Below are 226,870 nucleotides of genomic sequence, written 5' to 3' on the forward strand. Positions count from 1 at the left end.
ACCGGTGTTTTCGTAATGTAGGTGATGGGAATAAGCCGCTGATAAGGGTTTCTACAGCTATTTTCGGGTTTAAAGAAAATCGATTTTTCGCATTTTCAAAGTGCTATAATTCCCTTAGTTTTTCTCGAAACTCATTATAACCCGGTGTTTTCGTGTTGTAGGTGATGGGAACAAGCCGTTGGTATCGTTAGTTCAAATTCGAAAAAAATCAATTTTTGGTGAAAAATTCGATACGGGGGGGTATACCCTTAAAATGAAAAATCCTAAACTTTGGAGGTCCATATCTCGGCTTCTATGGGCCCTATCGGAAAAATTCCAACGGTTTTGACTTAGTTTCGTCCTCCTGAATCCAACGAGACCATCCGCAAGGTCGTAGCTCCCATACTAGCTGAGATCTCGCATTTTTGTAGCCCATTTTTGGGCTCAAAAACGGGGTCGAAAATTGACTTTTTTCCGACTTTTCAAAGTTCTATAATTCCACTTGTTCTGGTCGAATTCCGTTATAACCCGGTGTTTTCGTAATGTAGGTGATGGGAATAAGCCGCTCATAAGGGTTTCTACAGCTATTTTCGGGTTTAAAGAAAATCGATTTTTCGCATTTTCAAAGTGCTATAATTCCCTTAGTTTTTCTCGAAACTCATTATAACCCGGTGTTTTCGTGTTGTAGGTGATGGGAACAAGCCGCTGGTATCGTTAGTTCAAATTCGAAAAAAATCAATTTTTGGTGAAAAATTCGATACGGGGGGGGTATACCCTTAAAATGAAAAATCCCAAACTTTGGAGGTCCATATCTCGGCTCCTATGGGCCCTATCGGGAAAATTCCAACGGTTTTGACTTAGTTTCGTCCTCCTGAATCCAACGAGGCCATCCGCAAGGCCGTAGCTCCCATATTAGCTGAGATCTCGCATTTTTGTAGCCCATTTTTGGGCTCAAAAACGGGGTCGAAAATTGACTTTTTTCCGACTTTTCAAAGTGCTATAATTCCACTTGTTCTGGTCGAATTCCGTTATAACCCGGTGTTTTCGTAATGTAGGTGATGGGAATAAGCCGCTGATAAGGGTTTCTACAGCTATTTTCGGGTTTAAAGAAAATCGATTTTTCGCATTTTCAAAGTGCTATAATTCCCTTAGTTTTTTTCGAAACTCATTATAACCCGGTGTTTTCGTGTTGTAGGTGATGGGAACAAGCCGTTGGTATCGTTAGTTCAAATTCGAAAAAAATCAATTTTTGGTGAAAAATTCGATACGGGGGGGTATACCCTTAAAATGAAAAATCCTAAACTTTGGAGGTCCATATCTCGGCTTCTATGGGCCCTATCGGAAAAATTCCAACGGTTTTGACTTAGTTTCGTCCTCCTGAATCCAACGAGACCATCCGCAAGGTCGTAGCTCCCATACTAGCTGAGATCTCGCATTTTTGTAGCCCATTTTTGGGCTCAAAAACGGGGTCGAAAATTGACTTTTTTCCGACTTTTCAAAGTTCTATAATTCCACTTGTTCTGGTCGAATTCCGTTATAACCCGGTGTTTTCGTAATGTAGGTGATGGGAATAAGCCGCTCATAAGGGTTTCTACAGCTATTTTCGGGTTTAAAGAAAATCGATTTTTCGCATTTTCAAAGTGCTATAATTCCCTTAGTTTTTCTCGAAACTCATTATAACCCGGTGTTTTCGTGTTGTAGGTGATGGGAACAAGCCGCTGGTATCGTTAGTTCAAATTCGAAAAAAATCAATTTTTGGTGAAAAATTCGATACGGGGGGGTATACCCTTAAAATGAAAAATCCCAAACTTTGGAGGTCCATATCTCGACTTCTATGGGCCCTATCGGAAAAATTCCAACGGTTTTGACTTAGTTTCGTCCTCCTGAATCCAACGAGACCATCCGCAAGGTCGTAGCTCCCATACTAGCTGAGATCTCGCATTTTTGTAGCCCATTTTTGGGCTCAAAAACGGGGTCGAAAATTGACTTTTTTCCGACTTTTCAAAGTGCTATAATTCCACTTGTTCTGGTCGAATTCCGTTATAACCCGGTGTTTTCGTAATGTAGGTGATGGGAATAAGCCGCTGATAAGGGTTTCTACAGCTATTTTCGGGTTTAAAGAAAATCGATTTTTCGCATTTTCAAAGTGCTATAATTCCCTTAGTTTTTCTTGAAACTCATTATAACCCGGTGTTTTCGTGTTGCAGGTGATGGGAACAAGCCGCTGGTATCGTTAGTTCAAATTCGAAAAAAATCAATTTTTGGTGAAAAATTCGATACGGGGGGGTATACCCTTAAAATGAAAAATCCCAAACTTTGGAGGTCCATATCTCGACTTCTATGGGCCCTATCGGAAAAATTCCAACGGTTTTGACTTAGTTTCGTCCTCCTGAATCCAACGAGACCATCCGCAAGGTCGTAGCTCCCATACTAGCTGAGATCTCGCATTTTTGTAGCCCATTTTTGGGCTCAAAAACGGGGTCGAAAATTGACTTTTTTCCGACTTTTCAAAGTGCTATAATTCCACTTGTTCTGGTCGAATTCCGTTATAACCCGGTGTTTTCGTAATGTAGGTGATGGGAATAAGCCGCTGATAAAGGTTTCTACAGCTATTTTCGGGTTTAAAGAAAATCGATTTTTCGCATTTTCAAAGTGCTATAATTCCCTTAGTTTTTCTCGAAACTCATTATAACCCGGTGTTTTCGTGTAGTAGGTGATGGGAACAAGCCGCTGGTATCGTTAGTTCAAATTCGAAAAAAATCAATTTTTGGTGAAAAATTCGATACGGGGGGGTATACCCTTAAAATGAAAAATCCCAAACTTTGGAGGTCCATATCTCGACTTCTATGGGCCCTATCGGAAAAATTCCAACGGTTTTGACTTAGTTTCTTCCTCCTGAATCTAACGAGACCATCCGCAAGGTCGTAGCTCCCATACTAGCTGAGATCTCGCATTTTTGTAGCCCATTTTTGGGCTCAAAAACGGGGTCGAAAATTGACTTTTTTCCGACTTTTCAAAGTGCTATAATTCCACTTGTTCTGGTCGAATTCCGTTATAACCCGGTGTTTTCGTAATGTAGGTGATGGGAATAAGCCGCTGATAAGGGTTTCTACAGCTATTTTCGGGTTTAAAGAAAATCGATTTTTCGCATTTTTAAAGTGCTATAATTCCCTTAGTTTTTCTCGAAACTCATTATAACCCGGTGTTTTCGTGTTGTAGGTGATGGGAACAAGCCGTTGGTATCGTTAGTTCTAATTCGAAAAAAATCAATTTTTGGTGAAAAATTCGATACGGGGGGGTATACCCTTAAAATGAAAAATCCCAAACTTTGGAGGTCCATATCTCGACTTCTATGGGCCCTATCGGAAAAATTCCAACGGTTTTGACTTAGTTTCTTCCTCCTGAATCTAACGAGACCATCCGCAAGGTCGTAGCTCCCATACTAGCTGAGATCTCGCATTTTTGTAGCCCATTTTTGGGCTCAAAAACGGGGTCGAAAATTGACTTTTTTCCGACTTTTCAAAGTGCTATAATTCCACTTGTTCTGGTCGAATTCCGTTATAACCCGGTGTTTTCGTAATGTAGGTGATGGGAATAAGCCGCTGATAAGGGTTTCTACAGCTATTTTCGGGTTTAAAGAAAATCGATTTTTCGCATTTTCAAAGTGCTATAATTCCCTTAGTTTTTCTCGAAACTCATTATAACCCGGTGTTTTCGTGTTGTAGGTGATGGGAACAAGCCGCTGGTATCGTTAGTTCAAATTCGAAAAAAATCAATTTTTGGTGAAAAATTCGATACGGGGGGGTATACCCTTAAAATGAAAAATCCCAAATTTTGGAGGTCCATATCTCGACTTCTATGGGCCCTATCGGAAAAATTCCAACGGTTTTGACTTAGTTTCGTCCTCCTGAATCCAACGAGACCATCCGCAAGGTCGTAGCTCCCATACTAGCTGAGATCTCGCATTTTTGTAGCCCATTTTTGGGCTCAAAAACGGGGTCGAAAATTGACATTTTTCCGACTTTTCAAAGTGCTATAATTCCACTTGTTCTGGTCGAATTCCGTTATAACCCGGTGTTTTCGTAATGTAGGTGATGGGAATAAGCCGCTGATAAGCGTTTCTACAGCTATTTTCGGGTTTAAAGAAAATCGATTTTTCGCATTTTCAAAGTGCTATAATTCCCTTAGTTTTTCTCGAAACTCATTATAACCCGGTGTTTTCGTGTTGTAGGTGATGGGAACAAGCCGTTGGTATCGTTAGTTCAAATTCGAAAAAAATCAATTTTTGGTGAAAAATTCGATACGGGGGGGTATAACCTTAAAATGAAAAATCCCAAACTTTGGAGGTCCATATCTCGGTTTCTATGGGCCCTATCGGGAAAATTCCAACGGTTTTGATTTAGTTTCGTCCTCCTGAATCCAACGAGACCATTCGCAAGGCCGTAGCTCCCATACTAGCTGAGATCTCGCATTTTTGTAGCCCATTTTTGGGCTCAAAAACGGGGTCGAAAATTGACTTTTTTCCGACTTTTCAAAGTGCTATAATTCCACTTGTTCTGGTCGAATTCCGTTATAACCCGGTGTTTTCGTAATGTAGGTGATGGGAATAAGCCGCTGATAAGGGTTTCTACAGCTATTTTCGGGTTTAAAGAAAATCGATTTTTCGCATTTTCAAAGTGCTATAATTCCCTTAGTTTTTCTTGAAACTCATTATAACCCGGTGTTTTCGTGTTGTAGGTGATGGGAACAAGCCGCTGGTATCGTTAGTTCAAATTCGAAAAAAATCAATTTTTGGTGAAAAATTCGATACGGGGGGGTATACCCTTAAAATGAAAAATCCCAAACTTTGGAGGTCCATATCTCGGCTTCTATGGGCCCTATCGGAAAAATTCCAACGGTTTTGACTTAGTTTTGTCCTCCTGAATCCAACGAGACCATTCGCAAGGTCGTAGCTCCCATACTAGCTGAGATCTCGCATTTTTGTAGCCCATTTTTGGGCTCAAAAACGGGGTCGAAAATTGACTTTTTTCCGACTTTTCAAAGTTCTATAATTCCACTTGTTCTGGTCGAATTCCGTTATAACCCGGTGTTTTCGTAATGTAGGTGATGGGAATAAGCCGCTCATAAGGGTTTCTACAGCTATTTTCGGGTTTAAAGAAAATCGATTTTTCGCATTTTCAAAGTGCTATAATTCCCTTAGTTTTTCTCGAAACTCATTATAACCCGGTGTTTTCGTGTTGTAGGTGATGGGAACAAGCCGTTGGTATCGTTAGTTCAAATTCGAAAAAATCAATTTTTGGTGAAAAATTCGATACGGGGGGGTATACCCTTAAAATGAAAAATCCTAAACTTTGGAGGTCCATATCTCGGCTTCTATGGGCCCTATCGGAAAAATTCCAACGGTTTTGACTTAGTTTCGTCCTCCTGAATCCAACGAGACCATCCGCAAGGTCGTAGCTCCCATACTAGCTGAGATCTCGCATTTTTGTAGCCCATTTTTGGGCTCAAAAACGGGGTCGAAAATTGACTTTTTTCCGACTTTTCAAAGTTCTATAATTCCACTTGTTCTGGTCGAATTCCGTTATAACCCGGTGTTTTCGTAATGTAGATGATGGGAATAAGCCGCTCATAAGGGTTTCTACAGCTATTTTCGGGTTTAAAGAAAATCGATTTTTCGCATTTTCAAAGTGCTATAATTCCCTTAGTTTTTCTTGAAACTCATTATAACCCGGTGTTTTCGTGTTGTAGGTGATGGGAACAAGCCGCTGGTATCGTTAGTTCAAATTCGAAAAAAATCAATTTTTGGTGAAAAATTCGATACGGGGGGGTATACCCTTAAAATGAAAAATCCCAAATTTTGGAGGTCCATATCTCGGCTTCTATGGGCCCTATCGGAAAAATTCCAACGGTTTTGACTTAGTTTTGTCCTCCTGAATCCAACGAGACCATCCGCAAGATCGTAGCTCCTATACTAGCTGAGATCTCGCATTTTTGTAGCCCATTTTTGGGCTCAAAAACGGGGTCGAAAATTGACTTTTTTCCGACTTTTCAAAGTGCTATAATTCCACTTGTTCTGGTCGAATTCCGTTATAACCCGGTGTTTTCGTAATGTAGGTGATGGGAATAAGCCGCTGATAAGGGTTTCTACAGCTATTTTCGGGTTTAAAGAAAATCGATTTTTCGCATTTTCAAAGTGCTATAATTCCCTTAGTTTTTCTTGAAACTCATTATAACCCGGTGTTTTCGTGTTGTAGGTGATGGGAACAAGCCGCTGGTATCGTTAGTTCAAATTCGAAAAAAATCAATTTTTGGTGAAAAATTCGATACGGGGGGGTATACCCTTAAAATGAAAAATCCCAAACTTTGGAGGTCCATATCTCGGCTTCTATGGGCCCTATCGGAAAAATTCCAACGGTTTTGACTTAGTTTCGTCCTCCTGAATCCAACGAGACCATTCGCAAGGTCGTAGCTCCCATACTAGCTGAGATCTCGCATTTTTGTAGCCCATTTTTGGGCTCAAAAACGGGGTCGAAAATTGACTTTTTTCCGACTTTTCAAAGTTCTATAATTCCACTTGTTCTGGTCGAATTCCGTTATAACCCGGTGTTTTCGTAATGTAGGTGATGGGAATAAGCCGCTCATAAGGGTTTCTACAGCTATTTTCGGGTTTAAAGAAAATCGATTTTTCGCATTTTCAAAGTGCTATAATTCCCTTAGTTTTTCTCGAAACTCATTATAACCCGGTGTTTTCGTGTTGTAGGTGATGGGAACAAGCCGTTGGTATCGTTAGTTCAAATTCGAAAAAAATCAATTTTTGGTGAAAAATTCGATACGGGGGGGTATACCCTTAAAATGAAAAATCCTAAACTTTGGAGGTCCATATCTCGGCTTCTATGGGCCCTATCGGAAAAATTCCAACGGTTTTGACTTAGTTTCGTCCTCCTGAATCCAACGAGACCATCCGCAAGGTCGTAGCTCCCATACTAGCTGAGATCTCGCATTTTTGTAGCCCATTTTTGGGCTCAAAAACGGGGTCGAAAATTGACTTTTTTCCGACTTTTCAAAGTTCTATAATTCCACTTGTTCTGGTCGAATTCCGTTATAACCCGGTGTTTTCGTAATGTAGGTGATGGGAATAAGCCGCTGATAAGGGTTTCTACAGCTATTTTCGGGTTTAAAGAAAATCGATTTTTCGCATTTTCAAAGTGCTATAATTCCCTTAGTTTTTCTTGAAACTCATTATAACCCGGTGTTTTCGTGTTGTAGGTGATGGGAACAAGCCGCTGGTATCGTTAGTTCAAATTCGAAAAAAATCAATTTTTGGTGAAAAATTCGATACGGGGGGGTATACCCTTAAAATGAAAAATCCCAAATTTTGGAGGTCCATATCTCGGCTTCTATGGGCCCTATCGGAAAAATTCCAACGGTTTTGACTTAGTTTTGTCCTCCTGAATCCAACGAGACCATCCGCAAGATCGTAGCTCCTATACTAGCTGAGATCTCGCATTTTTGTAGCCCATTTTTGGGCTCAAAAACGGGGTCGAAAATTGACTTTTTTCCGACTTTTCAAAGTGCTATAATTCCACTTGTTCTGGTCGAATTCCGTTATAACCCGGTGTTTTCGTAATGTAGGTGATGGGAATAAGCCGCTGATAAGGGTTTCTACAGCTATTTTCGGGTTTAAAGAAAATCGATTTTTCGCATTTTCAAAGTGCTATAATTCCCTTAGTTTTTCTTGAAACTCATTATAACCCGGTGTTTTCGTGTTGTAGGTGATGGGAACAAGCCGCTGGTATCGTTAGTTCAAATTCGAAAAAAATCAATTTTTGGTGAAAAATTCGATACGGGGGGGTATACCCTTAAAATGAAAAATCCCAAACTTTGGAGGTCCATATCTCGGCTTCTATGGGCCCTATCGGAAAAATTCCAACGGTTTTGACTTAGTTTCGTCCTCCTGAATCCAACGAGACCATTCGCAAGGTCGTAGCTCCCATACTAGCTGAGATCTCGCATTTTTGTTGCCCATTTTTGGGCTCAAAAACGGGGTCGAAAATTGACTTTTTTCCGACTTTTCAAAGTTCTATAATTCCACTTGTTCTGGTCGAATTCCGTTATAACCCGGTGTTTTCGTAATGTAGGTGATGGGAATAAGCCGCTCATAAGGGTTTCTACAGCTATTTTCGGGTTTAAAGAAAATCGATTTTTCGCATTTTCAAAGTGCTATAATTCCCTTAGTTTTTCTCGAAACTCATTATAACCCGGTGTTTTCGTGTTGTAGGTGATGGGAACAAGCCGTTGGTATCGTTAGTTCAAATTCGAAAAAATCAATTTTTGGTGAAAAATTCGATACGGGGGGGTATACCCTTAAAATGAAAAATCCTAAACTTTGGAGGTCCATATCTCGGCTTCTATGGGCCCTATCGGAAAAATTCCAACGGTTTTGACTTAGTTTCGTCCTCCTGAATCCAACGAGATCATCCGCAAGGTCGTAGCTCCCATACTAGCTGAGATCTCGCATTTTTGTAGCCCATTTTTGGGCTCAAAAACGGGGTCGAAAATTGACTTTTTTCCGACTTTTCAAAGTTCTATAATTCCACTTGTTCTGGTCGAATTCCGTTATAACCCGGTGTTTTCGTAATGTAGGTGATGGGAATAAGCCGCTCATAAGGGTTTCTACAGCTATTTTCGGGTTTAAAGAAAATCGATTTTTCGCATTTTCAAAGTGCTATAATTCCCTTAGTTTTTCTCGAAACTCATTATAACCCGGTGTTTTCGTGTTGTAGGTGATGGGAACAAGCCGCTGGTATCGTTAGTTCAAATTCGAAAAAAATCAATTTTTGGTGAAAAATTCGATACGGGGGGGTATACCCTTAAAATGAAAAATCCCAAATTTTGGAGGTCCATATCTCGGCTTCTATGGGCCCTATCGGAAAAATTCCAACGGTTTTGACTTAGTTTCGTCCTCCTGAATCCAACGAGACCATCCGCAAGGTCGTAGCTCCCATACTAGCTGAGATCTCGCATTTTTGTAGCCCATTTTTGGGCTCAAAAACGGGGTCGAAAATTGACTTTTTTCCGACTTTTCAAAGTTCTATAATTCCACTTGTTCTGGTCGAATTCCGTTATAACCCGGTGTTTTCGTAATGTAGATGATGGGAATAAGCCGCTCATAAGGGTTTCTACAGCTATTTTCGGGTTTAAAGAAAATCGATTTTTCGCATTTTCAAAGTGCTATAATTCCCTTAGTTTTTCTTGAAACTCATTATAACCCGGTGTTTTCGTGTTGTAGGTGATGGGAACAAGCCGCTGGTATCGTTAGTTCAAATTCGAAAAAAATCAATTTTTGGTGAAAAATTCGATACGGGGGGGTATACCCTTAAAATGAAAAATCCCAAATTTTGGAGGTCCATATCTCGGCTTCTATGGGCCCTATCGGAAAAATTCCAACGGTTTTGACTTAGTTTTGTCCTCCTGAATCCAACGAGACCATCCGCAAGATCGTAGCTCCTATACTAGCTGAGATCTCGCATTTTTGTAGCCCATTTTTGGGCTCAAAAACGGGGTCGAAAATTGACTTTTTTCCGACTTTTCAAAGTGCTATAATTCCACTTGTTCTGGTCGAATTCCGTTATAACCCGGTGTTTTCGTAATGTAGGTGATGGGAATAAGCCGCTGATAAGGGTTTCTACAGCTATTTTCGGGTTTAAAGAAAATCGATTTTTCGCATTTTCAAAGTGCTATAATTCCCTTAGTTTTTCTTGAAACTCATTATAACCCGGTGTTTTCGTGTTGTAGGTGATGGGAACAAGCCGCTGGTATCGTTAGTTCAAATTCGAAAAAAATCAATTTTTGGTGAAAAATTCGATACGGGGGGGTATACCCTTAAAATGAAAAATCCCAAACTTTGGAGGTCCATATCTCGGCTTCTATGGGCCCTATCGGAAAAATTCCAACGGTTTTGACTTAGTTTCGTCCTCCTGAATCCAACGAGACCATTCGCAAGGTCGTAGCTCCCATACTAGCTGAGATCTCGCATTTTTGTAGCCCATTTTTGGGCTCAAAAACGGGGTCGAAAATTGACTTTTTTCCGACTTTTCAAAGTTCTATAATTCCACTTGTTCTGGTCGAATTCCGTTATAACCCGGTGTTTTCGTAATGTAGGTGATGGGAATAAGCCGCTCATAAGGGTTTCTACAGCTATTTTCGGGTTTAAAGAAAATCGATTTTTCGCATTTTCAAAGTGCTATAATTCCCTTAGTTTTTCTCGAAACTCATTATAACCCGGTGTTTTCGTGTTGTAGGTGATGGGAACAAGCCGTTGGTATCGTTAGTTCAAATTCGAAAAAAATCAATTTTTGGTGAAAAATTCGATACGGGGGGGTATACCCTTAAAATGAAAAATCCTAAACTTTGGAGGTCCATATCTCGGCTTCTATGGGCCCTATCGGAAAAATTCCAACGGTTTTGACTTAGTTTCGTCCTCCTGAATCCAACGAGACCATCCGCAAGGTCGTAGCTCCCATACTAGCTGAGATCTCGCATTTTTGTAGCCCATTTTTGGGCTCAAAAACGGGGTCGAAAATTGACTTTTTTCCGACTTTTCAAAGTTCTATAATTCCACTTGTTCTGGTCGAATTCCGTTATAACCCGGTGTTTTCGTAATGTAGGTGATGGGAATAAGCCGCTGATAAGGGTTTCTACAGCTATTTTCGGGTTTAAAGAAAATCGATTTTTCGCATTTTCAAAGTGCTATAATTCCCTTAGTTTTTCTTGAAACTCATTATAACCCGGTGTTTTCGTGTTGTAGGTGATGGGAACAAGCCGCTGGTATCGTTAGTTCAAATTCGAAAAAAATCAATTTTTGGTGAAAAATTCGATACGGGGGGGTATACCCTTAAAATGAAAAATCCCAAATTTTGGAGGTCCATATCTCGGCTTCTATGGGCCCTATCGGAAAAATTCCAACGGTTTTGACTTAGTTTTGTCCTCCTGAATCCAACGAGACCATCCGCAAGATCGTAGCTCCTATACTAGCTGAGATCTCGCATTTTTGTAGCCCATTTTTGGGCTCAAAAACGGGGTCGAAAATTGACTTTTTTCCGACTTTTCAAAGTGCTATAATTCCACTTGTTCTGGTCGAATTCCGTTATAACCCGGTGTTTTCGTAATGTAGGTGATGGGAATAAGCCGCTGATAAGGGTTTCTACAGCTATTTTCGGGTTTAAAGAAAATCGATTTTTCGCATTTTCAAAGTGCTATAATTCCCTTAGTTTTTCTTGAAACTCATTATAACCCGGTGTTTTCGTGTTGTAGGTGATGGGAACAAGCCGCTGGTATCGTTAGTTCAAATTCGAAAAAAATCAATTTTTGGTGAAAAATTCGATACGGGGGGGTATACCCTTAAAATGAAAAATCCCAAACTTTGGAGGTCCATATCTCGGCTTCTATGGGCCCTATCGGAAAAATTCCAACGGTTTTGACTTAGTTTCGTCCTCCTGAATCCAACGAGACCATTCGCAAGGTCGTAGCTCCCATACTAGCTGAGATCTCGCATTTTTGTTGCCCATTTTTGGGCTCAAAAACGGGGTCGAAAATTGACTTTTTTCCGACTTTTCAAAGTTCTATAATTCCACTTGTTCTGGTCGAATTCCGTTATAACCCGGTGTTTTCGTAATGTAGGTGATGGGAATAAGCCGCTCATAAGGGTTTCTACAGCTATTTTCGGGTTTAAAGAAAATCGATTTTTCGCATTTTCAAAGTGCTATAATTCCCTTAGTTTTTCTCGAAACTCATTATAACCCGGTGTTTTCGTGTTGTAGGTGATGGGAACAAGCCGTTGGTATCGTTAGTTCAAATTCGAAAAAATCAATTTTTGGTGAAAAATTCGATACGGGGGGGTATACCCTTAAAATGAAAAATCCTAAACTTTGGAGGTCCATATCTCGGCTTCTATGGGCCCTATCGGAAAAATTCCAACGGTTTTGACTTAGTTTCGTCCTCCTGAATCCAACGAGATCATCCGCAAGGTCGTAGCTCCCATACTAGCTGAGATCTCGCATTTTTGTAGCCCATTTTTGGGCTCAAAAACGGGGTCGAAAATTGACTTTTTTCCGACTTTTCAAAGTTCTATAATTCCACTTGTTCTGGTCGAATTCCGTTATAACCCGGTGTTTTCGTAATGTAGGTGATGGGAATAAGCCGCTCATAAGGGTTTCTACAGCTATTTTCGGGTTTAAAGAAAATCGATTTTTCGCATTTTCAAAGTGCTATAATTCCCTTAGTTTTTCTCGAAACTCATTATAACCCGGTGTTTTCGTGTTGTAGGTGATGGGAACAAGCCGCTGGTATCGTTAGTTCAAATTCGAAAAAAATCAATTTTTGGTGAAAAATTCGATACGGGGGGGTATACCCTTAAAATGAAAAATCCTAAACTTTGGAGGTCCATATCTCGGCTTCTATGGGCCCTATCGGAAAAATTCCAACGGTTTTGACTTAGTTTCGTCCTCCTGAATCCAACGAGATCATCCGCAAGGTCGTAGCTCCCATACTAGCTGAGATCTCGCATTTTTGTAGCCCATTTTTGGGCTCAAAAACGGGGTCGAAAATTGACTTTTTTCCGACTTTTCAAAGTTCTATAATTCCACTTGTTCTGGTCGAATTCCGTTATAACCCGGTGTTTTCGTAATGTAGGTGATGGGAATAAGCCGCTCATAAGGGTTTCTACAGCTATTTTCGGGTTTAAAGAAAATCGATTTTTCGCATTTTCAAAGTGCTATAATTCCCTTAGTTTTTCTCGAAACTCATTATAACCCGGTGTTTTCGTGTTGTAGGTGATGGGAACAAGCCGCTGGTATCGTTAGTTCAAATTCGAAAAAAATCAATTTTTGGTGAAAAATTCGATACGGGGGGGTATACCCTTAAAATGAAAAATCCCAAACTTTGGAGGTCCATATCTCGGCTTCTATGGGCCCTATCGGAAAAATTCCAACGGTTTTGACTTAGTTTCGTCCTCCTGAATCCAACGAGACCATTCGCAAGGTCGTAGCTCCCATACTAGCTGAGATCTCGCATTTTTGTTGCCCATTTTTGGGCTCAAAAACGGGGTCGAAAATTGACTTTTTTCCGACTTTTCAAAGTTCTATAATTCCACTTGTTCTGGTCGAATTCCGTTATAACCCGGTGTTTTCGTAATGTAGGTGATGGGAATAAGCCGCTCATAAGGGTTTCTACAGCTATTTTCGGGTTTAAAGAAAATCGATTTTTCGCATTTTCAAAGTGCTATAATTCCCTTAGTTTTTCTCGAAACTCATTATAACCCGGTGTTTTCGTGTTGTAGGTGATGGGAACAAGCCGCTGGTATCGTTAGTTCAAATTCGAAAAAAATCAATTTTTGGTGAAAAATTCGATACGGGGGGGTATACCCTTAAAATGAAAAATCCTAAACTTTGGAGGTCCATATCTCGGCTTCTATGGGCCCTATCGGAAAAATTCCAACGGTTTTGACTTAGTTTCGTCCTCCTGAATCCAACGAGGCCATCCGCAAGGCCGTAGCTCCCATATTAGCTGAGATCTCGCATTTTTGTAGCCCATTTTTGGGCTCAAAAACGGGGTCGAAAATTGACTTTTTTCCGACTTTTCAAAGTGCTATAATTCCACTTGTTCTGGTCGAATTCCGTTATAACCCGGTGTTTTCGTAATGTAGGTGATGGGAATAAGCCGCTGATAAGGGTTTCTACAGCTATTTTCGGGTTTAAAGAAAATCGATTTTTCGCATTTTCAAAGTGCTATAATTCCCTTAGTTTTTCTCGAAACTCATTATAACCCGGTGTTTTCGTGTTGTAGGTGATGGGAACAAGCCGTTGGTATCGTTAGTTCAAATTCGAAAAAAAATCAATTTTTGGTGAAAAATTCGATACGGGGGGGTATACCCTTAAAATGAAAAATCCCAAACTTTGGAGGTCCATATCTCGACTTCTATGGGCCCTATCGGAAAAATTCCAACGGTTTTGACTTAGTTTCTTCCTCCTGAATCTAACGAGACCATCCGCAAGGTCGTAGCTCCCATACTAGCTGAGATCTCGCATTTTTGTAGCCCATTTTTGGGCTCAAAAACGGGGTCGAAAATTGACTTTTTTCCGACTTTTCAAAGTGCTATAATTCCACTTGTTCTGGTCGAATTCCGTTATAACCCGGTGTTTTCGTAATGTAGGTGATGGGAATAAGCCGCTGATAAGGGTTTCTACAGCTATTTTCGGGTTTAAAGAAAATCGATTTTTCGCATTTTCAAAGTGCTATAATTCCCTTAGTTTTTCTCGAAACTCATTATAACCCGGTGTTTTCGTGTTGTAGGTGATGGGAACAAGCCGCTGGTATCGTTAGTTCAAATTCGAAAAAAATCAATTTTTAGTGAAAAATTCGATACGGGGGGGTATACCCTTAAAATGAAAAATCCCAAACTTTGGAGGTGTATATCTCGGCTTCTATGGGCCCTATCGGAAAAATTCCAACGGTTTTGACTTAGTTTCGTCCTCCTGAATCCAACGAGACCATCCGCAAGATCGTAGCTCCCATACTAGCTGAGATCTCGCATTTTTGTAGCCCATTTTTGGGCTCAAAAACGGGGTCGAAAATTGACTTTTTTCCGACTTTTCAAAGTGCTATAATTCCACTTGTTCTGGTCGAATTCCGTTATAACCCGGTGTTTTCGTAATGTAGGTGATGGGAATAAGCCGCTGATAAAGGTTTCTACAGTTATTTTCGGGTTTAAAGAAAATCGATTTTTCGCATTTTCAAAGTGCTATAATTCCCTTAGTTTTTCTTGAAACTCATTATAACCCGGTGTTTTCGTGTTGTAGGTGATGGGAACAAGCCGCTGGTATCGTTAGTTCAAATTCGAAAAAAATCAATTTTTGGTGAAAAATTCGATACGGGGGGGTATACCCTTAAAATGAAAAATCCCAAACTTTGGAGGTCCATATCTCGACTTCTATGGGCCCTATCGGAAAAATTCCAACGGTTTTGACTTAGTTTCTTCTTCCTGAATCTAACGAGACCATCCGCAAGGCCGTAGCTCCCATACTAGCTGAGATCTCGCATTTTTGTAGCCCATTTTTGGGCTCAAAAACGGGGTCGAAAATTGACTTTTTTCCGACTTTTCAAAGTGCTATAATTCCACTTGTTCTGGTCGAATTCCGTTATAACCCGGTGTTTTCGTAATGTAGGTGATGGGAATAAGCCGCTGATAAAGGTTTCTACAGCTATTTTCGGGTTTAAAGAAAATCGATTTTTCGCATTTTCAAAGTGCTATAATTCCCTTAGTTTTTCTTGAAACTCATTATAACCCGGTGTTTTCGTGTTGTAGGTGATGGGAACAAGCCGCTGGTATCGTTAGTTCAAATTCGAAAAAAATCAATTTTTAGTGAAAAATTCGATACGGGGGGGTATACCCTTAAAATGAAAAATCCCAAACTTTGGAGGTCCATATCTCGGCTTCTATGGGCCCTATCGGAAAAATTCCAACGGTTTTGACTTAGTTTCGTCCTCCTGAATCCAACGAGACCATTCGCAAGGTCGTAGCTCCCATACTAGCTGAGATCTCGCATTTTTGTTGCCCATTTTTGGGCTCAAAAACGGGGTCGAAAATTGACTTTTTTCCGACTTTTCAAAGTTCTATAATTCCACTTGTTCTGGTCGAATTCCGTTATAACCCGGTGTTTTCGTAATGTAGGTGATGGGAATAAGCCGCTCATAAGGGTTTCTACAGCTATTTTCGGGTTTAAAGAAAATCGATTTTTCGCATTTTCAAAGTGCTATAATTCCCTTAGTTTTTCTTGAAACTCATTATAACCCGGTGTTTTCGTGTTGTAGGTGATGGGAACAAGCCGCTGGTATCGTTAGTTCAAATTCGAAAAAAATCAATTTTTGGTGAAAAATTCGATACGGGGGGTATACCCTTAAAATGAAAAATCCCAAACTTTGGAGGTCCATATCTCGGCTTCTATGGGCCCTATCGGGAAAATTCCAACGGTTTTGACTTAGTTTCGTCCTCCTGAATCCAACAAGACCATCCGCAAGGTCGTAGCTCCCATATTACCTGAGATTTAGCATTTTTGTGGCCCATTTTTGGGCTCAAAAACGGGGTCGAAAATTGACTTTTTTCCGACTTTTCAAAGTGCTATAATTCCACTTGTTCTGGTCGAATTCCGTTATAACCCGGTGTTTTCGTAATGTAGGTGATGGGAATAAGCCGCTGATAAGGGTTTCTACAGCTATTTTCGGGCTTAAAGAAAATCGATTTTTCGCATTTTCAAAGTGCTATAATTCCCTTAGTTTTTCTCGAAACTCATTATAACCCGGTGTTTTCGTGTTGTAGGTGATGGGAACAAGCCGCTGGTATCGTTAGTTCAAATTCGAAAAAAATCAATTTTTAGTGAAAAATTCGATACGGGGGGGTATACCCTTAAAATGAAAAATCCCAAACTTTGGAGGTGTATATCTCGGCTTCTATGGGCCCTATCGGAAAAATTCCAACGGTTTTGACTTAGTTTCGTCCTCCTGAATCCAACGAGACCATCCGCAAGGTCGTAGCTCCCATACTAGCTGAGATCTCGCATTTTTGTAGCCCATTTTTGGGCTCAAAAACGGGGTCGAAAATTGACTTTTTTCCGACTTTTCAAAGTGCTATAATTCCACTTGTTCTGGTCGAATTCCGTTATAACCCGGTGTTTTCGTAATGTAGGTGATGGGAATAAGCCGCTGATAAAGGTTTCTACAGCTATTTTCGGGTTTAAAGAAAATCGATTTTTCGCATTTTCAAAGTGCTATAATTCCCTTAGTTTTTCTTGAAACTCATTATAACTCGGTGTTTTCGTGTTGTAGGTGATGGGAACAAGCCGCTGGTATCGTTAGTTCAAATTCGAAAAAAATCAATTTTTGGTAAAAAAATCGATACGGGGGGGTATACCCTTAAAATGAAAAATCCCAAACTTTGGAGGTCCATATCTCGAGTTCTATGGGCCCTATCGGAAAAATTCCAACGGTTTTGACTTAGTTTCTTCCTCCTGAATCTAACGAGACCATCCGCAAGGTCGTAGCTCCCATACTAGCTGAGATCTCGCATTTTTGTAGCCCATTTTTGGGCTCAAAAACGGGGTCGAAAATTGACTTTTTTCCGACTTTTCAAAGTGCTATAATTCCACTTGTTCTGGTCGAATTCCGTTATAACCCGGTGTTTTCGTAATGTAGGTGATGGGAATAAGCCGCTGATAAAGGTTTCTACAGCTATTTTCGGGTTTAAAGAAAATCGATTTTTCGCATTTTCAAAGTGCTATAATTCCCTTAGTTTTTCTCGAAACTCATTATAACCCGGTGTTTTCGTGTTGTAGGTGATGGGAACAAGCCGTTGGTATCGTTAGTTCAAGCCGCTGATAAGGGTTTCTACAGCTATTTTCGGGTTTAAAGAAAATCGATTTTTCGCATTTTCAAAGTGCTATAATTCCCTTAGTTTTTATCGAAATTCATTATAACCCAGTGTTTTCGTGTTGCAGGTGATGGGAACAAGCCGCTGGTATAGTTAATTCAAATTCGAAAAAAATCAATTTTTGGTGAAAAATTCGATACGGGGGGGTATACCCGAAAAATGAAAAAACCCAAATTTTGAAGGCCTATATCTCGGCTTCTATGGGAGCTATCGGGAAAATTCCAACGGTTTTCTCTTAGTTTCGTCCTTCTGAATCCAACGAGGCCATCTGCAAGGTCGTAGCTCCCATATTAGCTGAGATCTTGCATTTTTGTAGCCCATTTTTGGGTCAAAAACGGGGTCGAAAATTGACTTTTTTCCGACTTTTCAAAGTGCTATAATTCCACTTGTTCTGGTCGAATTCCGTTATAACCCGGTGTTTTCGTAATGTAGGTGATGGGAATAAGCCGCTGATAAAGGTTTCTACAGCTATTTTCGGGTTTAAAGAAAATCGATTTTTCGCATTTTCAAAGTGCTATAATTCCCTTAGTTTTTCTTGAAACTCATTATAACCCGGTGTTTTCGTGTTGTAGGTGATGGGAACAAGCCGCTGGTATCGTTAGTTCAAATTCGAAAAAAATCAATTTTTGGTGAAAAATTCGATACGGGGGGGTATACCCTTAAAATGAAAAATCCCAAACTTTGGAGGTGTATATCTCGGCTTCTATGGGCCCTATCGGAAAAATTCCAACGGTTTTGACTTAGTTTCTTCTCCTGAATCCAACGAGACCATCCGCAAGGTCGTAGCTCCCATACTAGCTGAGATCTCGCATTTTTGTAGCCCATTTTTGGGCTCAAAAACGGGGTCGAAAATTGACTTTTTTCCGACTTTTCAAAGTGCTATAATTCCACTTGTTCTGGTCGAATTCCGTTATAACCCGGTGTTTTCGTAATGTAGGTGATGGGAATAAGCCGCTGATAAAGGTTTCTACAGCTATTTTCGGGTTTAAAGAAAATCGATTTTTCGCATTTTCAAAGTGCTATAATTCCCTTAGTTTTTCTTGAAACTCATTATAACCCGGTGTTTTCGTGTTGTAGGTGATGGGAACAAGCCGCTGGTATCGTTAGTTCAAATTCGAAAAAAATCAATTTTTGGTGAAAAATTCGATACGGGGGGGTATACCCTTAAAATGAAAAATCCCAAACTTTGGAGGTGTATATCTCGGCTTCTATGGGCCCTATCGGAAAAATTCCAACGGTTTTGACTTAGTTTCGTCCTCCTGAATCCAACGAGACCATCCGCAAGGTCGTAGCTCCCATACTAGCTGAGATCTCGCATTTTTGTAGCCCATTTTTGGGCTCAAAAACGGGGTCGAAAATTGACTTTTTTCCGACTTTTCAAAGTGCTATAATTCCACTTGTTCTGGTCGAATTCCGTTATAACCCGGTGTTTTCGTAATGTAGGTGATGGGAATAAGCCGCTGATAAAGGTTTCTACAGCTATTTTCGGGTTTAAAGAAAATCGATTTTTCGCATTTTCAAAGTGCTATAATTCCCTTAGTTTTTCTTGAAACTCATTATAACTCGGTGTTTTCGTGTTGTAGGTGATGGGAACAAGCCGCTGGTATCGTTAGTTCAAATTCGAAAAAAATCAATTTTTGGTAAAAAAATCGATACGTGGGGGTATACCCTTAAAATGAAAAATCCCAAACTTTGGAGGTCCATATCTCGAGTTCTATGGGCCCTATCGGAAAAATTCCAACGGTTTTGACTTAGTTTCTTCCTCCTGAATCTAACGAGACCATCCGCAAGGTCGTAGCTCCCATACTAGCTGAGATCTCGCATTTTTGTAGCCCATTTTTGGGCTCAAAAACGGGGTCGAAAATTGACTTTTTTCCGACTTTTCAAAGTGCTATAATTCCACTTGTTCTGGTCGAATTCCGTTATAACCCGGTGTTTTCGTAATGTAGGTGATGGGAATAAGCCGCTGATAAAGGTTTCTACAGCTATTTTCGGGTTTAAAGAAAATCGATTTTTCGCATTTTCAAAGTGCTATAATTCCCTTAGTTTTTCTCGAAACTCATTATAACCCGGTGTTTTCGTGTTGTAGGTGATGGGAACAAGCCGTTGGTATCGTTAGTTCAAGCCGCTGATAAGGGTTTCTACAGCTATTTTCGGGTTTAAAGAAAATCGATTTTTCGCATTTTCAAAGTGCTATAATTCCCTTAGTTTTTATCGAAATTCATTATAACCCAGTGTTTTCGTGTTGCAGGTGATGGGAACAAGCCGCTGGTATAGTTAATTCAAATTCGAAAAAAATCAATTTTTGGTGAAAAATTCGATACGGGGGGGTATACCCTTAAAATGAAAAATCCCAAACTTTGGAGGTCCATATCTCGACTTCTATGGGCCCTATCGGAAAAATTCCAACGGTTTTGACTTAGTTTCTTCTTCCTGAATCTAACGAGACCATCCGCAAGGTCGTAGCTCCCATACTAGCTGAGATCTCGCATTTTTGTAGCCCATTTTTGGGCTCAAAAACGGGGTCGAAAATTGACTTTTTTCCGACTTTTCAAAGTGCTATAATTCCACTTGTTCTGGTCGAATTCCGTTATAACCCGGTGTTTTCGTAATGAAGGTGATGGGAATAAGCCGCTGATAAGGGTTTCTACAGCTATTTTCGGGTTTAAAGAAAATCGATTTTTTGCATTTTCAAAGTGCTATAATTCCCTTAGTTTTTCTCGAAACTCATTATAAGCCGGTGTTTTCGTGTTGTAGGTGATGGGAACAAGCCGTTGGTATCGTTAGTTCAAATTCGAAAAAAATCAATTTTTGGTGAAAAATTCGATACGGGGGGGGTATACCCTTAAAATGAAAAATCCTAAACTTTGGAGGTCCATATCTCGGCTTCTATGGGCCCTATCGGAAAAATTCCAACGGTTTTGACTTAGTTTCGTCCTCCTGAATCCAACGAGACCATCCGCAAGGTCGTAGCTCCCATACTAGCTGAGATCTCGCATTTTTGTAGCCCATTTTTGGGCTCAAAAACGGGGTCGAAAATTGACTTTTTTCCGACTTTTCAAAGTGCTATAATTCCACTTGTTCTGGTCGAATTCCGTTATAACCCGGTGTTTTCGTAATGTAGGTGATGGGAATAGGCCGCTGATAAGGGTTTCTACAGCTATTTTCGGGTTTAAAGAAAATCGATTTTTCGCATTTTCAAAGTGCTATAATTCCCTTAGTTTTTTCTCGAAACTCATTATAACCCGGTGTTTTCGTGTTGTAGGTGATGGGAACAAGCCGTTGGTATCGTTAGTTCAAATTCGAAAAAAATCAATTTTTGGTGAAAAATTCGATACGGGGGGGTATACCCTTAAAATGAAAAATCCCAAACTTTGGAGGTCCATATCTCGGCTTCTATGGGCCCTATCGGGAAAATTCCAACGGTTTTGACTTAGTTTCGTCCTCCTGAATCCAACGAGACCATCCGCAAGGTCGTAGCTCCCATATTACCTGAGATTTAGCATTTTTGTGGCCCATTTTTGGGCTCAAAAACGGGGTCGAAAATTGACTTTTTTCCGACTTTTCAAAGTGCTATAATTCCACTTGTTCTGGTCGAATTCCGTTATAACCCGGTGTTTTCGTAATGTAGGTGATGGGAATAAGCCGCTGATAAGGGTTTCTACAGCTATTTTCGGGTTTAAAGAAAATCGATTTTTCGCATTTTTAAAGTGCTATAATTCCCTTAGTTTTTCTCGAAACTCATTATAACCCGGTGTTTTCGTGTTGTAGGTGATGGGAACAAGCCGTTGGTATCGTTAGTTCTAATTCGAAAAAAATCAATTTTTGGTGAAAAATTCGATACGGGGGGGTATACCCTTAAAATGAAAAATCCCAAACTTTGGAGGTCCATATCTCGACTTCTATGGGCCCTATCGGAAAAATTCCAACGGTTTTGACTTAGTTTCTTCCTCCTGAATCTAACGAGACCATCCACAAGGTCGTAGCTCCCATACTAGCTGAGATCTCGCATTTTTGTAGCCCATTTTTGGGCTCAAAAACGGGGTCGAAAATTGACTTTTTTCCGACTTTTCAAAGTGCTATAATTCCACTTGTTCTGGTCGAATTCCGTTATAACCCGGTGTTTTCGTAATGTAGGTGATGGGAATAAGCCGCTGATAAGGGTTTCTACAGCTATTTTCGGGTTTAAAGAAAATCGATTTTTCGCATTTTCAAAGTGCTATAATTCCCTTAGTTTTTCTCGAAACTCATTATAACCCGGTGTTTTCGTGTTGTAGGTGATGGGAACAAGCCGCTGGTATCGTTAGTTCAAATTCGAAAAAAATCAATTTTTAGTGAAAAATTCGATACGGGGGGGTATACCCTTAAAATGAAAAATCCCAAACTTTGGAGGTGTATATCTCGGCTTCTATGGGCCCTATCGGAAAAATTCCAACGGTTTTGACTTAGTTTCGTCCTCCTGAATCCAACGAGACCATCCGCAAGGTCGTAGCTCCCATACTAGCTGAGATCTCGCATTTTTGTAGCCCATTTTTGGGCTCAAAAACGGGGTCGAAAATTGACTTTTTTCCGACTTTTCAAAGTGCTATAATTCCACTTGTTCTGGTCGAATTCCGTTATAACCCGGTGTTTTCGTAATGTAGGTGATGGGAATAAGCCGCTGATAAAGGTTTCTACAGCTATTTTCGGGTTTAAAGAAAATCGATTTTTCGCATTTTCAAAGTGCTATAATTCCCTTAGTTTTTCTTGAAACTCATTATAACCCGGTGTTTTCGTGTTGTAGGTGATGGGAACAAGCCGTTGGTATCGTTAGTTCTAATTCGAAAAAAATCAATTTTTGGTGAAAAATTCGATACGGGGGGGTATACCCTTAAAATGAAAAATCCCAAACTTTGGAGGCCCATATCTCGACTTCTATGGGCCCTATCGGAAAAATTCCTACGGTTTTGACTTAGTTTCTTCCTCCTGAATCTAACGAGACCATCCGCAAGGTCGTAGCTCCCATACTAGCTGAGATCTCGCATTTTTGTAGCCCTTTTTTGGGCTCAAAAACGGGGTCGAAAATTGACTTTTTTCCGACTTTTCAAAGTGCTATAATTCCACTTGTTCTGGTCGAATTCCGTTATAACCCGGTGTTTTCGTAATGTAGGTGATGGGAATAAGCCGCTGATAAGGGTTTCTACAGCTATTTTCGGGTTTAAAGAAAATCGATTTTTCGCATTTTTAAAGTGCTATAATTCCCTTAGTTTTTCTCGAAACTCATTATAACCCGGTGTTTTCGTGTTGTAGGTGATGGGAACAAGCCGCTGGTATCGTTAGTTCAAATTCGAAAAAAATCAATTTTTAGTGAAAAATTCGATACGGGGGGGTATACCCTTAAAATGAAAAATCCCAAACTTTGGAGGTGTATATCTCGGCTTCTATGGGCCCTATCGGAAAAATTCCAACGGTTTTGACTTAGTTTCGTCCTCCTGAATCCAACGAGACCATCCGCAAGGTCGTAGCTCCCATACTAGCTGAGATCTCGCATTTTTGTAGCCCATTTTTGGGCTCAAAAACGGGGTCGAAAATTGACTTTTTTCCGACTTTTCAAAGTGCTATAATTCCACTTGTTCTGGTCGAATTCCGTTATAACCCGGTGTTTTCGTAATGTAGGTGATGGGAATAAGCCGCTGATAAAGGTTTCTACAGCTATTTTCGGGTTTAAAGAAAATCGATTTTTCGCATTTTCAAAGTGCTATAATTCCCTTAGTTTTTCTTGAAACTCATTATAACCCGGTGTTTTCGTGTTGTAGGTGATGGGAACAAGCCGCTGGTATCGTTAGTTCAAATTCGAAAAAAATCAATTTTTGGTGAAAAATTCGATACGGGGGGGTATACCCTTAAAATGAAAAATCCCAAACTTTGGAGGTCCATATCTCGACTTCTATGGGCCCTATCGGAAAAATTCCAACGGTTTTGACTTAGTTTCTTCCTCCTGAATCTAACGAGACCATCCGCAAGGTCGTAGCTCCCATACTAGCTGAGATCTCGCATTTTTGTAGCCCATTTTTGGGCTCAAAAACGGGGTCGAAAATTGACTTTTTTCCGACTTTTCAAAGTGCTATAATTCCACTTGTTCTGGTCGAATTCCGTTATAACCCGGTGTTTTCGTAATGTAGGTGATGGGAATAAGCCGCTGATAAGGGTTTCTACAGCTATTTTCGGGTTTAAAGAAAATCGATTTTTCGCATTTTCAAAGTGCTATAATTTCCTTAGTTTTTCTCGAAACTCATTATAAGCCGGTGTTTTCGTGTTGTAGGTGATGGGAACAAGCCGTTGGTATCGTTAGTTCAAATTCGAAAAAAATCAATTTTTGGTGAAAAATTCGATACGGGGGGGTATACCCTTAAAATGAAAAATCCTAAACTTTGGAGGTCCATATCTCGGCTTCTATGGGCCCTATCGGAAAAATTCCAACGGTTTTGACTTAGTTTCGTCCTCCTGAATCCAACGAGACCATCCGCAAGGTCGTAGCTCCCATACTAGCTGAGATCTCGCATTTTTGTAGCCCATTTTTGGGCTCAAAAACGGGGTCGAAAATTGACTTATTTCCGACTTTTCAAAGTGCTATAATTCCACTTGTTCTGGTCGAATTCCGTTATAACCCGGTGTTTTCGTAATGTAGGTGATGGGAATAGGCCGCTGATAAGGGTTTCTACAGCTATTTTCGGGTTTAAAGAAAATCGATTTTTCGCATTTTCAAAGTGCTATAATTCCCTTAGTTTTTCTCGAAACTCATTATAACCCGGTGTTTTCGTGTTGTAGGTGATGGGAACAAGCCGCTGGTATCGTTAGTTCAAATTCGAAAAAAATCAATTTTTAGTGAAAAATTCGATACGGGGGGGTATACCCTTAAAATGAAAAATCCCAAACTTTGGAGGTGTATATCTCGGCTTCTATGGGCCCTATCGGAAAAATTTTAACGGTTTTGACTTAGTTTCGTCCTCCTGAATCCAACGAGACCATCCGCAAGGTCGTAGCTCCCATACTAGCTGAGATCTCGCATTTTTGTAGCCCATTTTTGGGCTCAAAAACGGGGTCGAAAATTGACTTTTTTCCGACTTTTCAAAGTGCTATAATTCCACTTGTTCTGGTCGAATTCCGTTATAACCCGGTGTTTTTGTAATGTAGGTGATGGGAATAAGCCGCTGATAAAGGTTTCTACAGCTATTTTCGGGTTTAAAGAAAATCGATTTTTCGCATTTTCAAAGTGCTATAATTCCCTTAGTTTTTCTTGAAACTCATTATAACCCGGTGTTTTCGTGTTGTAGGTGATGGGAACAAGCCGCTGGTATCGTTAGTTCAAATTCGAAAAAAATCAATTTTTGGTGAAAAATTCGATACGGGGGGGTATACCCTTAAAATGAAAAATCCCAAACTTTGGAGGTCCATATCTCGACTTCTATGGGCCCTATCGGAAAAATTCCAACGGTTTTGACTTAGTTTCTTCCTCCTGAATCTAACGAGACCATCCGCAAGGTCGTAGCTCCCATACTAGCTGAGATCTCGCATTTTTGTAGCCCATTTTTGGGCTCAAAAACGGGGTCGAAAATTGACTTTTTTCCGACTTTTCAAAGTGCTATAATTCCACTTGTTCTGGTCGAATTCCGTTATAACCCGGTGTTTTCGTAATGTAGGTGATGGGAATAAGCCGCTGATAAGGGTTTCTACAGCTATTTTCGGGTTTAAAGAAAATCGATTTTTCGCATTTTCAAAGTGCTATAATTTCCTTAGTTTTTCTCGAAACTCATTATAAGCCGGTGTTTTCGTGTTGTAGGTGATGGGAACAAGCCGTTGGTATCGTTAGTTCAAATTCGAAAAAAATCAATTTTTGGTGAAAAATTCGATACGGGGGGGTATACCCTTAAAATGAAAAATCCTAAACTTTGGAGGTCCATATCTCGGCTTCTATGGGCCCTATCGGAAAAATTCCAACGGTTTTGACTTAGTTTCGTCCTCCTGAATCCAACGAGACCATCCGCAAGGTCGTAGCTCCCATACTAGCTGAGATCTCGCATTTTTGTAGCCCATTTTTGGGCTCAAAAACGGGGTCGAAAATTGACTTATTTCCGACTTTTCAAAGTGCTATAATTCCACTTGTTCTGGTCGAATTCCGTTATAACCCGGTGTTTTCGTAATGTAGGTGATGGGAATAGGCCGCTGATAAGGGTTTCTACAGCTATTTTCGGGTTTAAAGAAAATCGATTTTTCGCATTTTCAAAGTGCTATAATTCCCTTAGTTTTTCTCGAAACTCATTATAACCCGGTGTTTTCGTGTTGTAGGTGATGGGAACAAGCCGCTGGTATCGTTAGTTCAAATTCGAAAAAAATCAATTTTTAGTGAAAAATTCGATACGGGGGGGTATACCCTTAAAATGAAAAATCCCAAACTTTGGAGGTGTATATCTCGGCTTCTATGGGCCCTATCGGAAAAATTCCAACGGTTTTGACTTAGTTTCGTCCTCCTGAATCCAACGAGACCATCCGCAAGGTCGTAGCTCCCATACTAGCTGAGATCTCGCATTTTTGTAGCCCATTTTTGGGCTCAAAAACGGGGTCGAAAATTGACTTTTTTCCGACTTTTCAAAGTGCTATAATTCCACTTGTTCTGGTCGAATTCCGTTATAACCCGGTGTTTTCGTAATGTAGGTGATGGGAATAAGCCGCTGATAAGGGTTTCTACAGCTATTTTCGGGTTTAAAGAAAATCGATTTTTCGCATTTTCAAAGTGCTATAATTTCCTTAGTTTTTCTCGAAACTCATTATAAGCCGGTGTTTTCGTGTTGTAGGTGATGGGAACAAGCCGTTGGTATCGTTAGTTCAAATTCGAAAAAAATCAATTTTTGGTGAAAAATTCGATACGGGGGGGTATACCCTTAAAATGAAAAATCCTAAACTTTGGAGGTCCATATCTCGGCTTCTATGGGCCCTATCGGAAAAATTCCAACGGTTTTGACTTAGTTTCGTCCTCCTGAATCCAACGAGACCATCCGCAAGGTCGTAGCTCCCATACTAGCTGAGATCTCGCATTTTTGTAGCCCATTTTTGGGCTCAAAAACGGGGTCGAAAATTGACTTATTTCCGACTTTTCAAAGTGCTATAATTCCACTTGTTCTGGTCGAATTCCGTTATAACCCGGTGTTTTCGTAATGTAGGTGATGGGAATAGGCCGCTGATAAGGGTTTCTACAGCTATTTTCGGGTTTAAAGAAAATCGATTTTTCGCATTTTCAAAGTGCTATAATTCCCTTAGTTTTTCTCGAAACTCATTATAACCCGGTGTTTTCGTGTTGTAGGTGATGGGAACAAGCCGCTGGTATCGTTAGTTCAAATTCGAAAAAAATCAATTTTTAGTGAAAAATTCGATACGGGGGGGTATACCCTTAAAATGAAAAATCCCAAACTTTGGAGGTGTATATCTCGGCTTCTATGGGCCCTATCGGAAAAATTCCAACGGTTTTGACTTAGTTTCGTCCTCCTGAATCCAACGAGACCATCCGCAAGGTCGTAGCTCCCATACTAGCTGAGATCTCGCATTTTTGTAGCCCATTTTTGGGCTCAAAAACGGGGTCGAAAATTGACTTTTTTCCGACTTTTCAAAGTGCTATAATTCCACTTGTTCTGGTCGAATTCCGTTATAACCCGGTGTTTTCGTAATGTAGGTGATGGGAATAAGCCGCTGATAAGGGTTTCTACAGCTAGTTTCGGGTTTAAAGAAAATCGATTTTTCGCATTTTCAAAGTGCTATAATTCCCTTAGTTTTTATCGAAATTCATTATAACCCAGTGTTTTCGTGTTGCAGGTGATGGGAACAAGCCGCTGGTATAGTTAATTCAAATTCGAAAAAAATCAATTTTTGGTGAAAAATTCGATACGGGGGGGTATACCCGAAAAATGAAAAAACCCAAATTTTGAAGGCCTATATCTCGGCTTCTATGGGAGCTATCGGGAAAATTCCAACGGTTTTCTCTTAGTTTCGTCCTTCTGAATCCAACGAGGCCATCTGCAAGGTCGTAGCTCCCATATTAGCTGAGATCTTGCATTTTTGTAGCCCATTTTTGGGCTCAAAAACGGGGTCGAAAATTGACTTTTTTCCGAATTTTCAAAGAGCTATAATTCCACTTGTTCTGGTCGAATTCCGTTATAATCCGGTGTTTTCGTAATGTAGGTGATGGGAATAAGCCGCTGATAAGGGTTTCTACAGCTATTTTCGGGTTTAAAGAAAATCGATTTTTCGCATTTTCAAAGTGCTATAATTCCCTTAGTTTTTCTCGAAACTCATTATAACCCGGTGTTTTCGTGTTGTAGGTGATGGGAACAAGCCGTTGGTATCGTTAGTTCAAATTCTAAAAAAATCAATTTTTGGTGAAAAATTCGATACGGGGGGGTATACCCTTAAAATGAAAAATCCTAAACTTTGGAGGTCCGTATCTCGGCTTCTATGGGCCCTATCGGAAAAATTCCAACGGTTTTGACTTAGTTTCGTCCTCCTGAATCCAACGAGACCATCCGCAAGGTCGTAGCTCCCATACTAGCTGAGATCTCGCATTTTTGTAGCCCATTTTTGGGCTCAAAAACGGGGTCGAAAATTGACTTTTTTCCGACTTTTCAAAGTGCTATAATTCCACTTGTTCTGGTCGAATTCCGTTATAACCCGGTGTTTTCGTAATGTAGGTGATGGGAATAAGCCGCTGATAAGGGTTTCTACAGCTAGTTTCGGGTTTAAAGAAAATCGATTTTTCGCATTTTCAAAGTGCTATAATTCCCTTAGTTTTTCTCGAAACTCATTATAACCCGGTGTTTTCGTGTTGTAGGTGATGGGAACAAGCCGTTGGTATCGTTAGTTCAAATTCGAAAAAAATCAATTTTTGGTGAAAAATTCGATACGGGGGGGTATACCCTTAAAATGAAAAATCCCAAATTTTGGAGGTCCATATCTCGGCTTCTATGGGCCCTATCGGAAAAATTCCAACGGTTTTGACTTAGTTTCGTCCTCCTGAATCCAACGAGACCATCCGCAAGGTCGTAGCTCCCATACTAGCTGAGATCTCGCATTTTTGTAGCCCATTTTTGGGCTCAAAAACGGGGTCGAAAATTGACTTTTTTCCGACTTTTCAAAGTGCTATAATTCCACTTGTTCTGGTCGAATTCCGTTATAACCCGGTGTTTTCGTAATGTAGGTGATGGGAATAAGCCGCTGATAAGGGTTTCTACAGCTAGTTTCGGGTTTAAAGAAAATCGATTTTTCGCATTTTCAAAGTGCTATAATTCCCTTAGTTTTTATCGAAATTCATTATAACCCAGTGTTTTCGTGTTGCAGGTGATGGGAACAAGCCGCTGGTATAGTTAATTCAAATTCGAAAAAAATCAATTTTTGGTGAAAAATTCGATACGGGGGGGTATACCCGAAAAATGAAAAAACCCAAATTTTGAAGGCCTATATCTCGGCTTCTATGGGAGCTATCGGGAAAATTCCAACGGTTTTCTCTTAGTTTCGTCCTTCTGAATCCAACGAGGCCATCTGCAAGGTCGTAGCTCCCATATTAGCTGAGATCTTGCATTTTTGTAGCCCATTTTTGGGCTCAAAAACGGGGTCGAAAATTGACTTTTTTCCGAATTTTCAAAGAGCTATAATTCCACTTGTTCTGGTCGAATTCCGTTATAATCCGGTGTTTTCGTAATGTAGGTGATGGGAATAAGCCGCTGATAGGGGTTTCTATAGCTATTTTCGGGTTTAAAGAAAATCGATTTTTCGCATTTTCAAAGTGCTATACTTCCCTTAGTTTTTCTCGAAATTCATTATAACCCGGTGTTTTCGTGTTGTAGGTGATGGAAACAAGCCGCTGGTATAGTTAGTTCAACTTCGAAAAAAATCAATTTTTGGTGAAAAATTCGATACGGGGGGGTATACCCGAAAAATAAAAAATCCCAAACTTTGACGGCCGATATCTTGGCTTCTATGGGAGCTATCGAAAAAATTTCTACGGTTTTGTCTTAGTTTCGTCGTTCTGAATCCAACAAGACCATCCGCAAGATCGTAGCTCCCATATTAGCTGAGATCTCGCATTTTTGTGGCCCATTTTTGGGCTCAGAAAAAGGGTCGAAAATTGACTTTTTTCCAAATTTTCAAAGTGCTATAATTCCACTTGTTCTGGTCGAATTCCATTATAACCCGATGTTTTCGTAATGTAGGTGATGGGAATAAGCCGCTGATAGGGGTTTCTATAGCTATTTTCGGGTTTAAAGAAAATCGATTTTTCGCATTTTCAAAGTGCTATAATTCCCTTAGTTTTTCTCGAAACTCATTATATAGTGTGGAAATACCTGCAGCACACTGGTGTAGCAGGTTTTTGAAATATCTATGCTTCACAATTGATAAAATATATACCTTCCATCAAGAGGGTACGATCATATTAAGCTACTTCTACAAAGATTCAATTTTTTAACTCTTAGGCATTGTGCTCTTCTAAACAGCCATTCGTTTTTATTTAATTAGTAAATACCTTGGGTTTTATTTAGAAAATAGACCTACTAACTTAGCAAAAACCTCACCTTGATATCGTGCTTTCTCACGGTTAAATATTTTACACCTCAGTAATGATATGCCTGTTTAGGGCCATTATAGCTACATTTAAAAATAAAATTACTCCAATGTACATGACCTTATAACTATGAAATATCTTTCCGTAAAAATACCTTGGGGAATTTTCTCTTGTCTGCTGTATATTCTGGAGTTATGAGCTTGGGATTTCGGTTGCTTCTGGATCATCTCAATTTTTATAAATTGTAAAGTTTTTATATCCTGTTAACTTAAGCATCCTAAAACAGTTTTGCTCTTTAATTTATCTATTTAGTATAATTACTTGCTAATCTATTAAGTATAAATTATCTTATCATTGGAATTTTTCTCTTAGAAAATAAATAAATTACAAGCGAAATTCAAATTTTGCGACACTAAGGTGGCGCCATCTCTAGATGTGTTGTGTACTTAAGCATTTTCGTCACTCTCTTAAACGAATTACGAATTGAAAAAAAAAGCCTTTACATACTGTTTATCAGATGTAGTGCAAACTTTTTAGAAAATATCACTGAATATAAAATGAAACAATATATAAGGATGAGATCATATTATATTTCTTCATATTATGACCTTTAGATTTTATAAACGCCAGCAACTTTACTCAGGTTGTGGCGCCATCTCTACATATTAAACAGAACTAATGACCGTTTGAAATATATTTCGATCTTTAGAATAAAATACTACGTTGTATATAAGTCTTTTGATATTTATTTAATAACAATTATAAAACCTTAAGGAAAATATGAATATAATGAAGCACATCTCAATAAAAAGGCCATTAAACGAAGTTAAAATTCAAATGTAACTTTCTATCGTCGCGCCCTCTACAGCATGCCGCGGAGGTCGAATTGACAGCGAGCAAATGTCGAATATGTCGAATGTGAACGTCGTTTTTGCGCTTTTTATCTGAGGCACTGTAAAATTTGTGTTCTTTCGGTGTTTTAACAGGAAAAACAAAGATTTAACAGTAAGTAAACAATCCCCAAGCATTTTCCGCAATTTCTCCCATAAATTTTCCACTTTTATCCCCGCGACCACCATGCCGAAAAGTTGTTTATGAAACTTCTTTTAGAAACTTTCAACTAATGGTAACACCATGGTGGGGGTATGTTGTTTCATGCTTAAAACTTCCTCTTGCTGCTCCTAAACCTGCCTTACATGTGCTTCTGTACATTAATCGTCGTTTAATTAATTTTTTGGTTAGTTTGGCGGTTTGTTTTTGTAACCCCCAATTTGGTTGTGCCTCATCTAAACATGTTTGTTTGTTTCAGCTGTGGAACTCGGGGTATGTTTGATTATTTGGTGTGTAAGGTGAGAGAATAAGTAAGAATGACGACACTACCATTAGGGCAGCAAGCTGCAGCTGCATTGCTGGACTTTAACCAAAAATTGGACATCAATCTCCTGGACAATGTGGTTGTTTCCATGTACACTGGTAATGGTGAAACCCAAAGGATAGCACAAGAGGTTTTAACAACACTAAAGGAACACCCCGATGCATGGACCAGAGTGGATACCATTTTAGAGTTCTCAAGTAATCAACAAACAAAATATTTTGCCCTGCAGATATTGGAGCAAGTGATTAAAACCCGCTGGAAAATTTTGCCTAAAAACCAGTGTGAGGGCATTAAGAAATATATTGTTTCCCTTATTATTAAAACTAGTTCAGATCCCGAATCACTGGAGGCTAATAAGACTTACCTGAACAAATTAAATATGATTTTAGTGCAGGTCTTGAAAAGAGAATGGCCTAAGAACTGGGAAAGCTTTATACCAGACATAGTGGGTGCCAGTAAGACTAATGAAAGTCTTTGCCAGAATAATATGATTATTCTAAAGTTGCTCAGTGAAGAACTCTTTGATTTCTCTGCAGGTCAAATCACACAAACCAAGGCCAAGCACCTTAAAGACACTATGTGTGCAGAATTCTCAGCAATATTTCACTTGTGCCAGTTCGTACTGGAAAACTCACAAAACCCACCATTAGTTAATGCCACATTAGAGACTTTGTTAAGGTTTCTCAACTGGATTCCCCTGGGTTACATCTTTGAGACTAAGTTAATAAGCACATTGACATTTAAGTTTTTACCTGTGCCAATGTTCCGGAATGTCACCCTAAAATGCTTAACAGAAATTGCTGGAGTCACTGTCAGCAATTACGATGAACAATTCTTAAATCTATTCAATCAAACTATGACCCAACTGGAACTTATGTTGCCTTTAACAACAGATATTAAAACTGCTTATGCTTGTGGCCAGGATCAAGAACAAAATTTCATACAAAACTTAGCTCTGTTCTTGTGCACTTTCTTGAAAGAACATGGAAATATTGCTGAAAGTAATGACGGCCATGGAATGCTGAGGAATGCCTTGAGGTATCTCGTCTTGATATCTGAAGTTGAGGAGGTGGAAATCTTTAAAATCTGCTTGGAATATTGGAATTCTTTGTCCTCGGAGCTTTACAGGGATGCTGAACTACAGTTGCGAAATGTTTATCCTGCACCTTCCGTGTTCTTTCCTGTGGTGTCTGGATCCCAAAGTACTAGGAGAACATTATATCATGAGGTAAGACTTACAAGTATTTGATATTTATGTATTTCTGATATTTAAGTTTGTCTGGCCCAACAATGTACAGGGTTTTTCACTTAAAAGTCCACACACCAATAACTCTAAAACAAAAATAAATATTTAATTTTTCTTAAAAGTGGTCAATGTATGGTGTCAAGTAGATGTTTTTCAAAGTGTAACAAATTTGATGTGGAGAGTTTTAAGTGAACAACCCTGTATTTTGGTTTTTTCGCTTAGTTCATCTGTTGACTTTTCAAAGTTTCTAAAATCATCCTCAGGACATTACATATGTTAAGCAGTATAGAAGAATAGTATAAGTCAACATGTTGATCTGATCTGAGGATGATCTTACAGAGGTAGAAATGACGCTGAAGTATATTTTTTGTGGAGTATACTTGGATCAAACAGTAAAAAATTTAACAGAAGGTTAAAAGTTCCATAGTTCTGGTGAGAGTTATATAATAAATACACTAATAATAATAAATAAACTGCATTAAATATTCTAAAAGTCCTTCTCAATGATGATTTCAAACTATTTAGTTATATTTCAAGCCCTGAAGACTCATGTTCTTCAGCTAGATTCAAATGCTGTTGCCGTATGGTCTGAGATGAATAGAATGATCCTAAATAAAATTAAGTGTCTAACAATTACTTGCACACATAAAATTAATTGTTTATATTAAAATCAAAAATGTTGTATATAACTATTCTATGATTGTTAGAAAGATGAATGTAGAGATCTTGGGGTAGAACTGCAGTCAAAATTAAAGTATATTTAATTATCAATTAATGTTAGATACATTTTACAAGGTTCAGCTTAGATCTATGTTTCAATAATAACAAATTTAAATCTAGGGAAAGTACAATTTTTTTATGTAAATGTATTTGGTCACATAAAATTTTTTAAATCAAGCCGATGCATGAATTTTAAAAGTGGCCAGGCAGTCAGGACTCTTAATACATATAATGATACAAAGTCTCGTATGCAACACACACATCATATTTACCTTCTGTTGATTAAAGAATTTAAGCCAAGATAAGACATTGTCAATTCACCAGTAAAATTTATTCCTGATTTTCGAATTATTCAAATTCAAATTTAAATATGCTTTATTGTTTGAACAAAATATTGTTATAAACAAAGCTTCACCTAATTCTAAAGAGACAGAGTTACAAGGTTAAAATTTTATTTAAAAATACAAGTTACAATGACGAATCAAAGTTAAACAGTTAAAATTTACATTTCTTTTTTCTTTTTTTTTCCTTTTTCTCCCCTTTTGCCTTCCTTTTTTTGTTCTTCCTTTTTTTTCCTTTCTTGAATCAATAAAATCAACTATATCTAACTTTTCTTAACTAAGTACAGTTCAACATTTAGGGATTAAAAAAAAAAAAAAAAAAAAAAAAAAAAAAAAACATTTAAAACAAACAGGTTAGGAAAAGAGCTAGGTCTCCCTTAATTAATTGAAATCTGATTGTCGTTGAAATATTCAGCCACAGAGTAATAAGCTCGACCACTCAGAAATCTCCACAAGAGAAACTTAAATTTGATGAGAGACTTTGCCCCTCTAATGTCCTCTGGTAGGTGGTTAAAGATTTTTATACCTTCATAAAAAATTGATCTCTTTACCAAGGCAGATGTTGGAATGGGAAGCCGCAAATTATTCCGCTGGCGGGTGACATATCGTGGATTCTGTAGGACAAACCTGTATTGATGGGAGAAAATAAAGCATTAACAAAGAAAAATTGTTCTAAACAAAGCTACCTTAAGTTACTACCACTAAACTTAACCACTACACCCCATACACACTCGAGTTCTAAAACAAACATCAGAAAACAATACATAAGAACAGCAGAAAAAAAATACATAAAAAGTAAATTAAATTCCATAATAATTATCCCCTCAAGTGTAAGACAGCAAATAATTCTAACCACACAAACAATTCAAATAAAATTCAAATACTGTAAACTTACACTTAGGGAAAATTAGAATGTGTCGACGTAGTATTCATCCAGTGAATAGTAACATTTTTCGGTCAAAAGTATTTTCAATTTATGTTTAAAAGTGTCAATACATGTTGCCTCCCTGATTCCACCTGGTAAACGATTGAAAATTTTGATTCCCTTGTAGAAAATAGATTTTTTAGTTAATGTGGAGGAGGGGATTGGAAGATTTAGATCGTGCACTTGACACGTTAAGTATCTTGGATTTGGGGTTATAAATTTAAAGCGATTTGCAAAAAGTAAGCAGGCCACTTCCTGAATGTTGAGGGAGAAGACAGTGTGTATGCCCAGCCTAACAAATAATGGATGACAGGAATCTCTTGGTTTAGCACCACAGATGTAACGTACAGCACGCTTCTGTAAAACAAGCAGCAGTAGAAGGTAGGCAGCTGCATTACCCCAGAAGCAAATGGCATACCTAAGGTGGGATTCAATTAATGAAAAATATACAGATCTTCCAAACTCCATGCCAAGCTCCAGGGTAGCCACTCTGACTGCAAAACAACCTGCAGACACCTTTTTGCAAGTACCGAGGATATGCTCTTCAAATCTGAGTTCTCTGTCAATGAATATACCCAAAATTTTGTATTATCAAACTGCTGAACTACTGAATTAGAAAAAGGCACGTGGTCTAGAGCACACTTAAAACACAATAATTTGGTTTTATGAGGATTTAGTGACAGCAAGTTTGATTCAAACCAGAGATTTACTGCCTGAAGATCAGTTGCTAATGTAGTTCGCAGAGTATCTGTGTCTGTGCTGTGCCAGAGAAGTGTGGTATCATCGGCAAATAGAGTAAATTTCCCTCGTACATTAAGATTGGTAAGATCATTTATGTATAGGAGAAAAAGTATAGGTCCCAAAACTGAACCCTGAGGAACTCCCAAGGTGATAGGATGGTAATCAGAGTACTTAGATCCTACAAGCAAGCATCCTACCTGTTGCCGATCTTGCAGATAGGAAGCAAACCAAGAAGATGAAACTCCCCGAAATCCATAATGATGAAGCTTCCGCAGCAGAATCCTATGGCAACACAATCGAAAGCCTTCGATAAATCACAAAAAACTGCCGCCGAAGCTCCACCATCATTTATCTGGGAGTAAAGCTCATGAAAAAAATTAAACATGGCATCATTGGTACTGGTATTTTCACGGAAGCCAAATTGAAGTCTGGTGAGGATGTTTTTGGACTTTTTTGATTACCTTTGATAGAGTAGACAAGAGAGAGATGGGACGAAAGTTGGAAGGATTATCAAGAGCTCCACCCTTGTGAATTGGGATAACTTTAGCTGATTTTAGGCAAGATGGAAATATCCTCTTGCTCCAAGAAAGGTTAATTGCGTCAACCAGTGCCTTTAGCGCCGTTTCTGGAAGGTTGAGAAAAATCTTAGCTGAAAGGTTGTCTTCTCTAGTTGAATTTTGAATTTTTTTCAGTATACAGAATATTCTTGAGTTCGTTTAGGTTTGTAGGTATAAAGAAGAAGGAATTTGGAACATGAATGGCTGGCATAAAGGAAAGAGGATCCACTGAAGGGTTCAAATTTTGCTGAAGTTGTAAAGCAATATTAGATTAAAATCATTGGGAGAGACTTCAGGGCATTGTCTTGACTGCTTACCACAACTGTGACATATATCATTAATAATTTTCCAACTCTCCTTATATTTGTTAGATGAACCACTTAAACGGTTGGAGTAATAAGTTTGCTTAGAGATTCTTATCAGACGACGATACCAGGCTCGGTAAGAATTGCAATAGTTATGAAAAACTGGAGAGTCAGTGAACTTTCTTATTGTGTGAAGAGATCTCAGATTTCTTGAAGATACTTTCAAACCCCTCGTGAACCAAGATTTTATAGGTTTGGATTTCGGTTTGATTTTAATCATTGCAAAGGAAGCATCAAAGAGCTTAACAATTTTTGTGTGAAAGGAAGATAAATCGAAAATAGAATTCCAGGACTGAAGAGCTGAAAGTTGACCAAACTTATTAAAGTTATTAATACCAAAAATTCGACCATATCGCTGTGCAGATACACTACATTCCTTTTGTATATTTGCTGTTTTACATAGTATAAACTCATGGTCTGATAAAGCAGAATTTGCGACTGTACACTCCATGGAACCATATGAAAAATTAGAACAAATATAGACAATAGTGGAGCTTGTTGGCTGTGTTATACTAGTAGAATCTTTTACATGCATATGTATATTAAATGCCCCCATTAGATGATCGAGGCGCAGAATAAAGACAGAATTTTTATCATTAAAGTTGATATTAAAGTCTCCTGTAAGAACTACATAAGCCGCCGATAGAATTTCAAACAAAAGTGCCTCTAATTTTAAAAAGAATTGTTGTGCAAGATTTTGAAAGTCTCTATAAGAGCCACTCTAAATCTGTTTTCCTTCAAAGTTAATAGCTGCAACCTCTGCAATCTCTCTGGGTATGAGAAGTCTTTTTTAATTCAGGAGAGATTTTTGATACTCTTTGAATATTTCCTCTCTAATATTTCTATAGTTGGCTTTTTTGCAATATGATTTTCCCATTTCAAATATGTTGTAATGGTCACTCTGCTCAAAAACAGGTATTCACACTCTTTATATTTTATTGCTTGTTTGGGTTGTTTGGTGAGATTCTAGTAAGAAGTACACTGTGCATTTGGACTCATTAAATTTCTTTCCCCATATCTCTGACTATACTTTTACCATCTGAAATTCTATTATTAGCTGCTCTGCATGAGTAAGAGGATTTGCCTATAGTTTATTATCATCAGCAAAAAACATTAATAAGATACAGGACAAACAGTAATAGTCCCAACACTAACTACTGGATAACCTTACTTTTTATAAGATGTTCCTCTGATATGATTTCATTCACTTTTACTTGGTAGTGTCTGCTTGTTAGCATATCAGCAAATATGTTCAGTAGGTTTCGTCTACAAAGTGTTTGAATTTTAATAATAAGTTGTGGGACCTTGTCAAATGCCTTCTCCTAGTCCCAGTATATTGGTTGACCACTATCTTAAGTTTTAGTCCAATCATTTAGACATTCTATTAAGTTTGTTGCAGTGGGACGTTTACATATAAATCTATGCTGCGATGGTATTCAATTATTCTCTAGAAAGAAGGTCGTTAATTCTTGGATATCTTTTCCATGCCTTTTACAACATGAGACTGATTGGATGCTAATCTTCTTTTGTCTGTTTCCCTTTTTCAATAGCAGTGTTATTGTACAAAGCTTCCATTCATCTGTAATCTTTTCTAGCTCTATTGATGTTTTTTTTCTGGTCCTATTCAATTAAAGTGAACCAAAAAGACAATTTTTAAAAAGATTTTGAAATCAAAGCTATTAGGTGATTATGTACCATTTAAAACACCATTAATTGCACTATCTAAAAATACAAGTCATACAAAAATTATCTTATTTTTATCTAGGAATTATCTTCGACTTACATCTTCAAGTTATTATTTCCATTCATAGGTCCTAAACAAAGTTCGATACATAATGATCTCGAGAATGGCCAAGCCGGAGGAAGTTTTAGTGGTGGAAAACGATAACGGAGAAGTCGTGCGTGAATTCATGAAAGACACCGATTCGATCAATTTGTATAAAAATATGCGGGAAACTTTGGTCTATCTAACTCACTTGGACTATGCCAATACAGAAAGGATCATGACCACGAAGCTACAAAATCAAGTCGACGGCACCGAGTGGTCTTGGAAGAACTTGAATACTCTTTGCTGGGCTATTGGAAGCATTTCAGGTAAGTTGTATGAAGAATACAATTTTTAAAATTTGTCAGCATCATAGTTATTGTTGTTATTTTATTTTCTTAGCATAAAGTACATATACAAAAATACAGTTTATTAACTGATGAAAACTGAAGAAAGTTAAAATCCTTAAGGAGACTATACTCTATTTATAAATGATAGTCATAAATCAATTCAATTAAAATTCATAAAACATAATTAGACCAAAATTAATAAAATCATAAATACTAATATTACAGTACATACATTCTAACAAACATTTTTGACAGTTAGATAAAGTTAAAATGGATAAAAACAAGGATAGGCCTTACAACTAAGAGAAAGAGAGCAGTCATATAAAAAATCAAAATTATTATATTTAAGCAAAATATTTCTTATGATTATAAAATGACTTTTTGTTAAGAAACATTTCAAGTCTGCTTTTAAAATGGTTAAACAATGCATAGTGGCAAGACTTTTCACAGTGTCAATTTTTTCACAAGTGTTTTCACACTTTTTATGCCTTGGTAATACAAGGGCATTGGAATTTTTTGTAATTTCTGTGCAGCTCATTGCACTTAATAAATATAGCTGTATTATTGCATCCATATAGCAAGCACTTATATTTACAATATATTTATATATGAATATGTTATTGTCAGTATTTTATGCTCCTTAAAGACTTCATGAGAGCACTCAGAAAATTTTTTGTAGAAATGTTATTAGCAGTATTTTCTTCATAGGATAAGTTGGTTAGTTGAGTACCAATCTTTGATGCAGTAGCATAACACATTAATTTTCTGAATTGACAAACTTTAGGATGATACCTGGTACTCCTAAAACATGATTGAATAGTAGATAAGTGATGGTGCAGGAATGGATCCTTGTAGAGCACCTATGTTTTAAAGGTCAGATTTATCCATTCGATTTACCAGCATCTTACTTTTGGTTAAAAAATATATTAGTTTTCATAGACAATATCCTGTAATTCCCAAATGATATAGTTTGGATTCATTAAATGTCTGATTCAGAGTGTTAATAATAGTTAAATATAGTGATGATTTTTATTGATGTTAAGTCAATTCCAATAGGTGACTTACTTTTTAAGATTCTTTATTACTCCTAGTACTTTTCCTCTATTAATTGCCTCTAGGAATATGGATTGAGGTTAGAGTAGAGAGCAAATTATTAGAAAAATGACCTCTGATTTGGTTTTGACCTACTGTTGAAAACTAGCATCAAAATGTATCTGCCAGTGTCTGTTGGTCAGATACTTCCTTTCCATCAATGGAGAGACCAATTGGTTTTAAAAAAAATTTTGCCGATTTCATCATTAACTGTACTCCAAACCTGTTTCGCTGGGTTTTTGGATTTGACATGAGTTTTTGGCATTATAATTTATCTTTGCTAACTTTACTTTGTTGTATTTTTTTTGCATAATTTTATTTATCACCTGAGAAGTTCAGCACCTTTTGTTTGCGTTGCTAGTTGATATGCACCAATAAGCATCTTTGCAATCCAATCCAACTAATAAGCAAGCTTGCTGACATGGTATGACCTAGTATGTATTAATCTAGAACATACATTTAATAGAATAATAGATGGAAATTTAAAGAAGTAGAAAGCCATAGCTTTTTTCTTTCATAGCTTTAAAGACTCATTTTTCCATCTCTCATGTAAATTTTTAATTACACTGTCCAATAATATGGGGCTTGCACTAAACTGAGATTTTAAAGATTCAGCAGCATTAACTATTTTGTCTGCTTTATTGTTTCCTGCTATGTCCCTTTACCCAAATAAACTTAATATTACAGGAAGGCTAATTTGATAGTAATCACATAGTGGTATTTATATAATGGGAATTGCTTCTTTTCGGTAACTAAATCTCTTTATCTTTCGCAATACCAAAAGAGAATCTGTCAATACAAGTAGGCATTTGTATCTACTGGATGTTGCTCATTCTAGTTAATATTACCTTTTTGTGACATTGTATTTCCCTTCTCCGTTACATTTTCAATATGTTCCATCCACAATAATTTTCTATCAAGAATAACTCTTAAGTATGTCTAGCTATTTAATACTGAAACTGCGTTGATAATGATTTTGATAAATTTCCCTATCCCAAATATGTAAATCCATAGCATAAAAGAGTAAAAACCAGTGGACTTAAAACTGAGCCTTGCGGAATGCCAATACTTGTTATCCTTGAGCCAATTTTCTCATGATTTGTTTGAGTTTTGACATAAATATATCAATGAGAAAATAGATTATGATGATTGTAGTAATAGTTGGCAATTTCAATAAATCTAGTTTTAGCTACAAAACACTGAATACTACATGATCATATGCGCTATGAAAATTTATAAAAAGTGCGGATTTAGTTCCATTTTTTGTCAAGCCCAACTGTATGTAAGGAAAGTCTAAATCTAAATTTTATTAAACGGTCAAATATTGTTAGAATACAAGAGGATAAGCTTATCGGGCTTTATGAGTTGCTTAGGTTAGGGTCTTTTCTGGGTTTGTGAATTAACACTACTAAAACGTTAAATAAAAATTTCTTGGCTCAAAACCAAAAATCATAGGATCCACATTATCTAGACCTGGTGCTGCATGATCATGATTTTTAATAGCTCTATGAAACTCATTTAGGATGAATTAATTTTATTTAGAAATAATTTATTAACAGACCGAATTGGAATAGCCATAGAAAAAGTTAAATTTTATAAGCAATTTCTATCCAAGTCCTCATTTGGAAATTTATTTTTTATTATTATTTTTGAATCTCTTAATCTTTGTCCATATCTTGAAATAGGTGTATCTTTATTAAGTTTTAAGCAATAATTCCTCCAATGATTTTGCTCTTTATTTAAAAAAAATCTCTTTGTTTTTGCCATAATGGCCTTACATGCTAAACAATTAGACAAATTTTCCAAGTTTTTGAAATTTGTAAATATTTGCTTATACAAACATTGTTTAATCATTTCATTGCACTTATTATCCCACCAGGGAGGTTTATCGCTTCTAGTGGAAACAAAAAGTTTATTTTCTTTTATTGACAAGGATGCCGCAGTATCCAAAAATAAAAAAAAGATATATTCTATTTATATTGCTAAACGTAGGTGCCTCCAAGCACATATTTATATTTGCTGTTATTAAGGTCAAATCAATGCAAGATTTGAGTTTACCTGGGGCTACCAACCTTATACTACCAGAATTTAATATAATTAAGTTACTCATATGAATTGCCTCCCAATATTATTGATTTAGTATCACTAATATGCGAACAAGTCGTTCCAACAATCTGTATCGCCTCTCATGGGTATATTTTCTAAGTGAAATTTGAAAGTCAGCCCACTATAAAAAGAAGGGATGATTATTATTTCTGGAAAGTTAGTTTGGAAATAAAAAGTATAGTTTTCTTAGACCCCATTGACATATAAAATGTATTTCTAGGAGCAATGCATGAAGAAGACGAAAAACGCTTCCTGGTAACAGTAATCAAAGATCTCCTCCTCCTCTGTGAGCACAAAAGAGGCAAAGACAACAAAGCGATCATCGCCTCGAATATAATGTACGTCGTGGGACAATACCCGCGATTCCTACGGGCACATTGGAAATTCCTAAAAACCGTCGTGAACAAACTGTTCGAATTTATGCACGAAACGCACGACGGTGTACAGGACATGGCCTGCGACACTTTTATAAAGATCGCTATGAAATGCAGACGGCATTTCGTCACCACCCAGATTGGGGAGGCGTGTCCTTTTATCGAGGATATTCTCGGTTCGATTTCTACGATTATTTGTGATCTACAGCAGCAGCAGGTGCATACATTTTACGAGGCGGTTGGTTATATGATTTCTGTGCAAGTTGACCATCCTACCCAGGAGGCGTTGATCGAGAAATATATGCTACTACCCAATCAGGTATGTATTAAAATATAATTATTGTAAATTTGTGACTGAAAAATTGTGAGTTTGACGTGGTGTTTTGTGGGTAAATTTGTCAAGTACTAAGGAAAACTATGGATGGTTTGAATCATATTCAATTTGTCTTCAAGGCTCTACAATAGGGAGAAAGCGTAAATCTTTTTTGTCACTTATAAAGTGTTTAAGAAATTAAAAGGGGCTAATAAATTTGTAACATATGATTAAAAAATACATAAATTTTTATAACATATTACAAAATTAAAATCTGGTTTAAGACCCTTGAACATGTTTTAAACTGTATATAAGATCGTATATTCAAAATATTGCAAGATTTTTGTCTATGCTGATGCTTTTCATTTGACCCTAATAACTTCATTGAAGTTGCTTGCTAATAATGAACTTTCATAAATTTGACATTTATCATTAGAACATCATTTGAATTTAAACTCCACTAAATCTAACGTGATGTTGTCTGCAAGATTAAGGTTCTATCTGTAAGAGTAAGGTTGCTTTTTTGATAAATAATATAAATATTTATATTAGTCATATTCCGCTTCAGTATGTGGACGTGGCTCGCAATTTGGGTCTTATATTGGATTCACAATTAAAATTTATCAAAACGTCACATTGCTGAGGTAGAAAACATGTTATAGTTTAAAGATGTTATAGCTAAAAAAGGTATTGTTTGAGTTTTAGTTCTATCAAGATTCATTTATTGTGGATATATATTTTGCTTACCTTAGTTTCCTTGAAAGAAATAAACTTGAAGTCATGCAACACAAAGTTTCGGTCTCGAAAGAGCATCATCAGATCTTAAAAAGGTTAAAACACAACCGACTGGATCAATTGGCACTGTGTGTGTATAATTTTTGTAAATTTTATTCCAGGCTTTTCAAGTCATTTTTTGATTTCCAAAGATTTAAACAAATTTTTTATGAGTTTTTGGTAATTGAACTGGTTTTTCCAGTTTATTCCAGGCATTTGACGTAGTTTATGACTTTCAAAGATTTGAAACAATTTTTCACGTTTTTCAGGTATCGGGAGTCATTTTTAAACATTCCGGACATTTTGTTGTGCCTTCCTGAAATATAAAATAATTTTTCTTGTTTTCCAGGCTTCTGGAGGCATTTTCTGCGACTCCCAGGCATTTCAAATAGTCCTTTATGATTTTTAAAGGTTTGAAACAATTTTTCACGTTTTTTAGGTCTCTGAAGTAATGTTTAGACATTCCGGACATTGACACAATTTTTTTCTGGACTCATTTTTTACGACTCCCAGGCATTTCGCATAATAAATAAAAATACTCCCAAAACCTTTTTATAGTACAGTAAATCTGTCGAAGAAATGTGCCGTTTTGACGAAAAAAATAACCCAAAGCTTTTTTTTGCGACAAACATTAAGGACTTCAAGAAAACTAACTTTAAAAATGTGGGGTCGAAGTGTACTGACTTTTTGAAAAAACTCGAAGTTTTTTGGATTTCATTTATCTCGAGAATGGTAGATTTTCGGAAAAATTGGTCAAAAAACATCGACCAGTTTAAAGGGGTTTTTTTATAGATCCATTTACTCACCCAGCATATATTATATCATATCTAAAACATATCTAAAAAAATCACTAGGGATGTTTTTTATCTTCCATTTTAGCATTCCAACTAATTTTTCTAATACTTTTAATAATTCCAAGTAACTTTCGAAATATTCATCTAAAATTCACTTTAACAAGCAGATACAGTTAAGATTGATATAATAATAACTTTAAAAAATGTGACCAGACTGAGGAAAAAATAAATTTCCAGGTTTGGGACGACATAATCAGCCAGGCCAGTAAAAACGTGGACATCCTAAAAGAAATCGAAATCGTCAAGCAGCTCGCTAGTATACTTAAGACGAACGTAAGGGCCTGTAAAGCTCTTAATCACGCTTACGTACTGCAACTAGGCAGGATCTACTTGGACATGTTAAATGTTTACAAGGTATTTGCTCATTTATGCAACGAAAAAAAAAACACTTAAAATATTCTTTTCTAAGGTTATGTCGGAAAACATCACGGCAGCCATAACACTGAACGGGGAAGGCGTAACGAAACAGCCCCTGATCAAAGCGATGCGGGTGGTAAAGAAGGAGACTTTAAAACTCATTTCCGATTGGATCTCGCGGTCGCACGACAAAAAAATGGTCCTGGAGAATTTCATTCCGCCATTTTTGGACGCCATTTTGTTGGATTATCAGCGGTGTATCGTGCCTTCCGGCAGGGAACCCGAGGTTCTCAGCGCTATTGCCACTATTGTTAATAAGTTGGAGGGTCATATCACACTGGAGGTAAGGGAATACTGCAATTTTGATCAGATATCTTATCTTTAAACAATGTTTTTATTTGTCTTAAAATAATATATAGTGAAAGTCGCCAATAACGACGTAGCTTATAACGAAATGTCGCATATAACGACCAAACGCCCGTATCTTGGTTGGATTTCTATATTTTCAATAGTAAAACAGTCCGGCTATAGCGTCGTCGGTTATAGTGACGAAGTCGATTTTAGCGACTTTATTTCACTGAATTTGGATTTTTTAGACCGGTTACTGCGACAACCGACGAGCAACGACTCGCCGCTGTGAAATACAGGAGTTGTTTTCGGGGAATACTCTATTTCTGAACATCTGCATGATAGACGTAAACGTATTGTGCGTAGTTTATTCCAGTCCAGCGTGGATTAACAAGTCCTACAAAGGGTTGATGTTGCTTTTTATTGTTGTTTTACCTTCGTATGTGCTTTGATTGTGTTTTTGTGATTAAAAACATTGTACAATGGCTTCGGTGTCAAAGAAAAAAAAAGTTCTTTCAATTGAAGAAAAAGGTCTTATTATCACAAGACTTGAATCTGGTGAAAGTAATGCTACTGTAGCTACTGAATTTGATTTATCTCACTCAAGTGTATCCACAATTTTGAAGAACAAGGATAAAATTAAAGAAGCGTTCAACGAAAATTTATTAGGCAAGAAAAACTCAAGTTATCTCAACACCCAGATATCGATCAAGCCTTACTCAAGTGGTTCAAAATTCAGCGAAATCGTGGAGCTCCCATAAGCGGTCCAATATTACAGGCAAAAGCAAATGATTTTGGAAGAATTATGGGTAAAGTGGACTTTAAATGTTCTGAAAGTTGGATTAAGCGTTTTCGTCAAAGACATAAAATAGTGTTTGGGAAAATAAGTGGCGAAGCTGCCAGTGTGCCTTAAGGAGTACGTGAAAACTGGTTAACAACTGTCTGGCCTGAAATACGAAAAGGATATAAGGATGACGAAATATATAATGCCGACGAGACAGGACTTTTTTTATAAACTGAACCCAGATAAGACATTAAAATTCAAGGGTGAAACTTGTACCGGCGGAAAATTATCAAAGGAACGAATTACGGTCTTAGTTGCTACCAATATGACAGGATCGGATAAACCTAAACTTATTGTGATCGACAAGTCGAGAAATCCACGATGTTCCAAACATATCAAGACATTACCTGTCGTGTACAAGTCCAAGAAAAAGGTCTGGATGACTTTTGATTTATTTATCAGTATTCTTCGTGAATGGGATGCAAAGTTGGTGAAGACCAAGAAGAAAATTTTACTTTTAGTAGAGAGCTGTCCCGCTCATCCGAAAGTTGATAATTTAAAAAACATAAAACTCGAGTTTTTGCCAGCAAACACTACCTCTGTTCTGCAGCCAATCGACCAAGGGATTATTCGATCATTAAAAGTGCATTTTAAAAAGTTTCACTTAATGAAAATCATAGAAAATGCTGAACACGGCAAAGAGTGTTGTATTAACCTTTTAGATGCAGTATCAATGATCGCTAAAGCATGGGATAGAGTTTCATCAAAAACAATTGCCAACTGTTTTAGACATGGAGGCTTCATAGAAAGTGAGGATGTTAGAAATTATAGTTTTGATGAAGAAGATGACATTCCACTGGCTAAATTAATTAATGTTAATTTTGAAGAGGAAGATGAGGTTCCGCTGGCTGTAATAAAAAAGTCTGCTGCATTGTCAGATGATCAATGGACCGAGTTCTTACATGCAGAAAATAGTTTGGAAGTATGCGACAATCTAAGTGAAGAACAAATTGTAGACGACATCTTATCCTTCTCTCAGGACAAAGAGGAAAGCGAAGATGAGGGTTTAGAAGGAGAAGAATTTCAACCTCCATCTGCAGCTGAAGCTCTTCAAGCCACTAATACTATTAAAAAGTTTGTTTTGTATAACTATTCATCGGACGAAATATTGGTAAACCATGTTAATTAGTTAGAGAAAAAAAATGAATTCATCTATTATGATACTCGAACAAAGAAACAGAGTAAAATCACAGATTATTTCAAGTCTTAAAACTGGAGAAAGTGTAGGTACTACATACATACATATGTATCTGTTAAATGTTGTGAATTTGTAAATTAGTGGTTAATAAATTGTTTTAAACAAATTGGATAGCGAATTTTATTTCTTCTGGCTATCGTAAAGTCTATCTTTTATTAATTTGCTAGAAAAAAAAACAGGTCGTATATAACGAAGGTCGGATATAGCGACGTAATTTTCGTGGTCCCTTCACCGTCGCTATAAGCGACTTTCACTGTAGTTTTAATTTAAGTTTTGTTTTGTTTTGCATCTTTTTGCTTGATTTAGTTTGGAAACTTGAAAATTGTCGTGTGCTAATGTTCGCTGATGATGTGAACCTATTTAGGCTTATCACATCCCTTTATGATGGATGCTGGGCTCCCGCAAAAAGACCTTAATTTGTTTTTTGATTGGTGCCACTTGAATAGAATGTCCCTTAATATCAATGAATGTCATAAGATTACTTTTTCTAAGCAAAAAAACCCTATTGCTTTTCTTTATAAAATAAACAATGTAGCATAAAACCAACAAACAAACAACAAACTATACCAATATTTACATATAACAATGATTTTTATTTATTATCTTCTGGTGCTATAGATATTAAAACGATTATTCCTGTCAAAATCCGATAGTTTCGTTTAACATAGAATATTTTCCTAAATATATAGACAGAGACAATAGTCTCAGTTTTTTAAGTGTACGTATTTTCAAGAATACATAGTCAAAAAAAAAGTAAATATTCATCATTCATAACTCAATATTTTTACCAAGCTATTTGAAAAATTACTATATAAATATTTTTATTCTAGTTAGAGGTCAGACCATTCTGGAACAACTTTATCAACTCGATCTATTAAAAGTGATTTTACTAAGGCGTTTGATAAAGTAGGTTATTCCATAATGATAAATAAACTATCTAGAATCGGTAGTCTAGATTAAAACGGTTTAACTTAGAACAATTCTCAATGTGTTTATCATTGTAAAATTTGTCTTTATGTTCATGAATGATTCCTTACTAATAAAAGATTAGACAGTGCAGGCATTAATTTTTAAGATATTTCACTCCTAGCCCCAGGGATATACTGCCACTAAGACTCAACTAATTCAAAAATCACTTAAGATATAAATTAAGTTGCCTTACATTGAGAAAAAGATACTCTACAAATATTGCCGAGGGTGCAGGCAGTAATTTTCAATATATTTGACTTTTAGTCCGGTTGACTTATACAGGAACACACTTCCACTAAAACTCGAATATCTCACAAACCACTAGAGATTAAAGAACGAAATAAATTGACTCCAAGTTGTCTTTTAAAAGTCACATCAATCAGGTGACCGGTAGGGCAATGAAAATGCTGGGTTTTATCCAACGGTCTACAACTGATTTGTCTTTGTTTACTTTTAGATTACTTTATTGCTCTCTTGTTAGGCCCATCTTGAGCAGATTGAAAAGACTCAAAATAAATTTTTAAGGGTGGCTGCTTTTAAATGTTGTTACAGGAGACAGGAGTATTACTATCAGTGGGTCAGGGATAACCTGAACTTATTGACACTAGAGTGACGAAGAACATTACTCGACTTATGTTTTATGCATAAGGTTTTAAACTTCTGGTGCCTTCCAGAGTAAATAGACAATCAGAAATATTTTTTTCAGTCCCATTCCACCATACCAATTATGGTATTAATGAGCCAGTTACACGAATTTTAAGGGGCAGTTAAAAAATAATATTTCATAGGGTCTTTAATTAATTAATTCGTCTACACCTTTCATTGATTTATAGATAGTTTTGTATCTGTATATATATGTTTGTATGGGCATGCTATGTAACACTTTTGTAAATGGATTCCGTAAATAAATAAATAAATAAAAATATATATTTCTTTGCAAATGGTAGGATTCGTCGGAACTTATTATCGGTAGAAAATACTATTAGTTTAGTGCGACGTTTCGCCGGTTTAATTTCAGCTTCCTCAGGCACTGAAAACAAAATTTTTGTTAAAGTAAGTAAAAAAAACAAAATAATTAATTAATTAATTAGTTTGTTTTTTTAAGTATTTTTTTTGCTTTCAAACCTTCTCATCTATTAAAGAAGGAACTAATGATTGAACTAGCTTGGTTTTTTTTTGTGATTTCGATGTTTTCTTTTTTTTTAATTCTTTTAACTGCGTTGTCTTTTTTGCATTTATGTTTGAACAAAGATTGTTGATAAGGAAATGGATTTCTCCCTATTTTGTTATGTAAATCCATGTCTTTATTTCAGTGCCTGAGAAAGCTGGAATTAAACCGGCGAAACGTCGCACTAAACTAATAGTGTTAGTTCCGACGAAGCCTGGCATTTGCAAAGAAGATAATTTAAGGAGACGAAACTTACAATAATAATATATATTTTAGACAAATCTTGTTACTACAAAGAAACATTTTTTTTATTGAAAAATATGCAGTTTTTTCCTTTGAAATTTTGAAAGTTTCTTCCAGACATTTGAAGAAATCTTGATTTGCTTCCAGGTTTTTAAAGTTGTTTTTACTCCAGATTTTAAGATGAGTTTTTTCATTCCGTTTGAAGCATTTAAAGTTTTTTCTTATTTCTTCCAGGCATTTAAAAAAATCATTTTTTTCCTGCATTTTTTTTAAATCACAAAATACTCCAGTTCTAATTCACAGTATTGTACTATTTAAGGCTTACTATATGTGTTTAATTCTAATTTAAGGATCTATTCTCTCCCCTCAAAGTAACTTCTCAAATAAACAATAAATTTAACAAAAAAAAAACATTAATCTTAAAATAAAATTATATTAAATGATCAACTTGTTGTCCCTGTGCACCAACACACAGTTGTATTTTCTTACAAATATTAGGCACAACGCGATTTATCTCTCTACTTAATCTGTTAAGCTTCCTAATAATATTTAACGTCATCTCCTCAATATTTCGAAATATATTAATTTTCCGAAGGAATTATGTTATTCAAATACCATAGTCCATTTAAAAAAACTATAGTTTATTTCTTAATCCGTTGGAGCACACGAAAGGGTCGATAGCCATAAAACGGTCGTAAACCATTGGCGTCCCACTTTTCAAGTACATTAAGACCTGAATGTTTTCATTTGTTGGGTTTATTTAATAGTGCAAGAAATAGGCCAATTTTAGCCATAAATTCTTTGAATTACTTAAGTACCTAATGAACAAGTTCTTTTTAACCCTTATAAGTAGATATTGTCTAAGTAGGTAAATATGGAGGTATAAGTATTATAGGTAATAGGTGCAAACAGGTAGTTATATAAGTTTAGCCCTGTAGTGGGTAAAGGTGTTTTAGATTTTAAAGCAAGGACTATAGTACTAAATGTACATGATGCATTTGTGCATCAAATGCCTCTAAGTACTGTTAGAAATCTAGTTTCTACATATGCCAATATGACAGGCATAAGTAAAGCAACAATTTACAGACTTCTTGGTGACATAAAAAGTGAAAACCGTGTAAAGAAAACTGCCGGTAGTAAGCCGATACCAGTTGATGAGACAGCAAAGCATATCATCAGGAGGACAGTACATTCATTTTATTTTAAGAATGAAATCCCAACTATCGACAAAATTTTGACACTTATAAAGGAAGACGAAAATGTACCAGAAATGGGAAGAAAAAAATTATGGAAAATTTTACACGAATTAAATTTTTCTTGGCAAAAGCGAAATAGAAAATCTATTTTAATAGATAAAGAAGAAATAGGCTGTTGGAGAAGAAAGTATTTAAGGCAAATTAAGGAGTATCGAAAGGAAGGAAGAAACATTTATTATTTGGATGAAACCTGGCTTAACGAAGGACACACTGTGAGCAAGTGCTGGCAGGATAAAAATGTTGGAAGCTCTCGTCAGGCTTTTTTAGAAGGTTTATTGACTGGCTTCCTTCTGGTTAGGGCCACAGATTAATAATTACATATATTGGGAGCTATAAAGGATTTTTAAATGGCGGTCTGTTTGAATTCGAATCGAAGTCAACTAAGGATTACCACGAAGAAATGAACGCTGATGTTTTTGAAGATTATTTTTCCGAAATGATCAAGTCAATTCCCGAAAATGCAATTATTGTTATGGACAATGCCAGCTACCATTCAAGATTAATAGAAAAATTACCATCATCCTGCTGGCGAAAAGGGGAAATAAAAAACTGGCTTACCGAAAAAGAAATACCTTTTGGAGATGACGCGGTAAAAGCAGAGCTTCTGACAATAGTTACAGAAAATAAATCAAAATATAAAAGACTGTTGACGAAATGGCAAAACAACACAATATAACTGTACTTCGTTTGCCACCTTACCATTGTGAATTAAATCCTATAGAGTTAATTTGGGCTCAAGTAAAAGGATTTGTGGCTAGAAATAATAAAACCTTTAAATTGAAAGATGTGAGAGAACTTCTGAAAGCAAGTGGATAACGTTACCCAAGAAAACTGGAGCAATGCTGTGAATCATGCTATAAAAGAAGAAGAAAAGATGTGGACCCTGGATAATCTTCTAGAAGAAACTGTCGAACCCTTAGTTATAACAGTGAGAATGTCTGATTCGGATGAAAGCGATGAGAGTAATGAAATGTGTGATTTATAAATTGATTTTTTTTTGTATATTTCGTAAATATTTTTATTGTAATATATGTAAATATGGTTAATAAATTAAAAGATCCTTATATTTATGTACCTTTCTTATAAATGACAAGATATGTTTGGAGAGTTGCATTTTTTATTGGTTGGTATTAAAAAAATGAAATTTTACAACAATTTTTTAAACATTTAAAAAACAATCAAATTGCGGTAGTAATCAAATGTTTATATTTCATTTTATTTGCCATAGTTTTATAATGAGGCTTTTTCGCTTTTAAGAAATGTTTCTTGTTAATTTAATAAATATAGGTTATACCTACCAACCATACATTTTCTAAAAATCTTTATCTAATAGGTAATAGATAAAATCCAACATTATTTATAAATTTTTCATAACAGATAATTATTTAACTTAAAAATTAAAATCAATATCCATAGTCGGGACGACACTGGCAACCCGTTTCTCATAAAAATGAACTCGAAACCATTGTTCCGAATTTTACGACGATTGTATTTGAGACCATACAGGACTTGTCCACTTAAAATTGGTAAAAACAGCCTGGTTCATCATTTTGTTACATGTAGAAAAATGGAAGACTCACCCTATATTTATGCTACTTCTGCATAAATAATGAGGCACTGTGCTCTCACAAAAAAGGAAATAGAGTATAGTAATCTTCCTTACGAGTTTCTTATAAAATAAGGACCCAAAATTCGATTTTTATAAATACCTGTTTTGGCTCCAAATGTGTTTATTATTTCTGTTAAAAATTCCCCAGTTTGTAATTTTTTGCCACTTAAAAAAAACGCACGTCTTTTAGCATCACCAGATTGCAGTTTTTTAGCTAAATGAATTTTAAATGGCTTAAATCCACTTTTTTAAGTGGTCTGGAAACACTTGCATTAGAGGCTATAATAATATTTTGGAAACTTGTCCTGTAGATTTCTCTTACCTCATATTTATCTACAAAGTATTTTTTTTAAATTTTCTTGACCCATGGATTAAACAGCTTATTAAAAGAACCAAACCTACCAAGATTTTCATCCAAAGTTTTAAATAGCAAGTATGGTGCAGTTGCTCCGGACAAATCAACAAATACATTTCTAATGCCATTTCTATTGTATTTATAATCAATTTTTTATCATATCTCGCTTTTCTTCATTAGTAAAAACCTTAATTGATTAAATTATTAGTACAATACCTGTCACTTTGTACTACAGTACTAAAAAAACTTACAAATATTTAATATTAATGATATTTATGACAGTTTAAATATTATCTTGTCAGTTCATCTAGGCTGTAACAAACTGACAAGACAAATTTAGTTTTTTCCGAAAATTCGGGTTTTTAAAAATAATAAATGTTAGTTGTAGAACTCTGTCGACGTTCTAATTTCAACTTACTGTTTGTTGTTTTAATGTGTTTCTCTGAAACGAAAAAAAAAAGAGTCTGATGATGATAATGAGTAAACTCATCGAAATGCATAACTCTTGAAAAAAACATTGGCATTTCCATTTGTGAGATAAGTCTTCCCGCCCTTCCCAACCCGCTATAATAAATCCCAACTAGCAATTTTAGTTACGGCTACAACATTGTTTGACTATATTACTTTATTCAAGTAATACATCGGTAACTGGTACCAAAAAAATATCTTATAAGTTTAAATAACTGCCAAGTAAAAAATAGTAGTAAGAAATACGTAATATTAACTTAATACTTGACTATATAGTAATTATTACTTTGCGGTAAGTCTGATGGTAGCTGATACCGCTTAGCGACCTGACCTAATTACCTTTACAACGTCGTTACTATAAAGTAGAAAATATTGGTAGGTAGGACGATTAAATGGGAACTTTTAAGTAAGCGCGATTACAAAGTTAAATTTCAAGTTCTTGCGACTACATAGGAACATCAAAATATTACCACGCAGTAATACACTTTGAAGTAATATTATCAGTAACAAGACCGAAATAGTTACCCTTATTTCTTCTTTAAAGTAATATTTACCACCTTGGCTATTAAAGCAAATTACCTTTAAGTAATTATTTCTACTATGCAGTAAAATATACTTTATAGTACCATTTTTTTGAAATAATTTACTTATTCTTAAGTCATTTTTACTTTGAAGTAACAAAAGAAACTTCTTGGTAATTCTAACAACAATTCGCCATATTTTTTTTAATTATTTGTCTCCATTTTGTTCGTTTGAAAAGGTATTGCACGATTTTATGAATTTGCTAAAATCGGAATACTTTTACATTTTATGCAATTTTTATTAAATTATAGACTTCTTATATTCATAGGAGTAAAGAGGAGTGAAAAAACTGATCTACCTTCTTTAAATAATTAAATTTAAATGTTTAGACTTGGTATATTTTTTTGTTAAAAGTCATTATTTTAATGAAGCGTTCTTTATTTTCGTCCTATATTGCCCATGTTTAACAGTAAAATTTGCTTCGTTTACATTTTTCCACTCTGGTAAGCGATCATATCAGCTATATTAAATACAATATGAAGTAGATTAACCCCGATACAACGCCATCACTTAGAATAAAGACGGACATATAAAATTATTTGTGTTGACAAAGAAAGAGAATCAAAATGTTTGCATAATATTGTCTCAGTAACTTCTTAGTAACTAGCACTACACAATTACTACTCTATGACATCCCGAAAACCACTATGGGACGTTAAAAAGAAGTTCCCGGGACGTTAGAATTACGTATTTGCTACAGCAAAATCGTGCAAAACGGTGCCTAAACGGTTCCCGCGACTAGTAACCACAACTTTAAAGTGTTCTTTATACTCGCGCTTACGTAGCTGTTGCCAAAAATGCTAGTTGGGATATTCCTTACCATACAAAAGGTAATTTGGCAAACATTTTCAAAATGCAAAAATTTAATGTGGTTCCTATAAGAAAAAACACCATCATGTGTGAGTGTAATTATAAATCACAGAAGTGTAATGCATAAGTGCTAATTATTTTAAAATCGTATAAACCTGACCAATTTGCCCATTAGGTCCCGAAAATATTCGACGCGGTCTTCGAGTGCACCTTGGAAATGATCAACAAAGATTTCGAGCAGTTCCCCGAGCACCGAACCTATTTCTTCTTGCTGCTACAAGCCGTCAACACTCATTGTTTCGCCGCATTTTTGAGTATACCTCCCACACAATTTAAGGTAAGAACTTATTTCTTTCTCGTTCATTTACTTTTGATAGTAATTATATAATATAATATTGCAGCTCGTCCTGGACAGTATAATCTGGGCTTTCAAGCACACAATGCGAAACGTCGCGGAGACCGGTCTACAAATTTTACTAAAATTACTGCAAAACGTCGAGGAACACGAGGCGGCCGCACCCAGTTTTTATCAGACTTATTTGACCGACATTTTACAGCACGTTTTCTCGGTTGTTACCGATACGTCTCACACCGCTAGTTTGAGCATGCACGCCACTATTTTGGCTTATATCTTTTCACTGGTAAGTTATATTTTTAATTAACACCTAATATACAAAGTAAAGAAAATGGACATTGCAACAATGTTTGATACCATACTTAAACGTGAATCTTCTATTATCTTAAGAAAAGAAATAAAACTACAGCAATTTTTGCAGCTTTGCCTACGTTTCGGTTTTTCTTGGAAACGGAAAATGGCTAATTCTTTAATGTCTAGAAAGATCTGTTTAATTTTCGGTGTTTAATTTGCAAAATGCTTAGTATATTGAATATATTTAGTACGATAGTCACAAAAAATACCCTTTTCTTTTCATTATGAAAATGATTTTTAAAATTACTTGTTGCTCCATCGGATATAATTGTCATTTTCTCAGGATTTTTTTTTTGTAAATCTCATTAATTTTTTACAGTTATATTCTATGTTTGCCAAGTATTTGTAATAATTTTTTTTCATATTTGCCAGGTTTTTGAAGCCATATGTTACATCTCCCTTTTCTATGTCTTCCAACTATTATAGGAAAGAAGAGTCATGTTCCATACAACTAAAAAAGTATCCAAATGATTTAGTATTAGCCTATTCCCATTTCAAAACGACCAGGACATGATTTTAATTTTCATTGAATTTTTCCGGCTTCTCGCTATTTTTTTTAAAGGCAAAAATCGATATTTTACACCTGAAATAATCACATTTTCTTAAGTGTGCTTTGCTTTATCAAAAGTAAATAACATGGATTTTGACAGTTGAACATTCGAAATGACCAGAATGAATGACACTATTGTATCGGCAGTTCTGCAATTCTCATCAAAAAAAATCTTTTCCACAAAAGTGCAATTTTCTTTAAATCGACTATCTCAAAGTGTTTTTTTTTCTAGTGTACTTGTTAGTGTAGCAAATTGTAAAGTTTTCCTCGACCATAACGCTTCGTGTAGAAGTTTCAGTTTGTTTATTCATAATATTACACAATAATGTGCTTTTATATGTCAAAGAGAGTAATATATTTTTTCTAAAATTACAATGAAATTAAAATAAAATAAAAAAAGGCAGTTTACAAATTTCAATATAACAAAACTGATTCCATGTAAACTACCGTAAATAAAATACAAAAAGAAACAGCTTACACAATATACTACAACTATATAATATTAAAATCATTGTCGAGGTATTGAATGGAGTAAAAGATTTTTATTAATAGGTATTTTTTCAAAGTAGCTTTTAATTTTAAAGCAGTAATAACTGGTGTAAATGATGGTAATAAGATCTAACAAGACTGGTACAACACATACATATACAGTAGTGGCCAAAAGTAGATAGACAAAGTATTATTATCATATAATTGTTTAAAGATTTACGCACAGGTCCCCTAGATTTTAAATTATTGTTATTTGTAAGGCGGTCTTTAAAAAGATGCCAATAAATTTCAGTTAAATATTTTGCTTGCTATCAGATAAAGCAATAATATAAATATAGCTGGTCAAAAGTAGATAGACAAAAATAATTTTGGAATTATTTTTTTGTCTAGATATTTATAAAATAAAATTAGTATAGTATTGCTTCTCTTTAACTCAAGGTGCAAGCAACATGCCACGCGGAATTAGATTCTCTCTTGATTTAAGACAACGCATTATTAATTCATATCGCGCGGGTGATCGTCAAATTGATATTGCTCGTAGATTTGATGTTAAAAGAAAAGCTGTTTGAGCAATTATTAAAAGATATGAAAGGACAGGATCATTAGAGCCAAGAAATAAATCTGGTCGACCAAAAAAAATGGACATTAGAGCTGTACGCAAATTAAAACAAATTAGCCAGAATAACCCTTTCATGTCTTCTCGTCAAATTCAGATAGAATTACAGCCTCTAGGGATTTGTAATGTGTCCTCAAGGACTGTAAGACGAAGGTTGGTAAAAGAGAATCTATTTGCACGTAGGCCAGCAAAAAAATCATTGCTTTCAAAAAATAATCGCTTAGCCCGATTGGAATTTGCCCGTCAGCATATACACTGGACAAAGCATGAATGGGAACGTGTTTGCGGGAGCGACGAATCTAAGTCTGTCAATATGTTAGACGTCCTTCTGGCCAGCGTTTGAATACCAAGTACACAAAACCCACAGTTAAGCATGGAGGTGGATCGGTGATGGTTTGGGGTTGCTTCTCAGGTTATGGAATGGGCCCGTTACATCGCATAGAGGGCATAGTGGACAGGTTTATGTACAGGGATATTTCAAAATTATGAAGCAATTTTTCGAAGAAGAAAAATACCAGTTTTTAAATGACCATCCCAGTCACCCGATCTTAATCCCATCGAAAATTTATGGGAAATTGTAGATCGTGATATTAGGGATACAAACTATTTAAATAAATGTGAATTATTCGAACGGTTGCAACAGAAATGGAAAAATATTGGTTTTAAACTCATAGACAATCTTATTGAATCAATGCCAGATGTCAGGCTGTAATAGACAATAATGGGTATTTTACAAAATACTAAAATTGTAGATGGTTTAGTTTGTAATTAAAAAGTAATACTTCAAAAAAAAAAACGAGTATTGGTTATTTTTTAAATTTGTCTATCTAATTTCTATATTTCTTATTATTTACCAAATTAGGTGATTGTTTCTAAAGAATGTTTTATTATTTTTATACATGTTTAAGTTGCCCATAATATACTTAAATATCTTTATTATAGAATTTGTATCTCCTTTGATTTTTTTTAAAAAACCATTTGTCTATCTACTTTTGGCCATTACTGTATTTTGCAGATAATTGGTCACATTAAAAAATTAAATACAGTCAGATCAGTGGAAAACCCAAATAAGGTTCCATTTTTACTGATGTTTATTATTTGGGTGAAAAAAGTGGAAAGTTATGTCGTAGTGTCTGATGATTTACCTAACGACTCAATTGAACAAAATTTAAAGACTTGAAAAAAAGATCTCTAAAAAAAACTTTCGGAGAAAATTAAAACTAACTATTCCTTAACATTTTGGGCTATTAGTCAAAAACTGCTTTAGATAAATTAATAATTTTTTTATCCTAATGTACTGAAAACTCTAAAGATTTATTTGAGGTACGAAAGGTCTCTGTGAGCCAAAAATTGGCCGATATATAGCGATTTTGGGTAAGGTTTTATAGTGGCTTTTTCTTTAAAAAAAAAGTACTTCTTTTAGCATAATTTGGAAACTCTTACAGGCATTTCAATGGGGCTGTCACACAAAATGTTAATATTCTATATCAGTATATTATACCAATGTTATGTCTGAAAATATCAATCCTGAATACATTATTTTAAACTCAAGTATTTCAAATCTATGCAATCTATATCTTTTTCATTGCAGTAATATTTGGTATTAAATTTTTATGAAAACATATATATTGTTTTAATATATAATATATTTAAAATTATGAAAGGTATTAAACATGAGTTCTTTATACAATTTGATAGTTTCTTGATGGAAGATGATGCCATCGACAAATCAGCTGCACCTCTATGTATCTCCGAATATGTCACTGAATATAATAATAACGGGAAAAATTGGCAATACTTTGATGGCTATGAGATCTATTAATATGGAAAAACGCTTTTTTCTTAGAAAAATGATTTAAAACGCTTTTAAACGAAGCGTTTGGGGTCGAGAGAAATCTTACAATTTGTTTGTTTAACTGGTGCAGTTTACTACAAAAAAACACTTTTTGAGATATTCGATTTTGAACAAAGTTTGCACTTTTTGTTTTTTGTGGAAAAGAGTTTGCCAATACAATAATAGTGCCATTCATTCTAGATATTTCGAATGTTCAACTTTTAAAATCCATTTACTAATTTTATTTTTAGCAATACAGCCGAACACTGGAAACGAAACGTGACAATAATGTTTTAATTATTTTTAAGATATAATAAAAACATACCTAAACCAAAATATTCTCCACGACATCATAGTATAAACTATATTTTAATAATTTATAGCAAAAATCCTAAGCTTCCTTTATAAAAATTAGCAACCACAAATTTATAGCCAAAAAAAAAATATGTACCTGTGTACCTAAATCTCAAAGAGAAAAAAAACATACAATACAAACAGCAAAGTTAATTGGATAATCCTAAAAACGCTGTTACAACTTCAGCACCAGAGCATACAAATAAATCACAAGATTCTTAGATTCTATTAGCGTTATTACACATTACATACAGGGGTGAATATAAGAGGATATTCGTATTTGCCTTGGTACAGTAAAAAGTTTTAGTATTCCTAGAATTTAATCGTGTTACACAAATATTTAATTTATCTAGCAATTCAGAACAGTCAATACCCCCATGCAGAATTCTATGCAACAACACAACTGAATTTTTGTTTCTTCTGAATTTAAGAGATTCCGCGGAGAATCTAATTAAAAGCAGATTATGTGAAATGCCCTGTGGAGGGTAAAAACCATCAATTTGAAAGGATAAATACTTAAGAAACTAAAGTTATAAGGGATCTGTCCCTATAACGCATATTTCCTGGGACAAAAAACCCAAGAAATTCCAGAATCGGCTGGAATCTGTTAAAATATTCGATTCTACATTTTGAATATATTATGAATTATAAGCTTCTTTCAATTACCTTTTTACTACAGACCTAATATTGCCGAATTCAACTCGATATTGGTGATTATTCGTATTTTTCATTTTTTTATGCAACCTAGCTTTGTGTTTTACATTTTTAATGATATCTTTGGTATATCGGCATCAATATTGGTGTTTATGTATTACGCGAAGTGGAACATAGTTAGCAAATATTTTTTGCAATTTATCGTTAAAGCTTTCTACAGCTAAGTTTATGTCACCGATATCACAGAGAAATTGCCAATCAGTTCTTAGTATCTCATCGTTAGATACGATGAATATCCGCCTTTTTAAAATTATATGATTTTTAATGAGCATGTTCCCTAAAAGACATATTGTTCTTTAACAAATTTATATCAGTTGATAAAGAGAATGATAGGCATCTTGAGCGACAATGGGTAATTCATCTTAGCTGACTCTACATTCAGCCCTACAACACACCAAATCCAACAGCCTATTAGACTGATTTAATACATTATTATGAAAATGTAAATACGTTAATTATTCTCCTAGTTTTTAGATTATTTTTATTAGTATTCTGTAGTTGAAGTTGATTCGTAGGGTTTCTTTAGGGTTCTACTGATTTAGTTTTTAAGTAGTTCATCTTGTTCGATAGCCCCATTTTGGATCCTATTTAGGTTATATTATTGTAAGTCCCTGTAGTTTGAATTTTCTAGAATATGTATACACTTGCTTGCTTTGACTGTCAGTATTCTCCTAAAATTATTGGTCTTTTTCGGCAAAAACAATGAAGATAATTCTAAATATTTTGAAACTGTTCCATCGGGTTTTAAAAAGGACGCGCTTCGTGACAATTCATTCAGTTTTAATTGTTTAGTCAGTTTTTACCTTGGAAACAATTAAACGACAGTCAAGGCGAGTTAGGTTAGTGTTTTTGACGTTGACAATAAAAGTGTGTTCCCGAATTTCGTTACAATATTATGTATCATTTTCATGTAAGTCAATTTTTCTATGGATGTTCCTTGCTACATCCACTTCTTTTGCTCTCATTTAGTAATAAAAAAACTTTATTTTATTACAAACTAATAATTTTAGGTCGAATCTGGAAAGGTTAATTGCCAACTGGGTCGCACGGCGGACAACGTTATGTTCATACAGGAGTTCACTGCGAGCCTTTTAAGGACGGCCTTCCCGCATTTAACCGACAACCAGATCAAGATCATGGTCCAGGGTATGTTTAATTTGGACCAGGATATATCTGCATTTAAGGAGCATCTCAGAGACTTCTTGGTACAAATAAGGGTAAGAAAATAGTTTTTTTTTTAAGTTAAAAACGCGTTTTGTTACGTCACTCCTCATTTCCTCGATACAATTTATGAAATATATGTGTTAAACTTTGAGGTTATGATATTACAGGAATACACCGGGGAGGACGACTCCGATTTATTCTTGGACGAACGCGAGAAGGCGCTGCAGGCGGCACAGGCCGAGAAACGGCGAGTGCAACTCTCCGTTCCCGGTATCCTGAATCCCCACGAGGTCCCCGAGGAGATGCAGGATTAACCCTTAGGGCCCCACCCTAACTATAATAGAACCTTGTAAAGAGTGATTTAACCAGTGTGTTGACCAAAACAAAACAAAAAAACTCATTTGTGTGCTCGGTGGGTATCGACGTTGTTGTGATAAGAGACGAGTGAGGGTGGCGCGTGCGTACGGATGGGTGAATAAGAGTTTTACTAATGGAAGTTTATGGTTAAATTATTTTTTTAATTCGCGCGGTTTAGGGATCAATAGATGAAAGTCCGAACGTGTTGGAACATTAGACGATGTTTTGTCAGATTTATTGGCATCCTCGGGGCTCTAAAATAATTGGAAGCACAAGATACCGAGTTTTCATTTTAAATTATGATGAGATACTACGACTTGAGATGACACAATCTTTTTAAATAAAGATTTTTTCTTATTCGCTTGATAGGTTCGTTCCTTGAATAAAGGTCGAAAAATCGTTTTCGAAATACGAAATTTCTACTTAGCCTAAACCTGTTTTCTATGTGTTAGCAGTACTTAGAGATTTGGCTCTTCTTGATCACTTTTATTTACATATTATCGTGACATTGTTGTTTCTCTCAATTTTCTTTTGATTTTAGATATTTTACCGAAATGCAAATGTTATTGGGTGGTACTAGGTTTTAAATAGTGGCTTGACCTAAATATTAGTTTGATATATCTGATAGTAGCTAGTTTTCAGCCAGATCTTAAAAATTATGTTTGGATCACAAGAAAAACTTGACTATTCCCTACGTTTTAATAGTTACAATAAAGAAAACTCCTAGTCAAGGTCTCACAAGTATGTTAAGGTTATACGTCAGAGATCACTCGTATTTTGCCCATGTGGGCATTATCAGATCAATAAATATATCTTAAAATACGGCATTTTTCGTACCCCATTAAAACTTAAACCAAGAAATTGTATAAAGGATTAAAATATACACTATCGGACAAAAGTAGAGCAACAACTTGTACTCGACAAAGTTTAATTTTAGATAGGTCAACAAAGAGCATTTAACACATAATAATTACTAGAAGTATTATCTTAAAGCCTTTAGACTATTCATTCATTTTGCCTACTTTGCCACTTTGTAGTATCTCAGATATTAAATAAAAACAATTTCTCTTTCGGTATTTTTTGTTACGATTTTACTCACTGTATCCCGGACGAGGTTTGTTAATATATTAGACGAAACGTCTCTTAATTTAAACACCTTTATGCTTTTACTTATTGATCGTTAAAAAAAAAAGGAAAACACAATTTTTTGTTTTGTAACTAGTTAAGTGATCTGCTAAGAGTTAAACAGTTTTGTTTTCGATGTGAATGTAAGGCGACTTTAATTAATAAACAATTAGTTTAGCGATTTATTATTCTTTGTTTACAATGCATTTGGATATTTGTAATATATTAATATTAAATAAAAGTAGGTTATCGTTCTAAGCAGATATTACTTTAATGGGGGCAGTGAGACGAACGTTTTATAAAATTATTTTTTTTTTACATAATGACAGAGAAAAATTTAATTTAATAGCTATTTTAAAAGAACTGTTGCTGTAAACACAGGTAAGTTGACCCATAACGTTTTAATTTATTCAAATTTAACTCAAAACAATATTTAAGTCACAAAACGTCGTAGTGTCTCTAAAAGACATTTTATATTGCAAAAATAATAAATAATAAAAAACTAAATTTCTTAAAAATAAGGTCGTAAAATTTCTTATGACGGATTGGTAGGTAGGCTCCCATTTCCTGACGAATATTTTGTTTGAAGTGCTTTAGGGAAGTTAATGGTTTATTGATGTAAACTTTAGATTTGAGGAAACGCCAACAGGAGAAAGTCCATAGGAGTCAAATTAGGTCTGTGTGGAGGCCAATATGGCAATGTCATTCTTGAAATTAATTTACCTGGAAAAAAATTACGAACTCGTGGCAGAGATTGCACGTGTGGCCTTTGCAAATGTGAATTTGGCAATTGTGGACTTTGCTCCATCCTATTGGTTCTTTGGTTATAGTCAAGAACATTCTGAAGTTTTGGAAAAAAAAGCACATAACGTCTAGGATTCATCTTCAAAAAATTATAGACCCTTAGTAGGCGAATCAACAGGTTTCTGATGTTTACATTTGAATTGTTCATTTCAAAAACCACGTAAGTCAAAAAAATATAATTTTCAGGAAACATAAAAAACTGATTATTTAAAAAAGTATGTTTTTTTAGTAGAAATAAATATTTTTTATTTGAAGTGATTAGTTACCAAAAGCAAGGGCATCGAGAAAAAATCCAGAAAACTAGAATTTGTTGTTAAAAAAAATTAAATAAAAATTTTGACTTATGTTATTTTTGCACGGAGAAAATTTGTTAAATTCTTTTTTGCATTTTTCGGGAGATATAAACTAAAAATTACATGTTCAAAATATTTGTTCAAAAATAATTATAAATTCAAAAAAAAAACAGGTTAAATAATATTTAGGGTACATAGTCAAAATCTTCGTCATTCTCGACATTCTCTTGGAAATCTTGCTCTTCTCCTGTTGGCCATCGAAAAATTTCCTCATAAAATGGCATATGCTGTTGAAGTATGCTATTTCTGACTTGTTTGATGTTTTCAATTTTTTTGGGATTTATGGGAACGTGGCCCAATGGATAAGCCTGCTTCTCTGGTAAAGATATTTCCATAGCTTTGTTTCTAACCAACTGGAACGTATGTCTACTTAAGCCATCAATGAACTGTCTGGTAACAATGGCTCCTTTTTTATTCCTATCATATTCAAAGGACATATACGTAGATGGAGAAAATGACTGCTTATTTTCTTTTGGAACGTGCCGTCCAAAACTCTCATCTGATAGGCATGGTCTCTTATAGTAGGTAGGCCACCATTTTGAAAAATTCATGACTTCACGCGTTGACAACAAAAATACGAAAAAGCTTGGGTTTGCCTCTGAGTAATGAGTTCTCTTTCGAGGGAAATCCATAATATGATCGTGTATTTCTTTTAAAATTTTAGGCCGTGTAGTATTGGCCTTGGGATGTTGGCCTCGTTTGTCATGAGGAGTTTCCGATCTAACAAGTAGGTCGCATAGGCGTCTTACTCGGTTTTCTGTTATGCCAAAAATGGAGATAAAAGCTTTCTTGCATACGACTTTATTTTTCAATTTTGTAACGATGAAATATTTGAAAGCATAACGGGGTCCGGTAGCACGTGGCGGCAAAACTTTTCCTTTACAGTTGATATGTTCAAGCCCCTTAACTTTTGATTTCTTGATAATATTCCTTTTGTATGATTCTGGTCGCTGTTGCCTCTTTTTCAGAGGTTCTGGTCGATCTTCTATTTCACTACTTGAACTATCGGACATTTTTCGACGATATTTACGTATCAAAATAAAAAATTACGTTACGACTACTAACAGTCAACGACAAACTGAGAATGTAAACAACTAAGAATAGCCACACAGAAGAAACGTTATGATGACGCCCCCACTCTTGATAAGATAATCGTTGCAAAAACAACATAAGTAATTGACTAATTTGGTTTTTGCAGTGAATTCTGAAATTGGAGTCGGTTCATTTTTATATCGGTATATTTGACTTGCGTGGTTTTTGCCTATAACGTGTAGGAACACATGACAAGCCGTTTCATGGCAAAAACGACATATTGGAAAAATTGACTTATGTGGTTTTTGAAATGAGCGATTCATTTGGGATTGGTTGTTCATTAAGGTGGATGTGAGCTTCATCCGAAAATAAGTTCTTGGTAACCTGTCAATCATTGGTTTACGAATTGTACCATCGTGCCGAAAAAAAATTGGTACATTCAAATTTAGGCAGGGAATGGTCTCCTAGTCTATTATAGTAAATCGTATTTCTTGAATATGGTATGCATATTTACGCAATATGAATTTTTGGAATCTTAATAATTACATATTTAAATAATAATATTGATACAAAACTTTTTTATTTTTCGATATTTATTTTTATTTGGAACACATTTTATGCATAAACCAAAACTAACTAATATCTTTTTTGATAATATGAAATAAAAAATTATTAATACTTAGTAAGAGCACCGTCGTTATCAATTACAGCTTGCAAACGTCGTGGCATACTTAACACGTTAACTGCCATGTGTACCACCAGTGGACACAGAACTTCTTACCTTCCAAGCCATGTGTACATGGGGCGGCCACATTAAGCGTTGATTGAAATGTATGTATGGATTGGTCTGGCGTAGGAAATAGTTTGTTTGAGAATGGCTCGGGAATATTTTTGTTTTTCGAAATAATATGACACAAAATATTGACGTTTTTAAATGATACGTTTATTTTTTCAATGGGCAGTAATTTAACATGTAAAATTGTTATTTATAATTATAAAATAAACAAACTAATTTTAAAAATAAAATACTTCAAAATAAAAAGATAATTTTATATTTTTAAAAACGTGTTTTTGGAAAAAACGGTCCTTACAAATAAAAATATTTTCGTCACAACCTAATACGTAGGAAAATCTTTTGGTATTTTTTACAGCATAATTACGCCCCTGTTCTTGTGAGTTTTTTTCGTAGCAATATCTGCACCTGCCTCTTTTTAGCTTTTTCTCATTATCTGTCTTTTCGGAAACTTTGTGCTCTTTTGAGGGATCTTATTGATAACATCGTCGGATCCAAGTAATTCAAAAAAATGAAGTTAATCCTTACCGCGCATTTGGGTCTGCAAGGCTAGTGAAATTTCAATATTCATTGGTAGAGTGAATGTCGACAAATTTCCTGAAGCTGGTCTCCACTCCGGTCTTTTATCATTGCCTGAAGAATCTATGTCTATATCTAACTGAGCAGATGTTTAAGGCTCGGAAGTATCTAAAAAAATGGAGGGTAGTGTATAAGATGATAATCATTACTAGGAAGAGAAAATATGAATTTTAGACGTTAAATTTGATATACATAAGTATTCCACTTAGTTTCGTACGCGAGTTAGTATATTGAAACTTTTTACAACACTGTTTTTTTCATTTTAGAAAATAAGCTATGTATAAAAAATGGAATTGCCAAACCTGCTACGTACCTAACTGACGTACATACTTTATCTTTTTCTTTTTAGGGCGGTCTTTTTCAAAACTGCCTGAAGATATCTCGCCGGCCAAATATGTCGTATCCAAATCAGAATCTGAGATATTTGAAAACTCGTCACTCATGTCGAGGTCTCTATAAATCTATTTCTTCTGCTGCAGCCTCCACTGCTTGTTGCATCTCAGTATCAGAAATAATTCTTTTCTTTGCCGCCATTGCTCCTCCAAATTATAGCCCACAAAACAACATGTTTTTACACCGATTTTTATAGAAAGAATGACTGAAGAAGGCAACAAACATAAAATGCACGTGGTATTTGCGCTTCTAGTGAAAACCGTACAACTGCTGCCATCTCTCCAGGAGAATCAACATTGACCTTGTACGTGTCCAGATAAGGTACACATGGCACACGACATCAAAAAATAAAACCTGTACAATCAGGTGCCATGTGTACCACATTTGGACACAGCGTTTTTAAACCAAAAAAAGCAAAAATTACATAAATTTTTACACATGCGTTCGTTTTGATGCACACAGACACTGTTTTTAATAAAAAAGTTACGTGGCCCCTAGGACCCGGTAATTTTTTTTTTTATTGGGACTGGCAGTTAACGTGTTAAAATTAAGTTTCTGATATATTCTTCGATTATTTGGTCCCATGCGTCATCTATCGTTAGGCGTAATTCATTCTGATTTCTAGGTCTACAGTTATCTTGATATACATATATTTTGCCATTTTAACCCAAGTTTTCAATTGGATTGATATCGAGGGCCACGGTAAAACTTGAATTCGTCTTTCGTCTAGTTAGTTTTAAACTATATGGGCAGTATCTATAGGAGCATTATCATGTTGGAAGATAAAATCTTGCCCATAGACTACACCAACTGATGGTACCATATCATTGTTGGATATTGCAATATCCTAAGGCATTAAGCCTTCCCTGCACTATTTGACAAACGCGTGGTCCTCTAAAACTAATCCAGGCCCAAACGTTTATACTAAAACGTCAACTTTGAGTAGTCTTATGAGTATGTCCTTCATCATATCTGGTACTCGAAGGCCTGTAAAGGCGGATTTTGCCATTATTGCACGACTGAAAGGTTTTTTCATCCGAAAATATTACCGTTTCCCATATGTTGTTTTGGTGTGCATATTGATGGGCAAATTGTAATATTCTCTGTTTGTTTGCTTCAGTTAAAAATATTTTATTTGTTGCACAGCAACTTTTAATTTCCGAATTTCTTATCCTACCAGATTTTCTATACTACGAGCTGTATTGGCAGAACCAGGAAAATGCGTATCTACTTTTGCCTTTATTGCTGTTTCAAACGGACTGTTTCTTAGAAAGCCAGAAAACTCTATCTTGAATGTCGTTTGAAATTTTTGGTCGACTAGAACCTGGATTTCTTACAATAGCTCCATATTCTGCAATTTTTGCCTTAGCTAAGGAAACGGTATTTTTACTAATGCCCAATTCTTTTGCGACTCTTCTTATAGGAACTGCATCCATGAGACGAGTGTTTATTATTGCTTTTTCTTGAGGAGATAATGCGGGCATTTCGAAAAAACGATTTTGTTGACGCCGCTGTCAGAAAGTTAAATTAACTTTGACAACATCAAAATAGATTATTCTAATAGACCAAGAGTACCTCTGAATAACATCCTTGGGTTTTAATTCTAGCACCAATTATTGAATGTTATCTGGGTGTAACTTTAGGTGCATCTAGTATGGCGGCTTTTATATGAGCTAAGATATATGCTCAATAGCATATATCTTAACTGAATGACATCTCTGAAATTAATTGATTTTTTGTTTGAGATTTGAGTTTGAGACTAATTCTAGTTTATCAGTGTAATTGAAAGAATTTATATCAAGGAACACGCGGGAGAGAAAAAGTTGAAATTTGGGAACTGTGATTTTTTTGCGAGAAGGAAAGTCTAGTAAGAAAATGATTTCTTCAATAGATGGAATATTTAGTCTTGAATGCACTTATGATAGAGAGCTAATGTTTGGTATATTTTGATTGTCATCGTTTTTATATTAAGTGAGCTACTAAAGAATCTGGTGACAACGAGAGATAAAATGTGGAAATTAAAGAGAACAAGAAGTAAGAAAAGTTTAATTTTAATATTCTTGGTACTAGATAATCGAAAATGTAGACATTTCATGGTCCTCTGAAATACAGATCAGATGGTATTGATTAAATTTTTCTTATTTTATTTACGATAAATTCTGGTTAATTAATAAATTGCTAAAGGAGCTCAGTAGTTAATAATATGAAGACTACAGGCGAAAAAGGATGAGGGTCACAAATCCAAAGTTTTGTGCAAAACAGATTTTAAATTTAAAAACCTTCTATTTTCTTGTAGCTTAACTCTTTTTGGAAGATTTATTTTTAAAAGGTTGGCTTGTGTATATGTTTTTACTAAAATAGTTTAAAACTACTAATTTTTTAACATAAGCATCTAGAAAAAAATTTCATTATGGTTATGTACACAAAATCAGGAAAAAAAAGATGACAAAAATTTTTTATTCAGTTACATTTATATTTTCAAAGTAAAGTTGAGCTTCGACACTACAAAAACGTTTTAAATCCTGCAGGTTTTGGTATTTCTTAGCATTGATGGGAATCCTGTTTTCATATTTGAAATTTGGAAGTTCAAATTGTCCTGAAGGTAGATCTAATATACCAACTATATTGTCTGCATTTTTTAATTTGCCTTTGGCTGCTTTTCCTCTCGCTTTTCCTTTTTTGGTAGTTCTCAGTTTTTTTTTGTAGGCACTACGACGCTTGAAATAAAGCCTCCATTGTACGAATCACGATGATCGATCATTCTGGGCTCTTCTTTTTTTTATGAGCAGTTCTCTGATTGGGTGGGTTTCAGAGGGACATTTTGTTACATAATAGTTTGTTAAATGATCAGTCCAGCTTCGAAAAATCTCTTGATCTTCACAGCTAACTACTTTAAAGGGACTTGGTTTAACGCGGGCATTTCGAATGTGATCATTCCAACTGAAAGGAAGTTCGACAAAAACTTTAGAATTGATTAAGCCCATATTACGATCACATTCCATGTAGCTATGTCCTCTAATTGTAAAAACCATTTTTATACACTGAAGTCGGCCTTGTACAACATAATGAAGCATTCGAAACAAAGTATAATTTTGATTCTGTCCACAACACGAATAACAAAAAATCACAAGTTCTTGAACTTCGGGATTCAATTCATTGAGTATGTAATTAAACAGCATAGAAGCAACTTCGTCTGCGCCTTTTTTTGCGGCGGTTTCTGTGTACGTATAAAAAAATGCCTCACCACTGGCTAAAACGTGAATATGAAATAAGTAGAACAATAACTGTCGTTTGTAGTATACATCATTAGTGCTAATGTTTGGCAGTGGCTAGTTTTTTTGATAATCCATAGCAATGGCTTCATGATGGGGGTGTTGTTGAGCTCTTTTGCGTTCGGATCGTTTTCTTTGATAAAAAGCCTCTGCCTTATGGTGAAGTTGATTTGTCACATGTAATGTAGCAAGGTTTGAAGCCTGTGAAGGATCTGCAATTTTTGCTTTATATTCATCGCAACTGCTGCATGTGTCACTGCGCGGGTAACCGAAACTAATATTAAATTTGTTTACAAAGATAGAACGATATGACTCATATGAAATTGGTCTAGTCGGATGTAATTCCTTAAACATTTGGAACATTTTCTTAACGTTTAACTCCTCTGGTAGGTAGGTTTTTTTCGACTTGTGAAGGCTATAGTGTGACTGTCTACCTTTAAATGATCGAATATGAGCAAAGACAGCATTAGTGGTTTCTTGGTGTAACTTGTTTGGTCGATTGGAATGTCGACCACGACCATCTTCACCAACATGTCCGTCTTTAACAAGCTTTTGCTGGATGTTTTGAATGCGCTTCGCTGATATTCCATGTAACGACAGCATTGCCTTGTAGAAAACAGGAATCTCTTTGGCTCCATTATCTCGCATTACTCGAACCTTGAAAGAAATTAACTACTGTAAAAGAGCTAGAACAATAATACAACTTACCTTATATTTGTAGGAGAATGAGTGATAAACTACACCTTCATCGTTAGCTTTTCTTTGGCGCCGTCTTTTAACTGGCTCATGCGAAATGAGACCTGCCAAGTATAAGGTCTGCTCATTATAGGATTTTATTTCATTAAAGTTTTTTGAATTTTTTTTTTCCAAACGGTCTTGAACACCAATTACTTCAAAACATTTTAACCTTGAACATAACTGCTACCAGTTTCATGTGTTTGCAATCTTAGTTTTTTTGACGAGTCAAAAACGCGACCTAATTTTGGCCTTTTTTTAGTAACGCTTGAAGACTCACACTCAGTAATCTTAAACATTCCGTGAAAAACGAGTTAGATATACCACTTTTGCTGATAAAATAAGTATCTCAGATGTTATAGAAGTGAAGTTTGAGCTTCTAAATAACTCTCTTTAAAAATATCTAAGTTATTATATAATAAAAACATGAATCAATTTTTTTGTAATAAATTGACCTGCTAATATAGAGATGATGGCTCATTTTATTCATGAGTTTTTTTTAACTCGATTCAGTTTAAGTGTTTTAGTGAATCAGGCAGAAGTTCCAATTTCTTAAAAGTTATTTAATCCATTTCATAATTTGATAAAAAATTAAAGAATAGGATAAAATATTTTAGTTTGTGTCTAAACTACAAAGCTGAATTTTGATCTAAGATAGAAATGTAGTAAAAGTGAGGCTCTTAATAACTATTTCTAAAAATAATTAAATAAAGAGATAATCAGGAGATCTCCGTTTATGTTCATAGGAAAAAAAATATTTTTGGAATATTAATTTTTATTTCTTTTATAAATATATAGGTAAGAAAAAAAGTACATATCTTGGATTACCAGCAAAAACCCTGACGGGATCATCACGAATGAACTCGTTAATTAGGAAATACCAGTAATCTAAGTTTCTTAGTTTAATGACAGTAAGCTAAACAAATATAAAATGTCTTTTCAGACACCTTGTATATTTTACAGTGAAAAAATCACAGATTTTTAAAAACTTTATGCTACCTTATACTTTAGGGCTTTTTTAAGTTTTAATAAAATATGCCTGGAAATGATAAAAAAAATTTTTGGTACATTTAAAAGTCCATTAAAGATCGAATTGATAATATGGAAAAATGAGTAGCTTAGTTTTATATGGAAGTAAAATAGTGTAAGGTACATTAAAATGACAACATTGCGTTCGTTCCTTTTGAATTGAGAGAAAAAACGACTTAAATTATCCGAACTATCTTAAGCAACCTTTAAAGTTAAATCTGGAGATTTTCCTTTGATTTTGGTACCTGAGCTTTAGTTCACAAATTAGTTGGTCTTTTTACTACTAAACCCAATTTCGGTGTAGGCAATTATTTTTTCCACCTTAATTATTGATTTGATGGGATCAATATTGGTAACTAGCACTGGCAACTACGTTAGTCCAATCTTGAGACTGATAAATGCCTGATGTCTTGACATGAAAAATTTATAGTTTAAACAAGTTTTAGCAGTGATGGACCGAATTTAGTTTAATATTTTTACATTAATCTGTACCAAAATAAACGAAGACCATTCTTTGCGTTAATTTTTAGATGTTTTTAATTATTTTGACTATTAAGGTCATGTCTGGGTCCACCATCAGAGTAAGGATCTCTCTAATGACTATTGGATTTGGACATAGAAAAAGAATAATTATTATTTTAAGTTGTTTAATAAAGCTGCAACCACGTTTTGCCTTCCGAATTTTCAAGAGGGAAAGTTTGAGCTTTAAGGGAAAAAAAAATTGTAATACTCGATTTTCACAGGAAATTGACTTACACTTATTGGCTTCTGAACCTTCCGTATAATAGACAATATGTTCAAAAATTCGTCGTTGTGTGGTATAATTCTAAAATAGTAACTGGAAAATCAACTTTTTATATTATTTCATGGTTTCGTTAAAATTTATTTCTTAAGGCAGTATTTAAAAAAAAAAACTGTCAAGACCTTTCGACTTAGAATGATATTTTTTTTTAATATATCCGCCATTAACAGTATCACTTACTATTAAATATTATTATCATAAAATAATTTTTTCATTGAAATGTTTCGTAACACTTTCGGGTACGGCTTTCCTTGTCTCATACATTGTTTTTGAAGATGGTAGACAATGGTACAGTGAAAACATCTTGTCGGACTTGCATTGTCTTATTTATTTATTGTAACACGACGTTTCGGTTGGTAAGTATCTCCAACCGTTATCAAGTGTAAACTGTTTACACTTGATAACGGTTGGAGATACTTACCAACCGAAACGTCGTGTTACAATAAATAAATAAGACAATGCAAGTCCGACAAGATGTTTTCTCATACATTGTTATTGTCATAAAGTATGTCTTTCTCTACTAAAACGGTTTTTGTATTCCACATTACAAGTGTTCTTTTGCTCTAAAACTGCATAAAATATTATTTATGATCATTTATGTATTTTCTTATTCACCTTTTACCCAATTTTTAGTTTAGTTGCCTTTATAAAAAGGCTAAACTGTCTGTTGTAAGTTGCTTTTCTGTCTGTTGAGCGTTCCGCCATTGAATTCAGCACCCAGGCAAGTCTAGTATGGCCTCATTTTAATTCATAGTTGGTTTATCTAATTTTTTCATTGCTTTTTTCCACCTTTAGTTTAACATTTTAACATTTATAACATTTTTATTTTTTTTCTCTATTTTAAAATATTGTTTATTCATATAAATATAACTGAGATTATCTGACGTTTCGAATTTAATTAGTCATTGTCAATTTTAATTTTTAAATACATTGCAGTACTTTCGACCCGGCGGCAAAGCAATGATATACCATAAACAATTAACAAAAATCTTTAAGCAAAAAAGGAACAATTCTGGAAATGGCTTTCCTTGGCTTGCACATTGTTATTGTCATAAGTCTGTCTTTCTTGTTTTTTTTTTGCCCTACATTGCAGGCGTTTTAATAGGCGACCAATGTGTTTAAGACCGTTGTGTATTTTACACCTTTTACGTTATCGGTATTAGCCTAGTTGTCTATAGAGAAAAATTAATAAATATTACTAGGATTATCGGAGGACGTTTCGAGTTTGAATGGTCGTCATCACTTTTTTTTTAAAATACATCACTGTACTGTTTACCCTCAAAGCAATGTTGTACCATAATAACAAAAATCTCGGCTTTCCTCGTCTTACACATTGCTATTGCCATAATGTCTGCTTTTTTTCTACTAAAACATTTATTAGCAAGGCATGGCCCTATATTTCAGATATTCTTCTAAAATAAACTATTAGAAATGAATGAATAAACAACTACTATTGTTACAATTTATTTATTTTTAAAAAATATTTTAAAAAATCACACTATTTTTATTAATGCATGTTACATGGTTTTTTAATATATACAATCACGAAACTGCTATTCTCTGGATATTTCTACTCACCCTGAATGCATAGAACCGAGTAAATTAAGAATGTTCTTATTCTTCCAGAAACCGCTAATATTTTATGAATATTTAGCTTGGAAGGTTCCAATGTCCCCTGATATCTTGGGAATATATGCATCTTATGGTTATTCTATTAATTAAAATAAAATGTTCTTTTAAGGGCTATTCCGGCCGATATAATTGACTTAGGAACATTGACTTATTTTAGTGCATTATTAATCGAATAAATATTCTTATGTTTATTGGGAAATTTTTGTATGAACTGAGCTCGAAAGATTCAAACGATCCTCTTAATGACGTAAGCATGTGCAACAAAATATTCAATGGATATACTGAAAAATAATAAGAATATTTCAAGGTAACTCCTAGTCATTTACAATAAATAAAATATAATGGCGTTATGTGTTGTATGTGAATATAATATTTGAATAAAATATTTTTTGAATATCGAAATATAGGAATTAGAAAAAATGCTTTGATTTCTATTTTTTTATTTGTGCTTTCATTTTTGCGTCAAAGCTGCCAAACTACCGAGGTAAAAAAATGATCTGCACATATATTTATAGGAAATTAAATTTCCTATAAAACATCTCTCTGAAAATATCTTTAACTACCTCTTTTAGTTTACTTACCTTTATTATATTTTTTTTAAAAGGAATTTAATGCTCTACAAAAAAGATCTCTTTACGTTTTTCTATAAAAATTCTTTAAGTTATTTATAATTTAAGGAAAAATTAAATTATTGTTTTCTTCGTTTTTGAACCAAGTTTTTTTTTCATTTAGTGGAACACGTTAATATTTTGTATCATCTTAATACCTATATTAGTAATAATCTGGTATATCAAGAATTTTATATCCTTGCCTAAGAAAATTGACAGAAGCATAATATTATATAAAAAAAAACTAATTAAAGTAGTGCTTATACTAGTTGCGTATGTATATAAGTTCCAGATATTTATTAGAAATTACTAATAAGAAATGAGTCTTTATATTAGCAAAGTATATTTTAAAAATAGGAGTTTCCTGATTTTAATTAATAACCGCATTATTCACCCATCCGTTCTCAAAATAACGCAAAGAAAACACGGATTTTAATGGCCTGCTCACCAGCCCAAAATAGAGCTTTATGGTGGTCAATTTGTTAAGAACGATATTTTTCTATTCGATGTATCATCCCCTTAACGTGTAGTTTTAGTTTCACCGCAGTAAAAATGTTCCGTGTGAGAATATTATATATGTAACTACATACATCTTGCTGAGATGCTTTTAATTTTTTTCTTTTGTATTTTCTTTCTTTTTTTTTATCATCGATTTTGTTTGTTTAGGATCCTGTATAGAAAAAAGCTGTTGAGTTAGTAATAAAAAGAAATTGTTTCTTCAATAGTTTTTTTTTTGCTTTTTTATTTCGTCCCTTTCCCCACTTAATTGTCCTCCAGAAAAAAGGGTTTTCTTGCTTTTCTGTGTCTTTTATTATCAGTTCTGTTTGTTTAGTGTCCTTTATAGGCAAAAACGTTGAGTTAGTACTAAAAAATGGGCTTTTCAATGCTTCATACACTTTTTATTTAGTTTCTTAGCAACTGATGAGAATTATATTCAATTATTGACAATAAATTATATTCCTTATCAAAAAACCACCCCAAATATCTGTTTCCCATTCACCTACATTTAGTATAGGAAACTACTTTGCCGCTCTTTTATGCCGTTGTCACTTTTGCCTATGAGGTGTCGCCCGAAACGAATGACGAGTATATTTTTCGAATATGTAGACCCCATTTGACGACGTTGTCAGGCTGTGCAAAAAATAAGATGTTTGGTTTGTTTTTGTTAAATAGGAATAATTTAACTTTTAGGGCTGGATGATATTTAAAAAAATAGTGACAGTGTTGTCAAGATTATCGTTGTTACCAAGATATAGATCTTAGGAGAGGCAAAATCTTTTTTGGCCGGTTTTTCGGACATATCCCTGTCTTAGTTTTTTAATATCCTTAGTATCATTCTAAAATTGTGTTTTTCTATTGCAATTTATCCAATTACGTATGAAAACACTCATGTTATAAAAATTCTTCGCCTATATTTAAACTGCGTCCAAGATTAGGTCTTAGGAGAGGCAAAATCTCGTCTTTTTGGCCGTTTTTTCGGCCATATCCGTCTCAGCTTTTTAATATTCTCGGGATCATTCTAAAATTGTGTTTTTTTTTTTGCAGTTTATCCAATTATATAAGAAAACACTCATTTTATAAAAATTGTTCGTTTATCTTTAAACTGCATCCAAGATTTAGGCCTTAAGAGGGGCAAAATCTCGTCTTTTTGGCCGTTTTTTCCTTCATATCCCTGTCTCAGCTCTTTAATATCCTCGGGATCATTCTAGAATTGTGTTTTTTCATTGCGGTTTATTCAATTACGTAGGAAAACACTAATTTTATAAAAATTCATTGCTTATTTTTAAACTGCGTCCAAGATATTATAGGTCTTAGGAGAGGCAAAATCTCGACTTTTTGGCCGGTTTTTCGGACATATCCCTATCTCAGTTCCTTAATATCCTCGGTGTCATTTTAAAATTGTGTTTTCCTATTGCACTTTATCCAGTTACGTAGGAAAACACGCATTTTATAAAAATTCTTCGTTTATTTTTAAACTGCGTCCAAGATATACATAGGCCCTATGAAAATATCTTGAGTGGCTACGATGTTATTCCCAAAATGAATAATGCAATTTAATAAAAATCTTGATGCGTTTTAACAGATCAATTTTAATGGTTCTTGGACCTTGTTTGCTATAATCGCCTTTAACTCAAGTAATTGTTGAGATACAAGAGTCGTTCTTATACGAAATGAATGTGGAGTAAATGCGCTTTCTTTTGCTGGGGCCCTTTTAAGACTATTTTATTTAGGTCGCGAATAAAGAGTGACAAAAAAGTAGACTGAAAAAGATCTCCATTTAAAAGTGCTCTAACTGCCAACATTTTTAATTTAGAACGACGTTTTGACCCTCAAATCCATCATCAGGAATCCCTTTATCCTGCTTTAAAAAAAATCATGAAAATATCTTAAGTGGCTACGAAGTTATACCCAAAATTAATAATGCAATTAATAAAAATCTTGATGCGTTTCAACAGATCAATTTTAATGGTTCTTGGACCCTTTTTGACAAAATCGCCTCTAACTTAAAAAATTATGAAGATATAAGAGTCGTTCTTATATAAAATTATTGGGTAATAAATTACCTTTCTTCTGCTAAGGCCCTCTTAAGAACATTTTATTCAGGTAGTAAATAAACAGTGGAAAAAAAGTAGGCTGAAAAAGAGCTGCAACTAAAAGTGCTCTAACTGTCAAAATTTTTAATTTAGAACGATGTTTTGACCCTCAAATCCATCCTCAGAAACCCCTCTATCTGCTTTAAAAAAATGATGAAAATATCTTAAGTGGCTACAAAGTTATAACCAAAATTAATAATGCAATTAATAAAAATCTTGATGCGTTTTAAAATTTCAATTTTAATGGCTCTTGAACCCTATTTGACAAAATCGCCTCTAACTTAAAAAATGATCAAGATATAAGAGTCGTTCCTATATAAAATTAATGGGTAATAAATAACCTTTCTTCTGCTAAGGCCGTTTTAAGAACATTTTATTTAGGTCGTGAATAAACAGTGACAAAAAAGTGGGCTGAAAAAGAGCTCCAACTAAAAGTGCTCTTACTGTCCAAATTTTTAATTTAGAACGACATTTTGACCCTCAAATCCATCCTCAGGAATCCCTCTATCCTGCTTAAAAAAATCATGAGAATATGTTGAGTGGCTACGAAGTTATGCCCAAAATTAATAGTGCAATTAACAAAAATCTTAATGCGTTTTAACAGATCAATTTTAATGGTTCTTGGACCTTGTTTGGCAAAATCGCCTCTAATTTAACAAATTATGAAGATATAAGAGTCGTTCTTATACGAAATGAATGGGGAGTAAATGCGCTTTCTTTTGCTGGGGCCCTTTTAAGACTATTTTATTTAGGTCGTGAATGAACAGTGACAAAAAAGTAAGCTGAAAAAGAGTTGCAAGTAAAAGTGCTCTAACTGTCAATATTTTTAATTTACAACGACGTTTCGATCCTCAAATCCATCCTCAGAAATCCCTTTATCCTGCTTTAAAAAAAATCATGAAAATATCTTGAGTGGCTACGAAGTTATGCCCAAAATTAATAAAAATCTTGATGCGTTTCAACAGATCAATTTTAATGGTTCTTGGACCCTTTTTGACAAAATCGCCTCTAACTTAAAAAATTATGAAGATATAAGAGTCGTTCTTATATGAAATTAATGGGCAATAAATGACCTTTCTTCTGCTAAGGCCCTCTTAAGAACATTTTATTTAGGTAGTAAATAAACAGTGACAAAAAAGTGGGCTGAAAAAGAGCTCCAACTAAAAGTGCTCTTACTGTCCAAATTTTTAATTTAGAACGACGTTTTGATGCTCAAATCTATCCTTTAAATGTCTTGCAATTAATAAAAATCTTGATGCGTTTTAAAATTTCAATTTTAATGGCTCTTGGACCCTGTTTGGCAAAATCGCCTTTAACTTAAGAAATTATGAAGATATAAGAGTCATTCATATATGAAATTAATGGGCAATAAATGCCCTTTCTTTTGCTGGGGTCGTTTTTGATCGACATTTTAACGCTCAAATACATCCTCAGGAACCTCTATCTTTAATTTCTTGATCATACTCTTTCATTGGAGTATACAGATTGATTCAAGGAACTCCTTTAATACTCAATGTACATGTACTACTTAGGACGGATGGATATCCAATGTTAATCCTTGGACATAATTCTGGATCAAATGTGTTCTCTAGGTATGGTACTGAAAAACCTACTGATTTAACCTGGCAACGTTGCTATCACACTCATATAGAACCAAACAAAAGCAAAACCGATGCGAGTCCAGTAACTTCAGCCAGCGAGCAGCTGTCTGTGTGCGGTGTCCGTGCGTTTTGTCTTTTGTTTCCTTACGACCGGAGCACGTCGTCGAGTCTCGGAATAATTTTATTTCTCCGATTTTTTCCCATTCATCCCCCTACCAGTTCCGGAACCCTCTCGGTTTTCGTGTTCATTCATAGGCCATAATGCATCGGACGAATTTTTCCTGAATGAAAAATTATTATTATTATTGTTATTATGGCACTCGTTTCGATTTTCTACGTTCGTCGGGTGGTGTTTTTATTCGTTATTGTTGTGCTTCAAGGTGCTTACACTGAGGATAACATTTTAGTGCAGAAACAAAGAGGTACGTGCTCTTTAGTTGACTAAAAATGGACTTTATATAACAAAAAGTCCTTTGTTGTTTATTGCTTTTTATATTTTAAGGGTAAAAACAAACCCATTAATATGCTATCTCTGGTTAACATATTTTTTACGTCTACTTCATTGTACATTATAAATTATTGCCCCAACTGCTTGAAAAGTCATTTTTCTTATGTATGTTTGCTTACTATAGACCATGCATATCATTTTGTTGGGCACCAGAAAGATGCCCAAAAACGGCTTAAGGATTTCTACTGCATTTTATTATTCATTTATGGTCTGAATGTCATATATGGTCACACACGTCATAATACCAGCAAGACGGTAATTACAAGCAATGGAATGGTTAAAAAACAAAAATGATAAACTATACATTCCAAATATAAAAGAAATCCTGATAACTAAACAGAAGAAGAAGAAAAGAAACAGGTACAAAGAATTTAATTAACTACAGCTAAATTATGTAGAATTCCACCTATTAATCATTAACTTACATACTTCATAATTGATTTAGAGTAGCATAGAATATATCAAAGTAGGATCTTTTAAATATTTGGGCACATATCAGTAAAATTCTACTTATTCGTAGTTTAAAATTTTTAAATTGATCTTAGGAACATTCATATGTATGTACTGCACTAAATCACAATATTTGTATTTTTACATTTTTAGAACATTTTTAGAATACAATATATGAAATTCACAGCCTATTGGTTCCTTCTGTTTAATGTGCTTGTGAACTGGAAGATGATGTTTGCTATTTAATAAAGTATTTATTAAATATTCTTATATTTCATTCCTTATATTTGTATATATTTTAAAAGTATAATATAGATACTTAAATTTTAAAGCCTAATAATAGTCTTTAACTTAAATGTCTTGCTATTTCTCACTTTAAACTCTAAAAGATTTGAGAATTTCTAAAAGGTGACCCCCAGTGTATATGATTGGTGGGAGGGTGATAGATATTCATGCCTTAAAATGGGTTAAACAAGGATGAAAATACTGCCTAAAATTTTTGCAGGAAAATACGTTTTAAGGAAAATTATTCTCAACTTAAAAAAAAAATTAATTTGACTGAAAATTCCCCCTTAAGTAAGAAATGCCTGGAAAATACTCAATTTTTCCATCCCATGCCTAAGAATCAATAAAAATTTAGACTTAAATACTTACATAGAAAAAATTGAAAATATCTCAATAACTTGAAAATGCACATATCTCTGGAACTAAGTAAGTTAGAGACTTGAAAATTTGCACATGGGTTCTCAAAGTAAAATCATTGGACACCTATTTCGGCGTTTTTCCATTACTCTTTTAAAAAAAAAGATATTAGCCTTGGAAGTTGAAAAAAAAATACTGAAATTCCTTTAGCAGAAAATGCCCATATCTCTGAAACTAAGTAAGTTAGAGACTTGAAAATTTGCACATAAGTTCTACAAATAAAATTATTGGACACCTATTTCAGCGTTTTTTTCATAATTCTTTTAAAAATAAAGATATTAGCCTTGGAAGTTGAAAAAAATATTGAAATTCCCTCAGCAGAAAATGCCCATATCTCTGAAACTAAGTAAGTTAGATTTTCTGGACTCGTTTTTTTTTTTCTAAATTTTATTAACTCATAACTGTCCTCCCTGTATACGGATCTGCTTCAAAAACTATATAGCTCTTAAGCCTTCATTGAAACTTTAGTCCTTAAAATATAATGTTGTTTAAAGCTTTTAAATTTGAGTAATTGCATTCCAAAGAATTTGACATTAATCAAAATAATACCATATTACCGAATGATGGGGTAAATAAAAAACACAAAGTCTCACTTTCTGGGATCCTAGACATATATTCTATTCTTCTATAGACTTATCATATTTCTCTCTTTAATATGGAATCTGTAAAAACAGTAATTACGACAAGGCGTTTATTTCAAGCTAGAGATATATCTGGTAAAGTTTTACAACTCGTAATCATAATAAAGACGTATTTTGTACGTGTATTCCATGACATACACAGTACGTATCTCAAATGACGTATTACGTACATTCTATGGATTGTACCCCAAAAAATAAAACATTTATAAAAACTTATAATATATATTTATTCGTAAAGATGTAAAAGAACAACAAAAAAATAAAAACAAATTGCGAAAGTTACGTACAAACAAAAAACCTTTCAAATCAGATCTACAGACGTTGTGTCTTAATCGTGTCATTTAGTCTTCGCCACTATTGTGAAATAGAGTTTTCAATCTTTTTCGCACTAAAATTATATTTTAAAATAAGCAATTTATTAATTAAAAAATAGTTTCCTCTTTAGTTAAAAAGTTAAATATTTTAATTTGTTAATATTTTTATTCTAATCACTGGGTTGCTCTTGCCACCGATCTTGATCAATTATCATGACAGATGCTCTACTATTCATAGTTTTTAGATATTGTGTAAATCATATAATGACTTTTCTATACGATATCAACAAGTAAATTATAGGGTATGATAGTCCTTTGGTAGAACACGAGGTATTTAAAAATATTTAAAAAAACTTTTTGGCATTTAGTTTTATGCATTAACAATAAATTATATATGTACATTTATGGTTTTCCACTACACGTATAATTTATGTATACTAACTACGTATTCAATGGGTCATTTTATAACAAAGGACATATGGATATAAAAATTACATACCTAAGACGTATGATTAGATATTACTATTTTTAGTGATACTAACGTACGACTGGGAATAAAACCTAAACTAGTCAATATTGCCAAAAATTTCTTATATGGTCAAAAATTAGACTCAATACATGTAGATATTTTTCAATATTTCTTTTATATACCCAAAAAACCCTAAAAAATTGAAAAATCCCTAAAGGCTATAAAATTAAAAGATTCATAGAACCAAAGGCCCATTAAGTGAAAAAATACAGAAAAAAGGCTTTTTCTTTAAATTTAATATTTCCAAAATTGCTTATAAATACCCCAAAAAAAATATCCTAAATTATAAAAAGAAATCCATTTTATCTTTAAAAACCAGTTGTACATTTTACCCAAAATCAGGTTATGATAAAAAAATCCTTTTTTTTAGGTTTTATTTATATTTTGTATCTGGTTTATTTTTTTTTCATTTAAAGGGTAAATTTACTTACTATAAACTTTATTACTCTTTTTTTTCTGTCTTAATTATTTACATTATTTATTTTTATCATTATTAATTAATTTCAAGGTTTTTTTTATAATATGTCTTGCATTTAAGTGGATCTATTGCTATCAGTTATAAATTCGCGAATGAATTCTATTTTGTCTATATATCAACTTTATTAATAAGTGTATTGGTATTCAATTATGGCAAAATAAACGGATTTGAATTTGAATTTTTTTGCTTTTATTTCGTTGTAATTTATCAATTATTGCCCCAACTACTTGAAAATGTCGTCTCCTTACTATAGGCCATGAATATCATTTTGTTGGGCACCAGAAAGATGTTTACAATACGTCATTTTGTAGTATTGTTGGGACTGAGATGGTTGGTCATGCCTAAAATTTGTAGTGTAAAATACCCTTTTAGGAAGATAATGCTAAACTTAAAACAGTATCAAAAGAATACTTAATCCGATCAAAAATTTTCCTTTTTTATACAGAAATACATTGAAAAATACTCAATTTTTCTACCTAAAAAATGCGCACGAATTCTTGAAATAAAATACCCACATGTTTTAAAAGGAATCCAAAATCAGTCAATATTTCCAAAACGAATTCTTATGGCTCAAAATTAATTTAAACGAAAATACTCAATAGATGTATTACTAAAAATGCCTTTTAAATACTAAAAAAAAAAACACTAAAAATATTAATTATTGCCTTGATGATTTTTTGTTCCATGCAGTTTAATTTCAGACATTTTTTGCACTGGATTTTTGTTCACTGGTAGTTACACCATTTTTTAAAAATTGTAAGTAGTTGAATGTTTTTTTATTTTATGATTACAGGTAGATTATTTCAATTTGTGAATATGTGATTTTTTCCTTCAAACTTTAAAACAGTTAAGCCATGAATATTTTAGCTGTTAATAGCTGAGTACATTTTTTTAGACTATTTTTTCTGTTTAAGCAATTTAATAGACTGGTTTTATTATTCCAGATAGTTGAAAACACTGGTCTTAAAATTAAGCAGTTTATAAATATTATGATTTTAGGAAAAACATTTTTGGTATGATTTATGATTACTTTTCCAAAAGTTTCAGTTGTTCAAGCGTTAATTTTTTATAAATGAGTGAATTTTATTAGGCATTTAAGGATATTGGTTTTTAATTTTAGTCAGTTGATGGAAAATTAATATATAATAAATATCACCTTTTTATAATCTTATACTGTTAACCTCGAACTTCAGGGAATTAACCAGTGTTTTTACTAGATTATTCTAGGCACTAGATAATAGGTATTATTTGCTCAATTTTTGTTCCAAGAAGCTGGTAGTTATGCCATTTTTTTTAAATCATAAGTAGGTGAATGTTTTATTATGTTAAATTTTTTATCTTATCTTTTTAGGCTGATTTAATTGATTTTGTGCAATTTATGACTTTTTTTCAAAATTTTGAACAGTTTAACTATGAATATTTTACTTAATAGCTGCAGAGTTTTTTTTTTGGTTTAATTTTTTTCCAAGATTATTGAATTGCCTGGTTTGACAACAAAGGACTTTAAATAAAGAAAATACTGAAAAAGGTATTTTGTTTTAAATCCAATATTGCCAGAATTCTTTATAAATAGTCGAAAAATAGCATATATATAAAAAATTAAAAGAAATCGCTTCTTATCTTTAAAACAAACATATATTTAACTAAAAGCTTGCTAAAAATGCTTCTAAAAAAATACATAAAGCATGTTCTATCATATAATGCTTTTTAAGAAGCACAAATACCCAATATTTTTTCAAAAAAATAAATCCCAAAATTACTCAACTAGTTGAAATTTACCCAATAACAACAAATACAAATTACCCTTTATTTAAGAAAATTTTTAAAAAAATCTCCAAAATTTCACCGAAAATTCTGATTTTTCAAATTTATTTCCGAAATTTTCAAAATACAAAAAAAAATACATTTTAACTCAAACGTGTTTCTTTTTTATACCTATGAAAAATATTTAAAATATTCGCTCAAAAATTGCGTTTGAATATCAAAATAAACAAACTCATATTTAAATATAACGTTACAATAAAATACGTATTTTTTCTCAGTAAACAAATGTACAATGCCAATTTTTGTCAAAATGTGGAGAATGGTCAAGAAAATGCACTCAGGCTATAAAATAATAATTTTATTTATTTGCCAATAAAATTACATGCAAAGTGCAAAGCTACGTCAAAAAGGAGAAAAATAAATATTAGAGCTACCAAGAAGTAGTCAAATTCAATTCAGACCAATATAAATGAAAATATTATAAAAGTATGTAGTAGAATAATAAAAATTAGTCATTATTTTACATATATGGCGCCTAATTATGCATATAAAAAATATAATTTATAAAATGAAATAACTTACAAATATACCAATAAAAAATTCAATAACTTGCCTAAAATAAAATTATATAAATAATATAACACAGTAAAATAATGAAAGTAATAGTCACCTACAGCAAAACTGCACTATTAAAAGCGCAAACACATTTTTCTCTTAACTTCCCTGAGTCAATACACAGGAAATTCATCCAGACCTACTGAATACTCCTCAGGAAGATCAAAGATAATCCTGCAGAGCCCAATTTCATATACTAGCTTTAGAAAAACGAAGGAACTATTCCTAATAAAAATTTACAAAACACTATTACAATTTTTACTGCATTTCACTGTAGTTCCAAGGCTTTATTATAAGTATTTCTGGACCCAATTTCACGTTAATTTACATCATAAATTGACAGGAATTTAAATTATTTTCAAATATAAAGCAAACTAAAACCATTAAAATGTGAAAATTGATTTTCTTTTAATAGAATTGGTAAAGAAATCTGAAAAATATGAAGAAAACTTCAAATCTTTTAGGCTGTACAGTCCCGCTATTTTGGGCATACTTCACCTTTTTTATATGTTTTGTATTGCTTTCTACATTGTTTAGATAATGTGCATTAAAAGTTTCATTTTTTAAATGAGCTGATCCCTATGTAACAGTGAACAGTAAATAACCTATATTTACTTGATGTGTTATTGACTAATTAAATTATGCATCATAAAAAACTTTCTGACTCACTCGGGACACGCCAAGAAATCGATATACTTGGAAAATAACTAAACGAATGCAAACGTTACATGTATAGACCGTCTGTTTTTTTTTTAAATTTAAATGTCTCTGAACAAACCGGATTATATTTATGTTAATTTAATAAAAAAGGCAGCAAGTATAACACTAGAAACTCAAATGAAATATTAGAAGTACCTACCAACTAGCCAAGAATTTACTTTTCTGTCGAAAAAAATTACAAAAAATTCCCGAGTACGATGTCCAATAAGTTGGTTTAAATTAAGGATTCGCTTCCTTAGAGTCGAACGTTACATCCTAATATTTCGTGGGATAACTCAAAAACTATTTAAGATATTTTAGTCACTTTTTATCACAATAGTGGGCGAATTCCTGAGGATATACATATCTAATAGTACAGTTCTTGATTCAATTATAAGACACCATACCATATAAAACTTGTCTGGTCCAATAAACGACTCTTTAAATCTGATCGGCCCCGCAGTTTATTGGATCGATACCCTGGTATGCGACTAAAAAGATTGAGTGTAATGGAGCGGAGCGAGAAATTTAATTAAATTTACTTAAGATTTTCCTCGAAACAAATTTAAGCCTATATAGCCTTGAATCCCGCTTATTTTCTAATCCGGATCCAGACAACAATATTAATTTCTCCATCCACTTAACACACATACTCATCGCGTTCGTATTTTTAGAACAGCGGGAGCACGTATGTCCTGATAAAACAACACATGAAACAATTTTGAAAAAGTTTTATGAACCGCATGCATCGGTGGTGAAAAAAAATGTTATAAACGACGATAAAAGGAAACAAATGCAACGCATCCGGCCAAAATACGTCATTGAGGCGCGTTTTTTTTTTGTCACATTATGGTGTTGGTTTTCACACCATCGTCATTATTGTGAATGTGACCATTTTGATTTGGCCCTAAGCCCTGTTGGGAAGTGACAAAGGAGGGTTTTTGTGGGCTTTTGAAGTACTTGAGGCCATCGAAGGTAAACGAGGGGATCGCTTGAGATCTGTAGGGATTTTTATGTTTTTAATAAGAGTTTTTGGTTAAAAAAAGTGCTTTTTTCCCTTATGAGAGTGATTATATCTACGGGAATTTTAGGACTTCATATCTTCAAAAACTCTTGAAACTTTAGTCTGCATAACTGATTCTAACAAAAGTCAATTTTTAATCTAAACCAACGTATTGCTTATCAAATTCATCCTTGTCAGTTGGGCGCCAAAATATTACCAATTAATCAATCAATTAATCAATTTATTAATGCCAATATACAAAATAGTATTCACACAAGTCAAGAATTACAAAGGTAAAAAATAGGGTGACTGTTTATAAAAATTGATAAGAAAATTTTTCCTAAAACACTACATAAAACTCATTAAAACCAAAACACAATGATTGATACACATACTATGAATAATACACAATCACAATATGTCTTAAATAAAATGCAATATATAGATAGGTACTCAATATCACAGATAGAACAGGAAATTTAAAAACTCTTCAGTTTAATAGAAGGCATTAGAGACTAGAATTTGTTTTATTTTATTCTTAAAACCTTCCAAATCTAAATCCTCATAGTCGGTAGGAACTTTATTATATAACTTAATAGCTAGAAATCTGGGAGCACTCTGACACCTTGTTAAGCCTTGGTAAATTGGAACTAGCTTATTTATGTTTCTAGTATCATAGTTGTGTATTTCACCATGTACTTTATACCGATCCCTATTCCTGTGTACACATTTTTTCAATATATATACGGAAGGTAGGGTAAGTATTGCCTTTATAGAGAAAACAGATCTACAGTCCTCCCTGCAACCCAGCCTACCCAAAATTCTGATTGCCCTTCTTTGTAGTAAAAAACAACCTTTTTGTTTGTGGGGCATGACCCCACGCTAGAATAGTATAATGTGGCTATGGGATGGAAGGTGCCAAAATAGGCTGTTCTTAAGCCAGATTCAGATAAACATCCAGCTAGGCGACGAAGGGCATATTTAGATGTTTTTAGCCTTCCGGCAATAATATTAATGTGGGAATGCCAGTGAAGTAGAGGATCCAATAAAACTCCCAGAAACTTAATAGAAAAATCCTTTGATATGTCAGCTGGTCTCAGAGTAAAAATAACTTTGTTGGTCTTGTCTGCGTTGAGGTGCAATCGGTTCATGTTAAACCATTCCTGAATTCCCCCTGCAATACTCTCAATTTCCTCTCTACGGTCTCAAGAGTATCTTCGGCACATGCCACTATTGTGTCATCAGAAAAAATGGTGAATTTACCAGATGGTTCAGTTAATGGTAGGCCATTTATATAGATCAACAAGAGGATAGGCCCCAAAACAGATCCTTGGGGAACACCTATGGTTATCCCACTTTTTGCTGATGACACCCCACCAACACTTCCCATCTGATCTCTATTGGCCAGATAGGAAGCGAGAAGTTTAACAATATTGGGAATGAGTCCAAATTTAGAAAGTTTTTGCAACAATATGTTGTAATAATGCCTTGCTCAAATCGCAGAATAAGACACTGCCATATTGCAAGTTATTAAATGCATTTAACAAAGTCTAAAATGGTCATAGTGGTACTTTTACCCTTCCTGAAACCAAACTGGCTGGATGTGAAAAGATTGTTACCCTCAAAAATTTTCACAAGTTGAGCAGCAATACATTTTTCAAAGATTTTTGAGATTATGGGCAGCAAGGAGATAGGACGGTAGTTCACGGGCCTATCAGGATCACCCTTTTTAAAAATAGGTATTACCCTGGCTGATCCGAGCACACCTGGAAAAGTGTTCTCCCTGAAGCATCTGTTTATTATAGTTTTGTTACTGGAGCTATGATAATGTTTTTAACAGACTTAATTAATTTGATATTTAGCCCATAGATGTCTTGACTAGTCTTATTTTTTAAGCCATCAATAATCTCTCTTAATTCTATGAATGATAGAGGAGAGAAAGAGAACACATTCTCCGGCATACCCAGAACAGAAAGACTTTGGATTGGGTCACCTTGCGACAGTGCAATGTCTCTAACAGTATCATGGGCAATACGTGAAAAGAAATTATTGAAATCGTCAGCCGTTAAAGTACTTTCATGAGATTTTTTCGTTTTTGACGTACCTACACTACTAGTAACAACTTGCCATAGAGCCTTAGTTGGATTAGAAGCTGATAAGATGGATTATTTATCATTGTCTTTTATTTTTGCCTCCTGTATAGCAGCTCTATAAACTTTTTGAAAGTCCTTAGACTCCTCCTCAAAATTTCTGTTTTTGTATTGTCGAGACACGCCACTCAGCAGCTGTAGATGATCCCGCATGGCTTTTAGGTTATTGTCAAACCAAGTTATTGTATTTCTCTGATCGGTCCTCACCCTATATGTTTTCAGGGGAAACGATTGAGTATATGCTTTTTCTAGAGAAGATATTTTGAAACAGTCATTGACAGCTATACTCTCCTCTGTCACAAAATTCCAATTATATGAGGAAACCAGTTTAAAGAAAGACAATATACCTCGTTGGGTCACAGGCCTACATACTTTATGGTGGTGCAGAGTCCCACCAATAATACTCTCAACGAAAACTTCGAGCTCCTGTCCAAGATGATCTGATATCCCAATATCGAACACACTGGATTTAAAGGAATCAGTACTGAAATTTGTAAAAATGTTGTCCAGACAAGCTCCAACTCTTGTATGGTCTGTTATAGTTTGTTTAAAACCATAGCTCCCCATAATGTCAGAAAGGTCAAGGAAATTCTGCTGATCAGTATTGAAGTGGACATTAAAATCTCCTACAAAAAAAATTTTTTTATGTGTACCAATTTTATTTATAATTGATTCAATTGAATTTAGGAATTGTTGGAAATTTTCTGATGGAGACCTATATATTGCTAAAGCATATACATTTAAGTCATTTAAAAATGCTGCACAACATTCAAAACATTTTTACATCATAATCTGTTACTTTAAAACAATTCTTAGTATATATACCTACTACCCCACCATTAAAGGATGCTCTCCAGCATATGCTAGCTTATTTGTAACTACCAAGCTGTAGAACTTCTGCTTCTTCCTTTTTAAGTCAATGTTCCGAGAGACAAACAATATCAAATGACTTGTCTTCTAAGAACGCCTCAAGCATTTGGGCTTTATTTCTTACACATCGGGTGTTTATATGCATGATTTTTATTGTTTTTGGTTTTAGGGTGTACTCTTGCCTTTGGGTTTTGGCGCTGAAGATTCCGAAAAAGGTTTACAATAATTCCCTGTGGCCACACAGACGCAGACTTGTAATCCTTTTTCTTTTCTAGTGTGACTATCAATTTAAAAGAACTGTATCTTTTTTCTTTGGTAGTTTTCATCTTTTCACAGAAACATTGGTCTCTCAAATTTTGACTTTCCAAAAAGTTCAAAATATTTTATAATGTGAATACTAATAAATGAAAATTCACAGGTCTGGAATATATTGGAATATAAGAGCACAGAGTTATACATGTTTAGGCCCTATACTAAAAAAACAGCAAAAAAAAACGCTAACACTACATAATACAAATCAAGGGTAGAGATTAAAAGGTAAAATAATAAAATAGGACGAAGACTAGTTACCACGTTATATATGTGCTTTTTTCTTTTTTATCAGTAAATACAGGAGTAGATCTAATGATGCCTATTACAAGCGAAACACGAGTAATCCTTTGACTTGATGTTCCAATATATTTGAGACCTGTGACTTGTAGTTTGATTTTGATTTTAAAAAAGGACTATTTTTTAGGGTTTATTTTTGTTTTTGCAAATTTTATGTTTCAGTATTTATTTTAGAGCCTGTTGGCATTTTGAAAATTTTTTATCAATTTAATTGAGACATTTTTTAAGAAGAAGAACCCACTAGCTTGTTGTGAAAGAATTAATAAAATATTTTAAGAAGTTTTTCAGTAATGTCCCGAAATATCAACAATTAATTAAATAAGACGTTTTTGTGCTATTTAAATTGCCTATTTATTAATTGTCATGTACTCATTCCTATATTGCTGTTTTCCCAGATATTTTTTCAGAAAACTCACCATAACTCCGTGAGTATCTTTAACTTTAAGAGACGTTAATGTATGAAATTATTCCCTAAGAAGGGCTTAAGTTTCGTGCAAAAACCATTATCAAATGCGTGGAATAATTTATGAAGTATTTGTTTGAAAACTTTTTTATTGAAATCTGATGTTAAAGTCTTAGTTTTCTAAAGTGATGGAAAGTTAGGTAAACCAACTATAATTTTCTTAAAAAGCATTTTTTCTCAGGCAATTATTTTCTGCAAAAAAAAACATTTTTCATTAACCCTACCCTTACCCCCCCACCCACCCCACATACCTTACCAGTAAGAAATTGTTTTTAAAAATCATTGTTTCCTAAAATTATACGCATGAATAACAGCTGGTTTCGTCATTATTATTTAAACTAATAACACAGTTTATTTATTTATATCTGATATAATTATATATATATTTATTAATACATATTTAAGACAAAACCGTGCAATACTATTATTATATAACTATAACTATTATATTACATCGGATATTATGGATGCAAAATGGTAATTTTTTACCAAAATTTCTTACTGGGAAAATATTTGGGGTGGGTGGGGGGTTAAGGGTTGGGTTGATGAAAAATAATGTTTTTGCAGAAAATATATATCCAAAATTTAAGTCAATAACACTGTTTATTTAAATTTAATATAATTTTATATATAAATATTTAGTATAAAAACAGCGTTATTAGATTGGATAATATGGACGAAAAAAAGAGATTTTTCAAAAGAATTTCATCAAATATTTGAGGTGCAGTAATTAGAGTGTAAAAACTAGATATATAAAAATAAAATATAAAAACCGAATTTTTAGCTAATAAAATACAGAATTTTCATGAAAAAAACCCACTTAAGTATCTGAAATATCACCTTAAAAAACACGTTACTCATAATTAATTATTTTATCTTAACATTTTTTTTTGTCAAAATTTACCGTACTTTTACCAATACTAAAATTATTCGAAAATTTGATTTCCCTAAATTTTTTAGAAACAATTAAAAAAGCAAAATTCATAATAATGTTAATGTAGAAAATGCATCTTATACCTCAAGTAGGTCGTTTATATTATCAAAGTATATAGATTTCAACTATAGATTTCAAAAAAGTATATAGATTGTTAGACTGTGATATTATATTCTTAGGCATTTTGTTTACCCAAAAAACTTACTATCTGGCAAGATGATAAGAATTTAAGATAATTTTCAGTTACTATTTGCATTGAAAATCATTCGAGCTTAAAAGTTTCTCCAGTCAATAGACTCTCGACTTACAGGCACCGAATATTTTCCATGTATTCACAGGCTCTCTTTTAACCTCGCTTGTAAATAAATAAGGATGTAACATGCATTACTTTCTCTCATACATATATAACTTACAAGCCATATCCATATCAGATGGCTTAACCACAATATAATATACCACCAATATCACCCACTGAAGTACCTAAAATGGCTTATAAAGTTTTAAAAAATCCATTAAACAGCCTTCTTTTGAATCGCTTAATTCGAGGTTATATGCAATCACTTTTACATAATAAACCACTTAACGACGCCGCCAGTACCTTGTAAAATCGTTCGTTTCCTTTAAGTTTTGCACAAAAAAGTGGTCGAATATTGACGTGTTGACCACAACAAAAAACTAAATTGTGGCTTATATTTAAAGTGTTTTTTTTAGGAGTTTTAATGTTCAAGGCACTTTAAAATTGAATTTTTAAATCTTTTTAATTTTGTTATAAATTGCATTAAAAACACCACTGTAATTTATTATTTATATAATAGGTTCGAACGACTCTGAGGCTTCCTTCGGGGTTTTATTGAAAATCACCTATTCTACGATAATAAAAGACAAAAAGCAATTATTATCAATGGCATGTTTTACATCGTATTCGACCCCTTATACATTAAACGCTACTACTAATTAAATAGACAATTTACAAAATAGATTTAATTCTGAGAAAATTATGAATAAACTTTAACGGGCTTCGCCTATCTATGAACCATCTGATGACACAGATTTTTCTCAGAAAGATGCTCAGTAAGTTGAGAAAACGCTTATTACTTAATTTGATGCAAATTAAAGTCAGGATACTTTAAAACTTGTATATTTAAGTTTAGCAGGTATTTAGTGCGTCAGAGTAATGATTCACAACAGATGCAATGGTATTCGTATAAGTATCATATGAGACAGTCAAGTACGTTTTACAGGAAATGCTTAATTGCTATACGTGCACAAACTCTTTAAATAAAATATATAAATGTATTTTTATTTATTTTTATTATTATTTTTCTAATGTACATTTTTTAAATATAACAGATGTTGTTACTTTTTAAATTGATGCCTTAATTAATGATAAATTTAGAGTTTTTTTTTTAACGGAGTTTTAAAGAAAAATCCTCCTATTTGTTTCAATCAGTTTAAAATAATTAATACTTTTTACTCTTCCACTTTTCGTTTTTAGGCCTACATCATCAATTTTTGCTTAATTATTTAAGGTAATAACTTGGTAATACATATGGTCTAATTTTTATTTTATTAAAAAATAAAAATTGAACGAAACTCCTAAAATTGCAAAAAAAAATTACTGTTTCCAAATAAGGCAAAAAGCATTTGTTTGCCAAATTTGTCGCTATTAGAGTTCATTGGAAACTTGAATGCTGATCTGGATCACGTCATTACTATCTGACATTTGCATGCTGATAATGACTATCTTAAGAATCGTATAAACAACATCGCTAATTTCAACCGGATTTTCTAATCTCAAAGGTTTAAGCTTCCATAACAAGCTGTAATTTAATGAGTTTCCTGGAATTATTGCTATAGTAGCCGAGACACTACGGAAGGCTTGAGAATAATAAATCAGTTATGTTAGGGAGCATGAAGTACTGGCTTATACCAAGATGACTGGAGATCAGTCTATTTTCCACTTCATAAATATTGTGATAAAAGATATCCTCTGGACGACCTGAATTCACCAGGAGAAGATGCACTAGGGAGCAAATTCTTAATATTAAACAAATCATTTAGAAGTCGAGAGTTTTATACTTTCATTTATTTTTGTTTTGTCAGTTATATTACAACTTTTAATAACCTAAAATGAGAAAAGGTCTGGTCTATTCTGTTGTCAATGGGTGTCCCCGATTATATAGTGCATATCGTACAATAATTATATAATAACGATATTGCAACGTTGGTAAATGCTTGTCTGATGGAGGTGCCACATGCAAAGGTGTGAGACAGGGCTGTTTTCTCTGGCCACTTCTTTTTAAGATCTGTAGTGAATTTATCATTGATTATCATAAGTTTTGGTGATGATACGACCCTGATAGCTGCCACTTAGAAAGACATTCTGGCACTTCTGAGCAGAATTAAAGAGTCAATTACCCTGAAACTCATTGGACATTTTGAGGGTGTCAATATTTGGTCCATCTTGGAGCTCTAATAGAAAATACCGGGGAATGTGATAGCGAAATAAGATAGCGTACTTATGTTGGTAAAGCAACAATAACATAGTTAAATAGAACATGAAGAGATTGAAATATCACAAAATAAGTGAATATCTTGGTTTTTTCGATCTTCTATACTGTCAAAGAAGTAGATCTGGCTGAAATCTTGAGAGTATCCTAGAGCGTATATAGAACAAATACTTCGGTTCTACAAGAAATACGTCCATCAAAACATTTGTCCAGTAATGTGTACTCACAGTTTTCGAACCCATCAGACATGTGATTTGGAGAGTATTATTGTACAGAGACAAGCTAATGACCAAAAGACGTGGCCGATTATTAATTCGACGGATGGATATTACCAAAAAATTAGAAAAAGCGGTTTATCTGTCAGCTGATCAAAATACATGACGCGATGCATCCAAAACATTGAACCTCGTTGATATGGATCACAATACATCTCTGAACATATTATGATTAGAAAGAATATATATGATTATGATTAGAAAGCATAATATAATATAATATAATGTACTTTATTTAGTAACTGGCTAGCACATATAACAAACATTTCATTATACATGTGTATAATATAATAAATTCCTTAAATTTAAATTATAATTGATTCTTTAAGAAATTCCATCAAAACAGTGATTTTTGTAAAGCAGTGGTTTTAACATGTTGAATATTGTAGTTTTAGTTTGACCGAATATTGTATTGATAGAAATTTTATTTTTTTTCCAAAAACGTCGCTAAATAGTTAGGTAAAAGACTATGTTCGATTTCAAAAATTAATGTAAAATTTGCCTTTTTAATATTTTTTTCTACCGATAACCAATTTAATGTAGTGTACATAGTTTCAATTAGTGTATATTTACCACAGTTCAAAATAATCCTCATAGCTTTATTTTGCTGTAATTAAAGCCTATTTATGTTTTCTTATGCACAAGATATGAGTAAAGCTGAACAATAATTAAAATGAGGCAATATAATAGTGTTAAAACTCAGTTTTTAGACCATAGTGACAAACGAGTTGAAATACGAGACAAAAATTAATTTTTTTACCTAATTTTTTACAAACATAATCTATGTGCAATAAAAAGTTTAACTGTGGATTAATAATTATCCCCAAGTATTTAATTTCAGAAACAAAATCAACTTGATCTTCATTTATATTTACAGTACAACCTGATTCATAAAATTTATTACAGTTTGTCTTTGACCCCAACACAGTACATTTTGTTTTCTTTATATTAATTATTAATTTATTTTTGCACAACCAATCATACAAAATATGCATCTCAGAGCAAACCACAGTGTCGTCCGCAAACAAGTTAATAAATGTATTACGCAAAACTGCGTTTATATCATTTATGTAAATTATAAATGATAAGGGCCCAAGAATACTACCCTGTAGCATACCTAGTTTGCTTAGAACCTTATTTGCTAAATTAAATAATCATTAATTCATTTTAATACAGTACTTTTAACTCCATATAACTTTAAAAAAGAAAAGAGTTTATTAAAAATTAGAAAAATCTTGGAACAAAATATGGAAATTTTAAAAATAAATTAACTTTGAGAGGCCTTACTAAAATGAAAATAAAAATGTTCGGGAATGGGAATATTTCTAACTGATACAACAGTATCTAGTCCAAAGTTTGCAGACGACTAGGCAGTACTGCCGGCGATAAAGAAGACTTGGAGTATATGGCACGGAAACTAAAATAAACCTGAATATTGAAGAAACTTAGTTATTATGTAGTTAGTTACATTGGATAAAAAGGGTTCAAACGACAAAAAAATAAAAACGAGAGTGATACAGGCACCTAAAACTGTCTGAAAGGAATTCTCTAAAGTAAAAATATAATAAAACGTAGGAAATACATTATATATAGCACAATATATATGGTAATTCAAAATTGAGTGCAGAAATACTAGGGCGTATTTACCAGCCAAAAATAAGAAGTTTTTTTCATAAAAACGTATGTCCTACTAGTAACTTGTTTTGTTTTTTAGATACAGAGTATAAAAGTTTTTTAATAAAAAAAAAGTTTTTTTTGTTATGAAAATCTGCTTTTGTATGTATCTGTTACTTAGGCTAATTTAAATTTTGAAAAAAAAAATAAATGAATCTCAATAATCGAGGCGAATTTATTATTTGTTTTAATAGAGCCATGCACAGATTTTGATTTTTTTGCCTGGAAACAAAGCTAGATACGAGTAAGGCTCAAGAGGCAAGAAAGTTACACTATTGACCGATTAATCTAAAAAAAAAAATAATTGTCAAAAAAGCGGTGGCGTACCATAATTTTACCTTTAAGTATCAAGTAGGTAGTCCCTTATTTTATTCCCACCAAAGAAGGACCTTTATAATAAGCCTACCAAATTTTATTTAAATCAGCTAAAAGAATTTTAAATAATTGATAAAAAACCGATTTTATTAAAAAAGTTTTACACTCTGGATCTAGAAAACAAAAAGTTAGGACATACGTTTATATCAAAAAAGTTTTTATTTTTGGGTGGTAAATACGCCCTTGTGATCTTTGCACTCAATTTTAAATCACCCTATATTTAATATACGGTTCAAAAACTTGTAAAAATTATAAAAAAAACATAAAAGTATAGTAGACGCAACTGAAATAGATGCATTGAAAAGATTAATCCGAGTATCAAGATTGAAAACATCTAGGAACCAACGGGAATTCAGGACAATTAAAACTGACATCAAAGGAAAGCAACTTATATGGTATGGACATGTACAACTACAACAGACTTAGTAAACAAACAATGAATTAGGTACTATACAAAAAGAACTTGGAAACTTAAGTGTAAGAAACTTAGATGATGGACATTAGGATAAAAAACCTAAGTCTCGTAGATTAGGGATTTTATAGACAGATGCACAATCTTGTAGTAAAAATAATTAGGCTAGAAAAAAAGAAATTATATGCAATGTCACCAGAATACCACAGATGATAAACACTTATAGGAATGATCTAAATCTAAAAAATCTCTAATCTCTAAATTAATGACTACTTTGCTTCTGTTAATTAGAAACAGTTGCTAATTTGCTTAACAAGCATGATCTAAGTTTTTCATTTTGTTTAGCTGCAGTTAAGAAAAAACAGTTTTAAGCCTAAAATTATTAATGCACACGGTTGTAATTCAATTTTGGGTCAATGTTGCAACACGATATTCCAAAGCTCTCTCCACATATTATAAACTGTTGCCTAAAAACTGGGTATTTCCCTGATACATGGAAAACTTCTCTCTTAACACCTTTGGTTAAAATTAATATTCCAATTAATTGCTGCTATCTTAACCTATTATGAGTTATTGTAGTATTGTTTATTTTCTATGTCTAGACAAAGTCACTGCGTATTCAAGTTGCAAAATCAATGTTGCAGAGTACAAATTAAAATTGGAAAGTACAAATAAAGCAATTATTTATTTATTTATTTATATCCCAAAATTGCCAAAAAAAATCGAATATGGAAGAAAAATCTTGCGTTTGTTTGTCGAGTTTGACATCAATAATAGTTTATTAGGGCTTAATTATTTTTTTTTTAAATCGATGCATGTTTTTAGGTAAGAAAATTTATCAAAATTTTATGTCTTTTTTTAGGGTTTAAACCTCATTTTACTTTGCAATTACTGTATAAATAATGTATGTTTCTTACTTAATTAAGCTCTATATAGTCTCTAAAAATTTTATTACAAACCTAAAAATCCTTATAATTTTTAAGGATTTTTTTCTACAAATTATTTTTCTTTCATAATTATGTTCCTTAAAGATATGATAAGCATCGTTTTATTACTATAACCACATCATTCTATTGACTGATCTTTCTTCTTAGAAACATCAGTCATCGATAGGCGAGGCCCCTCATTAATTCCCCATTTTCTAAGAATTCATTCTCTCATAAATCAAATTCAAAAAAGGCTTTTAATACTGATTTTTTTGCAACTAATTCCTTTACTAAGCCCATCGTGAACTTGGAAGTTAGCCACAAAATGGCGCGACTAACGTGCTTTGCTTAACCAAATATTCTCACGTACCGAATAAATACGTGTGACACATAAAAAAACGGCTTTTTATTGGTTTTAGGAAGTTTCTCTTTGGCACCTGTAGGTTGCCTTAGAAGAGTTTAAAGTCGAAATTTCACACAAACTGCGTCAAATCTGTTAGTGTCCTTTGTGGCACGGATTATTGAAAAAAAATTCAGGTAGAAGTATGTTTTCAAAGGCTTTTGTTATGGCTGTTAATTTTTTGACAGGACCAAAACCTTTAGTCTACAAGCAAGCGTACAAAAGTAGTTATTTTAATATATTTCGGGTAATTAAAGATGTCCTTAATATAGCTCTTGATGAGTTAAGTTGGCTTCGACTACCTCTAAACAGCATTCTAGATTAAACTCACTAAGTACAGGTAGTCAAGGAGTAAAATGGTTATTTTCGTAATTTTTCCACAATTTTTTTTTCAATAATTTGAGGATCCCTAATGCACTTAGTCAGTTAATCAGACCTAGAAAAAGGTAATTCTTTTAATACTTCCAAGCAGTTGAAAACTGGACTGCCTTGAAAAAGTTTTTTTTTTAAATAAATTTACTACATGCATTTTAGTCCAGGAACCAAATGTCTAAAGAGTTTATCTATAATTAATCCTTAATTGTCTAAAAGGAATTTTTCTCATAAATTTTCCAGGGAGTTGGAAATTATTTTTTAATCCTTTGAAGTAACTGAAAACTGTAAAAACACAAATGTCCTCATATATTATAGAACAAATACATTTTAGTCCAAGAGCCAGACCTGTAAGAGGTTATATTTGTAATTGTTCTTGTAGAAATTTTTCTCATAAATTTACTACATACTACCCTAAGGTCTGGAAACTACATTTCTAAAAAACTATTTCAATATAACTGAAGCTTGGATTGCCTGGAAGAATTTGTTTCATTAATTCCAGGCAGTCCATTGATGACTGGAATCTGTAACAAAGTTAAAAAAAATTCTGCTGAAATTTATCCAGGAATTGTGGTCTCCTTAAGATCCTTAAAGCAGATATTTTAATTAATTTCTGGTAATTGAAGATTTTGCACATTTTCTAGGATTTCCAAGATTTTTAGGTCTTTAATGTATGGGTCTATGTAAATAAATATTTGAGTATTGAGTAATGTACCTTTTTATGTATTAAGTTGGCTAAATAGCATTTAAGATTAAATTCAGCAAGTACGGGCCATGCCAAATATATTTTAGTTCAGGAGTAAAACTTATGAATGGTTTTTTTTTTCCAGTAATTGGGGTTCCCAAATGTCAGTTAATCCGAGTTAGAAATAAGGAATTTTTCTAGTACTTCCAGGCGGCTGAATACTGAACTGCCTGGAAATGTTGTTTTTCATAAACCTACTACATACATTCTAGTCCGGTAATAAATTTTATGAAAATTTATTTTTTATCCTGAAATAAACGTTAATTACCCTTTCTCATTAATTTTCCAGGGAGCTGAAGTTTATTTTTTTAATCCTTTCAAGTAGTTAAAAACTGGACTAACTAAAAAAATATACTAAATAGAGTATACTAGTCCCAATCACATTTTAGTTTAGGACTAGATCCTATTTAAAGTTTTATTTAAGAAATTTTTCTTATACCTTATGGGTCCTAAATGCAAATTTCTAAAACGTAATTTTTGTCTTCATATATTTGAGATCAAATGCATTTTAGTCCAAGAGTCATACCTATAAAAAGGTATTTTTGTAATTGTTCCAGTAGACATTTTTCTCATAAAACTACATACAGGAGGTTTCACTTACATTATTTATAGTCTCGATGCTAAATTGTTATCATAATATTTCCTTAGATTTTTTCATTAATTAAAAAATTAATAATTGTTGATCAAAAAAAAGTGAAAATTAAAGGGTGCAAGAGACCCAAAAAGATTAAAACTTGATTACTTTTAATTTTTTATTAATGTAAATTTATTCAGGATGGAAATAAGTAAATGTGTTATGTATTGACTTAATATAAGTTTGTTTATCTACTTTTCTAGGTCAAACCAAACAAATTAGTGCCACACCCCTTTTACTAATAAAAAACATTTATCGAATATAGGATTGTCAAATGGTTAACCTTGGATTAAGCTTTTTATATGCTTTTTCGGTACAACTAATCTTTTTATAAAGAGAAATAGATTTAAACGGAATGTTTTTACCACATTTTCGAAATATTACGTCCTGGATCATCTGGAAACTAAGTTAAATAAATATTATCATTATTATACAAAAGAGTACATAGACGAAGTCTAGCATAGGTCTAGCAAACTTAATATACAATTACAAGAACCAAAAATATATGGATTATGCAATTATGAAAACAAATAGATAGAATGAAGACCATGAGATACATGATATTTGTTTTGAGTTTGAAAAAAAGACACATTCCCCTTTAAATTATAAAGAGACTTTCTGTAAAGTGACTTTTAGAAAGATAGGACCTAAGAAAGCTTCACGATTTATTATCGAATCCATAACAACCTAATTTTGCTAAAAGTAAATAACACGAGTGCTGTAATGTCACCCCTATTTAAAACCTCAATGATTTCTTCAGAAACTTTTACTAAGACAGATGTTGCTATCCGTAGCCAGAGTCACCCTCCCGAATTATGTTATTTGTGATGAAAAAATTATAAATTTGTAATTAAGTAAATTAACAGTAATAAAAAATCATTAATTTAAGAACCTTGTAAAGATGCCTTTAATTTTTTTAAATTATCCTGGATAGAAAATGTGTTTTCTTTAAAAAAATGTCTGAAAATTGGCTCAGCAAAAAGTACTTAAACTCATTGAATTTTAGAATTAAAAGAATTTTTTTGGATACAAAATCGATCCTCTGGAATCCCTGTACAAGCTGCTGAAAGAAATATAAAAATATCTCAAACGCTTTCCAAGCAGGATGGATTAGGCAATTATGGAAACAAATAGATAGAATGAAGTCCATGAGATCCATGATATTTGTTTTGACTTTGAAAAAAAGACACATTTCCCTTTAAATTATAAAGAGACTTTTTGTAAAGTGACTTTTAGAAATATAAGAACTAAGGAAGCCTAACGATTTATTATCAGATCCATAACAACCTAATTTTGCTAAAAGTAAATAACACGAGTGCTGTAATGTCACCCCTATTTAAAACCTCAATAATTTCTTTAGAAACTTTTACTAAGACAGATGTTGCTATCCATAGCCAGAGTCACCCTCCCGAATTATGGTATTTGTGATGGACAAATTATAAATTTGTGATTGAGTAAACTCCAAAATTTTGAAATTTTACTGAAATAATTGCTTTAGGTACCAGCAGGAAAATAACCCCTTTTTAAACAGCAGCTGATCAATATTGTAGCATATCCACTGAGATACTGTCATTACAGAAGGCATTATTTGAGATCCAAAACCATTTTTCGAATTTACAGTGATAAAAAATAATTAATTCAAGAATCTTGTGAATATGCCTCTACTATTTTTTGAATTATCTTGGATAGAAATTGTGTTTTCTTTGGAGAAAATATCTGAAAACTGGCTCAGCAAAAAGAACTGTAACTCATTGAATTTTAGAGTTAAAAATATTTTTTTGGGTATGAAATCGATTCCCTGGAATCCCTGTACAAGCTGCTGAAAGTTTCCAAGCAGTACTCATTTTAAATCTAAGATAATTTTTTAGCCCTCTTTTGGTCCTTGACTCATAAAACTGGTTCTAGATCAGAAGCTTCTTAAGCCACGAGGCACGTTCACATATGGAAATACTTCATAAGAAGTAGCTTAACTTTCAGTGAAAACCTCATAAAAATTCCTGAAATAGTTTTCAAATCAATCCAATTAGAAATAGCACCTAAAAGTCTCTTTAAAAGGCGAATTGAAGTTCAGATTTTTGGCCTTGTCTCATTGCAGTGCATAGGGATTATTCTATTAAGTGTATGATAAGTCTTAGTCTAATACTGTAGATCTAAACAGTTTGTTGTCATCTGCAAACATCAAGATCTTGAAAGCTTATTAATACCACTGCTATCTGAATGACTATAAACTGATAAAAAATAATCATTAATTCCCTCAGGATTTAGAAGGTTTACAGGTATAGAATGGTTAGGAGGATTTTTAGGGCTAAGGTTATTTATTGGTTTCTATAATTTTTTACTATTGTTGCTGTGTCAAAGATTCAAATATGCATCATTCGTTTTCTGCTCAATCACCCCCATATGACCGTTTGTTTTTTCTATATCTTTAACAATTAAGAATCTTGATTTTTTTTTGAAGTGTTAGATTTATGTGGTATTATAGTGGCTATAAAAGCATTCATATAAGTTACAGAAAATCAGGCAAAATGTATCATAATTCTTCAGGTTTAAATACAAAATTGTTCAACAAGAAAGCCCTAACTTTTAATGAAAACCTCGTGAAAATCCCTGGAATAGTTTCCAAATTATGCTGGATAGAAGTTGGGTTTTCAGGAAATCTCTATACTGGTCCTTCGAACTCAATTAAATCAATTTTTTGTGATTAGCCTAAAATTTATGCCATAAGACAATATAACCGTTTATTTCACAATGTACAAATTTTTAGGTTTTGAATTCGATTTTCTATAGAATTCTGGGAAAATTGTCTACGTTTAATAAAAGGTTTTCCACTGCATCAAAAGAAAAATTTAAAAATTTTAATAAACATATGCAATAGAATAATTAGAAAGAACGTCGCAACAGAATATTGCATTAAATATATTGGAACAAACGTAATTGATGTCAGAACGTAACAGAATCAGGAAAAGTTTCTTTTAACTTATCTCTTTTATTAATTCAAACGCATTTGTAGAAATATTTTTGGGTATTTTGAAAAAAATAGTTTACGAAAAAGACATATAATTACAGTAATGAATAAATCCTGTATCGAAATGCCTTGATGAATATCCGATCTAATTACTATCCGATTGCCAGAGATTCAAGTATGCTTTTTTTGCTGCCTAATCATTTTAAAGAGGATCATGATTTCTTTTTTAACATATTAGATTCATATACTCTTATAATGGCTATAAGAGCTTGCTGTTGGGCAAATTATATATTATATACTTACTCGAAAGTTATAAATCTTCATTTTCACTCTTACAAGTTGAAAACGTGCCATAATTCCCTTTTATAAGCGTATAACGCTGAGGTACATGTACTACCTACGACCGAAGGGCATCCGCTCATCTTTTTTTACCTGAAACGTTAATACAGGGTACAGGACACACCGCAGGCAACTTATTTCTTTTATTCGAGGCACATGCACTTTTTGAATACAAACGGCAGCTGCATATGGAAGATGTTCTTGAAATATACACCTACGACTGGTTTTACAATGTTGCCGGGCGGAGTATATCTACTTCACTTCCGCCTCTTTCAAGGGATTTAGTTTCCTGAGCTTTTTTTTTTAATACTTTTAGATGATTAGGACATCTGAATTGAACTGTCAATGGATATATATACATATCATATGGTGAGAAAGTACATAGATAGTTAAAGAAGCTATAATAAATTATTCAAGAGTTTCTTGAGCACAGTTTAATTTATTATGAAGAAGGTCGATGGGGTCGTTGCCTTTAGGGCTGCGGTCGCCAAAATTAATGACCTTCGTTTTATTATGGCGACTATAATGTGATAAAGGCGTGTTAGCAAATGTTATAGCATAGCATGTTAAATGGCATTAATTATCCTTTATTAGGCTATACTGAAAAAGCATATATTTGCACATTTTGTTTTGATAAAATGAACTGTATCCATATTGGATGATAATGGTTATGTTGCTTAAGAAACAGCTGTCTGTAAAGAAAGGAATAAGAATGTTAAATACTGTAGGCTGAAAATTCTCATTTGCAAAGAAATATATTTTTGCTTCCGAAAATTCTTAGGATTTTACCGCAAAATTTAAAAACAACAAGTGAAGGTGTAGTGATAACCAAAAAAAATTAAATATTGAAATAACACAGTTTATTACACGAAATTATAATAGTTTTAAAAAGTTATTGATAAAGTAAATTAAAGTGCATTTGTTAATTATTTTTGATTATCAGTTTACGTAGTTGCCATTTGTCATAAAATTATAATTCTCTGAAAGTCGATTCACTTGTTTTGCAATTTTGTTTGAATTTTCAATTTCCTCCATGTTACTGCTTGTGCCTCCTCCGCTCCTCTGCTCCTTATAGTAGAATAACATATTTATTTATTTACTTACAAAGAAAACAAAAACCTTTTTTTTGTGTCTTTGTAGCAATGTAGGAAATGAAAAATTTTGAACACAGGCCTAATTTGTGGTCTAGTAAAATTTTTCGTTTCATTCTAATGGATTCATTGCTTAATTGAGATAATATGAAAAATAAGAATCACATTAATTTTTGTTAAAATATCTAAGTTCTGTCTATAAATTCGATTGTGTATTTGTGAAAATTCCGTAATATATTGTATTGTAGATTGTTTTTTAATTTTTTAGTTTTATGCTACTCTCTAGATCCTTTCGAAATTTTACTTTTCTTACCAAGTTTTTTTAAATGCATAGAAAAAACATTATTTTATTTCCATTTATTGCGGTAGGTCAGAATGACATGGCGATATAATAATGAATATTTAATTTTTTAATTTTCTTTCAATATTACCTTTTCATTTCTATACCATCCTGCCTGGGTTTTGAAAAATGTGTTTGTTTTCTAGTTTATCCATTTACATAGAAAGAACATGATTTATTTTCAGTCATTGTGATTGGCCAGACTGAGATGGCGATATAAAAATGAATATTAAATGTTTTTATTTTTTTCCATTATCTCTGATAGAAACCTCTTCTTTATAGAAATTTCATTTCTATATTACTAACTGAATCTTTTTAAAATCATGTTTTTCTCACGTAGTTTATCTAACTGCATAGAAAAAATATAATTATTTCAGCACTTTTTATAATACGTCAGACTGAGATGGCGATATAAGTATGAATTTTTGATTGTGAATTAGATGTAGGGTTTTGTGGGTAAATTAGTCTAACACTACATTGAAATTTAAAAAAAAGCAATAGTACGAAACTTAGTTACTAAAAATTTCCTGAATTACACAAAAATGTTTTTTTCCTAAAGATTTTGTGAAAATGTCTGAATGGCCTTCGTTAGAAGACACGTATTTTATTATAATTTCTTTTATATGGCAGAGACCTTTAATGAAATGGTATTTAATGTCCACTTATTTTAATGTCCTCTTAGAGTTCTCCAAAGTTTTTAATCGCTGAAATTGCACGCAAATTATTAATGTTTATAATTACTGGATTACGCACTCGCAACTCAGATAAAATACCTCTCAGATTCACTATTTCTTGGCTTTGTATTTGGTCTCACATTTTCTGTATGAAAACCCACAAATCCACTAATACTTTTTCTGCCCTGCATTTCATTCTGCATCACACACCATAGTTTCTTGCTCTCACTCAGGTATCTCCAAAAGCTTTCCTGCTTTCCAAAAGTGTACTATTGGTTTGTCCAAATTTCTATTCAAAATTGATACGCTGTATGTGATATGTGGCCTTGTTCCAATTGAGAAATATATTAGTCTTCTCTAGTTAGTTGACTTTCATCCACTCAAAAATATTGTTCCATAGATGTTGCACTATAGAGACACTCCAGCATGATGAGTTCAGTAAAGGGTCTTGAAATTATCCTTGTTTGAGTAAATTTTAATGCATCTTCTAGCTTGGTGACTTCTATTCCAAAAAACGATGTTACATTTGGCATATTTTTTACGTTAAAGTTGTCATTAAAATTCTTGACTTAGGGTTCTAAAATTACATAATCCATCATCAACAAATAATACTAATAGTACAAACAGTCATATTCTGAACTTTTTAAATGTAATTGTGACATCACTTCAGTAAACTTGATGTTCCAACTCCTCTGTCTAATTTAAACGTTTTTCACTTTGTAAGTCTTATGGTTTCTTGATAAACACTTTATTGTCTAATATCGAGTAATTGAACTCCTTAGATTTATTAGGACCTTGAAATACTTTTGTCAATAGTCTTGCTATCTTTGACTTTAAACATCCAGCGTGTGTCAATGGCTACTATTTCATCAGGTAGCTATAATACAAGGTGTCAATTTGAAAACTTCCCATCCCTTTCATCTCGAAACGGGTTAGATTTTTACAAAGTCGCTAGGAGAGGTCAAAATTTTTCTGTAAAAATCACTTTACCTCTTTTAACCCCCTACCCCCAGAATCTCTCTCTTGAAAATCTTTGAAGGCAATAGGGGTTGATTGATACTTCATTTAAAAGAACTTTTCATTTTCTACATTTTAGCACCCTATTTTTTAAATTTGAGTGCTGCGTTGCCAAGTTAGGGTTATTTAAACATTAAAAATTACTTATTATTAGACGTTACTTAGGTTAATATTATTTTTATTAAACTTTTGCATAGTCGTTGCAATTATGAATGAATAAGTTGTTTTAGTAATGGTCTTTACAAAAACACTCTTATAATTTATTTTAAGAACACGTTTAACTTATGAGGCGTTCAAAGTGGTCACCATTGTTCTCCAAACAAAAATTAACTCTATACTCAAATTCTTTCCGAACATTTTGCAATACCACTTCTGGAAGAGCCCTATGTTCCACTGTAATTCTTCTTTTTAAATCGTCGATATTATCAGGGTTTGTTGCAAGTTTTGTAAACAACCGTTTTTATATGACTCTAACGGCGTTAAATCTGGTGACCTAGTAGGCCATTCTATCGGTCCCCTTCTACCAATTCATTGGTTAGGGAATTTGTTATTCAGCCACTGTCGGAAATAATACGTCAAAGCTCTATCTTGCTGAATGTGTAATTTTCTTGCAAAATGTTACCACTAATTTGATTTTCCAGTTCAGTTGTTATTAAAGAATCACTTACATTTTCAAGTAGGCGTAAGTAGAGTTCTCCAGTTAAGTTTTTTTAATGAATATCGGCCCAAATAATAACTTTTTGTGGCCACTGTGTAGCACCCTCTCTAAAAATGTGGAGATTATCGTCATTCCAATGTCGACAATTCTTATCTCGGCTTCTGTAGGAGCTATCGGGAAAATTCCAACGGTTTTGTCTTAGTTTTATAATTTTGAATTCAACGAAACCATCCGCAAGGTCGTGGCTTTTATAATAGCCGAGATATTGCATTTTTGATGCCCATTTTTGGCCTCAAAAACGAGGTCGAAAAAATACTCGATTTCTTAGTTCTGCTCGGATTCCCTTATAAACCCGGTATTTTCTTGATCTACTTGATGAGAACAATCCGCTGGTATAGTTAGTTCGAATTCGAAAAAAATATATTTTTTTGAAAAAAATCAATACGTGGGGGTATACTGTTACCTTTACTGACAAGGCCGTTTAATAAAAAGGTCCATTCAATACTAAAGCAAATTATGGTTATCAAAATTTCACGAGTGTTTATTAAGTTGGACATAGTTTCGCAAAACTCTATTCTTGAATTAGTACTACTGTACAAAGAGAATTGGTGGGTTCTGCAACGAATATTCCCAAAATATCTACTTAAGCATTTTCGTTTAAGACACGCCGATTCGTCCTTTTCTTTGTTTTCAACTGAGCCTCTATATGAACTACTTGTCCTTGACACATCCCTGATAATGTACCACATCCATATGAAACGTGAGTTACACTTATTTTTGCATAACTTCCCGTGAAACAGTATATTCTATAACAAGTGCGAAATAAGTACGAGTAGAGAGGTTTGTTAGGCGAGGGGAACGGCTCTACGAGTGTAGAATTTTCTATTTCGCACACGTTATAGACTATACTTTTTTTACGACTATCAAATAAAACAACAGGGTGTCCCAAATTTAAGTGTAAAAAATTCAAAGATAAAAAGTCAGTATAATTAGGGTAAAATAGCGTAATTTAATACTTTTTCAAATGTTTTGTAAAAATTTAAAATTTACGAGTATTTTCAGAGATATCCGAATAAATCAAAACATCTTTTAAATTATTTTCTGTGATGTAAAGTCGTAGAACAAAGTAAAAATCAATTTTTTCATAGCCACTTTTTTCGCCCTTCATGATGGTAATTTAATATTGATGATACGACGTTTTGTCTTTTAGAGTTCATCATCAACTTTTTTTCTTAGGGTCACTATAGTCAGTTACATCAGATCCAAATAATTCTATTTTTACCTTTTCAAGAAAAGTACCACTATTGTATAATATTATATATTATTATTAAAAAGAGTTTGTAATAGCAAATAGAAACTTAAAATCCAAAAAAAAAAAATTAAAAATGTAAATTAAATTTATATTACACGATAAAAAAAAACATTTTTTTTTTATATCAAATGTTTATTTCTTATTCTTGAATAAACAAAAATTATCAAAAAACAACAAAGATTATAATATGTTTGCTTTTAGTTTTTATGGTTTTTGTTATATATATTTATTGTAATTCCAGTACAATTTTGAATTGTAATATTTTTAGGAGAATCCGATATGTTTTTAGTCGTTAATGAGGTAAATATGTTTTGCTGTTGGGAGTTGGGAGCACTTGCATAAGGAAGCTCTATTTATAGTTCCTGCAGTTTTTTTTGCTGAAATTTGAGTTTTTTGGGTGCTGGTTCCTCATTTTCATTAATTTAGGAGATTATTTGACTTCAAACATTTAGGCGGTTGTGTAATGAGTTATCTATATATCCTTCAGCAATTTCTGTAGATTTCCACCCTCCGTGTCTTTTTAATGTTTCTAATTCGCTCTAGAATCGACAAGTATTCATTTCGTAACAAGTGCGGGAATCAACTTTCCCGCACTTCTTGGGAAATAAAGCCATTTCTTTACCAAAAACTATATCGAAATGTACCTACTTCGTAATAGTCCTAGAAAAAATGGTTACTTGCTCTAAAATCTATTACAAAATTCACCATAATGGAATGTTTCTCATCACATGAATTGGTTATATACAGTACAACATCATGATCTTCATGATCAATACTCTCTCATGTTGAGATTGTTGTTTTTGGTCGTTTTCCTTTGCATGTCTAAAATTTGGATTTTGGCGTCGGTAGTTCGGTCTAAAACCCCTTCTTGGTGTTCGCATATGATCTTCAGTTTTTCATCTAACAGCCGTGATTTGACAAAGTCTATCCTAACATCTGTTATTATTCCTATACCTGTACCACGGTTATTAATTTTTTAAATATTATATAAAAGTAAATTACAAACTTGATCACTTTTATCTGAGTGTATATATTTAATTATAACGGCAGCGATACTGCAGCAAATATTGCAATTCATTTATTACCTAATTAAATTCCTAATGACTAAAGATAATTTAAATGCTAACAATAAAACAGAATGACACCCTGTGTAGGAAGACCAACAAACCCCAAATCTAAGCAGCTTGATCCCACATGAAACCCTAAACTGGAATCTAAACAAAGAACCTACATAAATAATGAACCGAACACACTTTAAAACGGCTTCTCGACATCTTGAATTTCTCCCTTTAAAAGGTTCTTAATTAAAATTCTGTTGTATGGTGTGCGACTAATTGGAAAATAATATTATTTAATTTTTAAGCATACGTAATTAAAATCTATATTTATCCGTTAAAGATTAAGTTATGAAAAGCAAAAGTGCTTATTTATAAACTTTCTCGATCTTCGATATAACTGAACCATCATCTGGCAGTAGTGCTAAGAATAATAATAATTATATGTAGGTAGCAACCCCGATTGCAATCAAACTATAAATTTATTACCATTAGATATAGCAATTTGAATTTGAATTAACCGCTGGCGGAAAATATGCGCCCATGCATTATTATAGTAGCGCAAAAGTCATTTGCACCTGCACTTTATCAGATTTTACATTACAATTGTCAGACAATAAATAAATGGTCTGCCGGTTTTGACCTTATCATATCATCTAAATTACCCTTGAATTAACATTAGTTTTCTTTTTTTGACGTTTTTTATTTTCTTCTTATATCATATTAATGTCCCAGTATAGTCTGGAAGAAAACGAAGTATAGTCTCAACCTTTAGGACCCATCATATTTCAAAGAGGTCTGTAGATCCATTCTATACATTTTTTTACTTTATGTGACCAGGATGGCAGTATCAACATGTTGACTAACTTCAACGTCATTCTTAATCAACGAAAATCTTAAAAACATTTATTTATTACCTCATAATTGTTACTAAATAGAATGAATAGTTTCTTTTGCAACGCTTTAAATTGGTTTCTCGTAGGCTTGCTTATGTAATCTAAATACTTTTTATCGTTCACTTAATAAACATTATTTACTATCTGCTATAGAAATAAAACTAGGTATATCACACCGTTATTTATCGACAAAGAGACCACTCTTTCCTTGTTTCAAAGACAAATAAAGGTGCCATATACCGGATATTTTAACATTTTCGTTACGTCTGGTTTGCGTTTACATTATTTATATATCTACAACGTTTTTTTGTTGAAGGTTTAAATGTTGCTGCTATCGATAATATTCGTGACAACGGAACGGAGAATACCGTTTTAATGGTCACACTTCCAACCGACAAAATAATGACTCATTTTATGTTTTTCCATTACGATGCTACCGTTTCAGGTTACAAAGAAGAATTTTCCTGGTTTATGGTGGTCTATTATAAGATCTTATATATGGGGACGTCACGATAATAAAAAAGATTTAATCCTGCTCGATTTAGTAAAATAGATAGATGCTTTCGGCCGTCGGATTTATAGGGATTTATTGTCCGGACATAAATATACTCGAGATTGATGCGAAGCTTTACGACAAATCGATATCCGTGATTAATTTATTTGGAAAGTTTATTTTTCGGGCAATTTATTTAATTTAAATGTGGAGTATATTTTTTCGGAATTAAATAATAATATTTATAATAAATGATACGTCATGTCCATTTAAGTTATGCATTTTTATTACAATCTATATAAATAATAATTAATTAAACAAATAATAGGCAAAAGACAATAATGACAAACAATTAACAAGATATGTAATTTTTGAAATTTAACCAATTTCCTAAGAAAGTAATTAAAATAAATCAAGTTTCATGTCCTTTTGAGTTATGCGTTTTTTCCAATTTACAATTATCAATTAATCTTACACACTTTATTGTTTTTTTTAAAGTCTAAAAGAAAGTACTTACCCTAAAAAACAATGTTCTTACATTAAAAAAATAAAAAAGCAGAAATTATATAAAGCACAATGGTGACAAAATTAACCAAAACATGCCCTTTAAATATTTAAAAAAATTAAAATTGTACTTACTAATAATAATTAATATTAAATATAAATTTAGATAAAATTTTAAAAACCAAATTATTTAAGTCCAAAAGTTCCATATACCTCTAATTAGTCATTTAATTTTTAATATTACTTCTTTTCAAGCATCTTTTCTAATGAACATTTCTTATGCTGAAGCCTTGCTAGGACATATAATTGGCAGAACACTTTGAATTTATGTTAACAAGAATATGAAATTTCCCAAATAAACAAATAAAATAATGCGTGTCAGCTCCATTTAAGTTATGCATTTTTGGAATTATTTAATTAATATTTAACGAATGTTAAGGTCATTCGATGACTAACTTTATTTATTGCTTTATTTTATGGACTGTTCTTAGACAAATGCTTTAATTTTGTTTTAATTCTAGACAGTTGTAAAAAAAATTCTTTAAGTCGAGAAGAACACAATAAATGAAACAATTTCTTCTAGAGTGTTGAATACCAAGGAACAAATCAGACTTTTCAGGTTTAACTGCCTAACCTAAAGCCAAAAAAAGTACTTTTCTATTTTTATTCAGTTGTATTCAATTATTTTTTTATTTATATTTCTTAGTTCTTTTTTCCAGGCAGTTAAAGGAATTTGGAAAAATTATCATTTACTACCCATATCGAATCAGTCACTTCAAAGTCCAAAATGTTCGAAATTAATAAAGCTACTTTTATAATGTTAAAAGCAGAATATTTATAAAAGCATGCTTTTCAAGTTTTCGTAAAAGTCAAGGCCTGTTTAACTTCTGATCCAGTAAAGTCCAAGAAGCAAATTCGATCTTAAAAGCGATCACTCTCTTTAAGTCCAAAGTCTTATATTTTTATATATATTAATTGCCTGAAATAAAACAAAAATTAAGATATTTCTTCCAAGCAATTGATTTCTTTCAACATTAATTTAAGCAAAATAACGTAAATTTTCTGTTTTCATTCTTCAATTGCCTGGAAGAAAAATAAAAATTCAGATGTTTCCTTTAGGCACCTGAACGTATATTAAATACAATGTAAATTTTTGCGACTTTTTTAACACTAATTGTGTTAACTGAAGCAAAAAAGTGTTTTTTTTCTTTAATTTTTACTCGATTGCCTGGAAAAAATATCAAAAATCAACATAGAAAAACGTTATTTATCAATAGTAAATTCTGATTAATTTTTGTATACAAAAAATAAGACAAAATATATCTTTTTAAATTTTAAGGAAAATAAAAATTGCCCAAAATTTCCAATAATAAGTCAAGATATATACCCAATTTGAAATTCAGATATAAGTATCAGCTCTTAGATTATTAGAGAGTATTGAGTCTTATTTAGTATTTAAGGTAGTTTTCCGTGTTAAGCAATTTACAAAACTCTTGTGAACCTCTAAAAAAAACTACAAATCCTTCATGTGAAATCGACCAGTTAATAATACTCGTTTCTCTCTTCCAGACAGTATAAATGAATAATATTTCAAAATAAGATTAAAATAAAGATATTTCTTCTAAATAGTTTTAATTAAAACAAAATGAAGTAATTTTTTATTTAATGCCATTTTTAGGCAGCTGAATACCTAATAAAAAATAAGGTTTTGTGACTTTAATTGCGTAAATTTAGGAAAGTGTAAAAATGCCTCAATAGTGTTTTTCTTTCTGATAGTTAATTAAGTTTAAAGAAAAAAATGCTTCAACTGCCTGGAAAAACATAAAAATAAATATATTTTTTCCAGGCAGTTAATTCTCTCAAAAACTCCACAAAATTGGAGCAAAATTACTTAATTTTTGTAATTTTACTTAACTGACTGGAAAAATGCTTCAATTGCCTGGAATACCACCAAAACAAAGATATTTTTTGTAGGCTAACAGTAACTGATTTTTTAGCAGTTGATATTTTCAACATAAATTTTTTCAGCAAAATTTTTCCGTTTTAAATTAATTCTGCGGAAAGAAAACTTCAACTGCTTGAGATAAAAACTAAAAATCAAAATATCCTTTTCAGGCGGCTGATTATTGAATAACAAATAACGTTTTGTTATTTTGATTGCCTTGCTTTCGTTATTTTATTTTAATTGCATTTCTAATTTAAAGCAAAATACTTTGTTTTAACTTAACTATCTGGAAAAATGCCTTGATATTGTTTTCCTTCCAGGATTTTAAAAAGTTTTTCATCAAAAAAATGTTTTAATCGCCTGAAAAAAGATAAAAATCAATATACCTTTTCCAGGCAGTTGACGATATTTTAATTTATATTAAACTGCCTGGAAAAAATTCCTGAATTTGTTTTAACTTCTAGGTAAAAAAATTTTAAAAAATGCTTTAACTGCGTAGAAGAAGACAAAAATGAAGATATTTCTTCAAAGGTACAACTGCCTGAAATATGACAAATATTTTCATATATTTTGCAGGCAATTGAGGCTTTCTTTCTTCCATTGCCTAAACTGAAACAAAAATAAGGCAATTTTTCAATTATTATTTAACTATCTCGAGAATTAATTTAACTGCCTGAAATAAGATAAATATTTCGATATAGTTTGTAGATAATTGACCTTTTTTACTTAAGTTGCCTAAACTGAACCAAAATGAAGTATATTTTCTATTTTTAATAAACTGTCTGGGAAAATGCCTGAAATAAGACAAAAATTTTAATCTGTATTCTAGGCAGTTAATTTTTCTTATTTTAGATTCCTAAACTGAAACAAAATTAAGTGGTTTTTCTATTTTAATTCAATTGAATAGAAAAAAATATACAAATGTAGATATTTCTTGTAAGTCGTTGATATTTTTAACACTAATGAGGCACAATGAAGTATGTTCTCTATTTTTACTTAGCTTTCTGGAGAAATGCTTCAACTACCTGGATTAAGACAAAAATACAAATATTTTTCGTTTTTTTTTAATTGTCTAGAAAAAAAATAAAAATTAAGATATTTCTTACAGACAGTTGGTTTTTTTATATCAATTGAAGCAAAATGAAGTGGTTTTTCTATTTTTTACTCAACTACCTGGGAAAAGACGAAAATGAAGATATTACTTTCAGGCAGTTCATCTTTCCTATATACTGCTATAGAGCTGCGATAAATGTATTTATTTAGGATTTATAAGAATAATAAATAATTTTAAAAAAATTAACGAAACGAAAAGAAATGGACAAGAAGGACTTTGCATAAAAAGAATTAAATTAGAATTATATTTACAAAATAAAATTTCTATAATTTGTTATGCTCATTGGCCACAATTTAAAGAATTAACGTGCTAAGTACGTCAAAAATTTCATATTTAATTTTTTTGGCAAAAAGGGAAATCTACAATCTTATTAGTTCTAGTTGAAGTGAAGGTTCCAGGCCAAGATTATAGTTCCAGGCCCTGAAGAATTCTCAAGTCCGAGACGAAACGTTATGCTGTAACCAATAAAATAAGTAAAGAGAAATTGAAGTTGTATTTTTGAAAACCTTTTATTTACAAAAAAAGTGGTTCCAGTTGGATTAAAAAATCACTGCCTAGAAGTAATTTATTAATTAATTTGTTCTTACTTAAACTTAAATAGTAGCTAACCTATAATAGCTACACACAACAGCGCAAAAAAAAATCAACAATTCGTTGAAAATAAAAAACTGAAATATAAATATAATAACAATCTAGGTACTGAAATACATTATTATAAATGACCTAATTTTATTTCCGAAATGATTGACTAATATGAATAATTAGTGCTTATTCGGGTTTATTTTTTATTACATGATCTTCAACTCGTCAACCTAAATTTTATGAAGTATCCTTAAAATTAATTATCTCTGAAATTAAATTAAAATTTTATTATAAAATTATTTTAGAAAGTTCAATTATTTCGACGATTTATTCTTTTCTGCTTTAAACCGGTACACGTACAAGGAAGAAACGACGACGAGTTGCGCCCATCAAGCCACTGTAAACTTGAGCCATTAAGCTATAATTAGAACAAGTTCCACTATATACGTTTCTAGCAGCCGATGCAATGAACCACAATCAGTCCTCATCTTATTTTTATCAGACAACTGCAAAGTAAATAAAACAATAGGAGGAACTCTCTTAATAGGCTCGAATCCTTTGTATTTTGAACTAATGTTTCCTCTTTAAAGTCTAGACCAATTTAGTCAACTATATTTATCCCGCAGTCATCACCCAACCTGAAACAAGACTAGTAAAATAAGAAAAATTCAACGAAGAAGAAGGCGATTTCGTGAATGTCCCCAGCAGAGATGCTAAAATTAACCAGAGATGTGATGTCTGCAAGAGGTGTGTTTTTTGTCTCTATTTATCTCGGAAATAATTTCGTCAGGCATGTGCGGGGCTAATTTTATACTGACGATGTGATTCGCTCAGATTTCAAGTGGCAAAATGGGAAACATGTCAAGAGTCATATCATATCAAACACATGTTTTAGAAATCGTTAGTTCAGCAGTAACTAGCTTAGTAGGTAATTTTGGTTTACTTCCAGGCAGTTGAAGATGTTTGGAAATTGTTTTGGAAATTTTTCAGGATTGTACCGTACTTAGTTCCCCAATTACTGCCTATAGACTGGTTTAATAAGAAGTGACGATCATTGCTCTATATGATTGCTGAGTCTCACGTATTATTGTATTGCACTTAGGTGCAACAAGATCTATACTTACCTAGAATATAATGACTTACTTACCTTTAAACAAAAAGATTGCAAACGTAAGGCCTTGGGATGTAAAGAGTAATCGTAAATAGACTTGACAGCGCTAGAACAAGCAAGAACCAAACACAGGATATTCACATAGACTACCAAAAAGCCTTTGACTATGTTACCCACAGAGAGAACCTTACAGAAAATCATATAGGCAATATTGATTTAATTAGGGGCACTTTCCAGAGAGACAGTAAATCCCCTATCGAATACACTTAAACAAAATGTGGTTTTTAACAAAAACAAATAAAAATCTAAAAATTATCAGTCAGCTCCTTTGCGTGGATGACATAAAAATATATTCTGCTTCAAGCAAACAATTACAAGCACTAATTAAAGTTTCCCTTAGCATTAGCAAAGAAATTGGTATGACACTAAGAGCAGTAAGTCTTAAACCGTTCATGTAGACAAGAAAAATACTGAATATCTGGAAGAAAGCATTGCATCGCTTTTTATTTCATTGTTTATGAATATTGGATCTGAAATGCCTAATATAAGTTAGAACACGATTTTTAGAAATTTTTTAGGATTGTACCATACTTAGTTCTCCAATTACTGCCTAGACTGGTTTAATAAGAAGTGACGATCACTGCTCTATATGATTGCTGGGTCTCACGTATTATTGTATTGTACTTAGATGCAACAAGATCTATACTTACCTAGAATATAATGACTTATTTACCTTTGAACAAAAAGGTTGTAAACTTAAGGCCTTGGGATGTAAAGAGTAATTGTAAATAGACTTGGCAGCGTTAGAATAAGCAAGAACCAAACACAGGAATATTCACATAAACTACCAAAAAGCCTTTGACTATGTTACCCACAGAGAGAACCTTATAGAGAATCATATAGGCAATATTGATTTAATTAGGGGCACTTTCCAGAGAGACAGTTTCAGTGCATTATGATTGTGTCGTGCAATAAATCCCCCAGTAAATACACATGTGGGATGTGGTTTCTAACATAAAAACAAATAAAAACTCAAGAATTGTGAGTCATTTCATTTACATGGATGACATAAAAATATATTCTGCTTCAAGCAAACAATTACAAGCACTAATTAGAGTGACCTTAGCATTAGCAAAGAAATTGGTATGACACTAGAACCAGTAAGTCTTAAACCGTTCATGTAGACGAGAGAAGACTGGTTGAAGGCGAGGAACTGCTGCGTAGTGTTAAAATAATCGTAGGAGCAATTGCCAGAATTTTCCAGAGACAAATAGAGTCAAGCACAAAGTAATCAAGCAGAAACTGATCAAAAAATTCAATTTAGGATTGACTAACGAAAGCAATTAACAGCTATGCAATCCCCTCTCTTACCTACTTCTTTAGAACAGTAGAAAATAACAGCTTGTAAGAAAGACCAACCTCAATCCTCCAAGCATAGAGTAACGTTTCCATAAGAAGTAGAGGAATTGTACAATTTCTACTCTCACACAAATATCAATATTAACCTGTTTCAAGTTGTCATCAATGCCGATATCAAGCTTACACCTTAGTGACCATGAATACTTACTTTTGGATGATATGCCTCCAAAATAATGTTGTAGATACTGGAAACCATCTAAAATATATACTGTAAGAACACAGTCAATACAATAATGAGACAATAGAACATATTATCTCTGCTTGTCAATGTAGCTAATAATAAATAGCTGGTAAGAACAATTAAGTGGCAGTCATGGTATGCAAGCAACTGCCTAAAACATACGATATTGCACAAGAAAACGAGACTTTGGGGTTTTAAGAACAATTATTTTTTGTGAAAATATTTAATATTCCATAACGTGAATTTTACAGTGATAACCTGCTAGATCAGTCAACTTCAGTCTTTCTTGTTTATCTTTTTCTGCATCTCAAATGTAATCTTAATGTAGTTTTCAGTTATGAGTTGCAGCTATGAAGTGTTAAAAAGACGATCCTGAATTGATTCTATTGATTATGTATTCTGATTTGGGACCACAACTGAAAGTCTAATTATCTAATTATCATAATAGTTCCTGAATCTGTACTGATCTTTTTAGTTATAAGCTATAAGATTGGTAGAATGTTCAGCTTCCATTATTTTATGCTAACTTTCAGAGTTTTAGGAGCTGTAACTTTGACTTCATTTTTCAATTTATAAAATGGAAGACTGCTTTTTTTAGGAAATTTTTGGTCTAAAAACACAATTGGAAGATAATTAATCTTAAGATCCAGTGATTTACCAATTGGTTCTATAGGTTCAATTGTTTCGAAAAAAGATTCTAATACTTCCTGAATCTTGGTTCTTCTTTTCAGTGGACCCCTGTGATATATTTTTTTATTCAATGAAGAAAGCGTAGTTGAGGAATAATTAACAGTGTTTTCTTAGAAGCAGATGCACTTTCTTCTTAATTTTAGATTACACCAAAAGAAAATATCAGATTTTTCTCAATTTCAAGCAAAACATAGACTGTAGTAAATAAAAAGCTATTTTTTAGTACGTTTACTATAAAAAGTGTAGAAACTATGAAATTTTGATTTCATATTAATGGCTTAAATTAAGTACTCAAAAATCATTAAATAGAAGTATAAAATCCAGCCTGCTCCACTGGTAGAAAATGATAACAGATAGAACTGTGGTGATAGTTACCAAGAAAGACAAAATAGCCTAATTAACAAATATAGCAGTACCTAAAAATAACAATTTATACAAAAACCTACAGAAAAAGTAAATAAATGCTTACCGCTGTATCGCGAAATCAAAGGGTAGTGAAATTTAGAGAACGTTCAATTTGTGCCGCCTATTATCAAAGTGATAGAAATAAGACTAACATTTCACAAAAATACTTCCCAGCTAATGTAAAAATCTATAATTATAGAAACAACTTCTCTAGTTAATTGTTCCTGGATTACATAAATTTAGTAATAAGATAACACGAGTTTACAATAATTTTTAAAGTTAAAAAAAAAGATAGTAGCAGTAGCTTAAGAGAAGCTACTCTATCGAGCCATGTTCATTCAGATAAACCAACTGAACCTAGTAACTATAGAAGAACTACCCACACTATTTAATTAACTGGTATAATAGGAAAAAGAAATACGAAAAAATATACCGAAAGAAATAAAACAATAAAGAAAATATGACAAAACAAGATATCAATAACTATCAAACAAAACAGTCACATTAATTAATCGAGGAAAAATACGGTCTCAAAGTCTTTCGACAAAAACAACGTCTTAAAAAAATGAAGTCAATAAAGTACTATAAGTCAATAAACAATTCTATATAGGTCGCTATAAAAGAAAATTCTCAATAAAACAATCATGCTAGAAAACCGAAACACATCATGAATGTAAATTCCGAAGAACTACTTGACATAACTCTAGAAGAAACAGACGTGGCACTTGATAAGTTGAAAAATAACAAAGCGCTTGAAAAAGATTACCTTATTCCAGAAATGCATAAAGATTTCGCGATTTTTTTAACAGATATGTGATAAATGGAGGAATATTTAAAGGATGAGAGACGCAATTGTTATTCTAATATACAAGAAAAAACCCTGTCTACTTCGAAAACTGTAAGAAACGCGTTCGATACTATAGAATCCTGTAGTGCCATGAAATCATTCGGAAGACCACGAATAAGTGAAAGATATGTAAATATGATATAACACATTCAAGACACAGCCACTTTATAATTCATAAAGAATTGATAGTGTGAATACCCAAAAAGTCGAATCTCTTTACTTTAGTGCTTGAACATATAGTCAGCAACCTCAGCTGGTGCAACAAAGGAATTATCATGCAAGGAAAGAAACTGAATAATCTAAAATTTGCAGATGATATTCATTGCTCAAAACAATATTATGGCCAACAAAATTATAACATATAACACTTACTATCCAGGGACAATGAATAGAAACAGTAAACGCATATACTTATATATACCTCAGACAATCAGTAAGCCTAACATAACAAAAAGAGGAGATAGAAATAGAGGCATGAATCAGGTTAGGATGGACGACATATGGAAAGTTAAAACATGTCACAGACAAAAATATACTTTTGGAACTAAAATTAAAAATCTACAATGAAACTTGTATGATGATCAAGAAAACATTGCATCAAAATGCAATTCATCAAAGAAGGTCATCGAAAAAAATCCTTGAAAATAGGCGTGAAAGATAAAAAACAAGCAAATGGATCAATGTACAAGATATCACCCAAAAAATAATTACAATAGTTAAGCCCAGAACAGAGGAATATAGAATCATATGAGAAATGCCTATACTCAGAGAGTAATGGCGCTCTCATAATGGCTAAGAGAAAAAGAAATAAGTTTAAGATTATAGTTTGACGCTAATTGATAGTCAATGTGAAAATAAATTTGAGTGTCATCTGCAAAATGTGTAAATAATAAATAGTAGTATCCCAACAGGTGCCTTGGGGCATTCAAGATAAAATGTACCCTTAATTTGTGAGAAATTATTTTTTGAGATCTAAAACCCATAATATTTTCACTTTGCTTCTAAAGGGTCCTGATCGCGAAAGTCTCAAAAGTGTTCGAGAAGTCCAAATGTGCAAGTGCTATTAAAAATGTTTTGTCAATCACTGTTATTAAATCATCATTTTCTTTCGAAACCCACATTGTTCTGTGGGACCTAATTAATTAATTAATTAAATAACAATACAATTCATGTAAAATGCTAATTATCCTTAAGTCGTTAAAAGTAGATGGGTTTTTTCTTCCACTGATCGGAGAAGTGGCTATGCTTTATGTAAAAACTAACAGTATTGAAACTTCGTCATCGTCCATGAACACATTAAGTAAAGAGATAAAAATTGGTGTAAGAGATTGAGGGTTTGCGTCAAACTAAATTAACCAACAAAACACAATATGACCTCTGAAAAATAAATATTTCAAACATGACTAGAAAATTTCAACTATGAATCAATTGTTAAACCTAAATTCTAAGGGCTTTTAACAACTTGAAGTGATTGATTTCTAGTAGACAACAAAAAATCATCGGAAATTCCGACTTTTAAGAAGTTCATCAAGGTCAAAATTTATATGGTTTATGGTACTTGGTATTCAGAAGGTAAAAAGGAATGATATAACTGTGTACAAGTGATATTTACAGTTTTAAGGTTTTCATAAAAGCATCGTATACAGGGTGTCCCAAAATTACATCGCAATTTTTTAGTAGCCGCATCTTTGCCTAAAAATAAGACAAAATCTTTATATACATAAATCGTGAAAAATGAATCGTTTTCATGTTACAGGGTGTTTTTATAATTCCCATTGAAGATGGTTTTTTATTAATATTTTCGAAACGCCTGGTCGTTATTTTTCGAAATTCTTATCGTATACCACTGTTATTGTTATTTGACTGTTTAACTGACTTTATGCTAACTTTTTCTTAACTGACTTTATGCTAAAATGTATATAGGGTCGTTTAAAAATAGTGGTCAGCAAAGATGAAAATGTCATAACTTTTTTTCCGGTTACTTTTTAATTATTTGGTGAGCAAAATTAAAAAGAACCAACATTTTTACATAAAAAAGGTACTCTTGTCTTATTTCGTTAGAAGCCTCCGGTTTAAAGAAAAATAATTATTAAGTTTTAAGTAAATCATGACTTGGTATTGAAACAGTAACTATATATAAAATAAAAAATAATAGTTGGCAGTGCTTGTTGACAATTTGAATATTGCTTGAATTTTGTTTCACGTTTTAATTGGCATTTTAATTATTTAAATTTACGTTGGTAAAGTTAAATAGTTCTTTGTGTAAATTATTTCTTTAAAACTATGGATAGATTTACGAATCAAGGTCCTATAAATTGGCCTCCTCGATCTCCAGATCTAACTTCAGTAGATTACTATTTATGGATTGGTATATGCTGTAGAAATTAATACCCGTGAAAATCCATTTTCTATTTTAAGGGCTACTCGCGCAATAAGTCGTGTAGAGCAAGGTTATTTCCCCAACAAAATGGCAACCACTTCGAACATAATTTGTTTTGTTTGTTTTGTTTGGTATTTTCAGTTTTTTTTTAACTAATTGTTTTAATTTTTCTCAATTATTTACAATTTTCAAGTAAAATTTTTAACAAAGAAAACAGTTTTTGATCTTAAAATTAAGTATTTGTAATAGTCTTATATCATGTTTATACCTGATGATTTGTAAGATACCTTTTAATTTTATTAAACGTGATCAAAAATACTTTATGCGTGTAGGTTGCAAAACATTTACGTCTGATTATTTCATACAGGGGCACTCCTATCAAAATAAGACAAGAGCACATTTTTTAATTAAAAATATTGATTTTTCTCGATTTTATTACCAAAATTATTAGAAAGTAGCCAGAAAAAAAGTTTTGATATTTTTAACCTTGCTGACCACTAATTTAAATCGACCCTATATACATTTTACCCTATATAGCTCCTGAACAGTAATGAGTCTCATTATGCACTGAGAAATTTGTATCTATTTTAGCCCTTTGAAATATTTTGACCTGATTTAATTAAAGTTTTTGCATTATTTGAAAATCCTATGTAGCAATGCTATCAGTATTTTGTGATTAAGAAAATGAAAAGCCTTGGTCAAATTCCATAATATCCAGCCTGTGCTATTATTATAATCTTGATATGTGTCTTGAATGTGGGTATGAAATGAGATGGAGAAACTCAAATAAGTCCAAAAAACTCTATATTTAACACTCGTTTTGGCATAATGATGTATTTGAGACAAAAAAATGAAATATGAAAAATATGCTTCTCGTCCGTACTGTTGAAAAGAACAATAAAAAAAATATATTAAAAAAATAAAATAAATCCACCGAGCCCAGAAATCCATAATAGATCCGACACAGTGGTAATTTTAACAAAGAACGCCCGTCTGGTCCTTGCCCTCGACTGTGCCCTTCAAAAGGGAGTGGACAGGGCTGATGGTTTATGTCTAGTCGAGAAACAACACCTGTTATACATTATCAAAATTGATTTTTTCCCTCACGCTTTTACGAGCATTTCGAAGCGCGTTATAATTTTATTACTAGAGGTACGTAAAACTTTAATTGACCATCGTCTAAATAAACTTCGTCCCGCTGGTGTGTTTATTTTTTGTAAGTCGAGTGATCCACGTCATCACAACGTTACGGTTTACTTAAGTCAGTTCATGACCCGTCTTCTTCGACGCATAAAGATTAATCGTAAGACCCATAATCCTTTCAAGCGTGTTATATCTGATATGAAGTGTAATTTTTTTTTATATGTAAACATTCACTTGTGGGTCTCGTCACGGGATCTGAGCAAATTCGTTGTTTCAGTCTGATGCTTCTACTTAAAAAGGGGGTGCCTTCGAGACTTAAATAATAACGAGGAGGAATTAAGCTTCAATCAACCAGTTTCCTAACTCAATTAAAACACTCTCAGATGATATGAAAATAGAAATCAGTACAGAAACCGCATATCTCGCCATTGTTGATCTAATTTCACGCGATTTCCGGATGCTATAATTGGGTTCGAATTTAGTTCATTTCCTCAGATGGGCTTCGGTATCAGGCAGTGTTAATTAACGCCGTCGATATGCCTTTAATTTCCTAACTAGGACAGGGTATTCTGTAATAGATTGTGTTTTATGCAAATATGGCATAAGAATGAAAATAGGAATAAAAAATGTTTAGTAGTGACGAAATATATGGTTTAAAAGTTTGATTTTTTTAATAAATATGAAAAATTGTGTCAGCTCAATCGAAACTTATACTCAAGAGAAAAATAACATTTTAGGATAATTGAATCGGTAATTGATGTAAGATTCAAAGAATTTAATGTACATGAATTAAGGTTGCAGTCCTTTTATGGATATTTTGATTACTTGCAATACAGTTAATAGTTGCATAAAGCGTAGATATGAATCCCCGATCAATGAAAGGCAAACCTTTGCCTAAAGTAAAAAACTCATCTATTTTTAACGACTTAAGAATAATTAGTTTTTTACCTGTAATTGTATTATTATCTAATTAATTAATTAATTAAATCCCAGAAAACAACGTGGGCTTCGTTAGAAAATTTTCAATAGCACTGGTAAATTTAGATTCTCGGGAAGGCTTTTGAGACTATCAATCATGACATTCAAAAGCCAAGTTACGGTTTTTTTTTATAAGAGAGTGGTATCATCAGCGTAACCTCACAAAACGTCCTTTTACTATTCATGAAATACAAATGGCTCTAAATTATATGAAAAATGGGTGGAGACCTAGTACTTAAAGCCATTCAAGTACAATCAATGTATCATTATAATTAAAATACCAACAAGTTGTAAAAATGCATAGAGAACTGTAGACCAATCAGTCGATTATCCAATCTATATAAGCTGTTCTCAAAAATCCTCACAAAAAGACTCATTTACAAGCTTTACAGGACTTTCAAAGGACCTTATTGAAGGACTTTCTAGATAGACCACTTAAACCATAATCAAACAATCTTCTTCCAAACAACCACCTTCCAAACAATAATCAAAAAATGCGAAGAATACAACATACCATCAGGGGTTTGTAGACTTCAAATATGCTTTTGACTCCGTAGAATTCTGGTCAATATTTAAAAAATAGACTTCCGGTATAGCACCTATTAAAAGATATCTATACGAATGCCATCTAGCGTATTAAAATAGACGAAACAACATCGACAAGAAAAATACTACTAGAAACACGTGTGTGCGTCTCTCCCAAACTTCTTACATTAGCACTAGAAAACGTGTTTCAAACATTGAATTAGGAAGAAAAGAGAATAAATATAGATGGCATATACCTCAACCATCCTGTGCTTTGCTGATGACATAGTCATAATAAATGGAAGCGAAATTGAACTTTTATAAATGCTGACCTGAGCCTTAGATCCTATTCTGTCGGTATAGATGTATGGAACAGAGACTAGATGGTAGTAACCCTAAAGAACGCAACCAAGCTCAGAACCACACAAAATGGAAAGGTCAATGATATGCATGAACATCATTATGGATAGAATTGCAAAAGAAAAATGGAGTTAGGCCAGAAACACTGCGTGAAAACCTTCTTAACAGTAGGTAAGCAGACTCTTACTATGGCAGGTAACAACAAGAGATAGAAGCCGTCTACGGAAGAGATGATTTGGTGATTTAAGGAAAACTACAACAAAAAGATTTGCTTAACTTAAAGGAAGCCTATGTCCAGCAGTTGACGAGAAAAATCTAACAAAAGAAGAAGAAGAAGAAGAAAGCATCATCAGCAAAACAGAATCATTTATATTAATAGAAACTGAGGGTAATTGAGCCCTGGTGTACTCCATGGTAAAATGGTTAATGCTGCAAACTTGACGTGGTAAGAAATATGTAATTAACCCAATATCAAGATATATAGATACAATCAAATGCTTGTGAGGACAAAAAATGAGTTTTCGAAGCCCTGTAAATTTTATCTACTTATATCCAATATAGTGAAGTTTTTGAATCTGAATCCAAACTGATCTTCATTATCATCATCATTTCTAGCTGTAAAACCCTTGGTCAGTCTTGGCTGACTGCATGATTATTCTCCATCCCTGTCTATATTTTATCAATCGAAGATCATATTCTATTTCCACCGCTTTCAGATTAGCAAAGATGTTAAATTACTTTGATATTGATTGGTTCCATCTGGAGTTCAGTCACTTCGTCATGTCCTTAAACGGAACTACTCTGTTCTTGGATCTTGCTTAGAACTTTTCTCTCGAAATACTTTAGTCTCACTCTCGTATATGACCAGTGGTACTTCCGCCTGTCTTTCAGTTTCATTGAATAGCTCCTGTACCATGATTACGGTGTTTTCAACCACGCCAATGTCGTCGGTGAATACCAGAATAACCTCGAGGAATTCGGCGGCTCTTATAACTTTTTTCAAGGCAATCTTGAACAATATCGGGATAGCAAAATTACCTTGCCAACACCTCCAACGAATCTGACATTATTTCACCGACTTTTACTCTATTTCTGGAGCTGTTGGCACATATTATACTTGATAGCTTGATTAGCTTTTTGGGAATTTCTAGCTCTACCATTGCGTCCCTTAGCTTAAAACAGTTGATGAGGCACCCTATTAAATTCCCAGTAGATCTATTTTGCTTGCAGTGCTTCTTCTCCATACTTTAGTATCTTGTCTTTTCCTGAAGCTTTTGTTATTTTTGAGCTTTTTGATAGCTTTGATAATTTCCTCGTATGTAGGTTGTTCAAGCTGTAGTTCTGCAGTGTGATACTCGGCATCTAGTCTATACATTTTGTTGTCAAAGTACTGTTTCCATTCACTCACTATGTAATTTTGTTAGCAGTTATGCTACCATCTTCTTAAGTGTGGTTTCCACTCTTGCTCTGAAGCCTGTGTTAATGTTGACAATTTCTTTATAGAAGTTTTCCGTGTCTTTTAGTTTTCGTTGATCGTGCTGTCTCTTCTTTATTCTCATTAACTTCTTTTTCTTAGTTAGCTATATAATCATGTACTTTCTTCCGTTTTTCTTTATACCACACTTTGCCCTACATATTTGGTCTTTTATAAGAGACTCAACTGAATAGTTTTGTATAAAAACGACCTTTTTTTGGTATTTTTAATCATCTTTAACGGAACTTTCTTCTATGTCTTTGTCACTTAGATAGACGAAAAATTATAAAAATGTTCCAGGCAAGTCATTTAATCTCAAAAATTGAGCATTCTGCCATTGGATTCGGCCCTTTGGCAAATTAGTGGTTTTTAAAAATTCAATTTATCATCATACACCTGAGCACCGCTTTGGAAAACAGACTTAAAAAATAACCTTAGGCATTCTGCTATTGAATTCGGCACCATTAAGGAAATTTAGTTCATGTAGTTTTCATAGCAAATAGTTTTCTAAACATATATTTTTTTTTACTTTTGGATGAATTTAACTATTTTAGTCCATTATAATACTTTCCTAATTAAAATTTAATGAATAAATTAAGAAAGCAAAAAATGGCTTATATTGAGTTTCTACCACCAATGAACTTGATAATGCTTGGAAGAAACTCTTAAAAAATCCATTAAATGTCCAATTTCTTTCTTTAGCTATGCGTCGTCGGCATATAAGAGATCAGAGAATTTCATCGCTGATAATACCAAATCATAAAAATGAATTATACGCAATATTCCTTGGCTTAATTTTGACTTATCATTCCTTACTTTTTCTAGCAAACGAGTATTTAAATGAGTATTTCGGATATGACGAATCTATTGGCTGATGTGATGTTCTTATTTAGTGAGCAATACTTAAAGTTGCATGTATTTGAACAAGCTTGCAACTCTTGAATTATATTAAGTTCTCAGCAAAGTAACTGAAATATCGGTATTCAGCTATTCAGCTTCGAAGATAAACTTCATTTACCTTTTAATATTTTTACGGGGAGACTGTTGAGTCTTCTTTTAGGGAATACTCGGTTTACCATATTGACACGTTCATCAGAGTATTTTCCTCAACACTATAACATTAATCTAAATTAGAATCATCAATGACTTAGTCATAAAAAGGAACAAAATCATTATTCGATGGCTTAGAGCCTAATCTATTTCTGTGCAACATATCAGAACTAATTGTGACTTCATATGATCCAGACAAGCATATAAGGAAATACATAAAATCTGTAATAATCTATCTAATCAAAAAATGCCAAACATCAATTAAATTAGTTGTTTTGAAAATGACGTCCAAAAATTCAAAGTCTTTTGATAAATTTACTCTTTCAGAGTGTGGCAAGAGCTGTATGCATATACACAAAGTTCAACGCACCATATTTATCTTAACTCGTTCAACCATATAAGCAATTTGTGTTAACCTTGTGGGTCAACGTTACGAGCTACACCTAAGTGCAAGAAAAACGCATTAAAACTGAGGATACAAAAAAAATGGCCGACAAAATTAAGAAAGTGTACGGTGTACGTCGTGTCAATTGGGCAACTAATTGGTAATTTAATATTTGACCATACTCGGGTGTATTTTATATCCTTTTCTACGTTAATGAATATAACCGGCCTATGATGAATATGTTGTAATGGTAAAGTGACTCATTCACTTTCCATATAGGTTCGTTTATATATATATATTTATATGTTAAGGTTGTATTATTAATTGAACTATTTTAAACGAGCAAAGAGAAAAAATTAATTGCAATATCAAACTTTATTATTTGATTAAAAAACAATGAACCCAAATAAAATATAAAAACAAGGTCGTCATATTCATACACTATCTGCAAACCAAAGTAAATGGCCTTTAAACGAAATGGAATTTTTGTAAAAGGAAATCCAACAGTACATCGCTATATGTATCTTATCTGTTTTGTTTAAATTGAACAACAGCAAAAACAAATATTAGGTTTAAATATGATTAGTTTGTGATAGTTTTTATTTAACATGTAACAAACAATAATGTGAATAATATGACTTCCGAGATCGAACCAGAAAGTCTTGATTACCTTTTTTAGGCTTAGCACCCTTTTTTTGCTTATCGGGATTTTTATTATTTAAGAACAATGTTTTATGAATGGAAAATTGTAGAATAGACTTTTCTCTTGAGATACCTTAATCAAATTTTTCCCATATATTTTAATTTGTTACCAACTACCGTCTTCAAGGACCCTACATGCTCTAATTTTTGATGAGATATTATATTTATATTTGAGACTTTTATATGAAAAGTCCAAACAGAGAATTTCTGGATTTGATGATTTAGGAACATTTGGTATGTTGTTAGTGTTATGAGAGACCTACAAAGATATACTATAATAAGTTGTTTTCGTTTTCAAAGAATTATTTTGTTTTTCATATACATAGATATATTGATTTTTTTCTGTTATAGACTTTTTAATTCATTTTTAAAATTTTTAATTTTTCTTTAAGGAATAGAAACAAGTACATATTAAGCAAAGATAATTCATCCTCTATTATTATTAACGAAATGTCCTTAGATGTATGACAAGAAATTAGCACAAAAATCTTCACAACCTTTTCTAATCTGTTTGGGTTGGTGTAGTTCAATGCATAGAAAATACATTTAAACGTTTTTAGATTCGTTCTAATTTATTTGATGTCTGTTATAATAAATTATTATGTATATCATTTTAAGTAATTGATTTTGCGAAAAAATAAATGTATTAAAGAAAAACATTGCTTTATTTCCATTAGAATAAAAATCAATATCTTAGAGCACCATAGATGACTTGAGTTATCTAGATGTTGCCATTAAATCAGATTTCTTATGAAATAAAATTTGAATCTTCCCTCCTTAATTTGGCCACGCCTTTCTACCATTTTGATTTGTCCAATTAAGTAAGTCAAAGTGTCAAGTTATTTACAAAAGTATCCGTTGCCAAGCGAGAGGACGCTAGCAGATTTGTCAGGAGAATATGTATCAGTTTTTATGCAACCTCCACTTCTCTGTAGTCTATAGTTTTGTGGTTCCAGCCGTCGGCACCTTTTTTGATAGTTTTTGATGTTTTTTCACAAAATTCGATATTGATATTCCGGGAGTTGTTTTAATTAGTTCATTTAACTCGATAACGACAAAATTAATAAAATATGCAGGGAAAACAGTTTTTACGTCAAAACAACCACAGAACACAAATATAGAGAAATGCGGGTTGCCTTGTTAACGCGAAGAAATCTTGGCCCTCTACTAAAGGTGCAATAATTCGAACTAATTTTGACATTTGTAAGCTATATCTATTGGAAACCCGTCTAACCAATCAGAAAGAAGACATGGTCAAATGCAGCGCCAAATTTGAATTCGACGACGAATTCGATTAAAGACGGGCCCAACCTGAGGAAACTACTAAATACTCGACTAGATTAACAGATTGTCAACAATGCTTGTTCTTTCCAACGCATTTCCTTTTTTTATTTTTTAAGTTACAAAAATTATAAAAACAGTTTGCATAAAAGAAAAACTAATTTCCCTTATACAAATCAATTTTAATCAAGCAGAACACCGGTTGACTGTGCATATTGATGTAGTTTCCTAAATTCGGTAAATATGTGTAGAATATAACCTTTAAATTTAACTTTTGGAACCAAAACACCTTTGTTTTGACAGTTTTTCTACTTCAAACAACGTCCTCGGGTAATATTGACACACATCTATCATATGCAAAAAGGAATATTTCTTCAGTAATAATGTTTATATAAATTACAGGAAAAAATAAATTGCAAAATACAATTGCATAATTTTATGTAAACAGAAAAAAATTATTTATTCACCTGGAAAATAAAAATACATGATTTCAAGTATTCTAATACAATATATAATTAACACTTTTAATTTATAATACAATATAAATTGTAATATCATAATAATCGTTTTGGACAAATTCTGTTTATATTCCAAGGCCTGCAATAAATAAATAATTAGTTCAATAATAAAAAAGGTTAAAAATGGTAAATTTGTATAAATTTCTAAATAGAATAAAGAACATGAATAACCCAAAACTCTCTAAAAATAGTTATTATATAATAACAAAAAATATCTAATGGAGAATCTAACTAATGGAGAAAAACAAAATAAAAGCTCTGCAAAGAGAACAAAATATACTTTAATATATCTCAAGATTTACTATAAATATAAATATTTACAAATACGATACTATTTATAAAACTGATATAGGTAAAGTCTGTATAAAAGAAATATATTCTAAAAATCAACAATAATAATTAATATAAAAATCCCATGAAGAAAATCCTATAGCCTACTAATAAATTGTTGGTACAGTCACAAAATTGAAAATGGCAATACATGGAATAAAAAAAAATGGAACGTTAAAAGACACAACTAGTTCAACTAGTTGTTTAACATCATTAATATTCTATAGTAATAGATTGTATATTAACAACAAAGTGTTATAGAGTTGGCTTGTTGTCAGTGTACTCAATAGTTCACTCTTCTATAGTGGAGATGTTAGTACTATCTTGATCAGAAATAGATGCACAGACCTCAAGACTGCAAGTCTTTAATTCAGTTAATTATTAGGTTTTTTAAAACCTCTTTCTTAACTGTATATTGTGGAAAAAAAGGACACTGACACGATTTTGTTTAGTTGTAGTTTTTACCCATAGAACCTAAGACTTTAATCCCCGAATATCTTTGACATATTTTTTCATAAAAAAGTCCAAAACTTGGAGGTATTTATCAAACATCATTATATATTTAATCAAACATCAAGGCACAACAACGACCTACTTAGTTAATGCAATTTAAGGTGTTCTAAATTGAGTTTGATTTGTTGATAATTGAAAGGTATATTGGAGAGTATATCTTGCAAGAGTTTTTGGAGATGATAATTGGAAAAAGTGCCTTGACTACTTGTAAATTAGGTTTAAGAATTATAAGGATAAATGCTTTGTCTTTTACTGACCACCTGCGACCAGAAGATAAATGATTTGCATTTAGCAACTGAGAGTTAATGAATTATTTAATCACTTCATTCGCTACTATAAACTCAAACTTTTTATCATTATAAAGAGACTTTAAAGAAGTAACCTCAATTTATATAACTTGCTCAAAGCTCTAAAAGAAATATTGGAACAAGTGCTCCCTCATGGTATTGATGGTGAATAATTTGACTGGATTTGACCTGATGAGATCGTTGAGGTGACATACCACTAGTGTCTGAACTTGTAACTTTAATTTCATTATTAACAAATTGGTCATCTGACAATAATTTTCTTGGTTTTGGAAAAAATTAAGAATAACTGTGTTCTAAGAGACCTAATGTTTTAGCAGAGACCATGGAATTGCATCAGACCTAAGCCTTGACTTAGAGGGATCATCAGAGCTATTATAATTTGAGGCAACAAAATGGTCGAAACAAATTTTAAATTTACTGCAATACTTTTACGAAATGACCTGATATACCTACATTTCTGCCTTCTATAACATAAAAAGAAATAAAATTAAATTAATATATTTTAAATAAATTAAATTATTATACAAAACTTTAAAGTAAATAATAATTTAATTAAATACCTAAATATGCTTAGTAACTCATATTTTTTCCATTCATTCAGCTTATATTGTCTCCACCAAGGAACCCTATACATAAAAAACTTACCCTATTTCAAATTGTATGCCTTTTTATGCCCTAATTTCACAATAAATAGAACTTGAAACTATTGAAATTAGGCTACATTAATAAAAATTAAATTAGATTAATTAAAGCCATTGATTTCAGCAATCTTTTCTTTGCCCACGTCTTCCCAAAACTAAAAATAACCAAAAAGTCAACGTCAAAACTGTCAAGAGTGTCACTAACATTACTACTGTCAAATTTTTCTAATGTCAAGTCACCCCAAGATGGCCGACGTCCGAAATTCCGCGATTTAAGTTTCATGGGACTGACTTAAGCTGAGAATAGTTCTACCAACCTAAAATTACTTGATATTTTTTATTGCACTTATAAATAGAATATTGTGATAGGACAGGGTGACAAAAGAAAAGAATCTCATTTGGCAACAACCCTCGCAAGATTATCCCCGATCCGTAACGAGTCCATTCGATTCCCACTTCGCACACTTGACAAACTTACTTACCCTTGCGCAGAAACCTTCGGGAGCAACCCAGCGTTGCCATATGTCATCAAAAGTAGGCAATAACCTTAAATTTACAACAATCCGGTGCATACAAAAACCAGCTAGTTTGTCCTTGAAACTATTAGACGATTATCTAACTAACCGAGCAGCTAATATAAAATAAATATTCATATAGCGCCACATGTTAACGTAAATATTTACGTTTTTTTTTTAAACCGTTCGTGCTTCAACGTTCAATATTTAATAAGTGGTGTTTATCCGCTATATGCTCGCTAACCTACTTAACTTCTGGCGCGAAAATGGATGGATGGATTACAGCAAAAGTGAAATCCGAATATTGGTTTAAATTAAAAATGATAATGTTGCCTTACATCAGGAAGCGTTTTAACCAAGATAACTGCAATTTCTCCGAAGGGTGTGGTTATCGTTTCGAACGATCTTATGGCACGCGAATGATCTTTGAAGAGTTTATCAGAGGTTCACTAAGCCAATTTTAATATTATATGAATAAATCATAATTATTTTACTATATAAACAAAAATGTGAAAAGTACAACGCAATTCTCGTAAAGTGTACATAACATTTTACGGTTTGTTATTATTTGACAAGATAAGTATTATTGTGTAATTAGGCTATAAATAAACGATTTTGGTGCATAAGTAGTAGACGACGTAATCGTTAGATGCGACATTGGAATGAGATAAGAAACATTAAATTAAAGTAAATAAAATTGATACAATTTTTAACGTGTGGGCTGCGTGGCACACACAAATAATCACTCTTGTATTAGAAACCCCTTAATGTTCATTATTTAATTATATTAGATCTATTTGCCCCTATGGGCCCCCATAGACAGTAATATACATAATTGCATAATTGCATACACATTTAAAAATTATTGATGGTGTATTCCAAAGGGTTTAACTAAGGTGAGTTAGTCTTGCCTTGGTCAAGTTTATCATTATTATTATTCGTAGCCAAAATAAATGCCGAATGAGATATTCCAGGAATTTCTGTAAAAAATTTCCATATAACTTTGAGCATTGCAACATTGCATTACTTCTGGATACTATAATAGATAACAAAAAAAAATCCTAAATGTCCAATATAATAGCAATTTTCAATTTTTCTTAACAACCAGTCGTTCCTCCTTAATAAAGTAAATTAGGTATCTTTTGTCAGCTTTTTATTTCAGCTCGTAACTGCTAATTGATGTAGGCGAAATATGATTTTATAAGTGCTTAACAGGGCCGTCTTCTTATTTAATTTTTCACCCATTATTATACAGTAAACCTCTTTGTTTCTAATACGTCGTTATTGATAATACCCACGACTGGCGAATAAGCTATTAAAAATACATGATAATAAAAACAATGCCAAAAATAGGTCGTTTCCCATAACGGTTCGGTTGCAAAAGCACATTTCCTCTGCAGTTTTTCATGCATGTAACGTGTACATAAATGTTTTTACTCATTTACAAGGGGGGCCATAAAGTTATGACAAGAAACACGTTCTCGGAGGTAAACACCGAGGTCCAAAAATAGGTCGGAGTCGATACATGTTCTGGGATATGTTTGTTTTTATTTGATTTTACCAGGCTCTATTGTTTTAAGTGTAATAACTGGGTTTTATAGGGTGTTTTTATGTTTTTTGCAGACCAGCTACACCCTGCCAGCGATTTTAGTCGACACACCTTAGTGAAACCAAAGATTTACCATGGGAGAGAGAAAAGACAAATTACGAGTACAAAAGAAGAGGTAAGAATGAACAAGGGTTTTTTTTTGAGTAGTGATTTTTTGGATTTTAACCGTAACTCGTTAAAATGAAAATTTTGTATTTGCTTTGGTTCAAAGCGGGTGAGATACTTTATCTCAAAATGTATGGGAAATTTAATTGTATTTAATTTTTTAATGCATGCTGTTTTTAAGTACAAAATAAAAAATGGCTTTTTTTTTTGGTTTTTTTTACTAAAAGGCCTGTAAATTTTGAGTACTCTCTTCTGCTATTAAAAATCTTCTGCTAAACAAAAAAAAATCTTTTGCTATTTTTCTTGTATTTTTTTAAAATTATTCCATAATTACAATTGAAGCGTGGACGTTCAAAAGTGCCAGAGAGTTATTTTTTTGTTATTAAGGTTTTTTTTACAATAGATAAAAAAACAGGGATATTTTGGTGAAAAATATTGTATTAATTAGTAATACGTTTTTTAAGTATAATCTCAAAAAAATTAAAAGTCGATATAACATTTTTACAAAAAAACACGAAACTTATATATAGAACAAAGAAATAGTCTAAGGGTCAATAGATATGTAAAAACGTCTGTTTCATATAAACTTACATCAAAAAATTAAAAAAAAAAACACGATAACTTAAGTTAGTTAATACTCATTTGGATTTCTTGGCATTGTTAATCAAGTTTTTTCAATAACCTAAGTTTTTAAAATGTATATACTAGAGCATATCCATATTGTTTTTTATTTTCTCAGCCTACATTCGATTTTTGCATTCAAAAAGAGGTAGTTCTGATACCATATCCTGTACCTTGTTTACTATATTTAGAACTTTGCCCTCGATCTATTTTTCTAATTCATTAAAAGATTACTTATAGTCCAGGCAGTAGGGCTTTTTACCTTGCAAAAGGTGGGGTAAAAGTTATTTTGGAATATGTTAGTTACGGGTAGACTGTGACCAAAAATACAAAATTTCGACCTTGGGGGAAGACCGCGCGCGTCGCTATCTTGGATTACACATACAAAAAAAAGGTTTTTTGGTATTATGTCCGTAATGGTTAATTTTACGACAAGGTATGACATAAATAAAATTAAAGAAAACAAAATTTCCCACATTTCATGTATTTACACTTTTTTATACCTCTAATATACAAAGATTTACACTTAAATTAAATCTATTTTTTGTGGATGATTTTGTGGATATTCTGTTTGTTGCTCGGTATATAATTATTGTATTTTATTTTTCGTATTTTGTCAGGTTTTCTTTACCATTGTTTTAATTCTGTTTATCTAGTATGGTTGTCATATTATATCGAGATTTTTTAATAATTTGTTTAAGGGCATAGGGCCTCGTACCAAAAACAGTATTGTAAAAATTGTGTTACCTTGTGTTGTCATAGTTTTAAATATATGTAATAGTGCAAGGCGCAAATGACATCATATATTTGCCTATTTGCCCTTATGGTATATAATTAATTTAACTTTGTACTTTGTAAAATTAAAAAACCCCGTTTATAAATACAAAAAATCTCGAGTCCTGAGTATTTTTTTAAGAATACCATCTTTGTGTCCGTCTAACTTAATATATTAAACGTACAAAAAAACTGTTAATACATAAAATATAAGACATTTTATTGCCATTAACTTTGCTTAGAACATGTTTTGTTGTAAGGTGAACAATTACGGAGATAATGTTAAAAAACTGTTTCTTTGTACCTATAATCCAAGATGGCGGCGCGCGCGGTCCCCCCGTCCCAAGGTCGAAAATTTGGATTTTTGAAGAGGGTCTACTCATAAATAATATATTTCTAAATAATTCCTACCCCACCTTTTGCACGCCCAAGACCCACTTACTGGTCTATTATAGTTTTCACCATATTCGGGTTTTCTTTATTAACCATAATCCACGAAACCTGAGATATTCTTAACCTTGTCATATTCAACACGTTGTCAGCAAATTACTGAATGTCTTTAAAATCTTTGGATTTTAATTTTAAGACTTTAAAAGGATTTTTAAAACATGCATTTATTATCATATCGTGTTATATTATCTGTTATATATATTTCAAACATAGTCATAGTTCAAATCGGGCAAATGGACAAAAGTAGGTAACGAAACTCAGCATAAAATTATAGGTGACTTGTAAACATACATATGCACGATGCATTCGATGAATGTTAAGATCAGGATCAGGAACTCCTTTGAAGACTTGTTTCGGCTACAATGGTTTTTTTCAATAAGAAAACTACTGATGTATTACCTAATATGATCATGAATTTCTTAAAAATATTTCTTTTTGTTTTTGCTTTCCTTTTTCTCTGTACCGGAACTTGCAAGAACATGAAGTCGCAAAATTAAATTATCATCATCTGTATACTGAAGACCACTTAACCTTAAACTTTTTTTCTTCCTTCACACTTTAAATTTATAATTTTGATTATAAATTGAGAGTTTTTTCTTAATGGTATTTGAAGAAACAACATCCACGTGTTTCAGCTATTAACTAATAATACAGTTATTTTTAACCTTAAAACTTTTTGCAACGTAATGGCACTAAGACGGTTTTTCCGTATAAATGGGGACCAGACTTAGACGTACCATCATCTTAAATTCAGTAGTTAATAAAAAATTAGTAATTATAAAATACCCATATTATTGGGTTGGACTCTTAGTCAGTTAGACGCTTTCGAATTTACATGCTTCAAATTCGTTTCGATGAAGACACAAGAAATCATAAGTTCTATATAGATTTTGATAACGTTTAACTGAACATTGACATAGATGTTAACACAGCTAAATTAAATGAGAAGTCTAGAAAAATTTAAAGTTAGTTATGTTTTGTTTTTTGACCAGAACTGATTGAAGAGCTAAACTATTGTAATAATCTTAGTTTGGCAGCACCGAATTGGAGCAATAATTATTTTGAATTATTATTTTTTTATATAAAATAAAAGTATTGTTGTAAGAAATAACACCATTATCGATTTTTTGTATTAACGTTTCTCACTGATAACTTTTTCTGATATTTAAGAAAATACGCAGAAAATTTAAAGGTTTTTTAGCTGTATATTAAACATAAATAGTGAATGGAAATTATTATAAAAAGTCTTTGTTTATGAAAACAAAAACAAAATTATAAAAAACAAAAAATAACGTTTAAAGAAATGTTTGATAAAGCTTCAAACAAAGTAAAATATTTTGTTTTCTATAGAAAAGCCTAAAAAATCTATTTTATAGAAATTTCTTTCATTCAATTGACTTTTTTTTCAAAATTCTATGCTTTCCTTAAAAATTATAAGAAAATATAATTATCATTGGAGATTATGTAAAAACTTAGAAGTTTTTAATTAACATAAACAAACAATGGAAAGCTCTTTATTGTTCATAGAAAAAAATAAAAGAAAATCGTTTTCATAAAAACCTGTTATCAGCTTCATGAAAAATTTTCAAAAAAAATAAATATTAAAAGAAAACCTGGAAATAAATTTTAAAAAATAATTTTTTTTTTCAAAAAACACGTCTAGAAGACTAGGCAATGTTCTTAAGGTATCTCTAAAAAGCTGCAAAACACATAAATTGTTATATAAGAGTTACATACGAAAAACTATTATTTATAGATACCAGGTTTTCATAACAAAGAAATACAAATAAAAATGCACAACTCTTATAAATCCAAATTTATTAAACTAAGAAACTTATAAACAAGACCTAAAATTTAAATGTAGAAAATTAAATATTAAATTTAAAACATGGGCTCAACATTACAATTCCAAAATATGTACTCAATAAACATTGTTACAATAAATTACTGATATTATGACATAATTTTGGTTTAGTAGGTAATAGATAGTAGGTAATAGATTAGTGGGTAGTAGGTAATAGAGTACGGAATTAAGCATTTTAGTGTCGGGGATCGGGATACCCAGCATTTGATATTTGATATTTATTGCTTACTTATATATGTACTCTTGCTGACTAAATATGTTGTTGAATTAGGTTTATGAACATTATTATTAATCTTATGTGTATTTTTATTTTTATTATTTTTTTGGGAAATTTGTTGTTTTTGTATGTAGCTATTTATGCTATTGCTTTATGCTGCTTATTATTTAATTGGTGTTACACTTATGTGATAAAATAAAGTTAGTACGATTCCTGGTATTATTATTATGGACATCACGAAGCAGCACTTTTCAGCAGCAATTTATCACATATATAACTAGGTAAAAGGCCTTTCTTTAACTTAAATATGAATGTATAGACATTAAATAAAATTCATTATTGGCCGGACAACAATTCAAAATTGTTCTTTTTGCCCTATTTTGAATTTTTTGCAGTTGACAGATTCTTTATTGCGATAAATTATATAAAAGAGTTGAACAAAAATTTTAATTGCTAAAGAGCTATGGCATTATATAAAGTTATTTTGGTATTTATTGACAAATGTTGTCCTACTAAAGTATTTAATTTGATCGCTAAAGGCTAATTTCTATCCATCTACAAGAACACTTATACTTTTGATTTTTGACCAAATTTTGGTCTTTTTTTTTTAAAAACGAGGACAGACTAAAAATCGTCGAAAATTTAAGTCCTCGAAATACATCAGGATTTACTAAAAAATGTAAGTACTAGTTTATAATGCAATAGGGAAAATCTAAGTAGATTCAAATGTCTGAAAGGTCAACAATTATATAAAATATTATGCTTAAAATGTCGAAATAAAATAGCTCCAAATATCTGGAGTAAGTAGGAATGAGTTTAAGATCCTATGAATGCAAGAAGTGTCCCCAGGACTCCAGAAATGACTTAAGAAAAAAAAAGATAAAATAAATTTAAATATCTGCAATCAAATTTATTTAAACAATCTAGAACTTATTTAAAGGTCCTGGAAAATGGAAAAATTTCAAAATAATTAGACCAACTCAGTAAGTGCCTATATATGAATGATTTTTATAAAATTTGGTTTTATAGCTAACTAAAGAGGAAAAATGGAATCTATTTTTTTTCAATTAATTACTCCTAAATCAGATAAATATTTTGAGAAATAGAAAAACCAAAAACAAATTTGAAATTTTATATTAAGTGAAATTAGTAGTCAAATTGAAGTAAGAATAAATTTAAAAAAAACTAAAAACTAAAAATTAAAATTTTTTAAATTGATATATTTTTCCAAAAACTTAGCTATTTAGATTTTTTTTAAAATAAAATTACATAACACTTCATTCGTAATTTTTCATGAAAATATGTTTCCCTATCTGTAATATCCCAAATTTAAATAATTTGCCAGACCCAATTAACCTTAAAAATTAATCATATTATTTCATATCCAAAAACGTCATTTTTAATGCTACTTATTAGAAATATTGCATTTACTAAGAATAAAACAGAGATAAAAACCATTACAATTACCCTGGTCAACTGCATCATTAATATACGTAAAAGAAAATTAGCATTAACTACAATTAAAACCACACTTAAGTAACATTAACCTTACAATAACGCTTGATTGTGCCCTGTGACATTTCAAAAAGGTTACCGGGACTTTATGTAACAATCATTTTAATAATAATTAATAAAACATGATTTCTACAACTCCTTTCCTATCATGACTCATATTAATTTAGTATTCAAACGAATCGTTAAATATATGTATCTCCTTGAGGGGATTATCCTTTCATTCATCGGTGTTACGTCCTAAAAACGTCTCGGAAAAGATGTTAATTTTTGGACGGGCAGGAAATCGTTAGAATTTTTAATTGTGATACTGGTTATAAATTAATTTAATATAGGGTCATATTGTGTTATTTTTTTGGAGCTAATACGTTAGGTGATAAGATCTATGATGATTTTTTGTTTTGATTTTGATTGAAATTAGTTAAAAGTCAAATAATTTTCTCAAAAAGATCTACTGGTTTAATGTTTTTTTTTAATGTTCTAGACTGGTTACCACACTGATCACATCCAAATTAAAGTGGAAGTGGACGGGGAAGACATGATCCTGGATCTGGTGTTAAACAGACAATTGATCCCACAAGGATTTTTCCATAAACAACAGGAAAATGGCAAAAATGTCACTTATAGACCAACGAAAGAAGTAAGTATTACAATATTTCACTGGTCTCCTAGATGCTTATCCTGGATTCTTTTTTAGGAAATAAACCACTGCCATTACCACGGTAAGGTCCGTGATAGACCGAATTCGTGGGTAGCAATTTCGACCTGTGACGGACTTTCCGGTGTGATTTTTGACGGGAAAGAGATGCATTATGTCGAGAAAAATCGGAAAAACAACCTGGAAGATTCCTTGGAGCATTTTTCGTACAAACATTCCGATTTGGTGGATAACAATAAGACTTGCGGGTATGTTGGTGGGGCTGAGTCACATCAACATTCACATTCGACGACTGACAATAGATTTCTTAGAGTAAGTATATTTTGATTAATTTAAATGGTATCATGACAAAATGGCGAAGGAGATAAGGTTTACTTATATTATGCGGGTCAGTGAGGTATTTTTCTGATTTTTATTTTGTGGTTTTATGAATGTTCTTGTTTTTTTTTTATTATTCTTGTTGGAAGAAAGGACTTTTGAAATTTTAATTTTTTGCTAGATTTTAAGGACTTTTCACAGATTAATTTTTTTTGTTTTGTTCATATAGCCACTACTTGATAACTTGACTTCCATTGCTCTATTTTTTTATGTTCTTTTTTGCGCTTTTCTTGCTTTTTTTTAAACTTTAACTATGAAATATTCAATTTTTAAAAAAGTCCAAAAAACTGACCCAGCTATCATTGATAAGTTTGAAAAACAAATCTCCTTTAATGGAAAAAGTTTTTTTGTAGTCAAGGTTTTTAGGTCCTTTTGCTTAGGTAAAAATAAACATATTGGCTGAAAATTCGACGTAAAAGTAAAATTTTGAGTAATTTCACTCGTTTTCCTATAATGGTTTAACATATATCTTTAAAAAGGGTTGATTAAATATTATTAAATGGTGTTGCCAAAAAGTGGTCTTATTTTTTTTTTTTTCTTTTGGACTATTTGTAAGTCAAAAGAAATTTTCTTTAATTGGGCAAAATGATGTAATCCGAATGTAGTTTCAAAATTTTCTGATGTATTTCAAACTTTTCTGTGTATTTTTTTTAATTTAAAAAAAAATCGTAATTTTGTAGTCATTTTGATGCAGTCTACACATACAAAATAATTTTTGAAGCATTTAAAATATTTTTTTCATCGATTTGAAGTATTTGTTACGTTTTTTCTTTTGGAGTAACATTTTGTCTCTTCCAGGGATTAAATTTGTTTAATTCTGCTTTTCCAGGCTTCTAAGGTAGTTTTTTATCTTATTCGAGGTATTGATTTGTCATGTAATTCCTCTTTACTCAAGAAAAAATTAAGGAAATTTAACGAAAAAATCAGAAAATATTTTTTTAAGTCACCATTCTAATTATTTAATTGTTTTTCAGTTGTTTTTTATTCAAACCACAAAATATGCGTTCCAGATTTATTTATCCTTGGAAAATATAGAAATTCAATCATTTTTTCAGGCTTGATACCTGGAAAATTTATAAATTTTTGGTTATTTCCTGGCATTCTAGTAATGGTTTATCCTTGAAAAATGTAGAAACTTGTGGTATTTTCAGGGCGACAGAGGTCATAATCAGGTATGTTTATCCTTGGGAAGTTTAAAAATTTATGATTATTTTCAGGCTTGTATTATGGTTTTATACCTGAAAAGTTCATCAATTTTCGGTTTCCTCCAGGCATTCAAGTACTGGTTTATTCTTGGGAAATTTAGAAATCCAAGATATTTTCACGCGGACATTATTCTTTTGAAAATGTGAGTCTTATAGCATTATTTCCAGGGTTGCATATCATTGGAAAATTCAGATATTCAGGATTATAATAGTGTTGTCCTTATACTCCTGATTCTATACTTTTGTCCTTAAGAACTTGATTAATTTAGGGTATTTCCAAGTTTCTTTATCTTCAAAAAACTTAGATATTCATGATTTTTTCAGGCTTTAAGTATGGATTTTTATCTCGGAAATTTATTAATTTTTCGTTATTTTCAAGTCTTCTAGCACTAGTTTATCCTTGGAAAATTCAGATATTCATGGTTTTTTTCGGGCATGTATTATGAATTTGTATCTGGAAAATTTATTAATTTTTAGTTATTTACAGGCATTCTAATACTAGTTTATCCCTCAAAAATTAGGCTATTTTCAAACCGACTGTATTATTTTAGAAATGAGATACAACTAATTATTTATAGTTTGTTATCCCTGGAAAATTGATAACATTTAATTTATTTTCAAGCATGGAATACTGAATTTTCGTTATAGAATTTATAAATTGAAGGTATTTTCAGGATTCTTAATCCTTGGAAAATTCACAAATTCAGAATATTTTTAAGCTTGTAATTAAAAATTTAATAATTTTCAGGTATTTTAAGCTTGTAGTACTGATTTGTCCTTGAGAAATTTATAAATTCAGGATATTTCCAAGTTTTCTTATCCTTGGAAAATTTAGAAACTTATGATTTTTTTGCGGGTTGTAATTCGGTTTTGATCCTGAGTAATTCATTAATTTTCAGGTATTTTCAGGCATTTTAGGTTTATCCTTGGAAAATTCTTGGACATTTAAAATTTTTTGAACTTGTAATTGGAAAATTTATTAAATTTCAGTTATCTCCAAGCTTGTAATACTGGTTTCTCCTTAAGAACATTATCAATTCATGATACTTCCAGGCTTTTTTATCCCTAAAAAAATCAGAAATTCAGCATTGTAATACTGATCTGTCCTTGGGAAGTTTATAAATTTTGGATATTTGCAGGCATCCTTTGAAAATTTTTAAAATCATGATTTCTTTAAGCTTGTTTTGACGATAAAAATTTGCTATTTTAAAGCCCTGTTCAAAGGGCCAATATAGACGTGAATTCTTAAGAATGACAACTTTTACTAATTTTTCCAATTAAAATAAATTTGCGTTTCTCTGATAATTTTTATAATTTTCAGTATAAAAGATCGACTGACGAATCAAAATCCCCCATCCGGGGACCATATAACGCCAACAAAGAATCAAAATACGTAGAGCTAGTAATAGTGGTGGACAACAGAGAATTTAAAGAACTAGAAGAGAGTACACGCAGAGTCTTAGACCATTGCAAAAATATCGCTAATATCATCAATGGGGTAAGCTCAAATAATATTTCGCAAAAATATCCTTAAAATATTTTTTTTAGCTTTATTCTCCCCTAAATATTTTCATAGCCCTTGTGGGGGTGGTAATATGGAGCGAGCATGACGAAATAACTTTTTCCAAGAACGGCGACGACACCCTCAAGAGCTTTTTGCATTATAGGAAAGATCGTCTTATCCTAGAACACCCCAACGATAATGCACAACTGCTTACGTAAGCAACTTTTAGGAATAATTTAATAATAATTATAATAGCAAAAATGTTTTTGTAGTAAATTCAGTTTTGACCAAGGTGTAGTGGGAAAGGCCTTGAAGGGACCGATGTGTACTTACGAATATTCTGGCGGAGTTAGTACGGATCATTCGCCAACAGTTGGTTTGGTTGCTACTACCATTGCTCATGAGATGGGACATAATTTTGGTAAGTTGATGGATTCCAACCATTCGTTTTTGAAAATTCGGCTCGAAGGACCAAAATATTATTTAAAATCTATCAATAATTATGATAATAGAAGCGCCAAATATCTTTAGGTCAGTTTTTTATTAAAATAAGACTATCTGAAAAAAAATACATATTTAGAAATACTTGCAAATAGTACGAGTAAAAACGTACAAAATGTGTGTCTCCAAATCCGGTTCGAAGGAGCAGAAAAAGTTATGAAATCCGACAAACACTGTCGTATAATTTTAACAAATTTTCAGTCAAAAGAGCTTAATAATATGGCAACTTTCAAGATAAAATTTTGCTAAAACTGATAGTAAGAAATCTGGTTGAAGAAACCCAGTAAAAAATGAAAAAAGTGCAAAATCATATTTAAATAACCAATTTATTAAAGCAAATTATACCTACATATCAAGTACCAGTGTATAATTGGTAAGTGAAATCCGGTTCGAAGGACCAAAAATGTTTCTTAGAATTCAAAAATCCTGCGAACATAGAAATTCTTAAGTAAAGGAATTTTTTCCAGACAGTTGAAAGTTTCTTTAGATATCCTTCAGGTATAAAAGTCAAAGGAGTAAAAATTGTTTAGAAGTGCCTGAAAATCCTGGAATTAAAAAACAATACTAGTAATATATTATAGCAAGCCAAAGGGAGAATTTTGTATTTATTCCAGGCAGTTAAAGGTTTATTGAAATATCTTTAAGGCAGTCAAAGAAGCAGTAAAACTACTTGGAAGTGCCTGAAAACATGAAATAAAAAGAGTGTAATATATATTTTTTAGGAACACCAATGACTAAGAATATATGCACTATAACAGAGGAGAATTTGATATTTTGAATTTGTTCCAAGTAGTCATAAAAGTAAGAAAAATTACTGCCTGTGAGAACCAAATAAAATTATTACACCGAATTAAAAATATATCTATAATATTCCGGATTTATAAAAAACGAATAAAAATTACTTAAAATGCCTGGAAGAAAATAAATATACTGGAATTGAAAAAAAATGCTACGGGTGAAAACGTAAGAAATAAGTTTCTCAAAATTCGGTTCGAAGGACCAAAAAACGATAAAATAAAATGTGGCAAAAACTGTTAGTTTATATTAAATCGTAATATTAATTTATTAATAAAGAGGGCTAAATATTATAAACAAACAAACAAAAATATCTACAAAATTAGAGAGACATATAAACTACAAAATTCTGTCAAAATTGATAAGAAGAATTCTGGTTCAAAGCCAAAAAAATTGAAATTGTTAAATAATTTAAACATTTAAATCGATAAAACAACTTATACATGGAAGTGCCTGAGAAACCTGGAATTAAAAAAAAATAAAAGGGAGAATCTTGTATTTATTCCAGGCAGTTATAGGTTTATTAAAATATCTTCCAGGTAGTCAAAGAAGGAGAAAACCTACTTAGAAGTGCCTGGAAACACCAAATAGAATTAGTGTATTATATTTTGAAAAACCAATATCTAGGAATATAGTATAGTGAAGAATTGGCATTGTTTTATTTATTTTTAGTAGTCAAAAAAGAAATAAAAAATTACTGGCTGGAAAAACCAAATAAAATGATTATATAAAATAAAAAAAAATACTTATAACTACGAATATATTCTGGAAAACGTATTTTTCAATTATTTCAGGCAGCTATAGATTTTTTTAATTATATCTAGGTTTTTCAAAAAAGAATAGAAATTACTTAAAATGCCTGGAAGAACCACATTAAATAAATAAATTGTAATTACAAAAAAACTGTTACGAACCAAAACGTACAAAATATGTATATCAAAATCCGGCTCAAAGGACCAAAAAACTGTGAACATTTTGGCAAAAACGGTCACAATATATAAAATTTTAATAAATATGCAATCAATTTATTAATAAAGGGATTAAATACTATAAACAAACCACAAATACTTATAAAATAAGTTCAAGAGATCAAGAAAATAAGTAAAATCCAGTTTGAAGGACCAACAAGTTGTTGCCAGTTCAAAAATCCCGCGAATGTAGTTCTGGTGAATAAAAGGTATTTTTTTAAATGTATTTTATATAGTTGAAGATTCCTTTGGATGTCTTCTAGACAGTCCAGGAAATTGATTTTTGACTTATAATGATTATTTTGATATCACTGTATAGTTGATACCATATTAATTTGATATAATGTACCTTGACATAAATTTATCAGATTTTGAGTAGTTTTAGGTAGAAACAGGGCTAATGCAAAACTAAGCCAAGAAACAAAACGACTCACCAAAGAATCAATCTTTGACCTCTAATAATTGCGTCAGTACCTCTGCATAGGTTATTGAATTTCCTTTAATTTGTTCTTAATATTTCACTATGAATGTATTAGATTTGGGAAGTTGAGGTAGAGGTATGGCATTTTAAAGCCTTATCTTGAAAAAAAACTTTTAATAAAAAGGTACGTCTAAAAATTAATTTATGACTTATAATGACTATTTTAGTACCATTATATAGATAATTTAATTACCATTAATTTGATATATTGCACCTTAATATAAATTAATCAAATTTTGAGTTAATTTGAGGTAAAAACCAGCCAAATGCGAAACTAACAGGAGATGTAAGACGACTAACCTAAAAATTAATTTTTTACTTATATTGACTGTTTTAGTATCACTGTGTAGGTAATTTAATTGTATTTAATTCAATATATAGTATTTCACAATAAATTTATTATACTTTAAGCAATTCGAGGTAGAGTCATGGCATGTTCGAGCGTTATCTTACCAATAAAATTTTAACGAAAAGGCATGTCCAGGCATTAATTTATGACTTATAATGACTGTTTTAGTACCATTGTATAGATAATTTAATTATCAATAACGAAATATATTTACGTTTAGATAAATGTATCAGACTTTGAATAATTGGAGATAAAAACAACCCAAATGCGAAACTAACCCAAGGAACAAAATCAGTCACCTAAGAATCAATTTTTGAATAATGATTGTTTTAGTAAACTATTATTATAAGTCAAAAATTGCATAGGTAACGACTTCATAGGTAATTTAATTGCCTTTAATTATATATGTAATATTTTACAATAAATCTATTAGACCTTCAGTAATTTTTTGATTTAATTAAATAAGAGAGAAATAAGACTTATAGGATAAAATTCTGACAGAATTGATAATAAGAAAGAAACTTGGTTCAAGGGAACATTAAAAAACAATTATATTGAGTATTAGGAATGCTGAAAAATGTGCAAAATTCAATGGATTAAATTATCCATATTTAGTATCAGAAGAAAACATAAAGCTAAATAGTGTATAATTGGTAAGTGAAATCTAGTTCGAAGAACCAAACTATAATTCTTATAATGATTGTTTTGGTACCATTGTATTAATAATTTAATTGGAAAGAACAAAGATAAATCTTTTATTTAATCCAGGCAGTCAAAAAAAAAAATAAGAAGGTTCCTGAAAACACCAAATAAAGTGAGAAGAAACAGAAACAATTAATTATTTGTAAATATAAAAGACTATGAGTTTAAAGTATTTAAAAATCCGGTTCGAAAGACCTCAGACTCATCGTAAATTATTTGTGAAATAAAAAAAAAACTTTCAAGATCATTTTGAGTCAAGAATTGCAAATCCAAAGAATGCATTTTTTACTTCTTTCGTCTAAATAGAGCACTTGGGCGATGACAACAGACAAAATGAACATAAATATCCATATATAAATTAATAATATGCAACTTAAATTCATAATATAAACATAAATAATTTTGTTTTAATAGGTATGGAACACGACACAACCGATTGCCAATGTCCAGACGAGCGTTGCATAATGGCACCCAGCAGTTCAACGGTTGCGCCCACCCATTGGTCCTCTTGCAGTTTGGACTATCTCCTTTTAGCCTTTTCCCACGGAATGGACTATTGCCTTAAGAACAAACCGAAAGAACTCTTCGAAGGACCAGTATGTGGTAACGGTTTTGTCGAAAATGGCGAGGAATGCGACTGTGGACTTTTGGAGAATTGCGATAATCCATGTTGTAACGCTTCTACTTGCATGTTACATCCAAATGCCAGCTGTGCCACTGGAGAATGTTGTGATTTTAATGTAAGTCTTATGGATGAAAGTCTTAATTGAGAAGTAATGGGGAAAATGGTTTTTTTTTAGACCTGCAAACCGAAATCTGCAGGTAACTTATGTAGGTCAGCTGATTACGAGTGTGACTTACCGGAGTATTGTACCGGTCAGTCTGAGTTCTGTCCTCCGGACATCTATAAAATGGATACGGAAGAGTGTGATGGTGGAAGGGCGTTTTGTTACCACGGATTTTGTAGGACCAGGTGAGGCACCCAAGCTACATTTTTGAAAATTTCCATCCATTTTAATTTTTTCCATTAAAATGTTCACGATTTCTTTCCAGAAACGACCAGTGCAGGCTCTTATGGGGCGACACCGGAAAATCCAGTGACGATCTCTGCTACAGCGCCATGAACATCAAAGGCAACAAGTCCGGCAACTGTGGATACAGTAAAATCAAAAAATCATTCACCAAATGCAATAGGGAGTAAGTAAACTTAATTAAATAAAAAGACAATTCGTTGTTAATTAATCTAATTTTAGTGATGTCCTTTGCGGTATGCTCCATTGCAAGCACCTTAACGAACGATTGGAATTCGGAATGGAAACAGTGGCCATTTTATCGCACAGTTTTATCAATAAAAACGGATCGATTATGCCGTGTAGGACTGTTTTGGTGGATTTGGGGCTTAACGAGGTTGATCCTGGGATGACCCCTGATGGTGCCAAATGTGGAGATGGAAAGGTAATTATGAATATTTCTACACAGCCAAAGATAAAAATGTGTATTTTTTTTAATTAGATGTGTGTTAACCAAAAATGTATGACTATTGAGAGCCTCCGTCAGCAAACCCCAATATGTAAAAATGATTGTAATGGTAATGGATGGTGTAACAGTTTGGGACATTGCCACTGTAAGGATGGGTTTGCTCCTCCTTACTGTGAGTATCCTGGACCTGGAGGTTCTGAGGATAGTGGGCCAGCGTCTGATCCAAATGGTAAGGGGAATTACGGATTTTTTTTAATAAATGAATTTTGAAGGAAATAATTTGGGTCTGTAAGCCAGTTTAGTTTAAATTGTTGTTTGAATGGGAGGATTTTGCAAATGAGAACAAGAAGAGATTTATCATTTTTTTAAACAGATTCATGGCTTTTTTAAAGGAAGATTTTTTTTGACTCAAGAAATGTTTTCTTTTTATTTTCAAAATTTTAAGGAATTTATTAAGAAACCAACAGGAAATCTTAATTAGAAAATAAAGGAATTTTAAATATTTTAAAAGTTTTGCCACAAAATCAAATATTTGTTTCAAAAGGAAGAAAACTCACATAAGGAAAGAACGGATTAATGTTCATAGGAATAATTAAAATAAGGAAAAAATTTTTCAATAAATTTTACAAAAAAATTTTGGTAAGAAATTTCGTTCTTTTAAAAGCGGTTAATTTCATGAATCTGAAAGGTTTTTTGAAGAATTTAAATATTTTTTATAGTCAATTTTTAAGAGAGAAACTCGCGTAAGGAAAGGGTGGATTGGGTTTTTTACAATATTATTTAAATGAGATAGAAAATTATCAATTTTTAAATTACAGGGATGAAAAATTGCTTTAAAAAATGAAAAGCAACAATACAAATTAAAGGAAATATAATGAAATTTAGAACAATTAAAAATAACTATTGACCAAATTTTGTATTTTTTTTCACGAAATATTAAAAGGATTTTAAAGAAACAGATGATAATTTTAAATAAATAGAGGAATTATAAAAACTACATTTTAAGGAATTTTCAAGTCAACAAAAAACAATTTTAAATACGAAAAGAAAAATTATATTAAAAAAGGGGGATTTTATATAAATTAAAGGGAACTAAAGATTTTTTGAAATAAAATAAATGTCAATCTTAATGATGGTATTTAAGTGGCTAGAGCAAAAGAATGTTTTAAATTCTATTTTTCTTTAAATTAAACTTTTATTTAGTTAAATTAATTATAATCTAAAAAGTGTACATATACAGGGTAATTGATGGTTGATGGTACCTTAGACGTTTACGGAGAACGGAAAATTTTTTTTTTTTTGAAAAATTGGCAACATGGGTTTTAGCTGATGATCTAACGATTAAAAATATTTTTAGCGATGCAGCGTTGCCGCTTATACCAAAAAGTAGTAGCAACTTTGTTATTTTAAATGGAATACCCTGTATATTTTTTTATTTTCCGATCTCCTATCACTTTATGATTGCTTTTGTGTAAGGTTTTCATATACCTATCTTTAGTGGTTTTCGAGAAATTAATTATTTTCTTTATTTTTTGACCAAAACATAGCTTCAAATAAATTTGTATTACTACGGCACTTTAAGGCGCAGAACCTTGAAATTATAAACATAATTTATGGAAGTATTGTACATTATTTTTCACTATGAAAATTTGTTCTACGTTATACAGGGTTGCTCAAAATTATTGATTTTACCGCTAGATACAAAAATGGTAAAAAGTGAATTTTTTTAAATGAAACACCCTGTATATTATAACATATTCTAAAAGGAAATTAAAATCTCTCTCTAAAGAGGTATTATGTTCCTATATCGAAGTAGTTCGGTTTCGGAAATAAAAGCAATTTTCTGTAAAAATCTGAATATTTCTATTTAAGATTCCCTTAAAAAAAATTAAATACCTTAAAAAAGGAAATTTTTATCGTTTTAAAGAAATTTAAATTTTCATTACTTTAAAGTTAAAAGAATTCGTCCATTTTGCTCAAAAAGATTTTTAATTTTTAATATTTTTTTTAAACTGAGTGTTCCAGTGGGATGTATTTATATTTTAGGACTGATTATTAATTCTTTAGACGAAACATGTTATCTATAAATTATTTCATGATATAGTTTTTAAAGCTAATAGTCTGCATTTTTTCTTGTAAATTCATAGTTGTAAATTCATTTCTTTTTTAAAAATTATTAAAGCTCAAAAATTTTTCTATTTAAAACTGTATAAATTATGAATAATTCTCTATTTAAAATTTTATCGAAGGAACCTGTAAAATAATTAAATTTTTTTAAAAAATGTCCCTTTTTTTACGAGTATTTAAAAAAATTAAATAATTAAATTTCCTTTAAATAAAAATTGAAAATCATAAAAAAGAAAACTTTTCTTCTTTAAAAGGAATTTCCTTTTTTATTATTTTGAAAACAAATTATTTCTTAAGGTCTATTCAATACCAAACTACCATTAAAATATCATATATTACATTATATTTTGTTAAAAAAATTTATTTTTTAATTTTTAGATTTTTCATCTACGACCTCTACTGAAAAATCTTTCCACGTATATTTTTTTAATCTCTCTATTGTTCGTATTTAAATGCCATTTTAATAGGCTTACCTTATTTAAAATATTTAAAAACAATAATTAAAAATAAACTCCAGTTAGTTTAAAAAAAATGTTTTCTCTTCTTATCAATTAAAAAACGTAATTAAAATATTCCGCTATTTTTTAAAAAAAAATTATTAATAAATAAATTATTCCTTTTTAATTCGTTTCAATAAAATTATTCTTTTTGTATCTAAATAAATTCCTTAAAACCCTATTTATAATCAGGAAAAATATTTTCTTTAAAAAATTCCCATAAATTCAGTTTTTCTTAAAATTCCTATATTTATTTAAAATAGCTATCCGTTGCCTTAAAATTTCTTAAATATTTCCTGGAGGAAATTTACTTTTGTTAACATAAATCCTTAATTTGGTCAATAACTATTCTTAAATTCTTCTAAAATTTACAATTAAATATTAGATTAAAAAATATTATATTAATAAAATATTTATTTTCCTTAACAGGAATATAAACGAATATTTCAGAACTATTAACCTTTCAGCAAATTTCCCTAATTTTTCTTAATTTGGTCCGTTTCATTCCATTTGCATTTACTGAAAAATTCCTAAATAATTTTTTTTTGTTATTTAATTATCCTTAAAAAAACCTAATGCATCTTTTTCGTATTTAAATTTCTCGCTTTTTCCTTCTCATATGTTCATTAAAAAAATATTTGAATTTTTCAAAAAACCTTAAAATCAATAAAAATACTTAAAATTCTTTCTTTTATTGAACAAAATATACCTTTGATAGATATTAATTTTAAAGAGAGAAACTTTTGAGTTTTAAAAAATTTTTAAAGAGAAATTCGAATGATGATATTCTATTCAGACATAACTCTGGGAAATTTTGCGGCATTATATATTTTTTTCAAGGGAATTTTATTAAAATTAGAAGTTAACTGTGCAATAATTCAACCGACTTGATGGTCGCTCAAAAACCCCAATTTACTGCTCTAATTATACATAAAACCTCTAAGGAATAATAAGTGGGATCAATACTTGCCCTTAGTAAACATTCTACTAATTTTTTCTTTTTTTTTAGCTCGCCAAGGTGTCATCGTGGCCCTCCTAATAATATTCCTAGGCGTAATACCCTCCTTGGCCATCGTAGCATTACTACTCTACTATGCTAAATACAACCTAAAACTCAGCTGGAATAAATCACCATCCCCAACGTACGTATCTGGATGTTTCAAGCATGTACCTAACGGTTTTAGATCTTGGTTTTCTTCGACTAATACTACTTTTCCTTCTTCCACTACTGCAAGTGAGAGTAACACCCGAAATAACAAAATCGTCACCATTTCCCAAACCGGGTTGATATTCACTACTAATAGCGACGGTATCGCGAGAAGTAACACCATTTCTAAACCTGGAATTTACAATCAGTTATCAGGAGACCACAACTCGAAAAGATTGTCTTTTAAAAATATTAAAAATTTCGCTTTTAGTAATGGTTTGTTTAAGGGGGAAGAGGTGTCTAGTTCCCGAGAACATTTACAAAATAATGAGGAAAATGTTGTGAAATATACTAAAAAGCCCCCACCGGTGCCGGATAGTAATTTAAAAACCCTTAAGGGCTTGACGCATTTTACTCATCTGAATAATAGTGAGGGTGCCACTTCGGTACATTATAATCATTTAAAAGAAACAAATTTGATGAAAAATGATGGTGAAGAAGTGGGGAAAGTTTCAGTTAAGGATTTAGCTAAGAAACTTAACCTGAAAATCTGATTAGCATGAATATTAATTAGTTTTTTGTCTTTGTTCTGTTTATTTGATTTAATTTGCTTGTTCGTATTATTTGTGTTTTTTTTTGTAAGTTATTTTAAAGTGTATAGGAATGAGTATGTCGAATTTATCATATAGAATTTTCATTATAATGTACATATACTGAAATTTTAATTCTGGTAGAAATTTAATTGCCTAAAAAAGTAAATGCTCTTAAATTTTTAAAAGGAAAAATGTGTAAAAATTAGGTATTTTTTTATATACAAAGTTTCATTAAAAAAATAAAGAGATTATTTAAATATTATTAGAGATATTTAAGATAGGAAGCAGAAATTTACTGAAAGTGCCCAAAAATGCATCGTTAAAAAAAATTATAAGAAGGAATTTGTATATTTTTTAAATAGTCATTTTTTTTTTTAAATTTTCAAAAGAAACATAAAAATATTTAAAAAATTGTTTTTTTTTTAATATTTCGAAAATTAATACTAGGCAAACTAGCTTAAATAATTAATGAGAATAACATAAATGTTTTATCATACAAATATTTTAAGACAGTAACCAAAAAACGCATCATTTAATTAAAAATTGTGTGAATTTTGGCTTAAAGTTATTAGTAAATAAAAAGCCTAAAAAAAACATTTTTGGAGCAATTTCCAAACTTGTAAATAGTAATAATGAAAATCTATTTAGGCAGAGCCTCGGACTTTTAGGGAAAAAACATTTTTTTTAATTGTTTTAAATTTAAAATTATTGGAAAAATAAATAAAATTAATTTTTATATTGAATTGCATTGACATTAATCTAGTGTCTTCTTTTCACGATCCAATAATTGTTCTGTTACAGGGATTCTTTATTTATTGGGTTCAGAGATCAATAAATAAAAATCCGTTAAGATTGATGTTATTTTATTTATTTATACACACTAAAATAATCAAAGATAAGTAAAAACAAAAAACAACAAAGTAAAGTACATACAAAAAAAAAATCATCAAGATTATCACTAAGATTTAAAAGGTAACCTAAAACCTTTGAGTGGCGTTTTGCCAAATGTATTGCCTTCTTTAAAGTATTAAAATATGTACTATAATTCAACGAGATATAAAAGCTGTATAAATTTAAAAAAAAAACTAAGTAAGACTCGTTTTTTTATAAAAATATAAAAATGATTTTTTAAATCAAAATCATTAACATGTAGTTAAAATTATTAACTGTCATCAATTTTTCATTAAAATAGTTGGACAAACATTAAGGTGTACGACGTATCTAAAAATTTGAGAAATAAATAAGTTATTCAAAATTTATTATAGGAATAAAAAAATATTTTTATATTTGTAATAAAAACCAGTCTTACTATAAATTTCGACTCATACAGCTTATGTACCGTCTAACTATTGTAACTGAGTCTCCTGAAGAAGAGAATATATTTTCCAAAACTCCGCTAAATTTGGATGCGCTAAAATGGAAAACTCCGCTTAATATTTAGTGATGCCTAAACCTAAAAAATCGATCAATCTGATTATCAATCTGGTAAAAAAAAAAATTGTTTTTGCAATCTACCTATATTTATACGGTGTGTAACAAAAGTAACGGTACCCCTCTGTAACTTCCTGTAATAGCATTTTCCAAGAAAACATTTGTGCAGTTTTAATTAAGTAATTTAGTGGTAACCTTGTTCTTGACCCCGAGGTCATGTCAAAGTGAACTTTTGTTTTTTTTTAATGAAAACCCTTATTTTTTATTTTAGCAAAAAAATTTATAGACAATTTTACAATCAGATATGTATTAATTTTGAGGTCGAAGTAACCCTTCAAGATCAAACGGCTTTTCAACGAGAATTGGCATTTCTTATTAGAACCTTAAAGGGCGAAACATCTTACGTTCATCTTGGTATTGGAATTGAAATAACATATATCAGTTTGATGAATATTTTATTTACATTTAGAAAATAAATTACAAACACGTGGAAGTTTTAAATAAAAAAAGAATTTAAAAACGATATTGAAAGGTCACTTGTTTTCTAATCACATATTTTAAAATCTGTGTACTCTTAAAATGCTATTCCGTTGCATCCATCAACTATGTAATTTAGATATAAATAAATATGCGAAATCCATTTTTTATCGTATTTAAAGGAAAATATCGCAATATCAGAGATTTACAGCAGAAAGTAACATTGATATTCACTATACATGAAAGTAAGATAAAATTAAAATTTTTGTTGCAATGGGAGGTTATTAGACTTATGTCAATTCTCGTTGCAGAAACCGTTAGACCTTGAAAGGTTACACTTCGATCCCAAGGGTTAATACATATCTCTGAATGTAGCATTTTTTGGTCTTTCTTATTTTGAAATATATAATAAAAGTATATATTTTAACGACAATAATTGACCGTGAGAAGTGAACTCAAAAACAAGGTCACCATTGAATTTTTCAGTCAAAAGAACTTTTTCTGAAGCGCTTTCTTGGAAAAAGCGATCTTACGAAGTTATAGTTTGTTAATCCTTATATTACATGAATACAAATTATTCATTTATATAACAATTATAGGATATTTATTACGATTTAATACAATTTTCCTAATTTAAAATTTTACGATTTCTGTTGGTTTATTCAACGTGTCACTGGAACAAGACATACCTGGAAATATTTCGTTAAAATTTAAATATCATCCTGTATAGTTCCTATGTTTGTATATATATTTGCAAACAAATTCTGGATAAACGTTTACATTTTAAGTAAAATTTAAAGCCTGTATAGGGACATCAAAAAATTATTAAAAGATTTTTTTTTCAATTACAGTTTTCTTCATATAATTACTCTAGTATTCGGAATTTTTCAAGTGTCAAAGTGGTATTATAAAACACTCTGTATACGTTCAAATTTAATATACATCGTGCTTATGTTTCATTTCATTAAAAACTTTAGCTAAAAATTAAAGAAAATAAAATGATCATCATGTCTAATAAAGTTATGCCCCAGATAAATGAATTGGATATTGTGGGACTCTTCTTAAATTTATAAAATTAATCAATAAATACGACGAAAATATTATTCTTCGAATTAATTTTAAAATAAAACTGTCAAATATGACCTTAGAGAAAACTAAAATAATTAAAACGATGATCTATTTAAGTTACGTACATTCATATGTACAAAATAAATAATTAATAAATAACTTCAAATATCTTTTTGCTTTGCCATTTTTGTTATTCTGTGTAGTCTTTAGCTTGTTTTTTCAGTTCTACTTTATTTTAGTTTTTTCTGTATTTCATTCTATTATTTTAATAATTTTACACTTGCCTCCTCTTATTTTAGTCGTACATTTTTCATGTTTTCTTTAGCTTAATTTTTTGTGAATTTTATTTAGTCCTTAGTTACTATACATTTCAAATACATCCGATTTTTGTCTGTCTTTGTCTTTTATTTCTTTAGCATGCTTTGGTGTTGGTGTGTCCTTTTGCCTTGTAAGTAGAATTGTTTATTACTTACTAACTCTTTGTCTATATAGTTTGCTTCATTAACAATTATTAGCAGTACGTTTTTCGGCTTTTAGTTTATAAGAAAATTTAATAAAACGCATGCGTTCCCGCTAAAACTTTTAAACTTCTCCAATATTGCACATGCTCCACGGCCCTATTGATTTCTTCCTTTGTGTACGATGTAGGTCAGTTATTATCAGTCAATGTTTCCATATTTATATATTTTCACTTTTAAAGTCATAGAAGAATGATGCAAATTTGTTTATTATATAAGCTGATTTATATAGTATATAATGTACATTTTCGCCTGTTTTAGGCAAGTATATAACATATTTATATGTTATAATATAGCACTTTTTTAGAATACGTATTGCACCAGTAATGAAATAGTGCATCTCAAACCCAATTCAATGTTTTTCAGATCAATATGCCAATGTAATAATAAAATTACGCTTTTAACTTTACCACAGGCAAATCAGTGAACTTAAAAAAAATTAAAAGTTACGCACCAAAACACTAAGAGAAAAAGTTGGCATCTATAAGAAGGAGAGCCACAGAACTTTATTATTCCAAATTATTCCTGATTTGCCGTCAAAAAAGCTCAAGGTTTAGTTTAATTAAATTCTGCTTCCAGGTGTAAATCGCCAAACAAGTCCCGTGGTCCACCTTTCCCTAATGAGTCTACCAAACGCACCGAAGCCAACCACTCTTTGCTTCATGAGGATTCTCCACCACCTGCTGGTCTTCACACCGAATTCTTTGGCAATTTTAAAGGTTTCAGCTTAACCCCTTTGAAAAAAGAAGAACCGGAGCCAGTAAGACCTGCACCGGCCCCGCCTGCAGCCGCCCCAACCATAGGCTGGAATATGACCGAGAGTTCGGAGACTCCCAACTATCAAAAACCCCCACCACCAGTGCCTAGTGTCAACTTTAAGGCACCAATCTCCAATTTATTCTCGAAGCCGGTGCAGAAGATGAACTCCTTCAGAAACAATACTTTGAAGAACAGCATTAAGAGTGTCAACAGTACTTCCACTGCTCCCGCCTTGCCTCCGTTGAACCCCGGAAGTACTGCCCGCCCGATAATATCTTCTCCCGTATTGGAAAGTTCAACTTCCAACGCCAAAGAGATCGTTTCACCCCTTAGAAATGCTGGAAAGTTACCTGTTAGGCCGGCACCAGAAGCCCCAAAGCCTGAAAGGCCTTTGTCGAATTCAGAAGTACCTGTGGTACCAGAGATTATCAAGAAAGATAAAGAGAACCTTGGGAGCAGCACAATAAACCGGATAGCCTCCTTTTTGAAATCCAGAGAAGACAAGAAGGCTTCCAATGACACTAACTCATTAACGAAAAACAATCAAGTGAAAGCCCAAAAGGTGCTGGACAAAGAAACGCTGAGAACACTGAAAATCTCAGATCCGGTCCCTCAAACTCACATCGAGGTCTCAATAACCACGTTGCCGGTAGATGCAGCGGCAAAGAAGGCTGTGGTGATGAGAGCACAGAGCATGAAAACCACCAAACCGAAGGAACGTCCCAATATTCCAAACTTTGGCTCCATGAGACAACCGGCTGGTTATAAACGACCTTTGAGCATCCCTTCAGGAGCTCGTCCAAAAAGCCCACCACCTCCAGCCCCCCCGCTGGAGGCTAGCAAGAGTTCTTCAAAGTTGTCCGATCAATATGATGATTGTTTAAACGAGGCTGTGCCCCTTGGAAAGCTAAGTGAGGAAAACAGCCCCACGAGCGGCGATAACATCTACGCCGTCATTGACGAGACCCCATCTCCTCCTAAAGTGAAAGAGCCCCCCACCAGTGATGGCTTCGGCTTATTGGGGGAAATAGTATCTGAGATCCAAAATCGGAACTTTGACTCCATTTACTCCACTTCAACGCTAAATCGAAAGAAGAAAGCGAAACAGGAAGCCGAGAGAAAGAAACAAGCTGAAGCCTTATCACCTGACTCATCCGAGTATGCTAACTCATCGATTTATAAGTCGGAAAATGAGTATAGCAATATGGGAGGGAGCACCACCTCAAGCGGGTATATACTACCCTCAGCCGTAAATGCTCCTCCCGCAAAACAACCTCCCACAAAAGAGGCTAAACCAGTACTTAGTTCTTTTAGGAAAGACGCCTCGACAAAACCCTTTGGGGATGCCCTGGATAGGTCGGCTGGACCGAGCGCACCAGAAGCTACCCCCAAAAAACCTACTAGTGATACATTAGACAGTAATAAAACAGCGAACAAATCAAAAACTGTCCCTTCAAAAATAAACAAGCAAATCACCCCACCGAACTTACGGGGGAGGAAACCTTCACCCACTAGGCCACTCTCACAAACCTCCACGAAGTCCAGTAGATCAGTAACAAACAGTCCGGACTTGGTGACGAGCTGTAATACCAGTTCTGGCACTAAGAATCCGGATGTGGTCGGTGGTGGTGCGACGAAAAAGCCCTCGATCAGTGCCAAACCGTCTGTAGCAGGTCAAAAACCGAATGTCGGGGTGAAAGTTGGGGGTTTTAAGCAAGAAAAGAGGGCGAGTGCCGAGGTGAAGCCTCCACTTGCCACGAAGGTGAGTAAAACGTCTCCCTCGGATGTTAAGACCTCTTCAGTAGGGTTGAAACATGCTGCCAGATCGAATTCTAACGTGGCCTCGTTACAGCAGAAATTCGAGGAGAAGAACAATATGAAAACCGCCCCCAAGGTGAAATCGTGAATTAAATTAAATTTGAAAGACTGTTAAGTAATTAATTAATTTGGCCCATCTACTTGTTTCAAGCTAAATGGAAATGTGCTGCTACGATAATTGTAAAACTAAATCAAAATTATTATTATTATTGTGTTTTTGTGACTGATTTAGTATTATTTTTGATGTAAAATATGTCCTTGTTGCAACAGTCTAATGGTTTTTAGACTTTCTCTTTATTAATAATTTCAGTGAAATTCTTATTAGTTTAGGTGACAATCAGGCATTTCTATGACACATTTGAACATGATATAGTTAAGTATTTTTGTTAATTTCTTTTGTATATAAACCAAAGATTATTATTCTCGTAAGACAAAATATTTGTAATATATATTTATTCAACAGAATTTGGGTTTTACTTATAAATCCTTAATACATACAGATGTATATATTTAATTTAAAAAAATTTTATAACTAGTGAATATTTTATTTTGTATTGTATTCTTAACATAAATATACTTTTTTATTATTGTTTTGAGATTTAATTGACGATTTTTTAAAAGTAGATCTTACGGAAATTTATAAATAATTACAGACTTTGCAAAAATTGAAATAAAAAAAAATTAAAGTCAATAAAGAAACGCTTTTTCAAAAACTATACAAATAGTACGTACAAAGCCCATAAACTGAATTAAATCATGAAAATGATTGGAAAATTGGCGTTCACTCTATCTTACTCAGTAGTCCAGTTAGAGAAGAATGAAAAACTTTTTATTTATTCCAGGCAATTGAAGATGTTTTTGAAATATCTTCCCAATAGTCAAAGAAAAAATTAAAATAGCCTAAAGGGCCTAAAAGAGCAATTAAAAGTTGTAAATATTCAAATAAGAATGTTTTAACTTCAATGCCTTAAACTGTGCCATTTTCGTCAACTGCCTGTGAAAAAATGCCTTTTATGAAAAGTAAATAAAATAAAAGTAAACTATCAGGCATAGATACTTTATTTAGATTTAAATTAAGAAAAAAGACAATGTATTTTACATTTATTTCTACAACGTTGTTATGTAATTAACTTTAATGAGGTTCTTATTTAGGCTCAGCATACCCTGTGCCTAAGATCTCACCAAATATTTTGACATTTGCACATTTACGTATGTTTCTAATTTAAATAAGGAAAACCAATTAAATTCAACCCAAATACAATTAATAAAGAGAAAAAAAGAGAATGGAGACAATCGCAACATCACGGAGTAAAAGAGTAAGTAATATGATTATACGTATGTTTTTACTAATTTTTTAAATACATTTTTTTTGTGGATTTGACGATTATAGAATCTGGGAGCAAGGTAGCAAATATTTCTTTGCAAACAAAATTTTCTAAAAAAATGGAGTGTTTACATGTTCATTTGTGACAGATCTAGTTTCGTATTTAATGTTAGCGCGGTTAATTAATTTTTGGAAAATAAATTATAGTCATAAATAAAAAAGGTTCGAACATTAATTATATTGGTTTCTTTGTGAAGCGATTCTGTTGGGTATAAATCATTTTTATGGAACAGTGTTTTAATAATTTGTGTTTTGGCACGTTTTAAGATAAAAAATGGCACCATCGTATTAATCTAATAAGAATTATTCAAGTCAGTTGAATACTTCAATTGCTCAGATTGCAAGACAGTTAGGTCATTTTCCAATAACTTCAACTACTTTTCTTTATTTGATTTTACTTTCAGGCAGTTGGAATCTGGATTTAAATTTAAAAAAACTATTCAATAGCCTGGGATAAGACATAAATAACATATTTTTTTATGTTCTTTTTATGACTACACCAAAAGAAGTAATTTTTAATTTTTTTCAACTGCCTGGAATAATGCCTTAATTTTATTTTGCTTCCAGGCAGTTGAATACAAATTTAAAAAACACATTAACTAACTAGAAAAAGAGAAAAATTAAGCGATTTGTTCCAGGCAATTGAAAACTGAGTAAAGACAGTTTTTCCATGATTTTTTTAACTTTAATATGCTAAATAAACAAATTATTATTTAATTGCCTAGACTTTAACTAAATGAAGAGATTTTCCATTTGTTTCAAATGCGTGGAAAAATGCCTTAATTTTTTTTTACTTCCAGACAGTTGAATACAAATTTGAAAAAACACATTAACTACCTAAAAAAATACAAAAATTAAAGAATTTGTTCCAGGCAATTGAAAACTGATCAAAGCCTGTTTTTCGATGATTTTCTCAACTTTAGGTGACAATCAGGCATTTCTATGACTTATTTGAACTTGATATAGTTAAGTATCTTTGTGAATTTCTTTTGTACATAAATCAAAGACAATTAATCTCGTAAGACAAAATATTTGTATTATATATTTATTGTAATACGACAGAATTTGGATTTTATGTAATATCCTTAATGCATAAAGATTTACACATTTATTAAAAATTCTTAAAAAATCATAGGAAACTAGTGAATTTTTTATAAATAGTGAATATTTCCTTAAAAGTATAAATATTTCTTGTTTGTTTAGATTTGATTTTTGGTTTTTTTACCTACTGTTCTTAATGTAAATATTTTCTCATTATTGTTTGGAAATTTAATTGACGATTTTTAAAGTAATGTTAAGGCAATACAGGCTTGCAAACAAAAATGGCATTTTAACTTAATTGTGAAAGATTAAGCACTACTACTGTTGAACACTAAAAATATATAGATAGAATCCATTGAGAACGTTAACTGCAGACCTGGATCAGATTACAAAATGGTCAAACCTAAATGGCTTTGTTTTTAACTACCTCTTAGTGTTCTGTAGTGACCTTTTCTTTTCACTGAAATAGATAATAAATGAAATGAAGCTAGAAATGTGGGTAAGAAACTAAATTATCATAACCAATTTCTAACAAGGCTCTTAAACTGATTTTTTTCCTGAAATTGTGAAAGTTTTATATTATGCAAATGTTCGCCGTTTTTTAGAGTATTGCTGCATAGTGTGGTCTTCCAATTATGATGTATATACATTTAGGATACTAAAAAGGTGCAAAAAAGTTTTTTAAATATTATTCCTGTAAGTTACATTTGGATATGTTTGAGTTGACATATGACCAGAGGTGTTTTTTTATCGGAAATCCCTTTATTGGCACCACGAAGAAGGTAATTTAGTTTCTGTACAAATTAATTAATAATTTGATTGATGTTCCGCATTTATTGAGTCTATTAAATTTTAATGCTTCTAAATGCGGCCATGGCTTATGAAATCATGAACTTGAATAAATAAAATTCATAAAATAAAATTCATAAATATCATAAAATTAATTATGGTTCCATACTCCAATTACCCGGATATAAACCAGTTAATCAGTCATAGTTTCATTAAAAAACAATAAGCAAAAACCAAGTCTTTTTCTTCTATACATCAGTCGAATGCTAAGAAAATTCAGTTTTAGGAATGTGGAGATTGAATTAAATGCCATATTCTTAACTTTTTTTTATTGATTAAGTTTTTTCTACATATTCTAAGGGATATTATATAAACATATCATGATTAGATTCTACACAAAATAAGTAATGTAATTCTATAAAAAATTAATGATATATGAAACAGTGATTAAACTAATGAAGTTATTTACTCTTTGCGTACATAATGTACCACTAACTTATACTTAGAAATTACTTAACTTAGAACTTTTACTAAATTCTTTCTAATAAAGCCTAGTATGTTTTTAATGGGATTTTCATTGGAATATTTTTAAAAATGAAGATATAATATTTTTGCACTTGGCTGACTTTAATATCGCTCATATTATGTTAAAAATTATAATAATAAATGTTAATAAATTATATTTTTTTTATGTGTCAGTTCATTAAGTGAACATTTTAAAAACATGGAATATCCTACTGACACAAAACAAGACTAATTTAAAAATTATTGCATGGCAGGTCCTTTTTCAAGTTATTTACAAAACTTAAACTTTGCATATTCTTAACATTTGTAAACTGCAGTTGCCTGAAAAGATAATAAACATAAATGATAATAAGTCCCTTCTTTTCTTTTTAACCATAATAAATTAAGAATAACTTATTAATGTTTTTGAAAAATAGATACTTTGAGTTAGACATTTATTAGAGCTCAAAAATAGAATAAAAAACATTTTGATTTCTATAACAGAATCAATTCATTTTATCGAGAAGCCTTCGACGTAATTCTTCACTGGCACCTGAGTCATGCCTGACTGTGAGAAGTACCAGCCCATAATACAGCTTCCAATTGGCACCCTTAATATTATCAAAAACATCCCCCGGAACCTGAAATAACAATTCCCAGTCCCCAGGTTTCCCTCTTGTTGAAAAATGTGTCCATTTTTGCACTTGACTTTGCCGATTTTGAAGATTCAGGACAGACAGCAGCTCCGGAATATCGACTTTCTGTTTCTTCAAGCGGAAAGAGATTACTTTCGGCCATGGAGCAACTTTGACTGCTAAAGGTTTAGCATTAAAATCGCCGTCTTTATATGGAGGGCATTGTTTTAACAACCAGGTGTAGGACTCATCGTTTGCTGATGTAATTAAAAAGAAGTTGGGGGGAGACACAAGACCTGCATTTGTAAACTGGAGTTCAATCTGGTTGGAATTTGCCATAGCAGTCATCATATGATCGAGAATGTGATTTTGAACTCTTTCTCCTTCTTCCTCAGTTAGTTCACCTCCAGGTTTATTGGATACAAATACCACCTGATAATTATTTTCCTTTCCATTCTCATTTATTTCCATTAAAGGATTCCCATTAGAAGTTTCTGTTTTATTGCTTATAGGAACTTTTGGTTGAGGTTCTGGATTTTCTTTAATAATCTTATTAGAATTTTCTTCTGGATTTGCCTTTTCTGGTAGTTGCACACCTAATAATGGCTTAATTAATGCCGGCATTGAAGAGTTTTGCCCACCATATTGGTTCAAATGGCGATTTATAGCCCGAAGTTGTTTCTCCTGAAGTCTTTCTTTGTATTTCTGGTTTTTGCGCCTTTGTTTTTCTCTACGTAATTGATCTCTTCTTTGTAACTCTGTTATGTTTGATTCGGGTTTCACTTGTAAGGTAAGGGGTGGATCTTTTACCACTTGGGCAATGGTTTGTAAGTTAGAATCTTTCTTTGAGGAAGAAGTTGAATCTGGGTTCTCTGATGACTTATCTTTATCGTCATCACTTGAGCCAATTACCATCTCCATTGTTTCCCATAGATTATCAACATCTTTTGAATAATCAGGGTTGTCTTTTAAATGTTTTTTTGTCTCCATTTTTGCCATATTTCAGTTCATTATCAAATTTAACATTTTTACACTATTTTGTTGCTTTATTGGAGTTATAGGTCCAGTATAACTAAAAAAGATAAATTAATAAGTTATTAGTGTTAAGTAAAAAAGTACTTTCTACAACATTGTTAATTCAGTTATAATCAGTCTATAGTACTTATTGACTACAGTCTAATTAATGTGTAGTTTTCTTTTAAAGTTTTTTCCAAAGGGCCATTGGGATGTTTGTAATAAAATATGCACTTACCTACTAATTTCTAGTAAACTACAACATAATCAATGCTCCTTGGGAAGAAGGTATTGTTATTTACATGTCTTTTAGTCCTTTCAAATTTAAAACAAAGTATAATAATATAATACTATTTTTAAGAGATTAGGTATGTTTATATTATTCATAAACAGTGTAATATTTATAATTATTTGAATTTGTATTGGTTGTTTCGTTGTTTGTATGCTCTTCACCTCTGTTACATTGAGGACATTGAGGTTACGTAGCGTTGACGTTACGTTGACGTAAATGTCAAATGAATTCATAACCTCATTCTTTGTTTATTTACTTATAATTTAGGAAGTTTTAAAGGTATTTACTATTTTTCATATTTTTGCTTTTAACTTTCACTTAATTCAGTGATTTTTATTTCATTCCTAGTTTTTCTGCTAAGCACTTGTAAACGATGTCGGAAAACCCTGAAAAGCCGGATAAGGTAAGTAAATTTAAAATAACAAGACATGCACTTTTAGTTGAAGATTCTTAAGTAAATGTTCAGTTAATTTTTATTTTAGAGCCTCATGATATATGGCCGGGATGTGTCACAAATTCCTTGTTTTCGCAACAGCTTCCTTTATGGAACACTGGGAGGTTTAGGTCTCGGATTGGTTCATTTCATGTTTACAAGTAAAGTACCGAAATCTGTTAATTACTCGGTATATTCATTTTCCGTTATTACTATGGGATATTGGATGGTGTGCAGGTAGGTGGAATTATTGTAATTACCAAGGATTATAGTATTTAAATCCTCTTACCTATCTTAAAACTCCACAAATTCTTAATCCAGAATCACATTCCACCCTCAAAACTATCCTGAAAAACTGCTTTACAGATTATTTTAGAAAATATCCCGAAAAATGTTAATGTTGCAATACACATTTCAAAGCTTTCTATTTGATGGTGCAAGAATCACTTTTATATAATTATTAAAAAAGAATTACTCTTTCGACACTGAAAATCCTTTTAGAAAATTTATGAGTACAAAAAATGAAGTATGAAGGACAAAAAAATCACTTAATAAATACCAATAGTCTTCACTGTATACTCTAATCTAAACAAAATTAAGCTAAAACCATTAATTTTTTTAGGTACAACTATTCCAAACTGAAATTTGAATTGACTAGGACACAAGAATTGCTCAGGGATAGGATAGCAACTGAGGGTACTGAACAAGAATATTTCCAGCCAGAAAAAGTCGAAGTAGTAGAAGTATTAGAGGTTTAGTAATCAAGTTTGTGCATTATTATCTTAGTATGCTTTTGTAAATATTGTAGGTACATAAAATTGTGACACTTTAAAACTTGAATATGGATGTTACTTTTTTCTCCTTGAAGTCCAATTTCAAAATGAATATGGGTGCCACATATATAGTACAATCTACTAAGAAATTATCAATTAGAGTATATAGACCTAAAAAGTGTCTTGATAACCTTTGTGTACTTAATGAACTTGATAAGAAATAAGGCTATAATATGTATAAGATTGATTGTCTTTAATGATTTAAAAAATGTTATTCTCCATGAATTAATGCATAGAGATTAAAATAAAAGCCTGATAAATAGCCAATAGTTCTGCCATAAAAGACCATTGCAGAGGTATCTTAAAAAATGCTTGGTTCCCTTCCTTTAAATCACCCTATGTTATCTGTTTAAGTTAAGCCTATTTATTAAAAACGTAAAATTTATGTTTATTTACGTCTTTATATGTAAATATTTTCCCTTATCGCCGTTATATTTATTCATTATTGCTCAAGTGGTCAGTTATTTGCATTAAAGCTCATTGAGCAATACACTATAATCTGTGATGGGTAAAAGAACTGACGAATGTGTAACAATGAAAAACGGAAACATCTCAAACGTTCTGGTGTTTTTTGTTAATGGCAAGAAGGTAAGTTTAAAGCAAACATAATTTTTAAAGTAACTTCCTCCAAATCATTTTGAAAATTTTAGATTGAAGATAGCAATGTTAATCCAGAATGGACTTTATTGTATTACTTGAGAAATAAACGTATCCTTTTTAATATAGGCAGTAAAAAATAACTATTTTAACTTAAAAAAATTACATTGCTTCTGATGAATAATTATATTACAAAATCAAAAATCTTTACTTATTTGTCCTAAAAATTATAAATATACCTAGTTGACATGATCATAATAAGTCATACAACTAAATAAATATATGTAGGTATGTAAAAAATCCTAAAAATGTTTTTACCTAACATAAAAGATTTAAAAACTCATTATATAATAGGTAAAAGAGTTGTGTTCAAATAATAAAACATCTAAGTAAATTACCATCTGATAAATATTCTTTAATTAAATTATTATTATTTCAAAAGAAGAGTAAAATTGCTCTTAATTTTTTCAAATTATGCATTGTAGTAGGAAGCTAATTTACCATCCAGGGAGTTAATATGATGTGCCCAATCCAACCTATAATCTACTTTAATTCTCAGAAAAGTTACACAATCTAAAATTTCAAGTTCTTTGTTGTTTGATTTATAAGTCGTTGACGGCCGCGTTTTTTTGTAATTAAATGTTATCAACAGAGATTTATGAATGTTAGTAATAAATATTGTTCGATCCTGACTGAATTTTCTGGGTTATAACCTTATCAGTTTCTGCTGAAAAAGTCAGATATACGGTATCCGCAAATTGAACGGAATCTTTCACTTTCATCAAATACTTTCCAACTTCTTTATCAGCAGCAAAGTACAAGAAGTTTAAAATTTTACGCAAAAGTTAATATATTGCCCTAATGGCTGATTTAATTTTTCTAAACCCATTTTGAACATTACAGAGTAAATTTCCTGTCTCGAAGTAATTTATTATAATCTTTCATATAAAGTCTTTTCAAATATTAAGCTAAAGTTATTTAAGAAAGCAATGGATCTATAATTTTTAATTTGTCTTGCATCCTGTTTCTTGTAGATGGGCTTTAGTTTAGCATTTCTTAAGTCATTTGAGGAGATTCGGGTTTCTAAACTAAGATTTATTAAAAAGAATCTTATCTTCCCCACAGATTTTTTATTTTTTAGTTTTTTAGTTGAATACAAAAACAGATTTTATGCAGATTTTTTAGAGCAGTGTCATAGTTTATTTGAAAATTAGGACATGCTGTAATATAATATTTATTTATTAGTTATTTCGTTATAAATTTTTTATCCCAAAGTTATAATTATGACAAGAAACATTAATTTATATTGGTTTTTATTAAAAAATGATTTTTGAAGACAAGAAGAAATGAAGTTTGTTTCCTCAGGATGCTGCCAAAGAACAGTTCCTTTTTTTTTTATAAAAGAGACATTAATCGTTAAACTAAATAAAAAATTAAGTAGCACAAGCAAGTTATAAAACAAAATTAGTCTTTAATTAAATTGTATAACAGCAGGCAATCGATAACTCCGATACCTATTCTAAATATAAATCCATTAATGGAGCTTTATGTGTTTCTTTTAAATTCACTAGGATTTCTTAAAATTACTTGTGCAATAATTGGTATTATTGATAATAAGCATACAATCGATATTTGCATTAACTATGTTATTTAACAATATTATTCCCATATAATGATTCGTTGATTTTCGAAACGGTGCAGTTTAAATTCAATGTCATTAAACATGTTTGGTATATTCTATGTTTATTATAATAACGCAACATTTTTTTGATTTTAATGACACATGATTTTTAAGCAATAAGACAGTAAGATTACATATATTCTTATACACTTTTAAATAATCAGCATACAGCAAATAATAACAATTCTTAAAACTACTACTTATGTTATTTATATAAATAATAAATAACAAAGGTCCACGATTTGTGCCTTGAAGTGCTCCGAAAGTTGGAATAAACCTCAGTGATTCTAATCCACCCAACGAGACCACCTGTGTTCATTTAATCAAAATCTACAAACACCGAAATCAGATTATTTTTTCGCAAGCAAAAATTGATCAATTTTATCGAAATTTTTATTAAAGTCCGTGTAAACAGAATCTACTTGTTCATGTTATCCAGAATGTACTGTACGAGCTCTGTCTCGGTGAAGTTGGCCCAACTATTAAAACTACGTTTGTTTATGAAATTTGTCATATTAGCCGAAATGCATTAAAAACTAAAATGTACTTTTGATAATATTCGATATTTTCATTTAATATTAGCCTAAAATACGACATATTTTGTAACAGAGAAAAAATATCTTGAAAAAATTTAAAAGGTATAATTAATAATAAAAATCAACGAAACCAAATAGCAGCAAATCAGCACGTCGTTACATCGACTTTTCGAGTGATTACTGCTTTTATACGTCTTGGCATAGGGTCTACTAATGTCAATTAATGTTTGGCAGTCATCTGGTGAAAAACTGTTCCAAATTTCTTGGAGATTTGTAATTCTGGAACGGTTCTTGCGGGATTCGATCTAAGCTGTTTCGGCATGAGATGCCACAAGGTTTCAATCGACGATAGGTCTGGACTACTCGACGTCCATGTTAAAGCTGAAATAATGTTTTCTAACATTTGGGGTATTTTGAAGTTCATTATTGTACTTCTCAGCCTTCATTATACCTTCGACAAAGTGTAAGTTTCTTACTTGACTTGCTGACATGGCCCTTCATAACAAAAACCAGAAACTTAACTTTTTTTTAAGATACTCATTCTTTAGTTTTTATAGCGCGATTCCTATTATCACTCACGCATACTTCAGACCTGGCTTCATCACTCCAAATAATGAAGTTCCATTGGTTCGAAGACCGTAATTTGTGTTCTTTAGCCCACGCTAGTCTGTTTTCTGCTGAATCTTTGTTAGTAAGAGTTTTTCTTTTTCCTAAAAAAATTAATTAAAAACTAATAATAAAAAAAAAATGGAGCCTACCTTGTAAGTTTTACATCCCAATTTTTGGGCAGCTCAGTGACAATTTGCTCTTGAAAACTCTTTTGTGGTTATCTAATTAATAACACAATATTTTTAATTCATTATAATTATCATGCCCAGTTCCCTTGATAATCCATTTCAAGGCTCTTAAGTTGGTCTTGCAATATCGTGGTCGGCTTCCAATTCTGGGTTTTTGAGCAGAAGATCCCGTTGATTTTTACAATTTAATATTACATCGAGCTGTACACCTGGATTTGTTAATACTTTTTTAATAACAAAGTTGATTTAAATGTCAAAATCGGCTTCTTAGCAATGTAAAATATTATCATTTATTTTATCGAAGCGCATAAACGCACCATTCAACTTAAATGCAGAAATATCATGTTTTGGGGGTGGAGCCAACTTCACTGAGACAGGGCTCGTATATAAGAAATCAGATTCGTATCAATAAATCTCCCAGAAAACACAATTTGCATACGCGTTTTTGAGTAGAGAAAAAATATCCTTGTAAATGGTTCTTTTAAAAACCCCTGATTTGAAAATGGGTAGGACGATATATAGCTTCCTTCCAGACCTTTGTAAATTTACCAAACTCAACCGATTGCTTAAATATTTTAAGAAAAAAGAAAGTATGATTAGATGCGCATTTTTTAACAAATATTACCGGTGCCTCATCAGTTCATGCTCCTTTTTTAAGGTTTTTAGGTCTCGTAGTTACTGAAAAAACCTCTGTATTGCAAACAACTAAATTCAGCGGTAGCAGAATATGAAATATGGCTTTATTTGATTCCATATTTTATACATTTTTAAACTCAAACTCAAAAATGCTTTATTGTCAATATAAACATAGAAGTTGTAGACAAAGCCAATAGACTATACATTAAAGGAATAAAAACGAGAAACTAATTTAAAATAAAATAAAATTATATAAAACTTTGAAAAAGACTTAAATGCTAATCATTAAAAAATTCACCTAAACTATAGTACTTACGCTTTACTAGCAAGAAATGTTTTCGTCCTTGTACATAGGCTTTTTTCAGTCTTAAGTCGTCTTATTTCTAGTGGAAGTTTATTAAACAGCTTTCTACCTCCATATATGATAGAGCTACGGACAAGTTCAAAATGAGGAATGAGTAGCCTCAACAAATAATTTTGTCGCGTATTATAGTGGCTTCCTAAGTGGAGTTCTGTTTATATTTTCTAAAAACTAAGCAAACTGTTTCCAAAATAAAAATACAACACAGGGTTAAAATATTATGACTTTGACAAAAAGCGGGCGACATGAGTCACGAGGCTTGGACTCAAATAGATATCTAATGGCTCTTTTCTGGAGTACAAACACTGAACTAAAAAGTGAATTTGAACATGAACCCCAAAAGCAAATTCCATATCGAAGGTGCGACCCGATAATCGCGAAGTATGCAGATCTGGCGATGGAGAAATTAAGACTGGTGGCACTAGTTGGACTAGTGGCACTGCTAACCCTTAGGGCGTAGCAGCCTGATGAGACTTTTCTACATACATTCATAATATGGTCTTCAAATTTAAGGAACTTGTCTATGGAAAGACCCAAAAATTTACTGAACGGTGGCATAATGATGGCTTCATTATTTAAACATATATCATTTGTATTACATTTAAAATTAAGGATATTTGTTTTGGAAACATTAAATGTCAAAAAATTTGCATCACACCAGTCTTTTATTTTTAACAAATCTGCACGTATATTGGCCTCCATTTGAGAAACATCAGAGTCGTGCCAGAGGATGGTGGTATCATCGGCAAACAATGTAAATTTGCCAGTTACCTGCAGTTGTGGCAAATCTTTCACATAAATGAGAAAAAGTAAAGGACCACGTACTGATCCTTGCGGAACACCCACATTTATATTAAGTTCCTTAGAGATACCACCATTAAATTTGACAGCCTGGACACGATTTGATAAGTAGGAACGAAACCACTCAAGGGCAGTTCCTCTGAAACCATAGAGCTCCAGTTTCATCAGCAGCACTCTGTGACTCAATGCCTTGGACAAGTCACAGAATACCGCTGCTGCAACTTCACCAACACTCAGTCGGTTGTACAAGTGCTTTAGAAAGCTAAAGATAGCATCATTTGTGCTCACAGACTCACCAAAGCAAAACTGCTAAAAACTCAATAGGCCAAACCTATTTAAAAATAAAACCATCCTCACCTTAACGAGCCGTTCCACTATCTTGGCTAAAGTAGGCAATAACGCTATAGGTCTAAAGTTAGAAGGACAGTCGCGATCGCCACCCTTGTAAAGAGGAACAATAATTGCTCTTTTTAAGCACTCTGGGAAAACTCCAGACATAAAATGACTTTAATTAATAGAAGTTAATTTGTGTCTAACTTGCGATCCTAAAGCCTCTAATGGTGACCTAAAATAAATTTCTGCATAAAAGTGTTTTCTTTATATTAAACATTTATCTAACTTAAATTTGGCAATTGCTTGGAGTAAATCTCCTTTTACCAGCGAATAAAATTAATGTGATTACATACATTTCCTTTTAAAAAACAAAAACAATTTCCTTAGCAAAATCTTTCAGTTAAACTGTGTGGAACAAAACTGGGATGTGGCGAAGGTGGTTGTGGTGCTTGCACCGTCATGGTTTCCAAGTACGAGAGAAAGCAGTGCAAAGAAATGTATCCTTTTTACCCCACACATACAACAATTAATACATTATCATCTACAATTTTCTTTAACAAAACCCCATACAGACACATTCCAGTAAACGCCTGTTTAGCTCCAGTATGTTCAATGCATGGCCTAGCAGTCACTACTGTAGAAGGAATAGGATCGACGAAAACCAAACTTCATCCCGTACAAGAACGGATTGCCAAAGCTCACGGATCACAATGTGGATTTTGCACGCCAGGTTTCGTCATGTCGATGTACACTCTCCTCAGGCAAAATCCGAAACCGAAAATGGAGGATCTTGAGGAGGCTTTTCAGGGAAATTTGTGCAGATGCACTGGATATAGACCCATTATAGAGGGTTATAAAACTTTTACAGAAAATTGGGCACTAACTCAAAATGGCACTTGTGCCATGGGCGATAAATGTTGCAAGTTAAGTGGAAATTGGAATCAGAATTCACATGAAGAAGTGGCTTCCCTGTATAAAGTTCCCAACGGGGTAAGTAATGAATTAGGCAGTGATCGAGCGAATAATGCCTTTGAAGTAGACGAAAGGCTATTTAAAAGTGAAGAGTTTACACCGTACCATGCGTCCCAAGAGCCGATTTTCCCTCCAGAACTTAAGCTAAATGATTCATATGACTTGCAGTATCTAAAAATAGAAGGTTAATAGGTACATGTTGAAAATATTATCACCCTTATCATATTGACTTATTTCAGGTCCAAAAGTAACTTGGCATAGACCAACATCATTGAAGAAGCTCTTGGAACTAAAGCAAGAATATCCAGAAGCTAAGATTGTGGTGGGAAATAGCGAAGTAGGGGTCGAAACTAAATTCAAAAATATGTATTATCCGGTTATTGTTCACCCCAGTCATGTGGATGAGCTCAGTGAAATTGTGGAAACTGAGAAAGGTATTATATTTGAGGGGTCTCATTCCAAAATTCACATTATCCTTTAGCTTATATCTTTTAACTTATAAGTTTAAGTGAATCGAATTAAAAGAGCAAAACTCGTTTTAACCTATAATGAAAGCTTGAGAAAAATCAAGTATCTATCATCTTAAACTTGTCTAATCAACTCTAACTGATTTATTATTTTTACGCCATTTTAAAGAGTGAGTTCTAAATGTTATATTAAAATGCCCTCATTACATTAAATGGTGGAAAATAATCTAATCAAATAGAGGCGGATTAAACCCAGCTAGCACAGATATGTACCTGTAACGTAATGTTATGTAAATTTGGGGATATTAGACCTCTTGTGCGATGTAACATAGACCGACCCGCGAGTCATTTGTCATCTATCAACTGTTTTTATATTTCAAAAACTTTATGAATCAGAGTTAATTTTGTCAAATAGGCACCAAATTTAAAGTAAGCAGACATTCTTGGGTGCGACTTAGGAGCTATCTAAAATACTTTTTTTTTATAACAAAATAGAGGGATTCCTGAGGATTGGTTAAGGGTAAACGTCGCTTACGAGAAAAAATTTATACTTTTTAGGACAGATATTTCCCTCAAATTGTTTCGGGTAGAAAAATTATACTTACTATTCCAGGCAGTTGAAATTTCTCATTTACTTTATACAAACATAAAAATTAAATTTGATATCTTCTGTGTTATTGGAGAAGAAATGCACTTTTCCAGATAGTTGGAGTTATTCACTCTTCCACTCCCTGGAATAAAGTAAATCTAACGTATATCTAAATTAAACCCTTCTATGACTAAACACTTTTTTCAAGGATCCTTAAGATGATTTTTTTTTTGATTTTCTGAATTCTTTGAAAAGAAATTGATTTTTCCAGGCAGTTGACTTATTGCACTAATAAAAAAGATTCATTCATCTGTCTGGAAAAGTATCACTTTAATTACCATTTTTAATTACTAGTTTGTCCCCATCGATAACATTACTGGAATCTTAATTTTACGTTTCTCGCGATTGCATGAACATCTTATATTAAAGTAAAAATAAGATCCAGACCAAATATACCCTAAACTTCGGGCTTTCTTATCCAGGTCTAAAAGTAGGAGCTTCAGCTACTATAAATAACATAGACGCTTATCTAAAACACCAAATACAGAAACACCCTGAATATAAAACAAGGATTTTCCGAGGATTAATTGAGATGTTTCACTGGTTCGCAGGTAAAACTTTTAATCAAATAAACACTTTCTATTCACTAAAAAATTTCCTTAGGCAAGCAAATTAGATCAGTAGGAGCAATAGGGGGTAACATCATGACTGGATCCCCGATAAGCGACATAATCCCAATCCTCCTGGCCTCTCATGTTCAATTGGAAGTGTCCAGTCATTCCCAAAAAGGCACCAAACTGATCCCTTTTGATGAGAATTTCTTTAAAGGTTATCGAAAAAGTTGCTTAGATCCGTCGGAGGTTCTTTTAGCTATTCACCTCCCTTTTACCACAAAAAATCAGTTTGTAAAAGTCTATAAACAAGCCAAAAGGAAGGAAGATGATATCGCTATAGTTAATCTGGCTTTAAATGTGATCCTGGATGATAATATTATTAAAAATATACGTTTTGGGGTGGGAGGTATGTCATTTAAAACAGTTTGCGCCCCACAGACCGAAATTAAGCTTCGCGGCTTAGAATGGTGCAGAGAAACTTTAAACTTGGGTCTGGAGAGTCTCGCGAGTGAGTTTCAACTTGAAGCAGGAGCACCAGGCGGTATGGTAAGATACAGACAGAGTCTGGTCCTAAGTTTGTTTTTTAGGTAAGTACTTAATACCAATTATGCTAAATTATTATCATATAATTTATTTTGAAACTAAGGGCGTTCTTGGCTATAAGCTCGGAGGTGTCCGGGTTTAAACTGAATAGGCAGGAGCGAGATGCAGCCTTGGAGCTGAATTGTCGGAAGGAATACAAGAGTTCGCAATATTTTCAGGTAAGAATTGATGTTTTTAGTGAGGGCACATTTTTAGGCGAAAAATCAGCTTTGATTTATTTGTTTGTTAATGTAACAATTGGTTGGTAATAATTAGAAGTGTAGAATTATTCTGTTAAGTAGAAGATGGAGATGGAGTATTTAAGGGTTTTTTATGAATGAAGATAAAAACGACGATAAGGCAGGCAAAAATTTAGGCATTTTTGCCAGGAAATTAAATGAAAATCAATAGTTTCTCTTTTTTTTTTGGTGTATTTTAGGTAATTGGCGTCATTGATTTTTTTCTAGTCAGTTTTAAGTTTTTTTTTTATTATTTGCTATAAAAAATGTACCTTTATTTAATCTTTTTCCAGTATGTTTATTTCTTCAACTGTCAATAGTTTCATCATTTTGGGGTAGTTTAAGCAACTAAAGTAATTATTTACTTTCTATGGAAAAATATATTTACTTCCAGGCAGTTTTCCAGTGATAAAATAATGAAGCCTTTTGCAGCCAGTTGTAATGGAATTAAAAATCAATTATTTTTAGGCACTTTACACGTCGTAAAAAGTGTTTTAGTCAATAATATTTTAGTCGTTAAAAGTAAATTTTAGTTTAATTTAGGTCATTGAAGTTTAGAAAAGTAATGTTTCTATTAGTATTCAAGTGCCTGGAAGAAATATTCTTATTTATGTCTTTTTGACAGACTGCTAAAGAAGTGAAAAAAAACCTGAAAAGACTCGAATATAGCGAATATATTTGCCACTTATCCAGGTAGTTAAAGATCTTAAAAAAATCTTGGAAAAACTGCCTGGAATGACTTTTTTCATTTTGTTGTAGTTTATACAACTGAAGTCATTATTTAATCTCTTTCAGGCAGTTTCAAGTTTTTTTTTTATATTTGCTAGTCCTCTACCTACGGAAAAAATGTATTTACCTTATTTTCTTCCAGGATGTGTATTCTTTAACTTCTTGAAAAAAAAACAAAATCACACTGTTGTATTGGCACTAAAGATCAATTCATCTTCAAATTCAAGGCAATTCAGGTTGAAAAATTAATAAAAGGTGGTTTTCTATTTACTTTTCAATTGCCTGGAAAAAATCTTTATTTTATCATTGTGCAGAAGTATCAAAAAAGGCATTAAATGTGTTTTTCTATTTGCCTTTCACTTGTTTGGAAAAATATCTTTATTTTGTCATTTTCCAGGTAGTATTTCAAAAAGTTTTTAATGTTTTCAACTGCCTGGAAGTAAAACAAAATTTACCTATTTTTTTCAGTCGAATAAGAATACAAAATCAATAAATTTTTTTTAAGTTTAGGGCTTAATGAGAGTTGAAAAAATCTTGAAAAGTCTTTTTTTATTTGCCCTTTAACTGTCTAGAAATCATTTATTTACTTTACCCTATAGTATCAAGTAAAGTCAATACATTTGCCAGTTTTTGGGTAGTGAAATAAATTTACAAAACCTTGGAAAAATCATATGGAATCAGATTAAATCAAAATATGTGATCATTTTCTTCCAGACTCCTAGAGAAACTAAAAAGAAACAAAAATTACCTGAAATAAGATTGAAGATACTTAATACTCTCCTCTTCAGGACTTTGAATTGTGACGGTTGAATTTAAAAAAAAAGTAATAAAAGCATGCATTCATTTGCTTGGAAAGCTCTTGCTGAATTTCCCTTTGAATAATTTATAAATATACGTATGAGTGATGAACCCTTAAGACAGCATAAAACCAGAATTTGCAAAAATTCTTCATCTAACAGATAATCCTTATTAACCCTGTTTTTCAGTAGTAATCATTCCCATAGTCATGTTCATATGAATTCAATCATGTCATATGAATATCAATTGTCATGAATGTAACTTTCTTGGTTCTTGAGATATGAGCATTTTGTCTTCTTGTTGTACATTTTTTTAAAAATCCATGAAATAAGCGTTTCATTATTTTTCTAAGCAACATTAATGCAATGGTCAGCAACAAGATTTTTTTAAAAGGGAAAAATCCAAAATTCCAATTTCAACTCCATTTTTGCGGTGTATCTTATAATCATTATCACTAGCATTCCTCTTTCAATACAATAACCATAATCTGAATAGAAACATCTTAAATCACTAGTCTTAATCACTATAAGACCTCAGAAAGTCAATAATGTGCCCATATTATAAGCCTATGTTGAAAAAATAATATTCTAAGAATGTGTTACATGCTGATAGCATGCAGGTAATAGATGATGATGTGACGATAATGAGTAATTTTTATTAGTTAAACTATTGGTATACGAACGTTTGTTTGGTTGGTTATGTCATTGCTGATTATGAGTGCTTCATTAAAAGTGATTTTTTAGATGGTGAAGTTATTTACTTTCTGGATCTCAACATTTTTATTTCAAAGTGCAGTAGAAGTGAGTTTTTCCTTAAAGTCTTTTAAGCAGTTGGGTTTGGTTACGTTGAACACAAGAGTCTTTAACTGCCTGGAAGAAAAACAATATTTCCATAACTTACCTGAAGTAATACTAATGATTTTAAGGAAATTTCCCTTCTAAGCAGTTAAGTTCAATTGGGGTTTCATTGAGTTAAGACACACTGTATAATTTTAGTTCTTGATTATTATTTTCTGCATTAGACAGATTTCAAAAAAACAGCTAAGAGCCTATCGATGCGTTAAATGATACACAGTAAGATTTGGTCTGAAATTCAATGGATTTCGTTTCTAATTCACTTCCTGGATTTCAATATTCACAATTCAAAGTGCAGTAGAAATGAGTTTTTCCTTATGATCTTTTAAGCAGTTGGGTTTGGTTACGTTGAACACAAGAGTCTTTAACTGCCTGGAAGAAAAACAATATTTCCATAACTTACCTGAAGTAATACTAATGATTTTAAGGAAATTTCCCTTCTAATCAGTTGAGTTCAATTGAGGTTTCATTCAGTTAAGACACACTGTAGAATTTTAGTTCTTGATTGTTATTTTCGGCACTAGACAGATTTCAAAAAAACAGCTAAGAGCTTATTGATGCATTAAATGAAACACAGTAGGATTTGGTCTGAAATTCAATGGATTTCATTTCTAATTCACTTCCTGGATCTCAATATTCACAATTCAAAGTGCAGTAGAAGTGAGTTTTTTCTTATAGTCTTTTAAGCAGTCGTGTTTGGTTACGTTGAACACTTAAGAGTCTTCAACAGCCTGGAAGAAAAACAATATTTCCATAACCTACCTGAAGTAATACTAATGATTTTATGGAAATTTCCATTCTAAGCAGTTGACTTCAATTGCGGTTTCATTAAGTTAAGACACACAGTAGGATTTGAATACTCGATTATTATTTTCTTCATTAGACAGATTTCAAAAACACAGCTAAGAGCTTATTGAGGCATTAAATGATACACAGTAGGATTTGGTCTGAAGTTCAATGAATGTCGTTTCTAATTCTCTTTGCTGGAAATTGTGTTGTTCCAAGTGAATTCTTAGATGGTGAACTTTTTCACTTTCTGGATCTCAATATTTATAATTCAAAGTGCAGTCAAAGTGAGTTTTTCCTTATAGTCATTCAGGCAGCTATGTTTGATTACGTTGAACACTTAAGATTGTCTTTACCTGCCTGGAAGAAAAATTATATATCCATCAGCTACCTGAAGTAGAATTGATGATTTAAGAAAACAAATTTTAAGCAAACGAGTTGCATAAAGCTATTTAAAACTAACTTCTTAGATACATCCTTCAACCGACAAGGTTATAGACACCTTACAACAGCCTATAGTGCACCTTTCGGCCTACAAACAAGCCACTGGGGAAGCGATTTATGTGGACGACATGCCTCACTTTGAAGACGAATTGTATTTGGGGCTAGTGTTTAGCACAAGATCCCGTGCTAAGGTAACCTTCACGATAAGATTTACTCCCAGAAAAGTATTTAAGCTGCTTTTAGATCGTATCGATCGACTTCACTAAAGCTTTATGTATAAAAGGTGTTTTTGGCACTTTAACCGCAGACGATTTACCAAAAAATAGGAACCGCATAGGCACTTACATAAAAGACGAAAAAGTGTTTTATTCTTCAGAAGTGAGCAGCCAGGGTCAAATTGTTGCTGCTCTAGTGGCGATCGATCAAGCCACCGCACAAGAAGCAGCAAAGTTAGTGAAGGTAGAACTAGAATTTCTTCAGAAATATTCAATAACTTAACCTCAAAGAGGCATTTTTCAGATTGAATACGAGGACTTGACTCCAGTTATAATCACCATTGAGGACGCCATAAAAAACCAGTCGTTTTTCCCAGACGAGTTCAATCTTAAACTCGAAAAGGGCGATGTGGACAAGGTTTTTTCTGAAGCTGAAAACGTTATTGAGGTAAATCCTGTTCGAGATTAAATGTCCTATTTTAATGGGTCGTTTTAGGGTGAATGTTATATTGGAGGGCAAAAACACTTTTACCTGGAGACTCACAGTTTTATAGCGGTACCGCTTAAGGAGGATAACGAACTGGATATTTACGCGTCGTCGCAGCATCCCACCGAAGTCCAGAAAACGGTCGCGGAAATCTTGGAGGTGTCCCAGAATAAGATAAACGTGAAGGTGAAACGGCTCGGGGGAGGTTTTGGGGGGAAAGAGTGGAAGGCCACTATGACATCTTTGCCGGTCGCCTTGGCTGCTAAGAAATTCAATCGACCCGTCAGGTAAGTCAAGGTTTTAAGATTACCAATGTTTTTCATAATATTGTACATAGATCTCAAATATAAATACATTTTTATAATTGGGATCCATGCCTGCAATGTGTGTTAAAATATTTTATCCCCGCGTCTTCACCATAACGTAATTGACAGTCTGTGAAAGTCTTGTGTTGAATTTTTTTGGTAGTTTATTAAATCTCTTTATAATTTTATTTCTATTTTCCTCAGACTGGAGAAATTAACATTTTACAATTAGTATGCGTGTTTTTACATCAAACAATATTTGTAACGTAGTGCCTTCACCATAACGTGATTAACAGCAGATTAAGGTTGTCTTTTACACTTTTTTCAATAATAAAGGGGAGTTTTCCAATTTGCTCCTAATTTTGTTTCTATTTTACTTAGAAAAAGGAATTTACGTTTTTATTATTCGAATGCATGCATGTACTGTGTATTAAAATTTTATTGTAGCGCCTTTACCATAACGTAATTGACAGCCCGTAGAAGTTGAGTTTTACAGTTTTTTCAATAATAAAAGAGGGTTTTCAAATTTGCTCACAATTCCGTTTCTATTTTCCTTAAAAGAGAAAAATTAACATTTTTATAATTGGGATTCATGCCTGTACTGTGTATTAAAATTCTATCTCCGCGCCTTTATCACAACGTGATTGACACTCTGTGAAAGTCACATTTTGTTTCTGTTCTACTCAAACGGGAAAAGTTGACATTTTTATAATAAGTACGTGTGCCTTTATGTCATAATAAATTTGTAACCCGGCACCTTCGCCATAACGTAATTGACAGCTTGTCAAACTTGATATTCACACTTTTTTTAATAATTAAACGGGATTTTTAAATTTGCTGATAATTTCGTTCCTATCTTACTTAGAAAAGGAAAGTTTACATTGTTATAATTCACGCTTGTATTGTGTTTTAGGATTTTGTCTTCGCGCCTTCACCATAACTTAATTGACAATTATTAGAAGTTGAGTTTTACAGTTTTTTCAATAGTAAAAGAGAATTTTTAAAATTGCTGATGATTTTGGTTCTATTTTACTTAGAAAAGAAAAATTTGCATTTTTATAATTCAGATTCATGCCTGTACTGTGTGTTAAAATTTCTTTCCAATTCTTCAAATCTGGGCAGAATTTCGTTTTTGTTCGCCTCATTAACATTTTTACAATTGGTAGGCGTGCCTTTACATCATATTAAATTTTAATCCGGTGCCTTCGCCATAATGTGATTGACCGCCTTTCAAATTTGACTTTTGTACTTTTTTCAATAATAAAAAGGGGTTTTCAAATTTACTTATAATTTTGTTTTTATTTAACTTAGAAGAGGGAAATGCACATTTTTGTAATGCGGATTCATGCCTGTACTAGGTTTAAATTTTATTCCTGCGCCTTCACCATAGCGTGATTGACAGCCTGTAAAAGTCATGTGTGGAATTTGTTTTCGACTTTGAAAGCTGCTGATAATTTCGTTTGTATTGGCCTCATACTGGGCAAGTCAACTTTACATTTTTATAACTAGCCTTCATGAGGTTAAAACTAATTGCGTTCTTAAAAACTTCATGCGTTAACTGGTCTTCAATGTGTTAAAATTATATCCCCGCGCCTTTACCTGATTAAGTAGTAGGGTAGTATTATTAGTAGTAAAGGGGTGTTTAAATTTGTTCATAATATTGAGAAAACTGACATTTTTATAATTGGCAGTCGTGCCTTTAGGTCATATTAAATTTGTAACCAGGTGCCTTCGCCATAATGTGATTTACAGCCTGTCAAAGTTGGCTTTTACACTTTTTTCAGTAAAGTTTTTAAAATTTGCGGATAATTTCGTTTCTATTTTACTTCGTTTCTATTCGTCTCATACTGAAGAAGGTTGACATTTTTGCAATTGAAATGCTTGCCTTTACGTAATATAAAATTTGTAACCCCGTGCCGTTGCCATAACATGATTGAGAGCCTTTCAAATTTAACTTTTATACTTTTTCCAATAATAAAAGAGATTTTTCAAATTTGCTCATAATTTCATTTCTATGTTATTACTAAATGAGAAATTAGTTTAAATATTAATTTATATAATAAATTGAAGAGTTTCTGAGACACAGTTTTTGAAAAGCGTTTCGAAACATTTATTGGGTCACCCGTTATTATTGTTTATCGAATATATATTGCATACGAATATTGTTTGTCGTATAATGTTTTATTTATTTTTTATTTTTTTTAATATTTGTTTTTTTCGCATTGCAATTCGCGAAGTGCGTAACTCCATTTAGCAAAATTTTGCAAAAGAGCTAAAAAACTAAATAATGTGGTTATTAGTAATATTGGTTAAAAGGAAATTTGTTTAAATGAGTGTTAGTTAAGTTAGTTGAGGTGCCCGCAGTTTGTGAACTAATTTTTTCGATAGAAAATTAAATTCTTAGCAAAACTTGAAACTAAAAGCTTACAAAATGTACAGGACTTTTTATGAGGTAGTTGTTTATAAAATGCATGGTAGTCATGAGGTAAACTTTTTTTAGCTGCTGCAAATGTTAAAATTTTTCCTCTTTTATGGTGAGTCTGGCTTTGTACAATAGTGGCAAGTTATCGAAGCCTACGCATTTGAGGTTTGCAGGCAATCTAACTGGAAAAGTTCTTCATTCCAATTCTAAATGCTTTAATTTAAAAAACATGTTTTCCCTAGTGTACTTAATTGCTTTTAAGTCAACTACTTAAGGATCTCCTACTCTTTTTCCAGGTCGTATGTATGCAATAAAACTTATGTTCTCCTCTACATTCTTAAGGAAATCCCGTGACAAATACTCTACATTATAAGAATTTTTTTAACATTTTTTTTTTGCAAATCATAACTGGATTTTATATTCATTCTCTATCGTTGAATGCATGATTGTGACCCTTTTGCAGTTATTTTTGTATTAAGGTTACGTCTTTTTCAATTGCTAAGTTAAAAATGGCATTTGCCAACACACAATTTGCTTTGAGCTGCACAGCTATCGCCATAAAGAATATGCCCGTTTTTTTGTCATTAGAACAGGCTTCAATTTTTCTTTTTAGAAAATTCACTATTTTTGTTGCAAACTCATTAGCTGTTACCCTACCTTCTGTTTCATTGCACAAAAAGCACTCACCTTGTTGACGCATTAAATTGTAAATCGTAAAATTATGTACGATAGGTTTGGTTTTATAATAAAAGGAGCTCACGTTTGACATTGAGCAAGGTAACACAGATTGCAAGTCCACAGCAAAAACTTCATTATGGGATTCTTTGTCATTAGTCTTTTCTTGCTGTGCTTCGTTTAAGGTTAAGTTTTTTTTTTAATAAGGTGACAATGGTACTCTTCTTGCGAAATAATTTTCGTTTCAAAAGACACAAATATCACATCTGTCCTTTTAAGGTTGGTACAAAAATAAATTTTGCTGATCGAAAATTGTAGAAAAGGTTGCTCGAGACATTGGTTACATATTATTTTCCTTACAATAAGCTCTATAGAGTTGCGATTTTGAGTATCATTCAAAATCGCAAATCAAAACATCAAATTCTAGCCCGGTGCCTTCGCCATAGCGTGATTCACAGTCTATCAAAGTTGACTTTTACACTTTTTTCAATAATAAAAGAGAGTCTGTAAATTTTCTCATAATTTCGTTTTTATTTTACTTACAATAGGGAAATTCACGTTTTTATAATTGGGATTTACGATTGTACTGTGTTAAAATTTTATCCTCGAGCCTTCACCATAACTTAATTGACAGCCTGTAGAAGTTGAATTTTACAGTTTTATTCAATAATAAAAAGGGATTTTCAAATTTGTGCGCATAAGTTCGGTCTATTTGATTTTATTTTGCGAAGAAAGTACTGTATCAAAATCTCACTGTTGAGAAAAGTGGACTGTATTTATTGATTTTTGACAATTAATGGTTGTGAGACCTTACCTGGTTTTCTCTCGATTACAGTTTTTCACTCGCATTAGCTGGCCTGCTTTTTCTCAGTACGAAATGAGGTTTATTCCATAAACACGGGATTGTAGCGGGTGGTACCAGATACGTGAACGATGCGGTTTAGCGATTTACTTCTTCTGATAATGGGTTTCATCGAACTGGCTCAGTATGTTGGACGCGCACCTTTTTATAAGGTCTCAAAACATTCTTTTGGATGCATTTGAATAGAAATATAAAAATATAAATATAAATATATTATACTTTAACTAACTGTTTCTACATAGTGAGCCAAGCGAAATTGAGTTAAAGTTTAAAGTTTAATGAAAATTTGATATAGAATGAAGAATGAACTACTTGATTCAAATTGTTGTAAAATTTAAGAAAACTGAACAAGTTCGTTTCTATTTTATTTAGAAGGGAAACATTTGCAATTTTATAATTGGAATTCATGCCCTACGTCCTTACAGGTTCCATACTCATAAATATTGCTAGGTATTACCCTGAAAATTGTTTTCGAAGTTATTAGTTAGAAATATTAAGTAACAATTTCATAAAGTTCATTTGATTTTTTTCAGGCACATGAACTAATTGTTTTATGGCTTTATTTAAAAAAAATAAGTTTAGGTGTCTGGAAAAAGATAAAATAAAAACATTTCTTCCAGGCAGTTGAACATCGAATAAAAATGACTTTTTCAACCTCAATTTTCCAAACTTAACTAAAATTAACAAATTTTTCATTTTCATTAAACTCCCTAGAAAAAATAGCTTAATTTGGTTTAGTTACAGACGATTAAAGAAATCAAAAATTAGCAACATCCTGGAAAAATTACCAGGATCAAGATCATCTGCAATTCGGATATTTACCAGATACGTGGTACCATTTAGTATTGATCAGACATTAAATGTTATAATCCTTCTACTATGCATTAAAATTAGAGATCTTGGAATGACTTTTGACACCAATTTAACTTTGCATATTGATACTTAACATATTTATTCAACCCCTGTTAGAGTACTTATAAATAAGAAGGGTTCTTCCAAAACTGTGTTGCTGTGAATCTTACTGCTCTGTGTTGTGATTTCCTCGTTATATCATTTAAAATGGTGAAATTAAGAGGATTCACAGGATAGTCTATAGATGATATTCCGAAAGTCTTTGATTTTTTGCTTAACCTCATTCACAGTCAAGGAAGTTTTTTTTATTTTTTAATGGCACTAGCTCGACACTGGCCTTTTTATTGTATATTATTTCATCCAAATAATCATTGCAAAAATGAGATTGGGTCAGCTTTTTACATACTGCACGTAAAAAAAAAGGTTTTTTTTTCATGCTTTTGACATCTTACCTAGTATATGCTATTTGCATACAATAAAAGGTTTCGGGTAACTTCACTACAACTCACAGTATCCTTGCATATTCTGTTCTTATTTACACTTTTATTCTGATTATTTTTCCTTATATATTCAAGTATCTTACGCTTGCTTTTATTTACCTCTCTATTATAGGCTTATGTTAGACAGAAACGAAGATATGGTGATGCACGGAGGAAGAAACCCTTTCTTCATAAGGTACAAAGTGGCTTTCGAGGATTCCGGCAAGATCCTGGCTGTAGACTATGTTATTTACGTCAATGCTGGCTACTCTATTGATTTCTCTTACTTTGTAAGCCTTGTACCACTTCAAGATGCCCTAATATTAACGAAAAAACCACTTTTTAGGTTTTGGAACGTTCTCTGACCCACCTAGAAAACGCTTTTAACATCCAAACCATTCGTGGTAAAGGATTTTTATGTAAAACCAACATACAATCCAATACGGCTATGAGGGGTTTCGGGGCTCCTCAAATCGGTTATGCCACTACTTGTATCGTTGATGATATCGCCAATTATTTGGGAAAAGATTTGGCTGAAATTAGCGAAATTAATTTATATAAGGTAAGTGTTTTTTTTTGGGTGGTGGAAGTTGTATGGTATGGTAAGCGTGAATTTCAGGAGGGGGATGTCACTTACTACGGTCAGAAGTTGGAAAATTGCACTTTAGTGGATTGCTGGAAGCAGTGCATGAAAATGGCTAATTATCAGGAACGAAGGAGGAAAGTTGCAGAGTTTAACAGGTCGGTGTTAAATTAATTTATTTTTGGGTTTTTCCAGGCAGTTTTGTATGAGTTTAAGTGCTTTTTCCCAGGCTTTTTTTTATTGCAGTTAGACTGCCTGGAAGGAAAAAATAATTTTGTTCCTTTCCAGGCAGTTGAACACATTGCCTGGAAACTTTTGCAAATGGAGCTTAGTATGCTCTTATGGGGAAAATTTATGGATACTACAAACTTCTTAAATTGCTGTAATTCCAACATTTTCTAACTGTTTGTATGGCATTAAAGATGGATGATCTAATATTTGTCGAAAAGCTTTTTTAGTTCATTCAACAAATTTTTAGTGATATTTAAAAGGATTAACGTTTGTGTCTGTTTAGGCAGTTGGGCCTATTAATTCCTTTAGCTGTCTACAAATGGAATAAAATGAAGGCTTCTTCCAGGCAGTTGAAGTGATGAATTATTTTATATATCTCTCAAGTTTCTTACATTCATTTAAATTTTCCATTTAACTGAGAAAAATTCAACTGAAATATTGGCAGTGGAAAGTTGATTTGGTTATACGTTGTTTAACTTCTTGGAAGTAAAAACTCTATTTTTGTCTTCCCCAAGGCATTTAAAATTTTCCTTGAATTTCTTCAACCATCTAGAATTGTTTTATTTCCATTGCAGGAATTCTTTCCAGAAAATTGGCGTGGCATTTCATTTTAGGCCATTGGAATCATGGACTATATATGATTTGGACTGTATATATAATTTTTCTTTTTGAGGGTAGTTGAAATTTCCTTCAATTGTTTGTAATTGAAATAAAATATTGACAGTTGAAAGTCAATTTTGTTTTTCGTTATTCAACTTCTTGGAGGTAGAAACTTTATTTTTGTCTTTTTCCAGGCAGTTGAAGTGGGGTTTCGTTTTAGGCCATGGAAATCATGGATTTTCTTATTAGCAATTTAATTGCTTGGAAGAAATATCTTATATGCCTTTTTTTAGGTAGTTGAAGTTGCCTTTTAATTCCTTCAAATGCTTGGAATTAAAATAAGATATTGACAGTTGAAAGTTGATTTTGTTTTTCGTTATTTACCTATTTGAAAATAAAAACTTTTATTTTCTTCCAGGCATTTGAAGTTTGCTTTTAATACCTGCAATTCCCTGGAAGAAATACGTGCAATGTGTTTTACTTATCTGTCTGCAATAAATTGTAGGAATTTCTTTCATGAAATTGCAGCGAAATTTAAAGAAAAAACTTCAATTTATCTTTTTTAGTTAGTTAAATCTTCCATTTAATTCCATCAATTCTTTGGAATTATAAAAAAATAAAAATAAATTATTAATAAAATAATTATTAAATGAAATAAATAAAATATTGACAGTTGAAAGTTGGTCTTGTTTTTCGTTATTCAACTTGTTCGAAATAGAAACTTTATTTTTGTCTTCTACAGGCATTTGAAGTTTTCTTTGAATTTCTTCAACTGTCTAGAATTGTTTCATTTCTATTGCAGGAATTTCTTCCAGGCAGTTGAAATGACATTTCATTTTAAGCCATTAAATCATGGATTTTCTTATTAGCAATTTAATTGCCTGGAAGAAAAATTTTTATTTTGATTTCTTACAGAAAAAAAAATAGAATATGCTTTTTTTTGGTAATTGAAGTTTTCTTTTAATTCCTTCAAATGCTTGGAATTGAAATAAGATATTAACAGTTGAATGTTGATTTTGTTTTTCATTATTCAACTTCTTAGAAATAAAAACTTTTATCTTCTCTCAGGCAAGAAAAACGTGTAATTTGTTTCTCTTAATTGTCTGCAACGGATTGTAGGAATTTCTTACATGGTGTTGCGTAGAATTTTGCAAATGAAACTTCAATTTATCTTTTTTAGGTAGTTAAAGTTGGCTTTTAATTCCTTCAATTGCTTGGAATTAAAATAAAACAATGACAGTTGATTTGGTTTTTCATATATAATAATCTTGGAAATTCCAAGATTATTATATAATCCAAGCATTTGAAGTTTCTTTTGAATTTCTTCAACTGCCTGGAATTGTTTCATTTATATTACAAAGATTTCTTCCAGGAAATTTGAGTGACATTTTATTTGAACCATTGAAATCTCTGATTGTTTTATTTGCAATTCAACTGCCTGTAAGAAAGATCTTCATTTTGAATTCTTGCGGGAAAAATATATAATTTTTCTTTTTTTTGAAGTAGTTGCAGTTTTTTTTTAAATCCTTTAATTGTTTGGAATTGAAATAAAATATTGACAGTTAAAAGTTGATCTTGTTTTTTGTTGTTCAACTTATTAGAAGTAGAAACTTTATCTTTGTCTTCTTCCAGGCATTTGAAGTTTTCTTTGAATTTCTTTAAATTCCTGGAAAATATATTCTCATTCTCAATTCTTCCATAAAAAATATATATTTTTTTTTCTTAAGTAGGTAAAGTTTCCATGCAATTCTTTCAATTGCTTGAAATTGAAATAAAATATTGTCAGTTGAAAGTTGATTTTGTTTCTCGTTATTACACTTCGTGGAAGTAGAAACTATTTTTATCTTCTTCTAGGCATTTGGAATTTTATTTTAATTTCTTCAACGGTCTGGAATTATTTCATTTTGTTTGCAGAAATTTCTTCCAGGCAATTGACGTGACGCTTCATTTATTAAAATCGTAAATCTTCTTATTAACATTTTAACTGTATCGAAGAGATATCTACATTATTAGTATTCTTCCAGGAAAAATATATAATTTGTCTTTTTTTACATAGTTGAAGTTTTCTTTTAGTTCCTTTCATTCCTTGGAATTGAAATAAAATATTGACAATTGAATGTTAATTTTACTTTTCCTTATTTAACTTCCCAGAATTAAGAACTTTATTTTTGTCTTTCTCCAGACATTTGAAGTTTCCTTTTAATTTCTTCAACTGGAAAAATATACATATTTGAAAAAAGACCTTATTTAATAGCATTTCCCTTAACCGAGGACGTAATTATGGGTTCTGCGATGTTTAGATTATTTATTTCATTTTCTTCAGGCTATTTTAAAGATTGTTAATTTGTAACCTTAAGAAGATCAAATAAATGACCGAAACGTCGCAATTTCATTTCATCGCTATCCTATTCCCGATACCTTGCTTACTTCGCTATAAAGAATAAGGGTGCCATCACTTGAAGAATTTATTTTAAACGCACAGAGCATTTTCATTTAAAATTTGATATTTAACTCTACCTTAGCATTAAAATTTCGAATAGCGTAAGTATTTTTTTATCGCTGTTAGTGTAATAAGTTTGATAGTAACAAATTAAGATTGTTGTTTTGACTTTTTTATTTCAAAAAAACCACTTTGTTTAAATTATTATTCTGTTTATTCATAAACTCTTGGCAAGGAAAACCTTTTGCAGCTCAGACATTTTAATTTTAAACTTTATTTTCTTAAAATAATTATTATTTTTATTTTATCAGGAAAAATCGTTATAAAAAACGAGGCCTAGCCATCATTCCAAACAAACACGGAATCGGCATTCCGCAAGTTTTTATGAACCAAGGGGCGGCTTTGGTGAACGTATACAGCGACGGTTCCGTCTTATTGCACCATGGGGGAGTGGAAATGGGTCAGGGGCTGTACACGAAAATGATACAGATCGCCACAAGGTGCCTAAGATTATAAATTTTGAAGAAATTGAATTGTTTAACAAACTTCTTTCAGAATTCTGGAAATACCTGCGGAACGAATATTCACCAGTTACACTAATACCGGAATAGTACCGAACACGTTCGAAACGGCCGCTAGTTTGGGTTCTGATTGGAACGGTGGGGCTGTATTGGTAAAAATTTTAATAGAAAAGGCATAATAGGATATTGTTCTGAATATTCTTTTTTAGAACGCTTGTCAGAAGATCATTAATAGGTTGAAACCGTTTAAAGAAGCGAATCCTAGTGGCACTTGGGAAGAGTGGGTCAATGCCGCTCATATGAGTAGAGTCAGTCTACAAGCTACAGGTAAAACATTTCAGTTAGTTTTCATGTACTCATATGTTATGCTGTTCCATTTTATAACTTGCTACCTAATATTATGCCCGTAATAAATTATTGTTCAACCCATAAATATTAAGCAATTCGCGACCGATAAGCATACTTCCAACTTTTAATGGATTCCAAGCGTTAACTAAGGTTACATTTATTTTATTATTAAGATATCTATGACAATTTAAATAAACTATATCGGACTTATAATCAGCTCTATGATCTAATTGCAATTTCATTTCTAACCCCTTTTGAAATGTTACAATCTTATTATGTATAAATTCATAATCATTATAAACCCAATAACGATATTAATAAAACTTCAAAAATAATATTAAATTTGACATGTATAGTCCCAGATCTACGAATTTATTTTGATTTAAGATTATTTTAAATAATACTGCCACAATACTTCAGATTTATTTTACCACAATGTTTTAATCCCTTTTATAAAGAAGAAATAATATCGAGTTTCAGCATCACATAGGGTAGACAGTGCTTTTGATGTTTTAATTGATACATAATTTGAATTCATTGATATTTATGGGGTTAGTTGAGAAAGAAATTATAGGTCAGTTACGAACATCGAAACATTTAAAGGTCTCTATTCTGCTTTACTAAGAAGTAAATTTTTGTATGGGCTGCAAAATATGAAAAATCTACGTGCAGTATTTAGAATAGACGATTTTTTAGTTACCGTTGTCTAAAACAAATGCTTTCAAATATGTTTGCTAACTTTAAAATGTATTCTCTCTACCATTGTGTACAATTGCAAATCGTTAAACCTGTGCTGCGTGAAATCATGATCCTCAAGAAATATTTTAATTTTTATCGTTTTCTAGGCATTTAAGGATTTTTGTTGCTTCTTCAACTGCTTAGGAAAGATATTTCTTATTTATGTCCTTTTCAAGGCAGTTCATTTTTGGGTTTTTCGATAAATTCAATATTGAGTCAATTGGTAACATTGAAACACTTTTCATAAGAATCATTTTTTCTCATTAACATATTATGGCAACAGTGCAATTAAAAGTTTGTCAACTAATGCCGATTTTTGATTTACTAATAATACTATTTACTTATAGGCTTTTATGCAACGCCTGATATAGACTACGATTGGGTGAAAAAGGAGGGCAACATGTACAACTATTTCACTTATGGGGTGGGCTGTTCCGAGGTGGAAATTGATACTTTAACTGGAGACCATCAAGTTATAAGGACCGATATTGTTATGGATATTGGTGAGTCTTCATATTTAAATAAAAAACTTTGAATTGTTTTCAACTCTTCTTAGGTGAAAGTCTTAATCCTGCAATAGACATAGGACAAATAGAGGGTGCGTACATGCAAGGTTATGGGCTATATACGATGGAAGAAGAACTTTTCACGCCTTCTGGTTCTATAATAACCAGAGGTCCTGGCAACTATAAAATTCCAGCGTTGTCAAACGTGCCTGGGGAATTTAATGTGGCAATTTTAAAGGGGGTTTCTAATCCCAGAGCTGTTTACTCTTCTAAGGTACATAACTTTGAGGTCACAATTACTCCTTTGCGATTTAAGTAATATCTAATGAATCCTGTGGATGATAAACTGTATTGTCGTGTATTCCGTATGACGGTTAAGAGACTACGAAAATCTAGTTTTTAGCTTACAAAATTCTGTAAGAGTTTGAATAAAATAATTTGTACTTCCTCAGGATATTTAGGTATATAGTCAAAACATTGAAAAAAAATTTTAAAAAAAGGCAGTTTTTTGTCTTCTTTTAACTCACTCTGCCCCCAATCAACTATCTTCCACCTAAAAAACTAGGAGCTTCTAAACCTAGAAACTCTTTTAATTCACATAATTTTTGAGTTATAGTTTTTTTTTGCTTTTGGTTTATTGAAAAACTGGAATTAAAAGAACACATGAATCTGCTTTTTTTATTTACAATCGACGTTTTTACCATGTTTTTTGTAATCATCAGAAAAGTAATGCTTGTTATATTTCGTTATATGTAATGTGTAAGTATTCTGCTATTTTTTGTTTTAATTTAACATTTTTTTTGCTTGATACTTGATTCCTAATTTTTCATTTTTTCATTACATTTTTTTCCTAAGGAGGTTAAAATGAAAACAGATTTTTTTAAATAAATTCTTTCTTTTGTGTTTTGTTTGTGAAAATTAGGTTAAAATAGTCATCAAAAATTATTTTTTATCGCTCTTTTGTTCATCTTTGTCTTCTGCTTCTGCCAAGCAGTTGAATCATTTTATAAAAAATATTTTACTGCTTGGAATTAAAATAAAATAAAAGCATTTTTCCAGGCAATTAAATAAAATAAAATAGACATTAATTTTTCTTCTCTTTAGGCAATTTTAGTTAAAAAAATCAATTTCCTGGAAGAAAAATCTCAATTTTTCTTTAAAATTTATTCAACTGCTTAAAAGCACAATTAAATTAAGGCATTTTTTTAAACAGTTGAAGTTGAATGAGGAGTATAAGTTAATTTTATAATGATCGTCGATTGTAAATTAAAAAAAAAACAGATTTGTCTATTATTTTATCTGCGGTCACTGCCCATCCAACTATAAACCAAAAATTTAAAAATTAACTCAAAAATTATGAAAATTATAAGAGTTTTTAGCTTTAGAAGCCCCTAGTTTTTTTATGTAGAACATAGTTAAAAGAAGAGCGCCTTGAAGCAAAATAAAATTAAGGCAGTTTTATGAAAATATAAAAATTACTTCATTCCTTGAGTTTAGGCAGCTATAGTTGGAAAAATTAACTGCCTGTAGGTAGTTAAAGTATTTTATTTTTAAATGTATTAAACTACCTGGAACCAATATTAAATTAATTTCGCTGGAGTTTAGGCAATCAAAGTATGTTTCCTTACAATTTTTTCAACTGCCTGGAAGTATTTTTTTCCAGGCGAATAAAAAATTAATTCTTTCGTATATTGTTTTCCGAGGAATCTAAAGTGCAATATCCAAAAAGTCGATGTAAAAATCTTCTTTTAACCGATTTTATCTTCTCCCTTATTTAATCATGACTCAGAACACTATCTTTTGGGCCATAAACATTCCGTCATAAGTGACGTTTATCCAATTTATTACTTTTAACAATTTTCCACTAAAAACACTATAAAAGAGTACACAACACAAACACATCGTTTAATTGATTACTAAGCACATTTTAAGCATAATATTTACTAATTCTGGGCGCCAATAATAACGATAACCCGGATGACCAGAATTTATCATTAAAAGTCATATTTTTAAAATTTTATCATTGTTGTTTTTAGGCTGTAGGTGAACCTCCGTTATTCCTATCCTGTTCTGTAGTATTCGCTATAAAAGATGCGATTAAATCAGCCAGAAAAGATAACGGAGTGTCGGAAATATTTAGATTAGACTCTCCGGCGACCCCAGAGCGGATTCGGTTGGCTTGTCACGATAAAATACTCGAGAAGGTATTCTTTTTTTAAATTATTTAATCACTTGATTGTTTTTTTGTATTATTTACTGTAGATTCCTGAAGAAAAAGATGTTGATCCTCGCGTTTCTTGGAGTATTACTATTTGATTTAAGATAATTGAGGTGTAAGTGTAGTCATGTTATATATTTTATGGGTATTCTTTTTTAATAAATGTAAATTTTTGTTGTGTAATATTTTCTTTTATGTGATTTTTCCTTAAAACGGCTGAAAAGAAGTTAATTTTTAGTTCGTATTAATTTCCAAAATAAAATGTTTTCAATAGGTATTTTTAAAACAAGTAATTTTGGTTGTATCGGAAGTTTTGACCAACGGATGCAATTTTTTGCACTTGTTATCACACACTAAAAAATTGATTAATTGCTTACCTTTAGCCGAAATTTCCCGAATTGTCTAATTGAAATAGCTCAATGTCAGTTCACTTCCAGGCAGTTGAATTTTTTTCAATTTCCTTAACTGACAACATAAAATTAGGTCATTTTCCAGGCAAAAACATTAAAGAAAAGGTTTTTAATTTGCAATTCAACTAATTGGAATAAAGATTATAATTTTTTTTATTCCTTCAACTGCCAGTAACGCAAAGTTAAATTATTTTTCCAGGCAGTTGAATAATTGTTTAATTGCCTGGAAAAAATATTTAAACTTGTTTTCATTCAAGCAGGGTATTCTTTTTATTAATTTCCTCAACTGCCTAGAAGTAAATCAAAACTAATCCATTTTTTCAAATAATTTTATAATAAAAGAAAAAATGTTCATTTAATAAAGTTCAATTCAATAAGTTGGGTTTTTTTTTCAAATTTCTTAAGATGCTTGCGGTAATTTTAAATACCATATTATTTCAAAACGAAGTTTATTTTTAAACTGTAATTCCTACACCATGTCATCTTTAATAAAAACAAACCCAAATTTTTTTTATACAACGGTAATTTTAACACGAGAATAACCTGCAAGACACACTTTTTTTTAACGCATATTGGCCAAAATTCCAAGCACGTCCGAAAAACCTGATTCGATTTTGATTATAACGTTAACTGACTGAAAGGATGCCAATCTCGTTCTTTACGTTTGAGAGTATAGCGGTACATATACTATAAAACGCCCATCGAACTAGTCATGGGTACTACATTTACACACCATTTGGTACTGCTATATTGTTATTAGCCTTAAGGCTTGGCATGTGTTTATTGTATATCTATCTTAATGTATAGGGTAGATCCACTTTGACATAACTAGTTGTATTTTAATTCATAACAAGGATTATCGGAAATATTTAGGTTTCGTTATTTATTTGATATACTATGCGCAAACTTTTTATTTCGTAAAATTCAGATTGAAAAGCCGAAGATAGTTACAGTATATGCCGTATTTTTTAATGAACAGATTTACTTTATATAAAAGGGCCATATAACAGCAGTATTAAAATTTACAAAATACTACCAGTAAGCATCAAAACATTGCGAAACATAAGACTATTGAAGAAATATTTAAACTCCTGCTAAACATTGAACCCACTACTCATGAGTATTTTAAAAGGGTAAATAGAATGTAGTTCTCTTATATACGTTTATAATGTACTTTTTGTATGACACTATTTCATTTGTTTTTGAAGGTGGTAGACAATGTTAATGTCAATGTCTGTAAACTGTTTACACTTGATAACGGTTGGAGATACTTACCAACCGAAACGTCGTGTTACATTAAATAAATAAGACAATGCAAGTTCGACAAGATGTTTTCACTATTTCATTGTATGTATAAACGTTATTCTGAAAGAAAAATTGTTTATTATTATTATTATTATTTTTATCATTATGGTCATAATAGTCCCTATAAAGAATATATGAAACTATACGAATATAGCCTTTAGGACCAAAAAACACTCATCAGTGTTATAGTACACTCAAAGATATACCATTGCTTCCTAATACGATTAATTAATTAGACTATTAAATCCCGTTGTGTAAGGCCCAATGTTTAAGAAGTGATAAACGGGGTCGGCTTGAAAATTATTCTTAATGAAACCTAATAATTAATTAAAAAATAGTATGTTATCAGAAAAGGTTAATAAATACAAAAACATACACATTTATACAGGGTGTTTCAGAACTATGGGATCAAACTTCTAAGGGTTGTTCAGTGCAACAGTAGAATCCATTTGAGTATAGGAACCCATATCCGGAAATGTGTCACTACGCCACAACGGCCCTAAGACGCGTTTAAATTTAGAAAAAATATTAATTACCTAAATAGGATCTGATGCATTTATTTTTACCTTTTGTATATGATACCATCACAACAATTGGTCAAAATGTCTTCCTCCAACCTCAATACACCGATTTAAACGCCGCACATGATTTCGGTGGATTACACTAAAAATTTGATCCTCGTTTTGAATGATTTCAAATGCTGCTGTTATTCGTCCAATTAAGTCTAGCTCTGATTCTACTGGAGTTTCGTAGACTAAAGACTTTACATGTCCCCACAAGAAAAAATCGAACGACGTTAAATCGGGTGACCTAGGAGGCCAAGAAACTGCTCCACCTCTGGCAATCCAACGGTGCCCAAACCGCTGAGCCAAATACTCGCGTACTTGTACAGCAAAGTGAGCCGGCGCTCCATCATGCTGAAACCACATTTGCTGTCTAACGTTTAGTGGAACATTTTCAAGGAGTTCTGGGAGAACTTCCTCCAAGAAACGCAGATAAATAGGTCTTGTTAACCGTTCCAGTAGAAGTTATGGCCCAATTAAATAATCATCAACAATGCCTGCCCAACGATTCTGATGTTTTCTTGGAAAAATTGCATAAGGATTTTCTTCGTCCCAAACATGCCTACTATTTAAAAATACCGTCTCTTGTGAAAGAGGCTTCATGGGTCCATAAAACATATCGTAAAAAATTTGGTTGTGCAATGATGTGATCCAGAAGCCATCGACAAAATTGAACTCTAGGATGATAATCGGCAGTTATACCTTGAACTTTCTGGAAGTGGTAAGGATGGAGTTGTTGCTCCTGTAGTACCCGCCAGTCAGAAGCGTTACTCATATTTATATTCTTAGCGACGTCACATGTGCTATTTGATGGTTCATCGACAACTCGCTGAAGCACCTCTTCTTCAAATTCGACCGTTCTTACGGTTCGAGCAACACCAGTATGACATGGGTTCCTATACTCAAATGGATTCTTCTGTTGCACTGAACAACCCCCAGCAGTTTGATCCCATAGTTCTGAAACACCCTGCATATTACCCTCAGATATAAAGGTATATGTATGTATAATACTTAAAGACCTAATATCACATGTTTTAATTCGGACCTATTTAATATTTTGCAATGCAGATAAATATTAAATTTCTAATCCGGCTCGGACCCCAAATATGATAAATTCGGGTCTTTTTATGACCCAACAGATAATAAGGATTTTATTCAAAAAGAAAAGGATTTCGGTCAAAAGATCAACGGAATATCTTTGAGCGGACTGTACACCCTGTACATATCAACCTATACTATATACATATGAAATAGCTGTTCTTCGGCAAATTTTATGCTTCTTAATGCACCAATAGCCGAAGAAGTCATCGGACTCATACCGAATGGTGGTACCCTCGAGGCGCTTCTAGTTTTTCACGTTATCATCTCACGGATCATCGAGAGGCAAAAAAGATGAAGAACCGCTTGGACGAATTTCGATCGTTCACAGTCAAGTAACGGCAGCGAACAGGATGGCATCAGGAAGGAATTCGATTTTTTGGTGTGTCGGTTTTTGTTTTTTGGTTCTGGCGGAGGGAGGGCCCAGGAGGTCCCAAAGTAGAAACAAGGACAAAGACGAACGACCTCAGCTGGTGTACGACCAGAAGCAGACCGGAGATTATAATATCCAGTTGCACTTAAAGGATTTCCAGATTATCGCCCTTTTGGGGGATGACGGGTTGGGGGTGAGTGTTGTTAATTGAAATATGTGTCTTTGTTTGTTATGTAATTTTTTTTAGTATTTTTTATTATATTTAATTACCTGGAAGAAATATCTTTTTTCTTCCAGTGCGTTATTCAGGCAGTTGAAAGAAGATGAAAAGTGTCTTTATTTTGATTCAGTCAAGGCACTTGACGTTACTTGACTGTGAAAAAGTTGATTTTTAACTACCTAAAGGAAATTTTTTTACTTTTATTTTTTCCAGGTAGTTGCAGTACGTTTTCAACTTTTTATTCAACTGCCTGGTAAAAAAACAATACTGAAGTATTTATTCCAGGCAGTTAATACAGAATTTAAAAAATGAGTCTATTTTTGTTCAATCTAGGATTTTCAACTGCCTGGAAAAAAGTTCTACGATTTTGTCTTTTTCAGGCAGTTAATGTTTTTTTATTCAACTGCCCGGAAGTGAAAAATTATAGAGTATTTTTTCAGGCACGTAAGAGAAAATGAAAGTTGAAAGTTTGAAAAAGTTGATATTCAACTGCCTGAAAGAAATTTCTTAATTTTTGTCTTCTTCTAGGTAGTTGAAGTATTTTTGCAACTTTTTATTTACCTGCCCTAAACTGAATAGCAGTAGATCATTTTGCAAGGCAGCTGGAAGAAAATTAAAATTGTCCTTATTTTGATTCAGTAAAAGGATGATGTTCTATTCGATTTTCAACTGCCGGGAAGAAACCTTCATTTTTTATTTCTCTCAAGCAGTTGAAGTATTTTTTTAACTTATTATTCAACTACCTGAAAGTAAAACAATAATAATGTATTTATTACAGACAATTGAAACATAATTCCATTTTTGTTGAGTCTAGGTAATAAATCTTGAAAAACTCATAAAAATTCGCTTTTCAACTGCCTTAATCAAATCTCAATTTTTTATTTCTTCCAGGTAGTTGAAGACATTTTTGCGACTTATTTAAGAGCAATTTTCTATTCGCTTTTTAACTGCCTGGGTGAAATCTCCAAGTTTTTTTTCAACTTTTTATTTAAGTGCCTGGAAATGAAACAACATTTGTGCATTTTCCAAGGCAGCTGAGAAAAAAATGTTTTAGTTTTCACTTATTAAGTGGCCGGAATAAATCTCCATTTATTATTTCTTTTAGGCAGTTGAGGTTTTATTTACCTACCTGGAAATGAAATAACATTAAAGCATTTGTCAAGGTAGTTAAAAGGAAATAAAATATGTTCTCAAAAAAAGTTTGAAAAAGTTGATATTCGACGGCTTGGAAGTCATATCTTGTCTTTTATTTTCTTCCAGACAGTTGAAGTGTTTTTTCAACTTTTTATTCAACTGCCTGAAAGTGAAACAATATTGTTGTATTTATTCTAGGCAGTCGAAAAAAATTGAAAAATGGCTCCATTGTTGTTTTTTCTTATTTAAGTGTTAAAACTCTAATAAAATAGTGACTTTTTGTTCGCTTTTCAACTGCCTAGAAGATGTTTTTTCATTTTGTTTTTTCCATGCAGTTGAAGTATGTTTTTTAATTCCATGAAAAGTGAATAATACTAGAGCAATTTTTCAGGCAATTGAAACAAAATTAGAATTGAATCAAATACATATTTTGAAGTGTGAAAAAGCTGCTTAACGAAAATTTCTTCACTTTTATTTTTTTCCAGGCAGTTGAAGTGCTTTTTCAGCTTTCTATTCAACTGCCTGGAAGTGAATATTATTTCAGTAGTTTTCGTTCAGTCTAGGCAGATGAAAACTCATAAAAGTTACATTCTTTTCGCTTTTTAACTGCCTAGAAGAAGTTCCTTTATTTTGTCTTTTTCGAAAGTATTTTTTAAATTAGGCTGCCTAAAAGTTGAAAAATGAAATGCCTGAAAATGAAAATTTCTTCACTTTTATTTTTTTCCAGACAGCTGAATGTTTTTTTGAATATAAATTGGGCAATTGAAAAAAAACTAAAAAGGCAGTTGAAGTGTCTTTTGTCTCAGCCAAGGCAATTAATATTGATTAAGTTTTTTTATTTGCTTTTCAACTTCCTGGAAAAAATTTCTTCATTTTTGTCTTCTTACAGTCAGTTGAAGTATTTTTTAATTTTAACTGCCTGAAAGTGAACAATATTAGAGCATTTTTCAAGGCAGTTGAGAAAAAATGAAAAATCTCTTTATTTTGATTCAGTCACGGCATTTAATGTATAAAAAAGTCGATATTCAACTGCCTGGAAAAAAAATTATTATTTGTATTTTCTTAAAGGCAGTTAAAGTGCCTTTTAAACTGCCTATAAGTAAAAAAAATATTTTTAAATTTTTCCAGGCAGTTAATAAAAATTGAAAAATAGCTTCATTTTTGTTCACAATAAGCGAATAATGTTAAAAAACTTAGAAGAGTCACTTGCTATTCACTTTTTAACTGCCGGGAAGAATGTCATTAATTTGTTTTTTTTCCAGAGAATTAATGTATTTTTCACTCCCTAAATCAAAATTTCCGGGTGCTGGAAATTGTTCTTAATTATTTACTGGTTATTTCGTTTATCTTTATAAAACGCTCCTTAAGCAATTCAATTGATTTTAATTCCTAATAAAATTGCTCTCTTTTCTTAGGATTACGAATATGACTACGACTATTCTGACTTCACAATAAAACCGTCAGGACCCACCACGTCAACCAGCACAACTTCCAAACCCTCCTCAACCACCACTCAAGGTTCTACCACTAGATCCTCAAGCTCACCATCTTCAGTTGCGAGCACCACCTCACCAGCAAAGCCATCAATGGTTCCAAACCTTCAACCAGATTCACTTGAAATAGTGCTACTGGAACCCACAAAAAAACCCATTGAAAACGCCACTTTTAAAAAACCCTTGGAAGAATCTTTGAATATTCAAGGAGGTTCAACTGAAGAATCTTCTTCTTCTTCTTCGAGCACGCCATCAATTCTTTCACTAAGGCTCTCCTCACCAAAACCAGACTCTTTGGATAAAATTAAAGTTCAAATTGTGGAAGGTCCCGGGCCTTCTTTGGGTAACAACTTATTGCCATTGGGGATAGTACCTGGGGAAGATGTCCAATCAGACTCTGGTGAAGTCTTACAAGGGGAGATTGCGAGTTATAGGAAATGTGCCAGCGGGTTCTCTAGGGATAAAAAAGGCCGGTGCAGGCGTCTTAGGAAACCTGCAGTAGCTTCCCAGTTGCCGTAAGTATGATTTGCATAGAATTTAATTAAATTAAGTCGTATGTGGTTTTTAGGTTTGGTTTTGGAAGAATTGCTAGTAATTTGGCTACAAGGTTAAGACTTCCCACACCGGTTTCAGATACTGAATTATCAACAAAGAGTTTGTAGAATGTTAGATTGTTACTAAGTTTATTTTATTTATTAAACCAATATTTTTATATTCAATTATTTTTGTTTTTTTTTTACCAAAGATCTTTTTCCTCATATAAGATATATTCAGTCTAGGCAATTATAGTATTAGGTTTATATTTTATTGTTTTACAAATATTTCGGTGCTTTTTCTGGTAAAAATATTGATAATGATTGTAAAAATGCAACTATTTTTTCTTGAAAATCTCCTGTTAATTTAGTTTGATTCTTCCAGATACTCTCATCTATTTTAATCGTTTCTTGACTGGCTGGATGATATTTTAATAGTGCCTGAAATTAATAAAAGTTTTGTTCTCCTACTCATCATCCCCATGCATTCTTGTCTTGGACACGGTTTTTTGTAGGTTTCCAAAATTTGTGAGTAATTTTTAATTTCATTCAGGGCACTTGTGGTCGAAATGTCACTTTTTTTTATTTCTTTTTTTCTTTAAAATCTCTTTAATTAAAGGAATTATCAACGGGCTGGAATAAATTAAAGTTTTGTTTTAGAATTAATTTTTTTCTTGAAAATCACTTTATTTAAAGGAATTATTAAGTGCCTGGAATAAATAAAAGTTTTTCTCCCTCCCACTCATCATCTCCATGCATTCCATCCTTGTCTTGGATACACTATACTTTACTGGCAGTGGCGAACCTATAAGATATTTTTGAGAGGAGGAGGTAGGAACCACACATACTTGAATAATAACATTTTAAAGTAAAACCAACATTCGCGTAATAATCACAAAACGTTAAAAGTCCTTGGGAGAAGAGGGTAATTTCTGTCATTTCATCCCAGTAAATCCGCCCCTGGTACTGGAAATTACAAATAACTTGTTGTTTGTTATTCAATTGCCTGGAAGAAATTTCTTCATTTTTGTCTTCTTCCAGGCAGTTAAGGTGTTATTTCAAATTTACATTTAACTGTCTGGAAATAAGACAAAACTGATACATTTTTCCAGGCATTTGAAAAAATGGAAAGTGGCTTCTTTTGGTTCAGTCTAGCTACCTGGAGTTGAAAAAATCATTAAAAAACTGATTTTTTACTCAATTTTCAAATGTCAGAAAAAATCCTTTAATTGTTATCTTCTTCCAGGCAGTTAAACTGTTTTTTTTTTTAATTCGTATTCAACTGCGTGGGTATAAAACCAAATTAAGGTATTTTTTTAGGCATCAGTTGAAAAAATGGAGAATTGCTTCGTTTGGTGCAGTCTAGGTAATAATTGAAGTTGGAAAAATTTAAGAAAAAGTGACTTTTTGTTCGGTATTCAATTGTTTGGAAAAAAAATTCTTAATTTTTGTCTTTATCCAGGTAGTCACTTGTATTATAACTGTCACGAAGACTTTGATCCAGGCAGTTGAAAGAACGGGGAAAGGAATTTCTTTTGGTTTAACAGTCTAGCAACTGAACTTAAAAAAATCATAGAAGAACTGATCTTTAACTTGGTATTAAACTAAGTGGAAGAAGTTTTTTTTTTTAATTTTATCTTCTTCCAGGCAGTGACACTTATGTTGAAATTTATTTATAGATTATTTTTTTCTTCTAAGATGATAACAGTCTATATTTTTTTTCAATCAGCCAACACAATTAAGATAGTTAACAAGCTGTGTATACACCACTTTTTTCCAATATGTTGTCTAACGCACATAAAATATTTATCGGTCTTAGAAGCTCATTAACTAAACTGGATTTTTTTACTTTTGATATGGGAATAACTGTTGATAATTTTAGTAGTTGAAGGATTTCAGTTTCAAGAGAACAATTATTACGTTAAGCAGTGGTTTAACATTTTCAAAAGTATTCTTAAGTAGGTTGATATTAATTTCATCAGGACTTGTTTTATCCGCCATGTTAAACAAAGTTTCTTTAAGTTCTGTATAATTATTTAAATTAAAATGATAAAATATTCTGTCCAAATTACAATCCTGGTTTACTTAGTCCTCTGTAAAATTTCTTTTGTCTACATCTAATAGAATTTCATTCATACTGTCTATAAAATAGTGATTCAATTTGTTGGGTAAATTATTTTCCATATCAATAACTTCGCCATTAATTTCCACTTCCTGTAAATTCATCACTTGCTTATTTTTTGGTATAAATACTTGCAAAGTTTTCCACATCTCTTTCGGATTTCTCCTATTTCCATATATTTTATCCTCATAATGCTTTCTCTTTTCATCCCTTATTATTTTTACTGCCAAATTTCTTTTTGCTTTGTAATTATTGAAGTTTTCAGAAGTTTAATTTTTTTTATATAACTTAGAACTTACATTCCTATTTCTAGTAGCAGCTTCCACAACATTATTCCACCAAACTTTATATCTAGGGTAAATTTTAACTATTCTTAACGGAGCTATAACATCTAATGTATTTATTATGATACTAACGAATTCATTATAGTTTTCATTCATATTAGCATGATCAAAATTAAAATTGCGCTGTTCCAGTAGATTGTTTAAACTGATAAAATCAATATATCTTCCTTTACTTTGCAAGATTTTGGGCTCTCTTGAATATACATTATTGTGCAACATTTCAATTATGTAGCAATCAGTGATTCTTGGACTTTCTAATACTCTGGCCTGAAACATATTCCTTTCAGATCATGAAGCAGTGTTAACAAAGTTTTCTATAATATCAAAAACTAAAAATGTTCCCCGTAAATTAGGCCGTATTTTCTCAGATTGAAATTTTCTAAATTTTAAGCACCTGTGTCTAACAACTGACTGGAATGTCCACTCTTCTGGTGTTGATTCAGAATTCTCTAGATTTATAAAAACGCTATTTAATCTGTGTCACAAATCCTTTCCTTTAAGGCCTCTCAAACTGAAAAAACATAAACCTTGGTCTAGCCAAGGCTTACGTACATCTGCTAAGAACATGCGTTCATTATTCAATCTTGGAAAATTCTCAGACAGCGCTTTCTTTCATGACTATATAAGGCTATATAAAAAAGTTCATCAAAGGACTCAGGAGACTGGCAAATTCTGGTAATGTCGCTAAAGAATCATGGTCGATTGTTAATAATCTGAGAAATAGACCCTCTAAGTTCAATACTATCTACCTCTCCTGAGAACGTCAATAATTATTTTGTAAATGTAGCGAAGAATCTAATGAGTACCATAGCTTTTACCCACGATCCACTTTCTTATCTTTCTTGTGCAGATGAGAATTTATACAGTTTTTTATATATATAGGCTGAATATATATATAGGCTTTATATATATAATAGGCTGAATTTTCGGGCGCAAAAATTGACTAGACTTAAAAAACTCTTCTATGTAGATTTTTATTAGTAGTTCTTATGAACAGCATAATTCTAAGAGTTCAACGTTCTTTCGATAGTTATAGTCTTGACTTGCACGTTTCTTTCTAGCAGTTTTAGAAGTTCTCTCAAGTTCATTAGTGACTCGCGACTTTAACATGTTTCTTCAAATTAATTTGTAACATTGATTAAAATTGGTGTATACTATTAATAAATAAATAAATACACCTGTATAGCAGCATATATTAAAATATTAATTGCTAAATACATAAAAAAATTAGAATTTTATATTATTCATAAACTATACATTTTAACTAAAATAACGGGGCGAATTTCGAATTAAGATAATTCTAAACTATTTTATACATTTTCAGCTTTTTGTCAAAATTTCAAACTGAACCCCGCACCGCCTCTTCGCATATCCACCCCCATTCCAAGCCTGAATCCATAGGAATCATCATCTTCGCCGCCCTAAAAAATGATTAAAATTAAAAAAAAAAACCCAATTGTATAGCTAAAAAAACTGACCAATTTCTTAAATTCACCTCCGCCACTGGGCGGTTTCGGACTGGCGGCCATCGCTCTTTTATGCCCGAGCTCGCTTTTCGCCGGCCACGTAGGAAACATCGCCGGGTCAATCGGGAGAGGCGGTTCGGTAAAGTACGGATGTTTCAACGCCTCTTCGGCGGTAACCCTTTGCTGAGGATCGTACGTCAGGAACTTCAGTAACATCCCCAGACCGATTTCGCTCAAACTACTGAATTTCGCGCGCAGATTTGATACTGGATAGTCGTTGAATTTCATCTTTTTTACTGCCGGCAAGTTGTTGAAACCGGTCCAGATTTTCTCGCTTGGAGTTCCTAGGTCCTAAAATATCTTAATTTTAAGTATTCAACACTAAAAAGAGTGATTTATGTACCTTAAATATCCTATTTAGTTGATCGACTTCAGATTTTCCGGGAAACAATGCGTTCATAAGAAGTAATTCGGCAAATATACAACCTACTGACCATACGTCTATCGGTGTTGAATACTAGGGAATATTATAAACCATTAATGTAGTGCTTATTGTTGAACTAAATAACTTACTTCTTTGGCGCAAAGTAATAATTCAGGAGCCCTGTACCATAGGGTGACCACAATAGGAGTGTAGGCCTTCAATGGAGATCCGTATTCCCTAGCAAGACCGAAATCTCCTACTTTTAAAACTCCTTTGTGCGAGAGCAGCAAGTTGGATGTTTTTAAATCTCTAGAATAATAATAATACGGCACGTAACACATGTTAACCCTCAGAATAATACATATATACCGGGTGTCCTATTTGGCATGTGTGACTATTGCTATTTCCGAAACTATTAGAGGAGATACGAGGGCGGTTAAATTAGAAAAAGTTGTCAATTTTGATGCTTATTCTAAATCCTTTTACAGCGTTGCAAAATGTTTATTAGTTCGTGAGTTACAGGGTGATTTATAAAAAACGCCAAATTTTATTATAATTATTATTTCCAAAACTATTGATTTTAGAAACTTACTTTTAATTACAAAGTTTTATAATTTTTTGTGTTACAAAACTTCACCTTTAATTTTTTTTATGGCGTTTGGTATCTTGGCAACGTCTATCAACTTTTTTTCTTTTAAACACGGACCTGCATTTTTTATAACTTATTTTAAAAGCATTTTTTATTCCCTTTAAAATGACGTATATCATTTATACGTTTCCTAATGTTTCGACGTATTACTAACCATCATCAAGATTTTTTCCTTAATGCAAGCCTGATTTTTTTTTAATTGTAAATTAATTTCTTATTAATATAGTAAAAAGTTAATTTTTTTGGTTGTTATTTAAAAATATTTATAAACACTAAAATAATAAAAGTGGTAATATTAATTTCAATTATTCCATTTTAGACACAAAATAACTTGGTTTGTTAAATAACCTCTAAAGTGTGTAGAATTTGTTTAGCTGTCATCAATTTATTTATTCAATAATCACCTGCTGAATAACATTATTACTACTAAATGTTACACATCAATATTAAAAAGAGGTATTTAAAAAAATAAATATTACAATGATCTGACTAACTTTATAATAAATTAATTTTTAATAAAGAATATAATAATGCAAAAAAATTAATCCAGAACTTATTTAAAATATATTATAAAGACTATTAAATAATATGTACAGTACAGGGTGCCCATTTTATTAGGGGCCTAAACCTTTTCTCAGAATCTATAGGGTATGCAAAAAAAAAATCTTATAGAAGTGTTTTCGGTTTAAGCGAATTTTTTAATTATTTAAGTTTCATCAATACAGAGTGTTCAAAAAGTGCTGCACCAACTTTAATGCCAAAATTTAAAATGGGACACTCCGTATATTTTTAGGCTCCCTAATAGTTTCAAAAATACTGATAGTGAGGTAATATTTAACAAAAGAAAAAGTCAACTACAATATTAGGTAACAACGAGTTAAAATTATTAAGATTGTTCACAATAAAGTGGTTTACCATTTTAGAGAATTGCTTAATTTTTTATCTTTCTGATGCATCTAGGTAATAAATTGTACATTTTTGGCCTTAAGAATTTAATGAATCTCTTTTCGAACTTACTATAGCATGTGGGTAAGAACTAGTTGTTTATCTTAATTAGACATGTAATTTCTCCATGATTGTCCATGAAGCAAGACACATTTATACAGAATAAAGTTCTTACACTTAAAGAGGTTTTATTATGAATTTCTTGGGTAAAGTTTTTTAAGAATGATTTTTAATATTTTATTCTGTACTAGCATTAGTATTGATTCCACTTAACTTTGATCTATACTTATAAGCATAGTCCTGTCCAAAATAATTTTAACGAGCGTAAAAATTTTATACTAGAAAATTTAATTTAATTTAATTTTTGTTAAATGTATAGTGCACATAAATCCTATTTCAAGTTACTATAGGTAATTATTCCCAAATACTCTACATTTCATGCTTCAGGCATATTTTTTCTGATAGATTTTGAATATCTAAGTATGAAAACAATGGCAAATTTATTATTGATCTTAGTGTTTAAAAATTTAATGTATAATATATTTATTTTTTTTGTTATTATAGTTAGTTTTTTTGAAAATTTAAAGTTCAATAAATTATAATTCTTTGACTCCCTAAACGCATTTTTCCAAAAGATGTTTTGAATACTTCCTTTTTTTTTTAAGAGAAAAATCAAAAATAATTTTGGACATGTCTTGTTTTGAATGAACTAAATGTTTATTACCCATTTTGTTTGAACTTTAAATTATTAATTTAGGGTTTTACGTGTTTACAAAGTATAATTAAATTTTAGGCACTGTTTTTATTCATAAACTTTTATTTAAATGAAAAATACAACATATTTTTTCAAATATGTATGTCATTGTCAGGTTCTAAGCAGTCGCACTCTTTTGCTTCATTTTCACCTTCTTCAGCTGCTGCGTCCTCGGTTGCACATTCTTCAAGAATTCTTTAAAAAAAATTTAACTCAGGTATAGTTTGCCACTTCAGTTCTTCATTGTTTTTCAAGAAGCGCCTTCACATTAAGGTTTTTTTTCGTTTGAAACTGAATTTTCTAATTTTTTTTCTTTTAGTTTTGTGTTTCTTCCCGTCTGTGTTTTTTTCATCAAGGTCCGGTAAGAATTCGACATGTCCTCGTATCTAAAAAATGAAGATCCTTTGTATTTTATTGTAAATTGGTTGTTTCTTAATGGAAACTTCTTGATTGAAATCTTTTTAAAATCTTTTATCCCCGGCACTTTGTTGTATGTCCCCTGAAGTTCCTTGATATCATACAACTTCCAGTCAACTCCTATTTTTTTCACTTCACCCACCTCGGAATATACTGATATGTATTCATCGGGATTGGCAATGATGGTAGGTTTTTTTAAATTTCTTTCAACGCGACCAAACACTCGGTCCGCCGGCAGGTAAGAATGGCCTCTCACGGAGAAATGCATTATCAATTCCTTCACTTCATGAGGAGATTCATTCTGAAGCCAATAGGCCAAAATATGAACAACATGGGCATTTTTGTTTTGGCCCCCCGCAACCATCACAAAGCAGCCTCACGACTTCCACGTCTTCCAGGTTCATGGACCTTAGATGATTAAGTAAAGCTGAACCAATTTCCACTGACCCGCGTGCTGCTTGATTCTCTGTCCAGGTATAGAATTTAGGGTGATTTGATTTTACATCAACGCAACAAAAGGCGTAGAAACTTATTTGCCTTAAGTAGAACGCATCCTGGATTGGGGTCTTTGGAAGGGGATGCACCTGTTGCAAATCAAAACAAAATGTTACACTCTTTTTGGGAGTTTCATTTAGCAGTTTGTAGAATTCATTAGCTCTCATTTTATGGATTCTAAGATCTGTCATTAACTTTGCTTTGTTTTCAGGTTTTTGTTTTATGGCATTTTTCAAATTTAGGCAAGTCCCACAGACATCGGATGCCGGCGACGAAAACCCAATGTTAAATTCAAAATAGAAAATTCTTTTAAACATTGATTTTGTGACATGGTAATTGGTATGTTTATCGTTGAACATTTTCCATAGCTTGTTCAAGTTTAGTTCACAAGACAGGTAAACACGACAGGACTTACTGCGGTTGTAACGGCTTTCAGTGGCCGGCAAATTATTTAAAAAATCACGAATTTTTTGCTTCTTGTCCAAATTTTTGTTGCCATAACGGTCACCACCCCGATTCTCCTTAGGAACGTTTCCGTCTTGTACGGTTTTTATTAAAGTCTGTATTCGGTTCTTTGAAACACTAAAGGCTAAAGCAAAAAACTGCCTACAAACGGGCACCATCAAAAATTGCTCTCCTTGTCGAATTCGAAAAAAATAAGAAGCAATCATACTTTTGGCCTTTCTTTTTTCTTCGTTTACACCATCCCTAGGTCTTCCTTTTCGGCGGACAAACAGACAGAAGATGACATAATTTCTGATCTTGTAATATTTTATTTGGTGTCTGGAAAAACTTTTGTCTTGCTCTCAAAATATCAGATTTTTTCACTAAGCCACATTTCAAGGAATTGGTGTTATGTTCACACGGTCTTACAAAATTTCTTAACGTAGTAACAAAAGAAAAAGATAGGTACAAAAAATCTTATCAGGTTGCGGTAGCACAAACTACGTTATAATGCACGTACGAGTAAGAAACAAAAATTTACTCTGTCGTTTGAAAATATCCACTTTTGGAACTTTAGGTTTCCTTTTTCTACTGCCAACATTAATATTTCCCACTCTGACATCCATATTAACTACCGAAACTTTTCACAACGCATCCATATTAACTAACGGCTAAAAACTACAGCGAAACACAGTAATCAAACGACAATAATACCTCTTCTCTTGTCCAGACTCGTCGATCGTAATTACGTAACTAAAACCAAAGAAAACTAAAAAACCGCCAGCGAGATGTGCATACAACGATTACGCGGTTCCCCCACTCCCTATTCTCAAACCGAGATGCGTTGCGATTAAAAGTTGGTGTAATTGAATCGTCATAACAGAAAAAGCAGAAAGCGGGCACAAAATGGACATGTCTGATTTTGGATAAAATCGGTGTTTGCCCATAAGAAATAATAGTGGACTTGTCCGATTTTGAACAAAACATATTTAACTTTCATGCGAGGCGGACATGTCTAGTTTTGATCGAACACAACACCTTCATATGGGACGTTAAATTCCAGGACAAGTATTTTTTTGAAACGATTTGAAGGGGTTAGTCGATAGGAATGATAGAAAAATCAGTATAAAACGTATTTTGAACTTTTGTGGACATGTCCCTTTTTGAAATAACACTCCTCAACTGTGTCATCTGTGTATGAAATAATTACATTTTCATTTGTAATTGAGTTAATATATTATAAAATAAACAACAGGGTCTTAGAACAGTCTCTCGTGGAATCGCAATTCTTAACGTCGCAGTTCATTTCGAAATATTCAGTTGTTAAATTGGAACGCAGCTAGTTCATTCCATTGCCAAATGTAAACATGCTCGGTTTTAACCAAAAAATTTAGAAGTTTTTGGAAAAAATAATTATGTCTAACTAAGTAAAGCACTATCTATATATAATTTATACTCCTTTTTATATATCTTCGCTATTTTGCAAAATGTGCACTCGGAACATTTTCATTTATGCCGTTTTACGAAGCAACATTAAGCTGACTACGTACCAATGTAATTTTTCAATTTGTGATAGACATTGTGTCTGATGATTCTGAAAAACCATTATCAACATTTTATCTTAAGGGTGTGAATCAAGAAATTTAAATTAAAAAAAAAATAATGATGCAACAAGACAAATAAAATTCTTCAATAAATTCGCATGAAAATACATTAAAAAACGTTATGCTGAAAATGTTCTGGGACAATGTGTAATTTTACCATATTTCCTCTAACTTCTCAACGATTTTTATGAGTCACCTCATAATAAAGATTTATTAATTCCATACGAAAAAGGTAGTTATAAAAATTGTCATTAAAGCCATAGCTTCTGAGTTAACAGAAAAGTATGGACATTTTTCTGGGACAAAGTGTAATTCCGTCATAATATCCTTAATTTGCCACAGATTTTCATGAAACCGAACATTTCCTTTACCATAAAAAATAGGTTGAAAAACTCGCATTTTATAATAGGAAATTGAAGTAAACAGTCACCATTCTTTCAGTTATTTTACTCTTTTATAAATTATCTGAAAATAACACTAAACTTTACCTGTGTAAAATCCAATTGTCATGTAAATGGGCCACGGCTTGCAACAGCTGTTTCAAGAGACACTTCACCTCCCCGGGCATAAAACTTTGCTTCTTATGCCTCATCGTTTCCATTAAAGACTTCAGGTCGTGCTCCACATAATCCATCACGATAAAAATTTTGTCCATGTTGCTTCCCACTACGATTTCTCTTACTGTTACAATATTACTGTGCTGACCTAAAAAGATTTTAATTAATATATCTATAAAAGAGAAGTAAAGTGGCTTACCTTTTAGTAAAGTGTTGATTTCCCTTAGAGAAGTGATAGGGAAGCCCTCCTTTTCCTTTTCCATTTTAAGTCTCTTAAGGGCAACTATTTCGTCTGTGCGTTTATCGCGGGCTCTGTAAACCACCCCGTACGTTCCCTCTTCGATTCGGTTGAGGCATTGGAATTCTTCTACTGATCTACAACCCTAAAAAGAAAATAATGAAGCAAAGTGGAATCTTTTTAATGTAAATAATGCAAGAAGTCGATTTTTGGGTCATCTGCTTCTGTAAGTAACTATTATTTTTTCTCTTTACATTTTATTTATTTTCTTTAGGGCAAAGTTATTCAAGATTTTTTTGTATTAAATTTGTTATTCTCTCTATTTGTCTCTTCACGATTTTATTCGCATTTTTTGAAATAATTTGTTAGTGTTTCTCGATTTTCTCATTTAACTCATTATTGTTTTTCTTCTTTAAATTTTATTTCTGTTGTTTCATTTTCTGGCTTCCAAGAAAATATTAATCGTTTAATATGGTGATATAAAGAAAACTTTCTATGTAGGCTCTGAACAAGGAAAACATAAACTTAAAAAAGAGTGATAATAAATGGCGGGAAAGGCAAAAAAAAATTAAAAAAAACATAATTTAATCGAATATTTTTTCAACTTGATTTTATAGGAAAAACTTTCTATGCAGGCTGTGAACAAGAACGACACCTGGTAAACTTAAAAAAGGAGTACAAATATATTCCTGTAAAAGTACAGTAATTTAAGAAAATGGTTTAAGAAAAACATGATTTAATCGATTTATTTTTTAAATTTGATCATTTCCTAATCAAAGCCATAAAAAGCGTCTGTTTACGTTCATTTTTTACAACTTTATTAGCATTTTTTGTGGTAATTTCTTAGTGTTTCTCGATTTTCTCATTTAACTTTGTTATTGTTTTCCTTCCTAAATTATTTCTGTTGTTTCATTTTATAGCTTCTACGAACATATTAATCGTTTGACATGATTGACTTTCTATGCAGACTCTAAACGATGGAGACACCTGGAAAACTTTTAAAAAAAGTGAAAAGAAATGCCTGTAAAAGTAAAGTAATTTAGGAAAAGAATTTAAACAAAAACATGAATTAATTTAAAAAAAAAAAAACAATTTTCTTATTTGATTTTATTGTTCTGATCATTTCCTAGTCAAAAACATAAAAAGGGTGTCTTTACGATCATTTCTCTCAATTTTATTCGCATTTTTGGGATAATTTGTTAGGGTTTCTCGATTTTCTTATTAACCTTTATTATTGTTTTCCTCCTTTATAATTTTTTCTATTGTTTCATTTTATATAATAGAATATTTATGCTTTCTATGCAGGTTCAACGTTCTTTTACATAACAAAGCGAAGAAGCTCAAAGGAAAAAAAAAACTAAAAACTAGGAAAACGTGAAAAGCGTTTATGTATTTTAGGGAAACTTGAAATGAGAAAATTCTATAAGAAGAGCAAAGAAGAAAAATAAGAAAATGTATAAATAGAGAGATAATCGAAAAAAAGGTCACAACAACCAGGAAAAAATTTTAAACAGCTTCTGATAGCTTTGCCAATAAAAATTATAAAAAGTGCGTGTTTACAATTATACAACATTTAATGGGTACATCAAAATCTCAACAAGAACAAACATTTTAAAAAATTTAAAAATAAATCCCTGTAAAAGCAAATTTTTTAAAGAAAACATGATTAAATCGAAAAAAATCAGGATTTTTTTTTCAATCTTGTATTTGCGATACTTAATTTTTTATTAAAATAATCAAATTCTCACCTGTACGGCGGGATAATAAGGAGGCAAATCGACATCGATCTCACTCGCCTTCTCCGGTTTTACATCTTTGTTTTTCAGCATTTCGTCCTCCTCGGGACTCGGCGATCTCGAACGCGATTTCGATCTCGACGCCGACCTCTCGGAGCTTTTCGATCTGCTCGGACTCCTACAAAAAGAGACTTTAATAAACAGAAAAAGTGAATAATAAGATTTTTTAAACACTCCATTACCGGCTTTTACTTCTGGTCGGACTTCGACTCCTCGTTTTCGACCTGGACCGTTTGTCCGAGTCGCTTTCCTCTCCGGAGTAACTTTTACTTCTGCTGGGGCTTCTGCTCCTGCTCGCGCTCCTGGATTTGCTCCTGCTGGGAGAACGACTCGCGCTCCTGTCGCTCATTTTTTCATCGTCTTCGCTTTCGCTCTTATCGGACTGTGATAACGGTTGGGGTTCTTCTTCCTCTTCTTCTTCCTCTGACGCGTCCGAGACCGTCACGATCTGCAGGAACGTTTGGTTAATTTGCTCTCAATTTAAACCTTGATAATTTCAAGTTACCATATAGATAAAATAATCGATTTTAACTCAAGTACGGAGTAAAAAATTAAGAATCGAATACATGTAGGGTCGTTGTTCTGGCGGACATTTCAGATATTTTGATTTAAACTTTTCCGTCTTTTGTGCTCCTTTTTTCATGCTTAGTGATACAAAAGTCTCCGGGCTCCATATTCGAACCAACACTCTTCTTAATATCCAAATCGTTAATATTGCACGAAAATTGGATCAAAATATTGAAAAAACTCCCTATAAACCTATGTCCGGAAATGCTTCCCTGCAGAGATATTTTAATTTCATTTTCAATTATTCTAAACAATTTGAAAGTAAACGGAAATAATCATATAAAATTAGGTATAGGAAGGTTTTCTAAAAGTGCTAGATTTGACAAAAGGCGCCACGTATTACATTTTGAGTTTTTAAATACAACAATGAAAACAACCATTTTATTAATTCAATTTAATTTTTATCAATCAAATATTTTTACAAAAGGGAAAGTGATTATTAACATAACGTAAAACAGAAACTAGAAGTAGAGGAGATCCACAACCGTGGCCTCCGCTTTAAGCCATTAGACTTTTTCCTCTGGGGTTACCTAAAACAATTAGTTTATGCTACTCCAATTGAAAATGTTGAAGACTTAAGAAACAGGTTTGTAAGTTAGGTGCTTGCATTGGAGGTAAACACTTTCAACAACTTTTATTACTTCGACTCCTAGTTTGTGTTTTACGTCATGGTAATCACTTTTCCCTTTTGCAAAAACCTTTGATTTTATAAGAAATAAATTGAATTAATAAAATGATTGTATTCACTGTTTATTCCAACCATATAAAAAAAACTGATGCATTTAAAAACTCTATTAAACAACCTATAAAAAAAATTAAATTAGCACCTTAGAAAACCACTCTATTTTCATCTGGTTATTTTTGTTACTTTCAAATTATTTAGAAAATTGAAAATAAAATTAAAATGTCTACGCCCTGTATCTCCGCAGGAAAGCATTTTGAAGTTTTTCAATATTTTGACTCAAGGAATCTGCCCTTAAATTTTCGTGCAATATTAATGACTCCCCCTGTATATAAATTTCGTATGTCATCTTAGTCAAGTGGTCACATTAAGTTATATGCAGATGATACCATTTTAGTATATTTTGATTGAAATATTACAGACATTAAATTAGCAATCTCTAGTAATTTGGTAAAAGTTAGTGAATAGCTAAGATCGCACAAATTGACGCTTAACACTAATAATTCATGCTGTGTGATGATAGATAAGAAACATTTAAATAACAGCGAGACAATTTTACTTGGTAACCAAACACTTAGAAGTGCATTAGTAAAATATTTAGGTTTTTTTAATGAATAGCATATAGTGAAGGTACTTGCATAATAATATTAGGACAAAAATATTACGCTTTGTAGGAATACTTAAGAGGATAAGGTACTTACTTAAAAAAAATATGTAAACAATCATGTACCATTTACCACATTGCTACCCTACCCATAATTTAGAGAAAATTAGACAGCATTTATAAATTTAAATTAGTTCCTGATGTACACCATATTATACATAAATTAAGATTCCTTTTTTAAGATTCATCTAGTAAATTTGTTAATATGAATAGTATACAATCTTACTCCATTAGATAAAAGAATAAATTGTATAGACCAAAAATACAAAGTAATATTGGATTAAAATCTGCTTATAATTATGGTACTAAGTTATATGATAGCTTATCAATAAATATAAGAAATGTCCAGTGGTAGAGTTTATTTTTAAAAAAAGTGTAAGTGAATTTTAGTTACCTATGTAACATATAAAAATTGTTGAGACACCCTGGACTACATAGAGATATTAACCTTGTTTAATGTATCTAGACCTGATTCCTAGGATAAGATGGAATTTGTAATGCTATTTTGAAGAAAAAAATTACCTGAGGTACTTCTTCAACCTTCTGTCTCTTATTAAGCGTAAGATCCTCTTCTTGCTTCCTTTTAAGTGCCCTTTCGAGGTGTCTTCTTTCTCGCTCGGCTTTGCTTCTTTCCTTTAATCTAGCCATTTCTCTTTCTGTAAATGGTTATTAGACGTAGTTATTTACATTTTAACCTTTTTTAAAAAAAAGGTTTTACCTGCTTCAAGGAGTTTTTCTCTTCTCTGTTCCTGCTCTTGTCTTTCTTCTTCCGTCAGCTGCTTCTCTCCCTCTCTATCTTTCTTATGTTTCCTATCTTCAGTAGTTATATTGATTATTTCTTTCACCAAAGTACCAGCTTCACCTATATGACAAAAATACCTTGAAGCTCTCAATTCAACAAAATAGACTTGAATATAGATATAAATATCTACATTTTACAATAATTTAAACACTGCCGTACCTCCCAATGGATCTTCATATTGCTGTTCCCGGTATCTTCGATCCTTTCTACTGCTTTTTTCACTTTTATGATCATCAGTTTTACGCTTCTCTAGTAACCTAAGAAGAAAAATATGCCTATCCCCTTACGTAAAAAAATTAAAAATAACTACAAAAGAAAAATTACAACCAATGAAAATAATTAGGATGATACGTACCTTTCTCGAAGGTCTGCCAAAGCTTTTGTTGCCCTATCACCCCTTTCCTCATGCCTGTCTTTTCTATGTTTTTCATGAACGTCTCTGCTGTGACTCCTACTTGCCTAAAAAGTTTTAAAACTTAGTTTAAGGACCTAAATAAAATATTAAATGTGAATTAAATGCATATATAAATAGAGCTGGGCATGGTCAATTGACCAACACCTATTTGACCAGTCAATTTCAGTCAAAATATATAAAATATTCAAAAACCATTTATTTATGTTTTATAGAGTTTTATGATATAAGTAAGTACATTAATTTCATTTTTCCAATTTTTTTTTTCAGTCCATTTTTCTGTTCCAATTTTTTTTTCATTCAATTTCAGTCCAATTTACACACAACCGTCTTCTACGAAATCCGATACACCTGATTCGGGAAATCCCAACACTCGCAACAAAACGACTGAAAACGTATTTCGTATTTACTAGCATTAGAGATTGCAGCTCGAGCTGTACTCATAATTATTGGATTTTTGTGAACTAAGAACGTAATTACAATGAGTTTAGTCCAAAACCAAAATTTAGAATTGTTTCACGGAAAGTCTCGAAGAAAATAAAGTGAAAGGCAAATCTTACTACTGTGAAGCAATTTACATCACTCATGCCGATAGAATGAAGAATCACATACTCAAAAAGTGCAAATCAGTTCAAGAAGCGGTTCGACAAGATTATGTATTTAGGTAGTTTCCCAAAAAGAGTAATATGTTTTTAATTAACTTGTAAGCAATATAAACTAAATGTTATTTCTTGGGAAGAGGAATTCTGGATAAAAGCTTTTTACAAATATTTTTAACATATACTTTTTACTTTCCTCTTTTACTTTCCTGTTGTATGCTTGAAAGTAAAGGGGAATTATTGCAATGGAACCAAAAAACATGTTTTTATAAAATTTCATTATGCATGAAGGTTTCGAGTTCCTTTTTTTATGGGCTGAGGGCACAGTGGAGGAATTTTTGGGAATACCCGGAATACCAATATTTTAAAAAATATATAGAAAGTAGAAAGAAAATCAATAGTTTTAAACTAAATTCAAATTATATTGGTATAAATTTAGAATATAACTTTCATGAAGGTCTTCGTTTTGAGTTGTCTATAGTTTTTGGAGATTGAGGGAATAGGATTTCATCAATTTTTGGGGTTTGGGTATAGTGTACAGTGTACAGTACAAATATTTTTGAAAAAAAAACGAAAATAATATGAATTACACATTACACCATTAGGCACGATCGCACGAGTGTCTTATTTTATTATTTTGTTTTCAGATGGACAAGGCAAAGACCAGTTTAAATGAATCCTTCGAAGATGAAGACGAAGCAATATTTCCCAAGAAAAGCAAAAAAGCCACATACAGAAATCAATGAAATCCTCATGAAATTCCAAGTACTTCGTCTGGTTCCTCTCAGCCACTTATTAATTGTAGAAAAATGCAAAAATTAACATCATTTGTTGACACGGTAAGCGAATCTGAGCAATCTGAGTTACAAACATTTTTTTGCGAAGCTGTTTACGCATCAAATTGCGCCCTGTCAATGTTCGAATCAGACAAATGGAAAACATTTTTTGGAAAATTGCGACCAGCTTTTAAAATTCCTGACAGAAAAACTATGGCAACCTCACACCTCGACAGGTGCTTTAACAAAATAAAAAACAACATCAAAGATATTCTTGATAGTGAAGAAAATAAAATTACTTCTCTAAATAAAATAAAATTACTATTCTTCGGACACGCACACACCGACAACGCAGCAAATATGCAAGTTGCATGGGCCCAATTAAAAAAAAAATTCCCAAATCTACAAACGTATGGCTGTGTTTCTCACATTCTGAATTTACTGCTCAAAGATATTGAATCACTTAAAACCCTCTCTGATCATCTTAGTATTTGTAAGGAAATTGTGAAATTTTTTAAATTAAAACATATTCCCAACGCCATTTTAAATGAAAAGCAGGGCGGTAATTTTCAATCTCTGAAATTACCAGTCGTAAATAGGTGGGGCAGTACAGTCACTTGTATGGAAAGCATACACGTGAATAAACAGCTACTTAAAGAATGTTTAATTCATCCAGATATTGAGACACTAGCAACAAATAAAATAAAATCTGCCATATTGAATGATGATGTATTTTGGGATAGAAACGTTAAATTTATTGAGTTTTTATGTCAATTATATTATTCATGGATATTGAAAAATAAACCTCTTATTCTTATTGATTTATATAATGTATCCCTGGATGGACCAAACTATACCATTCACTTGATTACCCTGTACAAGATTTCCAAAATTTAGGTATTAAATACCCAACAAGGAAAATTTCTTTAAAACAATTATTGCTAGCTTTATATGAATGGGGAATGTAGTTAGATCCATCCACTGCATACTGAATTTTGCTTTAATTCTCTGGTCAAATGACCAGTCAATTGACCAAAAAAATTTTGAAAAAGTTGACCGGTCGAATCCACAACCCTATATATAAACAATTTCAGCTATAACAGAATCACAGTTAGCCCAAATTTAAAGATAAAATTCTAAAATTCTAGACTTTTTCAAGTTTAGAATTTTAGAATAAGAAAATAAAAGATGACAGCGATATGATAACGCAGTTAATTTCTCTGCAAAATAATAAAAAATTTTAACTTCAATCAATTCAAAGTTACTTAAAGATGGAGCCGATTTGATCTTCAGGAAGTATAGAATTAAAAAGTTTGACAGCATTATAACTAAAGAATCGTTGAAACATGGCAGTCCTATGTTTTGGAACCGTATAAAACTCTCTGGTTCGGATAACATGCTCATGTATATTACTTCCCTTAGAATGTAGATAACTTGGACACATACAGCTTATACCTTTCCTTTAAATTAAGCCAACCAGATTCGCGCAATAAGGGTATTATATGATCAAACTTTCTGTGAGAGTAGCAATACGGTAGGCAAGAGTTCTGTAGCCTTTGCAAAAGTACGGGCCAATAAACAACATTGCCAGAGGCTAAGTGAGAAAGTACCAAGGAGTTAGTTAATCTAAGCTTTATATCCTTGGTAAAGTATTATTTGTAGATATAGAGTAGTCGCAACTTAGCAAAAGATGACTGGAGGAGATGTGACACATGATACTCAAAACACCTTAAAATTTCAAAAATATTATTTAAGTGATGCTTTATAAGTTGAGAAGCGTGAGCAATATTATCAAACTTAAACGAATGGTAAATCAGTATATAACAAATATCATTCATCATGGTATACTTCAGGGTCAGGTACTAGGACCGCTATTGTACCCTTAAGATGTATTATACCTAAAATCTGTAAATGATAATTGACAAACTATTAATGATGATTTAGGTTTATATTATAGGTAGTTAATATTTAATAAATTAAGAATAAATATTGAAAAAAATCAAATTTATGCTACTAAGATAATATAGATATTAAAATTTATAATGTTCATTCAAAAAAGACAATCTGTGTAAAATACCTTGGTTTGGTAATAGATGAGTCTATAAACTGGCAAATGCATATAAATAAAATTACACTAAAAATTAATTGCCTCATATCATGTATACATATATAAAAGTAGAAGTTATCTAACACATAAAACAAAAATTAGTGTCTATAATGCCTTTTTCTAATCACATGTAATAATAATCTCTATATCAATAATATACAATAATAATATCTTCTACCTATAGGGGGTACATGTTGTAAAACAAAATTTAGTAATGTTCAAGTAACTATGGTAGAAATCAGAGACATTGTATAATGATTTAGTACCTAGTTGAGTAAAGTTTTTAACCAAGAAAAACTTTTGTTTCTTAAACAATGTAGAATATCCTTAAAAAACCAAATAGAATGTAATTAATGTAAATAATATTTCAATATTTTCAAATAAAATTCACAGCTACAATACCATAGCTCAACTGAATTTATATGTATTATACATATATTAGCACTAATATAGCAATGAAGATGAATATAAGCATGTTTAGGAGACTTTAAAATAAATTAATGTTTAGAAATACCTTGATTTAAGAACATATTCTTTACATTAAGAATTCAATAGTTATAAAATGCTGAATCCAGAGCTATATGCACTGTTCAGAGTGCTTATGTAAAGTCGAATTTCAAATTTGTTTTTCAGAAATATATATCTACTTGTTTTTGTAAAAAAAAAATACAATGTTGGTGCCCACCTTGACTTCTCTGTGCTTTCTCTCGTGTCTTTGACGATGTTCCTCGGCTTTCCTGTCTCTAAACGCCTTTTCCGTCAGATACTGTTGTTCCATTTCGAAGGGATGCTGTTTCTCCCTGTGGTAGTGCTCCCTTTCCCTCTGATATTGCTCCTTTTCCTTTTGATGCTGACGCAACTTATCCCTATGGTGTTTTTCTCGATGCGAATGCCTCTCCTCCCTTCTTTTGTCCGACCGTTCGCCCTTTTTATGGTGGGACTTCTCAGAGCCCCTTTTGCGACTCCTGTGCTCCACAACTCTAGCTTGAGGTGGCTTTATGTCCAACGAGTCTATATCACCTACATCCTCGTCCTCACTACAAAAAGAACTTTATTAATTTCAATGATCTTCTGGACTTTCTGGAATCTATAAAAAAAAACTTTGATGATTGATTTGTTGGAAACGCATTAATTTTAATATACCTGGATCCCTTGCCCTTTCAAAGCAAAGCATAAATACCAGTTTTCATGGTTGTGTGGTGTTCAGTGGAGAGATTTATCCATGGGATATCACTGAACATAATACAGTGAAGTGCCTAAAGATACTTTGATTGATGTATTGGCACCCTCAACAGATACCGGTCAATTTATGGATAGCTTAAGTAGTAACATATTAAAAATAACTGCATCTCATCTTAGGAAGATGTGTATTTTTACAGGCAGTATTAATATCAAATTTTTGTATGATCACTTTATTAAAACTAATAGCTTTTTGACAGTTATACATAGTCTAGTTTATACTAGTTTAGTTAATGATTAATAGATGTGTATGATTAATGCATATTCCTTTTTTATTAAGGTTGTGTTGTTGGCAAAAAGAATAAGACTTGACAAAAAATCATGACTGTTTTTGTTTTTTAATGATTTGATTAGGTCATGCAGATCAATGATAAATATTTCAGTAAATGTGAATTCATTGTCTGGGAAGTGTAGATTAGCTGTGTATTCTTTAACATAATCTTCTGCGGAACCTTGAGAAAGTGGTAAGCTATTTATTATTTTTATATTTGAGAAAAAGTTATTGTAATCACCAGATAAAAATTCATTTACTGAATGCTGTTTACATTTTAGAATATTGGAATTTGTATGAACTACATCCCTGATAGATTTTGGGCAGGACTTTTTAGTTTTTACATAAGTGTCATATGCTTCAGATTTAGCTTTCCTTAAGTTATTATGATGAGTATCTCTTGGCTATTTCTTAGTCAATAAAAAATTGCCATCTCTTTGTTAAGCCTACTCAGATGCAAAATTTTAAAAGCTCTCTTTGGTTTCTTAAATTATCGTTAAACCAATTAAGGTTTTAACCTAGTTTTTGTTATTCTGTAGAAAAACAATGTATAAAAATACTTTATTCTCCGTTAACATATCATTAAGAGTTTATGAAATTATCCCAGTTTATACTATTTTATTCATTTATTTTTAATTATTATTATTGTATGAGATCAACCCCATTACAAAAAAAATAATACAACATAATAATTCATTTAATTGTCATTAACACTGATTTCACTCTGATAACTTAACTATAACCCATAAAGGAGTATAAAAAAATAACAAATGTCACAAATATTAAAAATTAAAACACCTTCCAAAATCAAAAATAAAAAAATTACAAGATTCAAATAATTTCCTTAACTTCACCTGAGTTTAATAATCTTAAAGTCCTCTCAATTGAAGAGTGAGATGGATAATATAATTAGTGTCACAAAAAGGCAGGAAAAACGATTGTCTTAGGTTTCTAATTAAAGAAAATCATCTTATAAGTTCAAGGCAATTTATATGACCATTTAAAAACTTGAATATAAAAATAAGATCTGAATGTAAATGTCTTTGTTTTAAAGTATTTAGATTTAGCATCTCTAAATATTGATATTAAAAAATTACTTGATATTAAAAATTACGCAAAAATATTGATATTGCTAGTAACCTTGCAGCCAATCTCTCACAAAAAATACATCCCAGGAGCTATCTGAGCAATGTGGTAGTAGCCGAATCTTTCATTTTTACCCCCACAAGTGTAGAAGAGCTTAAACAGTTGATGGTTAATATTAAGAATAAGAGTTCATCAGGTTGTGATGGGCTTTCTCTTAAAATATTTTCTGCTTTACCTCTTGTTGCTTTGCAAGTCTTGGCCGAGTCAATTAACTTTTCATTTATGTCTGGAGTTTTCCCAGAGTGCTTAAAAAGAGCAATTATTGTTCCTCTTTACAAGGGTGGCGATCGCGACTGTCCTTCTAACTTTAGACCTATAGCGTTATTGCCTACTTTAGCCAAGATAGTGGAATGGCTCGTTAAGGTGAGGATGGTTTCATTTTTAAATAGGTTTGGCCTATCTATTGAGTCTTCAGCAGTTTGGCTTTTGTGAATCTGTGAGCACAAATGATGCTATCTTTAGCTTTCTAGAGCACCTGTACAACCGACTGAATGTTGGTGAAGTTGCAGCAGCGGTATTCTGTGACTTGTCCAAGGCATTTGACTGCGTGAGTCACAGAGTGCTGCTGATGAAACTGGAGCTCTATGGTTTTAGAGGAACTGCCCTTGAGTGGTTTCGTTCCTACTTATCAAATCGTGTCCAGGCTGTCAAATTTAATGGTGGTATCTCTAAGGAACTTAATATAAATGTGGGTGTTCCGCAAGGATCAGTAGGTACTTGGTCCTTTACTTTTTCTCATTTATGTGAAAGATCTGCCACAACTGCGGGTAACTGGCAAATTTACATTGTTTGCCGATGATACCACCATCCTCTGGCATGACTCTGATGTTTCTCAAATGGAGGCCAATATACGTGCAGATTTGTTAAAAATAAAAGACTGGTGTGATGCAAATTTTTTGACATTTAATGTTTCCAAAACAAATATCCTTAATTTTAAAGGTAATACAAATGATATATGTTTAAATAATGAAACCATCACCATGCCACCATTCAGTAAGTTTTTGGGTCTTTCCATAGACAAGTTCCTTAAATTTGAAGACCATATTGTGAATGTATGTAGAAAAGTCTCATCAGGCTGCTACGCCCTAAGGGTTATTGCCACCAGTCTTAATTTCTCCATCGCCAGATCTGCATACTTCGCGATTATCGAGTCGCACCTTCGATATGGAATTTGCTTTTGGGGTTCATGTTCAAATTCACTTTTTAGTTCAGTGTTTGTACTCCAGAAAACGGCCATTAGATATCTATGTGGGGCCAAGCCTCGAGACTCATGTCGCCCGCTTTTTGTAAGTCATAAAATTTTAACCCTGTGTTGTATTTTTATTTTGGAAACAGTTTGCTTAGTTTTTAGAAAATATAAACAGGAACTCCACTTAGGAAGCCACTATAATACGCGACAAAATTATTTGTTGAGGCTACCCATTCCTCATTTTGAACTTGTCTGTAGCTCTATTATATATGGAGGTAGAAAGCTGTTTAATAAACTTCCACTAGAAATAAGACAACTTAAGACAAGAAAAAAGCCTACGTACAAGGACGAAAATATTTCTAAGCATACTATAGTTTAGGTGAATTTTTTAATGATTAGCATTTAAGTATTTTTCAAAGTTTTATATAATTTTATTTTATTTTAAATTAGTTTCTCGTTTTTATTCCTTTAATGTACAGTCTATTGGCTTTGTCTACAACTTTTATGTTTATATTGACAATAAAGCATTTTTGAGTTTGAGTTAAAGCATTGTCATATATATGATTATTGACAATTCTGATTTTTAGCTTAAACAGACAAAATCTGAAGCTGTTCCAAGCTTAAGCAGCTGTTCATGTAAAATGGTGACCAACCCATTGAACCATAATTAGGCATAGAAACCACCAGTGAGATATAAACTCTCTTACAGGTCTCCAGTGAGAAATCCCTACATTTGCGAAGCACAATCCTTATTTTTTATTTCTCTCGTAAAAATGTATAATATTATACTTGCTAATGTTTAAGATAAATTAATAATATTACACCATTCATACAATTTATTTAAATCCTGCTGCAACCTAACCTGGTCAAGCAAAGATGATATTTGTCTATAAAATTTGATTTGCATCATCTGCAAATATCAAGAAGTTACTATTTTCAAAACAGGAGGCAATATCATTGGTAAAAATATCAAACAGCAGAGGAGAACAATGGCCACCATGCAGAACCCGAGAGGAGGCTTAGTTTTATATCATGCCAATTTTCTTTTCTTCTTTCAATCTTCTCTTCAAGAATTCTAAACTGGTAAGAAATACCTTTAAACCAGTCTTCTAGCTTCAAGGGTATTTCTTATTCAGAAGTATGCCATCAGGATCATTAGTAATATTAAATTTAGAGACTCATGCAAGGCACACTTTAAAGAGAATAAAGCCCTTACATTGATTGGAGTTTACATTCTTGAAATAAGTACTTATGGATATAAAAATAAACCAATTTTCCAAGGAAATAGATCTGGCCTCGTATATAATACTCATAGGCGAGACCTTTTATTGCCAGATTCTCGCCAAACAGCAGTTTATCAGAAAAATATTATTTACAATACTTGGAAAATTTATAATCACTTGCATAATATAACCAATGCCCCAAATATACTTATTCTTAAGAAAAGGCTCAAAAATGTCCTGGTCGAGAAGAGCTGCTACTCTCTCGATGAGTTTTTTTACTAAAATTTCCAGAAGAAAATGTTTGTGTTGGTGGGTATTTTTCTTGAACTAAATAACTAGTTGTATTTGGAACACATAATTTATATGTATGTATATTGATGTACGAAGTTTTAGTGGCTGTATTTTTTGTTTTTTTTACTGTGAATATGACTTTTCTTCAGTTAGAAAATGTTATGTATGTATTTGTGCTTTGTACTGAGGAAATTAATGATATTACTATTATTTAAAGGTGTCTCTAATAGTATTAGTGTTGTCATCAATTGGGTTGTGAATGTGAAATGGTTGTAAAATGTAATTGTGTAATAATTTGACTTGAATAATTAAAGAAATGGGGGCCAAAATGCCACTAACCTGTGCTGTTCCATAGTTCCAGGTTTGGTATTAGATGTTGGGGGACTGTGGCGCAGTTCGCCGTCCTCGCTTTGCTCATCCTCTGACCGATTTAACGACATTATCGATTTTCTGCCCCGTGCAAATCTTTATGAAAATATAATGGAAGATCCACACAGGGGGCAACCCAACGAGAAATCAAAACAAACATCTGTTGACATGTGTCAAAAAGTTGGGGTTATGTACATTTAGTTCTTCTCCCTAACGTATTAAAGAAGTACTAGCAATTACTTTGCACTAGTTGTAGCAAAGCCATTAAGACAAGAACAATTAAAAAGGTTCAAGGGTATTTAAGGTTTAAGGGTTTTTTTACTTGTTGATTAAAGGTGAAATAAGTTATTAATATACAATGCAAAGAACACGTTTATAAGGAAAATTAAATCTTATTCAGAACATAGATGGCGCCGCTAAAGAGGCCTTCGTTAGCCTATTAAGTTTTTTTTTAAGAGGTTTAGGAAATCTGCATCAGATCACATTGTGTACATGCATGGTCAAATTTCCAAGGGAAAGGTGTACTGGCTAAGTGCTTTGTCAATATTTCCGGGGTATACAGTATCAATATTTATGAAAAATTGTACATAAAAATACAGTTGAGGATAATAGAGTCACATATATAATGCTTAACCCTGAAATACTATCGCTAATTCATGGGCTGCTAATACTATTGCTACGTAAAATTTACGTATATATTAAAATACTTGAAACATTAAACTCTTAAAAGGATTACCTTAAGTTAATTACTTAAAGCAGAAAATAAAAGACTTGAAAAAATACTGTTTTTATAAATATATATTGAACATAAAATTTTTAAACGTGGATAAAAAAGGTAGAAAAAAAACTAAAAACATTACTGACATATTTTAATTTAAAGCTTTTAATTTGAAGCTCCTCACAAATCGGTTTTTTGCATTTGGGACAGTAGGTAACTGTCATAGGTCTCTTAGCTGAAGGACAAGTTGAACAATTTTTTCTCTTTGGTTATCCTCTGCAATAGGTTCTATATATTTTTCTTGTTCAGTCATATATAAGTTTCTCTACATAATGGTTTTTTCCCTTGCCAAATAATATTCTGAAAATATATTACATACGAGTTAATACATGCCATGTTAATCATGTTATAAAAACAAAAACTGAAAGGTCATCGTCTAGTTTTACGGTTAGTATAACATATTGTGGCACATTTAATCAAAGGTATCAACTGAGCCTTTAGTTGAGTTGTAAGTTTCTATAATATATGGCTTTTTTAAATCAGGTTTAATTTTTCCAATAGTGGTGTGCATTCTGGAAATAAGATTTACTGTTTTATTTTCTTTGCTTTATATGAAACTAAAGTACTTTTGTGACTATATACAAAAATTGTAGTTCTAACTTGTCGTTCATTTTTATTTTCTTTATTATTTGTAGTGGCAGATGGGCTTTATTCTTCCGAATAGTGCCCACTACCGTAAGACTAAATGGTTTTGCTACAAACCAATCTACTAATGGCACAGACGTAAACCAATTATCCATAATACATTTCTGTAGTTCAATGTATAGGCTTCGTAAGCTCCACAAAAAATCAACTAATGGTTTACCATATGTATTTGTTGATTTACCCAGATATGGTGAGGCGTTGATTAAATATTTCGTCGCCTCATCACAAAGCATTACAATTTTTAGACCATACTTTGACAGTTTATTTGAAATGTACATCCTAAAAGGACATTTTCCTCTAAACCCTACTAATTGTACGTGCCTGGTTTGTAACTTCTTTTACGCAGTCAGAAATTCAAAGTCCCTTGCTTGAAAAAGTTTTATTAAAGCAAACTTTTGGTTGTCGTTTAAAGCAGCAGAAACTATGTATGGACCCAAAAGCGATTTAAGTTCCACCAGATTTGTTTCAGATACAGTTTGTGATGCCACTTTATAATTTTTATTTTGTCTTATAATTTCCTGATTTGTGTAAAAAAAGACTTTGTTTAAAAGTGTATCAAGGAAAAATCACTGAAAGTGTGTAACTGGTTGTAGCAATTCCTTAGCCTCTTGTGTTGGATCTGGTCTCATATGATCAATATTTATGGATGGTATTTTTCCTCTCTTTTTAGGTTAAGTTTTCCACATACAACCATTTTTGCCTAGTAAATTTTTAACCTGTGGAACAACTATGCAGTCTAGAGTGAGTAACTTCATCAGGCGTTACTAGGTTATCCTAAAATAAGCATTATAATATATGTGTATATATATTAAAAAGCA

General features: G+C 32.1%; 7 protein-coding genes across 8 annotated transcripts; 5 read left to right on the forward strand and 2 right to left on the reverse strand.

Annotated features, from left to right (window-relative positions):
* The first annotated feature begins 30,921 nt into the window (after positions 1-30,921).
* On the forward strand, positions 30,922-74,814 carry LOC126741918 (exportin-1). The gene is made up of 10 exons (XM_050448395.1): positions 30,922-31,046; positions 31,351-32,644; positions 38,123-38,405; positions 41,845-42,317; positions 44,117-44,293; positions 44,349-44,639; positions 54,322-54,483; positions 54,548-54,787; positions 60,423-60,629; positions 60,744-74,814. Exons 2-10 carry the CDS (start codon positions 31,409-31,411, stop codon positions 60,888-60,890), a joined length of 3,216 nt encoding a protein of 1,071 aa, XP_050304352.1. The 5' UTR covers positions 30,922-31,046; positions 31,351-31,408; the 3' UTR covers positions 60,891-74,814.
* Positions 74,815-78,363: 3,549 nt separating this feature from the next.
* On the forward strand, positions 78,364-159,150 carry LOC126742017 (disintegrin and metalloproteinase domain-containing protein 12-like). The gene is made up of 14 exons (XM_050448540.1): positions 78,364-78,707; positions 133,702-133,802; positions 139,715-139,870; positions 139,928-140,200; positions 142,793-142,969; positions 143,020-143,189; positions 143,248-143,396; positions 147,186-147,511; positions 147,572-147,744; positions 147,825-147,968; positions 148,025-148,226; positions 148,284-148,479; positions 151,884-152,016; positions 156,688-159,150. Exons 1-14 carry the CDS (start codon positions 78,599-78,601, stop codon positions 158,771-158,773), a joined length of 4,395 nt encoding a protein of 1,464 aa, XP_050304497.1. The 5' UTR covers positions 78,364-78,598; the 3' UTR covers positions 158,774-159,150.
* A 3,299-nt stretch (positions 159,151-162,449) lies between these two features.
* LOC126742066 (uncharacterized) lies at positions 162,450-164,531 on the reverse strand. Its single transcript, XM_050448598.1, has 2 exons — positions 164,291-164,531; positions 162,450-164,110 (listed from the first exon to the last, which is right to left on the reverse strand). Exon 2 carries the CDS (start codon positions 164,035-164,037, stop codon positions 162,910-162,912), a length of 1,128 nt encoding a protein of 375 aa, XP_050304555.1. The 5' UTR covers positions 164,038-164,110; positions 164,291-164,531; the 3' UTR covers positions 162,450-162,909.
* Positions 164,532-164,556: 25 nt separating this feature from the next.
* LOC126742067 (cytochrome c oxidase assembly protein COX20, mitochondrial) lies at positions 164,557-165,617 on the forward strand. The gene is made up of 5 exons (XM_050448599.1): positions 164,557-164,623; positions 164,693-164,747; positions 164,827-165,014; positions 165,400-165,529; positions 165,586-165,617. Exons 2-5 carry the CDS (start codon positions 164,718-164,720, stop codon positions 165,607-165,609), a joined length of 372 nt encoding a protein of 123 aa, XP_050304556.1. The 5' UTR covers positions 164,557-164,623; positions 164,693-164,717; the 3' UTR covers positions 165,610-165,617.
* A 150-nt stretch (positions 165,618-165,767) lies between these two features.
* Positions 165,768-193,091, forward strand: LOC126742065 (xanthine dehydrogenase-like). Its single transcript, XM_050448596.1, has 22 exons — positions 165,768-166,198; positions 166,261-166,318; positions 171,753-171,849; positions 171,925-172,508; positions 172,564-172,758; positions 173,863-173,991; positions 174,044-174,581; positions 174,641-174,755; positions 178,453-178,617; positions 178,670-178,885; positions 178,946-179,089; positions 179,138-179,415; positions 184,857-185,013; positions 185,070-185,285; positions 185,343-185,464; positions 188,889-189,077; positions 189,133-189,250; positions 189,308-189,425; positions 190,532-190,687; positions 190,741-190,964; positions 192,727-192,894; positions 192,953-193,091. The coding sequence occupies exons 1-22, from the start codon at positions 166,115-166,117 to the stop codon at positions 193,004-193,006; spliced, it is 4,125 nt and encodes a 1,374-aa protein (XP_050304553.1). The 5' UTR covers positions 165,768-166,114; the 3' UTR covers positions 193,007-193,091.
* A 3,345-nt stretch (positions 193,092-196,436) lies between these two features.
* Positions 196,437-200,223, forward strand: LOC126742428 (uncharacterized). Its single transcript, XM_050449080.1, has 3 exons — positions 196,437-196,850; positions 199,427-200,019; positions 200,073-200,223. The coding sequence occupies exons 1-3, from the start codon at positions 196,638-196,640 to the stop codon at positions 200,164-200,166; spliced, it is 900 nt and encodes a 299-aa protein (XP_050305037.1). The 5' UTR covers positions 196,437-196,637; the 3' UTR covers positions 200,167-200,223.
* Positions 200,224-203,676: 3,453 nt separating this feature from the next.
* On the reverse strand, positions 203,677-224,801 carry LOC126742253 (serine/threonine-protein kinase PITSLRE). Of its 2 annotated transcripts, none has more exons than XM_050448881.1 (14): positions 224,600-224,801; positions 219,587-219,938; positions 215,363-215,466; positions 215,167-215,264; positions 214,924-215,067; positions 214,728-214,861; positions 212,475-212,740; positions 212,245-212,410; positions 210,458-210,641; positions 210,190-210,406; positions 204,543-204,702; positions 204,373-204,486; positions 203,982-204,320; positions 203,677-203,924 (listed from the first exon to the last, which is right to left on the reverse strand). In XM_050448881.1, exons 1-14 carry the CDS (start codon positions 224,698-224,700, stop codon positions 203,835-203,837), a joined length of 2,469 nt encoding a protein of 822 aa, XP_050304838.1. In that variant the 5' UTR covers positions 224,701-224,801; the 3' UTR covers positions 203,677-203,834. The 2 variants fall into 2 exon arrangements, with proteins under 2 accessions (XP_050304838.1, XP_050304837.1); XM_050448880.1 differs by having other exon boundaries at positions 215,167-215,282.
* Positions 224,802-226,870: the final 2,069 nt, after the last annotated feature.

This window comes from Anthonomus grandis, chromosome 11 (genome assembly GCF_022605725.1).
Source record: "Anthonomus grandis grandis chromosome 11, icAntGran1.3, whole genome shotgun sequence".
Taxonomy (NCBI): Eukaryota; Metazoa; Arthropoda; class Insecta; order Coleoptera; family Curculionidae; genus Anthonomus; species Anthonomus grandis.

What these genes read in the sequence shown, in the direction of transcription:
- LOC126741918 (XM_050448395.1), top strand. Translation starts at nt 31,409, where the DNA reads ATGACGACACTACCATTAGGGCAGCAAGCTGCAGCTGCATTGCTGGAC. An exon ending in AGGGTCATATCACACTGGAG is followed by an intron (nt 44,640 to 54,321) that starts GTAAGGGAATAC and finishes TTTGCCCATTAG; the next exon opens with GTCCCGAAAATATTCGACGC. An exon ending in TACCTCCCACACAATTTAAG is followed by an intron (nt 54,484 to 54,547) that starts GTAAGAACTTAT and finishes ATAATATTGCAG; the next exon opens with CTCGTCCTGGACAGTATAAT.
- LOC126742017 (XM_050448540.1), top strand. Translation starts at nt 78,599, where the DNA reads ATGGCACTCGTTTCGATTTTCTACGTTCGTCGGGTGGTGTTTTTATTC. An exon ending in TCGCTAATATCATCAATGGG is followed by an intron (nt 142,970 to 143,019) that starts GTAAGCTCAAAT and finishes TATTTTTTTTAG; the next exon opens with CTTTATTCTCCCCTAAATAT. An exon ending in TGAGATGGGACATAATTTTG is followed by an intron (nt 143,397 to 147,185) that starts GTAAGTTGATGG and finishes TTGTTTTAATAG; the next exon opens with GTATGGAACACGACACAACC.
- LOC126742066 (XM_050448598.1), bottom strand. Translation starts at nt 164,037, where the DNA reads ATGGCAAAAATGGAGACAAAAAAACATTTAAAAGACAACCCTGATTAT.
- LOC126742067 (XM_050448599.1), top strand. Translation starts at nt 164,718, where the DNA reads ATGTCGGAAAACCCTGAAAAGCCGGATAAG. An exon ending in ACCCTGAAAAGCCGGATAAG is followed by an intron (nt 164,748 to 164,826) that starts GTAAGTAAATTT and finishes TTTTTATTTTAG; the next exon opens with AGCCTCATGATATATGGCCG. An exon ending in GGATATTGGATGGTGTGCAG is followed by an intron (nt 165,015 to 165,399) that starts GTAGGTGGAATT and finishes TAATTTTTTTAG; the next exon opens with GTACAACTATTCCAAACTGA.
- LOC126742065 (XM_050448596.1), top strand. Translation starts at nt 166,115, where the DNA reads ATGGGTAAAAGAACTGACGAATGTGTAACAATGAAAAACGGAAACATC. An exon ending in AAATTCAATCGACCCGTCAG is followed by an intron (nt 179,416 to 184,856) that starts GTAAGTCAAGGT and finishes TCTCTATTATAG; the next exon opens with GCTTATGTTAGACAGAAACG. An exon ending in GAGCTGTTTACTCTTCTAAG is followed by an intron (nt 190,965 to 192,726) that starts GTACATAACTTT and finishes TGTTGTTTTTAG; the next exon opens with GCTGTAGGTGAACCTCCGTT.
- LOC126742428 (XM_050449080.1), top strand. Translation starts at nt 196,638, where the DNA reads ATGGCATCAGGAAGGAATTCGATTTTTTGGTGTGTCGGTTTTTGTTTT. An exon ending in TGGGGGATGACGGGTTGGGG is followed by an intron (nt 196,851 to 199,426) that starts GTGAGTGTTGTT and finishes CTCTTTTCTTAG; the next exon opens with GATTACGAATATGACTACGA. An exon ending in GCAGTAGCTTCCCAGTTGCC is followed by an intron (nt 200,020 to 200,072) that starts GTAAGTATGATT and finishes TGTGGTTTTTAG; the next exon opens with GTTTGGTTTTGGAAGAATTG.
- LOC126742253 (XM_050448880.1), bottom strand. Translation starts at nt 224,700, where the DNA reads ATGTCGTTAAATCGGTCAGAGGATGAGCAAAGCGAGGACGGCGAACTG. An exon ending in AGAAAAACTCCTTGAAGCAG is followed by an intron (nt 214,862 to 214,923) that starts GTAAAACCTTTT and finishes AACCATTTACAG; the next exon opens with AAAGAGAAATGGCTAGATTA. An exon ending in CCGACCAGAAGTAAAAGCCG is followed by an intron (nt 212,411 to 212,474) that starts GTAATGGAGTGT and finishes CTCTTTTTGTAG; the next exon opens with GAGTCCGAGCAGATCGAAAA.